General features: G+C 49.5%; 13 protein-coding genes across 27 annotated transcripts; 5 read left to right on the forward strand and 8 right to left on the reverse strand.

The window, feature by feature from the left end:
- Window positions 1–2,754: 2,754 nt before the first annotated feature.
- On the forward strand, window positions 2,755–5,875 carry CAMK2N2 (calcium/calmodulin dependent protein kinase II inhibitor 2). The gene is made up of 2 exons (XM_067301705.1): window positions 2,755–3,003; window positions 4,768–5,875. The coding sequence occupies exons 1-2, from the start codon at window positions 2,835–2,837 to the stop codon at window positions 4,836–4,838; spliced, it is 240 nt and encodes a 79-aa protein (XP_067157806.1). The 5' UTR covers window positions 2,755–2,834; the 3' UTR covers window positions 4,839–5,875.
- A 1,676-nt stretch (window positions 5,876–7,551) lies between these two features.
- EEF1AKMT4 (EEF1A lysine methyltransferase 4) lies at window positions 7,552–15,176 on the reverse strand. 2 transcript variants are annotated; one of them, XM_067301703.1, is made up of 3 exons: window positions 14,974–15,176; window positions 12,021–12,292; window positions 7,552–8,711 (listed from the first exon to the last, which is right to left on the reverse strand). In XM_067301703.1, the coding sequence occupies exons 1-3, from the start codon at window positions 15,143–15,145 to the stop codon at window positions 8,421–8,423; spliced, it is 735 nt and encodes a 244-aa protein (XP_067157804.1). In that variant the 5' UTR covers window positions 15,146–15,176; the 3' UTR covers window positions 7,552–8,420. The 2 variants fall into 2 exon arrangements, with proteins under 2 accessions (XP_067157804.1, XP_067157803.1); XM_067301702.1 differs by having other exon boundaries at window positions 12,009–12,292.
- A 165-nt stretch (window positions 15,177–15,341) lies between these two features.
- ALG3 (ALG3 alpha-1,3- mannosyltransferase) lies at window positions 15,342–18,979 on the forward strand. The gene is made up of 9 exons (XM_067301698.1): window positions 15,342–15,492; window positions 16,088–16,187; window positions 16,288–16,435; window positions 16,639–16,799; window positions 17,079–17,199; window positions 17,538–17,743; window positions 17,979–18,055; window positions 18,303–18,447; window positions 18,581–18,979. The coding sequence occupies exons 1-9, from the start codon at window positions 15,342–15,344 to the stop codon at window positions 18,768–18,770; spliced, it is 1,299 nt and encodes a 432-aa protein (XP_067157799.1). The 3' UTR covers window positions 18,771–18,979.
- Window positions 18,980–19,390: 411 nt separating this feature from the next.
- VWA5B2 (von Willebrand factor A domain containing 5B2) lies at window positions 19,391–28,157 on the reverse strand. Of its 2 annotated transcripts, none has more exons than XM_067301693.1 (21): window positions 28,009–28,157; window positions 27,699–27,860; window positions 27,368–27,608; window positions 27,128–27,282; window positions 26,563–26,694; window positions 26,277–26,401; window positions 25,999–26,175; window positions 25,801–25,911; window positions 25,470–25,672; window positions 25,089–25,203; window positions 24,819–25,004; window positions 24,526–24,718; window positions 24,148–24,437; window positions 22,488–22,713; window positions 22,008–22,352; window positions 21,785–21,922; window positions 21,490–21,600; window positions 21,096–21,173; window positions 20,753–20,822; window positions 20,397–20,499; window positions 19,391–20,019 (listed from the first exon to the last, which is right to left on the reverse strand). In XM_067301693.1, exons 1-21 carry the CDS (start codon window positions 28,145–28,147, stop codon window positions 19,414–19,416), a joined length of 3,906 nt encoding a protein of 1,301 aa, XP_067157794.1. In that variant the 5' UTR covers window positions 28,148–28,157; the 3' UTR covers window positions 19,391–19,413. The 2 variants fall into 2 exon arrangements, with proteins under 2 accessions (XP_067157794.1, XP_067157793.1); XM_067301692.1 differs by having other exon boundaries at window positions 20,397–20,505.
- Window positions 28,158–34,453: 6,296 nt separating this feature from the next.
- LOC106483812 (uncharacterized) lies at window positions 34,454–37,283 on the forward strand. Its single transcript, XM_067301699.1, has 2 exons — window positions 34,454–34,524; window positions 35,293–37,283. The coding sequence occupies exon 2, from the start codon at window positions 35,317–35,319 to the stop codon at window positions 36,448–36,450; it is 1,134 nt and encodes a 377-aa protein (XP_067157800.1). The 5' UTR covers window positions 34,454–34,524; window positions 35,293–35,316; the 3' UTR covers window positions 36,451–37,283.
- Window positions 37,284–37,825: 542 nt separating this feature from the next.
- LOC106483788 (PHD finger protein 13-like) lies at window positions 37,826–42,676 on the reverse strand. The gene is made up of 5 exons (XM_013941804.2): window positions 41,604–42,676; window positions 41,273–41,365; window positions 40,464–41,079; window positions 40,091–40,129; window positions 37,826–39,926 (listed from the first exon to the last, which is right to left on the reverse strand). Exons 1-5 carry the CDS (start codon window positions 41,652–41,654, stop codon window positions 39,700–39,702), a joined length of 1,026 nt encoding a protein of 341 aa, XP_013797258.2. The 5' UTR covers window positions 41,655–42,676; the 3' UTR covers window positions 37,826–39,699.
- A 3,327-nt stretch (window positions 42,677–46,003) lies between these two features.
- Window positions 46,004–58,083, reverse strand: ABCF3 (ATP binding cassette subfamily F member 3). Of its 2 annotated transcripts, none has more exons than XM_067301697.1 (21): window positions 57,934–58,083; window positions 57,544–57,691; window positions 57,342–57,421; window positions 56,981–57,033; window positions 55,079–55,176; window positions 54,840–54,962; window positions 54,312–54,578; window positions 54,025–54,105; window positions 53,397–53,456; window positions 52,898–52,954; window positions 52,664–52,686; window positions 51,890–51,945; window positions 51,467–51,667; window positions 51,151–51,227; window positions 50,849–50,893; window positions 50,387–50,519; window positions 49,648–49,736; window positions 49,366–49,457; window positions 48,437–48,569; window positions 47,958–48,045; window positions 46,004–47,113 (listed from the first exon to the last, which is right to left on the reverse strand). In XM_067301697.1, exons 1-21 carry the CDS (start codon window positions 58,004–58,006, stop codon window positions 46,955–46,957), a joined length of 2,136 nt encoding a protein of 711 aa, XP_067157798.1. In that variant the 5' UTR covers window positions 58,007–58,083; the 3' UTR covers window positions 46,004–46,954. The 2 variants fall into 2 exon arrangements, with proteins under 2 accessions (XP_067157798.1, XP_067157796.1); XM_067301695.1 differs by having other exon boundaries at window positions 57,544–57,709.
- Window positions 58,084–59,140: 1,057 nt separating this feature from the next.
- AP2M1 (adaptor related protein complex 2 subunit mu 1) lies at window positions 59,141–90,431 on the reverse strand. Of its 2 annotated transcripts, none has more exons than XM_067301707.1 (11): window positions 90,364–90,431; window positions 76,863–76,975; window positions 71,075–71,340; window positions 69,495–69,577; window positions 65,201–65,336; window positions 64,962–65,103; window positions 62,371–62,490; window positions 61,719–61,854; window positions 60,812–60,909; window positions 60,575–60,686; window positions 59,141–60,240 (listed from the first exon to the last, which is right to left on the reverse strand). In XM_067301707.1, exons 2-11 carry the CDS (start codon window positions 76,934–76,936, stop codon window positions 60,106–60,108), a joined length of 1,302 nt encoding a protein of 433 aa, XP_067157808.1. In that variant the 5' UTR covers window positions 76,937–76,975; window positions 90,364–90,431; the 3' UTR covers window positions 59,141–60,105. The 2 variants fall into 2 exon arrangements, with proteins under 2 accessions (XP_067157808.1, XP_067157809.1); XM_067301708.1 differs by lacking the exon at window positions 90,364–90,431 and adding an exon at window positions 87,501–87,570.
- A 957-nt stretch (window positions 90,432–91,388) lies between these two features.
- Window positions 91,389–126,714, reverse strand: DVL3 (dishevelled segment polarity protein 3). 2 transcript variants are annotated; one of them, XM_067301709.1, is made up of 17 exons: window positions 126,506–126,714; window positions 104,459–104,528; window positions 100,478–100,599; window positions 99,956–100,062; window positions 99,244–99,379; window positions 98,874–98,967; window positions 98,403–98,472; window positions 97,961–98,100; window positions 97,687–97,763; window positions 97,155–97,222; window positions 96,740–96,790; window positions 96,468–96,617; window positions 95,484–95,615; window positions 95,060–95,227; window positions 94,222–94,434; window positions 93,517–93,915; window positions 91,389–93,076 (listed from the first exon to the last, which is right to left on the reverse strand). In XM_067301709.1, the coding sequence occupies exons 1-17, from the start codon at window positions 126,670–126,672 to the stop codon at window positions 93,045–93,047; spliced, it is 2,196 nt and encodes a 731-aa protein (XP_067157810.1). In that variant the 5' UTR covers window positions 126,673–126,714; the 3' UTR covers window positions 91,389–93,044. The 2 variants fall into 2 exon arrangements, with proteins under 2 accessions (XP_067157810.1, XP_067157811.1); XM_067301710.1 differs by lacking the exon at window positions 96,740–96,790.
- A 3,656-nt stretch (window positions 126,715–130,370) lies between these two features.
- EIF2B5 (eukaryotic translation initiation factor 2B subunit epsilon) lies at window positions 130,371–150,951 on the reverse strand. 5 transcript variants are annotated; one of them, XR_010885011.1, is made up of 17 exons: window positions 150,790–150,951; window positions 149,467–149,591; window positions 148,532–148,717; window positions 148,260–148,437; window positions 147,191–147,271; window positions 145,691–145,768; window positions 145,298–145,610; window positions 144,505–144,650; window positions 144,058–144,196; window positions 143,327–143,428; window positions 142,258–142,365; window positions 141,280–141,370; window positions 140,433–140,556; window positions 135,005–135,130; window positions 133,356–133,466; window positions 132,011–132,157; window positions 130,371–131,207 (listed from the first exon to the last, which is right to left on the reverse strand). XR_010885011.1 is itself a non-coding variant. In XM_067301711.1 (16 exons), the coding sequence occupies exons 1-16, from the start codon at window positions 150,940–150,942 to the stop codon at window positions 132,092–132,094; spliced, it is 2,127 nt and encodes a 708-aa protein (XP_067157812.1). In that variant the 5' UTR covers window positions 150,943–150,951; the 3' UTR covers window positions 130,371–132,091. The 5 variants fall into 5 exon arrangements, 2 of the variants coding, with proteins under 2 accessions (XP_067157812.1, XP_013797284.2); XM_067301711.1 differs by having other exon boundaries at window positions 130,371–132,157; XM_013941830.2 differs by lacking the exon at window positions 150,790–150,951 and adding an exon at window positions 150,459–150,502 and having other exon boundaries at window positions 130,371–132,157.
- An 18,417-nt stretch (window positions 150,952–169,368) lies between these two features.
- Window positions 169,369–247,141, forward strand: ABCC5 (ATP binding cassette subfamily C member 5). The gene is made up of 40 exons (XM_067301713.1): window positions 169,369–169,449; window positions 170,882–171,056; window positions 185,620–185,780; window positions 186,042–186,197; window positions 186,954–187,101; window positions 191,746–191,979; window positions 192,097–192,270; window positions 193,649–193,796; window positions 194,298–194,446; window positions 195,111–195,218; window positions 197,004–197,354; window positions 199,014–199,085; window positions 199,242–199,366; window positions 199,956–200,028; window positions 200,558–200,761; window positions 201,429–201,572; window positions 203,450–203,552; window positions 204,251–204,435; window positions 206,785–206,931; window positions 207,309–207,438; window positions 207,992–208,145; window positions 208,291–208,419; window positions 209,747–209,933; window positions 210,681–210,770; window positions 213,001–213,190; window positions 213,851–214,010; window positions 214,464–214,542; window positions 215,356–215,469; window positions 216,612–216,776; window positions 218,016–218,099; window positions 232,343–232,483; window positions 233,148–233,299; window positions 233,753–233,869; window positions 235,159–235,394; window positions 237,725–237,838; window positions 238,939–239,051; window positions 240,040–240,148; window positions 241,589–241,816; window positions 242,034–242,176; window positions 242,881–247,141. The coding sequence occupies exons 2-40, from the start codon at window positions 170,928–170,930 to the stop codon at window positions 243,151–243,153; spliced, it is 5,919 nt and encodes a 1,972-aa protein (XP_067157814.1). The 5' UTR covers window positions 169,369–169,449; window positions 170,882–170,927; the 3' UTR covers window positions 243,154–247,141.
- A 3,922-nt stretch (window positions 247,142–251,063) lies between these two features.
- On the forward strand, window positions 251,064–265,480 carry CAPN10 (calpain 10). 6 transcript variants are annotated; one of them, XM_067301716.1, is made up of 14 exons: window positions 251,064–251,141; window positions 251,229–251,436; window positions 252,882–253,013; window positions 253,269–253,465; window positions 254,818–255,035; window positions 255,518–255,659; window positions 257,198–257,364; window positions 257,945–258,228; window positions 258,724–258,926; window positions 260,333–260,385; window positions 260,503–260,588; window positions 261,916–262,115; window positions 262,674–262,719; window positions 264,579–265,480. In XM_067301716.1, the coding sequence occupies exons 2-14, from the start codon at window positions 251,293–251,295 to the stop codon at window positions 264,606–264,608; spliced, it is 1,902 nt and encodes a 633-aa protein (XP_067157817.1). In that variant the 5' UTR covers window positions 251,064–251,141; window positions 251,229–251,292; the 3' UTR covers window positions 264,609–265,480. The 6 variants fall into 6 exon arrangements, with proteins under 6 accessions (XP_067157817.1, XP_067157815.1, XP_067157816.1 ...); XM_067301714.1 differs by having other exon boundaries at window positions 260,333–260,588; XM_067301715.1 differs by having other exon boundaries at window positions 260,333–260,588; window positions 261,916–262,005.
- A 1,194-nt stretch (window positions 265,481–266,674) lies between these two features.
- Window positions 266,675–270,936, reverse strand: LOC106483784 (cytochrome P450 2J2-like). Its single transcript, XM_013941799.2, has 5 exons — window positions 270,763–270,936; window positions 270,404–270,545; window positions 269,578–269,765; window positions 268,577–268,718; window positions 266,675–266,853 (listed from the first exon to the last, which is right to left on the reverse strand). The coding sequence occupies exons 1-5, from the start codon at window positions 270,934–270,936 to the stop codon at window positions 266,675–266,677; spliced, it is 825 nt and encodes a 274-aa protein (XP_013797253.2).
- Between the last annotated feature and the right edge of the window lie 7,967 nt (window positions 270,937–278,903).

Here is a 278,903-nt window from a genome sequence, read left to right on the forward strand (position 1 = left end):
GGGGGCATGCGGTCCCGGCTCACGATGAGGGAATGCAACCCACACTGCTGGGGATAACAGGCTGGGGTCCTTCCTGCACCCCCTGCTCCCCCACCCCACCAGCAGCTTCATGTCCCAGGTGCCTCCATCCTTCTAGCCCTGGGGGCGAAAGGTTGCATCTCTCCAGTCCTTGGGGGGCCGGGCACTGCAGATGTCCCAAGGAGATGCAGGTGCCAGGAGCCACAGCCCAGCTGTGCCAGCCTGGATCTGACCCTCCTCTGGCCAGGAAGGTCCCTCCAGCGCCCCCAAGGAGCCCTGTCCCTGCTCGTCTGTCACCCCGAGCAAGCCTCCCGCGCACGTGAGGTGCTGCACAAACGCAAGGGCTCGGGCAAGATCCCCTGGGCTGGCCTCGCCACAGGAGCCCGCCGGCTGGCACTGCCCAGGAAGGGTCCCCAGAGCATGGCTCCAGGACCTGCTGCTCCCCGGGCCCCGCTCGCCTCCCACACAGCCCATCTGCTCCTCTTCTCGCTCACTCCCCGGCCCGGCTGGGAGGGCTGAGCGCGGCGCACACCGGGGCCTGTCCCTGCCCACGGGCACCGGCACGTGGGCCTGGTGATAGGGAAAAGCAGGCCACATCTCAGCGTGGGCCTCTTGCCTATTTTCCCGGGCGCTTTTTGCAGGAGCAGAAGCTGTCACATGAAAAAGTTCGAGCCGGTTCCTCAGCAAAGGCAGGGATAAAGCCACTGCCTTGACAGCAGAAAGGGCACATTTCTACCCCCATCCCTCCCCATCTCTGATCTCGGAGGGGACAGCAGGGACCGGCTCTCAGCAGAGCTGGACACAAAGGAGAAGGCATCTCTGAGCCTTCCCAAAATAGAAATATCTGCCCCCTTTGCGTGGATCAACCCAGCAGATGTTCTTTTACAGCACCTTTCATCTGGGATCTCAAAGCACGAGCTGCAGAGACACTGGCACTGACGGCAAGGAGAGGCGGACTGCAGGGCCCTCTATAAAACCCCCTCTTGCCCACCTGAGAAGCCCAGAAAGCAGCGCTCACGGGCCAGCGCAGGGAGAGGGCTGGAAAGCGCTGCTCTTGCACAGGCTCTGGCTTTGCAGTGACCCCAACATCCCCCATCCTAGCAGAGGGGTCTGTATGCGAGGCAGCAGCAGGAGCGGGGCTGCCCCACGAGGGGGGACAAGACAGGAACTGAGGGGGACCCCGGAGGTCCTCTGCAGCCATGGGCAGCCCCAGACAAGGCAAGGGGCTGAACCTGGCCCAAGGCTGCACCAGGAGCAGAGCTCAGGCAAGGACTAGAGGCCCAGGCTGGAGCTTAAATGGAGCCCCTGGCCCACAGGTGATGGGGGGTCCCAGGTGAGGCTGGTCAGAGCCATTAAGGCCAATTAGCGCAGCCAGATCCCTGAGCATGGAAAATGCAGTAGGAGGGAGATGCTGGGAGTCTGGAAGCTGGGATTGAGGTGTGCAGGCAAGAGGAGATACAAACAGGCCCTGGGGAGACTTGGGGGGCTGCTCAGCCCCCCAAGGGTGAATTGTAGATGCCTCCTTGGTGACCCATTTCAGGTCCCCACAGGGGATGGACCCCCCTTCCCTTGTCTGCAGGATGCTCCTCAGAGTGGCTTCAGACCCCTCCAGCTCCTGGGGAAATGCCAAGCCATGGGGCAAGTAGCCTCCTGGGATGCCCCCCTCCACATGGGAGCCTGTGCACCCACACAGGCACTCACACCCACGCCGCAGCCCCACAAGTACATGCACACGCTCACTCATATGCACACAGACCCGTGTACCTGTGTGTGCACACACATGCACAGACCCACACACGTGTGCACGGACACACACATGGGAGGCCGAGGAGGCTGGTGGGGAGCACAGGGCTGGGGCAGGACCCCTGGGACCCCCAACACTGGGGGCTCAGGGCTACAGCAGGGGGTGCACAGATGGGTGCCAGGGCAAGAGGCGCTGATGGGGGACTGGAGCTGGCTGGGGGGACTGGTCCCGGGAGCAGGGCAGGATTGGGGGGCACAGAGACCTGGGGCAGGGGGCTGGGGCAGCCTGGCTGGGGGACATGGGCTGGGACTGGCCTGGGGGTGTTTGGGTTGCGATAGGGGAACAGAGCAGGCTGTTGTGGGGCACTACTCGGCTTCGCCTTGGGGTGCTGGGGGAGGGAGCAGGCTGCGTTTGGAGGTACATGGCTGTGCTACGGGTAGGGGTACACAACCAGGCTGTGTTGGGGGGTAGCAGCTGTGCTGGGGGTACCAGGCTGTGTTAGGGGATGCTGTACCAGTCCCGGCTGTGTTAGGGACAGGGTACCAGCGGCACTGAGGACTTGCCCAGCTGTGTTAGGGATGGGATACCGGGATACTGGGATACCAGCTGGGCCAGGGAGCTGCCCCAGCTGCCTTAGGGACAGGGCTCCGGGCGGGGGCACCTGTCCGGTAGCTCAGGGACGGGACACCGGGCAGGGTACCCGTCCCGGTTGCGTAAGGGATGGGGCACCAGCCACGCGGGGCTCCCCGTCCCGGCAGCGCTGGGATCGGGATGTGGGGCAGAGGGACCCGTGGCGGCTGTGCGGGGCCGCGGCAGCGGGCGGGGGGACCCGTCCCGTCCCGTCCCGTCCCGTGGCGTCGCGTCCGGGCAGCGGCGGGCGCGGGCGGCGCAGCGACCCCCCCGCGCCGAGCCGCGCCGAGCCGCGCCGAGCCGCGCCGAGCCGGGGGGGTCCCCGCTCCCCCCGGATGCATGACTTCATCCTTCCGCCCGGGTTTCCTCCCCGCCGCCGCCGCCGCCGCCGCAGACTGGCTCCCGGCTCGGCGCGGCGCGGCTCGGCCCGCTCGGCCCCGCCATGTCGCAGGTGCTGCCCTACGGCGAGGACAAGGTGGGCCGCTACGGCGCCGAGCCCGAGGCGGGGGAGCTGCCCTTCAGCTGCCGCCTGCAGGACACCAACGCCTTCTTCGGGGGCAACCAGGGCAAGCGGCCCCCCAAGCTGGGCCAGATCGGCCGGGCCAAGAGAGGTACCCGCCCCGTCCGCGCCCGACCCCCCGCGACCCCCGGCAGCCCCCCGGCAGCCCCGGCGCTGCCCCCCCGGGGACCCCCGTCGGCCCCCGGCTGCCCCCCGCCCGCGGGGCTGCGCCCGGAGCACGGCGCTGCCCGCAGCCTGGGGCTGCCCCCGCGTCGCCCCCGCATCGCGGGGGCTGCCCCCCAACACCGCCCCCGGCACCAGCTCCGCGGCCCCCCCGGGATTGCCCCACATCCCCCCCAGACGTCCCCCCCTCTCCGTCCCCCGGCACCCCCGAGACTGCCGCGCAGCACCCCGGTGCCCATCGACAGCCCCCGCTGCCCCCCGGCACCCCCGGCAGCCCCCCAGAGCCCCTGGCACTGCCCCGCACCCCCATAGGCAGCCCCCTGGCCCCATAAACCTCTCCCCCTCCACTTCTCTGCCTGCCGCAGAGCCCCATCAGCACCCCCAGGGATGCTGATTAACCCCCCCTTCCCCCCCCGCTCCACTGCCTGCCGCAGCGACCCCCGCCAGCAGCTCCCCCGCTTCACTCGGCACCCAAATAAATACCCCCCCACCTGCACCCCGATCGCTCGCTGTCAATCCTCTCTGATGCCTGGGCCCCCCAAGAACGGTCCAGCTCCCACCCCACAACAACCCCCCCCCACCGAGCCCCCTTGCTTGAGCTGCAGTGGGAAAGGAGTAGGGGAGACGGAGACCCCCCCAGCACAAATGCACCCCAGCCCCCAGGGATGACTGGCTACTGCCTGCTCCAGCTGCCCCCCTTTGCGGTGGCAATGGGTCCAGCAGACCCCCCCCTCCAGCAGGGATGGGGGTCTGGCTGCTCCCCCCAGTGATGCTGGGGGTCTGGCTGATCTGCCCCCAGCGTGATGATGATGGGGGGGTCTTGCTGACCCTACTGTTCACCCCAGGAGTGATGCTGATGGGGGGTCTGTCCAGCTGGTGATGCTGGTGGGGGGGTTTCTAGCCCCCCCAGTGGCAACGCTGGTGGGGGTCTGTCCAGCCCCCTATGGAGAAGATAGTGAGGGTCTGTCCAGCCCCCCATGGCGATGCTGGTGGGGGTCTGTCCAGCTCCCCATGGCGATGCCAACAGGGGTGCCCAGCCACCGAGGCCGATGGGGGTCTGACTGCCACCCCCGCGGTGGCGGCGGGGCCCCCCCTGCCTGGCTGGGTCATTACCCATTCCAGTCCTGTTGCTCTCATCAGCTCCTGCCGCAGAGAGGAGGGGGGGGGTCCTTCCCGGTCTTTCCTGCCCCCTGTTTTCCCAAATCATCCCAGTCTGGGGGTGGCTGGCTTGCTGTATCACAGATGCTGCCCCTACCCAAGCTGGGGATGGGGGGCAACCCCCCTCCTGTCCCCAATCGCCCCTTGAACCCCCTTTGCCCTGCTCCCCTTGTTCCCACAAAACCCTTCCTCCGGCGCGGGGGGCACATCCATCCCCGGGGCGATCAGTGGGGCAGAGACGGGGGGTGGCCGGGGCGGTGGGGAGAACGAGGCAGGCCCCCAGCAGGACGCCGCGGTCCAGCCAAGGCCGGGGGTGGTGGGCACGGGGGAGGCAGCCTGGGCTCCGACCGCCTCCGTGCGCGTCGCTTGTGCGCGTGTCCCCGCGGACGGGTGCCTCTGTCACTGCATGTTTGCCCATGTCCCTCGCTCGCACGCGTGTGCGCCCATGCATGCGTGCCCATGTCCATCCGTCCGTCCGTGCCCGCGTCCCCACGTCCCTCCGCCCACACCCGTCCCCGCGTGCCTGTCCCCGCAGTGGTGATCGAAGATGACCGGATAGACGAGGTGCTCAAGGGCATGACGGAGAAGTCGCCGTCGGGGGTATAAGCCGGGACCCGCCGCCAGGACCCGCGGGCCGTGCCCCTGCTGGCAGCCCTCTCGGCCGTGCATGTTGGCTGGACTGAGGACGAGGAGGGGGAGGCCATGCCCACGGCCCCCCCGGCCCGGGGGGCCGCCCGGGGGCTCTGCCCACCACCCCGGCCAGCCGGCCCCGCCGGGGCCACCGCGCGCCCCGCGCCGGGCCACCCCCCCGAGCCATGCACTTTACCCCTCCACCTGCCCCGGGGGCCGGCTCGCCCCCCACCCTGGGCAGACACCCCCCTGGGGGGCTCCCCCCCCCTCCATGCGCACCCCCCCCATCCTCCTCGCCAAGTACCAGCAGGCGGGGGGCACCCCCGGAGCCGGCAGCGCTGAGCGGGGCCGGAGCGGAGCCCGGGCGGGCGGACTCGAACCCCACCGACGGTGAGTGCTGCTGTCCAGAGACATTTTTTGCTCCATCGTTTTTGCATGAGCTTGGTGGCCCGGGCGCCCTGTCCTGGTGCCGAGGGTCATCCCCACTCCGGCACGCTTCTTTTTAAACAGAAAACTCCTCATATTTGTATTTTTATATCCGAATCTTTGTTAAAAACGATCTGCTGACGTTGAAATGTTGAAATACTGCATCGGGGAAACAAAAAAATGGTTCATATTTTTTTCCATAAGAAAAAAAAAAGAAAAAAAGAGAAAAAAGCGAGCAAGAGAGAGAGATAGAGGGAGTGCGAGAAAAATATAAACCGTGGGAAGAAAACCACGGAGGCCCCGAGCCCGGATTTCCCCCAGCGAGGCCAGGCGACCTGCGAAATCCACGGCGGGGCCTCTCCACCCAGCAGCAGTATCGGACAGGACTTCTCGAATGTCTTTAGGGTTTTGCACACATCATCCGTACGAACCAAGCAACCGTCTTTGCAAGTCCTCTCCCGCGAGCGAAGGCAGCGCCGGGGCTGGCAGAGCGGCGGGGGGACGGGCGCAGACCCCATTGCACTGTTTGCGAATGTGGCCAGATAATGCCCGCATCAGTCGCTGCCTCTTTCTCGAGGGTTTTGGGGCCGGGGGGGGGGGGGGGACTGGGGAGGGAAGGGGGGGGTGGGGAGGGAAAGGGCCGTTCTGAGTTGTTGTTTTTAATTTTGTACTTTAATTTAATTTTATTTTTTAAGAAGCTTCTCGGGGGGGTCTGATGTGCATGAGAAACTCGTCATCTTTTTCAATAACCTACAAGTGGCATTTATGGAGACAACGCAAAAAAAAGAAAAAAAACAAAAACGACAAAAAAAAGAAAAAAAAAAGATACTTGTGTCATGATGTTCTACGAATGATCCATTGTAAATTTAAATGCCATTTTTCACTGTACTGGTGAACAAAACGCGATGAATAAAATACATTCATGTACCAACTCGAGCCCAGCAGCCGCCTGGTCCTTTCTTTCCCAGTCCCCTTCCGGAGCGGAGCAGGGCCGCAGAGCTGCAGTGGGGATCGTCCCCAGGGCTTTGGGCATGCTGTTTTTCGGGAACGGCAGCGCCGGCCGGGCTCTCGGCACCGCGACCCCCGAGTCCTTCGCCGGTTCCCGCCGGGGGGGGGGGGGGCAGCTCCCGGCTGACCCACTTTCGCCTTTCGCCAGAAATAGCAGCCGGGCGGCTCGCGCCTGTTAAATATTTTACTGCCGTCCCTCCGCGGAGGTGTCCCTTCCCCCTGCTCCCCCCCAGCACCGCTGCCCCCCCCGGGCCGAGCCGCAGGAGCGACCCCGCAAGGGGCATCCGGGGGCGTTCCGGCCCCTGCGGGGCTGTTTGCAAGGCGGGAGCGCCGGGAGGGAGGACCGGGAGGTGGGAGCAGCGTGCCAAAGGGTCCGGGCGCCCGGGCGCCCACCCCACCGGCGAAGCCCCGCCACCCACCCGCCGCGCGCCCAGACAGCCGGCGAGACGCCCGCGGCCCCGCCGCGCAGGTGCGCGCCCGCTCCAGACGCCACGGATGCCCCCGCGCCGCCGAACCCGGCGCCACGTGCCCGCCGAGGCCGCCCCCGCGCCGCGCGGCGCCCGCCAGCGCCCGTGCCACCCTGCTGCGGATCCCGCGCCGGGGTGACGCCTGGTCGCCACCGCGGACCGGGAGGGGACGAGGGGCGACGCGCACGTGCGGGAACCTGCATGCACACGCGCCCTGCCGTGTCCCCCAGCGCCACGCCGGCCACGTCCCAGTCCGGACCAGCAGCCCACTGGCCACGGGGCGAGCTGGAGCGAGGGACTCCCTGCAAACGGCAGCACGGGCAGGGGCCTGCCGTGCCACCCGGCCAGCACATCCCGGGGCCAGGAGCCGCCGAGGGGGCCGACGGATGCTATCAACCCGGTGCGTTGCCGTGGCGCTGCCGGGTTTCCCGTGGGGCCGGGGGCTCCCTGCTGCTGGATGGCACAGGAGGGGCTGCGGGACACCCCCGAGCCACCCCGGGACAGCCTGGCAGCGTGGCTTCCCCCGGTTTTACGCGGAGCTGGCTACCCGGCCACATGGCGGGGGGATAGGAAAAGCCGTGGGGATGCACCAGGAAGACCCGAGGGGCGCCGGCAGCCTGCCGGAGATGAGGGGGCAGCCTGGAGGCGTGGGGCATCCTGCTCCCGTCCCCAGGGAGCCCAAACCACCCCCCCCAGCCAGCTCCCTCCGGCTCCAGTGCCGCCGCTCCCAGCCCCACGCGCACCGGCGGCCCCGAGGGTGCCAGCAGCAACAGGGTCCCACCAAACCCAGCCCCACGGGGGTCGCAGCAGAGCTCGGGAGAGCCGAGCAGGGAAGGGGGGTGGCGCGGCTCAAATGCCATCGGCCACGGAGAGAAAAGGGCTTCTGCGGAGCCCGGCACCCCCTTTCCCCCGGGCGGCTCCTACCCCGGGTCCTCAGGTGGGCACAAAAGCCCCAGACTGCAGTGCCGGGGGGGTGGGAATCCTGGCCCCCTTCCTCGCCAGCACCGTGCTCGCTAATCATGCGGGACTGGAGCGGGATCGGAGATTTGCTTGCAGCTGGGGAAGGAGGGGGAGAGGAATGAAAAGCCCCAGCCCAGCCTCCCTGCTCGCTCCTCTGCACTGCCGCGGAGCCTCCGCCGGAGCCGGCACGGGCGGGCGGGAGGGAGGAAGGGAGGGAGCAGGTCCCCCGCAAGATGGATGGATGGAATTAAACCTGATTCGGTTTCATTACCAGCCACAAAGCCCAGAGCCCTGGCTGCTTTCCAGAGGAGCAGAGCAGAGGAGTGGGGGGAGAAGGGAAGAAAAACACGTAACCGAGGCCCCGAGACGGGAGCCCAGGTGGCATTTCCCGCTCTCCCCCCCGCATCCGCCTGCCGGGGCCCCGGCTCGCTCCCAGGGCATCCGCAGCATCCCCCAGGGCCGGGCTATGCCCAAAATGCTCCCCCAGGACGAGGCCGGGACCCACCCCCAGTTGCTCCCTTTTCCTCCCATTGCTCACATTGCTGGGTAACTGGGCAAGGGGGAGGGGAACTGGTCTCCAGGTCCCTCGCCCCCTCCCAGGCCCCCCAGGAGGGCCGACGTGCGGGGCAGGTCCTTAAGGCTCTATGGGGTGCTGGGCCCCCAGGCAAGGCACGAAGGCGGGCGAAGCCCCGCTCGCTCACAGCTCGATGGCACGGAGGTAGTCCTCGTCGGCGGGGGCCGGCGGCGGCGGCAGCGCGGGGGCCGCGGGCGCCGGGGGCTGGCGCAGCTTGCGCCCCAGGGCCACGTCGGGCGACGCCAAGCGCTGGCCCTTGCACATGACGTAGAGGAAGTAGTGGAAGGCGTCCCCGTAGGCGGCGTGGCGCAGCGACCAGCCGAAGGCCTCCTGCGCGTAGTGGGGCTTCCGGAAATGGGGCTGGGCGAAGGTGATGGAGACGAAGCGGCCCCCCGGGCGCAGGACGCGGCTCACCTGCGACGGGAGAAGCCCCCCCCGGATGGTGGGGGGACGCACAGTGAGGTCTGTCCTGTCTGGCAGGGATGGCCCCATCCCCACGGGCTGCCTGTCTCCATAGACCGAAGATCCCCCCGGCACCCTGAATCCCCCGCAGCCTCCTCTGTGGCCCCCAAATCTCCTGCCCCCGCCTCTGCTCCCCCCAAACCCCCCAATCCTGCCCGGCACATCCCCAAGCAGGGGCCAAGCACCTGGCATCCCCGTCGCAATGAGAAGCCAAGGTCCCTGCGCCCCTCAACGCTTCTCCCAAATGCTTTGCACCCATCTGCAGCAAACAGCTGGGAGAGCACATCCACAGCCTGATCCGCAACCCCAGCATGGAAAAAAAGCCCTCAGCCTTCATCCTCCTGGGCACAGAGCCCCCGAAAGCAGCGTGGGACCCCCCCTCCTCTCCCAATTCCCACGCGCCCCTCTCCGGCGCGGCGCCCCCGGAGGGAGCGGGCATCTGTGCCACGCTAAAGCCCTGCATCCGAGGAACGGGCTGCTTGAATTGGAAAAGACTCGACCCTTTTAATCACCATTTTCTCCTCGCTGGAACTAAGCCCCCGCTAATAGGATGGAAAAGAACATCAATTTTCTTGCTTGGCTTTATCCAATGTCAAAAGGCTTTTACGGCCAGCGCTCGCGTGCTCGGCATGCAAAGGCAGCGCCCAGGGCGAGCAGCCAGCCCCCGGCGCCTCCCTCCCCTCGCCGCGCCGCCGGCCCCGAGACGGGGACTCCCCCGCAGCCAGGTGCCGGGGCCGGACGCCCTTCCCAGCCGGCAGCGCTGCAGAGCGGGCGGCCGGGACAGAGCCGCTGCCGCAGGGGGGTGCCGAAGGGGGACGGCGGCCCGAGGGGTTTCCCCAGCTCTGGGTTAATCCTCCCGGGAAGCACCAGGGCTCGGAGCAGCAGGGGCTGAAGCTCAGGGCAAAAAAAACCATTTGGGCAAGACCAGAGCAGCCGGAGCAGAGCCAACCGCGCGGCCATGGGGCTGTGCACCGGCACCGGGGGGGTCTGCATACAAGACACCTCAGCACTTCTCCCCAAAAAAGGGGAGGGCAGGCAGGACCCAGTGCCCTCCCCTTGGGCACCCAGCACAGCACCCATCCGGCAAAGTGCTGGGCAGCGGCAGCCCCAGCCCCCGGCCTGGTGCTCTCGGACCAAGGGACCAGGACGCTGCCGTGCCCGCGACAAGGGATGCCGCCACGGCAGGGACCCTGTGGCACCGGGTGACACCCAGCGCAGGGACAGGCGCCCTGGGCAAGAGGGTGGCCCCGGGGGGATGCCGCAGCAAGGGCCACCAGCACCAGGGAGGCAGAGGCCAGGTGGGTGCCGTGGGCTCGGAGTCGCAGCCGCGCTCCCACCACCCACCCGGGAGCAGGGAGCCCGGGAACGGGGAGGGAGGCAAGGGGTTGCGGCCGAGCGGAGCGGGAGGCATCCCACGCCCCCGCCACCCCGCATCCCGGCGCTGCATCCCGTTGCTCATTAATAGAGCAGTAACGGCCGTTGCTAAGAGACGGGAGCAGGAAAACCTTCCCAGCTCCGGGAGCCGGCATGGGGGGCAGGGAGGGAGAGGAAGGGCCGCAAGGAAGCAGCCGGCTCCGGGACAGACCCGCCACCCCGGGACTGCCTGGGGTCAGCGCGCGCGGCACCGGGGCATCCCCGCGGGCAGGGCGGGCGGATGTGCCGGTCCTCACGTCCCCCCCGGCGCCGGGGCGGTGGGAGCAGGCCTAATCCCATTAAAGCGAGAGCCCCGCGCGCGGCGCCCTAAGAGGATTGCGGGCAGCAGCTGGCGGGTCACAGCGGAGCGGCTCCGCGCCCGCGAAACGGAGGTTTCCAGGTCACAGCAGGAGCCAGGCAACGAGAGGGGCAGCGGGGACCCGCCGTGAACCCCCTCCCGCCGGGCACGGAAACACCAGTCCCCCTCGTCGGGGATCCCGCAAAGCCAGGCTGACACCTCCTCCCCTCAAGCGGGGAAAGCGGACGGGCCGAAGGCCGAGCGGACGTGGCATCCCCACGGAGAGCGGCGGCAGGCCGGCCCTGCCGAAAGGGGCTGCGGACGGCCCGGCCCCCCCACGAGGAGGGGGCAGAGGGGCAAGAAGCTCCAGCACGGAGAGGGGGACAGCGCTGCGCCCAGCAAGGCGCAGGGAGGGCAGGGATCGAGCAGAGGATTAAAGGGGGGGGGCTAAATCCTCCCCGTTCCCAAACGGCAAGGACAGGCAGCATCTCTGGCAGTAGCAGGGCACGGCCCGGATACCGGGGTCAGCCCCGGCCCCCCCGCCGCTGTCAGCGTGGGATCCCGCTCCCCTGGGCCTCCGGAGTCGGCCGGGAGAAAGCCTAAACCCTGGGGGCACGAGCTGGTCGAGGGAGGGCTGGGGGGCAGCCCCAGGGCAGCACCCTCCCGGCCCCCATCCCGCACCCGCAGGGGGGGCGCAGGCACCACGGATTATTATGCCAGTTATTCGCCTGCGGCGCGGAGGGAGGGAGGGAGGGATGGCTGGGGGGGGGGTGAGGGGGGACGGACACGCCGCTCCCGCCCCGGGGAGAGCTCAATCCAGTTCCTGCCACCGCCGCCAATTAACAGGGGCCGCAGGCATCGCCCGTCCCCGTGGCAACGCCGCGCTGGTCGATAGGGATGAGGGTTTCCATGGCAACCCCGAGCCGGAGCCGGACAATGCCGGGTCCCCGGCTAACGAGATCGAAGCCGCGGCGGGGACAACGATGACTAACCCGTCACTGCCCCACGGCCGTCACCTTGCCCCAAGCCGGCAGGGTCCGGGGCCACCACCGCCCCCCACCCCACGCCCCCGGGGGGACCCTTGGGCGTCTCAACAGCCCAACCTCCCCCAGGCGCACCTACGCCCAAGCCGCGGCACGACCCTGCCGGATGGGGCCCGTTCTTGCTAACATCCCTTAATATTTAGGCTGCAAACAGGGGAGTCACCCAGCCCCCCCCGGCCACCCAGCAGGACCAGGCATCTGGGGGCCTGGATCCCTTTGCATCCCCGAGGGGGACAACCCGCTCCCCCAGGGGTGGTAGCAGACCCCCTTGCAGGGTGGTGGAGGGCACCGCTCCCCCCCCACCTGGTGGGCAGAGGCACCGACCCTGGCACTGTGGGGAAATTTGGGTGCCAAGCCTCTGCCTGCACCCCGACAGCCCCGGCTCCCACCCCGACTGGATTCAGGGACCGGCTGCGCCCCTCCAACAGGGCATCGGCTCGGAGGCGACACCACCACGGCCACGGCGCGCGCGGGGCAGCGTCGCCCAGCCCCTACCTCCGCCAGCACCTGGTGCAGCGCCGCAGCGGCCGGGGGCGACACGTGCCAGGGGTCCCGCTCCTCCACCGTGAGCACGTCCAGGGTGCCCTTCTCCAGCACCACGTCGAAGGAGGCGTCGGGGAAGCGCAGGGCGCGGATGTCCATCACGGCCCAGCGCAGGCCGGGGCAGTGGGCGTAGCGGGCTCTCATGGCCTCAATGCACACGGGCGAGAAGTCGATGCTGGTGATGTCCGTGTAGCCCAGCTCGTAGAGGTCGTGGCTCAGGGCGCTGTTCCCGCAGCCTGCGAGAGGGGCACAGCGGGGCTCAGACGGGGGGGGCCGGAGAGCTGCCCCCCATCTGGCCACACGGCTCAGCGGAGCCCCACGTGGGTCTAACGGGGGGAGCTACGTGGACACCGGGGTCCCCGCCACCCCTAGGCTGGCTGCCAGCACCCTGACCCCATTTGTGTCACCCTCGGAGCCCCAGGGCAGGGGGGAGATGGGCCGAGGAGCCAGAGACAGAGCAGGTCACCACATTGCTGGAAGTGCCACCTTGCTGCTAATTAACGAGCATTTCTCGAGTTCTTAATTACCCCTTTAATGCCAAGCGGGCGACTGCAAACCAGCCCCACGCAACCCAAGGGGCTGAGAGCAGCCCCTGCCCCCAAGCCCCCCACGGCACGGCTGCCCGCGCTTCACGGGAAACCCAGGGCGCTCCCGTGGGCGCCGAGCGCTGCTGCCTACCCCAAACCCCACCGCGGCCGGATCCTCCCCGCTACGGGGCAGGACACGTGAGCAAACTGCAGAGATGCTCAAGGCATGGAAGTTGTGGAGGGGCAGGAGGGGGAGCCCAATGCCCCCTCTGCGCAGCATACAGCGCCAGGGAGGCCCCCCCGGTCCTCCCCCTGCCAGCCCCTCGTGCCAGGAGCCGGCCGTGCCCTCCCCGCCCCGGGAGTCCCGTGGGGCGCGGGGCCCACGGAGGGCTGCGGCACAGAAGCAGAGGCCACTGGCAAATGAGCAGATTACCGCAGCACGGCACCATCTGGCAGGACTTAACCGGGAGGCAGCCGGCAGGGGAGGATGGATGGATGGATGGAGGGATGGATGGAGGAGGGGAGGGAGGGAGGAGTGTCTGTCTTCCCAGCGCGCGGAGGCAGCCCTCAGCCAGCAGCCGCTGCCCCAGGAAGGCAGCACCTTGCCTGGGAAGACACCAGGCACCAGCTGCACCCAGACACGAACATCCCACAGCAACAGGCGCAGGGAAAGGACTCCTCTCGTCCCAGGGAGTGAGGAGGCCCTTCTCCACCAGCGAGCAAGGAGAGAGGGGTGAGAGAGGGGCCCAAGAGTGCTCCCTGGTCCCAGGAAAGCAGGAAAAGGGGGATTTGGATGCTGTTAATCACAGGTCACATAGATTGATCCTCTAACAGGATCAGGCGATTAAACCCAGTTAATCCGAACCTGCTCCGAGACTCCAGCCCCAGAGAGAACTCGGATTAAAAAACTGCCAGGTTAAACCTGTGGCAGCAGCCAGATCAGAAACAGATAAAGCACCAGGTAGGATTAAAATGAGCTTATACTCCCCTCTCCCCTGCTAAAATCCTGCACAGACAGAACTTCCCCACTCACCGGCCAGGGGAAATCACTGCAGAGCACTCGGGGGGGCAGGGGGGGAGGTCCACACCAGTCCCCCCAAGCAGCGAGACCCCCCTGCCTGCAGCCATTCTGGGGAGCACAGACCCACTTGCAGCCCTGCTCGCTCCCCCCACAGCCCTCCGCGACACAGCAGGCGGCTGCGGCCCCCGGCCTCCCGCCCTCGCCTTCCAGCCCTGCGTGGCTCGCCCGGTTGGGCCGGGCCATCCCAGGCCAACAACCAGATTTTGGCAGCGCAGGGTTTCTCCCTTGGTCCCTGGCACCCCCGGATCACAAACCGGCCAACGCTGCAGCTCTTCCCCGCCACACTCCTCCCTGCCAGCTGGGAGAGCATCCTCAGCACCTCGCTCTCTGCCAGGCTGGGGAGACGCCCGCACGGACACCCGCTCCCCCTGCCCACCATCCCGCACCACCCCTGGGTCTCCCAGCCCCAGCCACAAGCGGTGCTGCGAGCTGAGGGCGAGGGACCTTGCCTGACGCACCTCTGCTCTGCCACAGGCCTCCTGCACGGCCCCGGTCGCGTCCCTTCACCTGCCCGTGGCTCTGTCCCAGCAGCACCCCAGCTCCAGGGTGAATCACAGCACCACGGGGCTGAGCCCCGCAAGCCCCGGAGGAGGGAGCCGCGCAGCTCGGACACTGGCACCCAGACGCAGCCCGGCTCCCCGCGGCACGTCACCTGCCCTTACACCCCGAAACGCGGCTGCCACGGGGGGCCGAGAGCTCCCTCACCCCTGCCCCACGGGCCGGGCCAGCCCAGCGCCGGCAGAGCCGCAGGGACCCCCCGGGGGCCTGCGGCGGGAGAGCCCTGCCAGGGGCCCCCAGCCCCGCGGGGCCGCAGCGGGGGTGCGGCACAGGGCAGGGGGCTCCCAGCGCCGCTGCCCCCCTTCAGGGCGGCTCCGTGCTGCCCCCGGGCGCTGACGCCTCCGCCGGGCCCGGGGGTCGGTCCCCTCCGGGCAGCCCCGCTGCGGGACAGCCCGCAGGCGAGCGGGGCGCCGGCTCCTGCCTCCCCGGAGGGCCCCGGCAGCCCGGGTTACGGGGCAGAGCCGGGACAGCGGGGCCCCCGCCCGCCCGCCCGCCCTCCCGGGGGAGCGGCGCGGCAGCCCCCGAGGGCCGCCCCGGCGGGACCGCGCCGCCCTCTCGCGCAGAGCGGCCCCGGGGCGGCGGGAGCCCCGGCCGGGCTCGGGGCACCCCCGGCGCGGGCGGCAGCGGCCCCGGCCCGGCCCGGCGCCTCCCTCCCGTAGGGCCTCCGGCAGCCCCCGCGGGAGGCAGGCAGGCCCGCCCCGGCGCCGGGGCACAGCCGGGACGCGGTGGCCCGGGCCAGGCGGGCACGTACCGAGCACGAGGATCCGGTCGCCGGGGCGCAGCTCCGCCTCCAGCTGCCGGCGGAAGCGGGACAGGCCCCCGAGCCACTCCTGGGGCTCGGCGCCCGCCTCGCGGTACCGCGCGTCCCAGAAGCCGCGCTCCCGGTAGCGGCCGTTGGCGTCCGGCAGCCGCCGCCGGTCCATGCCGGGGCCGCCACGTGCCGCCCGCGCCGCCCACGTGCAGCTTCCGGCCGCCGCTTCCGGCGGGGAGCGGTGCGCGGGCAAAGCAGCCCGGCCGGGAACGGCGGCGGCGGAACGGCGGAACGGCGGCGCGGGGGCGCGTTGCGCGCCGGGCGGCGGCGGCGGCGGCGGCGGCGGCGGCGGCGGCGGCGGCGGGGCGATGGCGGCGGGGCGGGGGGCGGCGGCGCTGCGGCGGGCCTGGCGGGAGCGGCGTGCGGCGCTGCTGGAGCCCAGCTACACGCCGCTGGTGGCCGCCTGCCTCTGCCTGGCCGAGGGCGGCGTCAACCTCTGGGTCATCCGCAGGGTGCCCTGTGAGTGCCGCGGCGGGAGGCCCGGCGGCGGCGGGGCCCGGCCTGGGAGCGGCGGGGCGCGGAGAGAGCGGCGGGGCAGGGAGGGGGGGTCCCGGGGCACGGAGGGGGGATCGGGGGCCGGAGCGGCGGGGCAGGGAGGGGGGGTCCCGGGGCACGGAGGGGGGATCGGGGGGCCGGAGCGGCGGGGCAGGGAGGGGGGGTCCCGGGGCACGGAGGGGGGATCGGGGGGCCGGAGCGGCGGGGCAGGGAGGGGGGGTCCCGGGGCACGGAGGGGGGATCGGGGGGCCGAGCGGCGGGGCAGGGAGGGGGGGGTCCCGGGGCACGGAGGGGGGATCGGGGGACAGAGCGGCGGGGCAGGGAGGGGGGGTCCCGGGGCACGGAGGGGGGATCGGGGGCCAGAGCGGCGGGGCAGGGAGAGGGGATCGGGGAGCCAAGTGGCGGGACAGGGAGGGGGGATCGCAGGCCCAAGGCGCGGGGTCTCAAGACTGGGCGGCCCGGGCACCAAACTGCCCTCGCTGGAGCGCCCGTCTCCTCCGCCCCCCGCCGTGCTCGCCCCGAGCGCTGGGCAGCGCCTGACCCCCCGTCTTCCACGCAGACACCGAGATCGACTGGAAGGCCTACATGGACGAGGTGGAGGGTTTTGCGAACGGGACCCTCGACTACACCCAGCTGAAGGGTGACACAGGGCCACTGGTGTGAGTAACCGGGACGGGTGAGCTCGCTGGCGCCGGGGGCTCCCCGGGGGACGCCCAGAAGGGGCAGCGGGCCCTGCCTCTCACTCCCGCCTCTCCGCAGCTACCCCGCCGGCTTTGTGTACATCTTCCTGGGCCTGTACTATGCCACGGGTCGTGGCACTGACATCCGCCTGGCGCAGTACCTCTTTGCTGGTCTCTACCTCCTCAACCTCCTCCTTGTCTTCCGCATCTACTGCCGAACCAACAAGGTAGTGTGGAGCTATCCAGAGGGGCCTCGCTGGTGGCCTCAGGCCTCTCCTGTTCTGCTGAGACCTGGCCAGGCCCTGGGGAGGCCGGCTGGGCAGAAGATCAGCTTTGGGGGTCTGAGCTGGAGGTTCAGAGGGGCCTGGGCAGCAGTGGTGGCTCCAGGACAGGCTGCTGATTGCCCACGTGTCTCTCTGTCCCCTGCAAGGTCCCGCCGTATGTTTTCTTCTTCATGTGCTGCGCCTCCTACCGCATCCACTCCATCTTTGTCCTGCGGCTCTTTAACGACACCGTCGCCATGGCCATCCTCTTCCTCGCTGTCAACCTCTTCCTGGAGGAGCACTGGTCCTGGGGCTGCCTCATCTTCAGGTGAGGATCTGCCTGGGCTGGGGCTTCGCGAAGGCAGCGTCGTTGCTCGCCCAGCCCGCAACGTTCTCACTGCAGCCAGGAGGGTTTGTTCCTCAGTTTGGCCAGCTGCGAGGTCGGTGCAGTCAGGCAGCATGTGCCCTGCCAGGGGCAGGATGGGGGCCGCTCTCTGCGGAGGGGTGCGTGCAGGGGCTCAGGCTCACAGAGGAGGCTGTGCTCAGACCTGGGGGTGTCTGGGCACCCCTGTGCGAGGCCACTGCTGTAACTTTCCTTCCCGCTCAGCTTGGCCGTGTCAGTGAAGATGAACGTCCTGCTCTTCGCGCCCGGACTTCTCTTCCTCCTCCTCAAACGTTTCGGTCTCCTGGGCTGCATCCCCAAGCTCTGCATCTGTGCCCTGCTCCAGGTGGGTCCCTGCCCAGTCCCAGCTCACGTCAGCTCCAGGGCTGGGCTGGCACCCCAGTGACGGGGCTACCTGGCGGCACGTGGCCTGGGGGAACCTCACTCCCCACCCTGGCAGCATTGGAGGTTGTTGCCCAGCTCTCCTGGAGCCTAGAAATCCCTGTGTGGCACCAGCATCTGAACTGGCCCAGTACGGCAAGCTGGGCATTGCTAAACACGCTAATCCCCAAAGCTGCCATCTTTGTCTGCCTGTCCCGGTCCCTCCACGCAGTGCCGAGGATCTCAGGGGGTGATGGAGCCTGGCCTACAGCTGCTGTGAGGGTGCAACTGTGTATCTGGCAGGTACTTCTGGGGCTGCCCTTCCTGCTGGTGAACCCTGTGGGGTACCTCACCCGCTCCTTCGACCTGGGCCGCCAGTTCCAGTTCAAATGGACAGTGAACTGGCGCTTCCTCCCAGAAGAGGTTTTCCAGCATCGTGCTTTCCACACCACCCTGCTCCTGGCTCACCTGGCTGGCCTGGGGCTCTTTGCCCTGCATCGGTGGCACAGGTGAGACCCAGGATTCCCTGCTGGTGCTGCTCCCCATCAGCTGGTCCCCCCATCAGCCCCTGTGACATGGGATATGGGCCAGTGGCCCTCCTGCCCCCAAGATGCTGCAGCTTTGGGTTTGCAGGCAAGAGTTGGGGAACGTTACCATCCATTTTGGGGTGGTCATGTCTGATGGGAAAGTTGGGGTGGGAAAGACTGTCGGCACCTGAGATCAACATTTGTGCTTCCCCATCAGGTCCAGAGAGAGCATCCTGGCTCTGCTAAAGGATCCTGCCGAAAGAAAACACCCGTCCCCTCCCTTGTCCGTCAACAATATCCTTTGACAGGGTGCGGAGAAAGCAGGGCAGGGCAGGGCAGACCTTGGGCTCGGCATCCTTGGGCTCCCAGCCCTGCCACACTGTTGGAGACCTGGCCTGATCCAGGGCTCAGCAGCACCCGAGTGGACAGAGTTGCCCAAACAATCTGACCTGGAGGGAAGGAGCTGTTCTGCAGGGCGGGGGGGTCGTCGCAGGATTCGCACCTCCAGCCTCGGGGGTTTGTCACCTTAATGCCTGCGCACAGATTATCTTCGTCCTCTTCTCCTCCAACTTCCTGGGTGTCTGCTGCAGCCGCTCTCTGCACTACCAGTTTTACGTGTGGTACTTCCACACGCTGCCCTACCTGCTCTGGTGCACCCCTACCTCCAAGCTCGCCCACATGCCCAAGTACGTGCTGGCAGGGGTCGGGGCCACCCGTCCGCCACGGGGTCTGGGAACGAGAGGGTCAGCAGGCTGCGGCTCTCTGCTCGGGGGACTGCTATGTCTCCCCCAGGCTGACCCCCAGCTTTTCCCGCTGCAGGGTGCTGCTGCTGGGCGTGATCGAGCTCTGCTGGAACACCTACCCCTCCACGGTCTGCAGCTCCCTCTCTCTGCACATCTGCCATGGCCTCGTCCTGCTCCAGCTCTGGTACGGCACAGCCCCCCTGCCGGCCCCGCACAACCCCCAGCCTGGCAGGAGGCCCGCGCCGCTCTCCAAGAAGGTGCAGTGAAAGCCCAACGGGCTGGACGATGGGAACTGGGCTCTCGGACTGCCCCTTCTGCCTCATCTTTCTCCACCCAGCTCCCAGGCTGCCCTCAGCCTTCTCGGAAGAGCCACGAGCCCCAGAACTGCTCGAAGGGGGCAGTTTGGGGACTCCCCAGTAATGCCCCGATGGGCAGGACTTCTCCAATAAAGGGGGCTGCATGTGCCCTTCCCTGGCCACAGTGTCCTCGTGCTGTGGCTGTGCCAGGATAGTTGTTCCTTCAGGCCTGCCCCATCCCTGGGGAGGCAGAGCAGCCGCCGGGGCCCCGGGAGCTGCCTTCTCAGCCTTTGGAGAGCCCTGCCTGGAGCAGGGGAGCAGCCTCTGGACTGAAGTTAGGACAGAGGGTCTGCAAAACCACTTGCCTTAAGGTTTGAACCACCTTGATGCAACCCAGGGATCCTCCCTGCAGCCTGGTCCCTCCAGCAGGGCTTTTCCTGGTCCCTTTTCTGTTCCCACTCAGGAGAGGTGGGTGGGAAGGGGGTGACCCTCTCCAGGGCTCTGGTGAGCCCCAACATGGTCAGAACAGGGCAGATGGCTCCCTGCCCGCAACAGAGAGACAAGCGCAGGCAGCATGGAGCCAGACGTCTTTATTGGCCCCATCCTCCAGCCATCACATGTTGTTGGGGTTGTAGCACAGCATGGTCAGCTTGATGTTCTCGTCCCAGTGACGCAGCAGCAGGAACAAGTGCCTGGCTGCCCCTTTGAGGCAGCCCACGTCCACCCCCTCGGGCAGCCGCTGGGCCTGCAGCCACGCGTCTGCCTTTGCTGCCACCAGTTCCCACTCCTCGAAGAAGCCGGCGCAGCGGTGCTCCAGCCATGCCAAGGCCACTGCCGTGGCCCAGCTGGCACTTTCCAGGTCCTCCGGCCCTGCGTCCTGCCAGTTCACGCTGGCCTCCGAGGGGGCGGCCGAGTGGGGGCCGGTGTCGGACTCGGAGCCATGCCCGCTGTCCGCCTGCGCCCACGCGGCCATGCTGGGCACCTCGGAGCAGGTGCTGTGGGACTGGGGCGAGCTGGGCTCCGGGGCGCCAGCCGGCTCCTCACCTCCCGTGGAGGGCCCTGCCTCGGGGCTGCTCTTGGCCCCTGGGGATACAGGGCTGAGGCTGGCTCTGTGGGAGGCATATGGGGAGGCCCGGCGCAGGCGGTCCAAGGGGATCTGCACCACTTCGGAGAAGCTCTCGGTGAGCTGGAAGGGCCCCCGGGCTTGCTGCAGCTGCACCTGCAATGGTGGGGTGTGGGTGGCCCCAGGGGCCAGGCAGGGTTGGGGACCCTAGTACTCAGTGTTGGGGCTGCAGGAGTATCTCTGGGGCACAGAGATCATTCAGCTGCCCCCCCATCCCCCAAAAGAGCCAGCAAGGGCCTGTGTTCTTGCTCAGAGCTCTGCTGGGATGCAGCAGGGCTCATCTGAGCAGACACCCGCTGGCTTTGCAGCCTCAGCTATAGCAGTGCCCGGGTGCTGCTCCATCCCGGCCAGCAGCACCCACAGCCCCAGCGTGGGCTGCCGGGCTGCGGTTTGGCTGTGATGCAGGGAAGCGGGGAAGGTACCTGCTTTGTGTCGCCCCACCACCCAAGGGGGGGCAAGGAAAGGGTCCTTACCAGCGGGAGGTAGTCGTGGCTGGCGTTGGTGCTGGTGCACTCGCTTTCCGGGCTGAGGCAGTGCGGGCGCAGCGCCAGGCTGGGCCCCCTGCGTCTGCTCAGGCTGAACCTGCCCAGGCAAACAGGCTCATTATGGAGGCAGGAGGGAAGCGGCCCTGCTCAGCTCAGACCTGCTGGCTCTGTGACCCAGCGATTCCTCTCCTGGCTTTTCCAGAGAGGCAGCTGGACCCTGGCCAGGCTGGGCTACAGCAAGGAAGGGGCTGGAGCACGTGCCCAGAAAGTGGCATTGCCCCCCAGTCTGCTCTGTTTGGCCTCTTGCCGCTTCGGCCCTGAACCCCGAAGCAGGGCAGCCTCACCTGGAGCCAGCAACGCTCTCCGTGGATTTCTGGGAGCCCGTGGAGGCGGTGGAGGGGCTGGTTGGAAGCCCTGCAAGGGGGAAAGAGGTGAGCGCTGGTGGGCTGTGCTGCACCTGAAGGCACATGTCCCGTCCCGTCCCCCCCCCCCCCCCGGTGCTTGCAAGGGTGGGCGAGTGCCCACCCCATGCCCTGACCAGACGGGTGGCCATGGGCATGGAGGATGCTCCATCTCTTGGCTGCCGGGCACCCACCAGCAACAGGGGACACCACCGATGCTGAGGGCACGTACCCCATCTCCCCCAGCACCCAGCCCTTGGCCCCCCCCCCCCAATCCTGGACATACCATTAGGGCTGTTCTGCTTTTCCCAGCCGGAGGTCACAGAGGATATGCTGGCCGGAGATGCGGGGATCTCGTCTCGCTCTGCAACAGAATAAAGCACTGAGGGCACCGGGGCTCCTGGGACCCGCATGGCCCGGTCTGCATGGCACAGAGCTGCTGCCACCAGCCTCAGCATGGGGCAAAGTTTGGTGCTTCTTCCCAGGGCCCAGTGCCGTGACCGCAGGCTTGGGGTGAGACAGCCACAGCTTGACGCTCCCCGAGCCGGGGACCGAACCCTGCAAAGCCGCGAGCTGATGGCTCCGCAGTGCCCAGGGTCCTCAAGGGCCCCGTTTGCTCAGGCGGGTCCCCAGGGAGGCCGAGCGGGAGCGTAAGCCCCCGTACGGGGCCCGACTGGTACCTGCGGCGACGGACGCCTCGTCCTGCTCCTCCGCATCCTGCTGCCGGCCCAAACCCACCGAGTGACTCCAGCTCCCCGCCGGGGCCGCTCGCTGGTGGCTGGCGGGGGCGGCTGCAAGGAACCGTGCTCCGTCTCAGCCCTGGGCCGCGCTCGGGCCCCTCAACGCCTCCCCCCTCTCCGGCACGCTGCCTCCCAGGCTGCCGGGGAGAGGGGCCCCGAGTCGCGCGGGCAGGCGGCCTCGCACCCGGCAAAGCGCCGTGGCTGCGCACACCCACCTCCGCGCCGCGGGCCGTACCTGCGCCCCACACCTCCAGGGCGGCGGGCAGGGCTGCCTGCGTGGCGCCATCCACGGGCACCACGCAGGTGTAGAGGGAAGGCACGTTGCAGGCTTTGCTGGTTTGCATGGCCTTGAGGCGAAACCGGCGGGCGAAACCTGCCCGGAAGAAGGGCGTCAGAGGCAGGGGAGCCGGGGGGGCCGGGGCCGCGCAGCCGGCACCGGCACCGACACCAGCACCCACCCTGCTCCAGCTCGGCTTCCCGCTGCGCCGCGTTCTCGTGGTCCCGGACGACAGAGCGGGCCGCCAAGCGGTGCAGCGGTTTGTCCCAGGCCTTGCCCGCCCGCGGCGGGGGCTCCTCTTTGCCCGTCCCATCCCGGGGCCGGAGCAGCGCTTCCAGCGAGGCCGTGACTTCCCAGGACACGGGCGTCCCCGCTCGCAGCGCGTGGATGACCACTTGGCAGCGCAGGGGCAGGCTGCCGTCGCCCTGGCTGGGCTCCCTCGCCTCGGACGCCGGGGACGCGTCGAAGAGGTAGGAAGGCTCCACCAGCATGTCCCAGTCCAGGTGGGTTGGCGAGAGGAGGTTGTCTGAGCAATGGCAAGATGCAGCGTCAGCGAGACGGTCCCGGCTGGAGGCAGCGGCACCGAGCCCGGCTCCGTTCCCCACCTCCCGCAGGGATGTGCCCACTTGCCCCAAACCCCCCGCGAGGAGCCAGTGCTCACTTGAATCCGCCATGCTCCTCTGCAGCCGCTGCATCTTGGGGTCCAGCTCATCCAGCTTCCCCTCCAGCGACTGGTTCCTCTTCTGCGACACCTTCTCCAGGGCCCGGCAGAGCCGGTGCGCGTCCAGCTCTCCGTGCGGCGAGGAGAAGCTGCGGCCGGCCAGGGCAGCTCGCGCCAGCGCCTTCTTCCGCCTCGCCAGCTCCTCGGCGCTCAGGGCCGCCGGCACCTGCGGTGGGGAGGGCGCTGCAGCTCCGGGCGTCCCCAGCCCGCCGGGCTCCTGCTGCCCTCCCGGGGCACGACCCAGGGCCCGGAGCCCAGGCGGGGCCCAGATCGTGCCAAAACGCAGCGTCCAGCCTCGGCCGGGTCCAGCCGCCCCTTTGGCAGGAGCCGTTGGCTCGTGCCCAGCCCAGCTCTGCCCCACAGGCAGGGCCCCAAAGCCGCCAGCCTCCCCGACGCAGGCGACGCTCGTGAGGCCCTCGAATACACGTGGGAAGGGCTCCCTGCACACGGTGATGAGCTTGCAAACGTCCCTGGGGTTTGAGCCAGTCTGACGTCAAGACGGGATCGTTTTCGGTGATTTTTGTGCGTGCAGGGGGCTCCCAGCCGGGTCGCGTGGGGAAAGCACTAGCGCCGCTGAGCGACGGCTCAGCTAAAAGCTCGGGGGCTGTAATAACATCTCCAAGCAAAGGAGCACAGACGAGACAGCAGGGAACCGCTGCGAGCGTGCCAGAAGGTCAGCACCTGCATGTAAACGCCCCCAGTTCGGGACGGGCTGGAGCCGGGAGGAGCCGCTGCTTTTTCACTCTGCTGCCGAGCGACCTGGAGCAGAGATGGCCCCGGGCAGCCGGGGAGCTGCTGTTGGGATGCCTTGGGCATCCTCGATCCGGTGGGTGGGCCGCGGCACGGGAGCGCGGTGGGATCGGCAGACAGCCGGGCAGCGGCGCCCGCTCCCCCAACACCACTCGCCCCAGCCGAGGGGAAGCTCGGTGCGGGGATCGTTCACCCAGCGGGAACATCTCCTGCGCTTGACACTCGGGTTGCAAAGGCTGCCAGCCGTGCTGCCACGCACAGGCGGCGGGTTGCACAACCGCAACCACGGCGGGAGGGAGCAGCAGGCTGCCCGAAAGCCCGGGGACAGCCGGCCTTACCTGGCATGGGAGTCGAAACACTTCCTGGGGGCAGTGCAGCGATCGGACTGGGATTTAAACCCTGGCAGCTAGCAGGGAAGGCAGCCCGGGGCTAAACGGAGCGTGGGGAGGCTTTGGCGAAGGGCTGGAAGAAGCTGGGCAGGAACTCAGCCAGACCGACCCCTCTCTGGCTGGGCAGGCCGATTACCTGCCCTCGGCCCAGCTGTTTTCATTCGGTTTCTGCAGTGCAGGGTGAGGAGTCAACAAGGATCGGTGCTGATTAAGGGTTTTCGCAGCCTCCCAGCTGCCTCTTGGCCCGAGGAGCTGGGGGACCGGCTCTTTGGTCCCCAGCTGCCCAGTTCCCGCAGGACAAAACTGCCTGAGAACCTTAAAATCCGGACTACGGCACTCTGGCTTCCAGCCAGGGCACGATGGGGCAGCAAGACCCCAGCTAAACCGGGAGCGACCCCGGCACCCACGAGCCGGGGGGTGACCCGTCGGTGCAGGCAGCCCTGGCGGTGCACTGGCCTCACCTTGCTGCCGCCCGGCGCCTGGGGCAGCGGGGCCGACTTGGCGGAGGACTCGCAGAGGGACACGCTCTTCTGGCCCTGCTGGGAGGTGCCGCTGGAGGCGGGGGCCGGGGAGGCGCCGTCGGGGGCCACGTCGCGGGAGCCCGTGGACTCGCTGCTGGTGGAGCTGCGGGAGAGCAGCCCCTGGCTGCGGTCGGTGCTGACCGAGCAGTGCGTCAGCACGTACTGCTCCTGGATGTACGACGCCTGGTAGATCCGCTTCCAGATGTCTCCCCCCGAAACGGGCTCCGCACCTGCCCGGCGAGCGCATGAACCCATCACCCCGGGCCGGCGGGGAGGGGGATCCCATCCTGCCGCCCCAGCACCCCCTGCCCCACTCACTCCGCTCCGACTCCTCCGTGCCGCCGGCGGAGAGCTCCAGGGAGACCTCACGGGACTCAGCGGTGGCTCGGGACGGCTCACGGCTCCCGCCGGCCGCCGGTGGCTGGGACCCCTCTGGGCTCAACGCCTCCTCCTGGGAGGGGAACGCGGAGCCCGCGGAGCCCCGGGAGCCCCGGCGAGCCCGGCCCCGGCCCTGGCGGAGAGCGGGCACGCCGTCAGCACCGGTGCAGGGCACGCGGCATTGCCCCGGAGGAGGAGCGCTCCTCGCCGCGGCACGGGGCAGCGGGGCTCACCGGCGGGCGCCGGCCGCGGAAGCGGGCCACGTTGTAGAGGGTGCAGTAGCTGACGAGCCGGTCACCAGGGTAGAGGGCCGCGATCTCGGTGGGCGAGAGCAGAGCCTCCAGGCTGTCGGGGACGTACCAGTCGATGGTGATGTCGCTCACAGCCGGCTCCATCGCCTTCTTCAGGGACTTGATGAGCTGGCGCAGGGACGGGAGCCGGTGTGGGGCACGGCGGCACCCGGCCCCGCGTCCCCGGCGCCCCGCGGCCGTGCCGGGCGTTACCTTGGGCTGCAGCCTCTCCGCCGGGCCGAGGAACTCGGCGCGGCCCCGGCTCGCCTCGGCCATGCCCGCCAGCAGCCGCCGGCAGGCCCGCGGGCCCAGGCCGAAGCTGAAGCACCTGCAGGAGAGCGCGACGCGCTGCAAAGCCGCCGCCGGCTCCGGGGCCGCCCAGCCCGGCGGCAGCACCTGCCCGCAGGGAGGGAGCGGGGCCGTTCGGCAGTTAGCGATGACGCCCTTGCAAAACGGGTAGCACAGTTATGGGGGGGCTGCTTATGGGGCTGGCGGAGGTGACCCTTGGGGATGCGGGAGGAGCAACCGGTGGGAACGGCCCCGGGAGCGTCCCGCCACCCCGCAGCCCTCGCGCCGCGCGGCGCCCTGCCCTACCGGAGCGTGCTGGCCTGCCAGCGCACCAGCTGCAGGACGCGGCCCGCGTCGCCCGCGGCGGCGGCGCTGAGCAGGAAGAGCTGCCGGGGGTAGCCGCGGTGCAGGGGCTGCGCCAGCGCCCAGCTCACGGCCGCCAGGAGGTCGCTGCCGCCCGGGTCGGCCCGCAGCCCGCCGAGGTGCTCGCAGGCTCGCCGCAGGGTGTCCTGCCCGCGCGGAGAGGAGACCTCGCAGCCGTCCCCGGGCACCGCCGGGACCCGGCGCCGCCGCGGCTTGCAAGGAGACGGCCGGGGGGGGGGGGGGGGGGACACCCCGGTCCGGGCGATGCACTCACGTTGCCGCAGAGCCGGCTGGCCGGGAAGAGCGGCTTGACATCGGAGCCGAAGCCGGCGATGTTGAGCAGTGTCCCCGCCGGGAGGCTCTTCACGGCCACCAGCAAGGCCTCCTGCGGGGCCGGGAGCGCAGCGGCGTTGGGCTGCGGGGGCGCCGGCGGTTTGGGGAGCCTCCCCGGCGCCCTGCAGCCCTGCCTCACCTTGAGCCTGTCGAGGTCGGGGCCGCTCGTGCCGCCGGCGCGGTCGACGAGGAAGAGGACCTCGCGGGTGACGCTCTGCAGGCCGCCCGGCACGGCCTCGGCGGCGGGGCAGAAGTTCAGCATCAGCACGGGGTTGGGGAAGATGTCCTTGTGGAAGCGCTTCTGCACGAACGCCGCCTGCGAGCGGGGCGGCCGGGGCGTTCCTGGCACCCTGCCGCCGGCCCCCGCGCCCGGCCCGCCGCCCCCCCCGGCCCCAGCCCCAGCCCGGGCCCCATCACCTGTCTCTCGCCGCTGCTGTCCTTGCTGGCTATCCGGGCGTAATCCCGGCGGCTCCGGATGTGGGCCTCGTACTCCTGGTACGTCATGGTGCCCTCCTCCATCACGAGGTGGGGGCGGTGGGGCTCTGGGGGGTGGAGGGGGCGGCCACATGGCAGGCGAACACGGTGCACGTGGGACAAAGACCCCCGGATGCTTTTTGGGTCATTCCCGCACTCCCCGAAACGTGCCGCTTTGCCCCGGTGCACTTTTGCCCCCGGTGCACTTTTGCCGCCGTCGTGCCCTTACCGCACGGGTAGAGGATGATCTCCACGTCCCTGTCGTAGCGGTGCTGCTCTGCCAGGGTGACGCGGACGGTGGCGGCAGAGCTGGCCCAGGGGTCGGCATCGGCGCGCAGCGCGTGGGACGGGCTCTCCAGGCCTGCCGGCACAGCGGCGGCAGCTCCCTCGCACCCGCCGGAGCCCCCGAGCGCTCGGAGGCACCCGCCCGCCCGCCTGCCTGCCGGCTCCGATGGGATTAATTGTGGCCGCACACCAGCCTCCCCCTCTCCTCTCCTCTCCTCTCTGCAGCCACCCATCCATCGCTCCTCCGAGCGAAGGAGACGGGCTGCTGGCTCGCAGGTCAGTGCCTGCTGCTTCGCCACATGTGAAGTGAGTTTGAGGGGGGTCTCAGCCCACCAGCCCCTTCGCTGGGGAAGGAGAGCGTGTTTCCGCCAGAAACCAAACCGAGCCCCCGCAGCCCCCCTGCTCATCACCCCCACTTCAGATTAAAAATTAATTTATAAAAATCTCATTGCAGGCAGATTGGGCCAAACACACCCACCCCCCCACCCCCGTCCCCATCCCCGTCCTACCCGCCAGCAAGCAGGGGCCCTTCACCAGCAGCTCGAAGGCAAACTCGTAGGGAAAGGGGTTGCAGGGCTGGTCCCGGAGGACGTCGGCGCCCTGGGTCAGCGCGCCGGCCGCCGGCTCGCTCCGCGCGCTGGGGCCCCCGAAGCAGCTGGTGGGGCTGCGGGGAGAGCCGGGGTGAGGCAGCGCCGGGGCCGCCTCCGTGCCCCCCGCCCGGCAGAGACTCAGGAAGCCGTGAAAATCACCATAGGGCCAACCTGTCGTCGCACAGGCCCACCGGCCCGCGCCCGGCGGCGGCGGTGGCAGCGGCGGCGGGGACGCGGGGCGTCAGCACGGCGGGGAAGACGAGGCGCAGCGCCCCGCCGGGCAGCGTGGCCAGCTCCCGCGCGGTGCTGACGGTGACGGCCAGGCTCTCCGCGGGGCCCAGGGTGCCCGTGCCGATGGCGAAGGTGCGGCGCTCCGCGGCCTCGTCCAGCACGAGGTGGCCTGCGAGGGAGGCAGCGCGGCGGCTCAGCGGGCTCCGGCGCCGCGACCCGCTGGGCATGGCGAGGACGGCGCCAGCCGCGTCATGCTTACCGCCGGCGCAGCACCGGGGCCGCCCGGGGCTGGGGCCGCGCTGCAGGCAGCACGCCTGCGCCCGCCGCCGGCTCTGCATCCGGAACGTCACCCGCCTGCCGCCCGCCGCCGCCTCGAAGGCCGCCACCACCTCCGACTCCTCCAGCGGGTAGATGAAGACGCCTGCAAGGCGGGAGAGAGCCCCAGGCAGACTCCGCCGCGGGATGCGCCTGCGCGCTCCAGGCTCCTCCGCCTCTCCCCAGCGTTTGCAGCGCTGGTCTCCAGCGCCAGGGCGTTTCGGGAAGCCCCCGGCCCCGTCGGCCCCCCTTACCTTCGACGGGCTCATCGTGGGGGTTGATGTAGACGAGCCGGGCGGTGATGCCCAGCGAGTAGCCGTTGGCACAAGCCTTCACGCTGGAGCTCTTCAGTGGCAGAGCCGCCCAGGTGGCCAGTGCATACAGGCCCGGCATGGTTGCGGAGCAGCTGTGGGCAGAGCAGGAGCGGGTGCTGGGTCCTGGCACGGGGATGGGCCGTTTGCACGAGCGAGACGCTCTTCTCGGCCGCCCCGGCCACAGAGGAGTGACAGGAGGTCCCCGGCCTGGGGACGTGCCCCAGACACACCGTGGGGAGGGCTGGGGACACTGCTCTGGCCCTGGAGCATCCGCAGAATACATTGACCTAAATCCTGGCCCCCCTGGAAACCCGGTCTGGGGATGATGTGGACATGGCCCAGAACAGGCGGCCTCATCTCAGCCACCCTGGAGCACTCGGCGGCTCCATGGCCTCGGTCTCCCCAGACCGTTTCCCAGCCCGGTTTCCAGAGGAGCATCTGCTGCTCCATCCCCATCCACCCACAGAGGTTACCAGGGCAATGTGCTACAAAAAAAAAAAAAAAAAAAAAAAGTGGCAGGGGAAAAAAGGTGTAGCTAGGACAACACAGAGCACGGTGTTTGCTGGGGGCTTAATAATTAACAGCAAGGTCAACGCAAAACGGAGGAGCTGTGCAGAAGGGAAGGCTCCTGGGACGATGCTCTGCGCCGCTGGGCGAATGAGCCCCGCGCCGGGAGATGCAGCTGTGCAACCTTTCGGCACTGGCCTTGGGAAGGGATGCCGGCCAGGATGCCTTCAAGCCAAGGCACCAGCCTGCTCCTTTGCCCACTAACCTCTTCTTTTCCTTGGGAAAAGCATGCCAAATTCCTGCTCAGAGCCGAGGGGTCTCCCTAATGTCACTCCATCCCGCACTGTCACAGAGTCTCATGAAATACTTGAGTCAACCTTAGCTGTCCTTCATGGATAGACTGCTTGGGTCCCCCTGCCCTAGGCACAGGTCTGCGCCCCCACATCTCATTCCCTGCCGCCCCCGAGCACGGGCAGAAAGGCAGCGAGATCCCCCTCTTGCGCCATGCGCCGGCGCTTTAGGGCGCAACGAGCTCGGCAGCAAGGACAAGGCTGGGAGTGAGCGAACCATCTGCTTTCGCCTCGCTCCGGCGGCCTTCACCCCAGGAACAGCTCAGGCGAGCAGCGGTAACGGGAGCCTTCAAGTGCCCTCGGTTTGCGCATCCAAAGGTGCCTCTGCCCAGAGCATCCTTGAAAGAGGAGGAGGGCGAAAGCCCCGGAGGCAGAGCCTGGGCCGAGCCAGCCGCGGCCCCGAGGAGCCGTGAGGAGCGTTAGCGACGTGGCTGCATCCCAGGGAAATAAAGCCTCCCGGCCACCCCCGGCCCCCTCTGCTGCTTCGTCCCCGCGCGCACAGCTGAGCCCCCCCAAACTCATCTCCCCGCATGCAAAGTCGCAGGGGCCCCGCGCAGCCCACGTCGGCCATGCCGCTGCCTCCGAACCCACCGGGAGCATCGTCAGCCGGGTCCTACCCTGCTCACGGCACCTAACGAGCCCAAGCGACCTCCAGGGACCGAGGCTCCCCCAGCCCTGCTACGCCGAGCCGTTAAAGACGGATTTCACCCCAAAGCCCTTCTGCTCGTTCCCAAGGCACCGGGCTGGATGCTCAGCAACCCGCCTGCTATTTGCCAAACCCATTGCCCAGGACACCGCTTAGTTGTTTACCAGGGACTTACCTGAGAAGCTGCCCCGGCTGCTTTTTATCACTTCCCTTCACATTTACACTAGCAAAGTAAACAGGGCCCATCTGGCCCCGCTGCGCTTCGTGCCGGCCGCTCTAAGCCCCGCGGTAATGAATAAAACCAGCCGCGCTGCTCCTCGCCCCGTCCGCTTCATCCTCAACCCCCCCGGCAGCAAACTGTCCCCGGCGCGGGAGCAGCATCTCCGGTGCCGTGGCAGGTGCTGGCCCCATGGGTGCAGCCCCGGCATCCCCCGGCACGGCCACCAGGGCCTTCGCCGCCCCCTCCTCTTCCTCCCTTCCCACCCCCTGCCCACCGGGGTGGGGACTCAGGGCTCAGTATGAGCAATGTGGGATGCTTGCAAGTCCAGAAATCGCAGGACTTGAAAACCCTCTTTGGCTAAGGCAAAAAGGAGTTTTCTCTAGATGGGGATAATTTAACGTTTCTCCCTCCCCTGCGAGTAGGTGGACTTATTTGAGGCAGGCTGCTGCCAAAAAGCTTCCGCACGTGCCCGCGCCTGAACCCCGAGGGTTATTGCCAGCCGCGTATGAAGTTGCCAAACTTTCCCCCGCTGCCCCGAGAGCCGCCCGTGCCGTGGCCCAGCCACGCCGTGGGCTGCGTGGTCACAGGAGCAGGGCAAGGCTGGCCCGGCCACGGGGAAAGCGGGTGCAGCGGTGGCGCCCATGGGTGCGGTGCGGTGCAGAGAGCCCAAGGAGCAGGCGCCGGGGAGACGAGGCGTCCCTGGAGGTTGCAGGCTAAGGGGCTGCCTGGCGCTGCGCCGCGCACGGCTCTGCCGCGGCATGCAGGCGTCGCCCCCATTGCTGTCCTCATGGCTTCTCTGCTGCCGAAGTCTAGCCGGAAAGCGGTGGCCGGTGCAGAAGCGCGCACGGGTGCATGCACATCCACCCCGGCACTTGCACCAGGTCTGAGGCCCTGGGGCAGAGCCCGGCTCCCGCAGTGTCAACTCGCACCTGCCAGTCTCCAGCGCCCCCCTGGCCACCCCGCGGCGTCCAGGGGGAGTTTGGCGGTGAGGAAGTGCACCTCCATCTCCATCAGCAACGCCACTTACGCCTCCCGCCCCGCTAAACCCTTGCAAAACCACAGCCCCGTGCCAGAAAGCAGGAGTTACGGGCCTTCAATCCACCCCGATACAGACGCCCCCCCAAAAACACGTCCCGGCCCTGCTGACGCGGGCACGTCCCAGCAGGGCGGCCCAGCAGCAGGGTCCCGCCGCCCCACCACCGTGCCGTATAGCCCAGGACCGACTGCCCGTATCCTAGGGCAGGGTGCAGCAGCTGGGTTGCGGCGCGGGCGCCTCGCCGGGGTGCTCATCTGGGCACCTTGGCGGCCCCGCTGCCTCGATGCACGTCTGGCCCCCGTCCACAGCGCAGGGCTGCCACCCCCCGCCCGGGAGCGGCGGGCTGCCCCCAGGGTGCCGGGCCCCCACTTCCGTCCCCGGCCGGGCCCCCGCGAGCAGCCCTTACCTGCAGGCTGAGGACGACACCGGCTCGGCGGCGCGGGGCTCTGCTGCGCCCCGGCTCCGGCGCTGCGGTACCCGGCGGGGCCGAGCGCTGCCTCCCCGGGGCCGCCGCCGCCGCCGCTCCCTGCTGCAGGCTCCGCTCTGGCGCTGGCTCCTTCAGCGCCGCCGCTCCATCCCTCGCTACCCTGTGCCAGAAGCGAGAGCCGCTCCAAGCCCAGCCTCGTTAAAGAGACACGCTCCCCGGCGCCGCGGCCCGGGGGGGGCCGGGGGACGCCCTCGCAGGCGGCGCCGGGGGCCTCGGGGCACGGCGATTCCCGCCCCGAGGGCGCAGGGCACCCGGCCGAAGCGGGGCGCACCGCGGCGGGCTGGTCCGTGGGCCCCGCATGGCAGGGTCAGGCCAAGCTCAGGCGCTGGCGAAGCCTCGGGGTGCTGCTGCGGCACCGGCAAACGGGGGGGGCTGGTGGCCTGGGATGTCCTGGCACGGAGACCCCCTCCCCCCAAGCAAGGCATAGGGGCAAAACACAAGCCCCCGCCAGCTGGCTGAACGCTCCTGGCCTAATGCTGTCGCCCCACAAGTGTCACAACCTGCTCCACTAGGAAAGGTCTCAGCTGCCCCAAGGCAGCGGTGAGACGACAGGGCTGGGCAGGGATCCCGCATCAGTCGAGCCGAGCATCCATCCCCAAACCCAGGCGCTCCTGGGACACGCCAGATCCATCTGCGCCAGCCTCCACGCACCAGGGCGGAATCCCAGCCCCAAAGGGGAGCAGGGGAGATTCAGGGCGAGCCCAGCCCGGGGGTGAAAACGGTGACACAAAGCCCACCTGGGCAGGGCGCGCTCAGGAGACCTCGGCAAAGCCAAGGGGGGTCATCACTGCCGTGAAGGACATCTCAGGGAGACACCGGTGGCCATCACAGCCCGGCGAGCGCGGGGGGTCGCCCAGGCATAGCCGCTCTCGTGATGTTCCCGCGTAGGATCGGAGCAAACCGGCAGATTTGGGGCCAACTCCTGCGCCGGACTCCTCTCGCACAGCTCCAGCGCCACGCTACGGATAGGGCCGTGCCGCTGCTGGGTTTTTTACAGGGTATGCGCCGGATAACACCAGTCCTTCGCTGCAGCCCCGGTTAATCCGACACTAAAGACGCCCAAGCTGGGGAAGATGCAGCAGGCGGCGCGGGGGGGGGGGGGGCGAGCGCAGCCCCGCTCCTCCGCGGCAGGCGGCTTGGGAGACCGCAGGGGCGATGTCGGATGGAGCTGGGGATGGAAATCTCCGCAGGCAACGCCTTTCGCTGCACATGGTGCGAGAGGGCACGCTGCCTCCTCCCGGCCCGCTATATTCCACTTTAGCCGAGGCAATTAGCTCGTCCCGAGGCGCTCGCGGCCTCCCCTGGGTGCTCGCGAGAGCGTGCTGAGCCATCCCCTTTCCCCGGGCTGGATGCCCTGCCGCACGGTACAGCGTGGCGAGCTGCAGCGCACGGCCGCTCTCCTTCCCTGTCGTTTCTGGCCGCAGCACAGCGTAGCGCAGCGGCTGACCCATACGTTACCCTACGCGCGCGACGGGTGCCGCCTCGGCAAGCCGCCGGGTGCAGAGCACGCGCTGCAGCGGTCCCCTGCCGCCCTGCGGGGCTCAGCGGGCGCCTGCCCCCCCGCGCCCGCAGCGCCCTGGCAGCACTGCAAGCTTTGGCTTTTCTCAGATATTCTTTCCAGGCCAAGCAGGCGCTAAGAAAAGCTTCCAAATGGGAGTCTGGGGTTGGTGCCACGGAGCCGGCAGGAAGGGGGGGGCCTGGCTGCAGCCCCCGGGGTCACAGCATGCGAACGACCGCAGCGCAACAGGCAGCGGTGGCGGAGACGCAAGCCGCAAGCACCCGCCTGAGCCGGTACGGCAGCCCCGCGCCTCCGGCAGGTCCCTCGCGCCCCAGCGACCCGCTTGGCCGAGTTTCGTAGCGCCCCCGGGGAGCAAACCCCAGGCAGGGCCACGGCCTCGGGATCAACCCCCCCAATCACCCCTACCTTGTCCCGGGCAGCCGGACTCTGCCCAGAGGCACAGCCGGTGGGAGGGAGCGCGGCCCACGGGTGCAGCCGGGGCCTTGGGCGCCGAGCGGCCCGGCAGGTTTAGCATTACCCGAGGAAACAACCCAAAACGGGGGAGGCACCGGCCGTGCAGACCCCAAGGAAACGCTTGCCACGAAGCAGGCGGCTCTTCCCAGGATCGGCCAAAACCCTCCAAGGATGCTTGCGCCGGCGGATGGACAGACGGATGGATGGACAGGAAGGGGGGCTGGAAGCACATCTCTGACACAGGTTTCCTTTCCAAAGCCAAAAAACGGCGGCGTCCCCCGCCGCGGGCACTGCGACCCCGTCCGGCTGCCTCAGGGCAGCAAAAGCAGGGATTTCCCCCAAAACCAGGCAAGCGGGAGGCTGCTGGGGTTCCCCCCGACGGTGCCCCGCCACCCGCTCGGGGGGCCTGGAACAGGCGGGGGCCCAGCGGGGGCCCCCAGTGCCGCGGGCTCTGCGCTGGGAGGGGAGCGGGGCCCCCCGGACCCCCCCGGGCCGGCGCCGGGCTTGGCCGGGCGGCTGCTTCCCTCTAGCGGGAAGAGCCCGGCAAGGCCCAGCGCCCCGGGCAGCGCCGGCGGCGGGACGCCAGCCCCACACCTCGCCCCCGGCCCCACACCTCGCCCCCGGCCCGCACCCCCAGTCCCACATCCTGCCTCTTGCCCCGCTCCCTGCCCCCTGCTCTGGCCCTCTGCCCCACACGCTGCCCCCAGCCCCACACCTCGCTCCCGGCCCCGCTCCCTGCCCCCTGCCCTGGCCCTCAGCCCCACACGCTGCCCCCAGCCCCACACCTCGCTCCCGGCCCCGCTCCCTGCCCCCTGCCTGCACCCCCAGCCCCACATCCTGCCTCTTGCCCCACTCCCTGCCCCCTGCCCCAGCCCTCAGCCCCACACGCTGCCCTCAGCCCCACACCTCGCTCCCGGCCCCGCTCTCTGCCCCCTGCCTGCACCCCCAGCCCCACATCCTGCCTCTTGCCCCACTCCCTGCCCCCTGCCCGCACCCCCAGCCCCACTCCTCGCTCCCAGCCCCACGTCCTCCCCCCCCCGCCCCACAACCTGCCCATGGCCCCAGCTCTCAGCCCCGCACCCTGCCCCACATCCTGTCCCCCATGCTGCCCCCCAGCCCCCTCCCCCCGCGAGGCCCCGCCCCCGGCGGGTTTGGCCCCGCCCCGCCACGGGCCCGAGCGCGCGGGCCGGGCGGGTCGCGCTTCCGGGAGCGGCGGCGACAGCGGCGGCGGCGGAGCGGTGAGAGCGGCGCCGGGCCTGGCCGCGCCGCCGCAGTGGCGCCGGGAGCGGCGCCGGGCCGGGGCCGGGCAGCTTGGGGCCGGGGCCGGGCCGGAAGCGGGGGGCGCCCGCCCCGGCGGGGGGCCGCGGCCCTGCCCGGGCTTGTCCGCCGCGCCGCTGCCGCGGGGAGGCCGCGGGGCCGCTGGGGCCGCTGGGCCCTGCCCGCCCGGCGGCTCTGCGGGGCGGCGCGGGGGGCCGGGCCCCTCCCCGCGGGCTGCGGCCGCTCCCGGTGCAGCGGCAGCTGCTCCCGCGGGCCCGGCCGTGACCCCCCCCCCCCCCCCCAGCCCCCGCGCCGCCACTCGAGAGCTGCCGTGCGGGGACACGGCGGCCTCTCGGCCTGGGCGGGCCCCGCTTGGCCCCTCGCCGCCGCGGCCCTTTCGCCCGGGGCTGCCTGCCCCCAGCAGGGGCCGGGAGAGGGCCCCCCCCCCCAGACCCCCGGGCCGGCCAGCCCGAGGGGCCCTGCTGCCCCCGCCCGGCCCCTCTCTGGGTCACCGCGAGGAGCCTGCACCCTCCCCTTGGCAGATCGGCCCCCGCTCAGGGCTGCTTTTCTCCGGGAGGGGTGCAGTCTGCATGGTCCAGCACCGCCGAGCCGTGCGCTGTGCCACCGTGGGGCTGGCACGGGGAGAGAGACACCCGCACAGCCCGTGCCTCAGGGGACACGGGCAGGCACAGGGAGGACGGAGGCTTGCGTCTGGGGGACATGAATTCAGTTTTCTTTCCTACCCACAGTGCGAGAGCCCCTGACGCTCAGCAATGGGGAGACCCAGGAAAGAAGCCACCAGCACGTCGTCCCCTCGGCCAGCTGCGGCCGCCTCCAAAACCGTCCCCGCAGCGCCACCGCCTTCTGCCTCCGCTGCCCGGGCCAAGGCAACGGCTGCAGGTAGCCGATCTAGGAGCGCTCCAGCTGCTGGGGCTGCTGGCCCGAGCCGGCAGTCAGAGGCAAAGCCAAACTCATCTCAGCCAAGACCCACAGCATCCCGTGGTGCCCGAGGAGATACTGGGGACCAGGGCAGAGCATCCACCCAGAGTTCCTCTGCAACCCAGAAGAAGCAACCTGAGGCCAGAGGGGCCACAGCTCAGGCCAGGTCTGACCCATGTTCCTCAAGGAAACCACCTGTCTCTCACCTGAATGGAGCCTCAGGCAATTTTCTGCCTCCCCTCAAGAGCCAGGACATCCAGCGAGTGGAGAGGGAGACCCGGGGCCAGCAGAGCAATCCCACATGGTACGAGTGGCGGAAAAACCGCATCACGGCCTCTGTGGCCCCCAGGATTGCCAACAGCAAATTTGCCAACGGGAAGACAGATGAGGTGCCTCAGTCGTACCTCAGAGCGGTGGTGAGCTCTGGCCCCGGGGTGCAGACGCCAGCCATGTCGTGGGGCACCCGCAACGAGAAGGTGGCCGTGCAGGCCTATGAGCAGCTTAAATCCCAGAAGATGGGCAAGCCCGTGAGGGTGGAAGACTGTGGCCTCTTCATTCACAAAGGGAAAGAGTGGCTTGCAGCCAGCCCAGATGGCATCATCAAAGAGGCAGATACAGGGGAGTCCCTGGGGCTGCTGGAGGTCAAGTGTCCCTACAAGCACAGGAACAAGACAGTGAGAGAGGCCTGCAAGGACAAAGATTTCTGCCTGGAGGTGGACGGAGACTCCTACTCGCTGAAGAGGGATCATGCCTACTACACCCAGGTGCAGTGCCAGCTCGCAGCCGCTGGCTTCCAGAGCGCCGACTTTGTGGTGCACACCAACAGGGAGACAGCCGTGGCGCCTGTAAATTTTGATCCTGAGTTCTGGGGGCAGACGGTGCCCAAGTTGGAGAAGTTTTACACCGAGGCAGTGATTCCCCACCTGGAAGGGAAGGCAGGCAGCTCTGTCTGGGCCAAGGAAGAATAAACCCTCTTCCTTGTTCTCCAGGATGCTCTCTTGGATTTGGATTGGCCACACAATCCCAGCTTTGGCCCCTAGAACAGAAACGATGCCTGAATTTTCTGCTGTTCTTAGACCATTCTCTGACTCAGCCCCAGCACAACTGCATCTGGACTAAAGGAGTTGCACTAGCAAGGCCCTTGTTCAATAAGGGTCCCTACAAATAATGACTTTCTGTCCTGCTGAAGAAAAAATGGCCTGGAGCCAGGCCAGCTCTCAACCCCAGCACTTTCCTGCACTCTGCTCCCAATTGCAGCTCCAGTTTGAACCTATTTTACTGTCTGATAAAAGCTAGCATGCATCTGGATCTCCAGGGAAAGCCAGTGATATCTCTATGCTGGAATACTAGACTTATTTTGTGGAGAAAACTGGATGACTAAGAAAAAAAAAAAGTAGACTGCTGTCAGGACTAAATCATAATTTCACTCCACAGTGGAGATAGGGCCAAGGAAGATTTGTCAGAGCCCAAGAACAAAACATGACTTTTGAGCTAAACCATTGTGTGCCTTAACACTCATAGCAAGGGAATTTGCCCCCTCCCTGCCTTCAGACCTACTGTTTCTTTGGAGTCAGCCCATGACCTTCACAAAGCAGGGGGATCTGCTCTGAAATGGCAGCTCTGTGAGGCCTGGCTGCAGAGTCGGGAAGACAGTGCCCGAGAGGTTGACTCCATGACCATGGACCTCCAGAAGATGTTCCTGTAAAGCCTTCCCCTTCTCTACAGCAGGGAAAGGAAGCAGCTACTATGCGGTTACCAATGTGATCTGCTCTGTTAAATAAAACATTCACTTGATCAGTCATTCTCTGTCACTTGTACAATTCAGTGTTTACCTGGAAGGGAGCCATGCTTACCTGGAAGGAAGAGCAGGGCTGGGTGGTGCCACTCAAATACAGGGTTCACACCCAGAAATGCACCAGAGGGGGGAAGGAGGCCTTTAAACAGTTTGGCAAAAGAAACTGCTTGGCAAAGTCATGCCCAGCTCCCAGTCTAACCTGGGGTGTAAGCAGTATCTGCTTTGCAGAGCAGTGTCCCCCCCTGGGTCCTGTTGCCAACACCTGATCCCCTCCAGTCCTTCAAAACTGACCCCTATTTTCCTGTGTCTGCCCATCTCCCTCACTCCTGCCTCATCTCCCGGGAGCTGACATCCCAGCACAGCCTGCATCTGCGAGTCCTCTTGCCTGTCCATCCCCACTGCCCTCCCTGAGCCCGCACCCCACCTCTGAGCCCCAGCCGTGAGCCCCCAAGGGGACAGCCGCAGCAGAAGGGATGGAGCCCAGGAAACGCTTTGAAGGCCCAGAGGAAGGTTACAGGTGAGGCCACAAAACTACGCCAAAGTCAAAGTTATGGCAAAAGTACTTTATTATATACATATGACTCCAGCCACACTCCACAGGGCAAGGACCAGAATTTGCTATTTTACATATCAATACAAAGTAACTATAAAAACATAAAGCACTTTTGGGGCCCAGGCTTTCCACAGGAGGAGAGAGGCACAGGGACCAGCCTGGGGGTTGCTGAGCAACAGGCAGCTGCCCTACACCCTCCCCCAGCTGTGGTCCCACAGTAACCAGATGTGCAAGTAGGAAAGAACCCAGTTTAGAAAAATAGTAATGAGATTGGCAAATCCAGGCTGTCCTATGCCCTGCTCTGGACAGCAGAGAACCAAGGGCTGGGCCAAGTGTCACGGGGACAGGAGCGGGGTCTGTGTCCCCCACAGAAAGTGCAGAAGGCACGTGGGCCAGGCTCTTTGGAGGGGTTGTGAGGAGGCAGGAGGTGGGATCCAGCAGTTAGCGCACACGGGGCCCCAGGAGATCACATACACACTGCTCACAGAGGAAGGAAGGCAACAGGGAAAAGCCTTCCGCTTAGAAACCTAAAAGGGGGCCTGGTGAGGGCATGTCCCATATCTTCGGAGCAGCAATTGCATAGCAGAAGGGGCTCAAGGCCCGCTCTTGATGAGACATCAGCTTTCACCCTACATACCCAGGAGAAAAACAACGCTCTCCAAGGAAGGGAGAGCTTGGAAACAAGGCCCTGCCTGTACTTGGCTCTCTCTGAGCTCAGGTCTCAGCATCCAGCTGGTGTTTAAGCAGATGCTTCACCAGACAGCCCTGTACGCAGGAGATGGCTACAGGGCACAGGATTCAACTGTTTTAATCTGGAAGTGGAAAACACGGAAAACTAACCAGAACACTCTCCTGCTCCCTCCTTCCAAAGGGCTCCCAAGCCCCTGCCATGGCCAGCTTTGAGGATAACCGTTCAGGTCTCCTACCACAAATCCCACGTCCCTTTCACACAGGAGACTTCAGTGCAACTGGAAAACCTAAACCATGAAGGACTCGTTAGCAAGAACTGCCTTTGTAATAGTCTAAAGGGTTGTTTCACAACTTATTTACAGTTGCTCTCAGGTGGTACACAAGCTGCAGCACCCTGGAGCTCAGTCAGAGATGGGGGCGAACCACTGACCTCTGTCTACTACTGGATGCTTTTGCTGCGCTCTGTTCCTGACCCAACAGAACTATCCTGAGGCCTTGGACGCAGCAACCAAAACCAGGAGCACCACGGGACAAAGATAACGTCTTCCCTGTGCATCCTACAAGGCTGATCAGCCAGCTCTGCCAATACAGCCAATGCAGAGCAGTCCAGTCTAGTTCAGGTGTTAGCAGGACCAATTCCTTCCCCTCCCGCTCTAGAAAGCGGAGTGCTACATGAAGGAAGCTTGCCAGGGCTGTGCCTGCTTGCTGGAAGAGAACTTGGGTCATTGGGGCTTTACCATCACAGCCCACCTGAAAGTCCAAGGCAAGGAAAGGACAATGGTGAGGAAAAAGGAGGAAAGGGAGTCACATCTCGGGATAAGTGTAAGCTTCCACCACACCACAGGGAAACTATTTGGGCTAGGTTCTCCTTGTCTGCCCGGGGGGAAAGGCACTGAGCCGGGTTTGTGCAAGGACAGAGATGTTTCTGAGTGACCTAGTGCATGGCTGGACCACCCTCCTTTCCCCCCGCACCTCTGGGGTAACCAAGCTCCATGGTCAACACAATCCCCAGGGAGGAAGCATGTGGCAGCTTCCAGGAGCTGGAAGTGCAAGGGGGGCAGTCCAGCACAGTGGGCCATCCCTCCCTCTACCATCACTGTGCATTGATTGTCTAGCCAAACTGGGCTACAGTCTTCAGCTCAAAAAGAGGACCCCCAACCTCCCTTCTCTGGAAGGGCTTCAGTCACAGAAGCGCTTGCGGGGCACCGTCCGAGCTCGGTTCGAGCGACGAATCTCCTGCTTGGCATCGCGACATCGCTGGCAGATGAAAACCTCAGGCACGTTGGATTTGCGGATCTTGGCACACGAGAGGTGGATCCAGGTAGCACATTCATTACATTCAATCATGGGCCTCCCTGCGAAGGGCTTCAGGCAGAAGCAGGTGATCAGATCCCAGGCATCATCCTCTGGTCAGGGAGAGACAAATACCAGTCAGAACCATCTTACCAACCGCTCCCAGGACTGGGGCCAGGCTAGTCCCCCAGAGGCAAAGCCTCCAAGGGCTCAGCACCGCCTCTAAACAAGTCTTAGCCAGTTCCACCAGTGTTAAACGGAAGAGTCCCCCACTTACCTTCTGCTTTGGTGTTGGGAGCAGCTGAGAATTCAACGGCTGAAGTTGCAAAGGGAAAAAAAATAAAAATTAATAAAGACCAGATCAGCAAGGTGCCCCTACACCCCACTTTGAGCCATGTTCCAAGTCCATACCATACACTCTACAGAATAGAAAGTTTCTCCCAAAGGGCTGACCAGCTCCCTGGCCTTTCCTCTCCAGTCCTCCCAGGTCCCTAATGTATTTCCTAAAGCTCCTTGCTGGGAGAGGCTAGGACTATCTACAAGCTCTCCCTGCAGCTGGGGAGTATGGGTAGCTCCAGCTGAGGGGGGACAACATTTGGCATTGACCACAGCACAGCAGGGCCCTCCATACTCCCCCCTCATGCACTCACCACTAAGCTGAGAGCTTGCTCTGCTTGCATCTTCCCCTTCGCTTTGGTCCAGGGTACTACAAGAACTAGGGCTTTTCCTCCCTCCGGGGCATGGTTCGTGCTCCTTTAGTTGAGGATCGTCTCCTGCTGGCTTCTCGGTCCCCAGTGCTGCAGGCATCCAGTCCTTCTCCTCCTTCATCAGCACCTCCAGGAGGGAGTTGGGTTGGGGGTCCCCAGCCGGGTTGATGGAAGGCTCCAAGAACTGCTCTTTAAGAGGAGGCACCTGTCCCCCCAGGGCGACCAATTCCTTCGCCCGATCCTGGTCGACCTCAAAGCCTTTCCCGGCGCTCAGTGGCACCCTCTTCTCTATCTCCTGCTCCAAAATTAGTTTCTTTGCTGGCGGTTTCTTCCGTTTTGTTTGCTGGGGCCTGACATCATAGAAGCTGGTGGGGAAGGCGGGACAGTTCATGAAGAGGCTGTTGTCCACAGCGCCCTTGGCCATGGCGTTCCCGCTCCTCCTGTCATCTGGCAGGATGTGACAATCAGAGGAGTGGGACGAGGCCCAGCTATCACTGTCCTGAGTGCTGCCCGTGCTGTTCTGGGGACTCATGCTGCCTCCGTGGGTCCAGGGCTCATTCTGCAGGAGGGAAAGATACAGAACTAGCACCAGAGACCACGGGATTGACATTCAGGGGTAAAGAGGAAGAGGCCAGGGACAGACAATGTCCCTGACCTCCAGTAAAAGAAGAGCTAAGGACCTGGGTCTGCACACGGCAGAGAACCCAAGGAGTGATCCTTTTTGCAAAGGAACACCCCATAAACCTGCTTACCTCCTCAGGGTATGGGATGTAGCCCGCATAGGCCAAAACAAAGGTGCAGAACTGGTTGAAATCCTCCACAGTTCTCTGTCGTTTCTGCAATGGCTGCAACAAATGACACTTTTTTGATTAAACTCTCCAGATACCTCCACCTCAACCAACTAAAGTGTCACAACCAACCCCAGCACACAGCCCTAGATTACCAGGTAATTATACAACAAGCACATGATACTCAGGTCATCCGAACACCATCCTTCCCACATGTATGATCTAGCTTGACAGCGACAGCCCTTCCCTTTAAAACCCACTTATCACAAGGGACACCCAACAAAGGCAGACTCACGCTGTACTCTGCGGTTTCTAAGCCACAAGAGCCCCTGATGCTGGGGGACATCCACCCCCAGCCACACAGCCTGTTGACTCAGTGCCCCAGGAATAAAGCAATTGCAGCTGGGACTGCATCGAGCACTTCAGGATTCCCCTGCTACTCTAGGAATGAACCAGAGGAGCTCAGCGTAGCTGGGGACAAAGTCTTGGAGATTAAACTCCAGGGACCCACCCTTGCTGAATGCTCTCCGGCTCTTACAGCAGAGTAACAGCAGCCGGAGTCGTGATCCACTGGGAAGGATTGCCTCCCAGGGAAACGCCAGGAGCCTGTTACAGAGCGAGCCCTACGTGACTGTCTCCCCAAGACAAAGGGTGGAAAAGCACCAGCCCACCCCAGCTGGCAACAGCTATCTAGGGCAACGGCAAAGAGCAGACCCTCTAGGGCCCAGTCTAGCCAATCCCACCACCACCTCTCCAGCACGGCTGTCAAAACGCAGTCAGCTAGCACCCCACAGACGCTGCTGGGGCTCAGTCCCTTTGCAGCAGAGATCCCCAGTGAGCAGCACGCACCAGCTGGGGGAGGGAGCCCGCCCAGGCCCACCACAGCAGGCACATCCCAAAAGGGGAGCAGAGCAGGAGGCTCGCAGCAAAACCGCAGCGCTAAGGGAGAGCAGCGCTGCTCAGGGCCTCTTCCTCCGAGCTTTAAACAGGGGAGGGGGAGGAACTGCTGGAGTTAACTACTAAATTGGCAGAAAATAGGGAAGGCAGGGCATAGGTATGGGCTCCGTGCAAACCGCAGGAGGCTCCTTTGCAAAGGGATTTCAGCCGCCCAGCGCATGGCTTCCCGGCTGCAGCCTCGGGCAAGGCCCTCCACCCCCTGCCTGGAGATTAAGGGTGGGGGGACCAGCCCCCGTGCCACACACCGGCACGGGCACTCAGGGGACCCCATCCTCACCCTGCATCGCTCGCAGGGTGGCACCCTCGGGGCGAGGTGCCCCATCCCAGAGCCGGGGAGCCCCTTCCCCAGGGGGAGCAACGCAACCCCCTTCGGTTCGGGTCACTCCCAAGGGCCCCCCAACCGGCCAGGAGAGACCAACACCCCCCACCCCGCTGCTGAGCCCTCGAACCCGGAAAGCCCCCTCCCCGCAACACCCCGCGCCGAGCCCCACACCCAGCACTAGGGCACACCCCCCCCCGCAACCCCCACCCCATCACAATCTGCTGCAGACCCGCAGCCCACGGCACCCCCGGGCAGACTGCCCTCCAGCGCACAAGCGCGCACCGCCGCCCCGGCGGCCTCCCCACAAGGAGCCCTCGCTCACCCCCCCGAGCACCCCCGCCGTGGGCTGCGGCGCGCACCCCATCTCACACACCACCGCCCCGCAGCCCCCGCCCTGCGCCGCACGCCCCCACCACGCAGAACAGCCCCCACGACCCCCCCATGCAGAACACCCCCCGGCACCCCAGCACCCCCCCCCACCACGAAGGATCCCCCCCCCCCGGCCAGCCGCGGCGGCGGCGGCGCGGGGGTCCCGGCCCGACACCTGATCGCTCCCAAGATGGCGCCCGCGCTCCCGCTCCTGCCCCGAGCCGGCCGCCCCGGGAGGGGCCGCAGCCCCCCGCCGGGCCCCGCGCGCACACACGGCGCACACACACACACACGGCACAACCGCACGCCTCCCCGGGCGCACACACACGCTCCCCCCCCCCCCCCCCGGGACACAACCCCCGCCCAGGCAGCCACACGGCCACCCCCCCGCCGCCCTGGGCGCACACACACACGCCAGACGCTGCCACACAACCCCCCGCCATCGGGGCGCACACACACCAGGCACTGCCTCACAACCCCCCCAGGACACCCCCCCCCCCGACGCGCACACAAGCACCAGGCAGTGCCTCACAGATTCCCCCCCACCCCGGGGCACACACACACCAGACAACCCCCCCCCCCCGGGACAAACGCACACACACCAGACAACCCCCCCCCCCCCCCCCGGGACAAACGCACACACACCAGACAACCCCCCCCCCCCGGGACAAACGCACACACACCAGACAACCCCCCCCCCCCCGGGACAAACGCACACACACCAGACAACCCCCCCCCCCGGGACAAACGCACACACACCAGACAACCCCCCCCACCGGGACACACGCACACACCAGGGACTACCAGACAACCCCCCCCCCCAGACACACACCAGACACCCCCTCCCCCCCCCGGGACACACGCACACCAGGCACTACCACACAACCCCCCCCCATCGGGACACACACACACACACACACACACACCAGGCAGTGCCACACAACCCCCACCCTGGACACACACACACACACACACCCCGGCACTGCCACAACGCCTCCCCGCCCCGGGGGCACCCGCACAGTCACCGGGCGCTGCCCCGCACCCCCCGGAAACGCGCACAGCCGCCTGCACCACACGCACCCCCCACCACCCCGGAGCCCCCTGCGCGCACACACACACACACACACACACCCCGCTCCCCCCCGCAGGCAGCCCCACACACACTTACACTCTGGGACCGCCGCACCCCCCACGCACACGCCGGGCACCATCGCACAACCCCCTACACACACACACACACACGAGCCCCCCGGGCATCCCCCCCCCCCGCACACACTCACACCCTGAACAGCCCCCCCCCCCCCGACAACCCCCGCGCACAAGTTTCCCTCACACGCGCGCCCCGCCGCCCCCTCACGGGCGCACTCACACGCATCCCCCCCTCACCCCGGCCACCACCACGCGGCCCCGCGGGCCACGGGCGCGCCGCCCCGGCCCCCGGGGCTCACTCACACGCCGCCCCGGGGCACGCCGCACTCACGCGCTGCCCCCCCGCCGCCGCCGCCGCCCCTCCCCCGCCGCCCCGCGGCCCTGCCCGCCGCCGCCGCCCGGGGCAGCGGCGGCCCCGCGGCCGGGCCCCGACGGCGACGGCGCTCACCTCCTCGGGCGCGGGGGAGCCGGGGCTGGGCACCGGGCTGCTGGCCGCCGAGCGCGGCCCGCCGCGGGAGCGGGGCCGGGGGGACGGCGCGCCGGGGGGGGCGGCGGCGGCCCCGCGGCCCTCACCTGCCGCCTCCCCGCCGGCGGCGGCGGCGCTCATGCCGCGGACGGGCGGGCGCGGCCCGGTGCGGTGGGGTGCGGCGCGGGGTGCGGAGGGGGTCGCGCTCGGTGCCCGCCGCCGGCCGGAGCGAGGCTGCGAGCGCCGCCCCGGCCGCAGGGGCGGGACCACCTGGTGGCGGGGAAGGCGGAGGCGGGGCCTCGCCGCCGGCCGCCCCGGTGCCCGGCCCCACCGGGGGGCGGACGGCGCGGCCGCCGCGGAGCGCGAGCGGGAGCGGGAGCGCGCCGGCCCCCGCCCGCCGTCCCGGCCCGTCCCCCGGGACACCGCCGCGCCGCTGCGGCGAGCCCGCCCCACCCGACACCGGCACCGGCACCCAGCGCGCACCGGCGCCGGGGCACCAGCGCCGCACACGCCGGTATCCCGCCCGCACCGGCGCCGGGGCAGCGGCACACTGATGTGCACACAGCCAGCAGCTACACCGGGACCCAGCGCACAGCACCACCGGGCACACCAGTACGCAGCACACACTGCCACCAGCTACACCAGGACCCAGCGCACACTAGCACTGGCCCCATTGGGATGCACTCCCACCCACCGGCTCCAGGGGCACCAGCACCATGTACACCAGCACCCAGCACACCCTGGTACTGGGCACACCGGTACCAGCCACGTTCCAGCACCAGGCACACCAGTACGAACCCAGCATGTGCCACAGGTACCCAGTGCACCAGCTCCAGGGACGTGGCGCTCACCAGTACCTGGCCCTGGCACTCACTGCAGGGCCCCACAGGACGAGGTGAGCAGGTTTGGGCCCCCCCCCAGCACTGTCAGGAAAAGGGGGTGCCCCTTCCACCAGCCTGTTCCTCGCTGCCCCCAAAACCACAACCGGATCCAGGTGCTGGCTGGGAGCAAGCTGATAGCTAATCCCGCTCCCCTTGCACCCACCGCCTACCACCACCCGGCCCGGCCCTGGCCCCAGCCTCGGCCCCTGCTCTGCCCCTCCAGTGGCGGCTCACGTCCTCCAGCCAGACCCACAGCCACCCCCCCCCCCCCCAGTGCCACAGCCCGGAGGGACACGAGCGCAGCCTTCCTCCACCACACAGCCCCTCCAAAGTCGAGGCCCGGCTTTGTCCCCAGCCTGGGAGGGGGCCTGGGGTGGGGTGAGGGGAGCACAAATTGGGCCACAGGCTGCTCCTCCTGCTGTCGCGAGCACAAATCTGCTCCCAGAAAAAAGCCTTCCCAAGCCCAGGGTGTGCCGATAAAACCAGGAACCAGCTTTGGCCCCGACCAAGCCCTGTGGCCCCCCCCAAGGAAAGGAAAGGTTTTGCACCCACTGTGTTCTGCTTTTATTTACACTGCAACCTCTGTGCTGATGGACAGGGAGTGTCGCCCCGTGCTGAACAGTCCACCTCACAACGTACAGCGTTTCACCGGTTTGAAATGAAACACAGGCAGAGAGGCGAGATGGAACGAGGCCGGTGTGGGGACAGGAGCGTGGATCTGGGCCCAGGCCCCCAGCAAAGACAAGATCTCGCTCCCTCAGTGATACAAACACAAGGCTATGGGGAGGAAAGACAAACCAACCCCTCTCGCCCTCGCTTCCAAGGGGCTCAGGGAAAAGACAGGGGTCACCAGTAGCAGCAAAGGCCTCAGTCCCCTCTAGGGTGGCAGAGGGGAGGGCAGTATATTGACAGAGCTGAGAGGAGAAACATCTTACAGGAATCTGACTAGTGTTTTGCCAGTTTAAAAAAAAGAAGAAAGAAAAAAGCACATGTGGAAAACAAAAAAAACGGGAGAGCAGCTTCTCTCCTGCCCTTCAGGGCATTGTGAGTTAAAAGCAGGAATGGGGGGAGGTCCAAACTCCTTCCCTCATCTCAGCAGAGCAGCAGCTCCAGGTGTAGCATTTCCAGTGGGCCCAGAGCCGGGGCCAGCCCTGGCCCGCAGCAGCGTTTGGGAGCACCAGGCAGGCGGTGCCCACAAGGAGCGATGCTCGCTGTGTGTCCCCAGCCACACACAGCACTAGACCCCTCACTCTCCTCCCGCTCTGCCCGACCAGGCCAGGCCAGGTGGCCAGGCAGAAGAGCGGGAAGGGCTGAGCAGGGGCCGTCCAGTTCCTTTCCAGTCCCAGGAGGGGAGGGCAGTTCAGATGGCAGTTTGATGGCACGGCTGACGGTCCATGGGGGCAGCGGCGTCCTCAGCGCTCTGCCAGGCACAATTCAGATGAACACTGAAGGGGCCAAGCTTGATGCTCCAGCCCACTCGTGCAGTCCAGCTCCCGCCTCCTTTATAGGAAACCCTCCTTCCGGAACTGCTCCTTCAGGATGTCTCTGTACTGGTCGAAGCCTCCTTCGATGCGCGTCACGGTGGCATTCTCGCATACCCACAGCTCTTGGCACACCAGGCGGATGAAGCGCTCGTCATGGGACACCAGAATTACACCGCCCTGTGAAAGCACAAAGCAGGGAAAAGTAACTTAGTGGACTACAATCCAGGGCTCTAGCACAAGCTGGGCGGTGGCATGGGGGGTCCAGTTCACGGTAATGTGCAGAGGTCCAGCTTGGCTGCAGAGGATGTCAGGTTTTCACCCATTTCAGGAAAAACTCTAGAGTACTTCCACTTTTCAAGCAGTGAGCTAATTTGGGGCAAGTGCAGAGTTTGTTACTGGCTCTCCAGATCTCTGATAAGCTTCAAGGACAGAGATCCCAGGTGGAGTCAACAACAGTCTAAAGTTGACTGGACAAGGCCCTGAGCAACCTCATCTAAGCTGGCCCTGCTTTAAATGAAGGAATGGACTATAAACCTCCAGAGGTCCCTTCCAATCTCAATTAAGCTCTTCTTTTGTAGGAAAACTGACCCAACCCAGACAGTTATAAAATATCAAGAATCAAGTTCATCACTGTGGGATCTGCAAGCTGAGTCTTTGGAGATCAAAACAAACTTTGCCCAAGGAATAGCCAAGAAGGCCCCAAGGCAGGGCTGAGCATGGCATGCAGCAACGCAGAAGCATGTGAGAAGTCACAGACTGACTGAGATGGAGGACAAGCTGCTTTCTAGTGTGCTGTTACCTCTCTCAGCCACTCCCAGCCAAAGTCCATACATGAAACAAACCACACACCAGGACAGACAGCTATGGCAGAAATGCAACAGATTCTTCCCACCATCTGTCACGGACTTGAAGCCACCACTAGTATTGCAGTGTTCACCTTTGGCTGAGATACCAAGTAACCCAAGCTGGAGGCCGCAGGGAGTGTTGAGAAAAATGGGAAATCTCACTTAGAGAGCCTTACCCGGAATTTATTCAGTGCCTTTGCCAGTGCCTCAATGGTCTCCATGTCCAGGTGATTTGTCGGCTCATCTAGGATGTAGAAGTTTGGACTGGAAGAGAAGGCAACTCTGAGCATTGCACTGGAACAAACCCGGGCTGAATCTGCACCCCTTAGCACTGCAAGAACCTCTACATGGGGCAGGAATCCAGGCTACTGCTCTAGCCACTCAGAGCCATAGCCACAGGCATTTGCGTGGCCCCAAGATCTGCGTCGCCCAGCTCTGGGGCACCTTTTAAACCTAAGAGCTCAAAGCAGCATGAGAAAGCCACCTGCCTCCTTCCACGCAGTCCCCACAGGGCGACAATTTCCCTCCCCACAAAAGTCCCAAAGACTGGGCTTCCCGGAGAGCAGAAGGTCCTTCGATGCCTGCCTTTCCCCCAGTGAAGCAGGTTCCAGGGATGCACCCATGTAAAAATTAACAGCATCTGGGAGAAAATTACCAGGGCATAGTCATCTGGGCAAAGGCCACTCGACTCTTCTGACCTCCAGACAGGCTGGCAACAGGGCGCACGGCCAGCTCCCCCGAGACACCGTAGCTCCCCAGCTGATGCCGGTACTCCTCCTCTGTCTTCCCTGCAAGAGCGTGTCACAACACAGCTGTGGCACGTGAGCACCCGAGAGCCTCAGGCCTGCCTGGTGTGACACAGGGTCCTTTGCTGTGACCTTGGTCCTGCGCCAAGGCCAGGCAGCCTGTGCGGCGCTAGCAGGGCAGGGGAGGAATTCAGCAGCCACTTTAAGGCAATTCCCAAGCAGAGGGTTTGCGGGGGAACCTGACTGACACAATCAGAACCGGGGCTGCAGGGCAGTTGATTGTAGTTGACTCCAAGTGACACTGCCCTGAATTCTCTGTCACCAAGTTATATAACATCAAGTTGTGGAGATGGAAGCTGGAGGTTTTGGCAGCTGGAAGAAAGGGGGGCAGGTGAAGCTACGGCTCGTTCTGTGACTGGCAAGGAAAGTGCTTCACAAAGCAGATACCTACCTCTGAAACACGGCTATGGTGGAGCACTAGCCTGAGAGCTGCAGGCTGCTGGCCACAGAGCTTGTCAGGTTGATAAGCCCTCCTGTAAACTAGCTTAGTTTTTCAAGGCAGGCATCTGAACTTGTGCTTCACATGAGGACTTAACCCAGAGCAAAAGGTATCCCCCTGAAGTACTTAAGTGACAGAGCCTTCTACCGAGGCAACACCAGCACAGAACAAATCAGTGCTGTTCCGCGCACAGGAAAGGAAACGTCACAGGCTCTCAGACAAAACCACTCGGTTTTGACCTGATGCCAGCTCTACCTAGCTCAGGAACTAAGAGATGAAGAGCCTGGCATTGCCCAGCTCCCACACTGGCCCAGATCTCCTGGCATCTCTGAAACTCACCTGGGAACTTCTTTGCCAGTAACTCTACAGCACTGATGTTCAAGTCCAGTTGATCCACATGGTGCTGGCTAAAGTAGCCAATCTTTAGGTTTCTGCAAAATGAGAGAGATTAGGCATTGATACCCAGGCCCTGTAACCACAGCACTCTCAGCCGTAGCTACAGGAGGGGGGCACATGCATGGGTGTGCAGGACCCATCCCCGTCACTTGGGCAGCTATCACTCCAGAACACAGCCCATCTGCACCATTCCTCCCTGTCACCCCAGGCCATCCCACCGGCTACCTGTGAGCATGTCTGATCCCTCTGACTGGTGCCAGCTCCCCCATTAGGATCTTTAGCATGGTCGACTTGCCGGCTCCATTCTCCCCAACCTAGAGAAGCAGCAGCATTGGAGAACATGAAACCCATGAAAGTACTTCAGAGAGGGGGGCCAGAGATGAGGGAATTTCAAATCTCGGAGGATCAAGTTGTGGGAGGGGGCAGGATGAGAGTCTAACCAGTGGCTCCCAGCTACCTGGAAGCTGCATTTCCATCACTGAGGAGCAGCACAGACAGCAGTGCTGGAAGATGTTCCCACCCCAGCTCTTGAGCTTAGGGATTACCTTGTCCCAGCCCCATTTCCAAGCACAAGGCATCTTTCTGCTGCCCCATCCAACATAGCAGAAGCCCATGCTGCTGTCTTCAACTATCTAATAGGGAGTTATAGAGAAGATAGACCCAGTCTCTTCTCAGAGATGCCCAGTGAAAGGATAAAGGGCAACAGGCACAAGTTGCAAATTCTAACTGGTATTAGGAAAAAAATTCCTCACAATGAGGATGATCAAACACTGCAACAGGGCCAAGGTTTCCCCACCCAGGGGGGTGGAGGAATTTGCCATCCTTTGAGCTATCCAAAACTCAGCTGGACAAGGCTCTGAGCAACCTGACCTAACATCGAAGCTGTCTCTGTTTTGAGCAGGGAGTTGGAGCAGAGACCTCCCAAGGTCCCTTGCAGCCACCGTTATTCTGCAATCCCACATACCACACAGATGCGGGACTCCAGGTCAGCAGAGACAGAGAGGGAATGAAAGATGTAGTGACTTGGGTCATAATAGAAGTCTACTTCATCTAGCTGCAGGATGGGCGGGGAGAACTTCTCAAAGCCGTCAGGGAACCTGGGAAGACAGGAAGAGGTAAGAGATGGCCAGAAACACCAGAGATCCTGCTCCCAGCCTCCACCCCAGCACAACTGCTGCTAACCCCCAAGGGAGGCTCCTTCCCATCCAAGGCCCTTGAGATGGACAGTCACAAGAAGGGGACACAGATCTACAGCCTTGGCCCCAAGAGGGAACCAAGCTTGAAGGTGGGGCCTTCTCTAGGCTCTGTGTCAGAACAAGGCTGACCCACAGGAAGCAGTGGTTATCCCAGCTGGGACAGGACCTGGGAGCAGGTGACATCATGAGTGGGGTCAGTCCCCTCCAAGTAAGGGCTCAGGAACACTTACTTCATTATCACCTCAGACTCCTTGTCCACAGGTTTCAGCTCTGGCCTACAAGAGAAGAAGACACGTAACTGACATGTCCTGCACTGTGGGTCTTTCCCCCCACCAGAAGCCTGAATACAGTCTCCAGCCCTGCAAAGCCTTATCCCAATAAAAGCCTCCGACCAGAGACAGGGCACCCAAAGCCCAAACCACTCCCACCCTCCAGATACACATTATCTTTCAGGTCCCTTGGAACATCTCTGTTTCTCTCTGTAAGCACTGTCCCCTCCCCATCTACAGAGAGGAGAGGGACAGGCACTCACAGCTTCTCCAACAGCTTGAGCTTGCTCTGTACTTGGGACGCCCGGTTTGCATTGTAGCGAAAGCGGTCGATGAATACCTAGGAGAGAAGAGTGTCAGAGTCACAGAGTCTGTTTGGCCCCAGCCACACTGCTCTGCTGCTAAGCCTCCTGCAACACCAGAGTCACTTCCATGGGTCATCTCAAGACTGAACAGCAGCAAAAACTCCAAGAGCACAGATTACTGGAAGCAGAGCAACTTGGGAGGCTCACTAGAAGCACAGAGGAAGGGACAAGACTAGCAGAACAGTGCCCAGACACTACTGGTTTCTCCCAGTACCTGGATATGTTCGCGATACTGCTGCTGAGCTTCATACTCTCGCTGCTGGTTCTTCAATCGCTCCTCCTTGATCTTCATGAAGTTCTCAAAGTCTCCGCGGTATGTGTCCAGCCGCTGTGAGTGCAGGTGGATGATGTCCGTGGCCACCGCGTTCAGGAAGTTCCTGTCGTGGGACACCACTAGGATGGTTGACTGCCAAGTCTGGAGGAGACAGGGACACCTGAGCCACACTATGCATTAGCATCATCAATACAGAGTATGGGACTTGGCCCCACCACTCAGCAAGGCAAGGCACCAGGCTGGGAAGATGTGTCCATCCACCATCTGGCAAGTCCAGCACCAGGCCAGAGCCTCTGACACCTCACAGCAACCAGCACCCTGACCAAGCCCCGCTCTGCCCCAGGCCTCCTGCCATCCTCTTACCTGCAGGTAGTTCTCGAGCCACAAAATGGCCCTCACGTCCAGCATGTTTGTCGGCTCTAAGGGAAAAGAGAGAAGCACTGAGGTCAGGAAGGATTAGGATGGCTGCATCACGCTTCTTTACACAGGAAAGGCTAGTGATCAGCATACTGAGGGGGGAGCTTCTCCCACAGCTCAGGGAATGTGGGTCAGGGGAACTCATATACGTGGGTGTGTGGAGGGGGTGGGCACTGGGGCCAGGGCTCAGCCAGGGATGCTCCCCGCAGCCAATACTGGCTCCTGGCCCCCGGCACCCTGCAGCAGTGTCTAACCCAGTGCTCCACATCAAAGCTGGGCACCTCTGCAGGATACCAGCCAAGCCCCAGCTCCAGTGATGTCTCCTGCCTCATTCCCTGCAGTGAAGAGATTCCCTCCCCGCAGTCGGCTGGGAGCCAGGGTCCCATCACGGGGACAGAGGGGAGAAGGGGACCGTCTGGGGCAGGATGACATGCTGATCCCCTTGCTGAGGCATGGGGCAATCCCTCAAGATGAGCAGAGCTCTGCTGAGCTCAGTGGAAGTGGCTGCTTGAGTGGATTTTCCAGCTGAGGACGGCTCCTCATCATCCCCAGCTCTGCCCCTACCATGCCAGAGGAGCACTGAGAGCCCTGCTAGCACCGGCTATGTCATGCAGGGCTATTTTGAGCAGGCAGTTAAAGGCCATGCTCCGTTCCCAAACCCAGCAAGGGCACGGGCAGGCCCGGCACTGGTGTTACTGGGGATTCACAGTATCGACTTACCATCCAGCAAAAGGAGATCTGGCCTAGGAAAAGCAAGACACAGGCATCAGAAGCAAAAAGAGCACAGAGTGAACACAGAGCACGTTTCACCACACACACAGAGCTGCGATGCCTCAAACACTCCCCACCCTGAGGCTGAGTTGAGAGGCTCCCCCAGCCAGCGCACCCGCACTTCTGACAGCAAGGAGGGTTAACCCCATGGCAAAGCACTGCTGCAAACACCTGAACACCTACCTAGCGAAAAGGGCTCTGGCTAAGGCCAGTCTCATTCTCCAGCCTCCGGAAAACTCTCTGAGGAGAGAAGAGGTTGCACAGAGGGGGTGTTAGTGTTTAATGTAGAAAAACTCTGAGCTTGCCTGCCTGCCAGGCTCCCTGCTCCCGCACTCCTCCACAGCCCTTTTAGCTCTGCTGTCACCCAAAGATGGCTTGTTCCTGTAGAGATCACAGACACAGCATGAGTCCTGTCAGGCTCAGCTCCTCCCCAGGCCAGCAGGCAGGTGGCTTGGCACCCCCTGGGCAGGACACTGCATCAGAAGGGCAGAAATAGACCCACAGCCTCCTGCAGGACTCCCGTCCCACAGTTACAGTTGCTCTCCCTGTGTCAGGCCAAGGCACAGTCATGGAAGCGCCTGGGGGTTTGCTAGGAGAGAGATAACCCTGCTGGCCACCAGGGCTGGGACACAGGATCTCTCTAGACCCATTATATTTTGACGCCCAGAGCCTGGAGACTTACTTGGTTGTCTGTTGTTGCATCTTTGCATTGAAGCCCAGCCCAGCGAGAATGACGGATGCCCTGGAGAGAAGGGAGAGAACTGGAGCCCACCTATACCATGGAGCTGCAGAGCACAGTCCAAGTTCCCAAACCCATGGTCACTGTGGGGGGACTCTGCTACATGGTTTAAGGCTGCTCTGGAGCAGGAAAAATTCCTTGAAGGCCCAACAGCAGCACTTGCCTGCGAAATGCAGCCCAGCATCCACATGGAGTCGCAGGAGACTCACAATAAGAGACTAGCTTCAAAGCTTTTGGCTCTTTGGCCAGAAAGAGAATCACTGCCATCAACATCCCATAAATCCTCCCCAGACACCAGGACCCTGGGGAGGTCTGAGAGAAGGAGCAGCAATCATGCAAGCCATTGGCAGCAAAAAAATCCCTCCAGCCTCTGGAGGAAGCTCAACTACTCCCAGCCCAGCAGGGCAGGAATGGAAGAAGAGAGACAAAAACAGCATTAGGGAGAGCCCATTGTCCCCGCATGCTGGATCCCAGGGCCACAGCGTCACCCTTCCACGCCGCATACCCCAAACCACTGCCCCACTCTGGTGATACAGACAGATAGACAGCAGTGCCTGCAGGACTGTCTTACCTTGCTGGTGCCTTGTCTGCCTCAATCTCCTCCAACTTCGCGTAGATCTCTGATAGCCTGGCACCTTCTGTCCCTTCTCCCCTGGAGAAGGACAAAGAGGAGCACATGGGACTGACTGAGGTCGAGGTTTGAGTGCTGGGGGAGGCTGATCTCCCCAAGCAGGACTAAAGTGGGTGAGATGCAGCCCAGCCCTGCTGGAGCCTTCCATTGGAAGGGAGAGATCTCAGAACAAAACGTTACAGTCAAGAGATCGTAGAAGGGCTGAAAACCCAGATACAACGTCTCACCTGCCAGCATTAACCCTGGCTGTCAGTTCCCTCTCCTCCCGCAGCAGGCTCTCACGAGTAGTGTCGCACTCCAGCACACTGTGCAGGGCCGGCGTCTCGTCCCCCGCCACCTCCTGCTCCACATGCAGGATGCTGATATGCGAGGGGATGCGCAGGCTCTGGCTGGCAATCATCTTCAGCAGTGTGGTCTTGCCCAGCCCGTTCCTGCCCACTAGCCCATAGCGCCGTCCGAATGCCAGGTTCAGGTCTGCCCCCGTGAGTAAGACACTGAGGCGAGAAAACAGGCAGGTAGCTCCTGCTCAGATTGTCCCGTGGAGAGGGTGGCAACTGGCAGCCGCCTGCCCCAAGCAGATTTCAGGCTGTACGGGGGCCAAGCAATCATTGCAGGCTTTTCCTGCCCAGAGCCAACAGGATCAGGTGTCCATCCTGCTCCCAGATCCTTCCCACGCCCTCTGTCATTCCCGACCACTTTTCGATCCAGTCTCATTACCCCAGCCTGAAACCCCAGCCAGGGCCATCTGCACTCACCGCTCGCCAAAGGACACATCGAAATTCTCGATGCGCACATCATATGACTTGTTCTTGCCTGATGACTCCATGCGGGTCTCCTTCTTGCTGGCAGCTTGGCTGGCAGACGCCTCCTCAAGGACCCTGCAGGCAGGCAGAAGACAGAGAAGGGAGTTCAACAGGAAAGCTCCGGCTTGGTCAGATCCAGGCATACTCAGCAGAACTGGCTGGGGGTGTTTCCAGGCATCCTCCACACTCACAGAGGACCAGAAGACTTTAGGGAATCCCGCTCCATCCTCTTGTCCTGCTTGGCTTTCAGCCTGGCTTCTGCCTTCTCCAGTTTCTTGGCATTTACCATCTAGGGCACAAAGAACAGAGTTTAAAGAAGAGAAGGCATCTTCAGCAGAAGTCCAAGGAGCCTGACAGCAAGAGAAAAAGAGATCAGTCCCTCGTGCCTGGAGGGAAGGAAGGCAGGAGGAAGGTAAGACAGGGGAACTGGGACAGATTCAAGTACAAATTAGGGAAGCTGATGAGGCCAGGCAGTTGGCTCAGGAATGAAGTCCTAAATCAACTGCTTATACACAACAGTTCTGCCTCAGCAAGGCAAAGGGTTTGGCTGACCCTTACTCTATGCTCTTCCTCGCAGCCAGTTTCTTTAGTTTCAGGAGCGTGGGTCAGGCAAGTCACTGCTGCTACAACAACCTGGCATCCCAGTGCCTGCTCCACTATACCCTACACCGACCCTCACCCTGCACGTTAAGCATTTCCTTTCCCCAGCACGTTAAACTCTAGCCTGTTTGGAACAAACTCAAGTTAGGCAGTAGATAAAACAAGACAGAGACGAAAAGCATTTAATTAAATCTGAAGGCAAGAAGGAGCCAAGTGTTTTAACCTGGCCTCTGGTCTTAACTAGGCTTTCAGCCCACTCCAGCTTACTCCTGTGTCAAGTCAAATATTTGTGGCTGACCAAGAACACTCCTAGATATTTCTAGGCAACTCTTCAGCCACTGGAGCATGCTACAGACCTGCATGCTAGACTGAAGAGTGCCTTGTTACTGGATTTGTGGCCCAGTACCTACAGATAGATTGAGTCACTCTGTAAACTAAGCTGAACTCCTCGAATCTCCCAGTAAGACCTGTCTTCCAAAACTTGAGAGGCCCCCCAGGCCTTCTCTGAATCTTCTCCAGTTTTTCTGAACAGCCCTTTTGAGTCATGGACACGAGAACCAGACAGCAAACCCAGCAACAACTACTCCAGTGCCAAAACAAGCAACAGCATCCAGCTCTCACCTAACATTCCCATTCAGACATGCAGGGATCACGTTAGGTCTCAGCCTCCAAGCTGCGAGTTCTTGTGCTCAACGCATTACCACAGGAAGGGAGAGCTCCATAAGAGACCAGCCTGGTGGAGAAACTGCCCAGCCTGTAAAGCTGTTTCCATCTTTGCTTTGCAGATGCACAACCACACCTCTCAAAAACACATGCACGCTCAACGCAGAAGGCAACTCAGGTCACTCCTGAGCACGTACATGTTTCATTAGCAAAGATGTTCTGCTTTCCTACAGGTAACAGAGAGTAGCTACTTCCAAACTTTTCTGCTCCTCAAATCATGACAGCCGCAGCCATTCTAAAGCAGGACTTACAATCTCCCTGCAGCAGCTCTCTGAAAAACAGCCACTCCATGCTCGCTCCCCACCTGTAACATCCTGACATCTAATCATGAGCCAGGATTTTATCTCTCATCAAGTATGATATGAAGTCATCCCGGCACATTCTAATTTCTCAAAGGCCAGGCAGTAGGAGCCAAAGGCTCTTAGGAAGTCAGAGAAGCTGCACTCTGAGTACTACCACTGCATCAACCACACTTGGAAGCTCATTAAAAGTTACAGCAAAATAGATCTTGTGAATTAGTATGCTGCTAACTCCTGTTGATCCTCTTTACCAAACCAAGAGCAAACAGTTTCACAAAACACAGTGAAACTCTGAAGCAAAAGAACAGTTACATCCACGCAGCTGTGTGCCTAGCCGCAATGGTTCCCTGTCCTGGCTGCTCACAGAGGGAGAGGCGACCAGAGCAGAGCAGGGCAGTTGCAGCTCCAGCGTTGCTTGTCTGCACCCCCACAGACCGTGTGGGAACAAGGAGAACCCGGCCCTCCACTTACCGAGGTCTGGTCTCTCTTCAGCAACAGCCCTGGCAACAGGTCCACGCTGGCATCTGCAACAAGTCGTACAGTGAAAACGTGGCCCAGAGAGACTCCAGTGAGCGGCTGTCTTACACCTGCCCACAAACGCACACGACTTCCCCCTCTCCTACGTGGCAGGGGGACCTGAAGGAGGGCTCTTGCCCTTCCAAATGAGAGCACCGCTCGCAAGCAGCCAGCGGCTGCAGGCAACTCCCCCAGGGTGACAAGCCAGGTAAAGGAGCGCCCTGCGCCCCAAGCCCGTCCTCGCCGCCCTGCCAGCGAGCCGAAATCCCCCCCGCCGAGCCGGGGGCACCATGGCCCCTCGGTGGAGGCCACTCACCGTAGCTGTCGGCGATCTGGGAGAGCTGGATGGGGGCATCCAGCAGCACCTGGCTGCAGCACTGGGCCCTCCGCTCGTCCCTGCGAGAGAGGAGGAGGAGGAGAAGGAGGAGGAGGACGAGGAGGAGGGGGGAGTGAGGGCCCGGCAGCGGCAGGGCCGGGGGGCCGGTGAGGCCCGTTCGGGGGGGTCGGGGGGCCCTTACAGCTGCAGGGTGTTGAAGAGGCGCTGGCAGATCTCACGGATGGCGCCGTCGTCCTTGGCGTCCTGCGACACCTCCCGCAGCAGCTCCCCCACCGCCTCCACCAGGTCGTCCACCGACTCGAAGTCGGCGCTGCCGCCGTGCAGGATCCCTGCGGGCGACACGGCGCCTGCAGACCCCGCCCGCACACAATGTCGCGACTCCGCCCGTGCGTCGCGACTCCGCCGACAGGCGGCGCCCGCAGCCCTCCCGTCCTCCCTCCCCTCTCCCCCCGGCCCGCTCCCATCCCGTCGCGACTCGGGCGCGGTCTGGCGGCGCGTGTCGCGATAGCGGCCGCGTGTCGCGACACGCGGCGGCGAGGAGCCGAGTCCCGGGGCGGCGGGCGCCGCTCACCCGTCACGTAAGCGAAGACCTCGCCGTCCAGGTCGGGGAACTCGCTGCGGAGGATGTCGGCGCACGACGCCATGGCGGACGCGGAGCCGGGCCCGCTGCCGCCCGGGCCCGCCGCCGCCACACGGAGCCCGGCAGAGCTGCCGAGGCGGAAGGGACGGCAGTGCGCGGGGTGTGCCGGGAAGCAGGCGGACGGCCGCCATGCGCGCGTGGGCCGCTGGGAAATGTAGTCCGCGCGGGGGGGGGGGGCGCCGAGCACCCCGCGCTCAGGCTGCGCTGGGCTCGGGGGCCGCCGCGTGAGCAGGCAGCACCGGGATTCAGGCGGGAGGTGGGTGAACGTGTTCCCTGGGAGGGAGCAAGGGGAAGGCCCGGGGGAAGAGCAGCCCCCAGCACACAACCCTCCGGCACACCCTGCTGCTGCTGCTGCACACCCCACCCAGCTGCGCCCACGTGCAAGGCAGCCCTGTGAGCAGACAGAAACGCATCCCAGCAGGGGCTGAGGGTTTGCACTCCCAAAGGCACCTCTACACCTCCTTCCCCAGCCCAGGACTGCACCTTCACATCTCCCCCAACTCACACCAAGGTGGGTTACAGCACCCTCCCTACCCCTCTTTCCATGTAGGATGAGATGGGCCAAGGCAGAGAGCAGCCCACAGCAGCCCTGGGGTCAGGGACACACAGAAACCATGGCCCTGTCCACCATTCCAGTGCAGCCAGCTGCCGGAGTCTGGAGTGAACTGGCATCCAGGCACCAGGGATAGGTCACTTCAGCTGCCAGGTACAGCACCCCCAACCATCCTTTGATTTTTCCAGCTGTCTAAAGAAAAAGCCACAGCAGTTTGCTTAGGTCAGGCTTGCACAGAGAAGCCAAGCCTGCAAGCAGCTGGACATGCATCATGAAGAAGGCAGTAGGGTTTGACCAGTTGCAGGTCTCAGCGAGACAGATCTGCCCTCCTCCCTGCTCCAGCACAGAGAGACACCAGCACCAAGGGGAAGGCTGTGCCAAGCACCCTCTTTGCACCAGGGAGCACCAGCAAGAGAAGCAGCAGCTGGAATTAAGCACCAGCACTGCTGTAAGCAAGAGCATCCCAAAGGCAGTCCAGAGCTGGGGAAGCGACAGAAGCAAGGCCCCAGGACACCCTCTTGGCAAAGACCCAGAGCACAGCCCAGGCTTTTGCACCAGAACTCCCAAACAGCAGCATGGGCAGCCTTCTCCGTTCTACATACTTTATTAGATTCAGAGCTGGACAAATCACAAAGTGTACAAAATGGAGACCACACTACCAGAAGCAGGATTGTGGGTAGCAGCAGCATTCCTATGGCCCAGAAGCATTTGGTAGAAGTGCGGAGAGGGCAGGGGCTCTTACTGCCATCTGCATTTTAGATTCTAGAGGACAGACCCTGTTCACATCCTGACAGAGCTCAGTTGACCCACACTCCCTGGGACAGAGGGGCCAAGTTTCCAATTTGTTTGGAAAAGAAAGACTGGCTCAAGCCAGTAGCAAGTGGGGGTAAGCGCTCTAAGGACCTGAAATGCTGCGCCACCCACGTACACACCAGCAAGAGTCTAAACCCTCATCCTTTTTGGTCACAAACCTTCCCATGGCAGGACTCTATACTGAAGACTTTGCAAGAAATATATGAAGGTGGTGAGGTCCAGTGAGCCCACCATCTCCTCTGGTGGAGGCCTGACAAACTCACCACCTCAGGCATCTCAGACTGGCCAGCAACATCTACCACAACAGCAATAGCTAGTACAGAAGCCAGGGTAACTTCAACTCAGATTTGTCCAGTCTATGTTTAGGTCTATTCTACGAGTACATATGCACAAGAACTTCAAAAATACTAGGATATGATGCAAGTAGTGAGACACCAACAGAAGAGTTTAATGGTGGACGTTCCCTAGAAAGATCATGAGAGGATGGGAGTTAGACTAGCCCTTCCCCACCCTGGGGCAGAAAGCAGGAGGCTGACAGCATCCCTGCACATGACTGGGTTCTGAACTTCAGCTGCAGCATGGGTGGTAACTGAGCACAGGCAGGCGAGTCCATTCCCAAGGTGAGCCACAAGGTCTTTCAATCTGTAGAGGGGCCAGGCATATTTTCTCTGAATGTACTTGAAGACTGAGGAGACACGTAGGATGGCTTGAAGAGGGAGCCCGCCAGCTTGCTGGGGCTAGCATCTGGTCTCGTAGATCCCACTCCTGCCAATGTACCTCACCCATTTTATCACATCATGGTCACTGTAGTTCAGCTTTGGCTCAAAGACTTTCAGGTAACGCACCTTCAGCCCAGAGGGCGCGAATGGGACCTATTGAGAAAGGGGGAAAGGCAGAGAGCATTGGAACAGAGGGATAAGATGGTCTGCATACAGAACAGCCTGAGAAGGCCCAGCCAAGCATCTAGAGACAGACACCGAGTCACTGTTCCCTTCTCTACACCCTGCATGTGTGGTGACAGACTCCACTGGCCTTAAGGGCAGTTTTCTTCCATTACCTTTGCCACCTGGGTGGCCTCAGGCTAGGAAGAGTCATAGAGCAGTCAGGGACAGGGAGGTCTCAGACCTGAGCAGTTGCCATGAGGGCAGAAGGGACTGACAAAACTTCTCCAAGGTTAGCTGTGCCCTGGAAAGCAGACTGACTCACCTCAAAGTTCATGGAGATTGGGGGCCGAGCCCACTTCTTCTTATCATTGGTGGGCAGCAACTCGATCTCTGCACTGATCTGGGATTCCTTCATTCCAGCCATACGTTTAATCCTATCAGAGAAAGCCCGGAGGTGAAGAAATACCCTAGTCTATTCACTAGGTGTGCTCAGGGCAGAGGCACAGAACTGAGCCTCTGCCTCCCCAGGCTCTGCCCCTGCCCAGCCATGCTCACTTACTTCCAGACAATGGCATTCTCACTGGCCTTGTACTTCGCCTTCCCTTTCATACAAATGACTTGCACTCCACTGGTATTGAGGGGGGTTGGGATCCGGACCTGGAAGGAAGAGTCTGGTGAGCAGGGGCAAGGAGACTGCAGCCTGACCACTCTATGCAGGCTCACAGGAAGACTGCCACTTCCCAGGACAGTGCAGCCACTGTCCTGGACCCCTTGGCCTTCTCTCTCCATCTCAGGGCCCAGAGTACCTCAGCTACCGTAAGGCATCATAGGCTGGCTCTCTAATTTCTTGCGTTGGAGTAAAGGCTCAAACAAGTTTGTAAAATCCACACCAATCTACGAGGAGCAGGGCAGAGTCCTTCAGTTCAGGATGCAGATGTGCAGCATGAAACCTTAGAGTCAGACAGATGAGCTCAGGCAGGATGCCAGGCTGGTTAGGGAGGTCTGCTCAAACTGGGCTCTGGGCAGCCTGACTTTGCAGCAACAGCCCTTTCCCAGAAGAGGGCTAGGCTGCACATCTACCCTTGGCCCATCTTAAACATCTCATGGCCCATCTTAAACATCTCATAGCCCACTGCTTGTCTGATGTACTGTTAGATCATGCAGCTAGAAGAACATGAGCTTCTCAGTGGCAAAGATGAGAAGTGAACAGCTGTTTTGCACTCTTCCAAGCAGGTACTGCAGGGAATGCATCCTCTGCCAAGGTAGAGTGTTCTTAGTTGCCAATGCAACTAAGAACGGCTTCCACCTCCCTACTTCACAGTGCTTCTCCTCCAGCACAGCAGCAATGCACATCTGTAGGGCTTTCAGTTCACTTTTAGTCCTGTACAAACTTGAGGACTAATCTGTGAGACATAACTAGAAACACAGTTCTCAGGCACAAGAGACCTTAAGTTTTATTCTCTTACCTCTATCTTCTGGGCAAGCAAGGAAGGTTTGAAATTTGATTTGATCACCACCTTCACTTCCAGCTTGGTCCGACCCACCTCCCGCACCAGAGGGATCACACGGAAGGGAAGGATGATGTCCTTAGTGGTTCGGTATCTGCAGGGAGAGAGGCAACAATGAACTCTGAGAAGGAGCTAGCTCTTAGGGCCTCAAATTGTACCACCTTCCTAAAGGGACAGCCTTCACACACAGGGAACAGCTTAAAAACATCAGCCAGAAAGGGAGTCATCCCAAAAGTAAGCAGCAGTTAGATCTGTGCTGCCCTAGGACACCAATGACTTCTTGAGTCTCAAGTTTGGTATCTTGCTCCTGCAGTGATCCTGTTCAAAGACACCAGTTTTAGGCATTAAAAACAGATACAGTAGGGCTAAAGGGTAGGGAAACCCACATCCAACACTATGTTTATGACAAAAACACCATGGAGCTGGGCTTCTATTCCATCTGTAAAAGAAGGACTTGTAGGACACCCTATAGACTGCTACTGTGAAAAGAAAGGAAGGGAGCATGTGCTTGCTGTTTGCTCAAGGGCAGCAAGTCTGCCTAGAGACCAGTAACATGACTGTAGCAGCGAGCAGATGCCAACATCAGACCGTTCATTCCCTATCACCATACCTCATGAGTTCAAATTCTCCATCTGGTGGAATGAAGCTGATGCTCCTCTCAGAGTCAAATTTGCTGAGCCTCACACACTGGTGGAAAGTGCAGTCGTCGATGGCAATTGACTGTTTGCCACTAAAACATAAGACAGAGTTAAACAAGTGCAAGCTGCAGCCTCAGTATCTTGGTGCAGGCAGAGTCTGCTCAGGCAGAAACTATTCTACAGAGCATGTTGCCATCGCAGGTGTCCAGGAAATGGGGAGGCAGGGAGAGATTTAGGGGACAGGGGTCTGCTGGCTTAGACTTCCTTTGTTTCACAACTGCCAAGATCAGACTTCAAGCAGCTCATTTAAAAGAATTCTTTCCCTCCTCTAACATCTTCTCTTGGGGCACCCTTCAGTCACAGCCAGGAATGCAATGCTCAGGTCTGCCTGCCAGCAGCATCTCAGTACTGCAAGGGCAACTCTGCTAGCCCAAGTCTTCTTGCAGTGCAGTCCAAAGGGGGAAAAAGCACTTTCCTGTCCACAAAGCTATCCCACTGCCACACAGCTAGGAGATGTCACATTTGGAGTCTTCCTGCTCAGAAACCTCCTCACAGCTGAGGATTTCCACACTGCTAGCTAGTGGTTTGACTCAGGACAGAAGTCCTCCTCCTCAGGTCAGTGTGGCAACCAGTTTGCTAAGGACAAGAATACCTTGCCACAAACATTTTCATGTTTATTTCTAAAATCTAGACAGTTAATGTCTGTGCAGCTAGGTGAACTGGACTAACCTGCCAGTACTCAACCTGTGTTGGGTTCCAGTCTGACAATATCTTCCTCACTATAGGTTCCAGAGTTAGCCAAGAATGGCTCTCAGGTACTGAGAGGAGCTAGAAAATGAGGAGGTAATAACAGAAGAGGCAGCAGTGTAGAGAAGGTGGGGCAATGTAGGATTATGACATCTAGGCTGCCTCAACTGCTGTGAGCAACAGAACAGCCGTCTAAGTGCACAGAGAGAATATAAGCAACATGGGCCTGTTCAGCCATACTGAGACCCACCATTACCTGCACATGTGGGAAGGAGACCAAGTCCAGGCTGAATGGTTGTTTACCTAGCACAGCCCACTGGTGTAGCTTGTGCTTCATAAGTTAAAGTTAATCTTTTCTAATCTATTGCCCAGATGACAGTCAACATTAGCAGACTTGTGCTTTGGTTTCTTTGGAATGCTGCTGGGAAAGCCCTGCTGCCTAGCACTGGTCCAGGTCTCGAGCAGCATTACTCAGAGGTTTGGTACTGCCACATGCTAGATGCCAAAACACAACTAACAATAGCTGTCTCTTTTGGTCACTTTATTAACTAAATGCTTCTGGACAGTGACATTTCCGAGCTCTTGCCTACCAGAGAACCACAGTTAGGGGGAGCCACCCAGCAAGAGCCTCAGCTCCATTCTGCTGCTGTAACTCAAGAAAATGGCATATTTACAGATGAAGGTGCTCATACAGCACAGAAGTTTTGGGACAAAGTGTTACTGACTGTTCAGAAGCCTACACAGATGACATTTTCACTAGAATATTTCCCCACTGGCCAGTCCAAGGCTCAGTCCATATTACTAACTAGATCCAGGTACTGGAAAGATGAATTCAAGGTGACAGTGAAGTGATAGCTCTTGGCTTGGTTCTGAGAGAAAAGGCAAACAGCAGCTTAGCTCAGTTTACAGGAACCATCATGGAAAGTGTCTGAGATCCAAGTTACATGCACAAGTCAAAGCAATAGACAGGGAGGGAAGCAGAGTGCACACACAGCTGAAGCAGATTATCTACCTTCCCAATTCACTGGGGGTCAGCAAAAAAAAAAAAAAAAAAAAAAGTTGAGTCACAAATGGTTAGTGGGAGAAGAATGGCAGTTCCTTTGCTTTGGTCTCTTCACCCTAAGCAGAAAGGCTGGAAAAAGCATAAAACCTGTCTTCAGCATAAGACAGGTACTGGCTGAGGCACAGCTGGCTCCCAGAAGGGTGAGCGTCCAGTCCACATTGCTGCTCACCATCCTACATCAGCAGAAGGGGCTTACCCAGACATTAGTCCTGTCAGCTGTTCCACTTTGTGAGAACAGTCTGGGTAGAGCATTTTATGGCCAGAGGGGTTCCTTCACTTTTCCTTGGGAGCACTACTACTGTATCCTGTAAGGGCCTCTGCACCAACTGGAACTGCTAGAGACAAGCTCTGGGAGAATTTTTTTTTTTTTTTTTTGGGGGGGGGGGGGGGGGAAGGTTTTCAGCTCCAAGAACTCCATACTTAGTACTATATTTGAATCTTAATACTTCAAGAAAGATGACAACCCAGAAGATCCCACTGCTCCCGACACTTGCCCACATATAGGTGTGAAGTCAGACACCTAAGATGACACTTCACCTGTGCGCATTAGCCCTGCTACAGAGAAGCCCTTTATATCAAGGCCCTGAGGTTGTTACCTTGCAGGATAACTGACCTACCCAGAGGAAAACACTAGCAGTAATACCTGAAGGGAAGGAAAGATAAGCTTTGTCTGTCAGATCAGAACAGCTACTAAGTGCTGCCCTTTCATAAGGGTCCCTGGTGGCATGTGGCTTTTACTCCAATACTTCTTACCTTTTCCCCGTTTCATCCGCAGTCCCTTTGCCCTGTTTTTCAATGACAATCTTGTCATTCATGCCAAACTTGCACTCTGGCATTCCACTCAGATAGCTCTTCATCACCACTCTGCCAGAGACATGGGCACTCAAAACCTGACCTGGCATAGAGAAGAGCGCAGTTCAGAACACACATACAAGTCCCTACTCATGACCCTGGAAGGGGAGAAGGATGTCAGCTTAGCACCTCCCACTTACCCTGAGGGGACATCAAGAGATTCACACTCTCCAGCACATCAAGAAAGAGTTCATTGCGACGATATTTGATCCCTTCACGTCTCCATCCAATCTGTCCAGTCACCTGGCTGGTGATCTGGGACTGCTCTTCCTTAGTCTGAAGGGAAGGAGATGACATCTTAGACCTCTAAACAAACAAAGACTAAGAAAGCTTGCTCTAAATTAAGAGGAAGCACTTGCTGTTTACTGTATGCAACTGCTTTTGCCACTTAGATGTGGGTGCTGTCACACATCCCATGATTTGGTCACCCAAAAAAGCGCTCAGTACAGTGAATTCTATGCCTAACTAAAAATTAGTCCTCAAGACAGCAGGAAAGTTTCTTCCATTTTGTTAACTAGTCTATCAGGCCACACTTTAGGTGTGGGAGGGTGCAGGCTTCACTGATGACTTTCAAGTCATGTTTGACAGACCATCACATCAATCCATATGTTAGGGAAGAAGGCAGCTGCCAGGCCAATTTGTCACCCTTGTCCAACATGAGACTGTAGGGCCACGAGGCAGCCAGTCCCCAAGGGCTGCTTCTTGCCAGCACACAGTTTAGGGCAAAAGTTCTGCATTGACACTAACCTAACACATATCTAGTAGTGTTCAGGCTCTAAGCCTCCTAAGAGCATTAAGGATTATGTCGACAGGCACAGCAAGGTCTCCTACCTGATGCTATAGGCGGGGTCCAGTCACACGCAGAAAGTGAAGTAGTAGATGTATAGCAGCAAGTGTGGTGCACACAGGGTTAACAGGCAAGCAGGTCAATAGAAAGAAAGGGGAGGAAGGGAGAAAGAGGCAGGTTAGGCTTAAGGCTACCGCAGGACAGGAACAAAGCAGGTCAGCTCATCACTAGTTAGGCAGCAAAAACAAGATGAGGGGCTTTGACCTTTAGCTCAGGAAACCCAGTACTCCCAGCAGTGAAATGGCTTTTCAGGCTTGGCCTATCATGTACCACTCGAACATAAGGCAGCAAGATGGAGTGACAGACAGGTCAAATACCATTCCCAGTAATGCTCCTATGCAGAACGGACTCCTCACATTGCCATTTCTAAAGTAAGCCCTGAATGTTTACTATGGCACAGACAGCCAGTCTAGGAAGAGTACTGGGCACCCAGCACGATGGCTATTTTAATAAGCCTGGTTCCTATAAAAAGTTAGGTCTCATTAATTCTGCCTCTTCTACCAGAAGAGGAGAAAGTAGGAGTGGGTCTTGCCTCAGCAGCTTCACACTGGGGCCACAGGGTGGCAGTGCAGGAACTCAGTTTTAAACCAGCAACGGTTGAGTTTCACACAGGGCTCTCGTCACAGACTTGGTCACTCCTTGAGCTAGCAGAACCATTATAGGAACATCTAAAAGGCAGAGCGTTTTTTTACTCCATTGGGAACTGCCTAGATAAATGCTCAATGCAGTGCAAACTCCCTTGTTTGTCCCACAAAAAAAGCCTCCTTATTTGCCTTGTTCAGTGTTTTGTTCAGGCTTAAGAGGAAGGAGAGAAACAAGCAGACACAATACTCAGTACTCCAACTTCCAAAGCAGCATCAGTTACTCAAAGGGACACTGATCACGTGCAGAAGCTCCCATCTCCTGCAACAGCAGGAGTGGCATGAACCTCTACTGGTCACTACAGAAGGGGACTAGGTGGATCAGGAAGCAGATGCCTGGGGAGTGCTGAAAGCTGAAATCACCCTGCTGCATGAGTATTTCCTTTAAGAGGGACTGAAGGCACCCTGGTCTGAAATTGTTCAAGACTGGGAGCTTCCCCGATTTGGGCTAACAAGTCAGCTAAAACAGGACAAGAATATCCAATTCCTTGATTACTCAGTTGCCAGCATATTGGGCTAGGTAAGAGGTAGGCAGCTACCATGAGGTTTCCTGGGCTCTGGCAGACTTTCAGCTGGTGGCAGACCTCTCCTCACCTTCAAAAAGTAACACCAGCATTTTACTGCTACAGCATGTCTAAGGCTTGGAGAAAACACTGAACACAGGAGCCGAGCATGTCAGACTCCCACAAAGCACTTGGAAGGGAAAGAAGCACTCAATTAGTTCATTAAGCCTGGACAGACAGGAACTGAAGACAGAACCAAGCACACAGAGCATCACTCCACCTAGAGCTGTAAGGCCAGGTTTAGCCTCTCCTGGAGGAAGGTACCTGAGCCAACGCTTGTACCAGGGTTCCATTAAGGGAGAACAGCATGATCTGCAGTTGTGCTACTCAAGTAGCACATTCCCAGCGTGATGGGACCCACTCCCAAAAATAAAGCAAGACTTATAGCCTAAGCTCACCAACCCTGGAAAAACCACTATATCCACACAGGGTGGCAATTCAAGTGGCAGCAGCCCAGTAAACCTCAAATTTTCTTTGAGAACGAAGTTATAAGGCTGAGAGTTTGCAAAATCTGTCATAATTGCAGATTTTGGTCTTCAAATACAAAAAGACATAAGCCCAAGGAATGCACCACTATGAACCAAGCAGGGATAAAGGAATACAGACGACAGACCACCCCAGTCTCAGATTTTGGCCCACAGCATCTGCCAGAAGTCAGATACAAATGAAGCGGGAGTCAGAAGCTAAACGTATCCAAGCAGAGAGCAGACAAGGAAACTTGGCAAGTGCTGTCTGAATTGCTTCCCCCTGCCATACTGTGCCTGGAAAGGATTGCTTCTGCTCTTTTTGAGCTGAACTCAGGTCCCACAAAACCAGCATACAGAGCAGAGTAGTTCTGTGCCATTACTTATGAGAATCTGTAGGCCAAAGCTTCTTCTCTTCGTAGGAGAAGAACTAATAACCTCTTGTTGAATGAGGCAAGATGCAGTGACAGCTAAACTAGAGCTTTACAGTAGCTTGCACACAAATAGCATAAGAGCTTGTTAAAACAGACCAAAGCAAAAAAAGGTTAGGGAAGGAAGTGAGGGCGGTTGTTAGTTTTGAATTTTCCTAGGTACAGGAGCTGACTCAGCTAGCCTGAGTGCTGACTGCCCAAAATGTCAGCCTGCAGAATGCTGACATGATTTATACTAGGGCTGAGGATGGAGGACAGACACCGGATGCACTCACATCTGGCCACTGATACACGTCCTCTTGCAAAATGCCATTTACTGTTCTAGCAGGAAATGTGTTGCTCAGGGACAGCTGAATGCTTTTATTTCACCTCTGGAGCCAGAGATGCAGCTAGTCTTGCTACTAATTGACTACAAGTTTGAGAAGAATTCTTAGGGAGGCAGAGCTGATGAAAAGAGTTGAACCAAAGCCTCAAGAGACTTTGACCTCTGCTTATCCTTAGCGAGAACAGTAGCCGGGCAGGTTCTTGTTTAGCACTTTGCTTCCATTTGTATCCTGGTCCTGACTCCCAGCTTCTCTCCTGACTCACCTGCTATATAGGGGAGAGGACTGAGTTTTAGACCAAGTCCTCATTATGAATTGCATGACCTTGTCAGATGGAAAGGTGTCACTTGACCAATGAAGTGAGCAACATGCCTTGGGCACACAAGAAATAGTGGCTGTACCAATCCTTTGGTTTTAGAGGTTCAGCATGAGCTGCCCATGACAGGAAGCTTAGTTTTTAGGCCTGTAGCCTGAGGTAGGATTATAACTAGTTTAAAAACATTCCCAGGAAGAGTCTAATTAAAATGTCTTTTTCCCCAGATGCCCTTTTTCTGATATCCTTTGAGACACTTTGATGCAAGGATTACTACTGTGCCAAATGCACAGCAGAGAACCTCATCTCTAACATGAGAAAGCCAAGACTGTATTGATACATCTGTTGATCTGCAAAGGTGTTAGAACTGGCAAGATAACACTGACTTCCTGATTAACAGCAAGTTCCATGAGGTTGAAGAATATTCCATCACAAGGCAGGCATGAAAGCACTAGAGGCCAGAGAAGAACAGCCCTGCTCAATGAGATGCACACCTAGGAGAGCTATTTCTGGTTCAGTATATAGATATTTATCCTCTTTCAGAAGCTTCATCTGACACAGACCAAGAGCCTGAAGCCAGCAATCATTTACATGCAAGGGACTGGCATTATGCCAGTTCAGGGCCCTTTTTCCCCCACCTTAGCGGGCCCCAGCACACATGAGGTCACATAAGTGCAGAGAGTGAGATGTCATCAAGCCACTACCCCTGCCAGTGTGTTCTCAACCTACTCAGGCACCTACTGGCAGTACAGATCAAATGGTCAGTTTGGTAGTCAGGACTGTACTTTCTTGAACAGGCTTACTGAAATGAACCAGCAGAGCAGTGATGTATCCCAAAATCCCTCCGATTACCTGACTCTTGATGCCTTGCTGAGTGATGAAGGTTTTCAGAGCCCCCGTTTCAGAGTTCTGAGGATAGCCAAAGTCCAGGATTTCTACAGAATGGTAAAAAAACAATTAGCTCAGAGCGCCACAGGTCAGAGCTGCAAAGTACAAGCAAGCCAATTGTGCTAACCATGGTCTTATAAGCAGAGAGCAAATTAGTGCACAGATACTGCTTACATATTAAACTTTTGAGCAAGTCACTAGAGTGTTCTTTACTCAAAGAAGGAAAAAAAACCCCACACCCTCTTACCAGGTTGACTTTTCTCTGCACAATCAACTGCAGGGTTCTAATTATTTATTTTGGGGAGAGAGGAAGAGTGAGAAAAAGCTGTCCAGAGTGACAAATCTGCCCCCCACACACACTTTTTTTTTTTAAATGAGGCTGAGCTTCAGGTCTAAGTATCTATTAAATAAAACAAGCATCCAGGACACACTGAGGAGAGCTTTTTTCTCCACAAGCATCCAAGGGACAGTGAAGAGTGTTTATCCAACAGCAGAATAATCTATCTTTGCAGCATTTTCTTTAGGCTTTGATTTTCACATGAAAATGTAATAAAAATCAAAACCTAAAAAAATAACAGCAGAGTAGTGACACTGCAGGGTGATCAATGTGATAAACAGCTATTAACTACAGAGAGCCAATGCCCTTAAAACCCCCAGAGAGGAAGGGAGCAACCCACATGGGATCCAGAGGAGACAGAAGACCACTAACACAAATACTGAGTAACAGCACACTGGCAGGTTTTGATCTTGCTGTGCCTACTAGGCGACAGCACTGTCTGACCAAGGCAGAGAAACAGCAGCTTCTTGATCTGCCCAGAGGGAATAAAGAACCCATCAGTCACTGTGACCCTTGGCTAAGAATCCCCAGGACACCCACACTTGCAACTCCTTGTCTGGAGAAGAAATTGAAGCATTACTAATACAAAGTGTTCGTATTATACCAAACAAAGACAGCTCAAGGGCAGTCTCCATAGATAGGCTGATACCATGAGCAGCTGAAGGGACACCATATTATTATTCCACAGGGAAATTTAGAGCTGTATCTTTGGGGGAGGTAGGGCTGGGACAGAGCAAGTTGGGTTTTATTGCTTTCTTTCTGTTCTCCCAGAAATGCCACAAAGACACTATTTAGAGTGACAACTGCACTGACTGTAACCAGGGTGACTGCTACTATGTCAGGCCTGAGCCACCTGGGCTCCAGCTGAGATGCCTGGCCTTAAAGGAGCTTTTCACAGTTCTATTCACACACCTCAGTACAATGGCAGCCCTGCACACACACAGGAACCACACAGAAGCCGGGCTCCAGTACCAGCTGCCTCATTTATACAAGCTCACAGCACCATGCTTCAGCTGAGCAAGCCATGATTAACACATGGCTATGGGCTTAAGACATTATCTACAGGTGGAATTAGAAAGCAGCACAAGTCCTTTTGAATTCCAATCACAAAAATACTTCAAGGATTATTTCTTCATGAGGCTAAGCTAAAGGCTATAGAATGACCAAGCGCGGTGTCACACAGCAGATTAAAAGGGAAACGTCTTACCATCCAACAGCTCATAGATCAGCACGAAGTTGTTCTTTATGTTTTCCTCACTGATCTTCCCAAAGTAGGCAGTCATCACGTCACACATCTTGTAAAGAAACTCGAATACCATGGCAGCATTGACATTCTGCTTGGTGACAGCAGCCAGCCAGATGTTGGAACGCTTGACATGGAAGAAACTGGTGCGGGCGATGTTGGTGACAGGCGAGCGTACCTGCTGCCGTGCGTGGATGACATTGACGCGGAAGGCGTCCACGGCATTCCGCCTACAAGATCACCACCGAAGGGAAGTTAGCACAGCGTACATGAAAACAAGTTGGCTGCGTAGTTCTGCTGGTGTGATTACAGCCAGATGTTGAACTACATACACCCAGCCCCCTTAGGAAGGGTGTTTGGGGATGTTTCAGCCAAGAGGGACAACTGAAAGCTCTGAGCAGAGTTAGACATTAAACCCTGCACAAAGTAAAGGAAAGAGAGCTACTGGTCTCTAAGGAGCTTTGGACTACAATGCAGCACTAACTATAGTCAGTAGGAGAAGCTAACCTCCACCTGGAGTCAGATGGCAGAAAACCTCCCTTCAATTCATTTTGCTAGTACTCCTGATTTATTGCCATAGCCTGGGACAAAGACTAGAACAGGCTGTGGCTCACTTAAGGAATACAGTTTTGACCAAACAGCTGGTTACTGTCTACTCTGCACACCCAGGCCTTCATACTCTTGCCCCAAGGCAGAGGATGTCTTGGGCGACTGTAGCTTTGATGGCAGTTCCTCACAAACATATCACTGGGGGGGGGGGGGAGGGGGGGGGAAGCAAACCCTACCCAGGTCACCTGACTGACATCAGTGCCCAGGTGCACTCCGAAAGGGAGCACTGCTCTTGAAAGCTTTAGTTCTCAGATCCATCTCACCTCCATACCCCAGGCACTATGGAGGGCAGGCTCAAAGCAGCAAGCAGGATTAGGAACTTTCTCAGCTTTCCAGTTATGTGTGTCCTCTCAAGCCTGCTATGCTTTGGAGCAGCTCTCTGGCAGGTGGACTTATGGTCCCCACGGTGCAGCATGCTAGCAGCAACACATAACGTGCACTGGATGGTCCAATACCATTTATTATGGTAAGGAAGTTCTGCATAGTGCAGAGATGGTACTGTGCAAGTTTCACCTTATAGCTGCCATCATCATTAATCCAAGCTTTTTTCCACTGTCCATGCTAATAATGATATGGAACAAATCCCTCCTGGGTAAACAGGGATGTACAAGTGAAATTCTGGATAATAGCTCTTCCATGATAGAGTTATGTTATCCTGTAACTGCTAGTCAGGATAAGCTCCCTAAATTTAAGTTTACTAACACGAAGAACATCAGATGTCTGAGGGCTTTCAGTGACAAGCTTGAGACTAAAAGCAAAAGTCTAGACACCAAGCCAAGACTCATGTAGTCGCACTTCCTTCATAGTCCTCTTTAGAGACTATGTAGAACAGGGGTCTCCCCACTGCAGCATTAAGGCCAAGGTATGATTTTCAGAACCACATTCAAAAGCAGATATTAATAATACCCTTGCAAGCAGTGATACAGGCATACAGAGGCCCACAATCATTGAGGGTTGTTAACAGTCCAGTAGATGGTTCAAAGTTGGAAAACAAAGGGACATTCAAAGAAAAGTACATTACTGTGGTAGGTGTTAGATTGCTCCTTGAAGGTCTGGGTACATACACAGAAGCTTCGTCAGTAAACATCCTCCCCCCATAAGTGAAATTCCAGCCCTCAGAAACTTCTCAGGTTTTATTGCTCCAGGAGTCTTGTAAATGAGTCAAATTCATATTTGATTTCTACCTTAAATTTCCTGTAAGAGTAGTTCAATCTATTGTAAAATAACAATATCCAAGTCCCATTTCTCCCATCCAGTAAGCCTTGCAAGGAAAGTTCAGCTTGTTCTGGAGCCTTAGCCCTCCCAGCCTCGAGTTCTAACCCAACAGAACGAGTACCAGAACCAGCAGACTGGTTTATGCTAGAGGGAAGCCTCAAGTTGGTGAAGCTTTTCTAACACACACCAATTGCCCACTGTGCAGTGCCAGTCATGGCCTACCACGCGTCTCTTACCTATTGCTACAGCAGCCAATGAGATGGGATGGACAGAAATGGCGCCAGCGGAGAAAGGAGGAGTGACAGCAACAAGAGAAAGGGTTAGAAACACACACACAAGGCACAATGAATCCAAAGAGATAAGGAGAGACCAAACAGCACCCCCTCCCCCTGTTCCTGGGCACAAAAGGCCAACAAGGTATTGGATGGAAAATAAGCTGTGGCAGCAATGAAGCCCTTGCAAGGCACAACACTGACATGCCATAGTCAGATTGTCAGTGCTGAGAGACTTTGAACTGTGTTTGGTTCAGTCTCAGGTTCAATTTGGTGTTCAGTCCAGATAAACGGCATCCATATCATAGCAGAGCATACTGGGTATCACTGATAAGGGAAAAAAGGGCCTTGGAAGGGAAAATCCAAACCCTCAAACTGAGGCATAGCCCGGGGACCTCACAGTATCAGGCATCTTCTTCCCAGTCTGCCTCAAAGTCCAAGTGGGCATTTCTATCAATACACATGTGAAGCTGTTCAGGTTGATGCTTCCTGGCTTGGTCTAGCCAACACGAAATACAGCAAGTTTGATAGAGCTGGAGCATGTCTGGAGAGATACAGCACATCCTGCAAATTCAGACACTGCTCTATCCAGCTTGCACTTTTTCCTTAAGAATCAAGAACCACGAAGCAGAAGTGATGTATTAGAAGTTCAGAAACCAAATGCCTATTACGTTTAAAGTGCATGCAGTTTGTCATTTAAGCTGCTCAGTTTCACATAGCTTATTTTTATCAAATAGCTAAATATTTAAATGCAGGTAGAATCTCCCAGTAACCATGTCATTGAAGAACAAGGCACTTGAAGGTCCTTCCATGGTATCCTGAATTAAATGCATAGTGCTTTGCTTATAGTTTTAAGAGGCTGCTTATGCATGCAGCTAGTTGCTGTATGGACAGATGCACTACATGCATTAAAGCCATTCTTTTAAATTGCAAGCAAAGAAAATCCAAATTTTGTGGTATTTCTGCATTTAACAAACCAGTCAAGGGAATGGTTTCTTCATTGACTGCCACTTTGCTCATTAGCATTTGAGCTAGTATGTGCTTATTTAGAACCTTAAACTGCACAAGGGGAGGGTTACTCATTACCACAAATAGATTTTAATCTCTCCCAAGAGGTATGTTGAGGCTTCAGAACGCCAGAGGCAAGTGCCAAGACCAAGGAGTCTTAAGGGTCAATCACTCAGAGCCCACGTGAAGACGGGCAGCAGCTATGCTCATTTCCCATTCAACCTACCTCCAACAAGCTAGAAGGGCTCAACACCAAGCACCTCAGACCTATTCATTAAGGAATTAAGTTGAATGGTAGTCTAGAAATCTATCACAAGGTTGTTTGTGTAGCAACAGAACTCCTACAGAGGTGAGTACAAGCTTACAGTGTCATGACAACTCCCTACCTCTTTCTGAAGGCTAGGCTACTAAAAAGTAGACTTTGTATTGATGTGAGTATCCAGACTAGCAAGCGGTTGATATTCAGTTCTACTTGCCTGCTACAGAGGTGAAGATACTAGCTTAGTTACTCGATTCTACCACAAGGTAAGACACAGCCATTTTAAAATGACTTGTTTTATAAGGCTACATGTCTATACCGATTGCAAACCAACATCTTTGGGAGCAAACTTGATTAATAGCTGGCATGAGCTCCACCTAAGCCACAAGACTGACAGAAAGCCACTGTCACAGAATCTGAGAGAAGGATTTCACTCAGGCAACACTGAGCTGAAGTTCTAGTGAAAGGACTTGAACTTTTTGGCATCCTTTTCCAAACAAAAAAGTTGATTATAAGACAGGATCAAGTAGGATGTCCCATTTTCTAGTTTTGCCTGGCCAGCTGGCAAGTCAGTACTTTTCATGTCCTGAACACAAGTCACTCAGTTTACAAGAGGGATGAGCCAAGATAAAAACAAGTGCAAGAGCACTACATTAGAAGATGAACTTCACTCACCAGTTTACCTTTTCATGGCAAGAAGTCCTTTCAAATTAAAAGATCTTCCTGAATCAACACTAGTTCAAGCACGACTCCAGCTTATGTGCCCTAAGTTTGCAAGCCACAGGAGAACTTATTGCCAGAAACTCCAGTAACAGTGTCCCTAGCCAAACATGACACGTTCAAGACTTATCTATTATCCAGCCTGGCTTGGCTCAGCCATCATAACACCTACTAACTAGGGAGAACTTTACAAAGACAGACTGGGCACATTAACTGCTTTGAAGAGCTTCAGCAGCAAACATTCAGAAGAGCTGGCACAGCAGAGGACAGACAGAAACTTTACAGCCCAAAGTTTTCTGCTTCAGAAGCACAAAGCTTTGCACTCTTGGCAAGGCCTTGGCTCAGCTTTGCACGGAGGCCTGTGTCAGACACAGGTTAACTTAGCTCTCCCTAGAACAGCTACTTTAGTCTGCATTGGACTAAGAACAAGTCAAGAGATATTCAAAGCTCACTAGGTGAAGCTTTAATTACAAACACTGTTGACCACTATTGCATCAATGAAACAGTAGAAGCCTTGACTAGCTACTAGTTTTACCTCAGATTTAAGCACTAGATAATCCACATCCAGAAGGGATGCACTCTTCGGACAAGAGCAGTTTGAAGGCAGACTTGCTTGAAAGAGTTTAGTGTCATTTGTGGCAACCAGTTACTTCACAGCACATCCTACCACCACGCATCTTGGAGACCTGGTTAGAACTATACCTTGCCCCTAAATCAGCCAAAAACCTATCTCGCTTGTTGTACTTGCAATTAACACCTACCACTGCCCTGCTTCCATTAGCTATGTTTTGACTCTACAAAGTTCAATTCTTGACTTCCATCTGATGCCCAACACTAATGAAAAAACACTAGGAACAGTCCTGTCATGTGAGAAAGCCACTTAAGGTTTAGTCCAAGCAGTAGCATCACTTGATATTAGCTTCCCTAAAGCACTATCTACTGCCCATAAAACACTGAAGTTTTACTTCCCAGCCAGGAAGTTAATAGCAACCTAAGGATTGTATGCGGGCAACATAATGCTTGTCTGAACTACAGTGAGACACCTATAATCTACTGAAGGCTTTCAGAGCTTCCCACAACTTTAGTTACCCCATGAATGTAAGCTTTTTACATACAAAGCAGCCAAGGCTACAAAGCTGGTATACAAACTTGGGGTCCAGAATGTTGACTTTTCAGAGTACATAGGTGGTTACTGTGAGACTGCTTGCAGAGATGATACCTTTGTAAGGCACCAAATACCATGGACAAAGTCTTCTGCACACCTGTACTTAATGCCAGACACTTGTGTTTGAAACCCAAATCAGAACCATGGTTACAGGGCATGGAAGATAGTTTCCACATTACTACTCCTGTAAAGTTTTAAAAAACAGTGAGGCTGGTAAACTCCTGCAGTGGCAGCCCATGCTGTTGAAGCATTTGGAGTAACATTCAGATCTCTACCCTCCAAAAGAAAGTCCTAGCTTTGCCTGCAGGCCATCCTTTGCTACCATCTGTAGGTGACCAGTGCTTAGTAAACTCAAGAATATTTTTGAACTAAGCCTAGAGCAGCAAGTTGAGTTGCAGTCTCACATGCATGCACAGCTAATGCAGAACAAAGCAGCTCTGGGATGTTGCCTGCACCAAAGTGAGGCAGAAATGCAAAGACCAAGGATGCAGCAGAAGCACTTACCCAATGTCATCCCGGTAGACTCGAGAGATTAAAACCTCTCCTTTGTGATTATAGATGAATAAGCCTCCGATCATGATGGAACTTCAGTCTTCCCTTTCCATGTTGCTTAAGACCTGAAGCAATAGAGTGCACATATTAGGCTGCATGGCAATAAGCAGTACAGCAGACACAGATTTTGACATCCATTTGGTATTAGTCAGGGGACAGACAGCTTTGTGTGTCACACACACACCCCCAGTCAGAGGCAGAAGTCACTTCTTACAATACCTGTGTGACTTATATAGTTAGAAGATTAGCTCCTCTTGTCCAGAGCAGCATTCCAAGGATTTTGCCAAAAGAGTTCATCTAAAGCCAAATGCACTATTGCCACTAAACTGTCAGATAAAAAGCTGCGAAAAACTTCAGTTTGTTCCAACACATGAACCCTGATCACCAGAAAATCACTACCTTGTTACCCATGCTGGCTATACCATAACAGCCAACACCCTTGACTTGCAGCTCTACAAAGGTCATAATCCTGTATCAGTAACCTCACATCTCAAGTACTAGCCCAGAGGAGTACTAGAGTTAAAACTATCACACCAAAAGTTATTCACTTGTTTTCTGGAGCTGAGGTAACAAAAACTCTCCATCACCTTAAAACCCATTGCAAATAGCACTGCTCAGATTTACATTCTGCATATTTCAACTTAAACATAGGCAGCTACAAACTGTGGTGGCAAGGACCTGATAGCACACATCCTGGTGCCACAAGGGTAATGGACTTCAGCAGATTGCTGGGTTGAGAACAGGTGGAGGGCATGGACAGAGATATTTCTGGAAGACTGATGGTGTGGGCTACTTCGACTGGTTAATCTTGGTACCTCTGGCCAGGCCAGCACATGGCTGAGGTCCAGCAGGGCAGCTAGCTACTCAGGAGTGGCTTGGATGCCAAAAGTGATTGCCTCATCCTGGCATCCTGAAGGGGGAGCACAGATAGAGCTCCTTACTTACAAAAGACTATTAGAAACAGTGGTTTACTCTGGGAGGGGGAGGGATTCTTACTGCTGCAACTGGAGATTATACTGTTTGCTCCTCTGGGATTTCATACGGAAATTGCTTTCCCAATGCAGAGTATAGAGGTACTACAAAGGACCTACGCCCTTAACTATATCCAAGTCTCTCTACATCAGTGCTACTCCAAGTTTGATATGCCGTACAGCTGCAGGTCTGTAGGAGACCTCAGTCACCAGCCCTGCCATCAGTTATTTCCTCCTCCAAGTAGGATGAGGAGGTGTTGTCCCTCACACGTGCATCACAACACATGCTCAGTGAGGAAGCCTGCCAGAACTAACAGCCTTGTTCCAGACCTAAGGAGCCACCACAGGAATCCTGACAAGGGTCTAGCTGAGTGACTTTCTAAGCTTGCCTTTAGCACAAATTCAGGTCAAGAGGTTAGGTCCAGGTGAGTAAATACAGCTACCATGCATCCAGTAATTCAATGCCTTGCTTTGATCTGTATGTTACGCAATTTGTAGTCAGGACTAAAGCTTAAAATAAACACCAAGATAAATGCAGGCTTATTTCTCATTCCATTCATCAGCATGTATAAAACAGTACTGAGGCTCAAGAATTAGTAATCAGGCCTCTCCCTTGAATGCAAGGAAAAAGAGGCCTGGCGCTAGTAGCAAATCGCAGACCCTGTTATATAATGTGCACCTCCGCAATGATAGATCTAAATCAGATTTTACTTATACAGTTACTCTTTTTGCACACAGTTCTCAGAAGCTTTTGAGATGTCACCAAGCCTACAGCTGTATGGCAGGGGGTTCTTAGCAGCAAGTAGGCTGAGGTTTATTATTGCCTGCCAGGAAAGAACTTTATTGCTGGTATGTGGATAACAAATACTCTGAGCTGTTTAGTGTAGCTCAAGACCAAAAGCAGTTCACTAGTTTATTAAAGCAAAGGGTGATGGGGACTGCCACAATGCATGAGGAGTTAAGTCCACACACTGCTACATTTTAACTGCTTGCACAGCTTGTAGCTTAATATCTTCAGCTGGAGTCCCTGCATCTAATTTCCTGGAGTGCCAACATCTTGCATTCAAGATGCAGGCATGAAGCGTAAGAGGTGATCAGAGGAGTTGGGGTTACCCTAGTTAAACTTCTAAGCTACTTTGAGCTCAGGCATCTTGACTGCTTGTTCAAAAAGTGATTTTGTGTATCAGTGTTACAGCCTTTGTTGATATCTGGCTGCAGCACTGAGCAACAGCTGTGAGCTCTGCTTCACAGCCCAAATGGAGGGTAGTCTGGCCACAAGGTACCACTGGAGTAGATCTCATCCATGGGCCACTTAATTGGGGGCTAGCATCTTAGAAGTTACCCCTTAAACTGCTAATCTTCTCTTTCTTTAGAGGAAGACTAATCTAAAGAGAGCTACAAAAGTGGCAAACAGTGTCTTATGCCTCAGTAATGTCTCTTTAATACACAGCTCCTTCTCAGATCCTATTCCTGTAGTCATGTCCTACTTCACTTAGACCTAAGTCCTAATATCCACTCTAACAGCTGCTTGGGGGCTTAAGTCCAGAGAATAGCACAAGTATGATAGGGCAAGCCTCATGACTAGCCCTGGGAAGATCATATAGGTGTTTCCCAGCTTCAACACTGCAGAGCACTAGATAACTAACCAACTCCACACTGCTGTTAGGGTGGGTTAGCCTACACCCACTTTTCCTGGGTGGGTGGGAATGACAGCAACAGGCTAGCCAAGAGATAGTGACAGTGGACTGATATGTGTTTGCTTCAGGAACATAGCAAGGATGAAGATGAAGTGACCTAGCCTCAGATCATCTCAAAGGTCAGAGGAAAAACAAGAAAAACAAAACAACAACAAAAAACTAGAAGCAATACATATATCAGAGGGATGAAAGGACTTCCAGGGTAGAAGTCTGCAGTATTAGCAGTAATGTATCCCCCAAAGTTATGTTGCAGAAACTAAAGCAGCTGCCTATTTGAAGGAAGTGTTATTGCAGATGCGAGTTCTGTGCAAAACAAGATTCTTACAGTGCAGCCACTACTTTTAATTTCAGAAAACAACAACAAAAAAGTTTCATAAACCTTTATCCCAGGAGCAACATTTGTTGGCTACACCTAAGGAGTCCTCAGAATGTATCATTACACATACTCCTCTACTATGGATCTTCAGCTACCGGATGGCTGCTTCTGCTTACCAAAAGAAAAATCAAGAAGTCAACCTCTAAGTCAAGATCTTGAGAAAACTGCTTATCTGTCTGTTTCTCACTGCTTAATAGTGAGTTTCCTGGCTTTCACTCCCACGCTCTACTGTTGAGTGTCACTGGCCAATTGACAATAACAGGTTGCCTCTTGCCACCTGCTAGAGGCTACATGTGCCACTGTCATCAACATTTTTGATGGCCTGAGACTCCATCTAGCATGGGAGAGGTTTTCAAATATGTTTTAAGACCATTTTCTGCATCACTGAAGCTTAGTTAAACTCAGACTTCAGCATGCTGGTGGCAGGGCAGCTCTGATACCTCTGCCTCAGTATTGTGAAGATCTGAAACCTCACCTAGAATTACTACTTACATTCCCACTAAAGGCACTTTGTGGCTTCAGGACACAAATATTGCATGGCACTTCCATGAAAAGTCTCTTGTACTCCCATACAACAACCAAACCAATTAACCCAGAGGCAGCACACAGAGATACCTATGTAATTACAGAACGAGAAAAGCCTTATGAAGCTTCTCACTGCCCCACATGGGGAATGAGACTACACAGCATAGAAGGCAGCAAAGCCAACATCCAGAAGACAGTCCATTTGGTCAACTGAACAAAACTAGGTTCTCAAATCTAAGGAAGTGGAAATATCACAGTCCCATAGCTACTCACAGGAAACAGATACTGCCCTAACACAGATGCAGGGGGCCAGAAATAGGCAGTGTGTATGGCAAGGCTAGAAGACAAAATATGAAAAGCATCTATTTGAGCACAGCTGCCCAGCAAGTCTAGCAGATGCTGAAGTTCAGCCATTCAGCAGACATTTGAAATTGAGAACCATTAAGACAGTAAATGCAACTTGTTGCCTGCTTTGGGAAATTCTTTCCTAATTAGTATTTTCTCATTCCAGATAAGAGACAATGATGTCTTTTCAGACAGCTAAAGTGCTGATTTCCACATTCAGATACAGACTATTGCTACTAAAAGTAGAGTTCCTGCATCCTCTTTAAGACTTGCATTCTATAGAATAAAGAATTTCCTGGAAGCTTATGCAACTGGTCAAAGCTGGATCATATGAATCCTACAAACCCTCTCCAAAGATTCCTAGAAAGCACATCCTACTCTTAAAAAAAAGCCTCCCTCTTGGGTTTTAATGCTGCTTAAGTTATTTATTCCACTATTTTTAGCATAAAGGAAACATCTGCTTTGATGAGCAACAGGATCAGAGACACAGCATATATAAGACAAAGTACCTTGCTAGCATGATAAGCCAATTGCTTTCTGAAAAAAACTTGATTTGAATATATACTACACTACCATAAAATAGAAGACTGTTCATCAAAATTAGTGTTGGAACTTAAAAGTCTTTTCTTAAGGTCTTGATACTTTACACATTGACTGAAATGACAAGGTTAAACTTTCCTGCAAGTTAAGTTAGAACACACTCCACAACAGCTTCACTTAAGTTATGAACAAGAATATCAGCATTTAATTGCATCACAGTAGTAGGCAATGCAGTCAACTGCTTGCTTATACATTAGCCAAAGCATGTTAAAAGAACAGTAGAAAAAGCATGATCCAAGTGCTTCTCACTAAAAATTTCTTTATTAGTATAAAGTGGCATGCTCCTCCCTTACACAAATACACTAGGAGCTGAGTTTAGGGTTCAAACTATCCATAAACAGCTCTTAAGAGCACAAATGAAGCTACTAGGTTAAGAAACATAATGGTTCCTACTGCAGATCTATTAGCCCAATATCCTGTCTCTGACACTGGCAATGAAGGGACAGTCAGATAAGAGCAAGAGCAAGTCAAGAAAAACACTTCCTGTGAGATCTCCCTACAATAGCTTGTCGAAGAACTCCAAATGGATCTCTTTAAAGAATTTGCCCAGTCTTCTCTTGAACCTATGCATCAGCAACATCCCATAGCAAGAGTCCTAAAGCTTTATAATCCACTGTATAAAGAACCACCTCTTCTGTTTTACGCCTGTGTTTTCCTTCCTCCACCAGCTTTGTTTAATGGCCTCTAGTTCATATAGAGGAAGAGGCAACAAAGAACTAGCCTCCATACTCTCTAGGCCAATCAGGATTTTTTTAGATCTTTTGTCTCATTAGTTGCATCCTTCCCTAGTAGGAGCATTCCCACCTTACTCACACTTTGGTCTCTCTTGCTGCCTTCCTCTAAACTTTTTCCTTCTGGAGGGAGTCCAAAATTGCACAAATTATTCAAGATGCAAGTAAAACATCATATAGACAACGATATAATCGTGCATTTTGGTTTTGATCTCTTTTCCTAATGGTTCTCAATATTGGAATTACTTTTTTAAAATCACCACTCAGCAAGAAGCTAACAGTTTCAAGACCCATCACAGCTCCTGAATTTCACTGAGTTAGGTCTTCAAGATGACTATTTTACAGGTGAAGCTAGAATTGCCCTCTCCCCCTAACCCACCTACCCAGTAAAACTCAGTAAGTTTTTCTTTGGCTACATCTGTAGTAAGTATCAGGAACATTCTGTCAGTTTTTTTCACAATGGCAGTCTACAAGCCTAAACATACCTGAAAAATATCCACTAGCATTATTTCACATATAATACAGCTTGCCTCCATTCCAGTTATGGCTTTCCTCAAGTCTGCCAAATCTGAGACTGTACAGCTCCGCAGATTAAACCCAAATTTACATTTAAGTGCAATGTACCTAACTCAGTTTGTTTCAGACAACTGGTAATGTCTTCCCCAGGCACTGAGCAAAGTCAGAGGCTAGGGACAGTGAACACGGAAAACAGTTTTATATGGCTGATGCAGTTGGGTCAATCATCTGTCAACTCTTTGGCAGTTCAGAGATACACGCTATAAACCTCTTGCTGCAGTCCCATCTAATGGGATCGGGAATGAAAGAGGTCTCAACTGCACACGATACACAATTATAACCAGGCTTCCCCACTTTGCTCAACTTCTTCAGTCCAACATCTTGAAAAGTTCCAAAGGGCAAAAGCATCAACATCATCAACTCAACTTACAGCAAACTGGGTTTGGTGCAACAAAGCCATACCTTCACCCGGCTCACTTTGATTATGGTTAACGGAAAAACTATTCTCCAACCAGTAACAGCTAAACTTTTCCAACATACAGGAACCAAGGATGTCTGTGGCAGGAAGTTCAGGGAAGACATACAACATTCCAGTCTTCTGATCAAGCTCAGCATTATGCCCCTCCCAGACATAAGATTAGAATGACCACACTCCCTGCCCCATTAGAGAGTTACTTCCACCAGCTAATCAGAGCATGTTCACACATATGGGAAATTCAAGAGGTGGAATGACTAGCCCAAGGATATATGAACAGATGATAAGAAAGCTACACAAAGGAAAGCATGCAAGAGAAAGTTGCTTAAAGCTTAGCAAAACAGAATGGCTCTTTAAAAAGACAATGGCTCTCCTTGAAGCAAAGGGAGTGAAAATAAGCCTTCTTTGTTTTGACCATCTCCTTTGTGTTTCAGTACAAGTTTCACACTCACTTATTTCAACTATTTCAAGGTTACACTGCAACTAGAAAGAGGTTTTAAGTGGTGCAGTTCAGACTTGGTATGATCTTCCACATCTTTTGTAATAATGGTTTTCTTCCCTTTTCAGATGGGCTTTGAAAAATGAAACACACCCTCATGCTTGCAATGGTTAAGAACTGCAGGAACATAGCTCAGATAAATTTGAGACTGACATTCAGTGACTCATGGCTGTTGGAATCAGAAGGCCCAGAATAAGAAATCCACCACAGGAGATGGTTCATCTGCTGGCCGTGCATAAGCAACATGACTCAGAAAGCTTCCCAGTAACAGTATTGCTCAATCAGCTTTCAATGACTCATTCTGCTTCTCTCCACAATCAATCTTTTCTAGGGAGCTTGCCCTACACTGTTTTCGAGCTTCCTCAGGCTAATAGCTCACCGCAAGATACAGTTTGAGAGAGGAGCCTGAAGCTGCTTCCATTGTTTATTATTAAGTGACTGGAAACCAAGGTGAGTCTAGCTGAAGCCTCTGGGTGAATGGCCCATCAACTGCCTTTTCGGAGCTTTGCAACTCAGCTTCTTCTGTTTCACAAGCCTGAACATATGGCAACCTATTCTACACTGCTAGCTATAGTCTTATTTTCTAGATATAGTGTGGATGGATTTATTCTAGCTAATGTTCAGAAAAGACCCATAATAAATACGGAATTAGCACCAGTTAGTGACTAATCATCTTAATTTAGGAAGACCCATCCTCTGGTAACAGACCCTTAGTTCTTCAAACAGCTTTCTACTAGGGTAGCAGTGACACTCAACATCCAAATGCTGCTCCAACAAATACTTCTGGTCAGTAGACTTCCTATTCTGCTACAGAGTACTTACACTCTGTTACTGCTATTTCAACCCATAAATAGGATGCAAGAGTATCCTGAACGACATCACAGACAGACCACATACTGACACATGCCTCCAAACCCACTGGGAGCTAAGGCTACATTGAAATGCCATTCCAGGATGTAAGGAAGGGCTGAACTGAAACACTCAAGTGAAAAGGACAGCATTAAAATACACTTTAAGACTAACTTTGCAGCGGTCACTAAGACAGACAGGTACAGAGAAGAGCATGTACAAGAAAATGCTGGGGTGCAGATTTGAATACATTTCAGCAGTTACATAACTGAAAAGCAGCAGGATTAGCTAGACCTACAGTGACTGGCACACGAGAAAGTCAGAGATGCAGTAAAAGCATAGTATCAAAACCAGCTTTTGACTGCTGATCCTAACATGCACATGAAATGCTCCATTTATAAGGTCTGACCTAAACCCAGGTTTTCCTTTGAAAGCTGCCAGATTTTGCCCTTAGGGATCCACACTGTACCACACATTTGGAATGCGAGTGTGCAATCAGAAGCACCAGCTCAGTGCAGCAGTCTCCTGTTGCTGCACTGTCAGTAGCTTCACACCTTCTGGGATGCACCAAGCAGCTGAGCTGGGAGCTGCCTAGCAAGACAGTGCATCACTAACCCTGTATTTAGCAGAGTTTCAGTAATTCCCTCCTGTAGTAAGGAAGGAGTCCAGCCCACTTCCATTGCCTCTTCTCGGATTTTGACCTAGAACAGCTGTAGAAAAAGTAAATGATATACAGCATGGAGCTTTCTCAGACTAAGCAACACAGATATAAGAAAGGGACCGTCAATCATAGCTTGTTCCCTCTTCCCAGGGAACACAGGCTTTGGCAAAGAATGCACAGGCTGAGCTGCTGTCTCTCCAAGGGCAGAGATGAAGCTTCAATATCTGCAGCAACTCTTCCAGAAGCACCACATGAAAAGGATGGACTGTCAGGTCTTGTCTTGTGCTTTAGCCTCCCATGTTCTCTCTTCAGAGAACTAGTATCATGCCAATAACAAAACACTTTAGTACTGAACTGATCTTTCAGTTAGGGTATGAAGGACAAAGTCAAACTCTAGTCCAAGTCCCAGATGTATACAGACATTCAAACAAGTGACTTTCTACATCAATGCCCCATATCCCAAAGTCTTTTAAGTGACACCACATAGACTACTAATCCTATCCCACACCAGCAGGAACAGCAGTAATTTCAACTTATACCACACAGACTTTAGAATACAGTTGTCTGCTCTTCTAACTGTATTTGCACAGCTGAGCACAATACCCCCCCCCCACACACACCCCTCTGAAAATGCTCAAAAAAATATCTGCTCAAATCCACTCCTCAGGAAAAACAACGAATTAGTCAGTTTTCTATAGGGGTATAAGGCAACATGCCTGAAGTAACAACAGCTTCACATCCAGGCACAAGACGCTTGTTCTAGTCCTAAAAGAATGAGGTACTGTCTGGAAGGAACATGTCATTAGCAATGTGCCTACAGCCTAATGTTACTGGAGCCACCCTAAGCTTTGAACGTATGTTGGCATTTTTGCCCTGGGAAAGAGCAAATTCGTCTGTATCCTCACAGGCCCATTTCTCAGAGTTTCCCTTCAGCACAGAGAACAAGTACTGAACTCTGGAGCCTGGTCTGCCTGCTATTATGTCAGGTCTGTTTAGCAAGACCTGCGTTCCCTCCTCCAAGGCACAGCGATAACACAGCAGCTCAAGAATAAGTGCTCAGGAACAACCTGACAGCAGGGACAGAAGTTCTTCTACTGCCCCTAACCATATAACTACAGTTTCACATTACTATCTAGCACCAATAGTCTCAGGATTTGGCAAGCACTGGTACCGTTATGACAGGGCAGGGTGCGTTTGTCCATTCATCTTCAACTGTGCCTTTAGGACAAACAATATCATACAGAGTCAGGTGTGATGTTGCTCTTACTACAGAAATACCTCTCCAGAGTAGCAGTCTAGTAGTCTACAGGTGGTCAAAATAAGTATGTTACATGGTCTGCCTAGCTACCCTTCCACTCAGGTATCGGCAGAGCCAGCAACTGAAGCTTTACAAACAGACCCAAAGGGACTTCCGCTCATCTGTGGACAAAGGCATTTAGGTGACAGCCCCACTGTGAGACAAGTTGCTAGCTTCATCCAGTTTCCTTTGCCATCAAGTAGAGGAGGTGAATAAATACAAGATGATCCACAGTAACCACCAGTCCCAGAGAGTCTCAGTTTTCTTGCTCCCATTAAGGGGCTAGAAGCTTTCCACAGCACAGACATTGCTTAGCTTGAATGAAAACTAGAATACTTATTTCTCTAATCTGCACAGCACATCTAGGAAACAACAATCACAAGTCAGTTAATAAGCTGGTGTAAAGCAACCAACCTATTTAGTAGTCTATTAAAAGAAAGTTTGAATTCAGACTTAACAGTAAGACAGACTTCTGTGCATTAATGAGCTTATCCAACTAAGCAGTTCAAGGTACATTAGCTGCTTGAGCTCTCATCCAGGAGGAAACCAGGAAAGGTACTGCCCCTCTGCCTCAGGGGACTGAAGGCCAAGTCACCAACTGTAACAATTTCTGCATTCCAGAAGTATGATCTTGGAAAAGTGACAACAGTTGAAGAGAGAGGGGGATTAGTCAGGCTGCTCTGACAAGCTGGAGTTATTTTAGTAAACTAGTCTTTTCAGGCTAGCACAAACCATTATCAAATCAAAAGGCTTAAGGCTTATAATGCTGTCATCACACCACCAGCTAATCCAAGCCCTAAGCTTTGCTTAGAGAGCTGCATTAGCCACTTTCCAGGAGGCCACGGACTGCGGTTGGTTTTAAACAAGAGTAGCTGCAATCATTTCATCCCGGTGAAGACAGGCAGCATAATTTAATTAAGAGGCACACCATGAGCTAAACAGCTACCAAGATAAACCCAGCGGTTTCAGAGAAGCTGTTCCTATTTTAAACCCAATCCCATAAATCTCCACAGCCAGTGGGCAGAAGAGAAACCCACTCAACTCTTACCAGGCTCTCCTCCTACAGTCTACTTCTATGTGACGTACTGCACACAACCAGCCTAGCGGATAACAGGAGATGAACACTGACACAGGGGAAGATGGCAAGCTCCCTTCTTCCTGTAAGGCATCAGAGAAATAGCCTTTAACACATCTCTCCACCTTACAATGAGCCCAACTTTATCCTAGTTTTGTTCCAAGGCACTTTTAAATTCAGTTTGAAGCAACTGCTGGACTGCTCACTCTTGAGCTAGAGCCCTGAACAGTGCCTTGCATTCTATTCATATTCTAACAGAAAAGGTTACAGACAGGGACCGCGGTTTGAATAAGAGCTTGTATTCTGCAGATCACTAATGGTCTAGGTGCCCCAGCTTGCCAGTATCTCTTGCTACTGTGACTTTGGAACAGATAACTGCATTTCACACCCCGTGCCTCAGCCTGCAAGCTTTCAGCCAAGCTGCCAACCTCCTGCCGAGATCAAAATAAAATATGGCTTGCTAGTAACTTTTGATTCTGCTGGCAAGCAGCTCTGTGGAGACTGACCCAGGGGGTCCTGGTGGACAACAAGTTGACCATGAGTCAGCAATGTGCCCTTGTGGCCAAGAAGGCCAATCGTATCCTGGGCTGCATTAGGCAGAGCATTGCCAGCAGGTCAAGGGAGGCGATCCTTCCCCCCTACTCAGCCCTGGTGAGGCTGCATCTGGAGAACTGTGTCCAGTTCTGGGCTCCCCAATACAAGAGAGACATGGAGTTACTGGAGCAAGTCCAGTGGAGGGCTACTAAGATAAGGGACTGGAACATCTCTCATATGAGGAAAGGCTGAGAGAGCTGGGACTGTTCAGCCTGGAGAAGAGAAGACTGAGGGGGAATCTTATCAATATGTATAAATATCTGAAAGGAAGATGTAAAGAGGATGGGGCGGGGAGTTGGACTAGATGATCTTCAGAGGTCCCTTCCAACCTCAACCATTCTGCGACTCTGTAGGTCATCTACTAAAGGAAAAAAAACAGGCTGTACTATACAGACCTACTATATTTTGGCACCCTGGGCTGTACTTCTGTCTGCCCTTCAGTTAACCCTAAGAACATACTTAACATACACTAGTGGTCTTCAGCAATATAAGCTTAGAACACTGGTGCAAGACATTCTGTGCTGCACAAGAGAGTCTTGTCTCATTGCTGCATCAAGAAGTGATAAAGCTAAGAAAAAGTTTAACTAGGGTCAAAGGAAGTTTCTATACAAAGCATGTTTTGTTCAGTGATCATCCCCATTTCATTAAGAAGATGAGACACTCATCCAGTCAGCAGAGTGCATTTCCAGTCATCCGTGTTTCAAAGAATTCAAGATGCAACCCTTCACAGCCTCAAGACTCAATTCTTAAAAAGCTAGAGATGTGCTGCCTTGGAGGTGAGAGTTTGGCCATAATACCCTTCAAAGATATCTGAAATGGTCTCTTCTTGGAGGAAAGGATGGACAGTTTGCAGCCTAAAGAATGCCAGGTATCCTTGTCACTAGAGGTCAGTAACATGGCATTCCCAACAGAGGGGAAGTGATGCTTTCCTTCCGGCAGGGAAAATATGGAAATAGGCAGTTTGGCAGCATCTCACCAGATGAGATACTGTCCCTACAAGCAAAACTGACAGGAACAAGTCTAGCATTTACTACCAATTAGAATAGTAACTATAGCTCTCATAGCATTCAAGGAAACATTCCCTAACAAAACACCACTACATGAACCTATATTCAATTAGAAATTCATGATATCTAGACTTTTGAGCCACAATCCAGGTTCACCTGTCTGGGAAAGTTCCAGGCTCAGATTTTAGCAGCCTAAGGCTAAAACTTGATAGCAGCTTTGTCATACTAAAGCAAGGGAAAAAAAAACAAAAACAAAAACACACAGATCATCAAACCTTACAGCTTATAGAGAGAAGGCTAGATCAAACAAGATTCATTTCCTAGTGAGGAGTCAACTGCATTGCATGATAAACAGAGGCTGCATTTCCTGTAGCTTTACAGACTCCAGAAATCAAGACCAAGGAAGAAAGGAAGTGGAAATGCATTTAGAAGAGCTGTTGGATGAGGGCCATTTCAAGCCTCAGAACAAGCAGTTTAGCATCAGCAGAGCTACGTTCTGCCTCAGCAGGTTTTCCAGAGGAAGCTAGAGGGTGCAATCCACGACCTACCTAATTCACGTTCATATCAGTAGCACAGATAAGTCATTTTAAGGGAAGTTCCTGCCTGATCCGACTGCAAGACCTTTGCTCGGGCTGACCCAGCGCGGCGGTGCAGACCTTCCCCCGACGCCCTGTGCCGCTCAGGTCTCGCCTCTGCCCCCACCCTCGCCCGATCTCCAGCAGCACCACGGACACGGAGCCGCCACGACGGGTGTTCCGGACGGAGCACTAATTAACCCAGGCGGCTAATAACCCCCCTCCCCGAAAGCAACACGCGAGCAGACGCCAGAGCAGGGCCAGCTCCAGCCGGCGGCAAGGCTGGGGGCCACGCCGGGAGAAGGCCCAGCACCCGCTCGCAGTGGGCTGAGGCGCAGTCCTCCCGGGAGAGCCCGCTTCCCCTCTCACCGCCCCGCCGGCTGCGGGCGGGACGCCGGGGCGGCCCAGGGACCCCCCGAGGGCGGCCGCCGGGGGGGCCTCGCCCTGACAGGACACCCCCAGGCCTGTCAGCGCCGCGCCGCGCCCGCCGGGGGAGGCCCGCAGACCCCCGCCCACGGCGGGCGCTGAGGGAGCCGCCACCCGCGACGGCTCGGCCCCAGGGGAGAGGCGAGCCCCGCCGCCCTCGGAAGCCGCCCCGCGGGAGAACTGGGCCGCGCGCCCCCGGCGCGGAGAGGGAAGGACCGCGCGGCGGCGCCTCACCTGCCGCCGCCCGCCGCCGCTCACTGCCCAGCGCCCAAGATGGCGGCCACCGCCCCCCCTTCCCTCCGCGCCCCCCCTATCACTGCAGAGCCGCCGCCGCGCATGCCCCGCCCGCGCCGCGCCGCCGCCGCGCATGCGCCGCTGCGGGGAGGCGGGGCGCGGGCGGTGCTCCGCATCCCGCCGGCCCGCTCGGCGAGAGACGCGCGTGGAGCGTGCTGGGAGTTGTGGTCCCTCGTCGCGGTGCGTGCCGGGAGTTGTAGTCCTACGGCGCGGCGTGAGCTGGGAGTTGTAGTTCCGGGAGGTGCAGAGCTACCGTGCCCACGCGTGGGGCTGTGCGGGCCCGGCGGCAGCCCCTCCACCCCGGGGGGGGACTCGAAGCGCGGGGCCTTCCCTCCCCCCAGCGTGGCCTGTGCAATCAGGGCCCTCAGCCCACTGCCCTCAGCTGTCCCTCGTGCCCTGGCTCACAGGGGGCTGGGGACACCCATGGGACACGGCCTGTGGGGAAAGGCAGGTGCACCCGGCCTACCCTGAGCTATGGGGGCTGCCGCCTTCCCATCATCCATCCGCGCCATCCCCTCTCGCAGGCTGCACGTGTGGGCACCCCCGCGGCAGCTTGTCCTCTCCCTGCCCTCTCCCCTTCATCGCGCCACAGGTGAAGCGATGCTGTGCAAAGCGGCCAGTCTGAGCCCACTTCCAGACCTGCCCAGGTCCCACTGATTTTCTCCCCTGCATGCATGCACTGCCCATCTCTCTTCCTTGGAGGTCCAAAGAATAATTTTTCATCTTTCTTTTTCATCACTCCTGTGATCTCTCAGCCCTTGCACCAGCAAGCAGCAGCAGGAGGTTGGGACAGGCGCAGCTTAAGTCACAGCAGGTCTCGATACCCCGGGAAGAGTCAATTAGAAAACAAAGAGGCTCAGGCCCAGGTTGCCCCCTTGATGCCCAGAGCTTGCTGCCAAGCGAAACACAGGAAGAGAGAAAAGAAGAGGGGGCTGAAAAAAAAAAAAACCAACGCAAGGCAGGAGTCCAATAAAACTATGTTTATAAATAAAAACAAGAAGACTGGTTTTGTTTTTATAAAATCCAGCGGGCAGGGCAGGGCAGGGCAGGGCAGGGCAGTGGTCAGGGGAGGATGCTGGGTGGCATTACAAGAGGCAGGAGAGAGGGGACAGGTGGCAGCTTGCCAGCACCAAGATCAGGGGACAGGAAGATGGCAGAGACTGGGCACTGGGCAAACTGGCACCAGCAGGCACAGGGAGAGGAGAGGCTTTAGGGAGTCACAGGGAGATGAACTGGTGGCACATAGGAGCTGGCGGAGGGGGCGCAGGCACAGCACAGACCCCAGAGGAGCAAAATACATTTCATCTCCAAAATATAAAAACTTCAAACATAAGAAAGGCCAAAGGAGGCAACACTGTTGCAGAGAAAGCCGTGGTCGGCAATAGGAGAGGGCGCCAGGGCGCCAGCACCAACGGGAGCAGGGTCGAGCGCATCTGTACTGTACCGTGCTCAGCCCCGGGCACTGGGGGAGGGGCTGCCCCCCACCCCCACCCAAAGCACATCTCCTTCCCCCTCCACTCTTGGAGAGGGGAAGAAAGGCTCCACAGGCCCCAAAGACGAAGAAAAAACAGCAGAAAGCATCGGAGCAAACGGACTCAACTGCCATTGCAATCCTCTATGGGCACTGGGCCCAGGGCTCTGCGTTCAACACCACAGTCCTGGGCTGCAGCCTGAATTCGCAGAAGTTTGCGTCTCCTCGGGGAGCCGTTCGCACCCAGGCCGGAGCGGGGCAGGCCCAGTGCCACAGCTTTCTGGGCCCAGAGGCCCTTCCCTCCCCCAGGCGGGCCAGCAGAGCTCGTCCTGCGGGGCAGAGGGTGAGGCAGGCCAGCAAACACAGGAGACCTCCACTTTCCCCAAAAGCATGAAGCGAACCCTCCCTCACCCTCTAGCTCTGTCCAGGCCACCCACACAGCAGCATTGACCTTGGGAGGTGTCAGAGTGCTGAGCGGCAGCATGGCAGAGCAGGAGGGGGAAGGCGCCAGCTGCGGACACGGGCCCGGGGCGAGGGACAGCCCCTACACAGGAGACAGGCAGCAAGGTGTGCTAGGCAGGAGGGCAAAGAGCAGGGTGAGCGCCAAGGGCATGGCAGGGGCCTCTGTGCTCCCTTTGGCACAGCAAGCGGAGCTCTGCCCTTACATTCACCCCCATGCACACCACACCCCCCAGGGCAGCTGCAGGGCCCTGGCTGCGTGTGTTTAGGCACCCAGCACCAGTTGGGGCTAGATGCAGGAGGAACAGACCCCATCTCAAGCCTTGCTGTCAGGGCAGCGGGAAGGAGGGTTCTGCCACGGGGCAGTGCCAGGCTCAGAACTGGCCCAAGGGGGGCAAGGGGAGGGAGGCAAATGGGAAGTGGCACCATCTCTCCACTCCCCAGAGGCACTGAAGCCCTGGAACATTCATGCGTTAGCCAAAAGGCAATTACACTTGCTTGGATTTAAACAGATATAAGGCCAGAGCTGGGCCCTGCTCCCCTCTCAGTGCTGTGGAAAGGGCAGGGTGTCTTCCGCTAGGGGGAGAAAAGAAGACATCTTCAGCGCCATGCGTGCCCAGCGCCCTTGGAGCTCCATGTCCTCCTGTGGGGCCACGCCACGCTCCAGCTCTCCCCCCTGGGGGCGGCAGGCTCAGAGAAAGTCAAACACCCCGTAATTCTTTGCTGCTTGATAGAAGAAACACAAAAGGGTGAAAAGAAAGAAGAGATGTTTAGGGCGGAAGGACTGCGGCAGCAGCGACACACGGGCAAGCAGCACAGGGCGCTGGGATGGATGCGGATTAATGGGGTTAGAGAGGACGGCAGGAGGGAATTACCATTGGCAATACACAAGTCTGGTGGCGGGCTGGGCTGGCAGGGCTCAGCGGGCCTGCCAGGCCCCTCCACCCCGCTCGAGGAGGGATTAGAATCAAGGTTTAGTTCCATTTATTTTTTTTCCCTTTTTTTTCTTTTAGTTATCAAGACCAAAAAAAAAAGACCCATAAAAAACAAGGGGTGAAGCTGGGGCTGCTCCTAGGAGACAAACGACAGGGATGGAAGGGGGAAGGAGGGGCAGCAGACAGACAGGGGACGGGCGCTTCACATTACATCCACAAAGAACTCACTGGGGTTGCCCATGGCCATTCGGAAGGACTGTCTACTGGCTGTCAGTTCTGGGGGCACAGAGGCCAGGTCACGGCCCGGCGGCGCCCCGGGGGGCCCCATGGCTGAAGGCGGTGGAGGCATCAGCAACATGGGGGGGCTGAAGAGAGGGGGGAGGCCGGGCGGCCCGTACGACTGCTGGCTGTGGTGGCTGCGGATACTGTGAGCCAGGGAGTGCTGGCTGCGCTGGCTGTGCTGGCTGGCAGGCACCGAGCGCTCACTGGCTGCGCGCTCACGCCGCATGCTGCTCCGGGTGGTGTGGTCCGACTCGCTCCCGCTGCCACCTGACTTGGACTCCCCGGTCTTCTCTCTCTCCTTCCTCCTCTCGCTGCCACTGCGATTGGAACCACTGCTCCGGCTCCCTGCAAAACACACAGGGCAAGGTTCAGCGACACATCAGACAAGCCAGAAGAAAGGTTCCTCCACCCCACACCAAGACAGGACTACAGCACACTGCAGCACAGCCACCAGCCTGCACAGTCCATGGTCTCAGTCTCCTTTCAACTCTAATCCCGTAACACTTGTGGGATTCATCTAAATGAAAGCTTTAATTTGGCTCCCCCACGCACAGGGCCTTGCCTAAGGGACCAGCTTGCTCCTGCTGCTTCCCCCTAGTGAACAGGGCACCTGTCCAGCTCTGCAGGCACATTTGGCTCCCTTTCACTCACCTTCGCTGTGCTGGCTGCCTGCACTGCCCCCTCCATAGCTGTAGCCTGGGTCAGGGAAGCCGGGGTGGGGGTTGTACGGATGAGGTGGTGGATACTGATATGGGAAAGCCATAGGCCAGGGTGCAGCTCCCGGGTGTGGAAGCGGAGCCAAAGTGTCCTGATCAGAGGCACCGCTGGAGCCATCATGATCATGAAGAGACAGGTTAGCCATGTCTGCAGGAAAGCAGAGAACAATGGTTAATCCAAGTGGAAAGACAGCCACGCGTGACAAAGCAGCTTCATGTCCACCCTTGTTGATAGGGCAATGATGGGGTACACAGGAGATGAGAGAAGCTGGCACTCTCCCTGTTAAACAGTACGGCCAACTGTGCTGGCTGCCTGGAGAGCAGCCAGGCTGCGTGACTCAGAGCTGTCACTCTGAGACAGAAACAAGCACAGAGGGAAAGGACCACATCAGAGCTAGAGCTTGCCTCGCAAATTAGTCTCCCCCATCCTCCTTATCTGAGCAGAACCCAGTTGTCAGAGCATCACTCCCTTGCCAGCAGTGAAAGCTTAGAGCCTGGAGCCAAATACAGTCAGAAAAGGCTAAAATTCTGCTTTGGCTGCCCAGGGGAAAAGACTGTGGCACATGACAGTGTCAACAATGCTCCCAAATTCGCAGCCCCAGCAAGCATGACAAGGGAGCTGGGATATTTTTCATCGCTCTCTAAAGAGGTCTGTAGAACAAGGGGCCAAGCCTGACAGCAATGGCTGTGGCTCCGTCCCCAGCTGTCAGCAGGGCTCCGCCCCACCATCCTCTCCCTCCCGCCCATGCCAAGCCCAGAGCTAAGTGCCATACTGCCACAGAGGTCCCCGAAGATGTAGTAACACTGTTCTGAGAAGGTGATCTTGTTCACGGTATGTCGGATGTAGCCAGCCTTCAGCAGATTGCTGGCATACTTGCGGGATTCACGACGGTCTGTGAAGCCCTCCACGTGGTGATACAGCCAATCCACCACATCCGAACCTGCCATGAAACATCAGGGTTAAACGCAGCAAGAGAGGACAGCAGCCCTTGAAGCAGAGTGGGCCAGACTGGAGTCAAGGCAAAGCAGGCCCAAAGATGAAAAGGGACTGCACAGCCAAGGGTTCAGTTTGTGACCCTAGCCCGGTCAACAGTTATTTTACACTGACATAGATGCTCCCTTTATGAGCATGTGCTTGGGAAATAGGCCACCTGTTCCCCACTCCCTGCCTTTGCTGGAGGCAGCACAGACTCTTACCAATGAAGGCATTGGGGATGGTGATCTTCAGCCACATGCGGTCGCGCACCTCCAGGCCTGACTCTGGTGAGGCCATGGCTTTGACAATGGTGGCCATGTCACTGTGGATGGACAGGTGAAAGTCATCGAGGCCTGTTGTGTGGAGAGAGGGAAGGGAAGCAGAGATGAGAGGGGACAGAAGAGACCACAAGACTACATGGAAGCATCACACAGAGGAAGAATGGGCCAGGGAACAATACATCGCAGACAGCCCTGGGGTGCATGCCAGCCTAACCTCCATTCCAGCCTTCCGATGTTATTCTTTGCATGTGAGCTGTTTCCTCTTGCACAAACACAGGCTAAAATCTCCTTCCACCCAGACCCAAGCAACTGAGATCCAAAAAGCTGCCATCTCAGCCCACATGGCTCAGCAAGGGAGTTCACTGCTCCTTACCAAGTTACAGCAAGCTCCTGGCCTCTTGCCCCAGCTCAGAGCTCTTGAGACAATTGTTTCTGGGTTCTATTTACTAGAATCACCCAAAACTTTCAGAAACAGCCCTCTGCTCAGCCGGTCCCTGCCCCATTGCAAGGCTCCTTGCTCCTAAAAGCCTTCTTCATCCTGCCCTATCTGGTGTCTGAGTACGCCTTGTTCCAGGGCAAAGCTATTCCCCTTTGGCCCTGCACTCTCAGCTGGGAACCTCAGACTGCTCCCTGAGCCTCTCCTCACACCTGCCACAGCTCTTGGATTGTGTCCAGGCTCTCCTGCTCTCCTTAAGTAGAGACCGAGAAATGTGGCACTAATTCACCCAGTCAGAACTCCTGTTGATCCATGCACCTGCCTGGTGAGAGCACACTCTCTCTCGCTCGCTCTCTCTCTCGCTCGCTCTCTCTCTCTCGTCCCTCAGCTCAGCAAACCTTCCCCACACAGATGTATCGCTCCCCTTAGGGCACAGTGCAGGTGAGGAAGCCGTGCAGTGCGGGGAGCGCAGAGGCACGAGGACTTACGTTCGGTCTCTGGGATGGAGCTGGTGATGGAGGAGCTGGTGGAAGTGATTGTGCTCATGGATGGACTCATACCGTACGCTGGGTAGGTGCCGGTCATCGCTGCTGTGTGGGACACCCAGGCTGCCGGGTCGATTGGCCGGATGGGCTCACCTGCAGTGAAGAGAAGGTCAGTCAGTAGCTATCAGAAATCATCCCCTCATCAAATCCAGCTCTGGGGCGGGGACGGGGACTCAACACAGCCCATTCCATCCCCAGCATCTGCCGGGACTCACCCGGATCGGAGCATGGAGAGTCTGGCCCAGCCCAGATCCGCTGGGGAGCAACTGGGAGAGAAAGAAGAGAGGGAGGGTCAGCAGGAGAGGTGCAGAGGGAGAGATCCCCCTATGGCTGAGGGGGGTGTTTCTCTGTCCTCTGGCGCTCTGAGCAAGTGACCCCCCTGCCCCAGTGAAACGCGTCCCCAGCGTGATGTGGGAAGGAGGGCTGGGCTTATGGGCATTTTGGCTTGGGAATAGGACACTGTGGCCTCCTAGCAGGAGAGCTGAACCCCTATCAAACCCCATTTCAGCGCCACACGGCATTACACACACACAAAGGAGAGGAACAAGACAACAACCAAGTAAGTGCTCAAGGCAGGGCTCTCACATGGGCTGGGCATCAGCATTAAGGGTGGGTCAGCTATCCACTTACTCCTAGGTAACGAGAAGCAGCCTCGGGGGCTGGGGTCCCAGCACTTGGCAACAGTCAGGGTGATGGGCCTGCAGCAAAAAGGCAAGAGTTAGAACAAGAGCCCAGTGGCACAACCCCCCATGAGACCCAAGGTGGATGCTGTATACAGGCTCTCTCCTCCTGGGGGACAGAGGAAAGTAGCTAGCGCAGTGCCCTTATCCCCCACCACCTATGAATTTCCCTAGTGGCATGGACAAAACGATGGGGTAGGCAGTAGGAGCTGCAACCCTCCTCTTAGCCAAGCTAAGCAAAAAGATGACATAGCATCCCCAAAAGTTGGGATGCGGCCCCCCAGTTCACCACTACTAGGTTGGCTCCAATTCTTGCTTTAGGTGTCAAAACCCAGGAACCAAAGCAATACTAAAAACACAAGTTCTGGGTTCCTGCAGTCTCAGAGCTGCTGGAAGAAATGGCTGGAAGACACAACCCGCAGACCCCAAGCACATGCCACACAGATGCCCACAGAAGTGAGAAGCAAACCCAGAGTACCTACCCAGGCTTGTGCACAATCTCCCTCAGCACCCGTACAGCATCATCGTTGCTCATGTTTTCAAAGTTGATGTCATTCACCTGCAAACAACACAAAGGGGTGAGTCCCAAAGATGTGGCCAGAGGTAGAGCTCCCCGCTCAGCTCAGCAGTGACTCAGCTTCCTCCTTCCAAGAGTAGCTTCCTGGGTTTAGTCTGCCAAAATGTGCGAGGAGGCTTCTGGGTCTTCCCCTACTGTTCTCCCAGGCTCAAGGATGGAAGTATGTGGGTGTGAAGTACCTGCAAGAGCATGTCTCCCGGCTCAATCCTGCCATCAGCTGCCACAGCACCGCCCTTCATGATAGAGCCAATGTAAATGCCTCCATCTCCACGCTCATTGCTCTGTCCCACAATGGAAATACCCAGGAAGTTATATTTCTCTGTAGGGATGGAAGGAGAAAGAAACAAAACATCATAAAGCAGAAGGCACAAGAAGCCCTAACCTCAGACAAACTATGTGCTAATTATGGTCACTTGCACACTTATCTCCTGGAGAGACCTCCCAGGACGTAGCAAAACTCTCAAGAGAGCAGTGCTTCAGGACAAGCTACTTTCCCAAAGAATCCATCTCTTCACCCCTCCCCATGTGTTCTTGCGTTCTCCTTGCCTCTTCCCCACTTCCCTGCTCCACTGCCAATCTCATTCCATAAGGGCTGCAGGCGCTGGACGTGCCTCAACTCACCCATGTTAAGCGTGACTGTGATGATGTTCAGGGACATGGTGGAGTCTGTGATGCTGCTGAAGGATGATGACTGTAACACAAACAAAACACGAGATGTCTGCCTGTGTCTTGGTACCATTCCCAGTCTCAGCTCCCTCCACATGTGCTCCCCACCACCCCTGTGGCACCACAGCCACCACGCCCAGCTCCAGCCTAAGGGTGGGAGCTTTGCAGAGCTGGGGAGCATCAGCCACAGCTCTTATGACCTCTCCACAGTCAGAACAAGGTCTGTGGTCCCAGTTCTCAAGGCTACATTAGCTTGGGAAGGGTTAATAGGATTTTATAAAGTCTCAGCACTTAAGAGTCAACCTATCCAAAGGAAAAATGTGCCCACTGCAAACACAGCTGAATCCCTATCAGCCCTGGAGAGATCCACCCAGCAGCCCACTCTGCCCTACACTGCCCTCCCCAGAATACCCAGCCCTCAGGTACCCGCTCAATCCGTGGAGCCTTCTGTTTCCGCCTGCGTCGCTTGTGCCTCCTCATCAGACGGGAAGCACTGCTTTGCTCTGTCGAACTGCTAAATCTAGAGGCAAAAGTAAGAGTCAGCTCTTCTGTCGCTGTGGGGCAGCTCTGGCAGCACAAGAGCCACAAAAAAGGGCATAGGGAATAGAGGACTCCAGGAGCAGAGAGGCAGAGCAACATACAGGGGACAGATGATAGTAGAGGTGGCTGCTGGGTGAGATTCAAGACAATAGCAGGTCTGAACAAGGACCCAGAATTACTGTGCTCTGTGCTGGCATCTCTCTGTGCTGGAAGGCAGGGGGAAGCCAGTGTTCCTCCAGGCCCTAAGCTCTCCTACCTGCTGGTGGAGTCATCTTCATCTGAGTCAAAGAAGCTGGTGGTCTCCAGCTCGCTGCTCATGAGCGTGGAGGAGCTCTCGTACCCGCCCAGGTCTCGGCGTCGCTCTCCCTTCACTGTCCCGTTCACCCTAGGTGCTAGGAAGCAAGAAGATTCAGTGTGCTTAAGACAGACCACAGGTAATTCCTCACCTCAGGGCCCACAGCAACCTTCTCAGAAGGAGCCTGGCCATCAGACAACCCCATCTAGTGCAGGCTGGCTCTGAGATCCATCTCCTGTGGGATACCTCTTCAACCCCGCTAGAAGATGGGGAAGAGACTGATGAGCCAACCAGCAACAAGGCTGCTAAAGTCAAGGAAGGCTGTTGCAGCTGGTCCTTGGCAGACCAAGGAGCAGCATGGAGTAATAAGAAGGCTACAACCCACTGCACTTTTCACTGGGAAGGACTGAAGCACTGCTGTCTCTCTCCCATTCCTGAGATTTCTATGGGAGCAGTCTCCTTTGCCCCTAACGGTCACACCACCAAGCTCTGATGCCACGTAGAGGCTAGCTCCTACCTTCAAGATGAGGCTACAGCCTCAGGCCATTGAACAGACCTTCTGAGCTGAGAAGGCTCTGCAGAGCAGACAGAGCTGCCCCATGTCTGTGGCTAGTGCCTCCCACCGTGCCCCGGCCACGCGCTGCAGAGCTCTGGCCACAATGGCAACACTCACCATGCTCAGGTCCATCTTTCCGACGAGGTCGTTCCCTCTGCGATGACACCACGGAGTCTGTCTCTGTCTCATTGTCCAGATTTTCCCGACTCCCCCCGGTGTTAGGGCTGTGATGAGATAAAAGGGACAAACATGTCCAACAGGGAATGGCCTAAGCAGGCTCTCTCTACCTCTACACTGGCAGGTGCTCACCTGCTGCCATCAGCTGTCTCCCTCTTCTGAGGAGGAGGAGCAGACATGGTGGGGAACAATGACTGCACATCTATGCATGCAGGGCAAGGGACTAGGGAAGCTGGGTCGGCTCTTTGCCAAGTACCCTTTACTGCTTTAAGCATGCCCTTGTTTGTTAAATGATAGAGCTCCACTTCAAATCTGCTCCCAGCCCCATCATCAGGCCCTCTGGTTGGCTGTGATCCCTGCCAATTTGTATAGGGACACCCCAGTCTCTGGTCTTCCCATTCTGATTGAAAACAAAGTCACTGTGGTCCCTAGGAAACCGGGATGTGTGATCAGGTAACTTACTGAAAGGAGGGGGGCCTGGAGTCTCCAATTCCTCCCGTGCGCTCCATGGAGGGTGGCAGCTCTGTTTGGTTATCAGCACAGACTGACCCAGCATCTGAGTGTGACCCCTCTGCAGACACCAGCTGGAGGGACGAGAGACAGAGAATGAAATGGCTGAGGAGGCAGGAAAACATTTACAAGTAATAACACCTGAGTGGCCAAACGAGTTGGCCATAAAGCCTGTCCGGCCCAGTACCTCATCTCTGACAGTGGCCAACAGCAGGTGTCCAGGAAAGGGTATAGAATGAGGCCAAGCATGTAGCAACATCCCCCCTCAACATGCTCCCAGCCTCCATCTATTTGTCATTTGTCTATTCCTCAGGGAATTCTTGAGCAGTGAAATCTGGGTGGCTAACAGCTCTGCTTCGAGTCTCTGTCATCAATCTCCACACTCGCACTGCACAACTTTTGAGCTCAGATAAACTTTAGCAAATGTCCTGAGGCAAAAAGGGGATTTCCCCCAGTTCTTACATCAGAAGAGACAGCAACCAGTCATTCCTCTTTTGACCTTCTCTTGATTTTACTGGCCTCTACAGCTATGTCCTCAAGCTGTGGGACCCAGCAGGATTTTCATCTTCCCAGCTCCTGGGAGTTGGGTTAAGAGTCCAGAGTCAAGGTTGGCCTTGAAGTAGACTCCAGCATGCTGTCTTCTGGGTTCCACAAAACCTTTGCAAACTTTTAACTTGTGTCCAGTTGAGTGGCTTGGGCACAGCCTCCAGCCATCCTCTGGGAGGCTCAGCATCTTTCCCAGGGCAGAAATTCAAGCAAGTCTCAAAGCCCAGGAACTATTTATACTAGCAATGCTTTGGGGCAGCGCAGGCACACCTACCTCTGAGCCTTTGGCTCTCAACATAAACTAGCTGTTTCAGGGCTCAGGGAATGGGACAGGGCCTTTCCCAAGGTGAATGGGCTAGCTAATAGAAAGAAACAGATTAAGTTCAATTGAGCTCAGTGGAAAGTGTATCCCTCTCCTTGGCCAAGGAGTGAGTTCCCAGGGAAAGGGTGGAGCACATGAGCAAGGGAAAGTCGAATTCCATCTTCAAGGACTTTCCAATGCATCCTTTCATTCCTGTGCTTGTCGGTCCCATGCCTGCTTCCTGCAAAGCACAGGCACTGGAAAGCAGGGGGATTAGCTCTCTCCTAGTTTCAGGGGAGGACTAGAGAACCCAGCACCTTGATCTGCCCCAGATAGAACAGGCTGTGGGTCAGTCTGGAGTCAGCCCAGTAAGGCAAGACCACCAAGGCAGGAGTCAGGCCTCAGTCTGTGTACTTAAACCAGCTGCCTACTCATGTAATGATAGGAGAGGTCTAATATAACACAAGTAAGGATGTGCCACTACGGGTAAGGACAAAGAGAGTGAGAAGGACCATGAAATGAGGGCTGGAAAGGAGCTGGTGAGCTGATACTTGCTCACCACACTGTAAAGTCCAGGGGAAATGCAGAGGCAGCTCTGCCACCTGTTGGTGGGGGGAACCACACATGTAGCAAGAAAGCAGGAGCAGCTGCCAGCCAGACAGGAGGAGGCAGAGCCCCTGTTTCTAGAGATTCTGGGCACTTCTCAGCATCACTGATGAAACAGCATGAGCCATGCACTGTCCAACTCTGAGAACCGGGGAAATCATGAAAACGGGGGCAGATGGAGCCCACAGATTATCATCAGGGCAGGGGAAGAAAGGTTTGTTGCCAGGGAGGCACTGGGAACAGAGACAGGGATGCAGCTGGAGCAAGGAGGACAGAGTAGCCCCAGGAAAGCCCCAGCAGAGGGAACAGACAGGGCAGAGAGCACCCTGCAGTGTCAAAAGCTGCAGAGCCCGTCCTGCAGGCCCCACGACAAGCCCAACAGTTCCTGCTCTCACAACTGTCTAACCAGCTCTTGTCTTGCTCTCAGCTCAGCCACCCTCCCTCCAGCAAGCCCCAGGCCCATGCCCAGCTCTGCTCCCAGCACCTTCCCAGTGACGTGCCTTCCCAGGACACATCCCACTCCCTGGGGGGCCACATCCTTGCTCTGGCAGCTGCTGCCTGGGAGCACAAGGAGAGAAGAGATGCTGGCAGTGGCCAGCATTGCCTAGGGAAAATTCATAATGTTCTGTGCTTGAAGGTCTCAAGATGAGACCAGGTGAATAAATCCAGACACAAGAGGCTAGCTGCAGGCAGCTATCAAACAGTCCTGGGAGGGGGCATAGGGGGTGTTCCCGAGCAGGGGTTCTGATGTTGCCTTCCTCCAAAACTCCTGGGGCTGGGATTTCCTCCAGGGAAGGTTTCAATAACCACCCTACACTTTTCCTGCCTCTTTTGCTGTCAGGAAATACTCGCTCCTATCCAACCCCCCATCTTTCCCTCTCACTAAAATAAGCACCAAGTTTCTAAAATAGTCTCATTCCAGCCTGTCCGGCAGAAACAGCAAAGCAAATGTTCCCCCTGTCCCCAAAACAACCACAGACGGGGAATCTCAGCAGGGAAAGAAAAAGGGATTGTCAGCCATGCATAAAGGTCCCTGGGACTGCCGTCACCCTTAGTGCATAAGAGCTGGCAGCGGTGCTAACTCCAGGCACAACTGTCCCACAAGGAGCAAGCATTTCAGATGCTGTCCGCAGCAGCAGCACGGTGCCCTGGTCAGACCGGAGCTCACGCTAGCGTTCTGCGGGTGGATCGGACCAAACCGCACTGGTCCCATGCTGTTCACACTGAGCAGTCAGCCCCAGAGAACCACTGCAAGGAAAGCCAATGGCTGTGTGGACACACGAACCACACTGAGAAGCAGGCCATGTAAAAAAGAGCCATGGAGAGGGCTCTGAGCCCCTGGGACCCCCTGAGAGAGCATACAAAAACAAAAGGCAGCTGGAAATGAAGCGAGGGGGAAATGTCTAGGGACAGATGCAGCAGTAATAGCATGGAGGGGGGACGAGAACTGGAGGGGCTCTGTGTTTTGCAAGGGCCCAGCTAACCGCTAGAGGGAGGGCTGCAAACAGTCCAGCAGCTGCAGCCTGTGGGCCTCTTTGTGTCGGAGCCCAGAGCACCCTCTTTTCCTTGCGCACGCAGGGCTCCACCCCGCGCTCTGCGCAGCCGGCCTTGCAGCAAGAGCTAGTTTGGCAACAGGGCGCCTGCCTGCCCGGTCCTGTTACCCAGCCTTTGCCATCCCCACCCTCCTTTGCCAAATGCAGTCGCTTCATTGCCCCCCCAGTCAAGGCTCAGCTTTTTGATGCAGGGATAGGAGAAGCATCAGGTCTTATCTAGCCTGATTTGCAAGAGGCTGAAGATTGTCCCTGCTTAGTGGCAGCTTGGTGGCCTCTGAAAAAAGGCACTTGGGTCTTTGTTCTGTTCTGGGGGCAGATCCACACATCCCAACCAGCACAAACTGCAGCTCAGCAGGGGGGAAAAAGGGATGATGGGCTATGGAGACTGAATACCCTCTCCCCCCCAAACAGAGGGTCCCCTTTGGGGCAGAGGGAGGCATGCGGGCAGGGGACAGAGCATGTGCATGGCATGGCACGGAGGGAGAAGCTTGTCCTGCAGCTGCCCAGGCAGTACCTTTAGTCTTCAGGGCAGTCAAATCCAGTCCGCTTCACCAGCACTAAAGTCACTTATGCCCTTTGCGCCAGTCACCGGGGTGGGACTTTCTCGGAAAGCTGACCCTGCCGTAGGGGCACATGGGTTACGCTGCGGACAGGCTGGGACCGTCACCTCTGCTAGGCATCAGTTACAGCGAGCTCTTGGCAGAGGCATCCCACATCCTCCCCGGCATGGGGGACCCAGCACCACATTGCCCAGTCTCCAGCAGAGGGACGGGAGCGTGGTAATCCACCTCATCAGCTTTGGTAGCAGTTAGCACTTTAACAGTGCAGAGCAGTCCTAGTGCTTTTCTTGGCACTGTGCAATCAAATGGTGGTTTTCAGAAGGAGCAGAAACAGGCAGAGAGATAACGAAGCAAGGGACTTGCTTACCCATGACACCACCCGGCCATTGAAACAGGGAAGCTTGGCATTGTCATCTGAGATTTCTTCTTTCACCACCCTGCAGAGGGGAGAGGAGGTAGTTAGAGCTGAACGCAGAACTTCAGAGCAAAAGGAGACTTTTGCCAAGTTGTGTGTTTGCACTTAACCGCAAACAGCCCAGGCTTGGGCAGCGGACAGAGAGAGGACCCGCAGTTCCCTGCTGCTCACCCTAACACCAGCCTGTCCCATGTCCACAGCCGTAACCGGCAGGCTGCAGAGGAGAAAACAAGGGCAAAACAGACTCTCCCATGTCTTCCAGCTGTTTTGCCCCCAGATTCATACTTTAATCAGTTAACAAAATTCAGATATATATTTTTACCAGTTTGCTTATTTCTAAAGAAGTACCTTCTTTATAATGATCTGAAAAGATCACAATCTATGTCAAGACTTTTAATACATGAAAGTGAAATACATTAAACATGCTGCCTCCCAAATGTTACTGTCGCTTTTTAATTATATACATACTATTTCAACATCACTTCAAGCTTTATAGTTGTGCCACAATGTCATGTTCCTGTATTACACAAACAGCTACATTATTACTAGCCTTCATAGCAGAGGAGTGCTGATAATTTTGTTTTTCCAACAGTAAAAAGTTCTGGTTTCTTTGGGGAAAAGATTTATTCTTTTGGTTTTAAATATCACTGGGCACCTGGATATCACCTGAATACCTTTGCCGCAAAGAGTCTGCAACTGAAACAACTTATAAATTCACCAGATACAATTAATACTGTCTTTGATAAATCAAATTTAATTGAAAAACAGGCTTTAATAAGCTCATTTTCCTTCCTACAAAACCGCTACATTTAAATTATTCTTATTTCATATGAAGAACTTTTACAAGTAATTTGTGGTATTTCTAAATTTCCACTTCCAAGCTACACCTAAGGTAGCTTGACACACGTGCTGAAAAAAAAAAAAAATCAGGTAGCAGCTAAACAAGGAATAAACTATGGTGTTTTTTTTTTGGGGGGGGGAGGGGTATCAAACAGGAAAAGAATGAATGTGAAACAAAGGGAAATTACATATTAAAACAAAGTAGCTTGAAGGTAGCTAACATAGTAAACAGAGGTAGGATCACATCAAGAGCCCTCAAGGGTCCTCAAGACAGTCCCCAGTTCACAGAGAAAGGAAGAGGATGCAGCTGGACCTGGCGCTGTGACCCGTTGCCCCAGCCTGTCATGCAGCCTGCCACTGCCATCAAGACGTAGCATGCCGGGGCTTGGAGGAACAGGTACTCTGGGCTCCAGGATGCACTTACTGGGGCACTGACAGCTGCCCAAACAGTCGCTGAAAATAGGACAGCAAACCACGTCAACACTCACAAAGCATCAGGAAAAGGCGAATGAACAATGCTTGAACACCAAAACCGGGGGAGCAGGCTCTGCTCCACCCTGCCAGCCTCGCTGGTCCCTCCAGTGACGCACTCTCAGCAAAGGGGTGTCCCGTGGGCTGAAAGAGAGCAGGTTGCCAGGTCTTCGCTGGCAGCTGCCACTCATGATCCCTGCCTAAGTTGGAGAGCCAGCAAAGGGAGCAGACAAGTGCTATCCGTCCTCAGAAGGCAGACTAGCAGGTCACAGTCTGAGCAGCCTAATCCACTCCTGAGATGAGCGTTAATTCCTCTTGTGCGGATGGAGAAGCGGGGAAAAGCAGGAAAGATACAGTGAGGCCAGATTAAAACCCTGCCCGCCTAACGCTTCTTCAGACCATGTTCCCCTTGCCAGCCTCTGCCCAAAGCTCCTGCAGTCCAGGATGAGCATCAAACACGGTCAGTCTCTCTGGGACACCCATCTCCTTCAGCGCCCTGGCCAGCCCTTTCACACGCAGGCAAGTTGTTGTCTCCTCACTTCCAAACACACACACACGCACCCTAGCCTGGCTGCACTAGCATCCATTCATACTGTCGCCAGTAGCCTGGACTTCATCCAGTTCCTAGAGAGAGCTTCAGGCAGAGCCAATTTCAGGGCTGTGTGCTGCTTGCTCAGGGACACAGAGTCCTGTCTGCGGGTGAAAGGAGAGGGTGACATATTTGCAGGGTCAAGATGACCAACTGCTAAGCACAAACAAACTAATCTGCTCTTGGGGGGGGGACAGAGTAGATCAACTCCCACGCACACCCCTGCCAACCCTCAGCTACAAGGCCTGATGAAGGCCAAACTGCTTCTATCCTGAGAACTGATGCTCTTGTCACTCCTATTACTCCGCTGTTGCCCCAGACAACGCAGGGGTCAGCTTCACCCAGGAGCAGTTTTCTCCCTGCCTGACTCCGCAAAGCACTCCCCTACCCCAGCCGCTGCATTATTTATCACTAGTTATCACTCGGATGCCAGAGCACAATGAATTATATATTTAGACTCCCCAGAGCAGACCGATAGCGCTGGGCTGGAGGCAGGCACATGCCGAGCGAGAATATCCCTGCAACGCTGCTCACGTCCGTCAATCTGCACGCAGTCTCCAAGCTATTCGAGTCCTGCATTCCTCTCCAGCCTCAACCCTGTGCTAAAATATTACTCCCCGCTACCTCTCACCACTCCGTTCAAGTCTCACTTCCCACTGCGAGTTCACATGTACGAGACTTCAGGTTCCTGTTAGAAGACACCAACTGAGCAGCCTCTGGGGGAGCTGTGCGCAGTGCCACGTTTTCTCCTGCATGGTTGCAGGGAGAAGCAGCCATGAGAGGAAACTCTCCCATGGATCTGCTGGGACGAGCCCTCAGTCGATGGGGCCTGAGCCTGGGAATCCCCAAAAAAACAGACCCAAATGAGTTCTGGCTCTCTTGGTTCTTGAAAAGCCTTTTTGTTTGGTGGGAGCCACAACAGCTCAGGGAAAACATCTGCCCAAAGATGACTGCAAAGGGACTGCCTTTAGTTTACCATTCTTCAGAACAGCCCAGTTTCAGATTTTCCCAGGCTTACGGATCTGCTGGGGGTTAGGCCTAACACGGCAGAGAACGGACGCCCTCACTAAGCAGTGAAAATTCCCTGGTACAGAGAGACAGACGGAGCTTTGCCCAGGCGAGCCTGCGTTCAGCCTCCGCCACGCAACAAAAGTGCGCTGCTTCGCTCTCCGCAGAGAATGGCTCCGTGCAGACGGCGCTCGCAGCCCCTCGGCCTGTCACCGGAGCCGGCAGAGGCGGCGCTCAGCGTCTGGCCCACAGGCCCAGCGCTCCGAAATACTCATCTGCATTGAATTTTCCAACAAAGAGACCTGCGGGAGGGAGGGCAGGAGGGAGGGAGGGAGGGAAGGAGGGTTACAGGGGAGGCAGGGCGAGTGGGCGGATGATTCAGCCTCCATCCCCAGCGACACTGGGGCGGCCCGTACACGGGGGCCAAGCCGAGGGGGAGGAGGGGACAACTCCGGGGTTGCTGACGGAGCCAGGCCTGGCTTTGCAGAGCGTTTGGGGAAGCAGAACTGCCAGCGCTGACACAAACAGCACATCTGCTCCCATGCAGCTGGGGGAGGGGAGAGGAAATCCAGCTCCGTCCCTCGCCCCATCCCTACCCCCCCGCCGGCTCCTCCGAGAGAGCTGGCAGATCCTCTCCCCACAACCTGGGAAGATGCCATGCTCCCAGCTTCCCGCCTGCTCTCTTCCAGCAGGAACGGCTGAGGGGAGACGGAGCTGGCAGCTTGCAACAGGGATGCTGAGATGGGCGAGAGGGGGGCGGGGAGACGCGTCCTTCTCTAGGGAGCCCCAGACCGGCTCAGGAAATTAGGGGGTATTTTATATCAGAGTCATGTCCTAGGAATGAAGGGAAGGTGGGGAAAAAGAGAGTGTGCACAGGAGAGAAAGGCAGCAATAAAAATCAAACCTCGGAGACTGCTGTGCTGTTAGAAACCCCTGGGCTCTGCAGACATTACCAGCTAGCTGAGCATGCAGCTGCTCTGCTCCCGACCTCCCCCATTTCCCTTCGGTGGCCTCCAGCCCAGACGAGACTGTAAGCAACTACAAGGGAGTTTCTAGCTTTAGCCAGCTCAGGTCTCTCCTGAGCAGGACCCGCTAACCACAAGGGGGTCACAATGAAGAAATAAGATGGTGTAACACAAGCTAACGTGCTCAGGGAAAGGAGGAATTCAGGAGGCATTAACAAAGGCTCGGGCAGGAGGTTTTGAACCTCAGGTTCAGAAGCATGCTGGAGCTCAGCAGCAATCACTGCTCGTCTCTGGGGGTCCCCACCCAGATTCCTCCATCTAAGGCCTCGCGAGAGGGAGGATATTCAGAGAGACGCAATCGGGGGACACAGGAGCGACCAGAAAAGTAGAATTGGGAGTTGGAGAATAAGGATGGAGGGCGGGGGGGCAGCAGCAAGAAGAGGGGCAAGAAAAGGGAACCCCTCAAGCACGTTAGGCATCTCAATGGCAAGGATAAAAAGGAGTTTGTTACTAGGGGAGGCGCAAAGATTGAGAAGATACAATTAAGCAGCAGCAACTGCACACTAAAGAGCTGGAAAGATGTAACACTAGTAGAGCAGATAAAGTAAAATCTGCTCCTTCGTTTAGTTCAGTTATTGAGAGGAAAGACCTTCATGGAACAGTGACATTTCTTCCAAGATCGCAAAGGCCAGAAATTCAGTGCTGAAGTTAATCTTCTACTATAATTCCCCCAAAAGTGCACAGCTTAGGTAGGTCACTCCTATGACCTTAATCACCCCCACCTACTACAGCCCACAGAATCACTGGAAAAAAAAACCCAACAACAAAACAAACAAAAAAAAAGCAGGAGACATTCCTACCTAATACCACAAGCTTCAGGGACTAAAACACCAAAAATGTAATCTCATTTTCAAGACCTGCAGTAGTGCACACCCCTTAGGGCAGGGATGTCTTGTCTCCAAACAGTCATAGATTAATGATGCTGGATAACAAAAGGAAGCACCTCCACATATTACTGTCCAAATGTGAGCATCTCCTAGCTCTAGAGCAAAATCCTCCTCCCTCCAGTAAGATCAGCTGCTGGGGCCAAAGGGACGAGCTTTGCAGCAATTTCACCAGAAGAGAAAATTGGACAGGGTGATTCTCCGGCAGCGTACGGATTTCAGTTGTGAAGCACTCGCCTGTTAGACTAAGCCCAGACACGACACGTGTGCTTCCTGTGGGGATACAATCCCCTCAAGGGCTACAGGCCTAACCAAAGAATATGCATGCCAACGATCACGTGTGTATCAGCGAGACCTTGAGCTTCATAGGCAAGCAGCACGCATCAAACAGGATTAGAGGATTTGAGACGTCTGTCCCCCTAAGCCAGGGGATTCTTGGGGTCTTCCTCACTGTATTTTTTTAATCCCCTGTGCAGAGGAGTACACAGGATACGAATTTGTGCAGTGCGTTGGGGTGAGAAGGGCTCTCTGAGTGTCAACGGAGACGATCGTTCCCCTTTTTAATTTCTCTCCCAAGCTCCCAGACAGAGTATTCTTCACCACTCCTCCATTTCATAGCACAGGGTAAAAAGGGAAACACAGATCTGTGGGTGTTTTGGCTCTACTAGACCCTGCTCCGCAGAGGATCTGCTGTGCCCCTGTCTGTACACATCACAACTGCCAGTCCCTAAGCAAACGTGAACTCCCTCACAGGACTGGATTTACCTGGCATCTTTTTTTTTTTTTTTTTTTTATTAAAAACAAACAAACAAAACCACACAAATCTACTGACCTGCTAACACAGCAATAACACAGTGTCATACCAAGCAGGAAAGGCCACCTCTGTCCTCCTAACAAATCAAGGGAGCTTTACAAGGATTCCTTAGAGAGCAGATCACCACATTTCAAGCTACTACCTGCACCCCTCAGGAGCTGGGATACCACGCCTGAGAGAGAAAGACTAAGAACATCCTCTTCCATTTAGTGTGTAACCTCTACAGCCTCCCTCAACTAACACTGCTGTCCCAAGGCCTCCCCACGTATCCCAGAGCCACGTTACTGCCTAGATGGTCACTCAGGCAGGGACCAAACAGACACTTGAGACGGCAACTCTTTTTCCCAAGAACTCCTACTCAGTCCACTTACAATCATCCTACTGGACATACATCGAGAAAAACACAGCCCAGATAGCCTAGACATGCTTGGCTCCAGCTGGATTTGTGTTCAGTCATACAGGTGTCACTGGGTGGGAGATGACAGAGGACAGATTTACTGTTCATCTAGCCCAAACACTGGAAAAGGAATGGTATTTAGGAATGAGCCACTCGACCTCAGAGGCCTGCCTAGGAGCAATACTTAACAAAGCAAAGTTAAAGACTTTGATTTCAAAGTGAGCCAAAGAGCCCTGGCAACCCCTCCCACCTTGATCTCTGGAGTGACCATCTGGCTGCAGCACTGCTCTGCAAACAAGCCCAACAGGCCCCTCATCAGACCACGAGGAGGAAACTGCATGGAGAACTGCAGGAGGCACCTCCACATTAATTAATCCTGCCCTGCCCGAGCGATGCTTCCAACCCCCAGAACGACATTTTGAGACATCATCAAAGGAAGCCTTCTCCAGGCCCCTGAAGGTTCAATGACACTTTCAGTCTCTTTGAATTGGAAATCAGGACAAACGGGAACTCCCAGCCCAAGCCCAGCCAGACTCTTCACTTCTGCAGCTCAAACTATTTCAGCTCCTGCACAGTCCAACACAAGCATACAAGACAAGCGCAAGGAGTGACAGTGAGAAAGAAAGATTTGAGGAAAACTACCTAAGGAAATGACCTTCAGGGAACCAAGACAAACCCACAGATTTACAAGTGACCAAAAGCTGGGTTTGTATTTGAGGTGGGATAGAAAACAGGCCCAAAGAGGCCTCAGCCAAAAGGAGACAAATGCATCAGAGAGAGGGCAAAATCCTGGTACAGTTGCTATGGTTCATATTAATGTTGAGAGATGGCAAACAAATAGGAGGAGGCTTGGCCCCATATGACACAACTCCATCTGGATACAGGCAGCTGGAAGAGCCCACAACGTAGAGAGCTGCAACACAGCAGCTCCCACTGATAAAAAGAACAGAGACTTTGCAGAGAGATGGAAAAAGGGTTTACTGAGCTACTGAAGGCAGCAAAACTCAAATGTCCCAATATCTTTTTATCAAGTAGCCTATTAAAGAGGCTTCAGGCTCCATATGGAACTCCTTGCAATTCTCCATAGAAGTCACCCCTCTAGGCTGACTAAAAGGCAACAGGCTCCCTTGCAGTGCCAAGAGACTGCACACCGGTTAAGATGACAGTATATGAAAGCAAGGAGCTGTAAAGGCTCCAAGGGCTGCTGCAGGGGGCAGGTCACAGTGGTGTTAGATCCTCTTGCTGCCAGCACATACAGAATGGGCATGGGAGAGGGACATGACGTCCAGGAAGACTCTGCATGCCCCATGCTGAAGGTAGGTTTAGGTCTTCCTTTTCCAGCTCACGGCTGAGGGACGCCAAGTCAGCCCTGCTTTACTTAACAGCAGGCAAAGCTCCTGCCAAAAAAGCGCTGCTGCTGTGGAATGTGCTAGGCTAGCAGTACAGCTCATTCCTGGAAAAGCATCAACTCAGCAGGAGAGCAAGGAGAGAGAAGAGGGAAAAAAAGGGGAAGAGGGGGAGGGTGGGAAACAAAGTTTGAAAGCTTGGACTTCCACACCTGGGGATGAAGGGAGTCACCCCAGAGCAATCTGCTCACCAGCACCCCCTTGTCCTGGGCTCCAAGCATAGCAGCCCTGCCCAGCACCAGCCCTTTGCTCTTGGAGCACATTTCTGCTGGGCAGCCACCTCCCAAAGCAGGCCTGAGAAGGCACAGACCGAGGCAGACAACTGTGGGGAAGAGGAGTGAGGTTCATTTCCCCCCATCATGTTAACAATTAATTTGTGTTTAATGACAGCTCTCCCCCAGGAGATGACAAAACAGCCTCCACACATGTCCTGCCCTCAAGACACCGACCAGCTCACGTTACCCTCTCCCAGCACAAACAACTTTGTAAGAGTCTCCCAAGGAAGCCATCCTAACTGCCTACCTGGTGGGAAAATGGGAGCTTGAAGAATAATAGACTTCAGATCACAAGCCACTGACTGAATCTGCTCTTCACATCCAGCTAGGCTGCCAGCAGCAACATCTCTGCTATCTGGGTCTATAAGACATATGGGCAACCCCTATAAACCCAACAGGGAGTTAATAACATCAAAACTTTAAGTTCTTCCGCAAAACATTTGCCAAAGACAATGAGAAGGACCCATGCAAAGAGCAGCATTGCAGAGACACAGCAACTGCATGGTGGCAAAGAACGAACTTTGTCCCCGATCTCAGGCTGTCCCAGCACTCTGAAGAAAGGGCAAGCAATGATATAGACCTCTCTGGCCCTAAAATACAGGGGAGAAGGTAGAGGGCATGAGGGGTTTGAATTCCCAAACATCGCTAGGGCAGGGACTTATGTCCTTTTTCTTCCTCACCTTCAGGCGCTGCATAACTTTGGCACAACCTGAAATATTCACTTCACTCCCAAGAAACTGTCAGCAAGCCAGAAAGAACTTGGAAAAAAGCAAAGCACAAGAGCCACAGTTTAAACAACTGGCTCTCAAATAGGTCTACTAGTAGACAAATCCAATCAAAGATGGAGAAAGGCCAGTTTCACTTGGTCTGCATTTGATGGTGCCAGTGCAGGGAACAGTACAAGAAACTTCCTGTACAAAGAGCAAAAGGAGCACACTTTAGCAGCCTTTTACATACCTCATTTACTTCAGCTAAAATTAGGCTTCTTTACCAAACTCCTTTCCAGAGGCAGGGCCTGGCCCTTGAACAAGACAACCAGCAGAGCAATCTCTTACCAAGCATCATTTCCCAGGCCAACCAAGCTTGTTCTTGCACTTAGCACCCAAGAAACAAGAGAACACTGTTTGATTGCTGGAAGAAAAAGACAAGAAAGATGTTCCCATCCTAACCAAACCAAGCATGTGCTGGCACACAACTCACACAACTAGAGGCCCAGAAAGTGGGCGAGAGCTGTAAAGCAGGAGCCAGTCAACTACTGTAAATGAACAGAAATCTGATTAGCAAAGAAGCAAGGAAAATATGAGCTGTTTCCACCCTGCTGCCAATTTGTTCGCAGCAGTGAATACACTGGCTTCAGTTTCTTTGCTTTATGAAAGTCCTGGACCACAGAACTCCTCCTGTCACCTGACGGATGACCCTCTGAACAAAGCACTCTCGAGGCAGTCAGGAGACTGTTGTTTGCCCAGGACTCCTCCAAAGGAGCATCAGATTTATTGAAACAGGGTGCAGGCCATAGTTTCAGTTTGGAAAGAAAGCAATTTTCTGCAAGCAGCAAGGCTCTTTGTTTCAGCAGCCTGGCTGTAAGTGATGACTGGCATTAGTCAGTAGTCCGTATGTGAAATGCCATGTACAGAACTCAGTCCAGATCCTGCTGGGACTTGCCTCTAAACTAGGGATCAGCAACCTTTTCAATGAGAAGCTAAGTTTCCCCACAGTTTACAGGAGGATGGTGCTTCGGATCACCACAGAGACGTACCCCACCCTTGTGGGACTAAGCCCAACCTAGAGCTGCTGCCTTGCTTTGACACTGTGGATTCTCAGGCCTGGCCCAGTCGCATACCGTTCAAAACCTTCCCACCTACCATCTCCGACAACTGCACCACAGGGTGGATAATGGTTAGTGACCTCCAGAAGTCACTGTCACAGGTGGCACAACATGCTCCTCTTGCTGAGGATCTCAGAGCCAAGGCTGCCAACTCCCAGGTCCTTCGAGGATGGCAGAGAGGTAAAACGAAAGGCAGCACAACCTGTCCTCAGTCTGTAAATATCCCATGAGCAGAGTGGAGCTCAGTAACAGCACTGAGCTGGTCACTCTACATGTCAGCCTTTCCCAACACCAGTTCAGAAAGTCTCATCACAAGTAATTACAGCAGTAGGGCCATTTCCTGTGTCTGTGGATCTGCTGATAAAGACCCTGTTTTTGAGTTTCCTGATTACCTGTGGTACTGATACTGAATTTCTATGGAGCACCTCTCCTTTGGTCACAATTAAATCACCATCAACACTTTGAGTCAGCACCATGTGTTGGCTGAAGAGGAGCTCACCTGTTCCCGATGGATAACATGGCCAGACACACAAACATGAGCAGTCCCCACCTCAAGTCTTCACCCCTCACTACACAGAACACGTGCCATGCAATTTCCTAATACCAGAGCACAGGTACTAACTGCACCAAAGGTAATGTCACATGAAGGGACTAGATGATTTTGAAGTGTCTCACATTGGCAACAACGGCACATCAAAAAAGACTGCTGAAGTTGGCTCCTGTATTTTCTCATGGGAAATTTAGAAACATACAGACACGTGCTGGGCAGTGAGTCTGACCCAGCTCTGACACATCAGACTCAATGTGCACACCCTGCACAGATGTTACATGCTTGTGCACTAAGCCTGAGGTGACCCAAGGAAACCCAGGGAGAGGGCAGCCTAAGCTGAAGTAGATGTCGCCACCCTGAAACTTCTCTGCCCCTTTCATGATGCCTGGGCAGGGAATAACCCAACTTATGAAGTCCCAATGGTTTTCCAAACTAACTCAACCTTGGCCCCAGCTGAAGTGAAACATTTTATCCCAGAGACTCACTCTGGAAGGATCGTCCCTCTCACAGGTGCCCCTTCAGGATCTATTGGTGCATTTACCAAGCTTCCTGTTCAAGACAGCTGGGAAGCCTGCCAGAAGGGACTCAGCTGTGCAGCTAGATCCATGAAAGCCCACCCTTTTCAGAGCTACAAAAAACAGTAAGAAAACAAAAATTCAAATGAACTAACACAATGCAATAGCAAGATCTCCTGCATTAAGCCTCTACATGGGCTTCCAGTATACCACAGCTTCAGCTGGGCCCACAGGCAAGTTTCTCTGAATGGCACCAAAATACTGGTTCAGCTAGGCAGGGCTGAATAAACTGGGACTGCTCATTAGCCTTATGCAAACAGAAAGATGGAGTTTGCATATCCATCACAGCTTCTAGAAGAAGCTTCTGTCTGAGAAGCTGCTGAGCCCTGAGGCCGACTCAGCAAACACCTATCAGCACCAAGCACCCTCTCCCTGCCCAAACCCTGCCAATCACACCAAGCAACAAAGTTATGTTTATTCCCACACTTCTGACACTGCTCTGATTGTCAACAGTGGCATCACACAGCATGGATCTGACCTGGACTGAGGGGACAATCTATTTGCTCATGTGTGGGGAGACACAGAAGGAACACAAATCTCTAGCAGATCAGAGCAATGGCTCAGGGAAAAAAATCCAAGTCGAGCGAGTGGTGGGCCAATGCTTTAGCACCAACTTCCCCAATATGATCATCCATACAGGGTCAGAGCCCCCAGAACACAGACCCCTGTGACAGACCCTTACTGTCGTCAGAACCAGCCTGTGTATGGCAGGAGCTGCCAGCCATCAGGAAACAAGGAAAACCCCAAGGCCTCTTTTACCCAGACCCTGCAGTCCCGTGGTATCAGTGAGACAGCTGCCAGCAATCAGAGAGGTCACATAGCAAATAAAGTCCTCTCAAAATCCTAAGGGCAGGTCAAAAAAAAACAAAAACAAAAAGCAGAGAGAAGACCTTTCTACACAATGGCTGATGCCAGATCTCCCAAAAATGGGTCTCTGCTCCAGGGCATGTGAGGTAGCCTTTCCCCTTTCAGCTCCGTGTCCTCAGCCAGGACCAGAAAGACGGACTCCCTCTGCAGCAGTTCAGCCACCATTTACTGTATTCTCTTTTCCTCTAAATCTCATGAGGTAGCAAATTTTAGCCAGCAAGAGAGACAGACAGACAGACATCCCAGCGAGGGGATTAACCAGCACAGAGGACTTAGTGGAACATGGTACCCAAATGCTGTTTCTGCTGCCTTCAATAGTTAACTGGTGACCGGAAAAACCAATGTCTCTGGCCTTTCTCCATCAATAAATAACTGATACAAAAACCACAGAAGTCCCAGCCGCCCACTGTGATACGGGATTACACGACACAGGAAGGCCAGCATCATCTCTGCCTGCCAAAGCTTCCAGAGAATTTCAGCGCACTGCTGGATGGGCTCAGTGTTATTGCTACAGTAATAACAACACAGAAGTGGAAACAGAAGGGAAACCAAGAGCTTCAGAGCAGGGCTCAGTGAGATACCAGTGCATCAGCTCTGCAAACTGCCTAATGCAGACTATGATATTCAAGGGCCAAGAGTGCACATGCTCTCCTGAGGCCACCATGAAATTACACAGATAAGCATAACATTTGTGATCTCTCCTGTGAGGGAAGCAAAGTCGCAGAGATTAGCCTAATTCCCAGATCTGTACCTTTCTTCAGTGATTTCCAGAAAAGCCTTCATAAATGGATTTGATCCAAAAATTTCTGGAGACAGCCACCAGCAGGAGTTTTAGTTACCTCGTCAACCTGTTCCAACTGCCCTGAAATAGCAGGGCTTGCTCTACTGCCCAACAAGCCAGCATAGCTGTGACAAACGGTGACACAGCCTCATCCCCCTTCTGGAAAACCACCATCCATCTAGCACAGGTCACAAGGGCAGGCTCCAAATAACAAACAAGGGATGAATAGAGGAGGAAATCAATAGGAAGCATCAGAAAAACACAGTCCTGACTGCTGCTTCATCAGATGTGCAGCCTCATGCAAAGTCAGTGGGACAACATGAAGGCAGTTTCCGACAAGCACAGTCACCACCGCGTTCAAGCCCAGCTCTCCTTCACGGGATTTTACATAGATCAAATCTCTTAAACCACAACACTGTTGTATCTATTTGGATGCAGTCAAGGGTGGAGGAGTAGCACTTTGTCACAGCAGAGGTACCCTCAGCTCAGAACAGTTTAGCAATTGCAGTGCAGACATGCAAGAGGCTTCCCACCGCCGTAAGTACAATGAGCTCAAAGAGGACTTGAGGAATTTTAACTATGCTTCCTACACCTCTACATATGCAGCCTTCAAGTCTAGATGGAGGGTCCAATGCCCACAGTGAGAGAGGACTGAAGCCAAATACATCTGTGCAGAAGAAAAGCTGCCGGGGAAATCAGATTTTCTCTGCTTGTGCTCACACTGCCCTTCTCCCCTGAGCATCCCCAAACTGACTGTGGAAGGTAACTACCTCCACCTTGGAGGGTTCAGACAGTAAACCTGCATAAACCTGCACCCCAGTGCTGACCCAGATGTCCCTGAGGCTGGTCACAGAGCTGCATGCGGAGAAAGCAGGTGAGGAGACTACAAGTGGAGGAGGCAGGGAGCACATTTGAAATGAGGGATTGACTAGAGGCTCAGTGCTCCAAGCACACAGGCCTTGTGCTCGACGGCTATTTGCCTCCATCGCAACAAGCCAGCTCCCTCCTTTCTCAGCATCTAAAACCAACACTTCCCTCCCTAGCTGCCCACCCTGCTCTCACCCATAGACACGTAGGCAGTAACATCACTTCTTACACTGCCACCTTGAAGCACAGCTGTCTTCCACCCACTCTGCAGGCAAGCTAAGGCCCAGGCTTTGGGAACGGCCAAGTTCTAGATGAAATACTCAGTTTTATTTCAGGAGAAACCGGAAGACTGAACAGCGGCCACCATTATCATCGCTAGTTCCAATAACAATGACCAATGCTCAAGCCAAGACCCAGATTATGGTGGTTTATGAGCCATTTTTAAATGGTGTTTGACCTTGATCCCAGAGACTGAACCATGTCTGAGCACAGCTGCACTATAGCCAGCCAGGGTTCACTGATTTACTTCGTGACAATTTTTGAGACATTGAGATCAGTTTTTGTTCTGTGCAGGAATTCAAACCAGAGTCTTCCAAATGATTTCAAAACACAGAATTGCATCAAAACAGCTACATTCTAATGGATGGGTAAAGGTTTCTTGACCTATGTTTCTCTTTTTTTCAGAGATGACAAGAGAAGCTTAAAATTAAGAAATATTTCTATCAAAAACATAATTGAAAATAATACCTTTCCAAGAAAAATACTGGTTTCAACAAAACACCATATTATGGAGAAAATACATTCAGTTTATTTTATATATATATATATTCTGACCAGCTCTAGCTGCAAACAAGTTCAATAGCTGTTGTAAAGCTTCATTGTCTGTACAGTACAGACAAGGCCTTAGGGAAATTGGTCTGCAGCCCAATTTGGCTAGCTTGGCTTTCAGAACACCACCCCTGGGCAAAGAAACGAGGCTATGACTGCCATCCACTGTGGCCTTTGCTACAACAGCTCCAACCACAACACAGACAAAGCTGGACACCTACCGAGGCAGTAATAGCTGGGTCTGAACAGCAGCACACACAGTGTAAGGCGCAGACAGTGCGACCAAGGGAAGCAGTGAATACCATCAGCTAACCTTCTCCATGTGCATCCCAGCCCTGGCACTGCTGCCTGCCCCCCCCCCCACCACCACCACACACACACACTTGGAAACGGTCTCCGGCAGCAGCTACAACCAGGATCAGTTCCAGTGTCAATGGGCCACCCCTCCTCAAGCATGGGGGAACATTACAGGAACTTCCCACCACCACAGCAGACAGTGGTTAGCAGTCCTCTGCCAAACCCTCAACAGCCCAGGAGACAGAAGCACAGGCTACAGCAACCTACGTGCAAACGTCCAAAACATAATCTCTGGTGGACATTAGCAAACTGGAGCAGAGCATCTCACGTGAGCAGGCAGGGAACCATGTACCTCTGGAGCAGGGAGAGCAGGAGACGCAGTGCTGTGACCTCTCAAGGGGCTGCATGTTGCCCTCCAGCAGCTTCACGAGGCTCTGGCCAGTGTGCCAGGAAACATTCCCATCCAAGGAAGGAAACCTACAGGGTATTAACCGGCTACCACGCACCATGCTTCAGAAGGCAAGTCATTTTGGACAGAGACTTGAAAGCCGAGTCTGTTTCTCTATTCCAAGCAGAGATAGACAAGCGTAGCCAGCACTAGAGACACCATGGATTCAGAACAGATTGCCCTGCCTCCCCCAGCTCTTCTGGTCTCTCCAGCAGAAGTTTGGGTAATCCAACAGAGACAAGCAGCTCTTCTCTCCAAGCAGGGAAATTAACAGTGCAAAATAGATCCCAGTACAAAGTCAGCCTCCCAAGAGTCCCAACACAGGCCTACCGACAGTCTCCCTGAAGGTCCAAGTTGGATGCCAGTGTACTTCCCACCATCCTAAGAACAGGCTATCTTCTCGTCTTCAGCACAAGAAAAGACAGCAACTGGCTGGAAGCTGAAGCAAAGTGAAGGCCATCTCACAGCAGGGCCAATGCTGTCACTGACAGAAGCTGCACAAAGGATGCGAGCCTACAAAGAAGTCGCACACAGTGTTGGAAGCCCTTTAGCTCACTTACAGTCTCAGCACAGACTTCTCTTCAACCTCTCCCTGCATGGAATCCAAGCAGACATGGAAGCATCCTTCACCAGGAGCATGGGATAGGCAAAGGTCTTTTACAGACAGCAAAGTTTCCAATTCAAAAAACAAACAAACAGACAAAAATCAAAAAACAAAAACCAAAACCACCCAATCCCAAAAAGCAAAATAAAACAATTCCCCCCAACTCATGCTACAAAGAGCTGGCAGAAAAGGCAGGGGCACCAGGCCAGCGGCTCACCACTGCTTAGGGACTGACACTGCTTATTAAGTTTAGGATCCCTTCCCCGGCTCCAAACTTTCAGCCAGAAGGACAGTCACTCCTGGCACCAATTTCAAAAAGATCCTGCAGTAAAAATAAATCACTGAGCCTTTCAGTAACCGTCAACGCATTTCCCCATGCACATGTGCAAGAGATGAGGTCGCCAAATACCAATGGCATCTGACCCCTGCACTGGGAATTCCAGCAGCGCCCGCTTTGTTCTGCCTCCAGAGCATTGCCCTAATCACAGCCCTGTGCCCAGCTTTGGAGAGCAGGTGATAATTAAGCAGGTCTGGATTAGATACCAGGCCAGTGATTAGTCAGATACCAATTTTCACTTGACAGCTGAGACCTAGGAATCACTTGCCACAGCTCTGAAGCTAAAATTGGAATCAAGCCCTGCACACAAGAGGGAGAAACCAGTAGCGGTGAGAGGAGCAGCTTCAACTCACCACTGCACCTCATATCACTGGTGTCCTCCCAGCAGTGCAGTAGTACAAGCAGGCAAGATGGTGAGAAAGGGTTGGTCCCATCATGGGAGAAATGGGCCTTTCTGCTCTCCCTAGCCTGGAAAAGGAGAGGTGACTGAGCAAAGAACAAATAAGCAAAACAATCACACTTTCACCAAGTGCCTTCTCCACACACAGAAAAAAAAAAAAAAAAAAAAAAAATCAAACTTACAGGCACTCCAGGATTTATGTAAAAAAGAGGAGACAGAACTTCAGGCCAGGTGCTAAGGAGTTACCTGAACACATAAGCTGCACTGGTTTAACTAAAATTGCTTTGAAAAGAAGTTCAACTTAAACTTTAGCACATTCCTGTGGGAACATCTTTCTATTGAAGGAAAATGAGTAACATTGATTACAAGCAAAAACTGAGTTAAAAGAAACAACATTTCAACTGATAAAAGAATTTCCTCAGGGTTGCACCGGTCACCTGGCCAGAGGTGAAGTCAAACCCATAGTTTAGTTGGGGCAAGCACATGCACAGCTTGGCTTAGGAGAAGATCTGTGATGCCTACAGAAAGGTACATTTCCCATGATGTACTCAGGCAAGAGGAAATACTTTACACATCACTGAAGCCAGCAAACCATAAGCTACCACACACCATCAGTGCAGTTATTCCTTTGCTGCTGCACAGGTCCCCAGGAGAATCTACAATACCCATATTGCAGCAATTCTACAGAGCTGACTGCTCTGTTGCTCTAAGCTCCACATGGACGCTTGATCAAGATGCTCACAACGTCAAGCAGACAGGACAAGGCACAGGAGCACTGTTAGAATTCTCATTTTACAGCTGAGGAACAAAAAAGGACAGAAATTAAAAAGCTTGTTCAAAGTCCCATGGAAAGCTTGCAGGTGGCTTGGTGGAGAACACACATCGCATAAGTAGTCAGAGCACTACACTGATTTGGGACTCTCTCCCTTCTGACCAGCACAAATAGACTTCTCACCTGCAAAACATTAGATAAAAAAAATGCTCAAACTGAAGAACAAGTCCCTTCCTCCTCTAACCAGGGCAAGGCTATCAGGTTGAGGATATTTCCACAACTCACAGTGAAGCATACATCCACACAAAATAGCTCAGGTCCAAGAAGAGCATGCCCACCTCTGTGCCCTGCAGTGCTTCCACCATCAATCTGCTTAGCTGCACCCTGGGTGGCCATATGCCACCCTCCACGTGCCTCCAATTCTGGGATTAGCAATATACAAAGCTAACAAGGGTACAGATATCTGCACCCTAAATCACTGCTCTGCACAGCTGGGTTCAGACTGGAACTCTACGACTATTTGCTGCTACAGGCTGGGTAGACCAGGCAAAGAAACACTGCAGCCTTCCTGCTGCTCAGAGCTCCCCTCCCCATGATCAGGTCCACGAATTCTTCTAGTTTCCCCTTCTTCCCACCTACAGGTGAAAGCATTCTGTGGTCCTCTTAATTTGGGACTGGGCACTTTGACTAGCATTAGCTCCCTTCACAGCCTGGCAATTCCACAGGCACTCAAGGAAGCCTCAGTTCACATTTCCAAGGAGATGTAAACACTGAAATGGCTCCATCACAGCCCTGATTCTCAGAGCAAACAAATATTAACAAGATAAACAAAAGAAAGAAAAATCCCACACACCAAGACTGCGGCTGTAATACTGCCTTGGGGATGGGGTGAGCTGAAGGGAATGCCAAACTAGAGATGTACAACTTGGAAAAAGGAGGAAGAAGGAAAAATCGATTTAATCTGGGCAAGAGAAGTGAGAGGAAGCGTCAGATCAAATCTTGTTCCAGCTGACCCTGGGAGGAGGTGAGATGCCTCCATTCCTGACAAAAGACGAGAAGAGAACTTAGCCTTATGCCACAGGGGCCCTGCAAAAGGTTTAAGCACTAAGGAAAAGCACACGCCGTCGGATTTGCAGGATTTCCTCCTTGTTGATCAGCTGCCACAGGGCCAGTCAGCATTAACAGCTTGTCTCTTCCACGAAGGGGCTGTATCCTAGGTACCACTCCCAGACACTATCCAACTGGCAAAAACTAGCCCAGCTCAGAAAGTATGAGCAAAAGCCATGCCATCCCCCTTGCTGGGCAGAGGGCATCTTGAGGAAAGAGGCCAGGAGGATAAGTGTATACGAACGCAATGCCCTCCTTGGCGCACAGCTTCTGAATACAGCCATCATTAAGCTTTTACTGGTTCTTACTAATTGCTTGTACATTTACAGGCCTTCGACAAGCAGCTGAGGTGCCTCCTGCCCTTCCATCCCTGTCTCTCCCCACAGACCAACTGATTGTTCCTTCCTGGACACCAATTACCAGGAGTTCCTGAAATAGCTCAAGTGCTGCCTGGGGCCTCAGGGCTCCCTAGAGACAGTGCTGCAGTTGGAATGGGTTGGCTCTATCTTCCCTCTTTTCTTTGGCTCTCTGGAAAGGAGATGCAAAGATCCAAAGGCATCATTCCTGATGGGGCATCTCCAGCGCCACTGTGAGGGGCTTTCCTCTGTCTGTTCCACATGAGGCCTCTGCATTTGCTGCTCCAACTATATAATTCAACACACAGGGCTTCACCAAGGAAAAGATTTCCCACACATGGCCTCATGCCTAAAAGGCCTTCCAGACACAGTTGGTAGACTGTGTGCACCTTCTCTTCCAGAGCTGTTAATTCTTCCCAAATGAATCAGTTAAGTTCATCCTAACTGAATCTCATCTCATGCATTTCTGCCACATCTAATCTCACTAGGTCTTCCTGAATGATTTCTCTCTCCCCACTGGTACTCACAATAACTCCCTACACTGCTTTATCTTTGAGTTTCACTAATCTACCATCTGCCTCCCCTTGTGGAGCCTTAAAGAAACAGAGGAGGATAAAAAGGCACAACGCAGAACTTTGCTGCCACCAGACCCCTCTTCACAACTCAAGACACTGCTATTTATTACTAAACTTTGTTTACAGTTACGCAGACACTCTCCCACCCACATGGCAATATTTCATTCAAGACAAGTTTGAATTCACTTCAAGAACAACATTTCAAAGGATCCCAAAAGCATTTGTTTACAAACAGCAGGCACAGAGAATTCGCTTCACCCACCAATGAAACACGGTCCCCTCCAAGACGGCAAGAAGCAGCTGTTTCATAGCACCCAACGCTACTCAACAGCTGAGGGACAGGAAACGAACAGCAGACAACTGATATTGCAGAGGAAATTTATGGAAAATGAGGGCTGTAGACTTCTATTTGCCTGGAGAGAAGGGGAAAGCTTTTGAGCACTCAAGCTCTTCGCTGGGTCAGGAGGAATTTAGGGAGGCAAAGCGTCCCAGACTGTGGTCAAAGGAATAACTCCTAATTTCAAGCCTCATCTGAAAGCTGGCACCTCCAGAGCTAACGGGAACCTGGGCACTGAGATAAGTTGGCTGCAGAGGGGTGAGCACCCCCTACTGAGGCAGCCACACAAATTTCCATCCAAGCCCTGAACAGGCCCAGCCCTGTTTAACTTATAGTACGAGCCAAGATCACAGCCTAGGGAGGTATTTGGCTGCAGTTGGAAGACACTAGGAAGACTATAAAACTGAGAGCTTTTTGCAGGCCCAGCCTCCATACACAAGACCTACTGTAAACACTAAATCTTATGAGGGGAAAAAAAAATCCAGAGGAAGAAGGATCATGCAACTCTTTCAAATACCAAAGTGCTAGGAATGGTGAAGGGTCACATGCTGTGGAAGCCAAGAGGAGCTATGTTCCCAGGACAGAACTGGAGCTCCTGAAAAGAGCTGGAGAAGAGTCAGATGTAGGAAGAAGACCCTGGGCAAAACAGAGTAGGGACAAAGGGTCCTACAGTAAATTGAGTTCACGTGGTACTTGCTCCCCAGAACAGATGCTGACTTTACACAGGTGGGAGACAGCAGAGGTTCCATGGAAAATCAGCCCGTATAATCCTCCAAACAAGGAACACAGAGCAACTCCTCACCTCCAAACAATCATACATGATGGAGGGAGCCACACATTGCCACAAAGAAGTGATGAAAATAAGGGTGCTGAAGGATAACTGCCCCAGAGGATATGGGATACGAGGCAGGACTGCTCCTCTCTTCCATACCAACCCATCCTAGAGATCAAGCATAGGACATCCTATCCCCGTATACATCCTCCTCTCAGAGATGGGTTACACACGGAGAGCTCTCACCCACTCTGCACAGAGATAGGGAAGGAGAAAGATGGTCCCCTTTACACATCCTTCCCAAAGATAAGGTAGGGAGAAAGAAGCTGCCATTTGTACTCCCCAGAATGAAGATACCAGAACAAAACTGTCTCTCAATCCCCTCTCTGCATAGGGTTTATGGAGGGAGCACTGCCCTGTTCCCTCCACCAGAAAGGGTGCAAAGGGCAATGTCCCCAAACAGGCACAACGGGAGATACCCAGGCCCTTTAGATAGGGCGCCCAGGGGGAATGACAACCTCACATAGGACACACAGGGGGATGCCACCGCTCCACACCTCCAAGGTGGGGTGCACTGTGAGGTACGCTCTCAGACAAGGTGCTGTCCCACACACAGTGAGCAGGGGGAGAAGGTGATCCCCAGATGGGGCGATCCCCAGGTGAGGTGCACAGCATGATGCTGTTCGCCAGCTGCCCTCAGGCAGGGCACGTGGGGGTCCCAGCCCCACAGAAGATGAAATGGAGGATACTGCTACCAGTCCCCCAGAGATGAGTTAGAGGAACAGCTTCCCCCACACAGTGTTCTTAGGGGGAGCTTCTCCCCAGATGCAGCAGAAAGGGACTACCAGCCCCAGGGGAGGTGCATAACGGGGAACCACCACCAGAGATGAGGCAACGGGGGGGTTGCTGCCCCCACACAGGGTGCACATGAGGGTCCCCTCCCAAAAACATGTCACAAGGAAGGTTGCTAGCCCCAGAGGGGGCACCACCACCAGTCCCCCCAAAGACACAGCAACGAGGGGGGGTAGCTGGGTATGCGTAGGGACTCCCTCCCTAGACAGGGCACAAGGGGGCTGCTAGCCACAGAGACAGTGTATGGGGGCACCAGTCCCCACAGACAAATATATATGGGGGGGTAGCTGCTCCCAGACCCCATGCATGAGGGGGATTCCCCTTCCCAGATGGGGCACATGGAGGAGGAAGCTAATCCCAGACCCCAGCCTCTTTCACGTGGGAACACAAGGGAGCCACATGGTCACCACAGCCAGGTACCTGGGGGTCCCTGCCTTGCAAGGGGACACCGGGGAGCCCCTCAGCCAGACCCCAAGGGTCCCCTCCTCACATGGGGACACCAAGGAGCCCCTCAGCCAGGTCCCCAAGGTCCCCTCCTCATGTGGGGACACCGGGGGGCCCCTTAGCTAGGTCCCCAAGGTCTCCTCCTCACGTGGGGACACCAGGGAGCCCCTCAGCCAGAGCCCAAGGGTCCCCTCCTCACATAGGGACACCGGGGAGCCCCTCAGCTGGGCCCCCAAGGGTCCCCTCCTCACGTGGGGACACCGGGGAGCCCCTTAGTCGGGCCCCAAGGGGTCCCACCTCGCAGCAGGGCACCGGGAAGCCCCTCAGCCGGGCCCCAAGGGTCCCCTCCTCACACGGGGACACCGGAGAGCCCCTCAGCCAGGCCCCAAGGGGTCCCGCCTCGCAGCGGGGCACCGGGAAGCCCCTCAGCCGGGCCCCAAGGGGTCCCACCTCGCAGCAGGGCAGCGGGAAGCCCCTCAGCCGGGCCCCAAAGGTCCCCTCCTCACATGGGGACACTGGAGAGCCCCTCAGCCAGGCCCCAAGGGTCCCCTCCTCACAGGGGAACACCAGGGAGCCCCTCAGCTGGGCCCCAAGGGTCCCCGCCTCGCAGCGGGAACACCGGGGAGCCCCGCGGCCCCGCAGCCGGGCCCCCGCGGTGGCTGCCCCCGCCGGGGCCGCGGGCCCGGCCGCGCTCACCCGAAGTCGTCGTCCATAGACTTGAAGTAGAACTTGTAGTTGGGCCGGTTGAGGAGGCCCTTGAAGTCGCCCAGCGTGACGCGCTCGGCCGGGATGGGCAGCTTCACCAGGTACGGCGTCTCCTGCTCGTCCAGGTGGTAGATGATCTTCGTCTCGGCAGCCGCCATGGCGCCCCTGCCCGGCCGCCAGGCCTCCTCCGCCCCCGGCCCCGGCCCGCCCGCGGCCCGCGACCCCCGGCCGCCGCCTCGGCCTCGGCCCCCGCCCGGCCCGGCCCGGCCCCACCGCGGCCCCCGCCCGGCCCCGGCCCCGCGCCCCGGCCCGGCTGCGGCCCCCGCGCCCGGCCCCGCGCCCGCCGCCCCGCGCCCCTTGTTGTGCGGGGCCCAGCGCCGCCCGGCTCCAGAGCGCAGGCTCGGGCTCCGGCGGCTCCTCCCCCGCCCCACCGCCCGCCCGCCGCCCCGGCCCCGCCGGAACCGGAACCGGCGCCCCGCGGGGCCGCGCCGCGCACCGAGCCGGGCAGGCGGACCGGCGTCTCCCGCCCTGGGTGCAGCACCCCGGGGGGGGGGGGGGGGCGGAGCAGGGCCCGAGCCGGCACCCGCGCAGCTGCAGCCCCCTCTTGCACCCGCCGCGGCCTTCGCGTTACCCTGCCCCGCGCGCTCCTGTACCCCGCTGCCTGCCTCCCTCCATCTCCGAGCCCTGCTCCTCTCCAGCGCACAGCCACGCGCTCCTGGACTCCAGCTTATGGAGCAGGGGGCACAGGAGGATCCCGCTGCTCCCCTGCCACCTTCCTCTCCAGCCCCTTATCACCACCCCGCAAACCCTTCCTTGATCCTCAGACAGCAGGCACTGCCGTGCCCCTTCAAGTTTCCCCAGCCTCAGTTCCTCACCAAGCAGCTCTCCCACCACCATCACGTCTCTCTTCACGAGCATCCTCCTGTCCCCATACCACAGCCTCTTCAACTGGGCAATATGGGCTCTAAAAGCCCCTTGGCTCCATGGGTCTCTCCTCATTCTCGCTCTCATCGCACATGCTACTCCCCAAACCCTAACGCTCTCCTACCCGCAGTCATCAAGCCCTGTGACCCCAACCCCTAGGACTTGCCTCTGCACCCCAGCAGTCTTGGGCTGGCTGGCTTCCCCTCTGGACACCCCACGGGGCACTGAGGGAGGGATCTCCAGCAGTGGTTTTCTGGAGCTGCAGCTGGGAGCAAAGCTGGGGCCACACGGAGCTTGGGAAACACTCACCATCAGGCAGGGCAGGAACAGCCTCACACTGACCTGGTTTGGTAGGAACAGCAAAGGCAGAGGAAGAACCATGCTGTAGGTCCCTACGGGGTGTGAGACTACAGCACCAGGCCTTGGAGCCAGACTCACCTGGGGGAGGAGGAAGGGCAGAGGGAGCTTACAGGGAGCAGTGCCAACCTCCATGGCAGGCAGATGTGAGCTAAATAGCTGCCTCATGCATGGAAGAGCCCTGCAGGTGTTGCCAGCACTTATCTGGGGTTGAGAATCTGACAAAAAAAAAGTATCAAGAAAAGACCCCAGGTAAGCAGAAGTTCTAAGAGACTTGAGGAACTCTCATGTTTCCACAGCGCCTCTTGGAAGAGTGTCACTTTCTCATGCTCAGAGCTCTGTAGTAAAAGCTGGTGTACCTGGAAAGAAGAATCCAGGACAGGAATGGAAGGGTTTAATTTAACCTGCCTCTTGCTGTGTCAATTGCTATAGCTGTCCTCCAGGTTTAGGGCATCCCTAACCCATTATTCAGGGCCACAGCAGAATCGTTGCTTCTCTAACTGGGATGCTGTTTGCTGGAGCAAAGGGAATTTGCCGCAGGAGGCCCTGCTCACCCTGCCTAGGCATGGAGGCAGCTGCTGCAATGCTAGCTTGCAGGTCAGTGCCCTGGGACTTGACAGAGAGCTAACGTAAAGGTCCTTTTGCAACACCTCCCTGCCGCAAAAGCTAGGCCCGTGTGAAATACTAGCAGTTTTCCCTTGATAAGAGCCAGAGCCACTCTCTTGTCCCCTTTCACAGCTCTTGAGCCCAGTTGTGGCTGCACCAGAGCCTCTGTCAGATGCATTAGACACCTTTGTTGCCAAAAGGGCAATTTTCTGAAGTGCTGAGCTCACAAGGGACTGCATACAGCTACAAGGTAAAAGAAGGAGTGCCACACACCCACGGAGCTGTAGTAGACCAAATCTCACACTTGCATCAGTAACAAGGACATTATTACAGCTGCCCTTTTTCTTTTAAACAGGCCAAGTGATTGAATACACTCAGCTGATAGATGGATTTAACTGCCTGCAGAAGTCTTGTGAAGTATGACTCACTCTTAATGAATGGAGGTAAAGAACACAGAGCCAAAGAAATTAGCAGTAAGGGACCAGGCTGGGCAGTCTAGGTCCACAAGGAACAGTTTCTCAACAGCCTGTTGGCTTATATCTACATTTAAAAGTCACAGCATTGATAAGCACTGCTTCTCCCTACACTGTAAATGGGCCCCAGGCGCTTTAGTGCCTGGAAACTTGCTCAGAACAGCCTGATGCGGAGATGGACGTACTTGAGTTCCATCACTTACACCTTTAAGCAACGCCTTTTTTTTTTTTTTTTTTTTTTTAAGCACACTATTGTTCAGCTGAAGTTATGGGCTCACTACAGGAACCACCAGGTGAAATCCATCCATCCATCCATCCCTGTTAGATGGGATGCCAGACAAGATGACCACTCTGACAGTTCTTGGCCTTAGGGGGAAAAACAAAGCAAACTAAAAAAACCCTGCAAAGAATGAATCTACTTTCATTGCTCAAAAAGATAGATAACAAGGACTGCACAGTCAAGGTTGCTCCCAAAGGCATTTCTACTGTTCCAGCCAAATATAACTGCTGACCAAAAGCAACAGAAAGCATCAAGCCCACCCTACACTTAAGCAAAAAATGCTTCTTTAACAAGGTATACATTTATCTGCCCTTTAAAAATATGGATGCTGCACTGTGCCAGAACTCCACCTTGGGCAATGCTGAGTATTTCACTTTGAACAGTTTCCTTTTTTGCTAAGGGAGTCTCAGCACCTATAAAATAGCCCCCACCATACACACTACCAAGTCCTGAAGGATAATGGTATTTGGCCATAGCGTAACATTCCACCTTTGATCTCAAACCCTGGCTAAGCAAGTGGGTCACACCATGAACAAGCTGGCCACTATGAAGCAAAGGAGTCAGGAACATGGAAAACACAAAAGTGGAATTATTACTTGGCACAAAGAATCAAGAACCTCTCACAAAAAAGCCATTTATGGAATTACAGCTTAAACCTATTTTTTAAACCAGCTTAAACTAATTTTATTAAACCAGCTTTATATTGCAAAAGCAAAAAATACCCAAGCTGTCCAGTCAGATTTTAAAAGCATTTATAAACCAGCTGTGAGACTCAGGAATTTTAAAGAGAGCTTTGTAGCTGCCCTTCCCCCTCTCCACCAGTTCTTACTCTCCAACACCAGGAGGTCATGGTGCAGCACATATAAGCCAACATTCCCACTAATTCTCATTGTGGCAAAGGATAACAGGTTTCATAGGATTTAAGGTTCATCTTTGCAACATAATCCTGTACAAAAACAAACTGCACCATTTTGGGATTCTGAAGTTCAGGAGTTTAATAAAACTGTTCTCTATTTGTAGACAGTGAGGTCACGAGCTAGCATTGAACATTTATGCCAATTCAATGGGGTGCCAATTTCCTACCTGCCTATTACGTGCGTGAAATCTCTTGAGGGAAAAGTAGCCATGTGTTATTTAGCTTACCTGTAAGTTCTGCTCAGGCACGTGCCACAATTGGAGACATACAATTCAAACTCAAACAAAGCAGACAAGCCACTCACACCAGGATATTTTTTATTTGCTCCCTGAATTAAATATTGTCAGATACAGAAAATTCAGATACCAACTATTTCCCCAACATTTACAAGACTGAGTTTGCAATGTCAGAAAACAAGGGCATTTACGCACGATCCTGGCAACTGATACTGCAAGCGCACAAGATCGCCCTGCCTGAACATCAGTTTAAGAGGCAGTATCCCTGGCCTCGAGCATCCAACACTGTCCCCTCACTGGCAACTGTGGCACCACGGAACGGCCAAGTAAATATCCTGAGTGGGCAGCTCCAGTGCATTTCCCCCAAGGGATTTATTCCATGCTCCTTCTGAAGGGGCAGAGGCAAGGTCAGCACATTCAATACAACCCCCCTATCAACAAAAGTTGATCCTCGCTGTGTATTTTTTCCACTGTTCTTGATGAGAACAGGGAAGAACACAGCACAGTGACACTTCCAAGAAGGCTGTTCCTAAGGGCCTTATCGCAACCACGCATTGTCCATGCCAGCAAGAGCATGCCAGAGTTGTTTCTTGCTGCCTGCTGAGTTACTCTGCAGCTGCTGACCTTTACAACAGGCTTGCAGCACTTCCCTGCCACCTGAGGGAGGGGAAGTTTTCAAATAAATAAGAGGATGCACATTTTGAGTAAGCAAACATGTATAACTTAACTCACGTGGAAACACAAAGAATGTGCTACCTAAGGAAATACCATTCGCTTCTTTTCAGACTGGAGCAGAACCTAGGAACTTGCATTTTTCTTAAAGCAGCCAGTGTGGTCAGGGGCCCCAGAGCAAAACACGGATGTTGTTGGTGTGGCAGGAGGAGCCAGGCATCTCTGCTCCCTTTAAAAAATAAAAAATAAAGAAACAGACACTTCTAAAACACTGTGTTTGCTAAGCTGGGGACGCACAGAAGACAGATCACATCTAGGATGTAGTGATCCATACAGCATTTCGCTGACCAGTGCACATCCTTTATTAGCCAACCCCTGCCAGTGGGGGAGCTGAGCACATATTATCCCTGTTCTACAGAAGGGGGAAAAGACGTGATTTTACCAACTCTGCTGTGCAATCTTGTGTTAAATCCTAGCACAGCAGATGGCAAGAGATTCTCCCTTTTGGAAAGATCACAGAAGTGCCTTCCAGGCTGCAAAATGCCTTAGGCATCCTCAGACAACTGCATTTTCTCCAGGCACTGGGAACTCCCAACTCCCAGTCCTGCACTCCAGATCCTAATCCATACACTCCTACTTACCAACCTTGCCAGTGTCTCTTCAGCAGGAGTTCTCTTAGCTCCAGAAGCAACAGTGACTCCAAATAACTTAGCTTTATGACCATATTTCCACAAACCCCAATGGTTAGATTTATAAGGGGTTTGTACATGTTTGCCTTCATTGGCTCCCTCTATATTAGAAGCAAGGAGCTCCCAAGAAATAGATTATAGTATACCATACCCAGGCTCCAGAGTGATTCTGGATATCATCACCCCCTGCTTGTCCCTTATGGTTTTTGCACTGTGCTGCAACCATCCAACATAAGATGCCTCTGGGCAAGTGAGGGAGGGAGGAAGGGGCAGAGTTGGGAATGCACAATATAATTAACGCTGGGATTGTCAGTCACTGATGTCAGGCCCCACATCTACACACCATGCACTGGCATTGATCTTGCCCTGCCCACTCGGCCCAGAAAGGCAGCGAGAGTGCCTCTTTTCATGCCAAGCCACCACGTCAGTCTTGGTCGCCATCAGACGACTCTTCTTCTGCCTCCTCCAGCCACTGGATAAACTTCTGGAGCTGCACAGAGAAGAAAATGTAATTGGGTAACAAGTGACACCAAACAGATGCTTGGAATGCTCAATAGCTACACCGTATCAGTGAGCACCATGATCACACACAGGCAAGAAGGAAGGGTGTTTCTAGGAGACATGAAAACATGCAGATTAAGGGAGGGAGGGAGGGAGGGGGAGAGGGAGGGAGGGAGGGAGGGGGAGGGAGGGAGGGAGAGGGAGAGGGAGAGAGAGAGAGAGAGAGAGAGAGAGAGACACACACACACACACACACACACACACACACACACACAAGTTTAAATGAAAAACAGCTAGGATGCCATGGGTAATCTAGGCTCACTGGATTCCTGAAGGAGATTTCTCCAATCAGGCAGTCCCTGAAACACTCAGTGAGAAGATGCAAGTTTGAGATAGTTGTTCTCTCCAGAGCTCAAGGGAGGACAGATGACAGCAGCACCTTAGCTAAGGCATGTTAGGAAAGCTACTGCTGGGAAAAATCTACTCCGACAGATTGCTATAAAGAAGGCAGCTCATTTTACCTTTTAACCTGGCTTAAATAAGCAGCTGAAAGCACTGCTGACCTATACTAAGAGTTGACTTTGCATACGTTTTAAACAAAGTGGGACTTCTTCAGAGATGGATTTTTCCCCCCTCCTCCTCTTCCAAACCCAGGGAGGAGAACTGGAACAGGGCTCAGCCAAATTGTAGCACAAAGTTCTGCCTGATGGAGAGGGGAAGTTTATATGCTCCTTACAACACAAGCCAAATGAAACTACTGAGTACCGTAAATGCTTAGGAATATATGCAAAGAGACTGGTGAGCCAGGAACGAAAACTTCAAAGGAATTGCATGAGGCCAGCACATAGGGCATTGGCCTAAAGCCCATTTGAAATGGGTGTTGGCTTACAGAAGCTGTGCTGTTACTCCAGAAAGTGCTGGCCTCATGCTATAGAGAGCCCACTAAAAGCCATCCCTCTCTCCTACTACCTCCATTCCTCATCCAAACAATGCAGGCTGATTATGGCAGAACTCACAGAGACATCTGTTCTGGAGAACAAAGTTGTGTTGCACAGCATTCAATGCACGGTGCATTACTGGCCTACCATGTAATGGCAGCTGCTTCACAGAAGGAGACAGTGGCACTGAACTCCACTTGAAGCTTCTTTCAACAGCTCGTGTATCATTTTTACACCTTTGGGACTTACCCGTTGGTTCTTACGGAGCTGCTTTCCCTTATCAGACGTGTCCCGCAGAGAGAACCAATTGAGAATTACATCTTCTTCCAGGATTTCCAGTTGGTAAAACGTCATCAACACCTGCCACAATTAGAAAAGAGCAACAGGGATCTCTATCAACTCTTTCAGGATTAGCTTATGTCTAAGCACAAGGTTTGCATGTAGCCTGTGGCTCCCAACTCTATTTTCAAAAGAAGGGGCTCAGTCTCTTTCATTCTGCATTTATTGTTAGAAATAACTGTGCTTCCCCTGCCAAGCCTTATGCTTCTGATTGATAGTTAGATGCTATGACATATAATGAGTCTAAGTTCAAGCCTCATCAGCTTCTGCTCTGGGGATGTAGGGCGTGATTAAGAGCTGTGGGCAACAAAAGACCCACAGAGGACATCAGTTCAATAAGTAACTTGAGTTCTCACTTTAAAGCACCCCAAAACCCATCCCCAAAGCAGTTATAACAAGAAACACTTATGCAAGCCCAGATATGTGCAATTGTAGCATACACAGAGAAGAGCATGAATCAAGCCAGCCCTGCCCCAGGCTCCTTCCTCCTGTCAGTCCTCTCTTAACAGTGCCTTATGGCAGGTGTCAAAGCAATTGGTCATTCATCAGCTCAAACTCCTGCCCAGTGCGGCGAGGGTAAGATGCAATCATGCTTTCTCAGGGTGCCTTTGTGCTCCAGCTGAGCAGGCACTCTGCAGTTGGAGTCCTTGCGGCAGAGCACTGACAAAGCTGGCTGCCAACTCCAAATATAAAGTGTCACTTCAGTTCCCAGCCTCCAGGGAAGCCCAGGCCCCTAGAACAATGGACACATGCCAAACAATTGCTGTAATTCAAGGACATTTTGGCTTACCAAGCTGAAGACTTGGCTCCAGTCCATGCTAAGTGCTTGCCATTAGCCAGAAGCACTGGTAGCACAAGTTATGATTCCTCTTTCTTGAGGAACTGAGGGTTAAGCATGATTCTAGGAGAGCTCTTCCAAAAGAAACAGGGGCTTCCTGAGACATTGCTAAGGGAAAGACTTAAGATCCAAGTCAAATGTTCCCCGTGTGATAGGGCAGAAAGAATCCAGGAATGAAAAACTTGAAGAAGTTGGTAGGAGGGAAAATATATTGAAAACTCTGAGAAGAGAGATGAGTATTAAGCCACATTTCATCTCCCCTTTATTCCCAGTTTCACAACTTGCTCAGCCTAACTAGGAAATCTTGCCCTTATTCCCAACTTTGCGCCGTAAAGTAGGGTAAATTATTTGGCAGTTAGATCTCGCAAACCATGGGGAGACAAAGGAAGTAAAGCTCTTCCTAAAGCAAGCCCCTGGCCTCATGTCTCTTCCAGCATCACACAACAAGGGCATCTAGGTTAAAAGCTGCAAAATAATAGCTCCCTTCAGGCTGCATACTGGTAATTAATACTCACCCTCAGCTGTGCTCACTCAGAGGCACAGGCAGTCACAGAACACTTTTTTTTAAAAGCAATTGTTATAGATGAATTTTCCATATGCCCTCTCCTCTGAGGCACCAAATTTCTCTCCTCTAAAGTAGACATGCTGATGAAGCAAACAGGATGCATTTCATCATGGATCTAGCAAAAACAGATCCGCAGAGGTGGGGGCAGAAACTCACTTTAGCTATCGATGTGCAAAGGCTGTCGTGTTCCAGGAAGAATTCCTCAATGGCAAATAAGGCATTCAAGTGATCCGATGCCCGTTTTATGTAGTTCTTGAACAGCGGGGTCCAGTTCTTCAACAGCTGCAGAAGGAAAACACAGAAGAAAAGTTCCTGAGCTATGATGTGGACATGTGCATTCAGCCCAGTTTCTCAGCTGTGCTGCACTAAAACTGAGCCAGGGAGGCATTTTAAGAAAAGCTTTACCTGACCACTTAGCATGTTTGCTCCCCTCTGTCCATCAAACAGATGGTATTAAGGTTCACGTGTGCAGATATGACCTGGTATTACTAGGCAGCTTTGAGAGTGTCAGATAACTGCCTTGGTTTCTATTATCTCGATGGAATACTAGATTGCCACAATAAATGTCTAATGGAGTTTGGTACTCAAAGAAAATCACTTCACAGCAGACTGATAAGGAGAGGTACATACACGCAACTCCAACATTCATCTCACAGAGCAGCTGACATTTCAGTGGAACTTTCCTTCAAAGCAGCAGAACAAATAAGAACAGAGAGAAAAAGATAGTGCCGGCATAATTAATTACTAGCTGAGTAAAAGTGGACGGCGCAAGACAGCCACCCCAAAACCTGGAACATAATGGGAAAAACACCCACAGACAAGCCATACTTTTGCTGTGTGTCTACAGGCTTGTTTGGATCCTGGAGTCTGCTGCAGGGACTAGGCAGGAAAGATGAAGGACAAGAAGCTGTTAACCATTAGCTCAATTCTTTCCTCCAAGGCTTATTTTTGATGAAGCCTTTAGTTTAATGATTTTGGTGCTGCCTTTTTAAACAGTATTTCTGGCCAAGTCCCCACAGCTTTTTCAGTCATTGCACACATCTGAAAAGCAGGCAGCAGCAAAAGCTCTGCAAAGCAGCACAGACTGACCAGGACCTGGGATAGGAGGTAATAAAAATACTTATAGCCCTGTCCATAGAAGTTTTAAAGGTATCAGAATTAGGAGAACAAGGCACAAAAATTTCTGTTTCACCACACTATGACCAGACTATCCCATGAACACATTGTAGGAAATTAAGTCAAAGTTCCACTTCTTTTTAAATAGGTTAATTCAACAGCAGGCACCCCGAGACTACATCCCTGGCACACTCATACCAATACGCTGTCTTGCTATGCCTTCAGCACAGCGTCTCCCTACAGAGCACACTGATTTGGTCTGTTTTGAAGGGAAACAGGCAGTTCTCAGGGATTTGGGGTGTGAGGAAGCAGCCCTGCGTCACATATTCTGGGTTAATCAGCGTTACTCTGTTTTGGACAGTTGTTGAGAGGCAGTAGCCCAGCCAGCAGGACAGCTCCATTGACAAACAGCAGAGCTAGTACCCAAGCTAGTGTGGACTATCAAGGTAGCCTGTAGTGGGAAATATTGCAGAATGGCTCCATAGCACTACAATCCATCACTTCATCAAGACACATCTGTTATTACCACAGCCCTGCTGGAATCTGCATGCCCCAAGCAGGAACAAAGAACGGGATCAATACAAACAGAACGATCTGCGCAGTACATCATCCGGCTCGAGGAACAACAGTAACAACACAGAATGGTCCTAATCATCGTGGTATCACAACAAAAAAAGCTGAGGGCTGCACAGTATATTTCCAAGAAGTATTTCAACCTCTAGCAAAATGCTTAATCCTAAACACTCTTCTCTGCCCTACAACCATCTCCTGCATTTTATTCTCCCTCAGAGTTCTTCGCCTCAGATACAGGAAAGGACCTAGCAAGTTCCTTTCAGGCCAAGAAATATTTCACAATACCTTTCTGGTAACATTTTAAAATCATAAGCAGGCACAATTCTAACAGAATTATAAGTGGAAGTTATGGAGTTTCTAAAAGCAAGTAAGTTATAAAGAAACCAGAGCTATAAACACTCACAACCCCAGGACTCCATCCAGTATGCCTGCTGCTGGGAAAGGCACAGAAAAAACGCACCATTTCAGGTCAAGAACATGCACTGTACCAACTGGTGCTAATGGGGAAAGAAGGGCTCAGCCCCACAGAACCTGTGAGCCTGTAAGACTAGAGACACAGTGTTCACGAAAGCCTGAACTGGAGAGTTAGAGACTCGCAACTATTTTAGATGGACAGAGGACTGAAAAATGTGAAGAGACACCTGACCAAGGGACCCATGGACAAAATCGTAACTTTCCAGTTTTTGACTATAGCTGGATAACTCCTCCAAACAACTTATGGTCTAGAGAAGGCAACAGTAAGTTCCTACGTGTTGATTCATTTTGCACAGACCTGGTCAGTGATGCTGCATCGGCTTCATCTTCAAAGAGGTTTGGTCCTCTTTTCTTTTGTGAGAAGGACGGTCTCAGCACTGAGCCTCTTATCTCCTCCTCCAGCACAGGACACCGTCACGAAATATGCGTGAAGCACAAGGGACAAAGCTATAATTCTAACCTGTTGCACTGTAACACAGTACTTGTGCTGACTACCATAAATTGGTTCAGTGAAAGCAGAGATCTCTGTTTGATCACCTAAACGAGTGATCCCATGTTGGGCTCACTTGCATTACCTTGTGAAAGAGTAGGGCTCCTAACAGAAATCAAAGGAGGTGCACTACACACACTAGCTGCTGGGCTGCAGCACGGACTCTGGCTTACTGAGCAAGCCGACCTGCTACATTGCCTCCCTCAGTTCCTTTTAGATATCCTCACCTACGTAGCCTTGTTTGATGTCATCTTCAGCGACAACAGAAGAACAACCTTCAGTTTGACAGTGACTTCAGCCATGTTCACTTAAATCATGCCTGCAGTTCAGGAAAAGATGAGGTTTTCTGTACCATCTCTGCTTTGCAACTTATTCAAGAGCCAAACAAGATGCCTCACAGACATCAAACTGGATAATGCTGTTTCTCAGGCCTTCTTGTTTCATCTGAAAAATACCCACAGGCATATCCTTTATGGGATGCTTGTTTCCTAAAACTGCTGCAAAACTTATGAGCTTCATACTCAGGGGCCAGCCCTTCAGAACACATACTGTGGTTTCAAGTCAAACCATACATCATAACTATGGCATTTCCACAATTTCCCCTCCTGAGCTGTCTGAGATGGCTCCACCATCGTTCTTACACAAACAATCCATCTTCCTTTAACATCCCTTAGCTGGAGTTGAGCTACAAAGAGAGAGCAAGAAACGTGAAACAGTTCTGTGAAGTTCAGTGGGTTTCTGGTATTCACCACTCTGAGAACGTAAGCATTTCCGTCTCGTACAAACTAACACTTTGCCATACGAAAACCAGTAGAAGCAGATCTCAAGTCTAATACAACTATCAGTTGAGGCCATGTTAGCTACATATTGCACACACTTTCATTCTGCACTAACCCATACAAAGCTAGTGCTTGGGGTTCTCAGGGTGTAAGTAAGTACTTGTACCTTAAAGGAATGCATTTTTGACCAACGAGGCAACCACAAGTCGTTTGCTGCAGAGAACCCACGATTTCAGATGCTGTACAAACACACATGCTCTGCCTGAAGAACTAGTCTCTTCAGAGTACAGTTGGTAAAAACACACAAGCTGCTGCACAGGAAGACTGTTAATGTCTATTTAATAAGTCTTAGAATGCTGATTCACTGCCTATATTAGAGGCATGTCTCAACTCAGACACATTGGGTTTTTAAAACGGTGACTAACATTGTGTTTGCAATTGAACATTGAGTCTTCTTCACCAGGATACTGTCTTCTGGCTGATCTCAGTACGGGGAACCCAGCACAAACAATTCTGCATGCAGTAAAGACACTGAAGCAGGAAATTCTCCCATAGAAGCATATTCTAAGAAACTTGCTGGCTGTTCTTTACACAGGAGCATTTGGAGAAGCTGGCTGCCATGTTGGTCAATTGCTTTGACACTCGATTCCTCTGATAAATCTAAGAATGATTTGTGTTTCATAAATGCACATGCCACATACGCCTCCCTTTCTGAGCACCAGCTTTCCTATGATGAAATATATACGGACAAAGTTATCCAGATGTAAGCCCTTCATATATTTTTCATTGTATTTAGCTTCAAAGGTTTTTCTGGGGGGCAAGGATACTTAACATTAAGCATTTATATAGTAACCCTTATCTCAGATCAGAACCTCCTCTGCCTGGATCCTGCAGTGAAGTTCTCCTGTCATACTCAAGCTAGATTAGGAGCCCAGTCTAGGAGATTTATTTTAGCTGGAATGAAAACCTCCTACACAGCTACCAGCTTCACACCACCTGCTGTCTAGACGTAGCACTTTCCACTTAGTCTACTATCTGCTCTAAGATTCTCCTCAGTCCTCCTCCTTCAACTCTTTTTCCAGGACAGTACATCTTATTCAAGAAGACAGACTGGAAAAGGAACAAAAGTAAGCAGAATATAAATGGAGTGGACAGCAAAATCTCATTAGGACAGCTGAACAGTTCACTGCTGTTAGTTTCCTACTAAAGGCATCTCCACACATCCAGGATATGAATTAAGTGCCATGCTTACATCTACATAAAGAAGAGTCAGTTTTCCACCATTTCCCATCAATTGAAAGCACATAGTTCCTCACAGAAAGGATGATGCAGATGTCTAGTGGTCCTATTTTTATCTGTCTCCTAAGGAATTTAAATTAGTCTTTCCCAAACAGGTGCAAGATCCATTCATTCTGATAAAGCACCTTTGTAAGCTGTGGAGTTTGCAAAGTCAAAATGCACAAATGGGCTACAGCAAGGAGACAGAGTCATTACACTGCCTTCAGTTTGGATCAACAAAGCCATTAAGATGAGACTGCCTGCTTTTTAAGCAGATCCTATCCTGATTCGTCTCCCTTAAGTCAGGAAATAGAAATCACTCTCACCCAATTATACCCCAGTCTCTCTAGAGACACAACAAAATTCTGAATCTTCACTCAAAGACAGCAAGATCTTGCCTCTGCATTTGGCTGGAAAAAATTGGCACCACTTACAGTACACAGACAAGTGACACCTTGGAAAGGATCCCACTGGGAGAGGAGCGCTCCCTGCTGCCCCAGGGATTGGACTCATGATGGTTTGGAATCGGGTTCCTGGAATGCAAGCCTATAAAGACACCTCTAACAGTCTCTCTCTGATCTCTTCTAAAAGTTATACACTTCTACTATCACACACAGGAGACGGAAATAACCATAAGCTACTGGAATAAGACTTCCCAACACCTACAATCTCAGCTAAGTTCTGTCAAGCAGATACAATAGTTTCAGTTTGCTTTTAGCTCCATAGAAGACAAAGAGGTTCACAAACTAGGGAGCCTCAAGTGGCTTCAGGCCTAAGCAAAGATTCCTCAGCTAGGAAGTACCTGGGGGATCCAAACCAACTCCTACACGCTAGGACACAAGCCTCAAGAAGAGTTAAATAGAGGAGCACTCACGGGAAGTAATGCTGAGAAATAGTTTTGAGAGTCCAAATTTGCATCCAGCTGCTGCAATGGGAACTCCAGGATCACTTTACTAAGCACTTGCATCATCTCCTTCAGGCCAATATTATAGGCGTACCTGCAAAGAAAAAGAGTCAGAAAAAATACATTTCACACTGCCTGATCTCTGCACACTACTGTTCCTTCCAGAGACCCAACAGAAGGTTTGATTTGCATTTTCCAGACTTTTTTTCCAAACATTCATGCAATTAAAACACCTTGCATTGCAACAGGCCTTGTGAAAGACCAATCCTGAAAATCCGCTATCACACTGGAACAAGCTGCTGCAAGGGGCAGCACCCTCACATTCACTAGAGTGCTGCGTGAAGATTGTTGCATAAAATAACGGACTCAGGTTTGTATTTGAGAAATACTAGGTAAAAGTGTTGTGTTCTAGACTTCCTGCTGTGTAAACAGAGTGGACAAGCCACACCTCAGCAGTCACAGCTGCAGGCAACTGGTTGAATGTTACAGTGCACAGAGCAGTGGCTCCTGCATGAACTTATATGCAACTTGTGCCAAAAACGTACTTGCTCTCTTCAGTTCACAATTACCCAGTAGCAATTAAATCTCTTGTTCCAGAAACCAGGCTGGAAAAGCTTAATGACCGAGGAGGCTATAGATACAGCTGACTCCATCAACTTCTGTCATCATTCAGTCATGATCTCTCATCTACATTTCTTATGCTCTACTACTGGCAAAAACAACGTGCAACAAACAGACATGGCTATTCATGTGATTTCTTTTCTTTCTAGACTTGCTGTCAAATCCAACTCTTCAGAATCCCTAGGTGAACACTCACTTGAGAGAGTTGATTTCCAGGACCAGGTTGTCACAGGAAATGTTTTCTTCTTCGCCCCTCTGTAATGTACCCAGAACCTCATTCTGGAAAACTAATGAAAAAAAGGACAAGTAGTTAGAGAGGAGATGGAGAAGTGCTGATTCTTCAAACTCTTTAGTTACTGAAGAAACTATATCCTTAAAGAAAGCATTTGACACAGGTCTCTATTTGCTTTCCATAAGCTAGTGCAAACCCAGTTCAACTATACCTATAAATACTGGTATAACTCAGGTAAAAGAAAAGATCTACTAGAGGTCATTGCTCCATCCACTTTGCAACCTTTTAGAGCAGTGCTTCTATTATACTTTCACACTCTAGCCTTTCCTATTCAGACAAGCCTCACCTTCCCTTAACCAAAGATGTGAATTTAAATCTACAATTTATTGGTTTAATTTCCTTCGGACAGATACTTTAGTGCAAAAAGGCTTTTCTTTTTCCCCCTTTTTTTTCCAGTTTAGCTTGAACCCCTTTCAAATCCACATAAGCTTAACAGAGCAAAACACAAAACAAAAAACATATTTCGCAGAAGAGGCAGCTCCTACAAGGAAATTTAGTTCTCCCATACAATTACAGCAGTAAAGCTGTCCAGGCAGGGAAGCTCTGCTGGGCCTTTACGCAACCTCTTGGAAGTTTAGGCAGTGACACTGCCACTTAAAGAGAGAACTAAGGGAGGCCATTTTCACAAAGACCCCATGATCATGAGTGAGAAAGATGGAGCGTCTTTCTCTAGCTTCTCACCCTTTGATGCCTTGGGTTTATATGTAATAGCAATACAAGGAATATTAATGAACATGGTAGAAAATGCTAGGAAGCGAGGTCAAAAGGCAAACACAGTGTAGCAACTCACTGCCCTTCCAGTGCACTTAGAGATAGCAGCACAGATCTCATTCCCGATTACCTGTAGACTCATCGTTCCTTCTCCACAGCCCCATCTCTCACCTTTGATGTCATCCAACTGAGGGGATGCAGTCCGACTGTCTGGCTCTTCAGAGCCCAAGCTCAGGTCACTGTCTGACTCGCTCTCTTCCTCTGAATGCAGGGCTGGGCCTGATAAAGAACAGAAGATTAAGCATTCAACATTCAGAAGCTGCAGCTGTTGTATGGGTTGGGAACCAGGTGTCCCAGGGGCTTCTCAACCAAGTCAGCGACTATCTGTCCTTGCAACGGAGTTTCTATTTACAGGTTCAGATGGTAAGAATTGCTGCAGAGGGAACGCTACAGCTGGCACTAGAATAATGGGACTTTCTTTAAAAAGTCTGCAGACAGACAGCGAAGGGCAGGGACAGAAGCAAATGCATCTCGCCCTGACTGCTGACTCACGATGGAGCAACATTAGCATAATCAGTCACTAGCAGAAGAAAACCAGCAGTAGCCAGAACAGCCAAAACACATTTCCTCCAAGGGAGGGCCTAGCAGCCTGCGACGTGCATTTCACAGCACAGATGGCTATGTGTGTTGGTGCAAATCAAAGATAAAATAACCATCTTTCATAAAGCACAGAAAGAGAGAATCTGGTCCAACATCTACTTTCCAGAAGTAACCTGTGTCTTCTGACCTCACTCCCCCATACAAATATGTTATCTGGAGGCGAGCCTGCTTCATAGAGCCCAGGCAGTATTTTTAGTTCACTCCCTGGAGACTCTCTCACTTTGGCACCCATCAGGCTTTCAGTGTGCACAAAGCTACAGAGTTTTACTGCAGCTTATCACCTCTTGCCCCTTCCTAAATTTAGGCTTTCTGTCCAAACCTCCTAGAACAGGAGCAACTGCTAACCCACTCGTTTAGTTTTAAATCTATTCCTTCTCCAGGGTTTTCTGTGCCAGAGACTTCTATCTACCAATAACCGAAGTTTATCCTGCAGTTGTTGAAAAACTTTTCTTCATCTCATGAACCACATAGTGCCTTCTTATTCTAGACGCAATTACCAGCATCCCACTCAGCAAGTCCCACTGACACAGAAGGTCTACATCTGTCCATCCCCAGGTGATTGCACTGAACTTTTCCTCACCCCACAGGCTCTGTCTCTGCTCTTCTTCATCCTCTTCATTCTTGTCATCCGCCTTCCAGAGATAGCCTCTGCCCTCTGAACCCACATCCTTTTTGTTGTAACCTGAAAGACACAGTGATTAGAATGAAATGGATGTACTGGATTTGCTTGCAGGCAAACCTGAAATAGACTGCTATAACCCACACGCTACTGTCCCTGAATACTCTTCATTAAGAGGGGCTTCCCACAGATGCACGTGGATTTCAGCTTTTATCTTCCCACTTGCCTTGACAAGTGGCTTACTTGCTCCCCTCTACAGCAGCAACACCCACCTCACCATGTTTAGATCCTTCAACAAACTTGGACTGAAAGAAACAATATTCAACCAGAACAAAGTCCTTGGACACAGTCCAGGTACAAGGACATAAATCTTTCATCCTGCCTTGAACAAGACATCTCTTCCAGCTTCAGCTTATCATCTCCTATGAGGCTCCTCCTCTAAGAAAAATGGAAAACAGCTCAGTCTCTGCAAATTTTAATGCTAGGTTACTGAGGTACACTTCACTGTCCAACCTGAGTCAGATATAGCCTTGCTTGCCCTACTGAAAACACACATGTTCCAAGCTGAACACAGCACTAACCTCCAGGCTGGTATTGGAGAGTCTAGAACAGGGGAGGGAAAGACCCCAAAAGATCACGGAGGGCAAAGCGTTCTGTGCAGCCTGAGCCCATGGAGCTAGACACTCTCGTACCTTTCAATTTCACTTTGCTCTCCATCTTGTTCACACCAGAATCATCACTGAACTGGTCTTCATCCTCTTCCTCCTCATCTGGTGGGTGCAGAGAGATCACTGTGCCCTCAGAGAGAGTGATGTCAGGACCTACTACTACCTGTAAATATGTACAACATGCCTTAGGGAAGAAATATCCTGAATGCCCCCTTGTACCTCCACCAGCAGGGGCAATAGCTGCTTTGGACAAGCCATTCCAAGGGAGGGTCTAACAAGCATAACTGAAAACATCAGCACTGCTAGGCCCTAGCCAAACTGCCTGAAGGAGGAAAAAGATGGGAGCAATAGCATAGCCCCCACCCTGAAGAAAAGGCCTGAAATAGCCCTCTATTCTGGTACGTTCCAATGCTTTAAGTCTAGTAACCTGCCAAGAGAAAGCAGAAAGCAGAACAGACAAACACAGCTCACCTGAGAAGAGAGGACACAGCGAGGCTTTAGCTTTACTTTCTCCTTCACCTCAGCTTCATCACAGATAACGGAATGGCAGATCTCCACATTATCTGCTATGTGAACTCTGTCCCAGAGAAAGGCTCCATCCAAAATGACTCTGTCACCTGTTATACACCACCAAGCACAAATAAGTTGAGCAAGGCAGGTTGTTGCTCTCCCACACCGCTGAGTCCACTAGAAAGCATCTTATTCATTGAATTCAGGACTAAACAATGCCCTTGATGTGTGATGGATGTTATACATTAAAAAAATATATGTATTAGCTTTATCAGCCTACAACCGTTTCTTACTCCAAGCTAAAAGAGGAGTTTCTTCTCTACAGAAATTCAGCAAGTTGGTAGTAACAACTGACATCCTGATTTTGCACAGATATGGTCAAATCACAAACAAAATTGCAGCCAAGGATAGGAAGAAGGGGTACGAAGCAGCTCACAAAAACGAGCATGGAGGTTCCTCACTTGCAGGATGTTAGCGGGTGGTAAGTCTAGGTCAGTAAGGGACACGCACTCTCTGATGCTGAAATATCTCCTTCCTTTGCATGAAGTGACTTCTGCCTTTCAGCATCATTACGGTACCCTGGAACTTTAATCTATTTCCCCAACTGGAAAACAAAGCCTTTCTCCTTTCTTCCCATTAGATGTCACCATGTAACACCCACCTAGTATCCTCCCTCAGAGCCAAATGCACTTTAAAAACAAAAGCCCAACAACTTGTGCCTTGCCTCAGCATGTTCCCCCATTCTGGTACTCACCTATCCTACAGTTCTGCCCAATGACACTGTTGGTTACGAAGCAGTTGCTGCCGATGACCGTCCCCTGCCCAATGAGGATGTTCTCTTCCAGTACACTGCCGTGGCCGAGGCTAACATCCACCCCCCGGTAGATGTTGTGTTTAGAATGGGTGTAACTCTGATTCTTGTCATCAGTGAAGTTCATTTCTGGAGTCAAAGGATAAACCCAGCGCCGAATGATATCAGAGCACACAGCTTTGTACATAAGCAGGTTGCATATATGGGCACCATACTGTTCTGTCGTTACATGCATATGGATCTGGTTCCCCAGGATCTGAGAAGTGGACAGGAATATGTTAGAGGACTCCCCAGCGCAAGGTAAAATGATCTCCCTTGTACCGTCCCTATCCTTACCTCCTCATTCACCAGCAGACCACGCACAAAGTCATCCCGTGTCTGGTAATCAAAATTGTCTGTAAACAACTCAGCCACCTGCCAGGAATAAAATGCAAGGAAATAATATAATCAGCAGAAAATGTTGCTGAGGAAGCCAGATAATTAATGGCTGTTCATTGGTTCTCAGAGAGACGAGTTATATTATATAGGAAAGTGATGCTCTTGCCTTGAATAAAGCTTTGATTCCTTCTGCTAGGAGTGTTGACTCTCCCATCTCTTCCTCCTACAGTAGGCTATGAACAGGTTCTGGTTTTCAGAAGGGGCAAAACATTGTTTTAACATTTCTAAGCAGTCAGCCCAGCCTAGCTTTGTAGTCAAAAAAAGCCTATAGACCATCTCTTTTTTGAATGCAGAAGAGATGTTAGCAAGCCCAGGCTGGAATAACCATGAAAATTATCCTAACATGGTACTAGCTTGCAAGTACTGACACTATCCATAGCATAGCCATCACCTCTGCTCCATAGACTTTACCATACTCAAAGTGAGGTCACTTACTTTCCAGTATGGTTTCATCCCGTGCCAAATTGGCCATTCAATCTACTGATGTGTACACTGTCTAGATTTGCCTGTCACCAAGGGGTTGAGTGACAAGCTTTCCAGAGAAAGACCTGGGGGTCTTGGAGAACACAAAGTTGAACATGAGCCAGTAATATGCCCTCATGGCAAAGAGTGGGCTGCATTAGGCAGAGTGTCTCCAGCAGGTTGAGGGAGGTGATCCTTCCCCTCTACTCAGCACCAGTGAGACACATCCGGAGTGCTGGGTCCAGTTCTCAGCTCCCCAGGATAAGAAAGACATGGACATATCAGAGCGAGTCCAGCAAAGGGACATGAAAATACTTAAGGGACTGGAGCATCTGTTGTATGAAGACAAAGAGAGCTGGGACTGTCTAGCCTGGAGAAGAGAAGGCTTGGGGGGAATCTTATCAATGCGTGTGTATATCTGATGGGAGGGTGTAAAGAAACGGAGCCAAACTCTTCTCAGGGGTGCCCCAGTGACAGGATGAGAGGCAAAGGGCACAAACTGAAACAGAGGAAATTCTGTCTGAACATAAGAAAACACTTCTTCACTGTGAGGGTGGTTAAACACTGGCACAGCTTGCCCAGAGGGGCTGTGGAGTCTCCATCCTTGGAGATATTCAAAACCTGACTGGACGTGGTCCTAGGCAACCTGCTCTAGCTGACCCTGCTTGAGCAGGGGGGTTGGACCAGATGACCTCCAGAGGTCCCTTCCAACCTCAACTATTCTGTGATTCTGTGGTTGGGGGATACCAGATACTGACTGAGCTCCCACAGTCCATGGAGCAGTGCCACATGATCACTCAGCTCAGTCATGGAGCACAACCGGCAGCTCTGGTTTTCAGACTCGGTGCAGCAAGGGTGCATGCTCCTCCTGCACACCAGCAGCACTGAGGGAGCAAAATGGATTGCACTCCAGGCCCTCGGGAAGGCAGAGCTCACCTGTGGAGAGCAGATGCTGATATGACAATCCAGCAAATCATGGCGCACCTCGACGTTTTCAATCAAGCTCTGGAACAGACTCTGAAAGAGGAGAAAATTCAGACAAGCTGAGTGCCTCATGCAGTATTGAATCCGAAAAGACTTTATGAGCCTGGGGCATCATATTGATTGAAATTGACTGAATTATTAGACTTCTCTCTCCAGAACTGCAGCTAGTTTATGACCTACATTGAGACACAGGCTTAGCAGGCACAGTCTGGTCACACACAGAGTTGTGTCAATCAGCAGAGCACCCTCCCACACAGTGCAGCTCTCCAAGAAAAAGCTCGTACTTCAAACAATCACTTTTCCTCCACAAGGCTCCTTACCTTAGTTGCTGGGAGCTACAAATACAGAAAGAACATAATAAATGAAAATACAGTGTTCATAGCTTCCACACCCTCTGTGGATTTGTGTGGCTTTTTTTTTTTTTTTTTTTTTTAAACATATCACTGTCTGAAGCTAAAAAGGACTTTCGTTTGAAGGAGAAAAATAGTCTAGGGATTACTGATTTGGGGATGAAAATGACATACTCAGCCTCAGTTCTGAGCTGAGCAAAACAAAATTACCATTTATCTTAATGGAGAAAGTGCCTTCACAGGCATTTCACTGGCTGCATATTAGTAGAACCCATAGCCCTTTTTTTGGGGAGCAGCGCAGGACAGGAGTAGTCAGATAGTGATAGGAGGTACCGCCCCTTATGCCCACTGTTATTCCACTCCCATTCTACCTCCCTTGTTCTATACACAGAATATGAATGGAATAAATGCAGAAAACTGCATTTTTAGAAAAGCATGTCTACCCTATCTTCAAATTCCAAAATGAGTCCCCAATATGCATGTTCCAGCACAGTTTCACCAAGCCTCAAACTCTCTTAGACAGGATCAAAGGTGTAAAAAAGTTTACCAAGCATCACTTCCCACCACCTGCTCCTCCAAAAGAGGGATAAGCAGAGCTCCCCAGCCCTCACTTTAAGAGGGGTTCCCTGAGGCGAGCTGCTTCACAGCTCTTTTGCACCTGCCAGACGCACCATAGGAAAGCGGAAGCGTTTCAGCCCCTGGGTTCTCTGATAGTGAAGGACACGGTTTGTGGCACTGTCCATAGCAACAATGATGTCATCCTCATGGCACCTGGCATGGTGACCAGGCGAGGACTCTTTGAAAATCATCGTCATCACAGAAACATTCTTTTCCATCTTACGACGCAACCTGAACAGGAAGGGCAGAATTTTAAGTCACTCTCCAGACAGTTACACTCTCCAGAGTCAGCACACCAGCCAGACGTGCTTCCTTCAACACCTACTTGTGCTCTTCCAGGGCTCTGGATATATTGAAATTGGACACCACATCCCCAGTGACAAGGATGAAGTCAGAACGGACAAGGGACTTGGCATCAACATCTCGTAGCACGTCACCAAGGGAGCGGTACAGATCAGAAGTCACAAAGCGCACCGTGTTGGGAGATGTGTGGCGGCACCACTTGGACTTTCTGGAAGGAGAAAAACACATCAGGAAAGCATAAAAGGAATACTCCTACAGAGGATACACTGGATAGTGACCCAGCGCATGCCACATCCATAAGTGCATGCAGGAAGAATCCTATCACAATGAGCACATTATCAGTGGGCAGAGATCTCATCATGTGCACAGAGCAGAAAGAACTGAAGACAATAAGACTTTGAGATTACAGCTCAGGGAAACTTAGGAAACTGGACTTTTTGTGAGCAAAGTTTTGACAGAGGAAAAGGAAAGATTACACCCAACCCAGAATTTTTTCCTCTGAAAGCAGTTTTCTCTCAAGCAGGGAAGAGAAAAGACTGCATGTTTCTCTTCAGCATGTGAACCTGCAGCATGCAGAGGTAAAAGATGCTTTCAATGAGAACTGTTTCAATACGCTGCACTGATCACTGAGACACAGCAGAAGGCTAGTAAAGTGTGGTACTATAAATTACACTGCTATCCAGGAAAGCACTTCTTTTAGGCAAAGACATAAATGCCAATAAGAAATGTAATCCCCAAACAACCCTTTTAAAATACTGCACAACTCCACTTCTTCACAGGAGGAATGTTCTTGTTTGAGATGTGCTGGGAGACATCTACTGAAAGGGAGTCCCTAGCCTTGGGCAGCAGTTTTCATCAGTAGAAGAATTAGTGCAATCTAAGACCTGGGAGGCTTATTGGTTGATGGAAGAATCCTTTCCATGATAAAGCTAAAAAGAAAGGAGAAGAGATCCTTACTGTAAATGCTCTTTTATCTCAGCTGACTTCCAACAGCAGAAAACAAAAGTTTCTTCCACTCCAGTTGCTGTTAGGAACTCCAAGGTATAGTCGATCATGGCCACATTTGCCATAGGTAGGAGAGCCTAAAAAATAGATGGAGAGACAGCTGAACAAACACACTGTAGCTCAATATCAGCTTCTTCTAGCTTCAGGAAACTGCCAGAATAGAAAGGTGAATAACTGCTATACTTCCTTTCAATGAAAATTTTCAAAGTTGATCTAAGCAGTAAGAGCTACCTCCTGATGTTCCATAGGGGAAGTTAGAATCATCTTCACTTTATAAAGGAAGGCATAAGAGAAGTAAGGTTATCACACCTAAAATTCTGCAAGAAAAAAATAAGTGACAGAGACAAAAAAAAAAAAAAAATCAAAAAATTCCAGAGCGCTGATTCCCTGACTCTGGCTTTAACTGCTACAAGAAAAACCTGTCAGACACGAATGATGAAGCCACAACAATTAAGAGTCTCTGGAATAAAAAAGCAAAACAAAAGACCCTAAAGTGAAGTGAGTATTCCCTTGACTTGAGATTCATGCCACACTTTTAAACTGACTTACTGATTCATAACTGAGGATCTCATACTATTCTTTGATCCAGTTTTGACGGTGTTTTGTTTCAGGTCTGAGCCCGCATGTATAATTATGAACACTGCAAGCATTCAATCATAATCAGCAGGCGAGGTAAAATAATTGCTCAGACCTAAATTCTACAGAAGCATGCTCTCCTTTAACATACAACCTTCGGATCTAAATAATTAAAGTGCTTTTCCCATCCTTTTTGCTGGCAATATTCTTTTTCACTGCTGCTGATACAGACCAAGAATTTGCTACTTTACCAGAAAGAAGCCTGTCCAAACCTGCTGCTGCATCAGCAGTGAGTGAAAAGCAAACAGCGCAGTTTGCTGCACCATATGTAAGAGCAAACAGCACCGACACAGTACTTCAGTCCTCACCGCTTCTCCGACGGGGCGCATAAACCCCGCCGAAGGAGAAGGACCGGTCAGCGGCTCCCGTTCACGCCCGGTGGCGGGGCCGCCCCGATCCCCGGCGGGCGGCGCAGCAGCACCCCGGTACGTGCCGGGAGCGCCGCGGGCGCCTCGCCTCCCTCCAGCCCTGGCCCAGGAGCTCACGGCTGGACGTCCGCGGCCGGACCGCTCCGCCCTGCGCTAGGGGCCTGCCCGCTCGGGTCCCCGGGAGGAGCCGGCGCGGCCGGGGTAGCCCGGGTGAGCCGGGAGCCCCTTCCCGGCCCGGGGCGGTGGGAGCGGCCGGGGGAAGGTATCTCACCCGCGGCCGGTCCTTGGAGATGGGGAAGAAGCGGCGGTTGAAGCTGTCGGCGACCAGCACGGCCTGAAGCGGCGGCGGCGGCTCCTCCTGCGGGTCGGGACCGCGGGCCGCACCCGCGCCGGCTCCACGCTTCGCAGCGCCGCGGGCCGCCATCTCCTCACGCTGCCTCAGCTCCCGCTTCCGCTTCCGGGCCCGCGCCGGAAAGAGCGACGGGAGCTCGGCGGGGACAGAACAGTTGCCGACGAAAGCAGCCGCACGGCGGGCGAGTGGGCTCACGCGCGCACAAGCAGGCGGGGCGGCGGCGCATGCGCAGTGCGCCAGGTGCCCGCTGCGGGGCGGGGCGGGGCGGGGCGGGACCGCCTCCCGGCGCGGTCCTGAGGCTGCCTGCGCCCCTCCTCCCGCTGCCGGGGAGGGAGCGGGATGTTGGGGTGTCCCGGGCCCCGCGGAGCGGGAGGGGGGTGGCTGTAGGGTGCCCCGGCCGTGTTGTCGCAGGCCTGGGCGGGAGCCCCAGGAGTAACGTGGCGTTGTGGGTAGAGTAGTTCTCCCGTCGGTAATGTGGGGTTGTGGGTATACATGTTACCCCGCGGTAATGGGGAGCTTATGGGTAGACCTGCTGGCCCTTGGTAGCATGTGGTTTTAGGTAGACCTGTTGCCTGCTGAAGGCGGTTCTCGTTGGGAAGGGGTCCCGCGGCCCACAGCGCCTTCTCCACCACAGGAAGGGGCCTCTTGACTTGCTAGAGGGCATACCGGGCCAGTCTGCACCCCCTTTGCCGTGGGGAGGCTCTAGGCTGCCCAAACCGAGGGTGGCTGGGGTAGGTGGTGCACTGGCTTAGGTTGCTGCATGAGTATGAAGTTGCTTTTTGCAGTTGTCTTTCACAAATCCCCCAGGAAGAGCTCACGGGCCTGGGGCTCATCGCTGGAAACCACTCTTCTAGGTCAACACTAGTCACTAGGCTTAATGCATGAATCACTGGAGAAAGCTGTGTTATACTGGGTGAAACAAGTTCTTCCCTTGATGTGTGGCTTGCATGTTTGAGGCATTGCTGAAAGTAGGCATAGTTTTACTCCTTGGATTTCCCAAGTTTTTAGACAAAGCACATGCTCTTCTATTCAGCAAGGCTTTTGGAAATCCAAGTTCTTGTAATTCTCACTGTGTGGGATGATGTGTCAGACACAAAGCACATCTGTCTCATCTTGGAGCTCACCCGTGCATGCAAGCAGGCTGTTCCTGGGAACAGTTCCTGCCACAGTTCAGATGTGCAGCTGGTAAAGGGGCATGGTAGAGACCAGAAAATAATGGAATTTAAGTATCATGTGTGAAGGGAGGTGCACACAAGACCATGAAAACCAGAGGCAGTGGGACAGCAATTGGCTTTGCTGGGCAGTGTTCATTGTTTTAGGGAAGGGTAGGAAGTACTTGTGTGAGTAGATACGGGGCAGCAATAACAGGTTCAATGTAATAGTGCTTTCTGTTTAACCAGACAGTTCAACAGACAGAGTCTAGTGTTACTGCTGACCAGATTGCTTGTAGTTTAAGTAGGGAGCAGCTGGAGAACAGCTTATGGAGTGGGATCCTGGAGCTGCCTGCCCCGTTTGGAGTGAGGAGAATTGTCAAAGCCCTTCAGATTTCCTGGGTTTCCCTTGCAGCCCTGACTGTATAGTTCAGTTCAGCCCAGCCAGGGGAGGAGCAGGACAGTTTTCACCTGTCCTTGCAAGGGCCTGCCAGGGGTCCAGCTCCATGTGCATGAATCGGCTTAGCAAAAGGCAGAGCTTGTGATGAGTGTATGTAGACAGGACAGTTTCAAGAACAATTTAGGAACAAGATCTTGCATTTGATCACTCTTTGCCTCCCAGACGTTTCAGCCCATTCTGCATCACCTATTTGACTCTACAGAAGATCCATTGCAGGCAAAGCTTTGAGAACAAATAACTTGCATAGGCTGCTCATAGTGCTGCTGGCCAATACCCCTCTCTGAGATGCAGGAGCAGAGAAGATGCGTTTTCACCTGCATTACCTGGAGGAGGGAGAGTGCGGTAAAGAATGGAGCATCCCCACCACAACAGGGCATGACCTGAATCGAGTGGGAGGAGAGGGGAAAGCCTGTATTTCCCATACACAGACATTCACCACATGACCTGAGTGCGTGTGTACTACTTTAATGCAAGCCTGGGGAGTTCTGGATTTCAAAATGGTTGTATCCTCTTGATACAACCTCTTTCCTAGCTGTGATGTGTTTGTGCTGCATTTCCAGATGTCCAATAGCTGTTAATGGAAACGCCAGTCTTGCTGTGAACCAGTGCTTCAGCACTGCCACCATTCATCATGAACAGACCCAAATCCACAGTCCTGGAGCGACTTCCCAGAGTCTATCCAGAGACACTTTCAAAGAGGAGGGGAGAAAAGCAGAGGTGGTTTCTGGGACTGGGGGGTGGCACTGGCCTCCCACACAGCTTGGTGAAGCAGTCCCCACTTGGGTGTTGCAGAGGGGGGTGTCTAGCTGCTGCCCTCTGCAGCATCATCAGCTCAGGCGCTCTCAGCTTCATTGGTCCTGGTCCCCTCTGAGTCCCCCTTGCCCAAGGCAGGACTCTGTCCTCATGCAGATCTGGTTGGCCCTCCTGAGTGCTTCTGTATTGGCCTGGTCCTCAGGAGGGAATCGGTTGCTTACAGTGCTGGGCACAGAAAATGCCCCCTTGGCTGAATCCTCCTCTCTCGCCTCTGTCTGCTGGTCATGGCCCTACGGTGTCTCTTACTCAGGTACAGCTCACACAGCTCTGCTGCTTGCTCATTTTTCAGCAGGATAAAACTGTGTTATGACCTCTGCATCAAAACCTGGAAAATGGGCTGAGAGACTCCCTGAGGAAACGCCTAGAGGGCTTGGGGCAGGGGGGCTGCTGAGATCCCCTAAGCCTGGCAGGAAGGGAGTGGGCACCTCGGGGCTTGCTCTGGAAGGCCCTTACTCTGTAAGTTGCCCCCTCTGTAACTCCCTGCTCTGGCCCTTGCTGCTCTCATCTGCTGGCTGAGTCCTCTGCACCTACCCCTTCCTGAGCAGCCAGGGCACCGGAGAGCTGATCCACAGCGCAGCTGTCATCTGAGAAAGAAATACAGGGCATTTGCATCCCCTCCCACCGAGATAGGGCCCTTCCTCAGCGTGGAACATGGCATGTACTTACCAGCCCAAGATACCCAACATGAGCTATCCATCCTGATGATGGAGGGAATGAAGGGAGGCCCAATTCAATCGTCGGACCTACAGTGTTGTCCTAGTGCTGTGGGGAGCCTGCATAACCCCTGTGGCAGTGCTGAAGGGTCTTTGCTGGGTTGAGAGTGGGTAAGAGTGTATTTGCTGTATACAATGTGTTAATGCAGCATGTTTTCCACCAGCTGAATTGCAGGTTCATGACTGACTTTTTAGAAAACAACTCTCCTCTGTCTCCTGAAGGACTCTGCAGCATTGGGTATTCCCTGAATTTCCCTTACCGGTTAAAGTGTTAAGGATCTCTTGTGGTGCCATCTGCCCCCAGTAACTTGTGACTGAGCCCTTGCTGTGCTGCACCTTGTGGGTAAATTGTTTGACCTTAGCTAGTGGGTTGAAATAAAGCAGCCAGGACAGACACAACTGAGAAAATAGAGATGAGCTGCCCTGGAGAAATAAATCATTCCTATCCTGTTCAAAAATAGGTATCCGCATCCCCTTGGGAATCCTTTTGCCTCAGCAAAGGAGCTAAGCCCGGAACAAGAGTTCTCAAGGGGATTTTAGCCCAGGGGTTACAATTTGAGGAATTATCTGAGGCTGTCATTGCCTGACGGCAGGACAGCATCTTCCTTCCTGCCTATGTAGCACTAAATGCATAAACAGCACCAGAAATCAGGTCTGATCCAGCCTGCGCAGCCACTGCCCGTGTCGAGACTGGGCACACAGAGCTCGACAAGAGAATCAGCAGATTATCTGGCTAATTACATCCTGTTCTCTCCAAATGAGGCGAGTTTCCAAGACATTGCCCTGGTAAATTGGCAGGAGCAGGGGAAGACAAATAAAGGTAATTGCTAATGAACTGAACTCAAAATCAGCTTGATAAATATTCTTCAGGCTTTGCAGAAACATTTCCCTTTGGTTTCAGCAGGGACTTGCAGGCCAGTAGCACCCAGGCCAAACATACTCTGAGACCCAATTCCAGGGGAGCTTTTAAAATTGAAATTAGCTCACGAAAATTGAAATGAGGATGTGCTGGGTTAGACTGAAGGTCCATCCAGCTCGGTATCCCACAATGGGGAGAAGTTGGGGGGATCACACTGACTAGAGCCTTTTCCTACTTCCTCATCCTTGCACACCTCTGCGTAGGGCATCATGGAGCAGCATCCACCAGCTCTGGGTAGTGAGTGCCATGGGGACGCTCTGCTTTCTGGGGCATATTTGGGGCATAGCTGGGGCATATCTAGGGTTCCATATCTGTCGGGGCTGAGGGGGACCTGTGTCAGGAGGTCCCCAGGGCAGGGAGCCTTGAAGGCAGAGGATCACAGGAGGTTTGCGTGGAGGAACTGTGCGTCTAGCACCAGGCTGATTTCCCCTCACTTTGTGTTGTGTCCTGCCTTGGTGGCTGGCAGCTCCTGATGCCCTTGGAGTATCCTCAGGTGCCTCAGCAGAGCCATGGGCTGTGTGTCATCTCGACTCCAGGTCAAGGATGCAGTGAATGCCTCCATTCTCCTCTGCCTGGCCCGTGCCAAGCTGCTGGGGAGCCTGGTTGGGCCGGGGCTCTCCCCATGCAGTGGAAGAGGTGACATGGGGCAAACCCTGCACCCTGGTGCAGGTGTCCAGGCTCCAGGGGCTGTCCTGAGCTCACTCGTGATGGTTGATGCTTGCTTGCCAGGTGTAGAGAGGTGCCTGCCTGCCCCAAACAACCTCGGAGGAGCTCCTGCCCCGCGGAAAAAGGGTAGGTGCCAGCCAGCATGCGGTTGGTTTTTCCAGCCCTCCTGCACGCCTGAACAGCTCTGTACTGGACACAAGATTTACTTGAGCACAGAACTGAGTCCTGCAGGTAAAAATAACACTGCAGATCACAAGTAAGCCAGAGACCGAATATGAAACCAGACTGATGCCGTTCTGCATCCCGACCCTCCCACTCCCTGGGCCCTGGCCAAGCTGCCAGCAGGGACACTGACTCACAGGCTAGTCCTGCGCTCTTTGCTCGTTTGGGCCTCTCCTGTGCTTCTCAGCAGAGGCTTTCTGCCTGGTGAGCTGTGGGGCTTCCTCCGCTCTTGGCATCCTGCTGCTCCTTTGCGGGCAGCCTTGCGAAGGGGAGTCAAAGACAGAACAGGCCACTGGATCTGCCCCCAGGCACCTACCCAGCGCCGGGTGCTGCGCGCTGAACTGCCTGGTGGCCTCTTCCACCAGCGCGATGCTGGCCTCAGCATCATTCGCTTGCTAACACGCGGGATGCGTTACCCGCTGCTGCCTGAGCTCTGGGCTGCCCCAGCTCCCCGCATCTCGGCTGCCTGGAGTTTCGTATTGCCCCTGTGTCTGATGAAGACAGGAGAAGGGGCGTCCTTGGGGCAGCCCGTCTCCCACGGCCGGCCCTGCCTGGAGCTCAGGCACCTGAAGAGTGAGGAGAGGCAGGGACAGCACTGCTAAGTCCCAGGGTAAACTTCTGCCTAATTTACTTCTTCCCTGGGACTTCCCAGGGTCCGAGGCTCCTCCCTCACAGGCACAGCCTGGGCTGTAGGTTATATTGCCCTAGACATTTTAGCTGAGTTTCCAACCCTTTACAAGCTTTGCTCCAGTTTCTCCCCCTTGCAAAGGTTTCGTTCTCTCCCCTCGGTCAGATTAGCCTTAGCAGGGAACAGCTACTCCCAGACTCCTTGTGTGGCTCTTGGATAAAGTCTACATGATCTGATGCTCTGCTCCTTCTTCCAGGATGCTGCTTCCATCATCCCTCAGCAGCCGCTTTTCTGAGGAGAAACTCCAGCCCTGGAGCAACAACGCTTGCCCGTGCTGGCAGACCTGCTCTCAAACAGGTAGCCAGGTTGGTGCGCAAAGGCTGCGGGTGCTGGCGCTCCCGGATCGCTGCTCAGGCCCTGGCATCAGCCTTTGCTGATTCATCTCTCTGGCTGCTCTCCGGGACGTGCGAGGCTTTAGGCACGGCATGCGCAGGCGTCAGCGAGGACGCCCTGTCCTGGGAGGAGTGAGTCAGCTGCCATCTGGCCTTGCCATGTGCTCCAGCCTCAGGGCCGGCACCCCTGGAGCCGGCCGCCCCGCATGACCCCAGAAGCTGCTCTCCTCTGCGCCGGGAGATGCGTTTCCCATCAGGGGACAGTGCTGGAGCACTCATGGGAACCAGTATTCCCAGTCACGCTGAGGACCGCCTTAGCATAACCACCTGGGAGATCATTTCTCTGCCTGAGCAAGGAGAGTGAGTCTGCAAACGAATGCTCCCCCCTCTCCTCCTTTCCCTGTTTCTTATTCAGCCCTCCCACAATTTTTTACACTGCTGCTACACTGGTAGCACCTCTGTCCCTGGAGTCCCTGGCCTTCAAAACCTATGTTAGCCTGGGATTTACCCCCAGCATTGTGCTCCCGTTGGGCTCTGCACTAAGCCATAGGAAATGAGGCAGCAGCCCGTGAGCAGGCTTGTTTGCGTTAGAAGAGGATCGTGATCACAGGGAGCCTGTGGCTCTCCCTGGCCCTGGGGACGAGAGATCCCTTGTCACACTCCAGTGGAGACATCAGAGCCGCCTCTTGTTTTCTCAGCTAACCCTTTTCTAGCCTTGGTCCTTGTGGATTCCCGTAGCAGAAGCAGCTGGGAACAGCTTTTCCCGAGTAGGTATATAACAAAACCCCAGGGAGGCTTGTACTTCGGTAATGAACAGTGGCTGGTAGGAAGGGATGTGTGGGCTGAGCCGGGGGGAAAGACATCTCCTCTGGAGAGACCAGGCACTGAGCAAGCCGTGGGATTTGGCACCTGCGAGCATGCGACTGTGGGGAAGGGCAGGGAAGTGCCGTGCGGCAGAAGGCTGCAGGAACAGGCTTTGGGGTCGCCTGCATCATGGGAAGGGAACCCGCAGTGCCAGGTCAGGGCTGCCGGGGCGAGGAGGGCATTCCCAGCTCGAAGGAAGCGGGGCTGGTTCCCAGGAGAAGGACGGCTGGCTGCTGCCTGGCCCAGGGACTCATTTGGAGAGTCCCCTCGCTGCCCTCCCCCCGGTCCCTCCCAGCCGGGGACCCTATGCCACCGACCCAGAGCGGTCGCTGTGCAGCAACCGCCAGCAGCAATGACTGCTCTGTCCCCGCTCCTTCGCTCCGAGGTGGGGCTGTTCCCCCCTCCCATCCCTCACCTTGCCCAGGGGAGGAAGGGGCTCCTACAGCAGCCCCTCCAAGAGCAGTCCCAGCCCTGCCTGGCGGAGCGGCTGCAAGGAAGAGTCGTCCCTCCCTCTGCCTCCCGCCGCTGCCGGCACCAGATGTATCATTTCAGGAAGGAGGCAGCCCTGCTTCCCACTGCCGATCCGCCAGAAGCCGAGCTGGGGCTTTGATCAAGCCACAGCTATCGGTGCTCCAATCGCTGCCTTTCCTGCAAGGGCCCCCCATCCAGAGGAGAGGGCGACCCGACACCCGTTTCCTTTAACCCTTCTCCTGCCCTGCCAACCCAATGCTCCATGGACAAGGCATGTTGATCAGAGCTCAGTCCAAGGGACTTCATGTTTCCAGGGAAGGCTGGGAACTGAGTGATATTTTGGTAGCTGTGCCATTTCGAGGACCTGCTCAGTTGCCCACACACGCAGAGCTTTGCTTCAGAAAAGCTTTGTGTTGGAGCTGCCTTAAGATCTAACTAATAAAGACTGAGAAGAGGAACTTTCTCCAAGAAAATTCAGCAACCCCTTTCCATCACATCAAAGCGAGGGAGAAATCATCTTATCTCCACAGATGTTGTATACTACAGATCTGGTTATTGAACTTATGTTTCCCATGGACTCACTCCAATACTTTTTCTAATTTGCAAGGGTTATATTTCAAACTGTTGCATTCATATGGTTGCAGAAAAGTATAAGGAAGTGGCTGATTAATGACATTTTTCCTGGCAGCATAGAAGTGCTGGTTCAAGTCATAGTGGTACCAAGGAAAAGGTAATATATTGAAAAAAAGAAGAAATTATGTTTATTGGATTAGATTCATTTTCTGTTTCTTCCAAGTCAATGCGATTAATTACTCTGTGATACAATGTGCAAAGTCACGGTATGAGAGTCTATACCTGAGAGATGCTGAGGAATTCATCGCAGTGCTCCCACCACCTTGCGGTCAAATCAGTGGGAATATTAGGCTCTTGAGATACCCTGTCTCCAGGAGCAGCTTCCAGGATTGCAGCACTCTCCTTCAAGCGCTGGCTTTGACACCCTAAATATAACTATTATTTCTACTTCTTTTCATCCTTTTCTGGACAATCATGCTGCGAAGCATTGGTCACGCCACTGATCGCATGGTTTGATTCATGGCACCTTCTAGTTATCAAACCTCTCTCTTGCTTGATGCACTCATCTTTTTACCTCATTTGAATTGAGATGATTAGCTCCAGTGGGCAGGACTATGTCCCCCTCCTCTGCGCTCGAGCAGCCTCCGGCTCAGCCAGACTCAGCACGCTGCTGGAGCCAGGCTGGGGAGTCTCTGGGGCTGTAATAACACCCATCACAGGGGTGTTATTCCCAAACAGGGACTCTGGGATGGCTGCAGTGCCAATACTATATATAGGAACAAACACTCTTAGCAGGGTCATAATAATCAGCTTTGTTCCTTGGCCCTTAGAGATAATGTGACAGCTCTGATGCCTGCGCGGTGCGGACATACCGGCAACCTCTTGGTGGGAGCACGTGGGGAGGCCTGGCTTGGAGCGGGTGTTTGCAGGGGTGTCCACAGTGATGTGAAGTGCAAAGCAGGGCAGAGATAAGCCCAAAGACACCATGCTGGTACTAAGTCAACACTGACGCAAGAAGAGAGTCCAGAGCATGTAATTCTTAAGTGCACAAGCAGAGCTCAAAAAAATCCCTCAACTGGATGGCAGAGGAAATATCTCTGTACAGAAGCATGATCCAGAGATCTGGACATACTCTTACCTATAGGTGACACAGGTGTTCAGCTAGAAACTTGATCTAAATTGTGGCTCTGCCTGCGATCATAGGACATCACCATGTGATCTGCTACACACCTGCAGAAGTGTGTGTTTTAAACCATCTCTCCCTCTGTGCAAAGCACTACAAACATGCTGGGGGAATATAAAAGCAATAAAATAACATTCAAAATCTGACTTAATTCACATTGGACTGTAACCACTGAAAGTGCACCGTACAGAGAAGGCCCTGGCTTTTTTAAAGAGAGAAGAGGCAGTGTTAGGCTTCACAAAGGCTGTGCAGTGCTGGAGCTCATTTCTCTCACCTGCGGGAAGGGCTGCTGGATTTTCAAAGCGGGAGCAGATAGTGATTGATGCTACATGCGCCTCACTCAGACAAGGAGCAGAATCTGAACGGGGCATTCTCCATTAGTTCAAACTGGTGCTATCTTCTGTCTTTAAGATGAAGCCAGACACTGTTCATGGATGCGGAGGATCCTTTGCCCAGCAGTGTTTGAGACCTTGCCCTGCTTTTTAAATAGCAACTCTCCTTCGCCTCTCTCCCATGGCTTCCAGCACTCACACCATTTTTAGGAGGAGGAATCGAGCCACAGGCTGGAGATGTGATACATTTGGGGTTACAGAGCAAGCTGATGGCCAGCCCAGGAACTGAGCACGTCACCCAGCTCCCACCACACACTGTAGCCACCCACGGGAGGAGGTGGTCCTGCTGCTCCGAGTCGTTGCATCCTCCAGCTCCCGTGTGCTGTGCCCCCAGGCCGTGGGAGAGGCCATGGGGGAGCTGGAGCTTGTGCCATTCTTTGGTTATCGGTATTAAGCCGGGTTTGTTATTCTAAGCATTGCGGGGGCTGTGATCTGTGTTATCAAGGCTGCAGACTGTAGGACTGTTTCCCACTCTTCAAGCATGGGCCTAATCTCCGCGGCCATGGCTGCAAAGGTCCCCGTCTTCCTGCCTCGTGATGAAAAGCAGCACACAGCAGCCAGCGCACTTCGTTTCCAGTTGACCTGACTAAGCCACGATTACACACGGGGCTTTTCCTATTAGCGGCTCAGAAATGCCCGGGGGACTCCCCCCACCTGCAGAGCATGGGACAGGCACGTGACGTGGCTCTGTTTGGCAAAGCAAACCTGCTCCAGACGTATGTTTTCCCGTTCAGGGATTTCTGAAGTCTTAACAAACAACCTCAAGGTTTCAGACCAGTCAGTATTTCTGTCTTCACTGCAAAGTTTGCCTTGGTAACCCAGGCCATTGCCTAGGCTCTGTACCAAACCCCCTGGTACACCACGGTGGTGGTCCCCCCGGTCCCGCCAGCTGGTGCAGCAAGAAGGGGCACAAGGAAGCGCTGTGGCCACCTGGGCTGGGACCTGTCCTCCTCCTTTTCCACTGGCAGCAGGGCAAAATAAGTCCCCGCTAATTCCTCACTGCTGCTTTCACTATCCACCCCTAGCCTCCCGGGCAGGTAGGGCAACTGGCACCCAAAGCCGCTTGCCTTCTCCTACATCCCCGAGGAGGGGTCTCCGAATATGGCCCCTCGCCCTGTTGCTGTGGGAGGGCTGCGGCAGTGAGGGCTGACGTGGCTCCCTCGCACCAGCAAGTGGGCGCCCGGGACCCGCGGGCCCCAACTGGGCATGGTGGGTCTCTGCGGTCTCACCAGGACTAGCGCTGCTCTGAGGAGACGTGGGGGCTTCTCCCACCTCCCTTCCCCTCTGCCAGCCGGGCGGGGGCATTGCCCGTCCTGCCCACGATCTCCCTTCAGATTTACCCATCCTCCCTCCCATCAGGGATGCAACGGGTGGTTTGCAGCTCTAAGCAGGCAGGGTTGGCCCCAGGGACCTGGCCACCCTGGAGCAGCCCCGGCACCAATGCAGCAGCAAGGACAGAGCTGTGCCTAACACACAGCTCCCCTTCTTCCCATCTCACGCTCAACAGTGACAGTCCCACAGGCCCGATGCTCTCTGACCTCGGCTGTCCTCCCTGGGGCGTGTTTTGCTTCTAAAATTGTCTGATCACATTGGGGAGCTCCAAAACTGGCATCCCAGCTGGCCTCTTCTCTGCCATGTGGGAGTCCAGGCACCACTGGGGGCTTCCAGCCTTTTTAATTATTTTTCTCCTTTTTTAAGCCCTTTTCGTTTGTGCTGCTTGTGCTGTTTCCTCTGGGATAGAAAGCTCTTCTCCCTGCAGGCTGCCTGCTATGCTCAGCCCTGCTTGTTTTTCCCGTGTAGCTTCCCAGCATTTGGCTGCCGATGCTGGCGTGTCGGCAGAGGGTCTCCTGGTGGCACAGGGACAAGCACGGGCGAGTGATTCCTTGGCAGCATGTGTTAGGCTGGAGGGCAGAGGATGCACTGTGGAAAAGTCCAAGGACTTGGGGACATTTGGGGAAATAGGGACCTTGAGTCCAGTGTCCATCGGAGTCCCTGCAGCATTGCCTTTCTTATGGACCGAGTGCCAGGGAAACATCCCGTATTCCCAGTAGTGCGGCTGACCCTGATGTGAAGTGTATAAAGACCAGGTGAGCTATCGTGGACAAGCATCTCTCCCCACATCTCCATAGCTCAGGGAGAGGAGAAAGCAGGTTGTGAGAGCGCTAGTGGCACCCAGGAGCCATTCCTGGGAGACCACTGAGCAGCAGAAGGACGTTGGGGCTGTGTAGCATCACCGAGACCTTGAATGGATGCTAACACAGTCGCTTCACAAGAGACGTAGGAAATGGGGATGGTTTAGGGGAACGGGAGGGAAGACAAGGCAACTGGCAGATTCATCATCTGCTGGAAGATTAAAAAGAGGTGCTTGTCCATGCCTGATGTGTGTCTGGTGCACCAGAAGCCCATGTGCTTGAAGGATGTGCAGCATTTCTGGGTGTCAGCAGGGCAAGTTCCTCCTTTGCACAGGGGGAGATGCAGAAGGAAGCATTTTGCCCTGTGACCTGGGGGCCGATACAGCTACATCCGTGCATCGTTTTTTCACGATGGTACCCCTGACAGTGCCCATCAAGCAGGCCCTGCACAGGCACGCAGTCTGGTGGCTGAAGGAAAAAACCCATTTGGGGGACCTTTTCACTGTGTCTGGTTCTGCTCTTTCCACACAGCTGGAAACAGTGACACCTCCAACTTTTTAACCTGGCAGCTCTGTTTCTGCAGAGTGCACAGACCGGTTCCTGCCCTGGCAGCAGGCTGTGACTGCGTCCCCGGGAGCTGATGTGAAGGTTGTGCCACATCATATCCTGGCCACCGCCTCCAGGTATTGTAAGGTATAAACCAGTTCTCCCTGCCACAGCCTGCATCCAGCGCAGCTCTGGCCACGGCTGCTCGGCCAGCCCTGACCAGATCCAGAATAAACAGTCTGAGCTGAACACACGCTCCAGCATGACCGTTGCCCCCTCCTTACAACCTGGCTAGCGGACAGTCCTGGACCACTTTCACAGAGGGGGCTAGAGGAGTTTTTAGCGCTGCAGACTGGCCCCTAACCAAAGCTGTCACTCCACACCTCCAGACTACGATAGCTGAAAGGATGCAACTCCCAAAGTCAGGGTGATATAGTATAGTAGGGATCCATCCCAGCCCCTTAGTGCTCATCCAGACACATCTCCAGCTTTTTTTGTTGTAGTATTGCTAGACTTCATCCCTAACTTCATCCAATAACCAGCTGCACAAGGTGGCCAAGCCTCAAGTCTGGCTGTTTCCCACTGTACTTGTGAGAGCTTGCAGACTCCAGCTTGGACCCATGTGGCAGATTTCTATCAATTACTGATTAACCGTGGGTGTGGTACAAGCTCTACAAACCACACAACTTGCTACTGTTCATAGGTCTGCACCATGGCTTCTGCTCTGTGGGCAGTGTTTTGTCCTTGAATTAATCTTGTCCTCAGAATTATCAGGTTTTTAGAGGAAAGATCGAACAATCACTCAGTCTGAAGATGAACCGCCTTGAACTGGTTTCCTGCATTTGATTATACTTTAAACGTTGCAATAGCTTTGAGAGCTTCTGGTTTTTCACATCACATTCAGAAGTAAGAAAAAAGCAGGTTTAATTTATTTGCTGCTGGGTGTTATTTGTATCTCGCCCTTCCAAAGCTCAGAGAAGGGAGTATATGAAATAAGATGGAGCACCCTTTCCGTGCTCCTTCCTCATGACCCAAATAATGAATTACAAACCAAATTTAACCTCTTTGACACAGTGCAGTACTGCACGTCTTTTACTTCTGCACTTGAACAAGAAATCTGACAAGCAGAAATGCCGCAGAAATACAGCTAAATGATCAAAACCTAAAAATATAAAAGAAAACTAAAAGGCATTTCTTGCAAAATCATGGATATTTGTAGAAGTTTTTAAGAACAAAAGTAGAACACCTTTAGCTTGTCTAGGCAGGTTCGCCTTCCAGCATGAACCGAAGGGAAGGTGATGGGTGGTACTGGTGCAGTCTGGAGTGGTAGCTCTGCCTGGATCGGTCTAGGAGGCTTATCCTCTGAAACACAATCACAGCGTGCGAACACCCACAGGGCTAATAATTTTGCTCAAAGATCAAGCGAGTACAAGTCATTTGCATAAAAGCCAAATGCATGGGGTATTAAGATATTAAAGAACTCCTGCCTAAAACAGGTCAGGGCAAAAAAGGAAGATTCATCTTTTCTCTAGGTCCAAAACCATCATATCCCTCTTCCATATTTTCCTGGGGAAAGAGTAGGGAAATAACATTTCTCACTGCTTTGTGTGAGCTGGCCTCAACTCCCCCCAGTTTCCAATCTGCAACACAGACTGTTCAGCACTGAAACAACATAAAGCAGATGGACCTGAATGTCTGAATGAGTCACTTGCAGAGCTGCAGTCACATTGAGGATACACTAATGAAAGGGCGGGAGCTTGGAGAGTGTCCGTGCTGCAAAGGGAGGTGTCCATGGGGTGTCACTTAGGTCTAGAGCTTCCCAAGGGATCCCATGCCCCGTGCGTGCACTGGAAATCAGCGCAGCGCAAAGGAAAGTGCTGAGATCCAGGAAAGGGTTGGCTTGTGTCTCCAGGCCTTTCACTGTCTGATCCTGCGAGTCCCTTTCTCTACAACTACGCCTGGGATGGGGGAGAGGGGCTTTGCCCTCCAGGACACAGGAAGGCAGGCACAGCTGTTATTCCCTGCTGGCTGAGGGGCGCAGGCTCCTCGGGACATCGGCAGCCCTGGGTCCAGCAGCTGCGAGCAGCTCGCTGACACCATGCCCGTGTTTGAGCCTGCTCCTGCGTGGGGATGGGGTACGGACAGGTGAACTGTTTCTCCAGGAAGAGCACTCCTTTGTGCTTTGTGGGCATGCAGGGGGCACCAGGGCCCGCCTGGGGAGATCAGTACCTCTGCGCTGTGGCTCTGGATGGAGCTGAGTAGGCACTGAACATGTATGATATTGTGTGCACAGTCTCACGGATGAGGACTTGTGGGACAGCACGAAGGGAGACCCACAGTCCTTGCCCTGGCATGAAAAGGCACTTGTATCCCCTGACAAATGCGGTCTCTCCAGACCTCCCTATTTCTGGACTTGATAAGGTTTGCAGTGCTGCAGGCTAAATTTGAGGTCATGGGACTTTTCCTTGAGCCATCCAATTAATTTATGAGTTCTACACTTTGTGGCTGAGAGCTCTGATCAGCGAGGGAGTAAAAAAGTACCAGCAAGCATAACAGCTGTCAGCACATTCATCAGGAAGGGTTGAACCCAGGAAACCCATGCAAGAAACGCAAGCCCCAGCAGTTCAGACTGAGCATCCCAGCAGGGAAGGGAAGGGAAGGGAAGGAAGAACATGTCCTCTGCATGTGACATGCCTAGGAAAGGAGTTGTGGTGGGGTGAGAGGGACAAACCGCTGACCACAGGCATATCTGAAGTTGTGTCAAAGGAAGATGCCTTCTTGAGTCTGACTGAAATGCTGCAATGTTGTACTCCCCAGCTAGTCTGGTCTGGCAGAGCATGGAGGGTTGGATGGAGGAGGCTGAGGTGCTGGCAAGCCTGACATGACAACCCTGCATTCCTGTTAGCCCAAGACATCTCTTGGTATTCCACATCTCTTGATGGAAGTCAGTCAGATCACATCTTGCTGCTTCTTTGGGGATATCTGTTCCTTGAGGGCAAAGAGAAAAGCTGTTTTGTCTTAGCATCTTATCACAATTTTTTGCCAGTAGTAAAATGGTGACTGCACTAACCCCATGCCTGTCCCCACCGAAGCTGTGGAGTCAGTGTCTTCTGGGCTTGCCAGGTGTTTGGATCACACTGGCTCACAAGTAACTCTCTGTTTTGCAGTTGTGTGTGTAACAGGGTTTTGAGTGGTTGTGATTCTGGTCTTAATTAGGATGCTGCTAACCCAAACTAGCACTGCAATGCTCCTCAAGCTTGGAAGAGCTCCTGAAAGGACATCTGTTTCTGTCCAAGATTCAGCTCACAAAGTAGCCACAAGTAAATCTCTGGGCAGCATACGCTTCATATTCCCTAGTGGGTAAAGCAGGTATTCAGACCTTATGGGGAAAGATGTGGTAGAAAAGCTGGATAAATAAAGACCATCATTCCCACAGATTGAGCCTGGGTTTTCCTGGCCAACGCAGTGACACTTGATTATCAGATCCAATGGCTCAAGTCAGGCCAACTGGGGCTGTTTCAAGCTTTGCTTCAAAGCTGTTGCTCAGGTTTGTTTTGGGGCAGAGGGAAGCAGATTCTTCACACCTCTAGGAAGGGTTGCTTCCTAGCCCACATGGTTCGCAAGCCTTGGTTTTGAAACTGCCATTGGTTTTTGGTTTGGCTATGCTTTTCTTGCCGTGGTTCAGCGCTGATTACAGCAAATCCCAGATCTTGAATCAGTGGAAGTTTTAATCCTGTGCAAGCCCTGTTTATGTAACAGCTGACATCCCGCAGAGATGAATCTAGGACTTGCAGCACGAAAAGCATTGGCTGCTGCCACTGGAGCTGAAGATGCCACTCCTCTGGTTGGTAGCACCAGTACATTTATAACCTCTAGAACAAACACTGGAGGAGAATCGTGACGCAGTTAAAAGGGTGTTGTGCCGACATAAGCATTTTCCTTCAGCAGTCCTACCATAATAATAAGGGAGTACGTACACTCACAAGAGCACAGGTGTTAAAATGCTGCTGAAGCTCCCACCAGCCCATCACCCAGAGCTAGCCCGAGCGTACACATCATTATTTACCAGCGCGGTTTTTGGCTTGTGCTCATACCCTCCCTTTAACTCTTGGATCTGCTCCAGCGCTAGTGAAACTGAGGACAGAACAAGTGTAGTCAAGGCCCCAGCTAAGACAACACTCTCTGCTTATCTTTCTGAACACATTTTTCAACCATTTTGGCACAATGGGAGTTCATATTCTTCTTTCCCTCTAGGCACGTGACGCAGAGCTTTGGGGCTTCAATATGTCAGCGGTTCAAAAAGCACCACTTCTGAAAAGCAGTTCTGGTTGCTTCCACAGCCCAGGGGCCAAAGACACACTCATGGTGCTTTGTTCAGAATAAGCTCAGGTGAACACCCTAAAATACAATAAAAGTGATTCATTTTAAAGCTTTAACCCTGTTTAAATCTCTCCATCATTCACACTTTGTCCTTTCTGATTGTGCTGTTTAACTACATTGCTTGTTAACCGCACATTTACCTCTGCACTCCAATGTGCCTGATGCAAACAAAGGTCTGTTTAATGACTGCTCCGACCCTTACCCTAAATTGCCTCCTGGCTTCTCTCTCAAAATCAACCCTTTGCTGGGACACAGCGTGCAGAAAGGATAAAATGCACCTTGCAGCTTTTCTCCCAAATAAAATCCCAGCCAAATCAGTCTGAAATTGCAGAGTTTTGAGTTTTGGGGAATAGACTGCAGGAAAACACAAAAGTCACGTGCGCTCTTGGCTGCCTTGCCATGGGGAAGGGCTCCACTTCCCTGTCCAGTCAGTGTTTTTCAGTTCTGTTGTCCCAAAATATTAGCACATCACCAACGGAGCCAATTCTTAACTTTGCCAGAAATGGAGCAGGAACTCCGGAGGACGCGTAAGGCATGTGTCAGAGCTCTGAAGGGATTCTCAGGTACCTTAAGGCCGTCCTTGAATTACCGCCTGCACGGTGATGCAACATGTTTTACTTGCACTGCTGGCCTCTGGGCTCAGAAGGAATATTCTGGGTCCAGTTTTACTCCCCATCTCCTGTCTTTACCTCAATTTATTTCCGCTTTCACACTGAATCGGCTCTCGCAGTCCTTACTGACAGGAGAGCGACTGCGGTGTGAACAGGCACTTGTTACATAAACTACTTAAATGAGACGTCAGCCAAATTGGGCTGGTGGAAGTAAGATGTCGAATGAGGACAAGGTATTTGAACACAGCAGGGAAGAAGCGGCAGCTCAGGATTTGTTAAGGATATTTACAGCCCCGCGTGAGGGGAAGCGGGGCTGCAACCCATCTCCTCCTTTGCTGAGCTTCCCTGAGGCCGGGGCTGGGTGCTACTGGGTCGTGCTCCGCTCGGGGTGGCCCTGCGGCACCGGGGGCTGCTGTCGTCCCTCTGCCACCGCCACAGAGGGGACGGTGCGGCCACACTGGGGGGGACACAGCCATAGCTTTCCCCCGCCGCTGTGCTCCTGCGGGCAGGCCTGGCCTGGCTGGACGCCGCGGGAGGCGCCGTCGGGAGCCTGCACCGCCGTCCCGGGGCAGCCGGGGCGAGCTCGGCCCCGAGCTGGCGGGAGCCCTCGCGGGGCGGGTTAAGCAGGCGCCGCGCCAGGGTACGGCCGCACTCTCCCCTTCGCAAAGGCTGCAAATAACCCCCGCGGTGGCAGCAAGGGACAGGCCGGGGCGGACCAGCAGCCGCCGGGGGAGGCGGGGGCACCCAAGGGCGCGGCAGCGGCCGCGGCTCCCCCGCTCTGCCCTCACCGCCCGGCCGCCGCTGCTCGGCACCGCCTCCCGCGCCTCGGCGCGCTGCTGGGTCCCCCCTCCCGTCCCCGCCTCCCAGCGCTGCACAGCACCGCACTGCACCGCTTTGCGTTGCACGGCGTCGCGCTGCATTGCAGCGCGCTGCACTACCTTGCGCGGCATTACACTGCATTGCATTGGCCTTGCACTGCCTTGCCTTGCACTACACTGTACTGCATTGCATTGCATTGCATTGCATTGCACCGTACCGTACCGTACCGCACCGCACCGCACCGCACCGCACCGCACCCTGCCCCGGGGCGCGCACCCCCACCCCGGCGGCTCGCGCCGGCCCGCGGCGAACGTTCCAGGCCCCCCACGCTGCGGCAGGAGCGCCGAAAAGGGGCGGGGCGAGGCGCGCGGCGGGCGGGGCCCAAGAGGAGGTGGCCCGCGCGGGAGCCTCTGGGAAATGTCGTTCTGGCGCCGCCCCCTGTGGGCGGTGGAAGCCACAGAGAACTACACTTCCCGTGAGGCGCCGCGCGGGAGCCTCCGCCCTCCCCCACCCTCCCCCGCCCTCCCCCGGCCCTCCGCTCCGCGCAGGCGCCGTGGCGACGCCGGAACCGCTATAAGGGATGTTGTTTGGCTTCGCGGTCGCTGAGTGGAAAAGCCGCAGCGGGGGCAGTCGCCGGTGCGGAGGTGAGCGGGGCTGCCCCGCACGTTACCGGGGCGGGTGCCGGGGGTAGCAGGGCAGGGCCCGTTTGTGTGGGTGAGGGGGCGATGGCGCGGCTGAGGAGGCGGCTTTAGCCCCCCCTCCCTGGTTCCTGTGAGGAGACGCCCCCTCCCCCGCTCCTGTGGGGAGGGCGGTTGAGCGGCGCCCCGCTCCCGCGAGCGCGGCTGAGCTGTGCCCCCTCCCGCCGCCAGCCTGGCGGCCCTCGCTACCTCTCCCCGCCCGCGTGAAGCGGGGTGTGGGGGGGATCTTCCCTTGTTTATATCGGTGCGGCGGAGGCTGTGTGCGGGGGGGGGGGGGGGTTGGCAGGCAGGGGGAGGCTGGCTCGCATCCCTCTTGCAGGAGGGATGGAGAGCCAGCAGGGTGCAGCAGCTCCGGGAGCTGCGGCTCTGCAGCATCCTCGCCCGGCGCTGACACACGCGCACCTGGGGGTGGGGAGGCGGCGCCGAGCTGTGTGGGGGCTTGTGCTGGGCCCTTTCCCGTGGTGGTGGTGGGGGGGTGAGCTGTGGCTAGCTTCTAGAGAGCGGCTGGATGGCTGCGTTGGAGAGGATGGGGAAGGGAGGCTGTTTCTGCAGGCGATGGAAAGGTGGCAGCCCAATGCACCAAGCCAAACCTGCTGATGCAGGTTCTGACTAATGACTTAATCAGATTTCCTCCATGGTGTTAGTTTAAGGCACGTGACAGAATGCAATGAAGCAAAGCTATAAAACATGGCATTGCAAGGTGAGGTAATTTTTCTTCGGGGGATTCTGATTCTCCCCTTCACCTTACAAGGGGATTTGATAGGTTGAGGAGAGCCTGCAGCACTGAAGATGTGATTCCTTCCTGTGCATGTACACACTTGAGGCTAGTTCAAGTCTGTGGAGTAAATGAATAAGCTTATAGAGGAGGATTTTTTCCTGTCTAGAGTGTATGCAGAATGACTAACTTCATCATGTTGTGGTATCTCCAGAGATCTTTATTCTGCAAAACTTTCAACTAGAATGTTGTTATATATGTACAATTTTGGATATTAAAGAAAATTTTCCAGAGATTTGATCTTCCAAGTCGGATGTTTCTCTAAGTTTTAACTCAATCTAGTTATTAATTCTATCTGTCATGTTGCATAATCATATTTTAGTTTTATATTTTAGTTTTCTAAGGGGTGGGGAGGAGTAAGACACTACTTTCTGGTGCATTGAAAATTATTGTACTCCCTTGTTACCTCAGGGCATGTTTAAACTAGTTCAGAAGAAGCTGAAGTCTTGTGTGGGATCCCAGAGTGGCGCTTTACAGTACTGTTGTACCTGCTTCTTTACAACTGCTTTTTTACTTTATTTTTAAAAATAATTTTTTAAAATAGTTGATTAAAATAGCAGATGTTGGACAGCATATAATGAAGTGGGATTTAATTTTTTTCAGATCTTCAAAGTGAAAATACACGTGTAAACCCTGGCGTTTACAGAAGATGAAAGACATCGACATAGGAAAAGAGTACATTATACCCAGTCCTGGGTATAGAAGTGTGAGGGAGAGAGCTGACTCTGTGCAACATGAAGAGCAGGAAGGGTCAAAATTTCAGCATGCTAAACATAAGGTCAGTTTACTTTTTCATTATTTTTCACTGTCTCTGCTTATTAAATTATGTGTAGCAGCTGCCTTTTTGCTGTGCCAGCTCAGTAAAGAGTCATCACCTTGAAGGTCAATGATGAATATTCTCTCTTGCCCTTAAGAGGTCACTTCAAGGGGTACTGTAGTTCTTCATAACAGAACTGGGCACTTACTAAGTATTTTTCACTTCTAAATGTAAGGGTTTTTAGTAAAAACAGAATAAGCTTTTTCTACTGTTCAGATCTTGATGAGAATCCAAGAAAAATGTAAGGTTTTCTACTTAAGAGAATGATCACAACCAAGTACAACCAGTGAAGAGCTCAGCTCTAATCATGTACCATTCAGTGTTGGCAGCTGAAAACATTCTTAATCATGCTGTTTTTTATAGGGTTATATTTCTGAAACAGATGTTTAGCTTGCTCTAGTAGCAAGATTACTTTCATCCAAGAGGGGAAAAATAAGAATGTGGTGAATACTTTTTTGTGCATCTGTATGCTTAGTATGCTGTGGTGCACTCATGATCACTTGTAGCTTACTCCTGAGAGCTGGTCTTGAAATAACCACTGTCTGAGAGCTGCTATGGCATTGCTCATTTTCTAAAGCTTTTTCTCTCTGAAAAGGGGTGCATGTACTAAACTTAAGTGTTCTAATGTGAATAGATTCTCAGATAAGTAAATGGAGACCCTACACTGGTGAAAGGTATGGTCTGGAACTAGTAACCTTTAACCTGTGCCAGTTCAAGATGTTTAAGAATAGTTGCTGCTTTGACCACTTGCACTCTGAAATGTTTTCTTACATGTCCTGCTTTTAACATAACTAACACTTTCCAAAGAAAACTGTTTGGCTTCAAAATGTTCTATAAAAGCTAATGCTGCCTATGTCTGAATTTGTGAGATGACAAGGTGCTTGCAAATGTGCTAGGCATTCTGTATAGATCACCTGTGACAGCTCTGCTGCATGAGGGTTGGAAGTGGGGGAGCTCTCCTTATTTGCCTGGAAGAACTGTGGAGATTTTTTTAAGACTTGAGTTTTGCAACCTTATCCTGGACACTGAGATACAATATACTTCAAAGCCCCCAGTGAAACAAGATAAGCCTAAAGGAAGCTGGTGTTTGCCCGGTGGTTTTAATGTGGGCTAACAATGCTGCATTGCTCTCTGGAGACTGTTGGAGTGGTTTGCTCTGCAGCAGGCTGAATGCAGTTTGTACCTGTAGGCCCTGCAGCTCCTAGTGTCCCTACAGGGCTCTATGACTCAGCAGACTTGCTGATAGTGTTCAGGGGAAGGCAGAGCACCTGACTGCATTAAAGCAGACACTGGTGCTGGATTGGGAACCCTCTGGAGTCATGGTGCAGCTTCTTTACAGCACTTATATTAACATAATTGGCTTACCATGCAGCCCACATCATCCAGTGGTAGAATGGCTCTGTCAAATTGCTGGTGACAACAGTGATGCCATTGGTGGGTTGCTTTGTTTTTTCAAGCAGTGGGAGTGGAGTTGCACAGTAATCGTAGCATGATGTCTCTTATTGCTAGTCTGCATCCTCTGATCATGTTGATGACTGGTATAATTTCTGAGGACAAAATCCTGAAACACAGCTGTGGTCCTCATAGCATCTTTTACCTCAATCTTTTAAGTGAATGAAATTAAACCAACATTTTTTTCTGAAGGCTGGGAATAAGCTAAGCCCTGCACATCTCTATAGCATGAAATAAAATCTCAAATTTGGAGGCAACTTCAGGTCAGCTTAACCATGAATTGCTGTGGTCCTACTTTCCCTTCTACATTTGTTAATAGATTTGATGCCTGTGATTGCTGAGTAGTGGGTCCAGGTAACTGAGCTCCCTGAGAAATAGGGATTTTGTAGGATTTGTAATTGCTGATGCAAGAATATGGTTTTCTCTGCTCTTACCTAGAACTTTAACTGCCTTGATTACTTTGATTAGAGGAAGGAATGCATTTTAATTTATTAATGGAATTGGCTGGTTCTGATAAATGGGTACTGCGGTGTTTTACTTGCTAGTAATCTAGTTCAATATGCTAGGGTTGAGCTAACTTTTTAGCTCTAAAACTTTTGTACTAGCTTTTTAGCTTGGATGTATACAATCTATAAACACAAGAACAGTACTGAATTTGTTGCTGTATGTCAGTGAGAGTAAATCCTGCTGACTTGCACAATACTGAAGTTAAATAGAAGGAGCTGTCTTTATAACACCTTATCTAAATTACATGTTCACACTTTTTTGGTATACCAAACATCTTCCTTTCTAGTTGAAACAAGCTCTATTTGCAACAGCATTCTTGGCCTTATCACTACTTAGTGTGTTTTATTCTTCTGGTAACAAAGGTAAGTAAAGACTTCATTTTTTCTTTTTGTAAGGCTGACCTTTGCCTGTTGGGTCAAATACTTGCTCCTTGTCTGTAACAAAAGGGTGGAAGCTTCAGCTTGGCTGTTAAGAAAGCCACTTTCTCCCTTGAAAGGCTGGTTATGTCCTTTACTACTTGAACTTTTATTAAACCTGGGGCTGGGTCAGGTCCCTGAGCTAGTTTCTTGGGCACATGTTAGTTCTGATATCAGCTGGTGACAAACAGTGGAGAGCTGATGGGAAAGATGGGATCACGGCAGCTCAAATACAGAGAAGTCAAGTTATGGTGGTACTCTGTCCTTTGGGCAAATGAGTCCAGTGTGCCACCAGAAGAGCTTTTGGGACTTCCAAGTTTCTTGTAAAAAGCATAGCTCAGGATTTGAACTAGCTTGACCAGAAAATGACACTTGTAAGCACATTCTGTATTGCATATAACAAGGTACAGCTGCAAGTAGATTAAGGCTATTTCATGATTGATTTCAGTTCTTGGTTGTATGGAAGTTTGGGACTGTTGCATTAAAAATATACCACATGTGGCAGACTTCTTGCCAGTGTGTTAGTTCTGTCCCTCACAGAAGGAGGTAGAATGAAGAGGACAAAGGAATGTGCTGCCTCTGATCAAGGAACATTGGTTAATGGCCAGTGTGGGTGACCATTTCTAGCAGGGCTGCAGGTGCCTTTGACCAATCAATAACAATAACATGACTTACAGGCAATAACAGGCGAACTTTGGTATTACTGCATTTTTATACGTGCTTCCTGAACTGAAGTGGAAGAGACTAGCTGATGGCCTAAGCTGGTTCTTTATAGATGAAAGACCTGTTGTACTGCTGAGCCAAGGTCCCAAAGCTATTTCTACTTATTGCTTTTCTTTATCTTACCTAAAGGTTATGCTTTACTTTTCTCTCTGTGCTGAAACCTCTGTACTGTTGTCCAGGCTTCCTGTCCAAAGAAGGTTAAAATTGACTCTTCATGACCATAATGGAAGAAGGAACTTGCTATTTTTTTCCTTAGGAGCTCAAATGCTATTCAGTCATGTCCTTAAAGAATGCTACTTTGAAAAACAGGAGCTTTTTAAGCAGGGTTCTTGGAATCACAATTCAAATCATGGTGCAATATAAGTAGATCTAATACCACGTTTCCTGGTGCTTAATGGGAATGTTGCTATAGAAATTTGAATCTCTGAAATAGGCACTTTAGAACTGAAATTCATGAAGCAGTTTTTATTCACCTTGTGAATGAGTACATTCACCTCATGAATGTGTCTGCAGTGTGCTCTTAAAATTGATTTTCTTTGGTCTTTGAAGAGATCTTAATGTAGCTTACGAAATAGGGTATTAGCTGCACATGCCCAATGCTTAATACCATGCTAATGGGCTTATGGTCTGTAGAAGCACTAGTCCTCCAAATGGAGATAACTTCTAGGTGTACTTGCTGCTTAGCACTAGACACAGCAAGTCTTCATGTGAAAGAAGCTGTTATATTACTGGTGAAGAAAAACTAAGGGGTATTTTGAAATATTGGTAGCTACTTGTGCCTTTAGGATTCTTTGTTCTCAGAATACTAGTGTGCTCTTAAAGTTATATCTGAAATAATTGCATTTATTTCTTCCTCTAATGGAAGTGGTGTGCCCTAAGGAGGAGAGCCGACCCCATTGTGTCCATGAAATCTACTTCCTTTCTTCATCTGTCATTTTATAGCAATTTGTTCTGAAAGTGGTTTTGGGATAGGCTCTTTTCAAATATAGACCTCTGTAAATGTTCATTTGATGGAACAGCAGGCAAATGAGTATTTTGCTCCTCCCCATTAAACTAAGAGCAACTGAAGATGATGTAAAGAAAGCTTATCATTCTCATTATGCAGTGCTTTTGAACTTCACTCTTAATTCTAGACTCTGAATTAACAGTGCAAGGTACAAATTCACAAATATGCTCCAAGCAGTTATAAGTTCTGACTAGAATGCAGTGTTTAGCAATGGGTTCTGGCTGCTGGAGCACAATGACTGCGCTTCAGGCTTACTGCAGATACCAGTTACTGTATTTGAAGATGTTGGGCCATGTTTACCGTAGAAGTCACCTAAAACATGCAGGGGAAAAACATGTTGCTGATGTTAGCTACATGAAACCCTGTTAATCTTCCTGTCTTCATCTTGATCTCTTATTTTTCAGGTTTGTCTCAAAGATTTTGCCAAATACAGCAGAGGATGTGGGCAGAGGTTGCTGGAGTTGGTGTAAATCCTTTAAGCACTGATAGCTTTGTCTTTCTCTCCAATAGTCAGATCAACCTGTCTAAGCTGTGGAGCTTCTGAAGTGTCTGAACAACTGTGTTGTAGAGATGTTCAGCAATAGGAGTGTCAATATAGCCTGGCTACTAGTGGCTTGGCACTCCATGCTCAGGGCAGGTCTGCTCAACAGCTTGTCTATAAGTTTCTAATCATAGCCAGAGTGGTTGCATATGTCTGTATTTTTCCAGAAGATTCATACTTTCATAACCTAGTGTGAATATTAAGTACTTAAAAATCACCAGCCAAGAAGGCTCTCATGGGCTGTAGGTATCCTGAAATGACCTCTGCACAGAAAGATACTGCCACATTGTTGGCTTATAGGTTACAGCTAGAAGCTGCAGTAGTTTGAGCTGATGCCAGTGTTCGCTGTATTAAAGGTAAAACTGCAGTTGAGTACTTGGTCAGAACGACTGGCAGAGTGCTAGATTCAGTTTAGTTGCCACCCAGCAGTTGTGGCATATCACTGGTGTTTGACTATGCTGGAAGTGATGTATAAGAGCAGAGCAAACATAGCTGTATTTATGTGTATTTCTGAGACTTGTAACTGCTGCCATCCTATCTGCATGTCTATGGCTACACTTAACAGAAAAGAGACCCTCAAGCTGCTAATAACAGACCGTGCATACACAGAGGAAGTGCATCAGATCAGTTATGGGTAGGCTGAAAGTCTAATGCTGTAGTTGAGCAGCTGAAGTAGTAGGGAATTTGGGTGACTCAGTGGCTAGATCAATTTTGTGGATAGTGCCCACAAGAGGTGCTGCATGTCCTTGTACCCTTCATGGATGAAGCTTTAACTGAACAGTAAGTATATGGTATATAGTCATTAAGAACAAGCATGATGCAGACTGTACAGTTCCTTTATCTACACTGGAGTCCTACTTTGATTCTTCTGTGGTGTCTGTGCATGTAGTATGGTAGATAGCAAGCATATTGTGCTAATAAACCTCTAGGAAACTGGGGGCTGGCCAGCCTGAATGTCCATCTTCAGAGGAATGGATTTCTTCTAGGGTTCACTACTTCAGATCACTTCTAATTGGTGAGCATCTGCACAGTGAAATGCCAGTAGGCTGGGGCCCTTAGACAAACAGAAGTCACTGCTGGCACAGGCCACTGTAGGAGACTTCTGGGAAGAAACAGCCAACATAATGTATTCCACTGAGAGGAGGGATAGGGCAGGAAAGAATAAAGGAAGAAGGGTAAATGGAGCCAGGGTCTAGAGGTGAAGGAAGGTTAGAATTAAGGAGTATTTCATCACCCATGCTGAAGGAGACAAGGGTGAATGGGTAAAACAATCTGAAGGGCAGTATCCTTCAAACCCAGTTTCAGTGACCTAGCTGCCCTGATAGTACTTACAGAAATGATATCTGGTGTATGTACCTTTGCTAAAGCTATAGAGGATTTTCCTGTTATAAGTTTGGATGGTACTCAACATTTGGCTAGTGTTCAGGAAGGAAAGAAAGACAAACTCTTCTGCCTTCCTCAGCACTTTTGCTTTGGTTTACAATTATACCATCTCCAAGTGTTTGAGGTGAGTACACAGTGTAGCTGTACCAGGAGCTTGTAAAATGCTCTAAAGTTCAATCTTGAACTATTATTTTAGTGATTCTTTCAGAAACTTACCTCTGGATTTCAGCTTCTATTGGTCTTGTTGAGAATCTTCAGTGAGATAAAATAGCCTAATGAACTCAGGAAGGCAAATTCTAGATAAGTGAAGTGCCTACATACTGAAGATGTATTTTTTGCCTCTAAAAAGCTAATGCTTAAGTTATTAAATGTCAAATGGAAGCTAAATTTTAAAATCCTTGTTGTCAATAGTTCCATTATCTTTGAAGACTTAATCACAAATTAGACTGATGCATGCAAAAGCCAAGATGCGAGCTTCTTGCTACAGATAAATTCCATGATATGCCCAAGGAACTAAGCCTGTTGCCTTAATTAGAATCATGTTCTGTCAAGCTGTCTGTTTCCAGTTAAACTTCTGCCACTGCTGAAGTACACACTGACTTGACACTGAAGTGCTTTGACTTGGTTGTTGGTGAATGTTTCATGACTCTAATGACTTTGAAGCAGTGATGTTATCTCTACCCTGCTGCTTCTATTTACCTCTGCTTACTAGCAGCTGAGAACAGAGCATATCCATCAGCCAGTAAAGTTCCAAAAGCTCCCCTCAAACTCAGAGGGGTAACTCTCTGAAAGATCTTAGACTTGGTAATAGGAGGGACAAAAAGGCAAAATCCCTCCCTGTGCAAGGCACTCCCTCGTGCACCAGTATCCTGGCTTATTCATGGTTTCTGTTTTAAGTCAACCATTTTCATTAATGCACTGGCCATCCTCTATCTAAAGTCTTAGCCACATGATAAAACCTCAGGTCTGGCCACTTGCTGGTATTGCCTGACTGTCTGCTGTTGTTCCTCTGTCCAGGCTTGTAAACCAGCCTGCTCATGACCAAAGGTAGGCAAGGAGCTGATTAGCTGTCACTGAAGGAATGCCTGCAGTATCTTTTCCATCATAGTATTTTAGTGTTTGAGGCATTCTGCCCCTATGGTCTTAAAATTCTATACTAATGAGTTTCTAAGACCTGCTTTAGGGGGCTAATAGAACTGTCCAAGCTACTGGAGAACTTAATTTGGTTTGAAATGAGACAAAAATCACTTGTATACAGGGAGTACTGGTACCTTGAGGTACTGAGATGGTTATTAATTTTTGGACATCCATATTCTAGTACTAAGGAGTAGTCAGCTCAACTCTTGGACTGTATGCTGTGAGCACTGTTCCACAAATGAACCTTGTATTTCATTCCCATTTGAGGACTAAGCTTCTGAGCTGAAAGATGCATCAAAGTTGCCCTATTTTTGGAGCCCCAGGGTGTTTACTTTGAGCTTACTAATTGTTCATTCTTCACTTGGGTTGGGTTGCCCCTTGCATCTGGAAGCATGTGTTGGTACAGGGAAAGGAATAGAATTGTGTTGCGTCAGACTAGGTAAATGCTGTGATTTCAAGGCTTGTGCTGTCATTCACTGATGGTTTCATTCCACAGAAACTTGAATTTAAAGCATCTTTAGATATTCCTGATGTTGTACTAAATTAACCCATATACCTTCTGCTGTGACCCAGCTCAAATATGGCCTGAGTGAAGAATGCCTCCAGCATCCTGCAGCTGTCTGCATGTAGCCCAGGATAATACCTGAGCAAGTCAGGAGCCAAATTCTCAGCCTGTGCTCTGCCAGTTTATGATCTCCTTAGTGAGGAGTTTGGTTTTCCAGCTTTGTGGTCAGAGCACATCTATGGAGCTAATTTTAGAGGGCGACTTGCTGTTAAGGCTAATCATTATTTCTCATTCCACAGGGGTCTGCTGTTACTGTACTGTTAGTGTACATGAACTGTGGCTCAAGTTCTGGGTGATCAGTGTATGACCTTGACTCTGATTGAATGCCATATCCTTTAAATACCTGACCATGAATACTAGGTTTAATGCAAAACAGATGACATGATTCATGTACATCAGATGCTATTGTAGGTGCACAGCTGCTGATCAGATGCATACACAGCAGCTACTGCTAAAAATCCTAAAACAAATGGTGTGCCAAACCCTGTATTTCTTGGATTCTGTGGGTAAGTGGATTTGACGGGGAAGAGCTTAGAATCAGCATTGAGGTGAGCTACTCTTGCTAGAACTTAAGGGCAAGGTCAAATAAGCAGTGTTCCTGGAAGAAACTGATATTATACCTGTCCTCAGCAAGGACTCTGTGCACTGAATAGAAATGCTCAGTCTACAGCTGTCCTGACCAGAACATTTGGGTCTGTCACAAACATACCTATGCTGAGCTTGTTTGGCTACAGAGCCTTGATATCAGTGCCAAGCATTACTGGGGGACTTCTCTAATCTGAGAATGTGTAAGCCCAGATTAGCTTAAACTGTGACTCAAATGCCAACTTCAACTTCTGCTAATTCTAGCTCAGAAATGAGCAACTGCAGAGGTCTTGTGTAATGAGGCTACATGCAACTGTTAGAGTGAATAACTGCTTTTTAGGTTGTCTTGGTACTCTTGTGGCAAGTCAGAGCACAGCTGAAGAGCTGCTGAGCTTTTCACTTAAGGGGAATATAGCACAGCTGCACTTGTTTCTAGGTTTGGGTGAGTGGTTGGTAAAGAACTGTTTTTTCTTCTCTGTAGCAGAAGCTGGGAAGGCAGCAGAGACATGAGCTTTCATTTATACCCCACTTCTCAGAAGGCAAAAAAACCGGAGGCCCTAATTTCTTAATTTGGTTTGTTGCAGCAATTCTGGAAGCTGCAACCAGAATTTCTAGGTATCTCAGGCTGTCTGATAGTCTCCTCCACTTGGTACTGTGTGAACTCAACTATGCTTCCTGTACTTTGCAATCAATGCATGCAAGTGTCTAAAGGCTGAATGACTCCCTCTGTGCACCCACTGTCAGTGACTTAGCCTGCTGCTTCCTGCCTCTGCTTCAGTGAGGCAGCTGGTATGGATAGATAATTAAACAAACTAGTCCTAAATAGTCTCATGCTCTGATCAGGGTGTTGTAAAGCATTCTAGCTATGAAGTAGGCTGGGAGTCTAATGTTGCAAGTCTCCTTATTACTACTTCTATAGATTAAAGTACACTTCATCAAATCCAGAGTGAGGAGAGAGACTGCCTTCTCAGTGGAGCACAAAGCTGACAGCACCTGCTGCTTCAGCAGACAGGTGCAGATATGACAGTGTTGGGAACTGCAGGCCTATGTATCTCCTTTCTAGATGCTCCTGAATACAGTCACTTGTGGAAATCTGGACAGCAGTGCTTTAGGGGATCGCATGTACTACCTGCAAAAACGGTGCATAAAAACTGTAACCCCTTTCAAGTGTGGATATGCCTGAAGAGAGCCAGAGGAATTTCTGGGAAGAAGGTTGCAATTAAAACTTCAAAGTATCTCTTCTTGGACTTGTGTGCTGTTTTTAATTATCCTGAAGCTAAATGGAACAGTTGATCCTATTCTTCCCCAGCCTATGAAAGCGAATAACCAATCTTGTTTTGAAACATCAGTCCTATAATAAAGAAATGAAGCCTGTTAAATACTTAAATTGCTGTTTAGCCTAACACCCTAAGCACTGATGAGTAGGACTTAGAGCTGTATAATTCTACTTCTCCCCACATACCTACCTATTCTTGAGCTCTATTGTGCTGATCTGCTAGTTCCCCCTTTGCCTCTTCTTAACAAGATCTTGAATGTAGGAGTGAGGCCTGGTGAGCCCTGCCTTGTAAATAAGAGGTGGGAGTTCCTGTTCTGCAGCATTGCCACCAGAGTTCTTAATTTTACTAGCTAAATAAAGCAACTGTAACTTCCTATAATATTAAATCAACTGTAGCAGCTTTTCTGCTCTATACCAGCTGTAAGGGCTAGTGAAAGAAGACTTCACATCTTCCCTGCAGCACACAGGAAACTAGAGCAGAAGCAGAAGATCTCCTCTCACTTTAATGCTAGTTACTTGAGTCCTGGAAGATGTTCTGCCTTGTGGAAGAGGCCATAGTTGGCTCATGGGTGGGATTTGGCTCTTGGAGTGCATACAAATCCTACCCTTGCTCTGCAAGAGGAGTAGTGGGTGGGAAGTCTCTTGTGCTTGGCCTCCAGGCCTATCTGATTTTATTGCAGTCATCCTATGCTATGATTGCCAGTCAATAAATTGCTGCTATTTCTCTCAGATATGAGATTGTTGCCTGTGTGGAAGGCTGGCACCTCACTGTTTTCTCCGTATCTACAACACGGTCTGCCTCTCTTCTCTTCCCACCTCCCTGTCCTCGTGCAGATAAAGGTTCCTGTTTCTTGCTTAGCAGGTATTTAAATGTTTCCTCATATTCCTCTTCCTGTGAGGTTTGTTTGCCTTCCTACCTCATTGTCCTGGGGTGTCTCTTGCTTCTTAGTCAACAGAATTTGTCTTGCTTCCCTTTGACATCTTGTAAATTTGACAACTTTGTAGCTCAATTACTGAATTTTATGTATTTTCTTGGCCCTCTACCATGACCTTGGTATGTGGATTGTACAGCTGGTACTTCTGCCTGCTTGTATGAGCAATTCTTTCTCCTTGCCCTTGAACCACTTTTCTTCCCCTTGCCCAACCTTTCTATTATGGCATGTCTTGAGCCAACCATGGTTCCATTCTGGCTCTTCCTCACATTACCTGATCAATTTGTTGACCTTAGGCAAGGAAATCATGATGAAAAGTGTTGGTAGGGTTTTGTTACCCTCCCAGTTTGCAGAAGGGAGGTTCCTCAGAGAGGGACAGATCTCTATGGTAGCAGCACAAGCCATGCTTCCCTTTCCCTGCCCATCTGTTTGCTGACTGATGAGGAATGAGACAAGATCACAGGTGTGTGGTGATAACTCCTCAGAATTTTCTCAGTAGGTTACGGCTAGGGTTTAAAACTTGAACTGTATTGCTCCTTCAGTTAATTTTCCCAGTTACCTGTTGAATCATATTAACCTGCACCCAGATATGCTACAGCTTCACCAAACTTGGAGTGCGGCACCATCACCCTTTGTTAGGAGATCTGCCCGCAGATGTGAAAACTTCATTTGGAGTCTGTTGTCTCTTAATAAGAGGTGCTGAGCGAATGATCCCTAGTTGCCCTCTGATGTGTGTTTAATAAGCCGCGATATCCTATATGAATTTGTAATTTTCCTGTTTGTAGTCCGTTTATATATTTGAACTTAACAGCATCCTATGACAGAGAATTCTGAATTTAAATATAATTTCACTGAATACCTCCATTCTTTTGTTACAAAAACAGTTGGTGATCATTCCTTAGTTCTCTTTGTGCCATTCATGACTTTATAGACCTTTCAAATACCTGTGCTGTATCTACTTTTCCCCCTCCTACTCAGCTGAAGAGTTGCAGTACTTTAAATTTATCTTTGTGTGGAAGCTATGCTTAACCCCAACTGTTCTCCTTTCTCCCTGCTGATAGTCATTTTAAGTATAATAACCTTTTTGAGCTGAAGCATCTGGGGACTGACTGTGATGTTCAAAAAGGAGGCAAACCCTGGGTAATTTTTAAGTGCTGTGGTAATGTCTTCTGCTTTGTTCTGTGTGTCTTTCCTAACAATTTTTCATCATCTTTTCGCCTTTTTGATGATGCTGAGCAGTGAACTGCTTTTTTTTGAGAAATGCCTGAATAACTCTATGACTTTTTTTTTTCCTGGTTAATGATATCTGATTTAAGCTTTTTTTTTGTGTGTGAATATTTCTTTGCATTTATTGATAGGTGGGTTATCACCTGTTTTATTATTTCTGTTGGTATTAATAAGCTGATGAATTAGAAAAAGTGCTGTCTGATCTTTGATACTACATCTGTGATTTATTAGACATACATTTCAGTAACAGTGCTGGAGCCTATTATATTACATTGCTGATGGCTTCTTCAAGGTTTTAGTTGTCAAGAAAACCAAATTTGCAGACAGTCAGGATGTTGTCAGTTGATAAACATTTAAAAACGTAATAGGAGTTCGGAAACCTAAGATTAACAGTGCTGGGGGTTGTTCCTATATATATATATTTTTTTACATTAGTGTTTTACTCCAGAAAATACACTGTAGAACTGGTTAGAAACCCCATTTCCCACTACTAAATTGTATGCTTTTAAGATTTTTCTAATACAAGACAGAATTGTAGGGTATTTTTTAGAGCCTTGTTGTACAGCGGTGTGATGTGTTTGTTTCTTGATAGTTGTATGTATGGGATTTTGCCAATTTTGCTAATCCTATGACATTCGTAATCTCCCTGCCCACAGGTTCACACTTATAGTTCCCTGTTTGTCTAGAGATTATAAATGCCTTTCAAAGGCAGTTTCTTTTTAAAAGGCTTTTTTGTTTTGTTTTGTTTTTTAAATCAATGAATCTTTCCCACCTCTGCTGAGAAAGCTCTGTTGAGCAGCTCTGGAGAGTGTAATTATTTTCGAAGTGAGTGTTTAAGAACGTTGTTTTTGAACTGTCTAAAAATGCAGTATTGTGTAATTGGGTTTTCTTATTAAAAAAGCTCTTCTTGTTTGTAAACGGTGGAAAACTTTACATTTATGCTGGTTTTGATTTTTGGATGACTTTTTGAAGCATAGGCCCTTGTTGTAGTCACAGCAGGTAGCTCTACTCTGAAAAACAGTAATTCTGAGAATAGCCTGTGGCAGAGCATGTTATCGGCAATCGACTGTTTGGGCAGGTCTGTCTGGGTTTCATGCAGATGGGTAGCATAGCAAACTAGCTATGAATTCCACTACTGTACTCAGGAAAGCAGTGGTGCAAAACTTTTTACCCCCCTGCTGAGTCCTTTGAGACATCTTTGGCTGGTCTCGTGTTTATGCTGCTTAGATTAGATTTAGTAAGGAGGTACTACGCTCAGTGAGTCAGTGATTGAATATAAATTAAATGAGAAATCTTTCAATTCGGCCTTGGAGTGTTTCACACTTCTGAGTCACTTCATGTATCATATTGTTGTTACATTCTTTGTTTTCTCATTATTCTGCTGCCTTCTTTCGTAATCCTAGCTTTAGATTTAGATAAGTTTTTTGAGACAAGGATCATGGATTATTTATGACAAGCTTAGGCAGTATTTAAGTACTTTATTTAAGTAAAGGACAGACTTAAGCTATTATCAGTTTCCTGTTCTTGTTTTTCACATGAGTGAAAGCTAGTTGGTGGCTTAATGTACTATGTGCTTAGATGTTAACATAGTATGACCTAAGTCTCAGATAAATGGTGGCATTTCTGAAAAAAAAAGGTTAGGAATTGAGTGCTTGTTGATAGCAATTAGTGCTTTGTGGATATTGTGTTTTAAAGGAAGCTATGAGGCAGTTACAGTTGCTGTTCTCAGAGAAATAAAATAATCTTGTTCTAGTAAGGCAACTAACAAGGGTAAATACAGCAGCCAGGAAGATTTTTAAGTCAAAACTGGGCTTGTCCACAAAGTAGCTCAATTTCAAAGAACTAGAATACAAACAAATAATATGACACTGCAATAAATGGTCCATTAAGTTACCAGAAGCAGTACTGAGCCCTCTGCAAGTGTAGATGTCCTCAGATACTTTTGCCACATCTGACTTTTGATCAAAATGTTTATTTGAACTCTCCAACATTTTGGCTTCTCCCTATCACTGTTGTTTCCTTTCTCCTGTTAGAATTTAAAGTCTGCATTTTGTTAGGGCTGTGGGAAAACTCTCCTGAGATATGGTTTGCCTTTTAAACAATTCTTAATAAAGCTGCTGAGCTACTGAGAAGTGTGGCTGGGAGCAGAAAGAATTCTTGTCTCTGTTCCTTTAGTTTAGGGAAAAAGGGAAAAAGCAATAAACATGATTAAAAAAAGTATTATTTTCATAATACGTATTTATGCTTTTTGATCTAATCCAAGGCATTTTTGATGCAGAGTGTTCTGTAGGATTCGGAAAATAATTCGGCCTTTCTGTGGATATGAATATCTGAATTATGCTAAGAGGGTATAAGTTTATCAAGAATGTGTGCCTTAACTTTAGTGCATAAGCCAGCAACTGATTTTCTGAATTTATGAAGAATTGCTGTCATAAGATACTTAGTTTCATAATTCTCTTCCATTGTATTTCCTTTCCCTGAAACGTTTTGTCCTGAGGCAAAATACAAGACTGGACAGACAAGACTAGGCTGGTCTATCCACTTATCCTTTGAATGCACAGGCGCAATGCTGGCTGGCATTAATTTGTTACGCAAACACAGCAATCTGAAGCAGATCTATAATGTGTGCCTTCCATGTCTAAGGTGTTTAAACCATGGTGACTGATATTGTCGCAACGATTTACAGTGGTGAGAGGTCTGAAGTTGCTGCAGTCAGGAGTTGGGGATTTTAAACATGGCTTTGATCTCTGCCTCTGCTGTCTTTCTTGTAAAAGCAGATAGAATGCCAGGATGCCTTAGAAGCAGCGGCTCGCGCAGAGGGCCTTCCGCTGGACACCTCTGTGCACTCCCAGCTGCGAATGCTAGACGAAGAGCATCGCAAGGGCAAATATCACCATGGCCTGAATGCGCTGAAACCCATACGGACTACTTCCAAGTAAGTCTTTAGGCTGAAGAAGGACTGATACAATGTCTGTTTTTCAAACCAGTCACAAAGTAGGGTTGCAGCTGTAGGTCTGCTGACTGGTACTGAAAACATTAGAATTTGTTTAGCAAGTACAACTTACATAGGCCAGGTGGAACTTTGAGTACTTTTAATGGGAGGAGGCTTTGATTTTCTTGGGGGTTACAATACTGTTTCCTTTTTCATTTGTCTGTGTTTTTTTTGTGGTTTTATTTTTGTTTTTGTTTCTTTTAGACACCAGCACCCTGTTGATAATGCTGGGCTTTTCTCCTGCATGACCTTCTCCTGGCTCACTCCTTTGGCCCACAAAGCATACAAAAAAGGGGAATTGTTTATGGATGATGTATGGTCTTTGTCAAGGCATGAGTCTTCAGATGTCAACTGTAGAAGGTAGAGACATCTTGGTCCATATTATTCTCTTATTTCCTTTTTTATAAGTTAATTCATAGACAATGATATGCTATTGCCCTAGAAAAGTGGCACTGATGTTTTTGTTTTGCCTTTCTCCATCAGAAGAATGGAATTTAGTTTTTTATCTTTCATAGACCACTTCCTCCTGCTATACTACTTCTGTAATCTCACTGTTTTCGGTGAATTTTGTAGAGGATTTTGTCTCCAGGAGTGTTTTGCAATTGCTTTTCTGTTTTTGCCTGTTTAAACTATTTCTCTTTTAAGCAAAGCTGTCTCTCAACAGTTAGTTTGAAAAAAATATTGTACTGAAATAATGATAAATATTGAAACTACCAAGGTGATTTGTATATGGGTCAGATCCTGCAATTAGACTAACCTGTTATAGCTAATGAGAATTTTTCTCGGGTTTTGACTCCACAACTCTTCTGCCAGATCAGAAAGGAATGGTGGTGATGAGTCAATGGGTTCAGATGGCCGAAGCGACTCCAGGCAAAGCAAAAGGCATTCTGGTTTTCATCCCTCTCTTAGGAAGAAGTAACAACGTAGCGATTTCAAGATGGAAATGCTTCTCTTTACCTCACAGAGTGAACCATGTATTTATTTCTTTTGAAATCTAGTGATTTCTGTTGCTCTTAGCTAGGAAGTGCTTGGAAACGTCACAGAGCAAGTGCCTGTGAGTTTGTACCTCTTATCTTGGTGAAAGATTTATAACAACGGGGCTTGTGTTTTTATTAGGCTGGAGAGATTGTGGCAGGAAGAACTGAAAGAAACTGGACCTGATGATGCTTCTCTCCGGAGGGTTGTGTGGATTTTCTGCCGCACCAGACTCATCATTTCCATAGTGTGTCTGATGATCACGCAGCTCGCAGGTTTTAGTGGACCAGTAAGTAATATCCATCCTTTTTTTTAACAACCCCAGAGGGCTCCATTTCATGCCCAACTGTATAATATTAAGGTTTCATGCAGAGTCACTTAAATGTTTTGACTAGTTAGAAATTCTGGTGGGGCAAAATTCCAGAGTGATATGATAATCCAAGATAGACTTCCTACAGCTGGTGGATCAGTTGCTGAATACTGAGGCCAAGATTTTGGAGAAGGGAGGGGGAGTTTAGATATCTTGGAAGAAATGTATGCTTGGTTTTTCTCTTTGGTTTTGAGTTTAGTTTAAAGTTCTTCCTTAACTGGTTTGTGGTCTTTTTACATAAAATTCTTATGCGGAGATCTTTTTATTGTGTTTTCTTTTTGATTTTGTAAATTTATTTTGTAATAAAATTCAGTACGGTAAAACACTATTCTTAGATTATTGGCATTAGTAGCACAGTCTTCAAGAAGTGGAACCAAACAATTTTATTAGTGCGCTAATTAAAACTAATGTAAGCAGGTCTTGAGAAATCTGTGGGTATAGCCTTTACTGATCCTACAGAGAACGGTCAGACAGGTTTCAAGTAGAAGTGTTAGAGTACGGCATTGCCTCTAGGAACTGCTGCTGTTTGTTGCTATGGGTCGTAATGAAGATACAACATATGGGACTTGACATTCACGCCATTTTTGTCACCTGTTTGTTGCACATACTGTGCAGATTTACAGTTGAAATTTTGACTAAATTTATTCTCTACACATTTCCCTTGAGGAGTAGGAGCAATATTACTGCTTGTAGTACACGTTTCAGTGTGCTGGTAAGCTGAAGGTTCATTTCTTGGGTAAGTACACTTGGGTGCACTGTTAGGTGAAATGTCTTTTTAAAATGTTTTCCTGCTTTTAAATTTCTTATAAAAATGTTCTGTTTTTTAAACCTTTTTAAAGTTTGCTTTGTTTTGTGTAATATGAATAACAATAAATGTTTTTGCGGTACTGTTTTCACAGTAAGAATTTATAGTAGCTTGTGTTATTTATAAAACATTTGAACATACTTTGGTAATTAACAATAAATCGTGATTAAGGTTTTAACAGCACTAGCTTTCCCCAAGAAGAGCTTCTGTCATTGTTTCACTACAGGGCTTTAGTAGCTGCTTTTATCTTTAGCAGAGAACTTGCAGCAGGGTTGCCCCTAATTTCTTTAGAGTAATTTTCTCAATCTGTCACAGCCAAACTGCTGAATGGTGGGGGAGAAGGAGGAGAAAAACTTGACTGGCTTGGGGGCTAAGGTTGCTATTGAGGCTTGATTTGGATAATTTAAAATTTTCTGTAGACATTTGCCTATTTACAGGCAATCTTATACTTTCCTCTGAATAAGGAACCATGCCCATTGAGTTCCATCATTTGGCATGAAAAGTGAGTCTGTACCACCCCTCCTCCTTGTTTTCTAAAATGGCATGCCTCATGGATATGCCTGTGCTGTCTCCTCTGAAGTATCAGTGCTTTCCTGTGTTGTTGCACCCTTTCAGTCACCTGAAGGTGAAAAGGGAGATCAGGAAAAGCACTTGATTTGACCTGGTATATTAGCGAAAATGATCAAAATGGAGTTAAACACTATGTTAAACTTCAAAATTTTGAATTGAATTTTTATGACCTTGAAATGCCAGCCAACAGTTGTGGCTTTGCTAATGAACATTGTGATGGTTATAGCTGGAAGGGAGTTGTTGCAGACTTCCTGTCTGGGTGTTTTGATATCAGACAGATCCTTCAAGGATCTTCTGCTTTTTATTTTGATAAATTCTGCATCTGGCACAGTGTCTAAACCTGTAGCCTGGTGAAAGACAGCTGTGTGTGTCAGACTGCCTTGTAATAACCATCAGAATGTACTAGGATAGGTGAGATAATACTTATGTTCAGTGAATATTTGCTGCCAGTTAACCAGCTACCAAAACTTTCATGGTTGAGTTGAGGAGCAACAAAGTTCTTTGATTCACTACACACGATCAGTTTAACTCCAGGTCTGAACAACGTATCTGTTTGCAACTGTTCAGAGCTATTCTTCCCGTTTGGGAGATGGGGAAACTTTCTATCTCAGGGGAGTACAGCTTGACAGTTTGGTCAGTTATTGGAGGGGGGGGGTGGTAAGCTGCTGGAGGTAAGTTTCCCACTTTCCCAGCTGGCTCCAGCTGCAGCCTGCCCTGTGCTGTCGCGCACTGGCTGCGGTGGGGATGCCCGCGCTGCAGTGGGACCAGTGACAGAAGCTGTTCTTTAGAATTTTCAGGATGGCTGTTTTCTGCGTCAGAATGAGGCAGTCCTGCTGGGCAGAGCCACCGCCAAGAGCAAAGGTAAGGTAATGTTTATTCCATGAGAATGCTTAAGACAGCCAAGCAGCTAGTACCAACTACTACGGTGATAGTCACAGGAATTCCTTTTCCCTGTTAGTTTGAAACTGAGTTTTTTGTACTGTAATTTGCTCGTTTTGTAAAGAACTTTATGCTGGATTTTTTTCATTAAATTAGTTTGATTTCAAAAACAGTATGTTCTCAGATGTAAATGTTAACTCTGTGCGACTTTTTTCCCCTCCCTTTTCAAAATTCTTTTATTTGCTGTTTCCTCTCTTCTTTCTTCTGGGAAAAAAAAAAAAGGGTATAATGTCAGCTGGTCTCTATTTCATCACGGGAGATGCTGATTCTATAAAATAGTGCTGAAAAATTGCACTAAAAAGTTTTGAGAGGAATGAGACCCCAGGAAACATCTGCTATCTTTATACATCCTCTCTTGGAGACTTTCAGCAATGCTGTGGTGTGCGAGAAAATGCTTGCAGTCTGCGACCATGCTGAGTTACAGCTCATGAGGAAAAAGGGGGATTTTCACCCCACTGCTCAGTGACTCAGTTGCATATGTTGGATTGAATACTGGAAAAAGAAGTCAATAATCTTCTTAGTAACTGCAAACCAACTGTATGCAGTTGTGGTCCAAACAGTGGATGTAAAACTAAATCCAAGTAAAGATAAAGTTGGAATGCAATAGAGCTGTGAATGTGAGCTCCTCACATTTGTTCAGGGATCGGTGTGTAAATTTTCTCAGTGGCCATTCTAGAACCTGATGGACATCTGGCTTTAATTCACACCTGGGAAAATGAAAGACCAAAATTATTTACAGCATGTTTCCTTGGTTCTGACATGCAGACTTACTTTCCTCAGAACAGATGAATTTTATCTCCGTTTTTTTCTGTTATTTGGTGCTGGGCTCTAGCTGTTGCTACCTTTGCTGAAATAGTGGGGTTTTGTTTTTTTTCCTCTCTCTTCACACTGTAGAGAACTCTTATTTGCAAAACCTGGTTTAGCCAAGAGGACTTCAACGGACTGTGAAAGGCTTCTCAAACATTTTCTTTGGTCTCAGATTTTTTTTGTTTTTGTTGTGGGCAAAGGTAATTCGCCGCTTTGTATTAGCGTATCATAAGCACCAACATCTTAAAGCCTCATTTACTGAAAAGCTCTCTAGGAAATCTCCTTTCGTTATCCGTGAAACCTTATTGTAGCATACTTTTTAAACCAGATTTCAGAATCTGTGCAGCCTCGGAAGCCCCCCCCACTGGCATCTGCAAGTTTGACTTCCTTTTGGACTTCATGAACATATATTGGTTCTGGTTTTGTATCTTTAATTTTTTGTGTGTAGTTTCAAATCTAGTTTGTTTTTGAGGCTAAGACTGACTGTTGCATACTAGCCCTTTATAATTATCCTGTATGTGCAGATTGTATGTTTATACAATGCTCTACCTTTTGTACAGTGTTTGTGAGATGTTACCATTTTAAGATGACACTTTGTTTCAAATAAAAGCCTGTTGTTTCTCAGTCAATAATACTTAATATTGCTGGTGATTTTGAGTTATATGATGTTATATTGTGCCGTTGGACCACAAAGAGCTGGAAGTGGGAATCAGTGGTTTGGGGGCTACCCTCTTTCTGCAGGTGATATTTGAAGTGTGATTCCTGAGGTAAAGTGTTTATGGTTTTGGAGGGAGAGGGGATGGGGAGGGAGTGAGCGGTTAATTTTTTTTCCTTTTTCTTTTCCCCTGCCCCCAATGATTTATGGTATTACATACCTTGTGCTTTCTGCTTGTTTTTTTCTTTACTATTAAACTGCTGATGTTTATTTCCAGGAATGTTTTGCAAATGTCCTTCTCACTCTTCCCCACTACAACTGTAGGTACATTGTTCCTTTTTATCAAATAAGCACGTTTGAAGCAAACCAAAGATAAAATAAAAAAGGTCTTAATATCATGTAAAGGAATGTCTCTTAATGTGCTCAGATGTACAAGTAGCGACTATATTTTAAAACTCTTCTATATGATAATGCATTGCTTTCAGCTAACTGACAGATTTATGTTAAGTTAGAAGACACGGAGGATTAGAAGTGTGCTGCAAGGAATGTGGTTCCAAATTAAACTCTCTTTACTTACTAAATTTGATTCAGTGCTTGGCTCTCAGCAGGGCTTTGTGTTACGGTACTCCTTTTATTGACATCTTTTACTTCTAGAAAGAAGATGCTTTCTATTTCAAATGGCTCTTTTAAAAGCAAAGTAGCCTACTTATTTCTAACTTAACATAAAGTTGTTGCATGGTTCTCTGAGATGATGGGTGTTCATGCAAGCTTGCATTTCTTCCTGTAGGCATTCGTTGTGAAACATCTCTTGGAATATACACAGCAGAGTGAGTCCAACCTGCAGTACAGCTTGTTTTTAGTTTTTGGCATCTTTATGACGGAAATAGTGCGATCCTGGTCCCTTGCACTAACCTGGGCTTTAAATTACCGTACGGGGGTTAGACTGCGTGGAGCTATCTTGACAATGGCATTTAAGAAAATTCTCAAGCTGAAGAATATCAAGGAGAAGTCTCTTGGAGAGGTAAGCCACAGTATCTTCTTGGAAACTGCAGAATGAAAAGGGGATATGCAGTACATTCCTTTGAAGATGAGCTGTGTCCTAAATCTAAATAATCTCTATGTTATGTGTATTTTTCAGCTCATAAATGTATGTTCCAATGACGGTCAAAGGATGTTTGAAGCTGCAGCAGTTGGCAGTTTGTTGGCTGGGGGCCCTATTGTGGCCATCTTAGGAATGGTTTATAATGTGATCATTCTGGGTCCAACAGGCTTCTTGGGCTCTGCTGTCTTCATCCTTTTCTACCCAGCAATGGTGAGTTGCAAAGACTTCAATAATCCTTCAAATGCTTCATTTTTTTAGTTCACATGTGTATAGTCCTGAACAGGTATTGAAAAGTGCTAAGTTAAGCCCATTTATGGTGCTGCGTGGTATTGAAGTTGTTCCCAAAGATGATGTAAAAAGCAGAAATTTGGAAACACGAAAATCAAAAGAGGTAAAGAGAATTAGAAAATGGAAATAGGAAAGTGAATAGATTTGACTTTGAGATAAGTATGCATAGCTAAGTTACACTGTGAAATGAGCAAAGCTCAAGTATTTGCGGTTGAGTCTGTAAAGATAGAAGGCCTCCAGGTTGTGTACAACAGGGAGAGAATCAGTGTTACATGTTTCAGTGAAGAGCACACCACTCTTGAATTCAACAAAAGATGCTGAAGAGCACCCATCTGAGAGAGAAGTGTTCTTGGTTGGATACTGCTGCCTCTGCTTCTGCTGAGCTGTGAAATAGGCTAGTCCAAGCCAAAATTTTCTTGCCTGTAAAATGTGCTGTGAGGCTGCTGAAGATTTGTCACTGTTTTCAGAATCTCCATTTTAAAAAGCAGGGAGGCAGAATACTGTGAGGTCCTCTTTGGTCTAATTTATCTGCAGAACAGTAAGGATGAAAATAATGGGAATTATATTCCAAAAAAAGGTAATGAGAAGGGGTAGAGTTTGATTATCTTCACCAGTTCTTTTCAGCAGTCTTTTTGTATTGAAGGGGACTTGAAAAGAGGTGGCAAGAGGGAAGGCAAAGAGTAGAAAACTTAACTAATGAAGTGTGTTCTTTCTGGATTTCAGGAAAGGAATGGTATGAAAGTATGAATAAAAGATACTTAGGAACACATGAACAACTATTTCTTTTTAAATTGGTTTAGTAAAGATGTAAATATTGGTTTAGCATCTTCCTAGCACTGGCATACTGTAAAACTTTATCTGGCTATGCGAAGTCCAGCTCTTTCTTATGCCTTATAGGACTGGGTTAAATGGTTGGCTGAAAGGAGTTCTAGTGTCCATTTGATTATGAGAGCTAATTTAGTTTGTCTTGAGGTTAACGTGTTTGTAGTCTTTGTACTTCAGAAACTTTAAAGAACTCTAGTACTATTCAATATTGGTAAAAGCCCATCGTTTTATTTTCACTGATTTTATTTTTATTTAGACTTCCTATCATGAGTTCAGTGTTCAGTGCAGATGGGGTGGGAGGATATGAATAGCTTTTTTAGCCTTCTGTTTATGTCAGAATGACAGCCTTCTTGCCCCGTCATTGAAATCCTATTTCAGATTCAGAATTTGTTTTTTCTGGTAGTTAGGAGGACTTGAATGTACTTGCCATTTTGGAGTTGCTGCTAATGTTGTGCGGTGATGCTTCTTGTTTCAGATGTTTGTATCACGCCTCACGGCTTATTTCAGAAGAAAATGTGTATCAACAACAGATGAACGTGTGCAAAAGATGAATGAAGTTCTTAATTACATTAAGTTCATTAAAATGTATGCCTGGGTCAAAGCATTTTCTCAGAATGTTCAAAGTGAGTTTACACAATCCGTAAATGTTTCCCTTTGTACAAATGCTCCATTGCTTAGTATCCTGGTGCATCCTCCTAGCTTAGTACCAAAGATGTTGATGCAAATGCAGTGTAATAACACATCCATCCCTCAAGCTCCCTGTTTCTCTCATGCATGGTGGGTTGGAAAAACAGTCCTGTTTCTGAAGTTTCACCTTCTAACATAATAATATTTGTGACTTTGCTCCAATTTTAAAATTTTGTTCTATTTATAAATTGTTTATTAAATGTGCAGACTGCTCCATTTTGATAAAAGTAAAAAGACTTCTATTCTTGTGGAGATTTACAGACAATTATATTTGCTTCTCTGTAACTGTGATCCTTACAGGGAAGTATGTAACGTGATAACTGCTAAAGTGTAAAGTTAGGCCTCTCTTGGTGTTTCTAGTGCTGTGGATAGTGTCTGCTGTGCATGTACCCCTCTGAATCCTACTTCAAACGTGGTGCCCCTATTTATATTTCTAGAAATTCGGGAGGAAGAACGTAAAATCTTAGAGCGTGCAGGCTACTTCCAGAGCATCACTGTGGGTGTGGCTCCCATAGTTGTAGTTATTGCCAGTGTGGTGACGTTTTCTGTCCATATGATCCTTGGCTACGATCTTACAGCAGCTCAGGTAACTGGTTAGCTTGTCAAAATGTTGAAAATATTCTTTACAGTACTACTACGGTTGCTTTTCTGTTAAGCTGTAATGAAGATACTTGAGATCTCTTTAGCATGTTCTCTGTTTCGTGACCTGGCTCACAAAAATGAACATCTGATGGGTGTGACAGCAGCAGATGTATTGTTGCATTTTGTGCAGAAAGCTTTCACAGTGCTGTTTGAGCCCTGATCTTCCCCAGAACAAGTTCTGAGCTGAATATGAACCAGCACTCCTGGTTGCTATTTTGACTGGGCATTGGGATTACTGGACATTTTCTGTCTTACAATGTGTTTGGATGCAAACAGCACAGATCTGTCTCTCTTTGTGAATTAAGACAGGATTTGAACACAGGTTTTCAAAAGTAATAGGCTAATGCAGAATTTTGCTGTCTGCCATTTTCAGTGGACCTGCAAACATTGAAGATGTCTTTCTTGGTCTGTTACAAAGCACTGGGGAAAGAGTTGGATGGATCTGCTGCTTTCTGCTGTTCCAGAATGTGTTCAGTCTTGAAATGGCTATTCTTGAATTGTGGGCCTTTTCCATGGCTTTGAATTGCTGCTATGTACCTTTAGAGGGTTGGAATTGCTAGTGGGGATATTGCATCCAAATATGATTCTCTTCCCTGTCTTGTTTCTAGGCATTCACAGTGGTCACCGTCTTTAATTCAATGACTTTTGCTCTAAAAGTAACCCCTTTCTCAGTGAAGTCTCTGTCTGAGGCATCTGTTTCTGTTGACAGATTCAAGGTAAGCAGTTCTTTGGCCTTGTGCTTTTTTCTGTCAGTATGGTGTTGTATGTGTATAATAGATGCTAAGGGGACGCTTTAAAGCCAATGCTGTTTTAATGTCTGAGGAGTTCTTTTTCTTTACACTTACTACTCTAGATTATTATATCCTGCAGAAGGGATACAAATCCAATCAAGGAATATTAGAGGTTTAAGATAATACCAGTGTGGGAAGCAAGATATTCTTGTTTAATGATTGCAGGGTTTTGAGGTTGACCCCTGTAAGAGATGGTATACTGGACTAGATGGCTCACAGTATAATAATTCTTATACTCTTTTAAAACCATCCCCATGAAAAGATGGTGCAGCATGCCTACAATGAAATTTTGTATTTTGCCAGTGAAACTCTTTTTGGAAGTGTCACATGTATTATATTAGCAGGCTTTGTACAAATTAGTACAGTGCTTTACTTGTAGTCACGAAAAACAGTGGTTTTGAGTTTTCAGAGTGGATTAGGTGACTTTAGGTGAAATTCCAACTCATTATATGAATAATATGCAGTTATGATCCAACTAAACAAAATCCAGGGCAGAGAATTATAGTCCAGATGACACGAGTACTCCTATTTCATTCTTCAGTTCCTATGAATAAATACAGTATGTGTAATTAGTATGAACTCAGAGGACAGGCCTTTATTTTGCCTTCTCTTGGAGGCAATAGTGCATTGCAGGGATATTTCCAAATAGGATAGTGACTCCATATGTACAAATATTGACAGGTATATGGATTCCATGTAACGGATTCTTGAAACACATTTGAATATGAGAGGAATAGAATCTGCAGAATGATTGAGAGATCCCATTGCTTTTGAGCATGTTTATTTAATCTTTTGTATGAGTCACCCCAAATCAGGCTTTCTGAAATCCAGTTACACTGAAAGGAGTTTTTGGGGGGAAGAGGAGGAGAGGTGAAATTGTTTACAGTTTAAGACTGTAAACAGTATAATTTGTTTAAGGAGTGTAAGACAAAGTGAGGATACTGTAATGTTGCAAAAACGTAACTGGCTTTCTGGTTCTGTAAATGAATATGAGCTTTCTTATGGACATATGATTCAGGCATAGCAATCGCAAGAGTAAGACTGGATTTGAGATTTCTGTAATTGCAGAAGGCTTTTTAGTTCAAAACATAGGTTATGTAAATGGAAATCATTTTATTTGGTAATTAAATTGTGTGAAAAATCTCTTCCTACTCTGTGTTGATTATAAATACTGATGGATGTGGTGGAGAACATGATACAATGGACTTAATGGCTTAATTATTTTTGTCATGCAGTCCAAGATCATCCAAGTCAGATTACTTTTTCCCAGCAGCAAATGCACCCCTTCCATATAAGGCTGCAGTAAGTCATTCCATCATGTAATGAGCTGGTGCGCAGGGCAAATAAGTCACTTTCCCTCCTGGGGACCTCTGCTCTCTAACCCATGTAATCAGCTCATGTGTTTGGTGCCTGGAAATTACAGAGCTGGAGTCACAAACAGTGTTAGAAGAATAAGCCTCTCTCATACAGCATCCAGAATATTGCAATTCTCTGAAAGTCTTACTGTATCTAAGTGCTTCCACCACATCCAGGAATACCCAGGCCACTTAGCAGGCCTGGAGTTAGTTTACACTAATGAGCTACCTTTTGCTCTTCAGCTTCCTCGCACTGTATAGCCTGATGTGTTTTGCTGCGTGAGTGTGCCATAGGCTTGTCTCCCAGTCTTGACCAGGTGTCTCATCTTTACACCTCTCTCACAACTCCTATCAGAGTTTATTTCTAATGGAAGAGGTTCATATGATAAAGAAAAAACCAGCCAATCCTCACACCGCGATAGAGGTGAAAAATGCTACCTTGGCTTGGGACTTCTCCCACGCCAGCGTCCAGAGCTCACCAAAGTTGACCCCCAAAGTGAAAAAAGACAAGAAAGTCACGAAGGGCAAGAAAGAGAAAATGAAGCTGCAGAATGAGGGACAGCAAGCTGTGCTGGCAGAGCAGAAGGGCCATCTTCTAGTGGACAGTGATGACCATCCTAGCCCTGAAGAGGAGAACAAAATCATCCACCTGGTTAACCTTCGTCTTCAGAGGACTCTCTACAACATTGACTTGGAGATAGAAAAGGTAAGAGAAGAAAGGAGAACTTAATCTGGGCTCTCAAAGGGCCTTCTTTCTTGGCTGTCCCTTGGAATAGAGAACCGTGTATTTTTGCATGAAATGGAGCATATTGCTATTTGTGCACTCCTGTAATATCCATGGCAACTGCAGTAGCTAGGATGCAGTACCTGATCTTGATGTGAACAGCAGTGCCATTTTTTAGCAAACAATCCCTGCAAACAGCCTGTGAAGCGCTGTAGCATGTATAGCTGTCACCCTGTTGCGTTTAACTCGGGATTTTGCCGTTTGTAGCACTCAATACAGTATATGACTGCTGAGCTTAAAGAATCAGTAGGGCAACAGAGATATCAGTAGAGAGTTTATTCCTGCAACCATTTAATAATTTTGTGCGCTTTCACCCATACTCTGGATGAACATTTTAGGTGATTTGGGTGTTCTAACGGAGCATAAAAGTAGATTTTCATTGAAGAATGTGTAGTTAATTCCTCACTGAGAATTTGTGTATAATAGAAGGATACAGAGGGATTTTCAAGAAGTTAAAAGCAGTTGGAGTCCTCATTCCAAGATGCATAAAAGCATGTAAAATGTTGAAGAAAAAGCATTAAATTTAACACATGGCATCTTTTTATTAATACAAAAGTTTTGCAGTCTGGCACTTGGATACTATAGTAACACAATCCATGCAGCTACCAAGATACTTGTAGTTAAACTGCCTCGTGTAGTCATGTGAGTAGAGGGGTAGTCTAAATCCTTAAGAGAGTGTAGCATATATTTTAAAATATTAAATAGCCTTGAAAAAAGAGTACACAGGTACTTGAAAACGTAAAGGCCAACTCATTGTCAGAGGTGAAAAACTTGTAAATGAGAGAGGCCAGCAATGTGTTCCACAAATGTCTATATACTCTTTTTATCCTTTTTACAAAAGGAATAAAAATAGTCTCCATGAATCCCACATAATGTGGATGTCAGTCCACTAATTTTATTACAGATAAATGCTTCAGGTGTTTGGATTTCACCTTTTCCTTGGTCCTTAGCAAACTGCATCTCACAGGCAGGAAGTTTTACTGGATACATATATCCTAAATTCCACTTTTCTTTCAGTCCTTCCCTCTTCATATCTTTCTTTATCACACTGACTGATTATTCTCAATTGGCAATATAAAATTTTGCAATTATCTGTGAATTTGTTAGATTTTTCCAGTTTTCTCCTTATTTGTCTCCTTGTCAAGTTAATACAGATTATTATTATTATTTTTTTTTAGTTGGAGCTCTCGCCCACTGACGGCAGTGGAAAGTCTGCCTTTGGACCAGGGTCTTGAGAGCATCTCGATGCCTTCTGTTGAGAAGGGCCTTGGTGCTTTGGGCCGAGTGCAGCGTTCTCTGGGAGCTGTGCCATGCCCAGCCAGAGGAAACTGATGTTAAAACCCATTGCTTTCCGCCTGTGGCGTTCATTCAGTTTTAGCCCATAAGGGGATAGTGTCCACTGTTGATTTTTCTCAAGTTAAAATATTGATTCAGTCTTGTTTATTTCAATTTGATGTGTCCTTTTTCAGCTGGCATTAACGTCTTACTGTCCCCTCTGAGATACTGTAGGTCATCCAAATTCTGAATAGAATGGAGAATGTAAGTAATGAGTACCATATATATTTTTTTTTTCCTGCCTAGGGAAAACTTGTTGGAATTTGTGGTAGTGTGGGGAGCGGAAAAACGTCACTTATTTCAGCTATTTTAGGACAGGTGAGAAATTCTGTTTTGACTTCTCGTGCTCTTCTCTTTCCTATTTCCTATTTCACTTATTTTGGAAAAGTGAGTTCATTCCTGTTGTACCCTACAGAAGAAAGGCTATTCTAAACATGGAATGGCGTAATTTTAAGGTTTTGTCTTCTGTTCCAGATGACCCTGCTGGAGGGTAGCATTGCAGTAAGTGGAACGTTTGCTTATGTGGCCCAGCAGGCCTGGATTCTCAATGCGACACTTAGAGACAACATTCTGTTTGGAAAGGAGTATGATGAAGAGAGGTTTGTCAGAACTGTTTGCCAATTTTTGTGACAGCTTAGTAATTCTTGACCCAAGTGTGGGAAAATTTAATGTAGCCTACCTCTCCTTTAGAGTTTGCCTTTGAGACTCTACCTCTCCTACGTGCGGTCACTGTGGCTGATGGCTGTCAGTGCTTCTGTCATCACTCGTGTGCAGTGGGGGCTGTAGCTCACGCTGAAGTACTGTCTGGCCTCTGCTTGTAGCAGCTGCTGCAGAGCAGCACTGAAGTGTCATTTGCTCTTGCTGTCCTGGCCTTGCCCTCTCTAAACACAACAACTGCTGCTTGCAACGTGCTGGCACTTTATGTGGCCCTTTCCCAGTGGGGGCCTTCCCTGGGGTCTATGCTAGTTATCTCTGGAAAGAATTTGCCTCCTTACCTACACAGTATTTCAGAAGCAGGTAATGAATTGCTGTCCCCAGTTTCCTGGGAATCCAAGGCAGATCATCTGCTTTAGGCTGCTGGAATGCCTGATATTTGTGTAAAAAATGAGATAATGCTGTGTTAACTAGATGCTTTGGAGAGAGAGAAAAAAAACAAAACTTACTGCTGATCTAACTCATGTTCTTTAGGTATAATACTGTGTTGAATGGTTGCTGTCTGAGGCCTGACCTAGCCATCCTTCCAAATGGGGACCTGACTGAGGTACAGATTTTGTTTGTAATAAACTAATTAGTGGATAGAGAAAAGTAGGATTTTGGCTTGGCAAACCAGACTGGGGTGAGGGGGACATCGATCTCGTATGCATATAAGCCAAGCCGCTGAATGCCTTATTGCACCTTCCTGAGCTTATCAGTGTAGGCCTGGACTATTGAGACTGAGTTGTGTCATGTTTTTGATTTGGAAGTTGATAGTTGGGGAGTTTTTCATTGTGTTGTAAATTTAGTTGCCTTTAGAGGCCCTATTTGAACTTGATTTAAAATAGCTAAGAAAAACATGGCTGTTTAATACAATAAAAGTAAAATAAGCAAAAAAACTACTGTCATATTTGAAGCATATTAGCTTTGAGTTTGTTGATTGTATAATACATTTCACAAAGAAGCGGACACTTAAGACTATAGAGTGCATATAGTACTGTACGGTCCGTTTCACTTCAGTCACCTCACAAGCTCGGTGAATTTTTTTGTGTTGCACGATGTTGTAGAATCAAAATAATGGGTGTGTGTCTGTGCAGATTGGTGAACGAGGGGCTAACCTGAGTGGAGGACAGCGTCAGAGAATCAGTCTGGCTCGAGCACTGTACAGTGATAGGAGCATTTATATCCTTGATGATCCCCTTAGTGCCTTAGATGCTCATGTGGGAAATCACATTTTTAACAGTGCAATAAGGAAGCACCTGAAGTCAAAGACTGTCCTTTTCATCACTCATCAGCTTCAGGTACTAAATCTCTCATACTTTTTCTTGGAGCTTCCTGAAATGCTATTTTAGTCAGTTGTTTTCATACTGAAAATCTCCATGCTCTGACCTGTTACAGCACAACCCTGTTTCTCTAGGATATATGGTTTAGATTTACAAACTAGGTTTGCAAGTATGCACAGAGCACAATCTGATTCTTTAGTTGATACTGGTACATACTTAGCTGATGGGTACTGGTAACACTTAGCTAAAGAAAATTTACCAGAAATACAAATACCTTGTTCAAAAACATTTTTTGCCATAAAGTTGGTTTATCACATCAGAAATTGCTTAGATTTGATATCAGTGATGTATTCTGGGATTTTTTTGCCATCTTCTGTGCATAGAAATATTAATAATTGATATGTCAGAATTTGCAGGGTTTAAATATCCTGAATTCTGTCTTCCATAACAGATTGTCTTTGATAGAACACACAAAATTTTTGTGCATATAGAGTGAGAGTAATTGTGGTACTCTAGTCAATGCAGGACCTTTAAAAAATCAGATGTCTGTTACCTGGAAGGTTTGTTACTTCACCCTGCTCCACACCACCAAATGTCTTTAAATTATGGAAAAAAGCTCATGCAGGCATGTGTCTGATTATCGGACATAATGATAAAGGCTTGTTCTCACTGCCATTTTCTCCAGTATCTTGTTGATTGTGATGAGGTGGTTTTCATGAAAGAAGGCTGCATTACTGAGCGAGGAAGTCACGAGGAACTGATGAATTTAAATGGTGACTATGCAACCATTTTTAATAACCTACAGCTGGGAGAAACACCGCATATTGAGGTACTTGTTTTTCCATTTTAAAGCACTCTGATGACTTTTCTAATGAGATGAACCAAATGGCATAGTTTGAAGAAGACTGGAAAATGGCTTCATGTGTTGATCTGACCCATAGATTTCCTGTAGAGTTTTCCGTGCTTTATTAACACTTTCTGTTTGAAGTCCTAGTTTGTATTTGTATTTGGGGGATGTACAGTAGAGATATCAACTCTGCCAGTGAGCCAAAATGAACATGAAATAAATGTGTTGTTTCCTCTGGTGATGCTCGGAGCAGAGAGCTTCTCCGCTCTTTCAGTATACACCTCATTTTTTAACTTGCCTCCAGATTGGCTCAGACGTAGTCCAACTTTTGTCCAACAAGTTCTTTCTGGATCTTTACCTCTTTTGCACGTAGCACATGATTACTGAGGCACAGCAAACATGACACAACTTGTCCAAAAGTTATTTGCAACTGTATGTTGGAAATTTAACTATGAAAATGCTTTGTTTCTTGGAGTTTTGGGAAAAAATCTTGTTGCTTGAGACTGCTTCTGTTATGAAGCAATTGCTCTAAATGCAAGCCTGGATTTGTGTTTTAGTATTTTAGTCAGTGGATCATCCTTTCATGTTTACAAAATATGTAAATAATGAACTACAAAATAACAAGAACCATTCAGTAGGACGTGCATTTAAAATTTCAACAATTTAATTTTCCCACCCTTTCCTGGCTCGTTTCCTGAAAATATTTTTTAGAGTTAGTAACTTTGCTGCTTTTTTTTTTTTTGGATGATGATTTTAGAACTTTCTCTGCTTAAATTTTGTGTGCATTTTCTCTTGGTAAGAGATTAAAAAGCATACCAGCAGTTTATTTTTTAAGAAGTGAGAGGCTCCTTATTCACAAGTACAGACATAGAAAATAAACGTTTCTCAAAAGGTGACATTGTGATAAATATGCTGATAGAAGGTGCTTGGTAGGATTTTCTCCTGGGAGATGTCAGTGAAAGAAGTGAAGGAATGTAATGTGTTACTCTGCACATCCTTTCTCACGCATGAAGATTATAGTCCTGCCATTCTAAAATTAATGTAATGAGAGTTAACCTAAGATTTTCCAGCCTGCGTGCTTGGCTGACCTTCATTCTCTGTAAGCACTACCACACATGGAAGGAACATTGATTTGGATTCCCTATGGGATTAGAAGAAAGGGATGTTGAAGTTCGATGCTCTGTGGTTTGCTGCGTGTGAGATCTCCCTTCCTGACGTAAAGGGTGGGAAGATGACCCAGAAGATGGTGTGTAGGCGAGTTCAATTAATTGATCTAGACAGTCGCTAAACAGACAGTAATTTTCATTTGTGGGAAGATGGCTGAGCTTAGAGCAGTACTTGTGTGTGCCATTTAGTGTTTGGGCATTTGATTTCTGGAAGTCCAAGTTAACTGACTCTTTAGATACTGCTTGAGCTCTTTTTGGAGCAATGACAGATTTTGGAAGAGAGAAACATTTCATAAGAGATTTTCTGAGAGGAGTTCTAGGGTGTGTGTGTGGGCAGAAAAAAACCCTCTTAATAAAATTGTGAATTATTATTGCCAAGGGGGATTATATCTTTATGTAGGGGGTGGCATTCCTTCAACCTGTACATGCACAGTGTCACTGACCCTGGAATTGCCTTGCAACACTGCCAGTACATCCTGATAGCAGTTCAGGTCAGTAGAGGAGGCAAATTTAATCCACCAGGGCTGGCAGTCATCTCTAATAACAGGCAGAGGAATATCAACCTTCATATAAATGCTAAGCTATTGAGAACATTAGTCCTTCTGAGAAGGCAGCTTATAAAAGTTTGGGTTCAGATATGAATATGTCAGAGAAAGTTATTCCAGTATGTTTAGTGCCATTGTTTTCCTACAGATTAATATAAAGAAGAACACAAACAGTTCACTGAAAAGACCGCAGGATAAAAGTACCAAAGCAGGCTCTGTGAAGAAGGAGAAAGTTGTGAAGAAGGAAGAGGGTAACTATGTGATCAGATTTCTGGCTGTAATTACCTTATACCCCAATAAGTTCAAAACTTTTGCTTTCAAAGCATATTGTGAATGTGCCTCCAAAGTTTCAAAAGCTGTCTGAAGTCCTGGTCGCCCAGTGTGATTGATAGCACACAGGCAGTGATCAGAGAGTATTCGGTAAACGTGAGTGCTTGTACGGTGTTTTTAATCAGGCTAGCACAGGTTGGATGCCATAAGCACAAAGGAACTTCTAGTATCCTGTCTCCACACCACCTCTCCCTCCTATCCCAAGAGGGCAGTGTATATAGCTTGGCACTTGCAGAGTCCTAGGGAGACCCTGCCAGTTTTGTATGAAGAATATGAAGGTCTGACCTCTCTCTTTGCATTCTCTGTATTTAATGTCAGCTTTAAACTTCGGTGGGATTAAAAGAAGCAATGATGGGGTTGATACCAGCCTAGTGCTTGAGTCTGTGCTGACCAAGCTTTTTCAGTCCTACCATGATGCAAATGACTGGGTTGGTGAAATGTGACTTTTAGCAAAAATGTCTGAACCATTAAACTTTGTGTTAAATAATGGCTGGGTTTTTGAAACTATCCTGTAGAGTGTGAAAATTACTTTAGTCCCTCAAATGTTCTCAAACCTGTAGAAGTTTTATGGAACAACTTTCCTTTCCTCACTTCTTCTCCCTTCTCTTTTGTTTCACAGGCCAATTGGTGCAGCTGGAAGAGAAAGGCAAAGGCTCTGTCCCCTGGTCTGTTTATGGCATCTACATTCAGGCAGCTGGAGGCCCCTTTGCGTTTCTCATCATCATGGCACTCTTTGTGCTGAATGTGGGCAGCACAGCTTTTAGCAACTGGTGGCTGAGTTTCTGGATCAAGCAAGGCAGTGGAGTAAGATTAAGAGCATTTCTACTCTCTTATGCATAAGGGACAGGGGGATTTCTCGCCAACACTAATCCCAAGCAGTCCTATGGGACCAAGTGGTACTTCATAATGTAAGCAAATTATAAGGCTCCCCAGAGGTAATCTCCCCAGAGAGAAGTTATCTCCAAGAATGAGAGCTCCGTTTAAAAGAAAGCTGTAACAGCTCATGCATTTTTATACTGCCTCTTGTTCTTTGTCTTGGTTAGTCTAAGAAAAGCAAGGGAAAATGTAAAAGGAGCCAACAAGCTGCAAGAGGAATTATTAATTTTAGTGCTTGCTTTTGTTTGAATGTGACCTTACATATAACAGGATAATCTTTCTTGTCAAAGTATATGGCTTTAAGTCAAATGACTTGTGGGAGTTCCTTTGAAGAATGTGATGACCTGGGATGCTTTGGGATTTTTCCCACCCTAGGGGCTGTGATTGTGAGTCTTGTAGCATTTAAAGATCCAAATTCAACAGAATTAAAGAAAAAAACCCTCAGAGAAGGGATAATGAAGCACAGATGGCCAGCAATGCTTAAATAAACAATAGGATCCTTAAATATACTGAAGGATTAAAAAAAAAAAGAGAGAGAGAGAGAAGATGAGAATGTGTAACAGTGTTCCAGTAAAGAAAATTATGGGCTCCTGGCAGAAAATAACAACAGTATTTGATAAGGAGACAGTGCACAACACATCCAAAGTGAAATAGGAATGGTGGCATGCAAGTATCTGGCACTGTTCAGAAGAGCACAAGAAATAACAGGCATGAAATGGAAGGTTAGGAATCAGATATAGTGATCTTTTAGGGAGCTGTTGATACCACAGCAATTGAAGGAAGAAAGTGGAAGAAAGTGCCTACTGCAGTAGTATTTTCAAAGATATTCTAGGAAAAAGGCTGAGGGCTACAAATCTGCAAGTCAAGTATTTCTGCTAGGGAGAGCTTTCTGAAATATTCATGGATCATTGAAGTGTATACTGGAAAAGCATGGTTCTGTTCAATGGATGTGAATGGCATAGATCTGTGAAAGATAAATTATACCAAATGATCTGACATGATTGTTAAATGAAAAAATGACTTACCTGAAATATAGTTTAAAGAGGGATTGAGCAGTCAATATGAATATTAAAAGTATTGAGAGTTTTAGCACTTAATGTAGGAAATTTGGAAAATGAAAAAAATGTGCTTTAGGATTTGAGCTATTTCTAACTACTAGGGTTTAAGGTATGACCTTTATTGCAGAGCTGATTGTCCCACATCCACGTACTGTGGAAATTTTGCACCTTCTGCTTTTGCAGTGCCTGATTGCTGGCCCTGTTTAAAGGCAGAATACAGAGTCGGAGACACCACAGATCTGACCTTACTGGCAATTTCTATGTAAAGGGAGAAGGCTGATTTAATAGTTGATACAGTTTCACAAGAAAAATTGCTATGTAATCACTCTAAATAACCAGCTGGCTAATGAATTAATGACAGAGGTGGTTGGAATTAGTATGCTGCTGTCTGTCAAATGTATTCTAGTCAGCACCTGCCACTTGGGGTTGTCTCCTCTAAAAGATGCCTGGTGAAATCAGTTCTTGAATTAGCCTGCAGCGTTTCGTGGGAGAGAAGCCTCCCACCACTTGAAAGTGATTGGGGCTGCCCTGGGTTCAGAGTGCTGTGAGCATGAGACAGGGATACCCTTTTATAGGACCACCAGTCCCTTAGGAAAGGGCTACCTGTGATTTGACAGCCATCTTGAAATTCCCCTAATACCACATCGATCTTTGAGGGAAAGTAGAATGCGTCTAATATACCAAAGTGCAAGAGGTGGAAAAAGAGTGTAAATGCTGCTAAATTAGCTAACAGTGGAGAAAAGTGTCTGGGTCTATTCATGATTCTGCTCTTAAATACTGAATTTGTGTGCAGCTGCATTAAACATGAAAGGGGCTATGTGTCTAAGTCAAGAGTGGCGTTTCCTCTGGGGTCTATGCAGTAGCTAGCATAATGGGACACAGTGTGAGACTCATTGAAACTGAGGTGAGAAGTCACATCAACAAAGTGTACACAGACAGAAAAATGGCCCTAACAAGACCTAGTTAGTACCTAGGAATAGCAGACCACTCTTCTCTGAGGGACTTCAAGAAGATTTCAAATTTGGAATGTTTCTGAGTTCTGTTACTCTAGAATGGCAACAGATTTTCATGCATAATTTAAAATAAAAAGTAAAGAGCTTACTTTAAAGAAATATCAAAAATAATGAGGGGGCGACAGTTAAATTCCACCACGTGTAAAGAGTACGTGCTTAATCCTTATCTTAACCACCTATTCACTGAACCCTTGAATTTCCCACAGAACACCACTGTGAATTTGGGAAATGACACTGTCATAAGCAACAGTATGAAAGATAACCCTCACATGCATTACTATGCTGGCATCTATGCTCTGTCTATGGCAGTCATGTTGATCCTGAAGGCTGTTCGCGGCGTTGTCTTTGTAAAGGTAGGTGCCAGCACCACCTATTGGTTTTCTTCTGCTCCTTCTCTCTCCCTTCCCCCCAACTTCTGCTGTCACTGTGGTGGTTCATTGGGTCACCTCACAGAGAGATTTCTGAACCTGAGGAAGTCAGATTGTGGCTTGCAAGATTTCCATCAAGTCATCTCTTGGGGCTGCATCATGTTTACTGTTAAGCATCTGCTTGAATTAATAGCTTCCTTCCACTGGTTGGAAGCCCAGAATGCAAGAAAAAAGCTGTACTTACAGTTCGAGAGAGAATATCAGTGGAATGTTTTGTTGCCCAGGGGAAGGGCAGTGATGTGAAGGCAAACATGGGAGGCAAACACTCTTTGGTAGTACTGTAATGTTTGCTGTGTTACCAGGGAACTCTCAGAGCATCTTCAAGGCTACACGATGAGCTTTTCCGACGGATTCTGCGTAGCCCCATGAAATTCTTTGACACTACACCAACTGGACGGATTCTCAACAGATTTTCCAAAGACATGGATGAAGGTTTGTCTTTCTCAATGTTGTTAGACAGTCCCACATTCAGACCTCCCGGTTAACTCCCTAACGCTCTACAATCTTACTGTTGGGGTGAGGATACCCTATATCTATGCAAGCGTTTATTTCAAATAGACAAAGTGGGAATTGGGACATACCAGGGTTACACTTGTAGGAAGCAGCTGATATCCCAAGTCACATGTCTGACTGTTCTCTTAAAGAAGAAATGTACTTTCATGGCTACAGGCTGCACATAGACCCTTAGCAGTTAATGCAGAGGGGAACCTAGAGCATCAGGGTGAAGCTGATGCACAGTAAAGCTGGTAATTAGGTCAGAGTGGCATCAGTGCTATTTCTTGCAAATGGGCATAATTAGAAAGATTACTAGCATTTCAGAAGATAAAAACACCCCTAATGATAATGTATGTTTCACATTTAAATAAGCCATAGGCAGCTATTGTCCTTGTCAGTGATGCTATACTGTTGGACTGAATTACTTTATTTAGGTTGTTTTAGCCTTCTGTTCTCAAGACCCTCCCTCTTTTCCTTCCATCTTTTCCAGTTGATGTTCGTTTGCCATTTCAAGCTGAAATGTTCATCCAGAATGTCATTCTTGTGTTCTTCTGTGTGGGGGTGATTTCTGGAGTTTTTCCCTGGTTCCTGGTGGCAGTGGGGCCCCTCATTATCCTGTTCACAGTTCTGCATGTTGTGTCTAGGTAAGTGTACCAACTGCTTTAACTAACAGTAGAGATGCTTTGACCTGTCAGCAGGGACATGTGGTTCTTCAAGTATACACACATCAGTATAGTGGTTGCATATGACGGTTGTACATGTTGCTTAAAACTGTTTCTTTTCTTCCAGAGTCTTTATTCGAGAGCTGAAGCGTCTGGACAACATCACACAATCTCCATTCCTGTCTCACATCACATCTAGCATACAGGGTCTCTCCACCATCCATGCCTATCACAAAGGACAAGAATTCCTGCACAGGTCAGTCCAGATAGTCAGCTAAGAGCACTGGTGCACAAAGCACTGAGAGAGGTTTACTTGCAGAAAAATTTATTAGCAGGGTCTGTAGTTGACAGCATACATCGACTCTAATGGTGAAAGTTACTTTTAGAGAAAAATGGAGAGAGAGAGAGAGAAGGGAAAGAGAAAACTCCCCAGTGGTCAACCCAGAAGAGTAGTGGCAGGGTCTCATGTGAATGGCCTCCTCTGGGGGTTCTCTCCAGTGCAGCAGGTAGTTATGATGAGGGCAACTCTTTAGCCATGGGTTTCTCATAGTACTATACGCATTTTCATCAGGACCTGCTCATACTCCTTTTTGGTTGTTTCTGCGTGTAATGCTATTAGCATTTGTGGGAGCATGCTAATTAAGCCTCAGTATTGGTATCGATGAGTTGTTAGGTCTCTATGCACCTGTATAATTGGATAGTATTTATCAAGTGTTTAAGTGACTGTTATCTACCTTGTGCATTGTGCTCGGTTTTCTCTAGTATAAATCAAAATCTGCAAAACAAGAAGGGAAGGAAAGTGAGGGGTTTCTCAGGCCAATGGTGGTTGCTTCCCATGAGAATGCGCCATAACAGTATCAGAGTTTTGCAGGTGCAAGGTCATCAGAACACTAGCATGGGAACACAGGGAAAACTGCCACAGCAGCTTAGATAGAAGGTTACAGAGTTGCAAATAGCTGTCCCTTAGCATAGCTGATGCTAGGTACTAAGGCCCTTCAGGCGTTTGTGCAACTGTGGCTGGTGTGAAGCTGTGTTGCAGGATCAGAAAAGCTGGTTTGCTGGCTTTGTAAATCTCTCAAACCATCTCCCTTTAAATGTACTTTCTCAGCTTTACAGGGTCAGGATTGTAAATCAAATGGTTATTAATGTGTTTTAATTGGTGTCAATACTCCTATCATGTTTACTGTAATTTTACTTTTACACTTGTGTGTAAAAAGCACATACTCTGTTCCTACTCCACTGCTGCTTTTGTGTGTGGAGTAATTTCTAGCTATTGAGTGTCCTCGGAAAAATCTTGCATAGGTTGCATGGTGAAAGCGTCTGTAATGTCCCTAAATTCTAATTCACCTCTAATAACTTGTTGTACACAGAAACTTATTTCTGAGAGTTTGAAATAACTAGATATCCTGCATTATTCAGGAGTGTTTGTAAATACATTTGTGACTTGGCTTGAGACTTTTTGCTAAAGACTGACTAGTCTTCCCGCTCCAAATTCTGATGCTGGAGCAGGGGTGAAAGCAGCTGTGCTATTTGTAGAATTTCAGGCTTTTGGCAGTCTACTAATATCTCCCGTTTTACTCCAGGTATCAGGAGCTGCTAGATGACAATCAGGCACCATTTTACCTGTTCAGCTGTGCAATGCGCTGGCTGGCTGTACGACTGGACATTATCAGCATTGCTCTCATTACAACCACTGGCCTTATGATTGTCTTAATGCATGGCCAGATTCCTCCTGCCTATGCTGGGCTGGCTATCTCATATGCTGTGCAGGTGAGTTTGTTCATATACTGTAATATATAATGTCTGAATTTAATGTAATTAACACTAATCAAGACCTCATGGAAACTTTCCTTAATGCACTGTAATGGAAAAAGATACTGTTAGATCTTTTTGGTAATGGGGGGAGGGAAGCGATTCAGGGTCAGAACCTTTCGCTAGCAGTCAGTGACAAATGAGGAGGAGCTAGGTACTTCAGGTTATTGTTTTGGGGAGCTGCCTCTTTCTAAATGCTGAAGTAGGAAGCATGTGAGGCTCTTTATAGCATGCTGCACACTTTTCCTGGATATTTCCGGTGTTTAGATTCATGGTCCATTAGGCATCTGCCCAGCTGATGTCTTAAGGCATTCTGGTGTATTGCTTGTGATATAACTACACAGCACACAACATCCAGTACCTCAGCCCTGTGGGATTTAACACTTTGGGGCTCAGTATGCCTGAATTAGATCCGTTGTTTGGCCTTTTCTGCCTCCTGGTGGTAATAAGGAGAAATTGCAAAACATAGGTTGCTAATATTCTAAGCTATTTCTTGTGGGAAACTGTTCTAAGCTGCTGGCTTTCCAAATGATTCATAAATTATCGTTATTTTAAAGCTGTTTCAACTTAAGCTGCCTAAAGAAAGACTACTTTGCATCAAGGCATCCAAGTTATATCAAGTACTGATTAGATTAGTCTCTTTATACAATAATAAATCCCATCACAGCTCTCTAAACTTTGGTCTCTTTCTTCCCATCACCCCAGTTAACAGGGTTATTCCAGTTTACAGTCAGACTTGCTTCAGAAACAGAAGCTCGCTTCACCTCAGTGGAGAGAATTGATCACTACATCAAGGTACGACAATGATGCCTTTGACTGCTTGTTGTAAAATTTCTTGTTGCTATTTATGTTGCTGGCATAAGGTAAAAGGAAGTTGGCTGTGGTCTGCCTTCGTACAGAAAGTATGTTTCTGATCTTACACTACAGGCAAAAGCGTTTGCAACACTGTAGAGTGGATTTGTTCTATGAAGTGTGTATATAGGCACTGACAGGGTCAATGGCACAAGAGTTGGTTGGTTGGTAACTAAGCTGACAGGGGTTTTGCCTGGCATTACTGAAGTTAAATGTGGATATTGAAAGTTTGCAGACATCCTCGAGAAAGAGTGGGGTTCGTGCGTGAAAGGGGTAACTGGGAATTAAATACAGTATTTTACAATAAAAGAATGGTGTTCTGGCATTTTCACTTAATTCCAAACTGAATGGAACTACTTTGCTTAAATACAGTTAACTGTTAACTTGTTTTATGTGTAATTCTGGTTCATCCTAATGAGTCTACTACTTTTCACACAGCTGTCTGCTATAACATATTGCTATATTTTTAAAAAAACAAGTCAGGTTAGCCTTTACTTAGCATACTATGTTTGTAAACATGATAAATGTGCTAAGCTAACTGCATAGCAAGTTGTCGTTACCCTGGTTATCTGCAACCCTTTCTCCAGGACTAAGATTTGTGTGTGCAGAAGTGGGTATGGATGAACAAAGTTGTCTTCAGTAAGGAAAGAGTTAGTATCATGGGAAAGTCTAGCCAGGAGAAAGCCATATACTGGGTCTGATCTGTAAGGTGGAAGGCTTTTCAGCCTCCCACATGTATACACTCCTGAACTCCAGAGGGAGATGTATCCATTTGGTAAATCTGGGCTTTTTAGTAGTCAATACTTATACAAGTTTTCTTAGACTGTGCATTTAATAGAGAATAAAACATAAATTTAATTTTAAACATTGCAGCCTTTCAGTGGCAAAATTGATAGCTGTAGGCTGTTTTACCATCTGTGATTGTGGCTTTCTTATTAAGCAACACTTTCCATGATTTTTCTTATTTTGGTGTCTAGACAGCTATTTTATTATGAAACAGTGTAAAACTAGTTTGATTCTAAAATGAAGGGTGGGTCAACAGTGAAACACCCTGCACATTGGGTCTCACCAAGTCCTAGGTTTGGTTTCTTTCACTGTGGCACAGAGACTGCTTTTGTCAGCACCAAGCTCAAAGAATCGGAGTACTGTTGTAAAGGATCAGTGTTTCTGTCAAATCTTTGGAGTGCAATTAATCTGCCTCTAAGTTCGGCTATTGCAGATGTCCACAACTGACAGAGTCCCTGCAGGATCTCCCTATAGTCAGTGTAGGAAATGGCTGCTTCCAGAGGGCAATTCATCTGACCTTTTCTGAATGCTTATATTAGAATGAGGAAAATCACACTCATGAAATGCTAGTTTCTTTATAATGACTATAAAGGAGTTGACAGGCCTGATTTAGGTGGGGGTGCTTACTTTGTAGGTGTGCAAAGTTAATCTCATGCTAGGATTTGTTGTTTGCTCAGAGACAGCTGGTGCCAAATATGGGAAAGTGACCTTGACTCTTTTTAAGTAAGCTGGAGATGCATGTTTGATTTTCAGGCTTTTTTTTTTCCCCTGTTTAATCTGAACTGCTTAACGAGGAACCTATTAAAGGTCAGAGTGTAACTGCAAAAGCAAGCTGTGCAAGGAGCCAAACTGACTCAGTGAGCCAGCAGGACAGGGGACAGTGAGGGAGAGAAGGGGGATAACACTGATACAAAACAACTGCTGTGAAAATGCAACATGTCATGTGGATGCCTATCAGACCTGAGACATGTGACTGTGGCACGGTATAGCAAATGAGGCATAGAAATGCTGCAGATAGTGCCTCCAGAAGCCATTCAGTCTTTGAAACTCCCACAAACTCATAAGAATTGTGCCGATAAATAATAGACTTAAGATAGATTTCAAAATGTATTGCATAAAAACATTGTTGTGAAAGCCAGCGTCGTCATCACAGCAACAGGAGGGGAATAGCAGTGTGTTGAGCGTAACACAGCAAACCAGTAAGAGATTGGGAAATCCCTTCTGACTCACTGGGCTGACATCCAGCCACACTGCTAATCATAAACTGCCATTACACTGACATGGGCAGACTCTGCAGGGAAGAGCTCCTGCTGAAAGCCGCAGCTGATAATTTTTCCTCTCTGGTGTTTTGTTTACTGGAAAGTCGACTTTTATTTTTGTTTTAAAGACTCTTTCCTTGGAAGCTCCGGCTCGAATTAAGAATAAAACTCCTCCTCTGGACTGGCCACAGGAAGGTGAAGTTGTTTTTGAAAATGCAGAGATGCGGTACCGAGAGAACCTCCCTCTAGTGCTGAAGAAAGTGTCCTTTACCATCAAACCAAAGGAAAAGATCGGCATTGTGGGACGGACAGGCTCAGGTGAGGAAAAATACTGGGCAGAATTAAACCACTGACTTTACAGAGTGGTAACAGAGCTGGGCAGTTATAGTGTTTTTTTTCTCTGAGTATCTGAAAGAATTGTTGGATTGATTGTTAACTGCCCAGGAATGGTTCAGCAGTCTGTCAGTGATGGATTCTGTTCACATGCATATATGCAAGCAGGATCCTCATAAGCAATTAAAAAACCCAAGTTTTCATTTAAAGAGGGAAATCCTGCTATGCCTGAGCTAGTATGCTTGTAATACTTAACATCCCAAGCTGTTGATCAGCACAGAACACTATCCACAGTATGCTTACTGCACTTTAGTTGACTTTCTCAAAGTTGTTTATACAGATGCTGTCAGCTACATGTGGCTCTAAGATGTCTTGGAAGTCCATAATGTAAAGAATCAAAAAAACTAGTATGCGAGATGGTGTAAACCAGCTGCAAAGTGGAGTTTCTAAATGAACAATTAATATGGTTTAGAAGTTTAAATGCTGAACCCCCTTTCCTGTCTGGATTACTTACCAGCATTGTTTGCCATCAACTTTATGATGTTTTAAAACACTTTAATGTTTCTTACTCCTCGTGCTTTTAAAATGCTGTCTCATCTCTATTGGCTGCTATGACTAGTATCTTTTCTCCTGTCTCCTCTTCAGGGAAATCTTCTCTTGGAATGGCACTGTTTCGTCTGGTTGAACTGTCTGGAGGCTGCATTAAAATTGATGGAGTGAAAATAAATGACATTGGTTTAGCAGATCTTCGCAGCAAACTCTCAATAATTCCTCAGGAACCTGTGCTGTTCAGTGGCACTGTGAGGTTAGTGAGATCACAAAATAACAAGAAGGACAAAGAGGGCTACCAGCTCATACTGAACTCAAATAGTTGCCTGGTGAGATGTGTTAATTTGGACATAGAACATGGGTGTTCAAGGGCTATCTGCTTCTGTTCTCCGTTTTTGACACAAAAAAGCAGAGGTATATGGTTTAACTGACCCAATGCAGAACTGGGTGTGATCATCTTCTAGGGAACCTTTGCTTTTCCTTTAAGCTTGCTTGATATTTTTGCATCTTTGTCTTCCATTTCTCTACTCTGCTGTTGTTTGACTACTTTAACCCTAATGTACTGGGAGATCTGATTTCCTTGGCAAGGAAATTCTGTTAGTGGAGGGCTAGATGTGAGCTGCCCATGTGGACACACACACACCGCAGTTTTGCCATTCATTGCTGAACCAGTACAAATTCTGGTTATGCTTTCTTCTTCCCTCTCTAGGTCAAACTTGGATCCTTTCAATCAGTACAGTGAGGAACAAATCTGGGATGCTTTGGAAAGGACTCACATGAAGGAATGTGTAAGTATGATGTGCCCTGAGAGAGACATGTTTATGTCTTGGCTTTCAAACATATATGTTCCATTAATAGCTACTTCAGAGACATTCAGATAAAGTTCTTTGCACTTTTTTTCCCCTCACTGGTTATGCTTAATTTTCTAATACTGATACTGTGAACTTTTTGGAGAAGGTACCATATTTTGGATATGTATTTCTTCAGCATCTAGCATAGCAGGGTAGTGCTTTTTCACAGGGACTCCTAAGGTCTGTGATATTTCAGAAGTGATATTTTCCTGGATGTGCCTTTGATAGGGAGGTAGACAGGTGTGCATGCTGTATTTAGATTTGTGAGTGTACACATACACACATATACTGAAATTAAAATCCCTCCTTTGTGAGGACAGATATATCTGCCCTCTGCAGCAAGTCTCACTGCCATGACATTTCCATCTCTTCTTTTTGTGCAAGTTGAATGGCATAAGGCTGTATGTGTGGCTATAGAATGTAGGCTGTAATTTCTGCAGGAACTAGGTTCACTCTTTACTCTCAGTAAGAAAGTTGTTGGCTTTTTTTTGTTTTTTATTAAAGAAATCGAACATTTCGTACTTAAGACTTGAGCAGGTCTAATGTTGTATTGTTGCTCTAGCATTATTTGCTTGCTAATAATTTACCCAACAGAGAAAGGGTGAGATGGACAACAAAGCGTGATGGATATTTTGGAACATGGGCAAAATCAGACTTGGGGGGAGGAAGGAGCAACTATTTGTCTCATGCTGTGGAGATGCAGAAAACCTGTGCAATGCTCTAAGCTTCTCCCCTCTGCTTTCCACACAGGTTGCCCAGCTGCCCATGAAACTTGAATCAGAAGTGATGGAAAACGGGGAAAACTTTTCAGTTGGAGAGAGACAGTTACTGTGCATAGCGAGAGCTCTGCTGCGTCGCTGCAAGGTGAGTATATGGATGGAGGAAATAGCTGGTGATATCAAACGGACAGCGCTGAGCAAAACTCTGTGCCGAGTTTTCATTCCCTCTGTCAGAGGAATCACACCAACAGTTAGTGTGACTCAGAGAAGGGTGTAGGGTTTAGGAAAAGCAGGAAGGCTTAGGTAGCCATCTACCAGCTGCTGTAATGTCCTGCCATCAGAAGGGCATTGCTTGTTAGTGTTAATAACTGTATGTCAGACAGGCCTAGTGATTTAGCTGTAGTGTCTGTCCTGATGCTGATGACCATCAGATTCTTTCCTTCTTCCACCTTTTGTAAATGTCAGCCAAGCACTTTCCTTCTGCTTGGTGTTCCACTAAAATGCAGTTTCCTAGTGGAATTTGGGACCACTCTGTGCCAGTGAAGTTAAAAAGGCTTTTATTGTTTCAGGAGTGGAAGCCAAATAATAACTTCAGTGAAAAAGGACTTTTATTTGGGTTGAGACTTGTCAGGTCTCTGAATTAACCATCCTTTTTTCTTAAAAATGTACCCCATAATATTTTAAGGTTCACTCTGCATCTGTTTTAAAGAACAGTACGGGACAAGCCAGGCTGCTTAGCAGGAGTTAGTTTTACTCTGTCTGTAGTAGGTGCCCAAAACAAGTCTAGCATAGCTTCGACAACACCACCAAAAGCTTTGTCAAGACAATACTCCCAATCAATGTACGTCTGAGTCAGAGAGGAAAGTTAATTCCTTCCAAACTAAGAAAGCTGTTAAGCCTAATTAGTACTGACTGATTCCAGAAGGAACTGTCACCACCGAAGCCGTGTCAGACTAGTTTATCAGCAGCTTAATCTCAAATACAAATTTTACTGAATGTAAAACCCAAAGTTGGTAGAAGCTTGAGGCCCAGGTTAGAACCCATATGTCTTATGGCTGCAGGATGTGACCGTAAAATGCAAGTGTGATCCATAGGGTAACTTTGTGGAATTACCTAAGGAAAGCTAAAAGGATGTGTTATAAAAACTGCCTTTCTGACTACAGGTCTGTAAGGATTGCCAGTTGTGGCAACTCTGTCTTGGTAATTCTGCGCACTCTGCATATTTTTATGTTCAGGGAAGGAAAGAGTTACTATGGAGTAACAGGCAGGATTATCTGCTGCTTTCAGATTTTGATACTGGATGAAGCTACAGCTGCTATGGACACAGAGACCGACTTACTGATTCAGGAGACTATCAGAGAGGCATTTGCAGACTGTACTATGCTGACAATTGCTCATCGCCTGCATACTGTACTGGGCTCCGATCGGATCATGGTGCTAACACAAGGACAGGTAAGCAGAAAAAGTTTGTGGCTGCAGTTCCTGGTGCTATTTGGTGGTGCCATATATGTAAGCTGAGCTAAAGGAATAGCTGGTATCGCACTGTAGAAAATCCTGCGTGCTCATTCACATTCTTGGCAATAATTCTCCATCAGAATCAATGATTATCTTATTGCGACAAGATCAAAGAGGGCAAAATTTGGTTTACACTATGAAGAAGTACCTTTGAGAAACAGTCTCTTTTAAACGATTTTAAAAACACCCTGAGTAGATTAATAATGTAAGCATCTCTGCTGGGGCTCAGTGGCAGTCTCCCATTATTTTCGTGACGTATGCCTATCAAACAGGCATATGAGAGGTACATCTCCCCCCTTTTCAGGCTTCCATGTGGGGGCTATAAACAGTTAAATCAAGTGTAGGAAATTTGGCAAGCCTCTTGAGGGTAGTGAAGGCAGACAAGGAAAAGTCCATAGCATCTGCCTCAGTCTGTTTGCCAGAGCCACTGGAGGCTGCTTCCTGCTGGATAGTCCCAGTGTTTGTCTGATCTAATTTGAAGCATCGCAGGTATAGTATGTATGCATAAACACACACTTTTACTGCCTGTTGTCTCATCTAAACAAGACTTTGTCTCAGGAAGCATTTTTCTGAAATACAGTCTGGATGTTCTTAATGTCCCTCATTCTTGGCGATTATAGCCTGAGCTTTCTTGGTTCCTTCTTGCTGTTTGTATTCTACTGGCATGCAGAGACTTACCATGCTGTAATAAGAAGACACAAATTTACTCTTGCATCCTAAGTCAGTAGGAAACTAGGAGCATTAATCCTTTTTCATACTCTGGTTGATGCTGGGAGCCAGTCAGGAGCCATCTTCAGTTTTCCAAGGCTAGAGGGAGAGGAATTGAATTATTTACTAATGAGGGAATTTCTTAACTTCTCCTAATTGTCCCCATGTGTATTTGTAGAGTGACATAGTGCTCTTTAGAACATGCTTCTTCCTTTATTTTAAATTAGAAAAAAATTCTCGGTATGCTAATAAAATTACAAGACAACCAAAGCAGGTTCCTTGGTCCCCCAAAACAGCATAGGTTTCCAGGGCAAAAGCCTATTGCAGCCTGAAGCCAGACTCTAAATGAGCTTAGGATATTGTCCACTATATTTTGGCTTCTCTACTGCAGTGTCACAAGTCCAAGGGTGGGAACACATTTTCTGCTGGATTTTACTAATGAACTTTACCTGCCTTGTTTGCTTTTAGGTAGTGGAATTCGACACGCCGTCTGCCCTTCTGGCCAATGAGAACTCACGCTTCTATGCTATGTTTGCTGCTGCGGAGAACAAGGTTGCTGTCAAGGGCTAAAATTCAGGGCAAAGTCACTTTTATTTTGGAGGGCTCCACTCCCTGCCTGTGGCAGGCCAGCTCTTCTTCCTCTTTCTCCTCCAAGCAGATTATTGCCTTTTCATTTTTTAAGTTTTAGCACAATGTGTCAAGCCAGAGAGTTTTTAAAACCCTGTCAGAAGAAGAATTCTTCATGGTTTTATTACTGTATTTATTCCATAATCATAATACTAAATTTTTTGTTATTAAATGCACTCTACAAATGGCTCAGGGAGCCATAGTTATAAATGTATCAGAGGCCTATAATGAAGCTTTATACATGTAGCTATATCTATACATAATTCTGTATATAGCCTATATTTACAGTGGAAATGTAAGCTGTTTATTTTATATTAAAATAAGCACTGTATTAATAACAGTGCATATTCTTTTCTATCATTTTTGTACAGTTTATGGTACCAGAGATCTGGCTTTGTTATCAGACTGTATCAGACACCATTTTGTCTCTTACAGTTGGTCTTTTCCTAGTGCCAGATTTTCTGCGTGTCTGAGTGGAAGTGAAGCTTTGCAATAGTGTCTTTTATTGTCCCATCATTGTCGTCTAGCGCAGAGGAGAAGAGCTCTGTGGTGTAACTCTATTGCATTGTAATTTATCAAAGCTATTTGGAGCATTGCTAATGTTCACCACGGCAGCAGCTGCTGCCTCCCATGATGCTTTCCCAAAGCAGGGTTTTGGTGATCTCTTGAGTGGTTTGGGGAGAGAACCACTTCTGGGTCACATTAAGGCCTCATTTTCTCAGTGTCCTGATACGGTATTTCTTACTGTATCAGCAGGGTTTATTTTCATACAAGAGAACCCAAGCTTTTCCTGCTTCGCTGATCTAACACGCAACCAGAATCTAAATGTTCATGGAATGATCTAACAAATTAATCATAAGGTTCAAATCTATATCCTGTATGCTAGCAGGAAAGCCTTTTCAGAGTTGCTCCAGCTGACTGCCTCCTTTATCTTGAATCTGCTAATGCTGCTCAGAGATTTAGGTTGGCTTTCATTGGCATGGGTGACACTAATCTGTTGTTCTGCTCACTTATACTAAGGTTAAATTACATCAATATTTCCTGTTTCTTTATTGCACACTTGTTAAGGAAACAGTCCCCCACCCCAAGTCTTCTGGAACTTTAAACAGGTTCCTGCTGATCAGGATGTAACACTGGTGTAGGACGTTGTTTTCTTACTGTAAAGAGACCTACCTCAGGTTACTGGGTCCTGTGTAGTACGTTACCATGAATCACTGTACACCATCCCTGTTTTATGGGACCTGTGGCCCAGGTGGGCACGGTTGCTACTATAATAGCTGTGACTTATTGAATGGTCAGCGTTGCATGTCTTTGTCAACTTGGACATTTTGTAGCCTTAGCATGTTTGCAAAATGTCTCGTCGAGGCAAAAATCTGAAAGGTAAATAAAACTATTTTGGGTTTTGTAAATTTTATTGGCTTAAGTGGTTTATTTTGGGCACATAAATCACTTCTCACCTTTCTGAGCCCTGGGGGGCAGTTTTTACAGGCTGGGTTTTTTCCTTGTCTATGTACTTGGACTTAATTTTTTTCTTCAGAGTAGAAGTGTTTCTTTTAAAGTGTGGGGGGTTATTTTTGTGCCCTCTGAGATGAGGGTGGCTTGCAATATGTGTATGTTTAAGTGTTGGGAAGGGCATGGGGTGATAGCTTATAGTGCAAGTACTCAAGCCAAGTAGCAAGAGGGAGGTCAGATGGAATGAAGAAGGTCCTCCTTAGGTCCAGGTTTTTCCACTTTCTTTACCTAGAGCTGTTACTGTTTATATTATGACATGTCTGCAAACTTGCAGTAACAAGTGTAATATTGGAGATCCTGATGGCAACCATTTCTACCTACTGATTCCCCAGGCACATCGAGGTGTTAACAGACCTCGGGCTGTGGCTTGAAGATAGCAGTGCATGAAGCATCACTTGTTTGTAGTTATCTTTTACTCAGCCTTGTCCCAAGGAAGAACTAACTAGCATAAATCTTACCTTGCTTGTGGGCCTGGCACCAAGTTTACTCTGTGTGTCAGGGACCAGCCACTGTTTTTCTCAGTGTTGCTCCATTCAAGGAGCAGAGTGACTGTATGTTGCAGTTAGGAAAGGGACAAGTAATAGTCTACCTGCAAAGAACACCCAGCTAAAGGGCAGTTCTTGTTTGAATAAGAACTTGAGGACAAAAAGATGCTGGAAGGAAGCATGAGGGAGCGGGGGTAACAGGCCAAAGAGGTAGAGTCCTGCTTCTTCCCTAAAGGCTGAGCTTTGAATTTGAGGCTAAAGTCTGAATACCCTAAGCAGAGGGAGAGAACATGAGGTGTCTCTGCCTCAGTCTGAAGTTAAAACAGTTCAGTCATCATTAGCAGCTGTGCCAAGGACAAGACTGTCTTGGGCCCTGCAGAACTGAGCTCACAAACTTCAGTATTTCCCTGGAAAAAGGAAGGGGCTAAAGTACCCATTGCTCAAGTGCTGCTGTGGTTAGAGGGTGGCTTCATTTGCAGCTAACCTGAGCTAATGGAAATCCAGGCAAAAAGGAGCCATCCTGATCTTGTCCTCCTTCTCCTTCCAGGCTGGGAGTTTCTTCCGCTTCCCCGATGCCAGCACTGGCTCTTGCCTGGTCCTGCACTGACCCAGTTCAGAAAGCTAACTGGCAGAAAATTCACCCTCCAAAAGCAGGAATGCTGTACAAAGAAGGGGACAGGAATGCACACCTGGAAGGGAGAAGTGGGGCTGCTCTTTCCAGTAGGTGCTAGCTCTGACACTGGCATAGCTGTGACATGAAACTGTGCTCAGGATTCAGTGCGCCAAATTGCTGCTTCCCAGTTGCACTCTCCCAAAGAAAAGGAATAGTTTTCTTCTGGTTCAGCAAGCTGAAATGGCTCAAGAAGATGTCAAACAAATGCTGGAGATGGAGCAAGCAAACAGTCCCCTGTGGGCAGCATGGATTAGCTCAACCATTTCATTAAACTTTAGCTGCCGCATTGTTGCTTTGGATATAAGGAGAGAGCTTGCCAGAGGAAAATGTTATGTGTGGTGTAATCTCTAACCAACTTTAGCACTTATCTCGCATAGATGGTACAGAAGTATTGTTTCTCCCAAGGTAGCAGTTATTTTTTACTGGTTTTTGTCCTGAATCTTGGGAGTAAGCTGAGGCCTGGCCCAGGGCCTTGTGATTGAAGTGGAAGGAAGAAACATCAATATTTACAATGAGACTGAAATATGTTTATCTTTGAAGCATTCTACAAGGGGTTGATGACGATGGGAACTATCAGGAATTGGATCCTCCTTTAGGATTATAGCATGGTGCCCTGGAGAAGACTTCATCCTGCAAGGGACAGAATGAGACCGTAGGATCGGGCCAGGGCGTTTCCTTAATGAGACCCTACCCAGAATAGCATCATTCTTAGTATATAGCAAAGGACATGGACCAAGACCAACAGATGTGCAGCTTGAGAAAGATGCGGTACTGCTCCTGCCCTTGGGAATTTAGTTGCATCAGTTTTGCTTATTCTGTCCACCTGCAGTGAGTGCAACTGATCCTGATTTGTTATCATAAGCTTAGAAACTCTTTACTTAAAGCGACTGTATTCCTGCTTATCTGATCTATTTGATGAGTGGAAACATTGCACTTGCTTGGGACTTCAATCAGAATGCCAGTAGGATTCTTCTAAAATTACCCAGTGGAGTTAATGCGCATTTAGATCAGTATAATTAAGTCCAAAGTCGTACCCTGAAGTTGTGCTAGCTTGAACATCTGAGGGACTTCACCTTTATCTGTGGTGAAGATCGCACAAGGTCAGGTCCAAAAGGCCTGTGGCTGTGGTCTGCATATTATCCCTGGATGAAACCCAGAGGGAGATCAAGTGGTCTTAGTACATTGCTGGGAACAGAATAACTGGGAAAAGTGCAGTTACTTCAGAAAGTGAATGGGTACAACTGAGATCTAAGGAAGGAGTATTGGGAGGGAAGGAGAAATGGAGAGAATTGGATTTGTAAAAGGAGAATTTGGAGAGAAAAGATGGCAGAACAGAAAGAGTTCTTATTATGTAGAAGGGGATTGAGTGAGGACAACAAATTGCTTCTTGAAGATGCTTCAAAAGAGCCAAGTGAGATGATGCGGGGTGGCTGCAATGCCATCGTCAGCCAAATTAGCCTGAATGTCGCCTTGTACTGAGTCATTTTTTAGTGCAACCGCAGCATGTGTTCTACTATAAGCAATCACACAAAGGTTTTCCTCGTAGTCCCAGCTTCAGGTTGGTTTAGGATAATACTGTTTTGTCCTGGTTTTGCCCTTGGTTCAGCTGGAGTCAGCAGCTGCATTGTGCTGCTGCCACAGTTTCTGCCTCGAGTATGATGATACAGTGGAAACTCAACTGGAAAACGATGCAGCTGCTGCTGTCGCTGGTGTTAGACTTGAGAGGCTTTTTGAATGTACCACTGCAGGTTCATTAAACCCACAACCAGCTAATAATTGTTCCTGTGTCACCCAAAAGATGGGCCTTGGAGACTCACTGTGGGGCTGAGGTAGGCATAGTGTAACCGTGAAAATAACTTGCTGAACAGAAGTGTCGGTGCAGGGTGCAGAGCTTTCCTGTACGCTGTCCTTGGGCTGCGCAGGGTTCAAATCACGCTTGGTTCCAGCAAACCTCCTTCCTTCCAGATTACTGTCTCCTCATGTTACCACACAGAGAAACAAGCAGCCCTATAAAGCTGATATTTTTGTGGTTTCTGTCTTCTTCCGATTTAGGAAGGCAGTTGTGGATGGTGTGTGACTGTTTGCCTTTAAGAGGAGGAGGTTTGGGGAAAAGTACGGTATGTCTGAGATGGGATCTGAGGGCAGGATGAAGCAAGTGTTGGAGACGGGCAGCAATGGGCAGCCAAAGCGGGAGAGGAGTTCAGAAAGGGGCTACAGGAGGTGCTGGGTGGAGGGAGGCTCTTTGCAGCTGGGTGTGAGGCAGGTGTGAAGAGTGTGAGCAGGGGCAGGATGAGCTGGCAGAAGCTGGGGAAGGGGCATTTTGCAGGGAGCAGCTGGACGGAGAAGCCTGGAAGAGGCCCCGGTTGGCGCAAGGGCGGCAGGCGCTAGCGCTGCGGGGAGCCGTGGGGCGGAGGGCTGGGGCTGTTTGGCTTGGAGCTGGGGTGAGGGAAGGCGAAAACGAAGCATTCAGGCTGCGCCCGGAGGAAGCCGGCGAGGGCCAGGCTGAACTGAGCAGGGCATTGTAGCCGTGCCAGGGGCTGGCGCAGGCGCGGGAGCAGCGGGGACCCGTGTGCCCAGCAGGGCCGGGGAACAGAGCAGTGCTTGTGGCAGGAGCCCTGGGCAGGGGGAGAGGGGAGGGCCGGGCAGCGCGCCATGAGTCGGGGCAGGCAAGAGGGCGTGCAGAGAGCTGCGAGTGTGCACGGCTGCATGCCCGGGCTGCCTGGGTGCACAGTGTGAACACGTGTGAGCGCGGCCTGGGTGCCCTGCATGTGGGATGGCACATGCCTGCTTGTGCTGGAGGGGTGCGAGCTGTTTGTGTGTATGTGCGTGTGGTGGAGGAGTGTGCAACCTGCGTGTGCATGCATGTCTGCAGGGCACATGACCTGGGTATATGTGCATGTGCATGGATGTAGTGTATGTGACTGGGTGCAGGGTGTGTGACCTGGGTGTATACGTGTGTTTGTGTGTGTGCCAGGAGGGGGCATGTGCAGGGGGGCTGTATAGATGAGGGTGAGGTGTGCATACAAGGGGGATGCAGGCTCTGCTTTACATGCAGGGTACCAAGCCCCAAGCGTGCACGTAGCAGGGGTGTGTGTATGTGTGGGCACAGGCACGCATGCGTGGGGGATGACCCACTTGTACATGCCTGCAGAAGATGGGAGGGGGTGCGCAAGGTGCACGCCTAGGCATAGGTGTGCTGGCACAAATTGTGCGAGAACCACAGCCGACCACAGGTATGCAGGCACGGGGGAGCGGGGTTGCGGCACGGTGTGTGCGGGCAGCACACCTGGCCGGGGGCGCGCACGCACAGGTGCTGCAGCGCGGGGGCGCGCGCGCAGGGGCGCACGCGCGGCGCGGGGGTGCGCGCCCCCGGTGCGTGCGCAGCAGGCGGGCGGGGCGGCGCGGCGCTGCCCTCCAGCGCCCCCCGCTGGCGCCGCGCCGCGCCGCCTGGCGGCCGTGGCCCGCGGTGGCTGTTCCGGGCCCGGGCCCTGCGCTCCCCTTGGCCGGTGCCGCGCGGGGCCTGCGCGGCCCCTTCCCCCCTCCCCGCCCCGGTCCCTCCGGCCGCCGGGGCCTCCCTCCTCCCCGCCCGCCCATGGATTTCACATAGCAGCAGCAGCGGCCGCCGCCTCCGCCGCCGCCGCTCCATGGCGGCTCCGGCTCCCCGGCCGCCCGGCCTGTGCTGCTGCCGCAAGGGGTCCCCGGCCGGACCGGAGGCGCCGCCGGCCCCGCCGCCGCCGCCTGAGCCGCCGCCGGACGTGGCGTCGGCCTCCAGCTCGCAGCTCTTCAGCCTCCGCCACCTGCACCTGGGGCTGGAGCTGCGACCCGAGGCGCGGGCGCTGGCGGGCTGCCTGGTGCTGGAGCTCTGCGCCCTGCGGCCGCAGCCCCGCGCCCTGGTGCTGGACGTCCACCCGGCCTTGCACGTCCTCTCGGCCGCCTACCGCCGCGCCGCGGCCGGGGAAGCGCCCTGCTCCTTCGCCTTCTCGCCCGCCGAGGCCGCCGCCGCTGCCACCGCCGCCGCCCCGGCCCCGCTGCCCCCGCCGCCCTGCCCGTCGCCGGCGCCGCCGCCTTGCGCGCCGCCCTGCGCCGCCAACCCGCCCTCCACCACCACCTTCCTCTCGGCGCCCTGCATCGCCGCCGGCCCGCTGCCCGCCGCCGCCCCGGGGGAGCCGCCCGCCAGCCCCCCGCCCGCCGCCGACCCGCCGCCGCCGCTGCCCCTCTTCGCCCAGCCGCCGAGCGCCGCCTGCCCGCTCGGCTTCAGGGTGGACCCCTTCACCGACTACGGCTCGTCCCTCACCGTCTCGCTGCCCGCCGCCCTCCAGCCGCACCAGCCCTTCCAGATCATCGTCCGCTACACCACCGCCGACGGCCCCGCCGTGAGTGCCGCGCCTCACCGCGCCGCAGGCAGCGCCCCGCGCCGACATGGCGGGAGCCCGGCCCGCCTCAGGCGAGCGCCGCCGCCGCCCTCCGCGGCCGCCGCCCTCAGGGCTCCCCGCCGCCCTCCGCGGCCGCCGCCCTCAGGGCTCCCCGCGCCCCTCAGGGCTCCCCGCCGCCCTCCGCGGCCGCCGCCCTCAGGGCTCCCCGCCGCCCTCCGCGGCCGCCGCCCTCGGGGGCCGCCGCCGCCTCCCTCAGAGCCGCGGGTTCCCTCGGGGGCCGCCGCCCTCCGCGGGGCTCGGGGCCTGGCGAGGCCCCGGCGGCTCCCCGGGTGCGAGGGCCGCAGCCGGGGGCAGAGGGGGGGCTCGGGCCTGGCCGGGCCCCGCGGAGGGGAAGGGGGCCGCGGCGCGGCGCGGGTGTGGGGGGCGAAGCAGGCCGCGGTGCCCTTGCGTGTCACCCGCCAGCGTTGGCTGGTTTTCGCGGCGTGCTGCGATACGCCGTCCGGGAAGCACCTTGGCTCCGCGGCAAAGGCCGCACTAAATATTTCGCTGTTGGGTTTCTCCTTATACGCCCCCCGTCCCCTCTGCTCCCCTCTGTGCCCTCCTCGCTTGACAGCCAGGCTTGTGCTTGTAAAGCAACATCTGTCCCCTTCCCGCTGCTGCCGCCGTGCTCGCTCCGCGGGGCCCGTCTGTCGTCTGCGACCTCTCTGCTCGCTGAGCGAGGAAGTGCAGCGCCTCGCAGCCCTGCGTGGTCGGAGCCTCCTTTAGAAGCGATGCTTGGGCCGACTAAGCCACTCGCCCTTCTTTCTCTGTCCCCGGGGCCCTCCAGACCATTTGTCGCTGATCAGGACGGTCGTGTCAAAGTTTCCTGTCCTTTAAGCGCGTTGTAGTTGTTGGCAAGGAACGTGAAATTTTTAAATCTCCTGCCCCATCTGAATTCTTCAGAACAAGTTACATAATCTGCAAATAAATCAGTTTTCCTGTTTTTTTTTGCCAGATGATTACAAAATCAGGCCTTATGCACCTCGGTTTACATTCTAACGAGTAACAGTCAGAAGCTTTTAGAAGAGCAGAGGGAGGTTCCATTTATTTCTACAAGTTATCCATGGAAAAAAGATGAGAAGAGGCCCAAAACACCCATCTAGACGTGGCCCTGGGAGGTGCTTACTTGTCTCTGTTGATTAGCCTTTTTCAGTAGTGACATATTTTATAAATTCTGTTGCTTACTTTAAATCCCTGATACTTAGAAACACTTTACTCCTGATCTTTTTAGATACTGTCTGGTGGATCTTGAGTTTTTAAGAGGTTATGACAGCAAAAATATAAAAGTAAGCACTGGAATGTCAGCTCTTTTTGTTGCTGTATGGTCTGTTCTGGTTGGGAATTAAACTAAAATGAGCTGGTTGTGTGGTTCGTGAATCTCTTTCAGGAAACATCATTCCTTTTGCAGACTTTTGCAGCTTTGATAGCTCTATCTTACCTAATGAAATTGACTGTCAGCCCGCTGGTTTGGTATTACCATTGCATTGGTCCAAACCAGCAAACGTGTATTTTGCTTAAGGAGGGCAAGAACTGAACATTTCAGTATCATGTCGAGTAACCAAATAGCCTGTATATACTAGGCCATGAATTTATGAAAAGAAAAGGCTGCTGAATAGAATGAGTTTGCCAGATCTTTTTCTGTCTAACTTTAATATTATGTTGAAATCCACAAAAGTAATTTAATCTTCAGAATTATCTGGACAGTTTTAATACATTGGCTCAGTTGGAATAGTGATTCCACAGGCAATTTTTTATTGATAAACATTTCCTTTTGTTATAAATACGTTGACCTTTAAAATGCTGGTCCTTCCTTAAAAAAGGAAAAATGTGATGAAATTCTGGCACCTTTATAATTATAACCTACTGAGGATATTGTTTCTTTTTACCTCTGTAGAACTCCTTGTCTTATTGTTTTCTTGTACAGTGCTTTGCTGTAGTTTCTCTGCACTGAAGAGAAATATTGGAGCTGTCTTTCAGGGACCACAGTGCACTCAGAAGGTTCTGTTCTTTATTCTTGCACAATTTTCTGGAGAAGCCTGCTTGTTTTGCCATCTCAGTGTTTTGTTTATGGTGGAAGGCTTTAAAGTTGGATGTAGCTGTGCACTGTAGAATCATTCTTGGTCTGGCTGAGCTGAACCTCCTGCAGTACCTAATACTGTACTGCCCTCCTCTTGAACGGGTTGTTTTATTTTAGACTGGCCTGTGTTTTCTCCTGGGTTTTGCCAGCTCTATTGACGATTGTCCTGCTGTTTGTATCGAGAAATGATCTCAGATGTAACTGAAGCCTGATCTGAGACTTTGCTTTAGAAAAGCAAAGATCTGAAAACCACTGGAAGTGCAGAGCACTGATGTGGCGTTCATTTAGTCTCACCTTGCTTCAATATGCTGTCTCCTTGACCCTGGACACAATCCAGTGTGAAGGTTACGTATTTGAGGATGCTGGGAGCAGAGCATTTTTTCCATTCCCACTGTTGTTTGTCTTGCTTCCCCTGGATCAAATGTGAGCTAGCTATTCTTCATCCTGTCTTTCAAAGTCTTTATTGTACCTTTAATGGCACGTACTGCTTCAGTTGAAATGAAGCTACAAGGACTAGTGTCAAAAGATTATTGATGATTACAAAGTCAGGGGCATGCACTGCCCTTTTCAAGTGATACTGAAAAGGAGAGGCAGGCATGCTCGCTGACATAAATTGGGCCACGTTTTCTAGCTTGCACATGTTATTGTAGATACTGGCAAAATATTTGTTCTTGAGTAGCACCTGTTCTAGCCCTTAATGTTTCTTTGAGCACTTTGAGCTATCTTTTTGGTTCCAAAGCTTTTTGGTGCTATGGTAGTGCTATTTGTCATTGCTGTTTTTTCAGCCTAGTGTTGCCCTTCAATAGGTATGAGTAACCCACGTGTGTGTAAGGGTGGACTGGTTTATATTCACACCTAGGATATTTCCTCACAGACTTTTTTCTCTGTGCAAGTGAAGCAACTTTGGAGTGTCAGACCTCTCTCCTACAAGTTCTATCTTCTTGGGCCTTTCTCTGAATATGATCTTTTTATGTCAGGGTTTGTTTTCTTTGGGACCCTTAGCATACTTGTGGGACCTATAAAACAGTAAATTAATGTCCAGTAAAGACGTTACTGGCAGCAAGATCACTAGAGCGCATAGTAGTCTGTTTAAAATTGGAACCCTGTTGCCTTGATAAACTTGGTTTGAGCCATGTGGATATGTTACTGGACTGCCCATTATTTCTCATGTAGAGGAAGGAGCCAAGATCTTTGGTGTTTGATGGACACTGAGAGACAGCTGAGAGATTAAATCTGCCTTTCACAGAGCATTCCAGCTCCCTATGCTGTTAGGAAACCACATGCTCTGTACATCACCTTTTCACTTCAGAAGACTGTCTTAAACATTGTGTATATCTCACGGTGTGGGCTGAAGGCACACGCTGATCAGGTGTGTCAGTGAGAGTAGCCCAGCTCCTCCTTCCTCTCCCCTGCCTCTTACTTCTCAGTACTGCAGATATTCTTTCATAAGATTTTTTTCCTTACCCAGAGAGAAAAATCTGTATGTCTCTCTTCTCCCACTGTGTCGTGCCTCTGATTTGGCAGTGGATTTATTAACACCAGTGCTATTTTCTTTCCATGACAACCTTAAATGCAAACCCTGGCCTGTTCTGGGATGAAAAGTGATAGCATTTCCTCATCTTTATGATTTAGCAAGAAGGACAGTCCTTTCTGCAGGGCTGGAAGCTTCCCTGTTGTTCCATTAGAGTTGTCCTGATTCCTCAGTCCTCCCAGAATGACTTGCTCTCTAGGTTTGCCTTTTTTGTCACATCCTCTGCATCTCACATGTTTAGTTTACTTTGTAATCAGGTGGAATGGTCTGTTGTTTTTCACTGGAGTAGAAGCTGTGGCATTGCCTCTCTTCTGAGGAGCTTGATTCATAATACACGGGTAGTAACAAGGAGAGATTTTAAAATTGAAAGGAGCTCAGCCAGTTGCCTTTGGCATTTGTCAGATTTGCATAAAAGGTTATAATCTAAGTCAATAAAAAGTGATGTTCTAGGTTGGTGCATTATAAATTGTGTGCTGCTTTGCAGTTCCTGGGCAGGGGGAAACCTGGACTGTCCAAAGCCACCTTTTTTTCAGTAGAGGGACTAAGAGGCAGTTGTTACCTAGCTGTTCTCATGGGGTATTTTAACATTTGAAACATCTGCTCTTCTGTATATGTGAAAAACTATATGAAAATGACAAACATTATGATGTGTTCCTAAGGGGGACACAGGAGGGATCTGGATTTGGAGTAGATGATATGACCTCAGGTACTGCTTTACCCCCCTGAGCAATTCCTGCTAGCTGTACTCCTTTCGGAGACACTGCTTCTACTCATTTTCCCCAGTCCATAGTCCTGCCTCTGTCCGGCAGCATAGCCTGGTCTATTTATATTGCAGGTTTATTTATATTGTTTCAGGATAACTTTCATCGTTGTTCCAAGTGCATCTGGAAAGAGAGACTGAGGCTTGCTATATAGCAGAAGACATTAGGAAACGGGGAAAAAATACTTCATCCTCTGCAAAGCTTTTTTCCTCTTGGCCCGGGGGACTGAGACTGGTGCTTCGTTTAACTTCAACCAAATGTCAAATAAAGGGTGACTGGTTGAAAAGAAATTGTCCCTAATTTATGGAGTTTCTTGTAAACAAGAATCAACTTCTCAGTTCCCTTTTGCTTCCTGCTTATGTTTTCTTCCTGCGCTGCTCAGAGAGAACTTCCCCTTTATCTCTCTGCTTTAAAGACAGCGTCTGTCAATCCTTTTTCCTTCCTGCTTTAGTGTTGCAACTTAGTTCTAGTGACATCTTATCTCTGTTTTCTTTGTTAGCCTTTTCTGTCTCTCAAAAAGCAAAGGAAACAGAACCTTTTGAAGGTGAGTGTTCAGCAAAGCCAACAAAACAAATTGTAAATGGTGATGTGAGCACAAAACGGCTGATCAGAGGAGTGTTTCTAAAAGTTGGCAAGGGGGCAGATCGTTAACCTCGTATTTTCAGAGCTTCCTTCCTGGATCCTCAGCTTTCATGGTGTAAGTGAGGCATAATGTCTGGCCTGCAGGATTGAAACAGAAGGAGTTATCTTGAAACAAATTCCAAGTAGAGAATGTTGCTCTGAGATTATTTTTACTTTTAGATAAAGTTTTTAAATTTTGTTGGTGCCTCTCACCCCAAAGAAAACACTTTCCAGTGGAAGTGTACACAGAAATTGCATTTTATGTGAATATGTGTTCTGGGCGGAAGCTTTTAGTTTCAAACAGGTGATTTTAATGAGGCATTTGTCCCCAAATGGCCTGTGGAATAGCCAACTCCAGCTCCACAATGTCATATCATAGAGAAGATGCTCATTGCCATGAAATGTGGGTATCTGTGGAGTGGAAGGTGGTAGCTATGCAGGGCAACTCAGCTATGATGTAGGGATTTGGCCAGTGACACGCTGAAATACAGCACGTGGGTTTGAATAGTCTCATAGTCCTAGCTCTCACGTGTAAGTGAGGCAAGGTACGTCAGGAGAAGGGATGCTTTAAACAGGCCCGTTTCTGGTCTGCAGGGTTGAACCGAAGGGGTAATTTTAAAACAAATTCCAAGCTGAGAATGATGCTCTGAGATTAATTTTGCTTTTAGATAAATGTTTTAAATTATGTTGGTGCCTCTCACTCCTAAAAAGCCATTTCCAAGTGGAAGTGTGAGTCTCTATATGAAGAACTGAAAGCTGCTGAAAGTAGATTTCCTTTCCATACCTTTTACTGATCCCCAGGGTTTCTGCTGAAACAGATGATTTGGGAGGGGACCACAGTGGCATCTGAGAAGAAGGGTCTAAAGGCAAGGGAAGAAGATAAAGCAGAATAACCTCGTAGGATAGAGGAAGAGAGAGAAGCCTCTGACTTTTAGAACAGCAGAGGTTAACTGGGGATAGTAGGAGACAGAACTGTAATATGCCATTAAACCAGAAGCAGAGATAATATCCAGGCTTCTCTTTCTAAGTATTTCATTGCTTTCTCTTGCGAATCAGAACTGAACTAGTGTCTGTGCTAACTGCTGTTCCTTAAATTCAGATTTATTGGCTACTTTGATCTGAGAATTTAGCAGACTCAAAAGCTTTATTCTTTGTGCTTGACTGTTCCTAAGACTTCTAGTGGTTCCAACTTTATGGGAAGTTTCATAATAGTTGATATTTTCCATAAAAGTTCAGCTCCAGAGTTGTAGGATTACAAGAAAAATCCTTCTTTAAAATTGTTCCTACACTTCAAAGTTGGGGGCAGGGAGCAAGTGAAAGCACAAATACTACATATGAAATAGAAAAACACAAAAGGCAAATAACTGCACTTTTTCATATTATTCTTAATCTCTTCTAATGGTTTGCTGAGGGCCCAACTGATTATTTATTTGCTGTTTGATACTGAAAATAAAGACATGCTCAGTTTTTTTTTTTTTTTTTTTGTGACCACCCAGAATCTCCTTATCTGTTCTGTAGAAAGAGGCCTCCAGTGTCACTGACCAGATGTTTCTTACATATGCTGCCTCTTTTGCCTAGTGTCAAAATGTTTGGTGCTTCAGCCAGAAGGGCACTGTCAGGGTCAGAGATAATGTTGTGTACACTGTTCAGCCTGCACTACCTGACCCCTACTACTGCTCTTCGTGTTGAATAATAACATGAAGGTATTCAGGGTACTCCTTCGGAGAAGAAAGGTGCATGGATGTTTGTTAGGGACTTGTTATTAATCAAGCAAATCAATATAACAGAAATAGTGAGGCCAGGCCTGAAAGATGTTATGTTGTGCAGTACCACTGAGTGTTCAGACAGTGAAAAACTACTCTGAGCAGTCATGGTGAATACACAGGAGTAGGAAGGTGGCTTCTTAGAAATGGAAGTGTGCCCTGTGCTAGGTATGCATCTGGGGAACTAATGGTTAGCTAAACAGTTGGGGAGTCTGTCCTCCCTAGCAATCCTCTTGATTTCAGTTTTTTTTTTTTTTTTTTTGACAGTTCATCCTTTCCACCTTTTCATTTTGTGCCTTTCCCTCACCTCTTCTTCATACAATGTTCCAACAGATTTGGTGGCTGGATCCAGAACTGACGTATGGCAATGCCAAGCCATTTGTCTTCACGCAGGGCCACTCAGTGTGTAACCGGTCTTTCTTCCCTTGCTTTGACACACCAGCAGTGAAATGTACCTATTCAGCTACTGTTAAGGTAAGTGACTGAATTGATATAAATGGTTAATTGGGCCCTTTGCTGGACTTATTTTGTGAAAGCATAGTTATGTTTTGTATATATATATATTATAGAAAATATTGTATTAGTTATGATATATAGTGATTAAAAATATGGGATTTTTAGATCCCATAGTCTGGTTCTCCAAACAAAACCACAGTAGTGTTACGAAAGCGACTGTGTTGCCTATCGCACTTGAGTCTTGCATTCTCAGAACTCCACACTGGAAGAATAACCCTCAAATGGATAATATGAAAGAGAGAATTTGGTTGGCTACTTCCAGTAGTGTTTTTTGCTGACAATACTCAAATTTTAAACAATTGTTTAAATTATGTATTTAAACAGTTCTTGAAAGGATAAAACACATTTTTATGAAAGCAGCATCAAATAATATTGCATTTTGGGTAGATGAAATCATTTGATATGAGTGCCCATACAACTAAGCAGTAATATGTTTGGCTGGTACATTTTCACTGGGGATAGATTGTGGTACAAAAAATACAGAAGTCTTCCGTTTTACGTTATCTAAGTGATCGTTTTTTCATCCATTCCTAAAAGGATGTACATAAAAAAAGAGATCTATGGTATAGTTCCTCAGCTGTGATCATCTGGTGAGTTGGTGTGTATGATGTTGGTTTTTCAGGCTCCAGCAGGCATCCAGGTATTGATGAGTGCCACTCAAAGTAGCTACTTAGAAGAGGAAGGTGTATACCAGTTTTACATGGAATATCCAGTTCCTGCCTACCTAGTGGCCCTGGTGGCAGGAGATCTTATACATGCAGACATAGGTCCAAGGTAAGATTTGCAGCCAGTTGATTCTGCTTTTTGGGTCCCTGTGGGGTTCTGTGAGGCTATTTGGGGTAAATTCTTTGAGTCATTGATAAGGGAATAGTTGGGACCAAGAGCTGTGACCCTTCAGAGAGCTTGAGCTTTATTTGGATGTAAAGAATTTTACAACATTGCACTGTAAGGTGACAGAGATTACTCTTTCATAGATATTTCTTATTGCCCCCCCCCAGTCAATATAGCTACTTGCCTTATTGCCTTCAGGCAATTCAAATGATCTTTGAATCAATGATCATCTTTTGCCATGTATCCCCAGAGCGTTAGCCTAAAGAAGGCCTGACTGAGGTGAGACCTCTTAGCAATATTGTCATCCATAGAAGTTTGGTAAGAAGACAGGCTATTCTGTATGAGAGAGAATTTGGTTCATGGAAGTATCACGTGATGTTTTCTGTTTTCTGACAGGAGCAGAGTGTGGGCAGAGCCTTGCCTGCTGCCAACAGCCATCAGCAAGCTTTCTGGCATGGTAGAGCGCTGGTTGAGCGCTGCAGAGAGTCTCTATGGCCCATATATATGGGGAAGGTGAGTTTAACAAGTCTCCCAGGAATGTGTAATGGGAACAAAATAAAGCAATCTAAGAAATGATAGTGCTTCTGCCCTACGTTGGCAATAGCAGGAAAATCAGCCTCTCATTGGTGACACTGTAGCAGTCAGAAACAAACTCTGGAGTTTTGGCTCTCCGTTTGGCAGAGGGGAGCATGGAAGCAGCGTGGTGGCCTGCTGGGTATGGTGGGCAGAAATTGGAGGTTTCTAAACACTGCATCTTTCCTGAGGAGGGAAGTGTGGTGTTTTTTTTTTTTTAAACTATAGTGTTTTGTGATGTAGATCCAACACTGGGCTGAACATGATTTAAAGGGTATAGTGGCTTTATTTATTTATTTTTAGCTTTGATCCTTCCATTTGATACTTGACATGTGATATGAAGTATCCCTGAGGATGCTGAAAACTTGACTCAATACAGATTCATTGACAGTCTTAATACCTAAAAATGATGTTCATAGGTTCTGAAGTTAAGCCTGACTGTGATTTGATAACCTTAAAAGAGCGTGTTTTTGAGAGAATTTTTTCAATCTTTGGATGGGAGAAAATGTTTATAAAGGCTTCCTATATTTCTTTCCTAAGGGTGAGCAGGAAAAAAGTGTGTGTGGCGGGGTTTTTTTTTGTTGGCTTTTTTAACCCCAAAAAACAAAAACAAAACCCACAAAATGTTGTCTGAAATAGTCTGAGAATAAGGCACAGCATGCCAGTGCCTATCACTGGTGGAGAAATTTAGAAAATGAAGTGAACAGGATTGTTATATTCCGAACCAGGTGGACTAGAATCATTGTGGTGACCCTACGGGCCCACCAGATCTGTTCAACCACTCTATAGCTGCCCAGCTTCTTTTTTTGCTGGGAGCCTCTGGGGATGGGCAAGGATCTGTGTATGTATATGGGCAGTGCATGTAGAGTAAACGTGGTGGTTCTGGCTATTAGACATACAAATTGTGATCAGTTTGCATACATGAAGGCAGCCTGATGCTTTTGGTAACTGTTGGACCTGCTGCACATGAAGAGAATGTCTAGTCTTATGTCCAAAGCTGTGCAGCTCCTTGGTCAACAAAATAAAGTCTGTGATCCCCTGATCAGAGGAATTAGGCACCACTGGCCTAGAAGGTTTGTTTCTGGAATCACAAAAACTGTCAGAAGAGCTTTCCCTAAGGAAAAAAAAAAAGTTTCTGTGTATGTCTTTTGAAATAGCTGTAACTTACCTATCTTCTCTCTCCCTCTTTTTCTCTCTCTCTCTCTCTCTCTCTCCCCCCCTAATTTTAGATATGACATTGTTTTTCTTCCTCCGTCCTTCCCTATTGTTGCCATGGAAAACCCATGCCTGACCTTCATCATCTCTTCCATTCTGGAGAGCGATGAATTTCTAATTATTGATGTCATTCATGAAGTTGCCCACAGCTGGTTTGGAAACGCAGTCACCAATGCTACTTGGGAAGAGATGTGGCTGAGCGAGGGGCTAGCCACATATGCCCAGCGCCGGATCACCACTGAGACCTATGGTATAGCTGCAGAAGTGTTTTTCCTTATGATGTGCCTAATCAGTAACTGAGAGTTGGTTGCATAGAATACTTGCCTTGGGAGCTCGGAGTCTGTAGGAAGCTGTTTTTCTTTGTTGTTCTGGAACATGCATGGCCCTAGATTTTGCATTGACCATCTTGGATGCTTAGGATATGAGGTTTGTTTGGCTTTAGGTGGATTCAATACTTGATATATAATAGAGGGGTTAGTTGAAATGTGTACAGTGTTATAAGAAGGTTTGTAGGAACTTTGGAATTACTGATACCAGGCAGGAGTTCATCTGTCAGACCAAGGTGAGTAGAGGATGCTTCAGAGAAGATGTAAGAAATCTTATTATAGTTACATTGTGAAATAACTATCCTCTGAACAAGTATCTTTCTAATACTGGTCAGCTAGTGGTTAGCTGCTGTTGGAAAGAATGATGGTATCAAATAAAAGGTACACATCTGCCTAGCTAACTCTTTATCCATCTGAGGCTCTCTGTAGAGTTGTAGAACCCAGCCTTTTACAGCTTGTATCAGTGAATTGACAGGTCAGTTGTGTGGCAGTGTCTTTAGACTGTATAAATCATTCTTACTGCTTTTCAGCTTAATTGGACTTTTCTTGAAGTGATTAATAGGAATGTACATTTTTCTTATTTGTCCTGGCATTCTCTTAAAAGTCTGTGCCACGCGTATTCTTATGTGTTTTCTTAAATGATCTTATTCTATTCATCTTCCTGAAAATCTTGGCAGCAGGAGTGTTTAGAAGGATGCCTTTGTTTATTCATGTATATTGTTTTTGGAGATAAGATGATGATACTGAAATTGTAGGGAAAGAAGTGCTGTGAGTATATATGGAGGCATTACGAAGTATAGCCTTTGAAAGCTGTTGTATGCTGAGTGATTCCCAATGTTTAGGATTCTCTTCTATTAAGTCACGTTATGTTATATGTGACAATGATATGAATAGGTTGAAAGATATCTTTGGGTACACATCCTCTATCCCATCTTAGTCTCTCTCTGGCATAAGATGTGATCCTTGCTGATTTTGGTCTGTTCTCTTGATTTGGAACTGGTTGTTTCAAAAAGCAATTGTTCAGGAAACTGAGAACTGCCTCTTCCTGTGCCATTCTTTATTTAACTTTTTTCTGCAATCTGTTTTGTTTCTAGGACGATCCTATGATCTAAATCCTACCCTTTCTGAAGTCATTTCTGGAGTATCTTTTGCTGCTAATAGAAAGGCATCTTTGTAATGGCATTGTTTACAGAAATGGGAGTCTAGTGACCACCACAGTTTTTGGATCCTACCTAATCCTCCTCCCTATTTCTAGCTTGAAATAATTGCCCTGAATACTGTCTTGGTACTTGCTTCCTCCTATGAGGCAGATCTGCCCCTTTCTCCCCCAAACAGATTCTTCTACCTTACAGACATATCCTGGTTCTTCATTCCCATTCTGTTTATATCAACTTCTTATATATACAGTGAGACTCTGAGATTGTACCTATGTAACAAGCCCTATCAGTGAAGTTGAAGACTTAGCAAAGAAAGCTGTGTTAATGGTCCCGGATGTTAGGTATCTTCTAAATCTGAATCCATTTCCCGCACCTTTCTACATCTGCAAGAGTATAATAAAGATCTTCTTGACTTACCAATGAAGTACAGCTAGTTTGGCTTGAAAGCAGAAACACTTTTAGCAGCATGGAACATTCTACAGTGCAGTTAGAAGAGGAAGAGTAGCCAACCCAGTTGCAGCTACTAAAAAAATCCTAATGAGTGGAAGGTGAAAACTGTGTGATACAAGATGGCCAGGATGCTAGATAAAGCTTCAGAAAGATCTGCAGGATCTTTAATAGACTTGCTAAATCTAAATCCTTTTCTGTTTGCACCTAAGAGGTGACATTCCCTAAGTAGTATCCCTGACACTGAAAACAGAATCATAAGAGAAATATCTACTATTGTACAACTGACATTACTTTTTATAGCACATGGTTGCCCCTTGAAAGTTACCAATACAATAGTTATTCCAATGCTGTTCTGCTTATCTTGCAAGAATTGATAAGATGATATCAAGGATGTAAATTTTAGCATAATTTTCATGCTGCTTAATTCGTTCAGTACAGGCTGCTGCATAATCAGAATGAGTACGTACACTGTTTCAGGTTCTGACTTCCATTGCAAATCGCAAGGAAATTTTACAGTCAGTTTCCCTGCCATTACATTTGTGATTCTCTCTTGCCATTGTCTTTTACATTTTCAGTAGTCAGTATTTTGTACGTGTGGCAGTTCAGCAGTCATTTTTCCACAACTAACCTGTTTCTTTCTGGGATAGGAGCTGCCTTCACGTGCTTGGAGACTGCATTCCGCCTTGATGCTCTCCACAGACAGATGAAGCTCCTTGGAGAAGACAACCCTGTCAGCAAGCTTCAGGTTAAACTGGAGCCAGGTATTGCTTTTGCTGGAGCTACAGTACACAGAATTTCTATATACAGATGCTGGAATAGGGACCAAAAAAAGACTAATTTTTACATATCCTTTGTAAAAGAAAGAAAAATGAAATTATAGTTAGTAAAACAGTCTAAAAGTAAATGAGGGAACTTGCCTTCAGTGAGCTGCATGTTCTGACCTTCAGTTTTCAAAATATGGATGAAGTTTTCTTCAAACTTTGCTAACTCACCTATATGAATATTCTGTTTAAAAATAAAATGTACAGACTCCTTGGGCAGAAATGAAGTGTGAAAAACTTCTGCCTTGAAAGCTGAGTAGCTCTGAACCTCTGAATGTGTAAACTTAAGTAGTTTATAATGAAAATACTTGGAAACATCAGATAATTTTGTTTTATTAAATGTTCCTCTTTTTATGTGTTTGTGTAAGTAATAACTACAGATGTAAGCATAAACATAGAAACATATGTACTTGCTTTCCTGTTGAGTCAACTATGCAGTGTTAGAGGCTGTTTGGTTATCTCCTGAGCCAAATATGCTCTTGCATTCTAGCGCTATGTGCCTCTTTGTTGATAGTTCTCTAATTTTATCATTATCTGTTTCATTGAAACTGGACATGGAGCTCCACTCCGTGAAGCTGTCTTCACTCTAGATACATAAAATAACCTAAAATGCACGTAGGGATATCACTGGCACTAAGTGGAATGGAAGAGCAAATGGTTAGTGTGTTGGAAGTCTCCAAAAAAGGAATATGTAATGCTTTCCTTATATTGAAATCTGTGGTGATTCTCCAAGTTTGGGGCTGAAAAAAGTTTTGTTTTCAAATTCCAGGTGTGCTTTCAATGTCTTCTCATTTGAAGTGACTTGTTCCATAGGGAATTAATATTTAGCCTACAGTCATTGATTTTTTCAGTTGTATGCTTGGACTGCTTCTCAGATGACACTGAGCAGTAAATTAAATGTACTGATAACAGGCTTGTTTTGTTTTTAAGTCACTGCACCTCAACTATGAGATCTCTAGGGGGTCTGCACATTTAGAAGGGTTGGAAACTAGTGTCCTCATTAAACAGTGTCTTGTAACGTTGTTGTTTTCTCCTTTCAGGTGTAAATCCTAGTAATTTAATGAACCTCTTCACCTATGAGAAAGGCTACTGCTTTGTTTACTACCTATCCCAGCTCTGTGGAGACCCAAGACACTTTGACTCCTTCCTAAGAGTTAGTGTGAATATGTACCTACAATGCCTAAAACATGTGCTTCTCTTGAGATTTAGAATTGCTTTGGTTTCAGGTTTTGTCACTGTGACTAATTGTCATGGTGATTAAGGGTAAAATAGAAAACAAGGATGTCTGAGATGGAAGAATAGTGTGGCCCCTTCTGCCATGCTGGGATGATTCTCTCAATGTTTTTTTGTGAGTTTTCTCTTAAGTGTATGTGCCCATGCTCTTCTTCCATTTCAGATTCTGAGCTTATGAGGTTGCCAAATACAGAGGAGTAATATATATATTTTTTATCTCTTGTTCTGTGCTCCAAATAATTAAAAAGGTGTTCCAGCATGGATTAGTTATGACTGGAATGATGTGACTTTATTCAATACTAAAAGTTCTCAGCATTTGCTTTTTAAGCCAGAGTGACTGGAAAACCAACTCCTTGCAGAAGGCATGGTTTCCTATATTTGGGGACAGGTTTGGTATCTTGGAGCACATTTGCAAAATTCTATAGAAAATTATGTCAGCTATTGACTTCTTTTTGTAAAGTGACACAACTCAGTGCTTTTTCTGCATACATTTTCTCTTTCTTCTCCTCTTCCCATCCATCCCCCGTTCTGTCTTTCTCTCCTGTATAGTTATATCAGTATGACTTCAGTCCATAGTCTCAGTGAATAATAGGGTAGCCAGCTGTGCTCCTTTCACAAGTGTGAAGTATGAGGAAACCTTCCTGCCCTTGGTATGTTAGTGTGTCAGTGATCTGGATCAGAAAAAACGGTACTCAGCTGTCAGTATCTTTGCAGCTACCCTATTCTTTCTTGTTAGGGTGCTTTCCTTGTCTTATGGTGGGGGGGAACATTTTCTTGATTTAAACCCTCGCCTGCCTTCCAAATACCTGTTCTCACTCTTCTATCTATTTTTTATTGGATGCAGTGGTTCTCCATCAATTGAAAGCTGTCTTTCTTCTAACCATAATTTATCCTTTATGCTGTTTCAGGCCTACATTGAGAAGTACAAGTTTACCAGTGTTGTGGCTCAAGATCTTCTGGATTCCTTCCTGAATTTTTTTCCAGAGCTGAAAGAGCAATGTGTTGAGAGCAAAGCAGGTAGGGAGGAATTTTTTTTAGCTAACTGCAGAAACTATAGAAACTCTGGATGATAAATTTTGTGTTTGCTTAGAGAATGCACGAGCAAATGCTAAGTCTGAGGCATACAAAACCCTTTGGTAGGAGCCAGATGTTCATGTTAAAATTGGTTGTGATGATTTAGTGTTACTGCCTCTGTGTTGGGGAATGAGAATGTCTTAAATTGCCACACAGTTTCAGCCTTAATCATCTGAATGCCCCTTGGTTAATGTTCTGATTAACTCATCTGTCACTCTGCAGACAGTGTGATCAGTGTATATGACATTTACACATGTTCAAATGGAAATCATCATGATTACAGGGAGAGGACAATGAGAACTTACACTGAAATTCCATGTATTTTAATTACAGGAAGCATACTTTGAAAACTGTAATGTTCCCAAGATCCTTTATGCATGTAAACTGTCTTCCACAATGTTTCCTCTCTTGTCATCCTCTCCTTATAACCTCTCCTTGCTGGTGGATTTGCAAAGATCTGTAGTCTACTAGATCAGTAGACATTAGCCTGTTTTCTTAAAGAAATGAGACTACTGTGATCACACCATGTGTCCATCCTTGCAAATAACCATCAAACCCACTTGGTCAGTTTAAACCAAATCAGCAGTGGAGTACAGCTCTGCTAAGTTTCTACAAGCTTTGTGGAAGCTGCCTGCAGAGACATGTAAATTAGTGCTCCTACTGTGGGAAAGGCTGCAGCATGAGCTCAGCACTTCTGTGTTTTGTTTGGCCCCCTAGTTGGCTAATGAGGGAACCACAGTCTGCTGACTCTGCTTGGTTAGTATTCAGGGGATGCAGGAGAGAGGAGTTTTAGGGGAGATGGTGTGGAACTGCAGGTGTTGCCAAGGGTAGGAAAGCGCTGAGGTGGTAGAGGGTCAAGGAGGGGCAGCTCTGTTGGAAAACAGGCTCTGTTAGTTGTCACTTGTTGAGAAACTTTTTCGGTTTTACTTACTGATGGTATAAATGAATCTAAAGTTGCTTATGTTTTCACTGGTTGGGGTAGAAGGGGTTTAATCAGCCCTCTCGCCTCCTTTTCTTACAAAGCAAAATTTCCCCGTTTTTTTTTGGAATCATAGACATTTGTCTGCCTAGCAATCTTGATAGCACATGTTTCTCAAGAACTTATCATTGCAGTGAGTAAGTACTAGATAACGTCACGGTTAAATTTGGCAGAGATTTTGCTGGCACTCTCCCACGTGTAGCGTAGGCTACCCTGATGAATCTGCCAAGACTGATTGGGACACTCTCAAGATCTTGCTTCTGGTATGTCACTATAACTATAGGTTGGTCTGATTTGCTATTGTTAGAACCTCTCTAAAGTGTGCTAGAAGCAGTTCTGAACCTTGAGACTGCCAAGCCACCTATAGAAGACTGCTTGACACGTTTTGGTGCTCCTTATTCCAGGACTGGAGTTTGAACGTTGGCTCAATGCTACAGGACCTCCGTTAGCTGAGCCAGATTTATCTCAGGGATCCAGTCTGACCAGGCCAGTGGAGAATCTCTTCAAACTCTGGACCACCGAGCCTCTGGATTCTGCTGCTGCTGCCAGCAGTGTTGACCTCACTAAATGGAGAACGTTTCAAACCGTGCTTTTTTTGGACAGATTGCTGGATGGGTCACCACTGCCACATGGTGGGTACTCTGTCAGGATGGTAGAAAAGTATTTTTGGAATGAAGACTTGAATTCTTTAGTTTATTTTGTTCAACTATCACCAAAAAAAAAAAAAAAGAAAGAAAAGAAAAGCCCCACCCCAAGTTGAGTTTATCATTCATTATTCTCTAATGACCCTCAAACATGACAAAATATGTCTAGTAATATGTTCTTTCTCTGTGTATCTGCTCTCTTCAGCGGTGATAAAAAAGCTTTCGGAATGTTACTCCTCTCAGCTGGACTCCATGAATGCAGAGATCCGTATCCGCTGGTTGCAGATTGTAGTCCGAAATGACTATTATCCAGACCTTTACAAAGTCCGTCGCTTCTTGGAAAACCAGGTACTAACTGCTGGATTAAAATCACTGCACCTCTCAGTGCATGAGACATGTGCATGAGACATGCGACGTGAAAGACCTTGGAACTTCTGCTTCCTGGCCAAGTGTAGACCAGGTGTGTTGCAAAGGGGCCGAGCATGGCTCACCTGCTAGCGGGTGGGGAGGAACGGGCAGATGTAATTTGAATTGCCTACCAATAATCTCTGCTTTTCTAGCCTAACTCAATACCCTCGTCTCAGCTCTGCCCAATGCATTTTTTGTGTTGCTTTGTAGCAGCCCTAGCTTTTCTAGAGCAGAATTTTTCACAATACTAAATCATGTGATTTTTTTTTTTTTTCCTGTGAATATTTACACTTCAGGCAAGGCTAGGGCTCATCAAATTCCTTTCAATAGCTGTTTTATTGTGCAGGAGCAAAAGGTTAATGCAGGCATTTGCCGTGGCCTGTTCTCCTTGGCCTTTTAAGTAATTCTGTTATTTGTGGAAATAGTTCAGTCTTAGAGAACAAGTGTGTTATTTTTTATTTTTTTATCATTTGTAAAAAAAAATCTTTGTATTAAATTGATTTAGAATAGGCTTGGCTATGTTGTGAAGAAATGTGATGTTTGTCTCCAACCTGAAGTCATTTAGGGCTGTCTGAGCAGTTGTAGAATGGTTGAACCTCTTGCCTTTCACTGAAGTGGTATTATCCAGTTTTCCTTTTTTGCAGATGTCTCGGATGTACACAATTCCACTTTATGAGGACCTTTGCACTGGCACCCTGAAGTCTTTTGCCTTAGAAATTTTTTACCAGACCCAAAACCAGCTGCACCCCAATTTGCGGAAAACCATCCAGCAGATCTTATCACAGGGCTTGAATCCACTTCCTGCCATAGACACTACAGCAGTCACTACAGACACACCAGCAATGGTGCTTGAGGACAAAGTCTCAGAGGCCACTAATGGTGCCATTTCACTCAGGGATGTTAATGTGTCTGCTTAGATCACCAGCTCATGCCAGCCATGAAGCTTGAAAATGGGGACAGGAACAGAGGAAAGATACAAAGTGTCGCCTCCTTTCCCTCAGCCCTGCAGCTGCAGTGTATTGTTGTAACTGGATTTCTTTTCCCAAAACACAAAGCAAATGTGCCTTCAAGTACCCAGCGTGTGACACTGCCAGGCTTCAGAGATCTCCTTCAGCTGTGGGATGGATATTTTGATTCATTTTATACAGAGCAGGGACTCCTGGGCAGTTGCTTCTCCAGGGAAAGTGGATAGTTCTCTTTCCTGAGGCTCTTCTGGATGATTTCTCTGAGTTTCTTTAGTTTGAGGCCACTGAGGCACATCCGACTTGCTGTGTGTATGTTGCTGGGGAGTGTATATGTATCCAGCTGCCATTATCCTGATATTTGGGCCAGAGTTCTGCAAAGGAGAGACTCAGGAATTTTAAGTGGCAGGAAAATGTTTTCATGTTATGCTCCTTACTGTGACAGAAGTGTTGTGATTTGGGAGGTAGGGGACTAATGCGTAAATAATTGAGAAACTAATTTTAAATAGTGCCTGGGTTTTTTCCCCAGTTGGATAAATAATAATGCTTTATATGTATATATATCTATATATATGAATATATAGATGTGTATATATATTCATATATATATGAAGAGCAGGGAAATCTTATGATGGATTTGAAATCCCTCCCTAGTTAATCCTACCCTCAGTTTTTCCTTTGCACTCATTGGGACAAGCAATAATGAAACATTTAGGCTGAAATTTTCAGAAAAAGTTAAGTTAGGTGCCCAAATGCCATCAATTCTGGTAGTGGCTGGATGCCTAAATCTTTTTAACTGTTTTGATAAGTCTAGCTGCAACCCTTGTTAGTGTCTAAGGATTTGTAGCATGTGCATTCTTCAGATGCACTGTGGGTTTTCCATTCTGTCTTTTTGGAAGAATTAACAGGACCTTTTATTTAATTTTTTAAAAGATCCTTAGCATGTGTTGGGCCTGTAAGTCAACCATGGAGATATCCATGCTAAAATTTTATTGCCTTGAATAACAATTGCCTGAATAACAGTTACTCAGTCATATGATAGTCTGAGGGAAGCACCCTCTTTCTTGATGTGAAACTTTTAAGCCCCGCTTTACCCGAGTCTGTTCTCTGACTCATGGAGGTGGGAAGATGCCAATTCATTTACACAGCATGCTATTTCTCTTGATCACTAGCCAGGCACGGAGGACGGAGAGATCCTCTCCTCTCTTCTGTGCCATCTGGTCTCAAAAATGCTGAGGGCAAAGCATTGTCGGGGTTGCTGTTGCAACCCGAGGGAATTACACAGTACAGGTGATGGTTCTTAGACTCTGTGCCACATTCTTTAAAATGTGGGTCATTTGTGTGCCTCTTGGTGAGCTCCCAGTAATGGTCTCTGAGCTGATGTATGACCATGATAGTTCGAATAAAAGGTCAAACCTTTGGAAGAGGCTCAGCTAAAGGACGTGTGAGAGAGAATCCGTTGCGTCCTTTTGGGCAAATTTTAGCGCTGCTATGAGGATCTCTATAGCACAGGAAGAAGGGACACTCGGGAGATTTTTTCACCAAAAAATCTGTTTACACCCATGTGTGGATGGGGACTTAGGTGCTGTTACTGGATCTGCGTTTTCTGGCTTTAAATTAATTTGGACTTCACTGTAGCCTTAGCCTGGGCTGAACTGGGATAAAGCAATAATAAACTCAGGCCTCCTTAGTATTTCGTTAGGTTTCAGAATGGGCCATCTGCATTGTTGGGCTTGAGAACTCCAAGCTCTGCTCTTTACTCCTTGAATGGGATTATCTTTTTTGTTCTGTTTTGTTTTCCCAAAGGGGATGGAGAATGATGTTTTCTGTACAAATCTCTTTCCTTTTTATTTGTTGCTCTGTTGAAAGAGATTCGTGCAAACTGACTTTCCACTTCCTGAGTTGCCACTGTTGGTGCTGCGTCTTCTAGACCCCACTGCCAGCAGTGGCAGCCTGGCCAAGACCAGTGACCACTAGCATCATTTGGAATCACAGGCCTCCATTTTAACATGTTTTATTTTGTGGGAGAATGTATGTGACCCTGGTGGGAATTTTTAATTTACATGGATGCCTTATGATGATTGTCAAATTAAACTAAGCTTTGTGACAAGTCTAGCCTTTCTGGCTGTTTTTTAGTGTCCCTGCTATAGACATATGGAAGAGCTAACTTGGTACGTTGTCTTTGTTTTGTTCTTTTCTGGAGTACAGCACATAAGGAGTTTGGAAGCTACTTAAAAGCTGCACAGCAAAAAGTTGGAGAGGAGGCAAAAGAAAATAATCAAAAGTAAATATTATTTGTTGTATTACAACTGTCTGAAGTACATCAGATCAGTTGTGTGTTTGCATATACGTGCATCAGAACAGGGAAATGCTGGCTGAACCTAACAGACTATTTCCTGATTAAAGAATGCAAGATTTAAGTTAGCATTTCTGTTCTCATCTCTGTGAGATCCCATCAGATGGCTATTTTCATAAGACTTGTCCTCTGAAACACAGAAGCAGAGCTGGATTTGTTGAAACTATTCCATGCTTCTTTCTTCAGGTACTTTAGCTCTTCCTGTGAACAAGGAGTGCATTTTTATTTTGAAGAGAGGAAAAAATTGGAAGCGTGTTTGTGGAGATAAGCCTTCCTTTTGTTGATACAAAATAAATTAACGCTTCAGGCAACTTTCTATCATGATCTGTCATAGACTTTGTTGACTGGAAAATTAGACTGAGATTAAATAGAAACTGTTTATGGGCCCTATCTTTGCTAGGTTCATTTCTGATATGTTAAAGTAAAATTAATACAGCAAATCAGTTTTATTTAAGCAGATACCAAGAAATACAGTTATCTTCCTTTTTCTGAAAATCAAAGCTATTATTTACCTTGTTTATTTCATTGTGGCCTTGAGCAGGGTGATATGGGATCTAGAAATATCACTTGTGGAAAAGCTCTGAAGAGCTAAATGCTTTAATAAAATGGAATATTGCTAACTTTATCTTTTTAGCATTTCATAGTCATGTTGGCTAATACATTAAGTATAATTCCTGTTAGCTGCACATATTACTCTGCCAAACTTGTATCAGTAATTATGCTGCCATGGTTAGATTACGAAATCCTAACTGTGCACTCTCTATTAACCAAGAGCAATTCTAGCAAGCATCTCAAACATTATGATTTAACCAAAGTTTTGTCACATTCTCACACTACAGTGACCTTGGCCATTGCCTTTTTTGGATAACAGGCAACCTTCTGTACTTCTAGGCTAAGCACACTTACTGCACAATTCACTTAGGTCAAGCACACTTCTTCACTCTGTTTTCTGTGCTTGTATTTGTCCAAAGTTAAAATACCTCAATACAAGCAACACTTTTAAATCACTGGACACTTGTTTTCACACTTTTTATCATAGATTAGTAACAACTTAAAGTCATTATGACCACAATATCAGACTTTCTGTATAAAACAAGCCACAGCAGAAATCACAGTGTGGGATTTATGGAACCACTAATGCCTGAGATACAGAATTATTTTTCTGTTCTGAAGACCAAATTTAAATGACACTGAATGTGCTGAAGCCCTGGCTAAATTGTTCTAGTTGTTAATTATATGCCCTCCTAAAAATATCTACCTAATTTCTAGTTTGGATTTGTCTAGTTTCAGCTTCCAGGTCTTGAAGCTACTGCCTTGTTTGACAAACACTGGAACTGTTTACTGATAGTAACCTTTTTCCCATGTAAGTACCTCTTGATTCTCAGAGAAGACAAATTGAGTTGTTTAGTCTCTTGCTGCAAGGTATATTTTCCACACTTCATGTATTGCTTTAGTTCTCGTGTGGAGCATGATGTTTCAGCATCCTTTTAAAGTGGAATCGCCAGAACTGCATACTGTTTCTCAAAAATTACCTCGAATGCTGCTGTCTGTATATTCTGCACCAACTTAAAAAGAGATTTTTATTAATGTTGTTGGACGTATCCTGTTCTTTCAGTAATTACGATAGTAATTTGGGTACCGCCTAGAACATGTCATATATTGACATGGTAACCTTTTCTCTAATACCTGAGGGCTGTAGAGAGAAGTTATTCCATACTCTGGAGGTGACTCTTTTTTTTTTTTTTTTTTTCATTGTCTACAGAGGAAGACTAGCTAGTTGAGTTAAATTATTGTCCTGGTTTGAATACCGCCCACCACTCCTTCACCATGTGCATGCACCTTCTGCACTTGAAAACTCCTATCTCTGATCTCTTGTTGAGAGCTAGGATTGTGATAAACATGGCATGCTCTGTGCCCCACAAAGACGATGTTTTACTATAGTAAAGAGAAGTCTCTCTTTAAAATTTAAGAAATGGCATTAATAGGTTTTGCAGAGTATTGGATCCCTTTCCAAAAGCATACTTACTGAGATGCTGGGTCTTAAGGAAGAGTGGGAGGTGACATGTAAGGATGGGAGACTGGAGTGTTCTTCATGCCTCTGTGATTTGGAGGAAAGTGGCACAGGGATTAATGAGCCCAAGACGTGTGGTTGACATTCTGCATATGATCTATGGAAGCATCAGCTTCTTGCATTGTTTTAATTTTGGTATCTTGTATCATGTTGTTCTTGGGCACTGTTGTAACCAGCATGGAAGCCTGGAGCTGTGTTCTGCCTCATGGTGCATCTGAGGTCATGGTGCAAGTCTTTGTCTAGCAGTGGGAGTCTTCCTCAGGCTGAGCAACCCCATCTTTCTAGAAGAAGAGTGAGTCTTCCCACTAGCTGAAGAGAATACTGTATTACCAAGCTGCTTCAGGCTGTCTGAAGACCATCAGGGACTTCTTCCACGCTCTCCTGAGCATAAAACTCAAATCCCCTCTCTAAAATCTCCCTTAAGCTGCAGAGTGAGATTCTGCGCTATCCCTCTGACCCAGCACTGGCCACTGTCAGCCTAGGGGTATTGCAGGGACTAATAAAGCTCCAAGGACTTTGTGCCTTCCTGATCTTGGTATTAGGATCTAAAGGATTGGAGGAGTTCCCCTGTGTAATTTAAGGATCCTCTATGTGTCAGAGTTTGCCTGGGTGGTGAGGAGGGAATCTTAGGCCTCATCCATGGGCCAAGTGAATCTTCCTTTTTAGAAGACAGAGGTGAGAATGTGTGTAAACGGCATTGCTCAGATCACTTTTTACCTCTCTACCTGTCCTGGAACCGTCTGCAGTTGGAGACAAATGACCAATGTGAACACAAGGTTGATGAAACCCAAGGACTGTGGAAAATGATCATGAAAATATCATCAAATACATATCTAACAAAGGATGGTCTTCACATTGAAATTAGCTTGCTACTTAACCACATGCAAATTCCTTTCAACTGTTTCAATTCCCACAGAAACGACTCAACCTCTTGGTGTCTGTTCTCTTCTCTTTTACAAGGAAATATGAAGCACCTATGTGAAGTGTGTTGAGAAACTGACATAAAGGCAAGTGTCATTTTGTCTTAAAATATCCCCTTCAGGACTTGCTGTCTAAATATACTTGTGTTTCTGTCTTCAGGAATAGGTGAATCCAGTAGGATTGCCAGGAGGGCAACAGAGAAATTTTTCTGCTGCCTTTGTTCTGAAGAGCTTTGGGGTTGGTAGAAATAAAACACTGCCTGCTGCATAATGGATGAATTTCACTGCCCATTGCCAGCTTTGCAGTCAGGGCAAGCAAAGTATATCACTTATCTAAGAGACCAAGAAACTTCCATCTCTTTCCTTCTTCTAACAGAATCATAGATAAATACAGGTAGATGTTTAACTAGTTCACTGTTCCAGACAGGATCTACTATATTTACAATATTAGAGTTCAGCATTCATACTACTTCCTATAATCTGCCCTTTAATGGATTTTTTACAATTGTGCTCTGTGATTGCTGTTTCCAGATGAAAGCAGCGAGGGTGAAATCACACAGATGACAGCCTCACTGTTTCTGAGACAGAGCTCTTTTTTTCCTTTCCCTCCCCCAACAGAGACCTATCCTGTGTCAGGACAGCCCATGCAGCTGCCTGAGCATGAGACAGAGGGGTCCTTATTCTTACTGACGGCAATGTTCCCTTTGCTCCCCAAAGGGTCAAAACTCAAATGTGAGAAGTCTTGTTTGTTGATCAGATTTGCTGAACGCAGTGCAGAAGCCCTGTGTCTGTAAAACGGGTGTATGTAAGGAGCAGAGAGTGTGTTTCTGCATCAATCACTGTCATTGGACAACTGTTGGATCATCTGTTAGTTACCTGCTAGTGTTTCCATTCCTTTAAGGCTGAAGTTTGAGAGACGAAGTTGAGTCATTTCTTTCAGAAACGAATGCAGAAGACTACAGCGCGCTCTGTAGATCTCTCTTCTTAAGAGAACCTCTCTACGCAAGGATCAGGTGATAAAGCCCTTTGGCCTGCTTCAGTATGCCTTTGACCCACCTGAGAGCTCAGAACTAGTGGTGGGGTTAGTGAAGGGTGGCCTGGAGGGGGCCTCTTATTCCTGTATTTTATTTATTTTCCCTTTTTTATTTTATTAGACAGTGGTATCTATCAAAGTATGGGAATCACCATGCTCCTTTGTCAGCTCAGCCCTTTGACTATTATTTTGTGATAAACTCTCTCAGATATTATCTATGCCAGTATCTTTGGAAATCACTTCAACAGTGAAGACCAAGAGCTTCTACATCTGTTGGCCCTGCTTTTATTCCGAAGGATCATAGACATTTGTCTGCCTGGGTTTGTTTTCCTCTGAGTCCAAGAGATGTTCAGGTGAACGTTAATCTTTTCTTCTTCACCTGTGCTCCAGAGAATTTCCACTTTCCTTCCAGGTTATCACTGAATATGAAATACCAGGGGGGCTGATGGTGGCCCCTTCCCACCCCAGAACCTTGTAAACTCCGTGCCTCAAACCAGCTCAGGAATGGCTCTAGGAGCAGAGAATTCTTTCCCGTAATTTTAAATATTTTTGTAGGCTTGTTTGGGTGAAAGTTCCAGACTCTGAGGAGTACTTTCCTGAGTGGGTCCGGGACAGCTGCGTGAGCATGTTAAGGCAGAAGGTAGGCGCAATGCACAGGCTGGAGCTGAGCGAGCGGTGTGGGAAGGGGGTTATCGCCGCGCGGAGACGCCAGGCCCCGCGTCTGGAGCGTCCCTGCTCTGCTCTGTCTCCAGCCTTGTTTTTGCTCTCCAGCTCCTGCCTCTTCCAAGCCGCCCTTTCTCTGCTTCTGGAGAAACGCTTCACCTCTGCGGCATAAACAGGATCACTAGATCCTGACTGCCACGGGGACCCGAGGGGGGCGATGTGGGGCGCCCCCTCCCCCCCCATAACTCCCCTCGGCGCTGAGCTCCGCACGAATGCGGGATTTCGGGTGCGCCCCGGGCCTGCCCCGGCGCCCGCGCCCGCCGCGGGGCATGCTGGGACTTGTTGTTCCCTTGGTCCGCAGGGTGCGGCGGCGCCTCTCGGCTGACGGCTGCGGATTGGTCGTGCGGCACCACGTGCCGGCGTGCCGCCTCTTCATTGGCTGGGGGCCCGACCGTTACCTGTGGGCCGGGCGGGAGGTGGCGCGCGCTGGGCGGAGGGTGTCCGGCGTTGCTGCGGTGACGGCCGGCCGGCCGCCCCGGGCATGGCGGCGGGGCGCGCCCCGCGGTGAGGAGGGGGCCGAGAGTGCGGAGGAAGGGGTCGGGGGAAGGGGCGGCCTCGTGGGGGAGAGTGTGTGGGGAGGGGGCCTTGTGGGGGCGGTGGTGGGGGAGGGGAGGGTCGTGTGGGGAAGGGGTCTGAGCGGGCTCCTGGGTGTCGGGTCGGAGCAGGTCACCCGCCTGCTGGGGCCTGGGTGCGCCCCGCAGTGCCACGGGAGGGTCCCCGGAGCCACCTCTGGGCCCTCTGACACCCTTCTCTTTTCTAGCAGAGCGGGGAATTTCAAGGGTAGTCTCTGATGCCGAAAGAAACCAGCAATGGCATGGTGCAAGGCGCTACCTGGAAAAAGTGAGGGGCTTTCTATCTGTAAACCTTTCCCTCTTGTTTATTTGTTTCTCAGTTACAATTCCGGATTAATGCACGTTTATGTTGTAGGTTGGAGCTTGGAAATATAAAGTCTTGGAAATAGCCAGCAGAGGTACTTGGGATTGTGCTGAAAATGCTGGGAGAGAAAAAGCAATTAACTGTGAAAAGAGACCTTTATGCAGACCCCACATTTCCAGCCAATGATACCTCTATATATTTTAATTATTGCACCCCACTTGCACAGTTCAGAGGCGAGATCTCATGGTTGAGACCACAGGTGAGTTTTAAGGTAAAAAAAACCCTGAGATTTTAGCAGGACTGGACTTAAAGATAGTAGCTGGTAGCATTGAGTCATAGCTTTTGACTGTTTTTATTATTTCAAAATGTAGAGATGATAAAAGCAGTGCATGTCAGTATTAGCAATATAAGTTACAGTTTTTAAGTTTGCATACTTGTTTGTAAGTTTGATTTAAATTCTGATGTGGAACTTTTGAATTCCATGGCATTAATAGCAATTCAGATACTTTATCATAAATGTATTTCATTATGCAAATTATATACATACCAAGTTAAAAGCAGCATTATGTCATTCCCTACTTTTCAGTATATTGCATAACTGTCTTGAAAGCAGATAGTTGGATTTTAAAAATTGTCAGAAAGATATTGTTTTTTGCCATTGCTGGGGAATACTGTGCTTCAATAACAAGAAAATTGTATGTTTCTGTTAAGTTTATTACCTGTAGTATTGCTTTTAAACTATTACTGCTGGGTTTCAGAGGAAGCCATACGAGAGCTGAAAAGTTAAGAATGCATTTCTGCAGTACGTTCTTTGAAAGTGAAATATTTATGATACGGCCTTAGATGCGTAGAAAAAAATTTAAGTCTGTAAAAATGTAATGGGAAGAAAATGTATGCTGTCTCTAGCTGTATTATTTTTCTCCCCTACCTCTGCTGATGGCGGTAGAGCAGTGATGGAGCCGCTGGCGTACATGTATTGATTAATGGAACAATAGGCAGCAGAACTATTGAAGAAAAATTAAGCTAATTTTTCTGGTCTCAGTGTGGATCTCATAATTGGATATTCTGAGCGAAATATTTTTTTTTCAAGCTTTTTTATTTGGCCAGATAGAAATAACAAACAAATGACTTCACAGAGCTCAGCGTGCAACTTTCTGCTTTTCTGCCTTACACCTTGATCACTATTGAGGACTGATAAGTTAATCTCCATCTCTTGTAGTATTTACAGATGTGCGTTGTTCAGGACTTTGCATTTGAAATCATCTTTCACTGCCAAGTAATCTATTTTTTATTTGTCCTAGAAACTGTTGTTCTCTTACGGGAATTTTGAGATTTTTTTAGCTTGTGATGTGCAGTGCCATGTGAATGACCTCTATTCTGTCACTTTGATCTCTAACAAGGAGCTGATTAATTAATGTTGTGTTTTACTTACTGACCTCTCTGTTGAGGTTGCTCTTGATAGTGGCATCTGTGTACTAAAATCTCAGGGAACCAGACTTACCTCTCATAAAGCACTGGCGAAATAGCCACAAGGCAGTAATTTTGTTGTTGCCTGCTTAGGCTGTGCCTAAAGAAGAAGTGTTCTAGAGGTAAAAACTCCCTTCTTTTGTGAGGAGTCTCTGGAGCCTTCCTGTTCCCTGAAACACAGTCTTGCTTACACTGTCATGTAGGACTCAGCTTTAAGTCCCCTTTTTTTCATTTTAGGAAATTTGTTCTACTCCTCGGTTATTTTCAGACAAGCCACAGGATGTGCAAGTGAAACAAGGGATTTTGGGAGACTGTTGGTTCCTGTGTGCCTGTATAGCTCTGCAAAAGAGTAAATACCTACTAAATAAGGTACATAGAAGTTTCTTGTTCTGCATTTCAGAAGTTTTCTTCATCTGATTTACATTTGTATGTTCTTGAATCCATAGCATCCATTTGAACCTAAATTTTCTTATGCTCAGCTTTTACTACTTCTGTTGTGATATTTTTCTTTCTATGCTTTATTCCAAATGTTCAGTACGTTTTTGAGCGTCAGTTTCCTTAAAAAATAAAAATAAATAAATCACTATTTGTCTTGACTTTGGCTTGTGTCATCTTTTTCTCCAGGTAATCCCTCCAGGTCAGCCTAGCTGGACAGATGAGTCATATCAAGGCTGTTTCACTTGTCGAGTCTGGCAGTTTGGACACTGGGTGGAAGTAACCATTGATGACCGCTTGCCTTGCCTGGGTGGTAAACTCTGCTTTTCCCAGTGTCAGACAGAAGATTTGTTTTGGCTTCCACTACTGGAAAAAGCTTATGCAAAGTATGTGAACACTGTTACAGGGGAAAGTAAAGGGAGGTAGAATACCAGTTTACCTTATCTTTCCCTCACTTATTTTATCTGACTGTTTTGGGGATATTTAGATTTGCATATAATTCACTATAAAGTACAATGGTTGCCAGTTTTTCCATGCTGGGGTGTTTAGAGGTCTCTCTTTAAACTGTAAATCTGCAAGATGTGTTTCTAACTGCCTGTAAAGTAAGATACTTTTACTGAGAGAACTAGGGTGAAAAGTAAGAGCTGAAACTAATTATCACTTGTGGATTCAAATGATGGTCATTAAGTCACTATCCGTTGGTCATCTAATTTATGAAAGTCAAAGATTTTACTAATGCAGTATTTGAGAGCAACTGAGGGCTTAGTGAAAAGCAGTCAGTCAGCATGTAAATATTTTCACTGAAAGCAACAACATTACACTAGTTTATGCTAATCAAGGCTCTGGTTGTGAGTGTTTCACTGCTGCTTTTGCTTGTTTGGCTTGTTTTTTTCTTATTTGACAGAAGTTTATTATTTTGAAAAAAACCATGTTATTAACATGTTTGATAATGTAGCCATTTGATATTTTGTGAAATCTCTAGCAAAATGCTGATATTAGTCCAGACAGACAAAACGATTTGAAGACAAAACATGCTGGTGAGATAGGCACCAAGTGTCCAACAGGACTTGAAAGTAAGTTTGGGGCTGCCAGTAGAGGGCAGAAAAAAACTTTAAATATGAAGTAATTTCTTTAGCTGTAGATACGGTGAGCCTAAGCTGCAAAGCAGGTATAGCATGTTAAAGCTTCTCTGTATTGTAAGTTTGAAAGGTAATATTGTTTATTTGCTTGTTTTCTCTAGAATCATACCATTCTGTCTTGGTGGTCTTTCTCTGATCTATTTTGCTCTGTTTTGCATCAGATAGAATAGTCTCTTGATTTACTTAAACTTTTAGAAGGAAATGCAAGTTTGGTTGTTTGTGCAGAGTGAACAAAGAATATTTTAGGAAGAGGAAGAACTGTTATTTACTTATACAAAATGCAATTATATCATGAAAGATGGTGTTTTACACAGATTATAAGGTACAAGTGACTAGAGCTATGAGCAGTTTCTATATAGGAAGGACTAAATTTTAATTGCTTGAAGGGAAGTTTATTAAATGTCTGATGGCTTACATATTCTTTAGATGTTATGCTATAAATAAAATAGTATTTACTTTCTTTTGCCTGGTAGGGGATGAGGTAGGGTACAGTCACGACTGGAGTATGGAGCAGAATTGAAAATATACAAGAACCAAATTTATTTAGTTGTGCTGTTTGCAGAAACTCTTCTTTTCTTTTCTTTTTTTTTTTTTTAAAGACTGCATGGATCTTATGAACAATTATGGGCAGGACAGGTGGCAGATGCGTTAGTTGATTTGACTGGAGGTATTGCTGAAAGATGGACCCTGAAAGACTCTGGAAGAAACATGGAGAAAGAGAGGACTGGTATGGTTTTGGAGAAGACAGTGTTTAGGAGATTAATGAATCTGAAGGAACAGTGTGTAATAAGCTGCTCAGTCCTCAATTCCAGACAAGGTAATAGTAAAGTTCTAGACATTTTTAAGCTAAATTCTCAATTTAGCAGTGTTCAGAGCACCAGGCTGCCAGCAATTGTGTAGTGCTGATTCTGCTGCCATATGAGCTTCATGGTGCAATTATATCTAGCCCTATATAAATAAAGAATTAAGGATACTGTTAAGGCTGGGGCAGGGGTTATACAAGATGACTGGAAGCTAATGCGGTCAATTCTCCAATTAAAAAAATTAATTTCAGCCCCAAGAATTTGTAGAAGTTTGAAGTCAACAAGTAATTGCATTTAAAAATTTTAAAGTATTCTATTTCTATGTGGTCGCAAATAAAATGAGCTGTTTGGTTTTTTTTAATGCTGTTTTTATACTGATTTAATCACTTTAGCTTAAAATTGCTTTCTTTCACAAGAAAGTTTAACAGCTTTCATTGGAAAATATTGAGTAGGTTCTTTTGTTTGCCTTCTAATGCTATGTTATTTTTCTCTTCAGGGGCAAGTGAACTAGGAGAATTTCATGCCTTTATTGTGATAGACATGTTGAATCTTTCGAAAGTGTCAGGCAAGGAAATCTTCCTATTACGGATACGAAATCCTTGGGGTAGGCGATGCTGGAAAGGTCCCTGGTGTGAGGGGTGAGTAGGTTTATTTTTATTTGGAAAGTCATTTGTGAAAGAGTTCTGAAGCACAAAGCATATCTATGTATTGCAAAGGTGAATTTTGCTAATATTCTATAGTGGAGGGGAGAGACTTCAGTTTATATGTATTTGTTTTGAGAATTCAATAAGTCATACAACTCTTTGGTTGTAAGGCTAATCATTTTGATCCATTAGTTCTGGTAATCTAAATTTTTAATATTGAATAGCTTTTATTTACCAAAGCATCATACCTTTTTTTAAGAGGTAAACTTACAGGCTTAATATGTTAGTTTTATTTTCTTCTGTCTCCCATTTTTGTTGGGCATTTTTTGTCTTTTTTGCTCTGCAGTTGGTCTAAGGATCTTTGCTCAAAAGATGTTTGTGACTTGTAGTCACTCAGCCTTGCTCGGATCTTCTCATTTGATCTTGTCTCGGAGTTGCCAAAGATAAAGAAGGGTGTATGTATGAAACACAAAATGCAGCAGAAGGAAGGATGCTTGTGTGTTCTCAAGCTATTGCTGCAGATTAATATGAGTAGAAAAAGCTGGAATTGGTGCAAAGTACATATAAAGAAGAGATACATTTTAAAGGACATGCAGAACTGTATTTAGTAGTCAGATAGCTTGCAATAACAAGAATGAAGGGGCAGGCATTATTGGTTTGTTTAAAAAGTGTTAAGGTATTTAGACTGTACAAAAGAACATACAGTTCCTGACCCAAGGACCTTTCAGCATTAAAATATGGTAATACGATCACAGTAATAAGCAATTTAGAAAATTAGTTTTTTGCTGGCTTTAAAAGATAGTTTAATCATGTTAACTGAGACTTAATGTGTTCTGGTTGAGTTTTTTTATACACTCAGTCTCCTGTAGTAGTTTGTTTGCCGAACAGGAACTTGCCAAACAGTTGTGAGAGGATTGCATTTCACTGAGCAGCCTTAGAGCCCAGTCTTAATCAAGTGCAGAGCTCTACTTCATTGTTAGTAAAGCAAATAAAAATGTTGAAAGTGCTAGTTCTTAGTGGGCCCTGAATAATTAGTTGTTTATATTCTTGATTTATCATGGCTCAGCTAGCAGACTTGTAGGGATGCCTTCTGCTTGCTTCATACAGTGTTTCTTGATGTTCGCTGTACAGCATTAAAAGTCTTTCAGAACAGTCACTGTGCAGCTTGGTTCACTTCTTTCCTCATAGTTTTTAACAACCATTACAAGTCATTATTTCGGCTCATGCACTTTGGACACTGTACTGTCTGTTGTAAGCAAAGTAGCTACTTCTCGTGAGAGTATGCTACTCTAGTCCATCTGGTGTTGGGTTGGTTTGTTTCTAAGTTTTCTTTCAGATGTTGTGATTCATACTTTCTATTGTCCATCTCACTCACTAGCAGTGTGTATACAGGAAATATTGTATGCAAGTATTTGACAATAAAATGAAGAAACCTGTTTTTATTGTCGTGCTACACAGAATATTTGATAGAAGACTATTATGGAACTTTATGGGCAAAGAATTGACTTTGACTTCTGTCTTACTATGTGCAGTGGTCAAGGATGGAGCCAGCTGGATCCGGTAGTTGCCTCAGAACTGCTCTCTCAGATCCAAGAGGGAGAATTCTGGGTTGATGAAGAGGAATTTTTTAGGGAATTTGATGAGATTACCATGGGCTTTCCAATCAATGAGGAAGGACAACTTCAGAGCCTCCTTACAGGTATGGTATACGAAAAGATCTTTCTTGTACAAATAATTTTATTTCAATGGGAAAGACTGATTTGAATTGGAAATGTTGTAACTAGACCATAATTTCTCTTTCCCAGTCTCTCCCTCTGCTCCTGACCTGTATGCCTTTTTTGTCTTTGCTGCTGGGAGGAAAAGAGGGACAAGGAAATTGCAGATCTTCAGAGGAGTCTTTAATTTTTTGCTGAGATCTAGTTACTTGCTAGTGTGAGAGATTAGTGTTCTCTATCTAGAAGGCTGCTGTTTTGGAAAGCCTTGTGTTTTTTATTTTTTTGTTTTGAGGTGAAAGATAAACTTCAGATTGCTAAAAACAGCTTGCTTGTTACCTCTAAAAATCATGTCCTCAATCCACCATTACCAGTTGTGACAGCCATTCTCATTCCTCTCAAATCCTGATCATGAATATCTGCTTGGAGAAAGTGTCAGGGTTATTGCAGCATTTCTTCCTGGGGAATGTCTACCAAAATTCTGTTATATAAAATTAAATCATCTCCAGTGGCTGAGGTCTGCATCATGTTGTGTTTTTTTTTTTTTTTTTTTTTTTTTCTTGTTAGAGAAAGTGCTGTTTCACTCTCAGAATCTTTTTGGATCCTGGGTGAGAGGCCAGTCTGCAGGTGGTTGCCGTAACAACAGCAGCTTCCCTACCAATCCTAAATTCTGGCTGAGAGTCTGCGAGAAGAGTGAGGTGTGCATTGCTCTGCTGCAGAAGCACAGGAAATACAGTCCTGACTGGGCTGGAAGAATTCAAAATCTGACTCACTTAGCAGAGGAAAATCTATCTTTGGCTGAAGGCATACAAAGAAAGAATTACCAGGCTGTGGGACTACATGTCTGGAAGGTAATATGAAAGTGACATTTTTCTTTTTGCAAATGGAAGTTTTAAAACATTACTGAAATATCTGACTAAATTCTTCATTTTCTCTGACAGTGATATGATTCAACTGTTCAGATGTTTTACATCTCTGATTTATGTTAGAACGATCCTATTTATCTTGTAGAGCAGTTACTGTCTGTACAACCTATTAGTGGACTAGTACTTTGTTCTCATCTTTGAGTGCCAAGTAGCAGAACTTTTAGGACTGTTCCAAATTAGTGCATGACATTTCAGCTTAACTATTCAATGACGATTCCTGAATTTCCTTGTCCTGAATGTTAACTTTTTTTTGTTCCCTCTGATGTTCAGCTTGTTTGCTGATACTCTCTTCCTTACTTGTTCCTTCTTGTACAAGTCTGCATGTTTAAAAATGGTTTAAACAATATTCGATCATGTTCAATTTTATACAAGGTCATAATTTTTCCTAAATCACCATGCATTATTATGCATCTATTCTAGGTGGAGAAGAAGCGATTTAACCTTCCAAAGACCCTGTCTGCTCCTCCAGTTGTAGGTACCGTCTGCCATTCCTATGATAGAGAAGTGCATGTATGCTGTGACCTTTCCCCTGGGTATTATCTTGTTGTTCCCAGCACTTTTCTGAAGGATGAAGTAGGGCGTTTCTTGCTTCGTGTATTTTCAACGGGAAGGATCTCTCTCAGGTAGGTTTTAACAGAAATGGAAAATTTCATAAAATTCTTGGCGTGAACACATACATGAATTATGGCACTATGTGTAAGTGTTCAAAATGATTTGAAAGTTGTGCAGGGTACTAAATAACAGCATTGTTTTATCTCTGAATTCAGGTAAGTAGTCGCTATCTCCTTGTTTTTTGCATGAAGCTGCTATTACCCTTTGTTAAACACCTCTGAGTACCTCAGGGAGCTGGAAGTAGTCAGATGAGTTGCATCTTGACTCTAGCAATTGTAGCCTAGTATTTTGAGAAAGTGCATATTTCCTAAAGGAACTGAGTAACTTTCTGCAGAGCATATCTCTCAATGTGTGGAAGTTCTTAGTGTAGGGAAAAATTGAGATGTACCACAGGAGTTAAAAGCTGCTGTTATTAGTACAATCAGTGACAGAAAAGGAAAACAGTAAGTATATTATCATGTACGCTGAAAAAAATCTTGGCACATATACTAACAAAAAAGTGCCCGACACACAACATTGTTGACAGTGAGCAGTAAAGCTTCAAATGCAAATGGAGTGTCAGCAGTGGACATAGATGCCATGATATTCTCAGCTCATCTTTGCAGGAGAGGCGTGGAAAATAGCACTGACCTTTACGCTGTCTTCTTTAGTTGAATGAAGAATTGGATTTTGAATTAAAGCATTCAACACTGACAATACAGCTGAACTTCCTAATTGTGAATGTGTGAAGAAGTTTATCAACATTATGATAAAATGCTTGGAAGGATCACTGCATATTATGTCCTGTCCAATCTTTCCTCATACCTTGTAACACAAAATAGGCTTTTATAATGGACTCGGGATGGTCTTTCTGTATAACAATGCTTGCTGATCCAGCAGGAGACATGAGCAATGTCAACCAAATAGCTTCTGGTTGATTCTAATTTTTTTGACTGTAGCAGACTACAGAGCTATCTCAGCACTTTTAAGTCAATTATTCATGAGCAATTATATGCTGGTGACCATAGCCTTGAAGTAAATACTTAAGAAGATACAGTGATGAGTATTTGTGTGGAATAAGCAAAGTTATACCTTCTTCCAATAAAACTGAAAAAATCTGAGGTTATCTAGCAGCTTGCTAGGGAAATGCTGCTTCTAGGAAGGCTGATCATGTGAAGTAATGCATTATTGCATGATTATACAAAAATCTATGTGGCTTTAGGGTGGAGTTTGTGTATGCTATGTTGTTCTCTTGGAGTTCTGTGAATTAGCTGAGGACTCGGAGTTTTATGGTTCTTTTGCGGGAATTGGAAGTTCAGTGTTTTCATGTAAGCTTATGCAATACTAGTTCATTTTCTGTGAGCTGGGTGCCTAGATTTGTGGTTTGAAGTTGCACACATTGTACATTTAGTTCCTTTTTCTCTTTTACATTTGATAGTGAGATAAAACCACCACCCACCGATGCTACCTTCTGTGAAGAATTCCCAGCAGGTGAATGGGAGACAGTGCAGCTGCAGGGATGCTGGAAAAATGGTCAAAGTGCTGGAGGTAGCAGGAACTTCCCCTCCTTCCATATCAATCCCTGCTTTCCCCTCTCCATTCCTGCAGGACCAGGAAAAAGCAGTGTGAAAGTTACCCTCCGTCAGCACTGTCAAGATAGCAAGTGTCGTCCAATAGGTTTCCATATTTTCCAGGTAAGGCTTCTGGTCAGTTTGATTGCTCATTTGTCAAGTATAAAGGTAAACCTGTCAGCTCATTGCCTCTTGCCCTGGGCAAGGGAAATGCTGCTGCTAGGAAAAATGCAGGCTGATCATGTGAAGTAATGCATGTGAAAATAGCTTCATGCTGATTGTAACCAGATATCTGATTCCATCGAATCCTTCCAAAATCCTAAATTAGTTTAGAAATGATGAACTCTTGGAGATGGCTTTTAGGATTAATGCTATAGCTAGCTAACCTTGAATAAAACTATGCAGACAATTTAAAAAAGGTTTTGTTTTGTTTTTTCAGTTTTTGCACAGATGCAAAGTATTCTCAGTGTCTTAGGACTGAGGACCAAACTTTTTGGTAACTCTATAAAAAACTTAATTTCTTCATCTCTAATGATTATTTGCTTGTCCGTTGGCAAGTGATGTTGAACCTACAGACAAGATCAGGATTCAAAAGGACTTTGGTAGGTTGAAAAGATGATCTGAAACAAAACTAGGCGTGATCTAGTGTGGACAAGTGCAGGTTCTGTGTGTGTGTGCAACCCCCTAAATATAGACTGGGAAACATTGGGTTAGGTGGCTGTTTTGCCAGGAAAAATCTATAGGCTGTAGTGGAGCATGAACTTGGAATGAATTGATGATATGAGGCTTGGTAAGAAATCAACAAAGATGAAGAAGAAACTTGCATCTAAAACAAGTGATTTTCTTTCTTTTTTTTTCTTCTTCTTTCTTTTTGCTTTACACAGCAGAGGTCTAAATTCAGCTAGCTTTATTTTCAGAAAATGTGTTTCAAAAAAAGATGTTGCCCAAGCAGAGAGACTGGAGTTGAGCAAGAATGATCGTATGTCTAGAATATTATATAAGTGAAGAAAGATTGAAAGAATGGCATTTTTTATAAGAGACTGAACAGAAGTATAATAAAAGTTTTTAGTACAGGAAATGCAACTGGAAAGAGGAAGAACACAGTTTGTTCACCTGACACATGAGGTGGAAGGTAAGGGCATTAGGGTGCAGCAAGGAAGAGTGAGGTTAAACATTTGAAAAAAGCTTTAGAGCTATATGGATAGTGTGTTGTATAAGCTGCATACAAGCATGTTAAGAATGATTTTGCTTTATTTATTACTGCCTTATGACAGGGAGCGTGAACTAGAAGATTTCTTGAAGGTTTTCCCGCTCCCCCCCTCCTTGTTTTCTATAGTTCTGTATGTAAGGGTGAGCATTTGGCTTGGAACAGATGTGGAACATAACACTATAAACTTGTGAGATCTGAAATATTTAAAAAGATGTGTGTGTTTTTTGTTCTTTTTTGCAGGTACCTAACAGCAATTGGAAACCTCATACTTCCTCTTTTTTACACTTGGAACCACTGGTTAGCTGTGTACCTCACTGCTATTCGCAGGAAGTAAGCCAGCTTTGCAGGCTTCCTGCAGGAAGTTATGTAGTTATACCTTCTACGTACTTGCCAAATACAGAAGGCAATTTTACAGTAGTCATAGCAACCAAGATAGACAGGTAAAAATATGTTGCCTTCTGTTTGCGTTTATAGTATTTTTAAGTGCTCATACTGCAGAATGTTGGGGTACAGTAACTGTAGTAATGTGTTCTCGCTTTTTATAGAAACGCTTTTTAGTCTTTGTATTGCTGTTTCGTTCACAAGCACCACTTAAGCTTTGACTGTGTTGGAAGAATGACTAAAAAAGTATTTGTTAATCTTGCATCAGTTGCTGAGTAACAGGTGCCTAGTGCTGGAGAAGATGGCACTGAAGCAGCAGAGTATCAGCTGTATCCAGATATTAGGATTTATGTCAAAATTTTACTATGTTTTTTAATAAACAGGGTTGTTTTTGAGAAATTGTAATAAGTTGCAAGCCTTATTGCAGGTAGTTCCTCCTGATGTAATAATAGGTCCGAATCAGAGTTAGTAGGTTCCCTAACATTCCTTGTGGGTAAGGTTGTGGAGCAAAGCCTAGCTTAACATTCTCTTCTTTTTGAAGTGGGATAAAGTGATTGATGTTTGCAAAATCTCCCAATACTTTGAGTTGAAATAAGTGCGTTTTTGGATTTTGACAGGAAACGCATTCAGAGCCGGGAGACACTTGGACAAGTATTGCAAGAGGTGAGTGATTCATTTGTTCAGTTGCTCTAAAGGTGATGCAGAGGCATCATCAAGGCTTACGTATTAATTAATATTGAGAGTCATGCACTAGCAGACAGGACTTTAAAAGTTTTCTTCTACTTGTTGCACACTGGTAATCAGTAAAGCAGTTAATCTTTGTTTTTCTTGGTTTCTCAAACAGCAAAATAGCAGTTGTTAGCAACTAACGGACTTTGTCTTCTCACACTATTCAGATATGTGGAAGCTTCTCTTTGACTATTTTCTAAAGTCGTTATTTTCTCCTTTGATTCCTTCCTCAGCACCTACCTCTGCTGTAATGTCTGTGAGAAATTGGATAATTAGTGATGAGTACATGGTAGTACTTGAAATTTTCATTTGCTTTCAAAAGAATAAACACTCTATGTGTTTGGGTATAATTTGATGTATTCGTTCTTCTTTGTGTCACCATAAATCTACTTGCTTTAGTTATATGTTGTGTTCTTCCTCCATCTGGTTGACTGATATTGGTTGGGGCTCCTAAGTGTTGGTGTTCAGAAGTTCCAATGATACTGAAACGTTGTAAAGACTCTTAAAAAAAAAAAAAAAAAAAAAAAAAAAAAAAAAAAAAACCACAGCAAAAATAAAAGGGAAAGGACAGTCCAAAGACTAGTTTGCACCATACTGGAGTCTCATATTTTATTTACTTTTTCTCACAAGCCTGCACACAAAGTATCCTATAACTGTAATCCTCATTGGTGTGTGAACTATTTTGATAAAGTTAACATAACCTATTTAACATTTTGATGATGATATTTTGCCCTTTTAGATGTGCATGTGTCCTTAAAGGGTTGAATGCGAGTTCTGACTTGTTAACATTTATAGTATTTTTACTTGGTGGAAAGGAGAGCTTTGAATGCATTATTTTACCAACTGTTTAAAGATATCTGATTTGGTTGGTGGATCAAAGCATGGTCTTGATAATACTCTTTGCTTATTATGTGAGATCAGGACCATCTAGGTACTTGGCCCTTTCTCTCTGAGGCTTTGACCAAAACAAAACAAAATCTTAGGAAAAACTCTCCTCACTCAAGATTAGAATTGGCTTATTAATTCTCCTGTTCTAGGTCATGTTGGCCAGTGATTACATTTTGTTCTTAAAACCACACAAACAGTATGGATTTTGTGTGCTTCATGGAAACTGGCAAAGACCTGTACGTACTTTTCTCATGGTGCCTGTTTTAGTATTTAGAAGCTAAAGTATGTGATGAATCCTTTATTACTGTTGTTTTGGAAACAAAATGTTGCAAGGCTATTATTACAGAAAGAAGGATATATGCAAAGATATTTTCTTATATTAGTCCATAAAAGTGGTTGGATTTGGGAAAATGGTGCTTGCTGAAATCAAGGGAACAAACAATTCAGGATTCTTCAGGTCTTGGAGAATTTGGAAATGACAGTTGTCCTTGTCAGTGACAGATCTTGTTGATCCCTGAATCTAATCTCCAAAAGGATAGGGCTTTTCTAAAGACTGGATTTTAAATCATTTAATGCCTTCAGAGGTTTAACTTCTGAAGGGTTTAGGCAGTCTGCCTTACTGGGAAGATGGGCTATCAATGTGCATCAGAGCAGAGCTGGATGTCAGTGGATTTTTCTATAAGTTTGTCTATGTGACTTCTAACTACTGAAGTGATGGGATTTGAGTTTTGGGTTTTTTAAAGTTGTTTCACAGAAAGAGCTTGCATGATGTTATTTCGCCTTAATTTCTAAGTCTTCTCTGTTTTACTTTAATTCTTTATGAAATTCTTTTCTTTCTTGACATCTAAAAAAAGTTAGCTCGTGTAATAGCTTTTTTTTTTTCTGCCTTGTTCATTTTCTTGTAGGTCTCCTTTACAACTGTGATGAAAAAGTAATCTGGAATTCTCAACTGTCATTTTGGGAAACATTGAAAAGCTGAGGAATGCCTCACCTTTTGCTGTTTTCAGTTTTAAATGGAGTGACAAGAAGACTAATCTTAACCCAGTTTTTCACTGGTACCAACTGTCAGGCCTACAGTGACTTCTCTGTGTAAAAAAAAAACAAAAAACCAAAAAACAGAAAACAAAAAAACAAAACCCACCCTCCATAATCATATGCACTCTGAATATTTGTTCTTTCTGTACTTCTTAGAACCAGCATTGTACAGCAGGTCTTCATAAGGTACCTCAATTCTTCACAAATGCAAGTGGAGAATATGTGCATGTTTTAATCCAAGCTACGGTTTTAGAAGAAAAAACATAAAAATGTATGTGCATAATGAAATAATATATGGGAAAAAATATTTGAGCTTACAGAGTAACTTCAGGAGACCAAAGTGGGAACACAGAGGAAAGAAACTGGAGTTTCTGTTTCCGGTAGGACATACCTCAAGAACCATCACAATGCACTGGAGTAGAGAAAGTTCAAGTTGGTATCCTACACTGCCAGTCATGCTGCTGAGCACTTTATCACGGGCCCTTTGCTAACTGTGCAACTGGTAGGTTGAGAAGGAAGATTTTTGGTGAGTTTTTCTTTAATGAGCCACCACAAAGGAAAAATATCAGACTTGAAAACTTTTGTTTATGAACTATGATGTGGGACTGCTTTTATAAATCTCTAAGAATGGTGTTTTATGCGAGATTTGCCCTCATTGTAAGAAAAACAAAGTTTAAAAGATTTTTTTCTTAATTTCTGTTAGAAAGTATTTCTTACTCAAGAAGGGTTTTTTAGATGTTATATTTTCCTCAATAAAAATGGAGTAATGTTATGAACTTTTAAAATGTCTTTTATTAAAAAGGTGAAAACTGCCAGTGATGTTTTTGTTTTGTGATAGTAAACTTTGCAATGTGTTGGAGCATTGGTGTTTTTACCAAATGGGAGATGAACACTGGAAATAGAAGACTTGATTCTCCTCTCTAATATTACTAATATTCTACTTTCACTTTTAACTACACCCCAGCATAATTTGCTCTTGGTCCCGTTGAACTTTGAAAGCTGAAAGCATCTTGCAGCTGAATTTTAAGTTGTCAGATCTTTCCACATCTGTTGTGGAAGGATGAGGCAACAAAAGGAAAGACCAGGAGTACCAGATCTCTAATGTGCAAAGAACTGTATCTGGTGCTTGCTTTAACAAATATTGGCATCTTTTACTATCTTCATTTCTTGAAAGGCTGTTATTCTCGCTTTCAAATAGTAAATCATTGAAACAATAGTGTTTCTCAGTAGAAGGTAGTCTAGTAAAAGAAGAAAACCTTTGTAAGAAAAGCACCTGGATCCAAGAGAGGTGGTAAAATAGGAAACGGATACTGAAGAAGTAGTTGAAAGGTTTTCTAAATGAACTGTCATTATAATAGGCCCTATTTTGCAAACACTTATGCATGTGCTGAAGCTTCTCACAATACATAATGCTCCCAGGGAGTGTGAAAGGAAAAGGAGTCAAAACTGAGTGTATGTACACTGGTAACTTCTGCAAAAAGATGCAAGAAAAGAGCTGTGAAGAAAAGAACTTTTATGAACACAGAGTAGTGAATAACAGCATGCTGAAATAAAATTTTAATTTTTGCATCCTTGCTGCATCAGAACAGTTCTGCTATTTTAAGATAGTCTGGTATCTGATTGAGCACACATGCAGAAAACTCTGCTTGATACAGATCACTTCTCTAAAATACTACATTGAACTCTTTGCTACTGTGAGTATGTAAATGCTTTATTATTTTTTTCCTAACATATTATTGTGTACTTTTATATACCTAAGACATGATTATATGACCTTTAGCAAGTACATTTAATTTCAAAAAGCTCAAATGTACAAGGTCAGACCTCCTAAATAAAACACTTCCATATTAATTTGCTATACTGAGCTACCTAAATGTGAATTCAAATGAGATAGATATTTTAAAAAACATATATCTCTGTGATTATTGACTGACAGCAGTGCCTCTGCTTTGTAGAATGTTGCAGACTAGCGTGGAATAGCACAGAGTTTATATGAATGTGGCTGCAATATTGCACCCAAAATATACTCCAAATCGATTTCTTTTACTCCCTCAGGGATCTGGAATGAGAACGCCCGAAGCAGGTTGGTAAAGAAGATGAACAGTTCAACCTGTGCCATCTGTTCCCCCAAACACACACGGTGCCCTGTAGAAGATAGGGAAAGGGAGTTGTGTAAAGCTAAGTTTTGAAAAAGAACTTCAGAAAAAATTCTACTGAGCTCCATAAATTCTGTTGATTTAAGTTAATTTTTCTCTCATATAAAGAGAGAAGATGCTTTTGGGGAGGAATATTTACTTTTATTTAATTGAGAAACTATGTCTTTGGTGATGCCAACATCCTTTTTTTTTCTTCTTCTTTTTTTTCTTTTCTGGAGCATATATAAGATTCTTCCTTTTCATTTTTGCTTCTTGTTCTCTCTGTGTTGTGTTCTGTGACAACCATGAAGAGCTTCTCAGTTAAGGAGCCAGTTTTTAAAAGGCTTTGTATATAGTAGAGGCTTGTCTTTGGGAGTTGAGGGGCAAGAACCGGAACATTATGGGATACAGTTCTGAAGATAAATAGAAAGATGTAATTAGGCTTATTCCCATGTTATTAGAAAGTAACAACTGCTGGATTTGGCCCACATAGCACAGTATCTTCTCTCTGCCCAGGAGCAGATATTTGAAGTAAGGGAGTGAAACCTAGGCATATACAGAGCGATGTATAGACTCAATGACTCATTTTGGCATATCGTTTTCACAGTGTATTTCAGCATTCACAGATTTTATAAACAGAACCACGACCAAAGCAAGTAAAAAGGAAAATTTCCTATGCCCTGGTTAAAATGGTAACTTAAATTAGTTGTCTTCATGTAAACTGGTGGAGGAGGTAAGATGCTAAGTTATTTTGCAAATATGGTTTTCGGGTTTACAGGCAAATCGGGCAGATGGTTTTGAAAATTGGATTCACTATGTTTAACCTCACTGCTTTGTACATTGTTTAGTGTAGTAATTGCTTTTTTTTATCTGCAATAAATGAACAGTAGTATAATCTTTCACTGTAACATAAAAAGTTCTCAGCTAACATTGGTTTTGGGAGTAAATATGCTTCCAGTGTTTTTATTGTTTAATTTTTATATTTAAATTTTCAGGAAATAATGCCAGCTTCCTGTGTTGTGCTGCTTTTCCTTAAAATCTGATTATTGGAGAGGCTGATGAGAATACTCTCCAGGCTATGTTTTGTTCTGCTTTTCACTTTTTTTTTTTCCCCTTTGCCTTGTATCATTGCATTGTAAGTTAGGTATTTCTTATTGAACACCACAGTATTGCTTTTGAAAAGTTTGATTTTTTTTCTGATTACAAAATGATATTCTACTGAAAAGACTGGATGTTTCTAGTTTTCTGGAGATACTGGAGAACCTGTTCCTAGACTATTAGTATAGGTTTTGGGAGACAGAGGTTCAGTTTCCTGCCTTATCACATATTTCCTGTGTATATTTTTGACAAGATGTGTTACTGTGGTTTTTGGGTTCCCCATTTGTAATGTGAGAATAAATCCATTTCCTGATCTGAGGGTCTTAAGAGGATTCAACAGATTAAGAACTATGGGAAGCTCAGATATCCTGATAGTGGGGGCCATACATATACCAAGAAGATAGCATTATGTCTCCTAGTCATAAATGTCCTCTGTTCAAACGTATACAGACATAAAATGCAAGATAATATTTGTGGCCCTTGCAGTAGAACACCTGACTTTAAATTTTGTGTCAAACATACTTTTATAAAAGTGTGTTTCTGAAGTTGTAGAACTGAGATATTTAGAAACAGATTAATATTTTTAGTTCTTCCTCCAAGACACAGTGAACAAGATTAAAATGTCAGGACATTACCTGCTGAGAAAGGGAAGAATGCTTCTTTATTTACAAAGTTGCCATCCAAATCAAGGAAATGATCTGGACTGAACTTCCAAGAGGTCTCCCAGTGCTCAGAGTCATACACAACAGAGTGCAAATTTGGCAATACAAGTGTGCCCTGCAAAAAGAAGCAGAGACTGTATTTTCCATGTGTGATTGAATCCTTGTTGGCTTTTCCTTCTCTGTAGTAGATAATATGCCATCCTGCGCCTGGAGCCCAGTGTTTGGATTCTGCTTTGCCTTTTCCTATAGCCTGTACATCCAGGCAGAATGAACCATTGTATCTTCTGTTTGGTGTAAGGTGTTACATGTTTGGCTTTGTCTATATGTTATCTCCTGTCAGGGCTACTTAAGTTTCTTCCTGTCTGAGCCAGATTGCAGCTTGGATCACTTTAGATACTCATCGGACTAATCATATCAGGTTCCTTTTTTTGTACTTCTCACTGTGTCTTTCATTTCCAGCACAACAAATTCATGCTAACTGTCTTTAGGACACTTATATCATCTCATTGTGTCTCTTGGATCTGTGGCGGTGTACTGAGCTGTCGTTATCTTAAGCGTATGGTTTTATGTGTGTGGTTTTTTTTTTTTTTGGTCAGGGATGATCATTGGTAGCTGCAGGTAACATGTAACAGTTAACTAGCTTGAAATTCATTAAACCCCTCGTCTTCATCACTCCTTAAAACACATCCTCTGCTTTTATACCCAGACACCAACCCTATTTGGCTACTAGGAAAGGAGACTTCAGTTTTTGTGTTCATTGTTTGCTCCTTGTGCCGTTAGCCTTCTCCCAAACTTTCTTTTGCCTGTCATTGTGTAGACTTATCCTTCATTCAGGGCAGTCAGCTTTGTTTCCTGTCCGTGACATGCTACCACATGCTTCCAAAGCCAAGTTAGGAATTGCAGATGATAATGTGAGATAAATACTAAATATTAATAAGTGAAAGCCATAAGAAATATGAATAGGCACTCCATACCTTATTAATGTGATGGCCCAGCAAAGTTGTATTTCTCACACATTGTCGAGGGACCCCAACAGAAGTAACATTGCTGTACTGCAAGGTTTCATGAATCACAGCATTTGTGTATGGCTGTTTTTTACAGTCTTCATAGCTGATCAGTTGGGAGGGTTCCAGAACAGCTTCTATCTCTCTTTGAACCCTTTCTGCAGAGGAATGAAAATATTTTACTTTGTTCCCAGCAGTTTTCTGAATGTGATCCATGATTGGGGAAAAAAGAAATTGTGTTGCCATAAAATGCCTTGGCATGGGGTTTGACTGCTGTGTCGGTTTCCGTTCAAGAAAGGGCACATCCCCAGAGTACAAGGTGATCTCTGACTTAAGACACATCCCGCTTGGTGATGAATGTGTTTCCAAAAACACATTTATCCCAAAACTTTGAAATGACAGATGTCATTCTTCTTTATAAATACCTATCAGACGGTGCTTTTTTAAAGCTTGTCCTCTTTGAAGGTTAGGAAGAGTCTTGGTTACATACAAAATTATGTCTTTAGCTTGCTATTCTGCCTTTGTTTTATCTCACTAGAAGGGGATGATAGTGGCTTCTGTAAACTCCTGTTTGTGTTGCTTCTTAGAAAGCTGGTGGGGAAAATTCATGTTTGTTTCATTGATTAAACTTTAATTTCTTAGATCTCAATTACTGACATGTTACCATTTGTGTTATTCATTATTAACAGTTAATTTTGATGTATTTCTAAATGGCTGAACTACTGCTTACGCTGTAGTGATGTTCACTATGATGTAATGTTGAATGCAGTTCTCTCTGACAATGCGTTTTGCTCACCTTGTATTTCTGGGTATTTTACCATATACAGCAGAGCCCAGAGAAGGGTGGTACTTGTTGTTTCTGTCCCTCCCAGCAAAAGATCAACCGCAGTCTGAACCATGTTGTCTGTATTAAAAGTAGAGGTAGGGTCATCTTTGGTCTGTAGGGAATATTCACAAGAAGTGGATGATTTTAGACAGACTACTGGTCATGTGGGAACTGGCATTGCTTGATGAAAACAGTGAGCAGTCCACCAAAACATCTGTGCCAAACAAATGAAGTATGCATGTAAAAATTCTATAGCAGGATTTGAACAGCAGCTATTTGTAGTAGGCACTAGAGCCAAGGAGGGGTTAGTGTGATAAACAGATACTTACTTTTGCTATTTGAGCAAGGTAGAAGTCAATGAGATCCTGTGGATCACCTGCATTCTGTCTCTCTTGAATGTGGACCTCATTCATAACTAAATTGTGCATGAAATGATTGTACGCAAACACTTCCTGATGAGGTCCTGGGAAATGATGCATAAGCCATGGAAAAGCATCATACATCTGTGATTTTGAACAGAAAGGAAAAAACATGAGCTTTTTTAAATTGAGAAGCCAGTTCTGATTTCTGATAATGGCGTGGAATTGCTGCAATGCATGGGCTTCTAATTAGGATGAGAGGCAACAGACGTGAGTTGGGGCACGGGAAATTCTAAGTAGACGTAAGGGCTTTTATTTATTTAACCATGAGAGTGGTTGTATACTGGAACAGGTTGCCCAGAGAGGCTGTGTGGAATCTCCATCCATGGAGGTGTTCAAGACTTGACTAAAAAAGCCCCTGAGCAACCTCATCTAGTTGGACCTGCTTTGAGCAGGCTGTTGATGACCTTCAGAGGTACCTTCCAACCTAAATTAGTCTATGTTTCTAATGGGGATTATGAAACCTTTACATTGCCCTGTAAGTAAACTGGCATTGAAGAAAACTTGTTTGAGATTTATTAATGACCTTTTGATAATATTCTGTAGTCTAATTTGTAGTGATTATGTTTAAGGTCAATATCCAATTGCCAAACTTTTTATCCTTAATAGAGAGGTTGGAGACTGAATAGTTGTATGGAAGCTGACCTGACCTCTCAATCTTAGAAGGGTTTCCTCTAAGAGAGACTGGCAGGTGTATTTGTTAGGGAAAAGCATTTTTTTTTCCATTTGTTTGTATGGTGTATGTTTTGTTGTGGATGGGCTTCAGTCTCTAGGACTATTGACAAAACCTTTGTTTTATTTATGCCTGTGATGAGGAATCTATTGGCCAGCGCAAACCACGTAACTTGTCCTTCCCCATCACGACTGAAGTGTCAACACCATGTGATGAGTGGAACTTCAAACCTTTTTTGATTTGTGGACCCCATAAGCTTTCCAGGAGAGGTTTGTACTTTTGTGTGGCAAAGTTTAATTTAAAAAGAGGCTTACTTTTCTTAGTTGCTATTCACCGACTTTTTTGATGTAATTCGTGGACTACGGTAAGTTACTTTGAAAAATGTGGGAATCTTCACCACTGGAAAACAAACAGTAATGGCATAGTTCCAGTGTTCTGGGACAAGATGATGGATTTAGATAGTCTCTTCAGGCCTCCTTTCAGATCTTTTTTTTTTTTTTCTTCTCTCTTTGATTCACTTGGGACAGGACATCTCATTTTGCATATTTTTCTTATTAGCCCATATGATATATTGGATTTTTAAACTGATCAGGAACCTGGTAATGTTATTTTATATCTTCAAGTCAGTATGGGAGATTAATGGAGTTTTTACAATTTATAAGTTGTCTATTTTAAACTTTTATCATAATTTCTCTGAGCAGGCATGCTGAATTCTGTGAGCCGCAGTTTCCAGCTCAAGTCTTTTCAGCAAAATCAGGGCTGTTGATCAGACTCAGTGTGCAGTGTGGTCATGAAATATAAAAGTTTAATGCCATCTAGATGGACTCCCTAAGAACTCAACTCCTCTGAACCTCTTCAAACAACTGTCTGAGAGCTACAGGTATGGTCATTCATTTCACTTTGTTTTCTGATGGGTTTGATTTCTGGCTGGTTAATAGAGCAATGTGTCAGTTGTATAGCGTCGTGCGTTGTTTAGTCTTGAAAAATGAGTAGACAAAGATTCCTCTTTTATGTTGGCTTTAGTGAATTTTAATGTTAGGTTCAAGCAGGAAGATAGGAGGAGAGTTTCATGGGGCTGCAGATAACCAAGCATTTGCTTGCTTTACTCCTCTGAGCAGGCTTGACTTCTCCTTGCAATAACATGCAGCTCTTCTGCTTTAGTGGACTGCATGTGCAGATCCCTCACTTGGAGAGAGCATGGAAGTGGAGCAGCCTTTAGAGGGGAAGGAATGTGCTTCTGTACTTTTTTATTTGTTTCTTTAGTTTTAAGGAGGGAGAAATTGAAATGGAAAAGGTTAAGCAGCAACATTTTCATCAGCCTGGTTCTATGAGTCTTGCATTTGAAGAGTTAAACATTCAAAAGTTTGTAAGGAGCAATTTGAAATTAAATACTTCTTAGGACTTTATCAGCCAGTCCTAACAGTTCCAGGATAACTCTTATTTTTGCCAAAGATTGCAGTGTTACTGAGTTTCCTTACCGAGCAGTCTTACATCTGCCGCATTCTTCAGATTTAGATGCTGTCTGGGTCTTTAAAATGAGTAACTTGATGAAATCATCCAACTCACCTGACTTACTGGTTGTGTTCATCAGAGTTTTATTTCTTTATTTTAGTATGTTTTTTTTCTCCTTTTCATCCAGCTAAACCACTGTGGTTAAAAGAAAGTGAGCTGCAGTCTATTTCTGTTTGCTTGTGAACTTAATTGTTTGCAGAGTTTCTAAAGACTGCAACCGTGAAAGACCACTGAAGGCTGTTCATGGCATGCCTGTGTCAATGAGAATATGATCTGTAGACTTCAAAATTACCAGAATTAAACTGAACTGACTCTTGAAAATATCTATTAATAATAGTTATCATGAGGAAATGTTTTTTAAAAAAAAAAGCCGAGTGTGATTTTCAAATTCTAAGATGAGTTTGCACATTGACAGGTTTAAAAACACAAAACAGCTTATGCTTGATGCTTATGATACTGAACGAGTAGCCGGTTTCATTTTTGAGGAACAGGTTGTTGGTGTTTAATAATAATGGCATTAATGTTGTACACAGTGTAAATGCAGCCTGCAGAGCTCATTGTTTTATATTTGAAGTTAGGATTGTTTTTTTCCCCCTTCACATAACTTGCTCTATAGCTGTCTGTGTTGAATTTTATCTGTTATTTAGCACTCAGCCACTGAGTGTTGCAGAGTTCTTTCAAAGTTCTTCTGCCATTCTCCAGTTAGCCCTTGTCTTTATCATTGTGAATAATTTAGTACCATCAGCAAACTGCAGTCACTGAGCATGCCTTCGTCAGATCAGTTACAGCTCTGTTGGATAGCACTGAACAGACCCCTGCAGAACTTCACTAGTTGGTAACTGAGATTATCAGAAATAAGAAGACAATTTTTAAAAGAAAGTTGCTCACATCCACTTGAGACACATGGAAAGGCTCAAACTCTGGCAAGCTGGAGGTGAAAACACAGTAAGCAGGTCACTGGTCCTGGAAAACTTTTCTTAATCTTTTGAGTTTGAACATTGACCCATTTGCAAAAAGCCTCAGCCAATAATAAAACCTTTTTTCCACATGCACCAGGAGTGGGAAACCCACTGGAGAGTCTGTAACCATGTTAGCCTGCTTTTTTCTTTTTCCAGTTTTCTGTAGTAGGTGGTATGCATTTGCCTTTTATGCTTCTTGAAGTAGTCTTCGGCAGTTTCTAAAAATTGAATCTCAGCATCGTGGCACAGTGTGGCGTTTGCCTAGTTTGCGTGGTGTAGTTGAATTCTCCAATTACTGTGATGTTTCTTGCCCTTGCAGCCCTTCTGATCATTGTTGTAGTAAGTGTTGCCATCTTGCTTGGAGCATGGAGGAGAGATCAGTAACAGATCTAACACTACGTCTTTCATGCTTAGGCCTAGCGTTTTACTTTATTTGGATTAAATTTTTAAGTTATAAATCTGTGTTCTTATTTGCATGATTAGTTTGTTAATCTGACATAAAGCTTTCATTAACATACAGTGTACTCCACTACTGGCATGGTCCACTTTATTTTTTCTGTGTACTTTGTGTCACAGTGGTATGGTGTATCCCACGCCGAGTAGTCCTGCTGTTTGCAAAGTGATCTGATCCTTCTGCCTGTTGTCTGCTCTTCTGGACCTTTTCGCAGGGTAAATCTGGCCCAGTCTGGTGTGGTTTGGCTTTTTGAAACTGTGGGCACTGTGTTCTCCTAGTGATGGGTGAGAGCTGCAAGCATGCTGAGGTCAGGTGAGGCAAGGTTATTTCAGAAAAGTTTAGGATGAAGTTACAAGGAAGCAAAAAGCAGGCAAGTTGTTTTAGGGGAACTCAGTTATTCTAATATCTTTGGCATATGTGAGCAGCTCCTCTCCATGCAAGTCTTGCTCACTCCCATCTAGCACATACTATTGCAAGAGCTCACTGGTAAAGATGATAGAGATTTTAAATCTGATTGTTTTGAACAGGTGAGACATTCTGTTTTTGTAATGAAGTTTTCAGGCCATTGGCGTGGGATGCAAAAGCAACACAGCAGGAGGTAGGGAAAGAACAGCATCATCAGAAATGTGTAAGTGTGGTGTGCAGGAGATGCAAAGGGCTGTGAGGTGGGCCTCTGCCCAAAGTGTGTGGCATCTGCCCTGTTATAAATACCAGGGTTTGTTTTTTGGTGCGGGTTGCAAAGACAGACCCAGTGTGTATTAGAAAACACTGAGTGTTTCCATGTTGTGCATCTATTGCTTGCAAGGTAGTGTTCATTTGCTGCCTGGCCTGCTGACAAGCTAAACATAGCAGATGATGGTTAAGCTCCCCTGCAGGGTTTCCTTCGGTGGAGACACTAATTTAGATTTCTCACCTCAGTTGCTTTTTTTTCTTTTTTTTTTTTTTTGCCCACCAGTAAAACTTCAGCACTTCACAACACAACAAAGGTTTCAGTTGGTCAGTGGAGTCAGAACTCCTCTGTAGGAAGGGACTGACGAAGACGCAGTATGTTCAGACAAGCACCAAGGGAAGAGGGTGAGTGTTGCTTAAAGCACAGAACTAGTGTAAAAAACAGGATGCAAATGTGAGCAAAGAAAACTCTTGTTCTTTCTGTTGTGTTCAGAGAAAGAAAACTTTGCACACATGCATTGTAAATAAGCAAGACAGTGTACTAGTCCCATGATTTGGTTTTGCCTCCTACTCTAAACTGTGTTATTGGGACCTGAATATTGATGAGATTTTGAGGTCACCTATGGGGCAATGGGACTTGAGAGATTCAAAGTTAGTTCGCAAATCTGTTCATAGCTTGTCTATAAATGTGAGGAACTTACTTCATCTCTCTGGGCCTTATCATCCCTGAAGTTCCCTTTTCAAAAGAGCTGTAAGATTCGCCTGATGAAAGGCAAGATGTAGATGGCAGCTGTGACAGTGGCTGATGATGCTGTTTTTTCCCTACCTAGCTTTTGCTTCCCACTCCAGTGGCCTGAAACCTTCATTACAAAATCAAATTTCTTCACCTGACTTAACATCTAACCAAACTTAACATCTCTGTCATCTTTACTGGTGAGCTCTTGCAGTAGTATTTGCCAGATGAGTGAGCAAGACTTGCATAGAGAGGAGCTGCTCGCATATACGAAGATACTAGAATAAGTTGTTCTACAGGAATTCAATTTTTCTTGCTTTTTGCTTCCCTGTAAACTCCTGCCTAACCCTGTTCAATCCCATCATTACTTGGTTTGTATTTTGATCCTTAATTCACAATTCATGCACAAGAACTGAAAGATTCATTTAAATATCATCACTTCAGCATTACAATGAATTGTAACATCCATCGCTTTAACTCTTTCTGCTAGTAATAAGATGTCTAGTCATCCCAAAGTAAAATCAGATGCTACTTGTAATATTAAAGAGATGTACTGAGGTTTTCTCAGCACGGAGTTGTAATTAACTTATTCATTTTCAGGTATATTTCTGAGGATGTAGCAGGCTGAGATAATGTGTGTTATGAGCATGCATTGAGAGCAGGGTCAATGAAAGCTGGAGTGCATATGCCAGGGAGGAAATGCACTGTGGTAACCATTCTTTGTATTTTGGTCTTCCGTTGATTTTTGTAATGCAGTGATGCCTAGGTGGAAGCAAGGCAAACCTTATTCATGTGCTGTGGCACTGTATATTGTAATGGAGTGGGAGCTAGAAAAGTCTAATGCCTTTCCAGTCTCACTGGCCAGGCAAATGCTGCACAGTCTTGGCAGCACTCTGCAGAGTCTGCTGCTGAAGAATTGCAGGGATGCCAGAATTTCATAGGCTAAATTGTCGTGCTTCAAGTCAGTTACCCTATTCTCTCTAATTCATCAGGAAAAAGTCATTAATGTGCAGACAGCCGCCTTCCTGGCATTTCCTAATTTGAGTCAGCTGCAACATTCTTTTTGGTGTTTTTTCTGAGCTGTAACTAGTAGCCTCGATGCTGCATTTGGAATGCCGGAAGTCATGGACAGAACAGAACATTTGAGATAAGATGCTCTGAAATGGGCATTAGAGGGTTCTGTTTTTTTCATGAAAGGGGAGCAGTAACCCTGAGTTCTACAATGATAGTTAAGAAATGCTGCTTGTGCCTCTGCTTTTTGAGACTGCAAAAAAGGTAATGCTGCTCATGCCATTTTCATTCTTATTCAGGAAGAAATCCAGGCTGAAATATTGAAGAGTTTCTGATTGCTGAGGACTGGAAAAGATGCAATCCATTTTCGGCAGTGTGACAGTGCCCCCCAGATAAAACAGCAGCTCACAGAGGTCTACATTGTGAGATAACATTCAGAAAAGCTAGTGTTTGTATGTATCCTTTATAGTTGAGAAAGACAGAGTATGACCTTTCAGGGGAGCTCGTCTAGGAGCAATTGAAAGGAAAATCCCAACTTGTTATTTTTCTGAGACTTGTTTTGTGCTCGATGATGTTATCTTTGATGTTATTTTTCTCCCAGCTATCTTCAGTTCTGTAACTGGATATAACATGGTGAGCAATAGCTGCAGAAGTTCTGAAAAATTGCAGAGTAGAAACTAGGAAATTAAAAACTTGGAGGAAAATGTGAGATTTTTGAATAGTGTTCCTTTTCCTCCTTTCAGTGTTAAAAGAAAATGAAAAAAATCAATATTGAAAGTCTGTAATTGTTTCAAACAACGATCTCGCAAAAATGCTATTTCAAACCTTATGAAATTGAAACAAATTCAAAATATTGGTGATTTTTTTTTCTTTTTATGACCAGTTGCATTGTAACCTACCCTGACTCGATCACCTTTGTGCAGGCATCTTTTACTATGCAGAGAGAGACTCTGCCAGCAGAATATACACAATTTAAAAGTACAAAGCAATTATCTATTGGCTAATATAATAGCTACCTATGATTAAATGCTTCTGGGCTAAACATTAATATCCTTACCACTGCTATTGAGACACTTCATGAGTCTCTGCTCACCAGATAGCCATCAGGTGGGGAAATAAAAGCTCCTGCTGCTCTTTGGATCTAGTTTGTTCTCAGTGTTACTGAGCTGCTGTTTTCCAGTTCTCTGCTTTTTCGGTTTTACTCTTTTCTTGTCAGTACTTTTCCTCGTCAATCCTTGAGCTACTAGCTATTACAAACTCAGCAATTACATTTCTGTTTGTTTTTACTTACTCTGCAGAGTTTCAGCTAATGTACCTTCTCACACCTAATCTTCTCAGTAAAATTGAGCAGAGGTTGCACTGCTGTGCTGTCCTAGATTAGGCCTTGGATAACAGCTGAACTCCTGGACCAAGACTTGCAGCTTGATGGCACACAGAGTGAAGAGAATGGAGGTTAATGTAATTTCCAAGAATGTTTGCTGCTAGCCATGTTGTAGAAAATGCTAGCTTTTGAGACATGAGAGCTACTAATATTCCAGCCTCAAGGCTGCAGTGTTTGCAGGTTGCCTTTCCACTTGCAGAATTCGTATTATAGGAGCATTCAAACTTTGTTTAGGAAAGGGGACATCCTGGTTCAGAGGATGTTGAGTATGTGATTAGCTTTAGAAGTATATTTACAGTCTGTTGATTTAATTGTGACCCATTGTTTAAATGAGCTCTCTGTTCTTTGAACACAGATGCTTTCCAACTGGATCCTCAGTGATAAGTTTGGAGGAAAAAAAAAAACCAAAAAACCCAAAAAACAGAGGTGGGGGATATATGGACTAGAATACTTAAGGTCATGGGTTGAGTTGGCTTACTGGTAGGAAGAACAAGTTATAGACTTGTTCATTACAGAGGATCTGAACTATCTTCCTAATGTTAGATGGAATTTAGGGAAAACATACCTAAAGGGAGTCAATGCTGAAGAGTACTGACCAAAGTGCCATGTGATTTTTCTGAGTTTACTTGGGATGAGTAACGTGCAGAGGTATTACTTTT

Source organism: Apteryx mantelli, chromosome 9, assembly GCF_036417845.1.
Source record: "Apteryx mantelli isolate bAptMan1 chromosome 9, bAptMan1.hap1, whole genome shotgun sequence".
In the NCBI taxonomy this organism is placed as follows: domain Eukaryota; kingdom Metazoa; phylum Chordata; class Aves; order Apterygiformes; family Apterygidae; genus Apteryx; species Apteryx mantelli.

Bases quoted from the DNA above. Each gene is read 5' to 3' on its own strand.
- CAMK2N2 (XM_067301705.1), top strand. From the start codon at position 2,835: ATGTCGCAGGTGCTGCCCTACGGCGAGGACAAGGTGGGCCGCTACGGC. The intron at 3,004-4,767 runs GTACCCGCCCCG...CTGTCCCCGCAG, and splicing joins GATCGGCCGGGCCAAGAGAG to TGGTGATCGAAGATGACCGG.
- EEF1AKMT4 (XM_067301702.1), bottom strand. From the start codon at position 15,145: ATGGACCGGCGGCGGCTGCCGGACGCCAACGGCCGCTACCGGGAGCGC. The intron at 12,293-14,973 runs GTACGTGCCCGC...CCCCTCTCGCAG, and splicing joins CGACCGGATCCTCGTGCTCG to GCTGCGGGAACAGCGCCCTG. The intron at 8,712-12,008 runs GTAGGGGCTGGG...CTCCCGTCGCAG, and splicing joins TGCACCAGGTGCTGGCGGAG to GTGAGCCGCGTCCTGCGCCC.
- ALG3 (XM_067301698.1), top strand. From the start codon at position 15,342: ATGGCGGCGGGGCGGGGGGCGGCGGCGCTGCGGCGGGCCTGGCGGGAG. The intron at 16,436-16,638 runs GTAGTGTGGAGC...GTCCCCTGCAAG, and splicing joins TCTACTGCCGAACCAACAAG to GTCCCGCCGTATGTTTTCTT. The intron at 18,448-18,580 runs GTACGTGCTGGC...TTCCCGCTGCAG, and splicing joins AAGCTCGCCCACATGCCCAA to GGTGCTGCTGCTGGGCGTGA.
- VWA5B2 (XM_067301692.1), bottom strand. From the start codon at position 28,147: ATGCCGGGCCTGTATGCACTGGCCACCTGGGCGGCTCTGCCACTGAAG. The intron at 27,861-28,008 runs GTAAGGGGGGCC...CCCGCCTTGCAG, and splicing joins CCACGATGAGCCCGTCGAAG to GCGTCTTCATCTACCCGCTG. The intron at 20,506-20,752 runs GTGAGGCTGCCC...TTGCCTGGGCAG, and splicing joins GAGAGCGTTGCTGGCTCCAG to GTTCAGCCTGAGCAGACGCA.
- LOC106483812 (XM_067301699.1), top strand. From the start codon at position 35,317: ATGGGGAGACCCAGGAAAGAAGCCACCAGCACGTCGTCCCCTCGGCCA.
- LOC106483788 (XM_013941804.2), bottom strand. From the start codon at position 41,654: ATGTCCCCCAGCATCAGGGGCTCTTGTGGCTTAGAAACCGCAGAGTAC. The intron at 41,080-41,272 runs GTAAGCAGGTTT...TCCCTCCTGCAG, and splicing joins ACATCCCATACCCTGAGGAG to AATGAGCCCTGGACCCACGG. The intron at 39,927-40,090 runs GTAAGTGGGGGA...CTCCCTGACCAG, and splicing joins TCCCAACACCAAAGCAGAAG to AGGATGATGCCTGGGATCTG.
- ABCF3 (XM_067301695.1), bottom strand. From the start codon at position 58,006: ATGGCGTCGTGCGCCGACATCCTCCGCAGCGAGTTCCCCGACCTGGAC. The intron at 49,458-49,647 runs GTAGCCGGTGGG...CTCATTTTGCAG, and splicing joins GGGATCAGACATGCTCACAG to AAACCTAAAGATTGGCTACT. The intron at 48,570-49,365 runs GTGAGTTTCAGA...ACGCTCTTGCAG, and splicing joins ACTGGCAAAGAAGTTCCCAG to GGAAGACAGAGGAGGAGTAC.
- AP2M1 (XM_067301707.1), bottom strand. From the start codon at position 76,936: ATGATCGGAGGCTTATTCATCTATAATCACAAAGGAGAGGTTTTAATC. The intron at 65,337-69,494 runs GTAATCGGAGGG...CCTTCCCTTCAG, and splicing joins AGCAAGGCATCAAGAGTCAG to ACTAAGGAAGAGCAGTCCCA. The intron at 60,687-60,811 runs GTAAGTGAGCAT...TTTCTCTGATAG, and splicing joins GAGAATGCCATTGTCTGGAA to GATTAAACGTATGGCTGGAA.
- DVL3 (XM_067301709.1), bottom strand. From the start codon at position 126,672: ATGGCGGCTGCCGAGACGAAGATCATCTACCACCTGGACGAGCAGGAG. The intron at 104,529-126,505 runs GTGAGCGCGGCC...TCCCCTCTGCAG, and splicing joins TCTATGGACGACGACTTCGG to GGTGGTGAAAGAAGAAATCT. The intron at 93,077-93,516 runs GTGAGTTCTTTG...TCTATCAAGCAG, and splicing joins AATGGCCATGGGCAACCCCA to CAAAGAATTACGGGGTGTTT.
- EIF2B5 (XM_067301711.1), bottom strand. From the start codon at position 150,942: ATGGCGGCCCGCGGCGCTGCGAAGCGTGGAGCCGGCGCGGGTGCGGCC. The intron at 140,557-141,279 runs GTGAGTGTTCAC...TTTTCTTTGCAG, and splicing joins CTGGAAATCAACTCTCTCAA to GTACGCCTATAATATTGGCC. The intron at 133,467-135,004 runs GTGAGTTTCTGC...TAATTGTGGCAG, and splicing joins TTTGCACATCGATAGCTAAA to GTGTTGATGACGTTTTACCA.
- ABCC5 (XM_067301713.1), top strand. From the start codon at position 170,928: ATGAAAGACATCGACATAGGAAAAGAGTACATTATACCCAGTCCTGGG. The intron at 232,484-233,147 runs GTAAGTGACTGA...TTGGTTTTTCAG, and splicing joins CCTATTCAGCTACTGTTAAG to GCTCCAGCAGGCATCCAGGT. The intron at 241,817-242,033 runs GTGGGTACTCTG...TGCTCTCTTCAG, and splicing joins TGGGTCACCACTGCCACATG to CGGTGATAAAAAAGCTTTCG.
- CAPN10 (XM_067301714.1), top strand. From the start codon at position 251,293: ATGCTGGGAGAGAAAAAGCAATTAACTGTGAAAAGAGACCTTTATGCA. The intron at 257,365-257,944 runs GTATGGTATACG...TTTTCTTGTTAG, and splicing joins ACTTCAGAGCCTCCTTACAG to AGAAAGTGCTGTTTCACTCT. The intron at 262,116-262,673 runs GTAAAAATATGT...GGATTTTGACAG, and splicing joins ATAGCAACCAAGATAGACAG to GAAACGCATTCAGAGCCGGG.
- LOC106483784 (XM_013941799.2), bottom strand. From the start codon at position 270,936: ATGTATGATGCTTTTCCATGGCTTATGCATCATTTCCCAGGACCTCAT. The intron at 270,546-270,762 runs GTAAGTATCTGT...TATTCCCTACAG, and splicing joins ACCTTGCTCAAATAGCAAAA to ACCAAAGATGACCCTACCTC. The intron at 268,719-269,577 runs GTATGGAGTGCC...TTCTTTTTGCAG, and splicing joins TGGGCCATCACATTAATAAG to GGCACACTTGTATTGCCAAA.